This window comes from Typopeltis vanoorti, chromosome 18 (genome assembly GCF_054136105.1).
Source record: "Typopeltis vanoorti isolate ZY-2024b chromosome 18, IOZ_Tvanoo_1.0, whole genome shotgun sequence".
NCBI classification, from domain to species: Eukaryota; Metazoa; Arthropoda; class Arachnida; order Uropygi; family Thelyphonidae; genus Typopeltis; species Typopeltis vanoorti.
Window position 1 is genome coordinate 86,888,227 of NC_143566.1, and position 288,311 is coordinate 87,176,537.

Here is a 288,311-nt window from a genome sequence, read left to right on the forward strand (position 1 = left end):
TTCGGTGTTAAATCAAGTGTTCGCATTATGTCTACAGCTATTCAGCATCTATTATTACAAAGGAACAGTACCATCGACAGGGTGTAGCATAGAGGCAGCCTGCTTCACGGCACGACTTAATAAGATTCAAACAACTTCTGAAACCATTAAAAACATTATTTGAAAGGATCTACGAAAATGAAGCAATACCTATTGATTGGACCAAATCAGTTATAACTCCTATATACAAAAAAGAATCTAAAACAGAATGTAATAATTACAGAGGCATTAGCCTCCTTAGTATTCTAAGTAAGGTTTTTACGAAAGTACTCGAAAAACAAATTAAACTTTACATAGACCGAGCAGGTTTCAGACCAGGACGAAGCACAATTGATCAACTATTCACCTTAAGACAGCTAATAGAAAAGACACTAGAGTACAACCAAAGTTGCTATATAAATTTCATAGACTCGTGAGGCATTTGATTCAATCCGTAGAAGAAAACTATGGAAAACTATGAAAGAATTTGGAATTCCCAACAAAACCATAACAATAATAAAAATGTATGAGAAATCTGAAAGTGCAGTACAAGTGGAGGACACCTTAAACAACTGGTTCCACAGAGAATGGAGTAAGACAGGTATGCAATCTGTCACCAAACCTATTCAATCTTACACTGGAAGAAGGCCTTACACAGGTAAGGCCTTAAACAAAGAAGACTCCAGAATCAAAATATTGTGGGAAAATATAACAAATTTAAAATTTGCAGACGACAATTCATTACTTGCAAGCGTGGAAGATCTACAATCTCTGATAAAATAAAGGAAGAATGTATAAAATTTGGATTAAACTTAAATATAGACAAGACAAAACAAAAGTGTGCAAATATGAAAAAGAAACACCAATCTGAAAATTAAAATTGAGAGTAAGAATCTAGAGCAGGTAGAAAACTTCACCTACCTAGGAGTAATTGAGTATAATGGGGAAATTGCAAAAGATATAAACAGACAAATCAGTCAAGCATCCCAAACATTTGGACAACTTAATAAAATATGGAAGTCAAGAGACATCAAGCAAGTAACAAAAGTAAGAATCTATGAGACAATGGTCCTCCCAATACTCCTCTATGGAAGGGAATGCTGGAATCTCTTGTTCTTGAAGATTTTCCACACAACCAACATAGCCCAGTATTGGTAGAAGTAGGAATACAATTACCAATAATATGGTCTATTCCACGACCAAGATGGAATTTTAGAAAAGAAGCAAAATGGCAGGATTTTTCACAAGAACTGGATAAAATAGTAAGATGGACACCTCCTGTGAGTGAAAATTCAAACAGATTTATTGGAGCAGTCATATCAACAGCGAAGAAGTATATTCCAAGGAGTTTCCGAAAGGAATACATACCTGGCTGGAATAAAGACTGCGAAGAGCTATACCAAGTCTACTTAGAATCTGGTGGCTGTGACATAGCTGACGAATTACTCCAGAAGCTTGATAATGAGCGCAGAGAAAAATGGATAAAAACTACAGAGGACTTAGACTTTAAAAAATCAAGCAGAAAAGCATGGAGCCTATTAAAGAAGAAGTTAGTTGGAAGTAACCCAATCACTCGTAAAGATCCTTTGGTGACTCCAGATCAAATTGCCTGTCGAATAACCTCGCTGTCTAGATGCCCTCGAGATCATCAACACACATGGGAAGTTAAACGAACACTCAAAAACTTACGACAAAGTGCAGATGGCAGTTCCCAATTTTCAAGAGAATTTACCACAGACAAAATAACTGAGGACTTGAAGGAGGTGAAAACTGGCAAAGCACCAGACTTTGATGGTATTCACCCTGAATTCTTGGTAAACTGTGGAAAAAATGCTCGTCAATGGCTATCAAGATTCTTTTCTCACATTTTAAGGACAGGAAACCTTCCAACAGCCTTTAAGAAAACCAAAATAATAGCCATATTAAAACCCAACAAGCTTCAAAATCAAGTAAAGAGCAATCGCCCAATTGCACTCCTCGGTTGCTATACACCAGGGGGTTCCACAGAAGATCTGGAAAACATGCATCAGCAAATTAATACAATGAGTGCAGGTCAAGTGATCATTATGAGGTACTTCAACTATGGAGAAGTTAAATTTATTACTGTAGTTATTCAATATGGGAAGTAGCAATAAAAAAAAAAAAAGACAGGTTACAAATACAGTGGAACATTATAAATATGAACTCCATCTTGAGTAGAAAATCATTAGAATAAGTATAACTATTTATGCACAACTTTTAATGAAAATAGCAAATTAAATATGAAAGAAAACGCTAACAGCCAGAGCTATCTGTTCCAATAACAATGCTCTTACAACTGCACTCACTTGCATCACACTTTCAACCAAAATAGAAAAAATACTAAATGCTCCCCAGAAATCCCTTCCACTGCCTATTACACAAGACTACAGCAAAACTTACCATCCCATACAATCAAGGCACATCCAAAGAGATATCTAGAGTGCTTAATAAATATCTACACATCACATTTAAACGTTATGTCAAATTGTCAACTCTATCCATTCACTTAAGGACAAATTCTTTTTTTATCACATCAAGGAGTATATGAAATGCCCTGGCTATGGACAGACAGGAAGAACTGTTGACATTTGCCTTAGAGAATGTAAAAAATACATTCAGCACTAGTTAGGTCTAGCAGACTATGCCTTAGATACCCATTCGCACAGGATCAAATGGAAGAAAACAAAAGTGCTACAAAGAAGTCATAAGTCAGATTATTGGAATCAGCAGCTTTTAAACATTCTTCGAACCTGAATAAGTATGGCTGTATCAAATTTTAAGATTAAATTAATACTTTTTTTTTTATCCAACAATAGATGGCACCAATTAGGGCTTTAGTTCCTTGTATTGCCCGTTACATTTTTTTTTTTAAACTGGTCCCACTGTTATATCAAATTGTTCTTGTGTTCTAAAGATGCTGGATATAATACCAGTGAAACATCAGTTAAGATATTTTCTTATTGTGTTGTGAATCAATACCATTAAATATAAACTAGCAGCGAGTCAAGATGTGGAACACAGAAGAGATTACTGCAACAAACTATTTCATGTCTTATTCTAAAGAATGAAGAAATTCAAGTTTTTCATTAAAGCTAGTTTGATTTTAAAACATCTAAAATCATAAAATATATTTTCATAAAGGAAAAACTGATACAGGGAAATAATTTAAATCATGTGTTGCAACAAATAGTAGCAGTGTATTTGAATGGTGTTAGTGTTTTCTTTTTTCCTAAATTATATTGTGTAGATTTATATAATAGTGCTTGTGCAATGGCCAGACTGGATAAAATCGAACTGTGGTATTGTGGTTCTAAAAGTGTTTGCTTCGGTTTTTATCTCAATTAACTTGAAAGTACTCATCAACGTTACAAAAGTGGCCTCAGTAGCAGCAAAGTGTACATCAGCAGCACGGAAGGTCTCAGCTCTGAGATCAAGTTTTCCCTGGACTTTTTTGCAGTGGACAAGATGCAAGAATTGTTTCATGTATGTGACCAAAAACATTCAATTATGGAGTGTTAGGTGGAATGATAAAATGGAACATTATATATGCAAGATGTGTGAAGAAAGGCTGCGACATAGCAAAATGAGAATGATATTACAGGGAATAATCAGGAAATAGATGGGGATGCTTATGATGGTAACAACAGAAGTGATGTGGAAGAGCTTCGGCAAGAGAATGAAAATGAAGAGTCAAGTTAAATGTATAGAGGAGGAAACTGAATGTTTAAAGAATAACATAACTGGTGCAAACGACAAGGATAACACAATAAGATGCAATTATCTAAGGATGACAGGGTTGCTTTATATGGTGACTCATGGTAAAAAATGAAGTGTGCAAGGCATGTTTTACAGATGATACAATAAAAACATAATTAGGAGGAACAGGTGTCAGAATTAGTGGTGCGCACAGACTTAAATAGTGAAACAACGAATATGGAAAGGGATTTGAAGTTGTTACAGGAAGGGAAGAATAATAGTTCATTGGGAAAGTGGTTAGTTTGTTACCCAAATATGATAGTAGTGAACTAAGGGGAGCAATGACACAATGACAAGACAGCTGAATTATGTTAGGCAGAGAGTGTTCAATTTGTGAATGTATGGAGTGAATTAAAGGGAAGTTAGAATGGTTCAGCTGATGAAATGCATTTGAATGGATTTAGTGTTAGTCATTTGGAGCAATTGTTTACTAAGACGACACAGGATTCATATGAAAATGGTACTTCTGAGTCAGAGAGGTTGAGAAGCAGGTTGTGGAAAGACGGGAAGAAAATGGATACAAAGGTGAGGAAGTGATTATAACAGAACAAAGTGGTGCAGTGCAAAATGGTGGGGGATCTTAAGAAAATAGATGAAAATCAGTCAGGATCAGGGAAACAGGGATGGTCAGGACAAAGAGAAATGCACTACAGCAGAGAGTAAAGAGTCATTGTGTTGATGGGATTGCCTTAAAGAGTAGAGAATTGTATGCTTGTATACTAATGTACAGAGTATCAGAAATAAAGAGGCTGAGGATATACTATCAGGACTTGAAATGGTAGTATATATGAATTTTCCGAAAGGATAGGAAGATCAAGAGTCTAATTGGAAAATAGTAGTGCATGTGAAGATTTAAGCTGTTTCGTGTGAAATTGAGATCAACAGAATAGTATATGACATGTAGGGATAAGATGGTGGTGCATCTATATAAGGCATTGGTAAGACCAGATATGGACTATTATGCTCAGATTTGGTCGTCTAGGTTTCATTACGATGTGGAAATACTAGAGTTGAAAGATGAATAAACCACAGTGATGAGTCTGGACTGATGTCTATGAACAGTGTTTGAGAGAATGGATTACAGAGATTGGTGGATAGGATGAAAAGAGGAGATATGATAGAATCCCTTAACTAAATTAAAGATCTATCAGATTAATACAGAAGAAATTACAAAAAGAGTGGATGTTAAGATAGGAAGAAAGAGGCCATCCCTGGAAATTGTATACATGTGAAGAAGGGAGTGAGGAGTACATTTTTTTTTTTTTTTTTTATGAAGAGAGTTGTCAGTGAGTGGAATGTAAAGCCAGAGTGCATTGTAAGTGCAGGTAATGTAAATAACTTCAAAGCTCATTATGATGAGCATGTTGCTGGTTGAATGGGCCTCCCACAATGAGTCTCGACTCCATGGAGGTTACCAAATAAATGCATAGAGGCAACAGGCCTGTCAGCAACATGTGCTAATCTATGACCTCACAAGCAAAACTACAGTTTACATGGCCGTAGACATGTTAAATAAAAGTCTTCCCTCTTAACAGTTAATAAAAGTGAAGTGCAGTATACATTGTTTTTTAAAGCAGGAAATGAATTAGAAGTTTGGATATTGAGCCTGTCAGGCTATTTAATATAGCAGTGTTAAGGGAAAAATCCAATGAACAAAACTATTCTCTGAACAAATAACATTATATACAAAGAGCAGTTTTTACCAAGTTTATATTTGATATTCATTCCATCTGAATGATATGCAACAGCCAGTTCTGGTGAATTAGCAAAAGAAAATGGAAATAATGCTTCAAGAGTGAAGGATACATCTAGAAAGTAGATTGGGAAACACAGAAAAGTTCCAAAAAGTTTGAAATTTGCTTGGTACAAAAAATTTTCAAAAAAAATTATATCAATATTAATGATGCTGTGGGCATTTATTACTAGAAATATCTTTCTGTATACTTTCTATAAGTTCACACACATTTGCACCATCGATTTGTTATTTAATTGCCATAAGGTTTAAATTCATATCAGAAACTGAAAAAATAAATAAGAGAACAGGTATCACACACACAACTTAATGCTAGACTGAAAATTTTAAACACTCTAAACCAGTGGTTCCCAAACTTAATTGGCTAACTTTCCCCCCTTTTCCAAAAAATTATTTTCAACATAATCTCCCTTAAGGCTAATACATTTATTCCAGCGATTCTCCAGTGCCATCCCTGTAGTGGTTCTCAGTAAGATCTGCAAAATACCCCTCTGCAGCTGCAATTACCTCTTGATTCGAAGAAAAATGCTGACCAGCAAGGAAGAGTTTGAAATCAGAGGGAGCCAAATCTGGGGAATAGGATGGATGTTCCAACAGTTCATAGTGCAGATCCCTTAATTTTCCCATTGCCAAAACACTTTTGTGGGCAGGAGCATTGCCCTGATGAAAAATAACTTTCTTCTGCAAACCAGGTCTTTTCTCATGAATTTTTTTTTGTCTAGTCTGGTTAAAAGATCAGAATAATATTTCCAGTTATTGTTTTACCCTTTTCAAGATAAACAAAATGCCTTTAGCATCCCAAAACACCAATGCCCTTTCCTGCTGATAGAACCAAATGTCTTCTTTGGCGCTGAACAACCAGTTTCTGTCCACTGTTTTGACTGCGGTTTGATTCTTGTGTGTAATGGTGAATCCAAGTTTCATCCATAGTAATGAATCAAAATCAGTTTTATTCTTATTAAAACACTCCAAGCACTGTTCACAGATTTTCATGCAAGCATGTTTTTGATCTGTTAGGAGCAAGTGCAGCACCCATCATGCAAAATATATCCTACACGTGCTTTTGAAATGCCTATAGTCTCAGCGATTTCATGCACTTTGACTCACCAGTCATCCAATACCATATTGTGCACTTGATCAATGATTTCTGGTGTTACACATTTAGGACATCCTTTACGTGGATCATCTTCAAGGCTGGTATGGCCACTTTTAAACTTAGCAGCCCATTTCTTAACTGTCAAAAATGAAGGAGAAGAGTGCCCATAAACTTTTATGAACTTCAAATGAATTTCCTTTGGCATTAAACCTTCTTTTACAAAAAGAATTTCATAACCGCATGATAACTGCTATTTTATAACTGCTCAATTTTATCCATTTCAAGGGATACAGACATTTTTGCTTCAGACAGCCGTATAAAACAAACTACTTGATAGAATGAGTTGCAATTTCACATGGATGCTTATGACAGATATACCAACTTAAAAAAAAAAAAATTGTGCCAAGTGTTGCCATCTATGGTCGAGAACTTTTTCAGACCACCCTTGTACAGTGAACAAGTCATACCATACATGTTATGACTTGTTCACTTTTACATACTTGTAAAATTCCAATCACTTGAAAGTGCGCACTCGCTAACACTTTGCTTGTTAAGACCTATCATCGGACTTCAACGTCAATCAGCAGTAACTTGCATTTTGTATATTTTCTTGGAAAATAAAGAAACCATTACAACCTCTTTACTTATGCTATACAACAGTTAAATCAAAATGTTTGATACATTTTTTCAGCACCTAATTTTTGTCCTTTATGCTTTCACCACCCTCTTACTTCAATGCCCCCCCCTTTTGCGCATGAGGCCAATACCACCCCATGGATCATTCCAGTGCCCAAAGTGGGTACCACTGCTATAAATAAACATATCTTTTAGATTAGGCATAAGAAAAGGCATTTTCAGTGGATATAAATAACATGCGCGCCACAGGTTGTTTTTCAAAGGCTTTTTGTGATAGCATGATTTATATACCAAGTAACATCTCAGAAAATGGATCAGCAAATTTCATTTTTCAAAGCTAAACTTTATCATACTAAAAACAATAGTATTATATTTAAAATCAAATGCATAAACAAAATAAGATAATTCAGATTGGTCTTTGTACCTTTAAAACTTATTGTAATTAGTATGCTTAACACTTCTAAATAGAGATGGAAATTTAAAATAAATCATGTTAAAAAAAAGTGACGTGTTTCAATCATCGATTTGCCCTTAACATAGTTTACATATTGGAGACATTGTGTCTGGTGGAAAAATATGGAACTTGGCAGCTCTGAAATATGTAATTCTGTTATACAAGGTAATCTTGTTTATCGAGGCTCATAATCAGTGCACCATATCTATTTCTAATGATTTACAATAACAGAACAATGCAGCTTTAGAATTTCAATTTTAATCATCAGTAAATAAGGTGTTCAAATACAGTGAATCTATTTCATTAACAAAATGATTTCTCAACAATTTTTCAGAGGAAAAAAAAATTACAAATACCAACCATAAACAATGCATTTCCTTTATATACAATATATAAACAGTGTGATTTGTCCACAGGACAAGGTTATTTAAATCTTGATATCTATTTTATGTGACACTCCTGCTTATTTATTAAAAAAATAGGCCATTTTCAACACTGATAGAAAGCAGACATAAAATCTATAAACCTTCATATATAAAAAGACATTTATTTCAAGTTTAAAAAAAAAAATTTTTTTTTATTGCTTAAAACATCCATTCAATAGTGTATTTAATGCAATAAAAATAATTTAAAAGTTAAAGTTAAAAAAAAAAATTTTTTTGTCCATACTGTGTACACATGAGAACAAAGAATTTAGTTTCTTTTTATAAATGCTAACATTCATCAAATATGCGCTTCTCCCTCATTTCGGCTTTACAAGGCACAAAAGAAATGGAAAACTTAATATCGATAATGATCTGCTTTGAAAGGTCCATCAGATTTAACCCCAAGATAAGATGCCTGATCAACTGACAACTTGGTTAACTTCACACCCAAGTGTTCCAAATGCAGAGCAGCTACCTCTTCATCCAACTGAAAAAAAAAAAGTTCGGTCTGTAATTTGTTTCAAAAATAATGATATAGAAAAAACATTTAAGGGTGGCTGGTTATTTAGAATACAAGGTAATATAGATTAGGAAATGAAGTGGATGTGCTATTCTTGTAAATTGCATGTACTCTTGGGTTATCTGTTCTGCAGAACAAAAAGCCCTGCCAACTATGAGACTAGTGCTAACTCATTTTTATATTGAGAGATGGTCTTACTCTTGTAATCAACCATTGAATAATAAGATTTAAAGCCAAATCTAAAGCCTGAAATACATCCCACTCAGAGTTCAAGATTGGTACTATAAACACAAGCCTGAATGGCAAAGAAATGGAATTAGCAGAATAACTGGATCTATGTAATAGGGGTGACAAACAAAAATGCAAAAACTGGTGAGATTTTTCTAAGCAAGAAATACAAAATGTTATATTCAGGCAATAAGAATCAGGGAAAAGGAGTAGCTATAATATTCAACACTGAATACAAGGCTATTCAATCTTCTTGAATGACAAGCAATATCAAGTAGAGTGATGTGGGCGAATATCAAAATGAGGAACTGGAGAATGACTTTTTTGTGCCTATGGTTCCACAGAAGGTTCTATTAAGGTAGAAGTAGAGGAGTTTTGAGGTTTTAAAGAAAGCAACTGACAATGAAAAAAGAAATGTTGGAGATCTAAATAACAGAACAGGAAATGATTGTCAGACATACAGAAATATTTTGGGAAAATTTGGAGAAAAGAACAAAGCTAATAATAATGACACATAATTGTTGGATTTCTGCTCAGGACACGAACTGGTTATTATTAACACAATGTTCCAACATAAAAATGTGCACAAATTCACATGGAGAGAAGTGACAAAGAATCAGAAAAGTCTCATTGACTATGTTATTGTTGATAACAATGTTTCTCACTGGTACAGGACACTAGGTGTACAGAGGATTTGAAATTGAAAGTGATCATTTAGTCTTAAGCAAGATAAAATTGAATCTCATATTGAAAAGAAGAACATGTTAGAAAGTTTTAAAGCAAAATTAAAGTTGAACAGCTCTCAGATGTGAACTGTAGACTAAAATACACAAATATTATTCAAGAAAAAATTAAAGAGTTTGAGAACAGGAACCATCATCATCAAATTCCTGCCATGTACCCTCAAGGGGTGTACAGGATATGACAGTACTACATGAAAAAATTACATCATTACTAACTTCCTATCTACAATTTTCCTCCAAATCAGTCTGTTACTTGTCAAGACTCCAACATTATCAGATCTTATATTTCTATCGTCTAAGGCACTTTGTACCGTATCAATCCACTTATATCTTGGTCTTCCTCTGGGTCGTTTTCCTGCCAACCTGGCAGAGAACACTTGTTTTGCTAATCTTTCCTCTCCCATTCTATTTAAGTGACCATACCATCTGAGATTAGCTCTGCTAACGCATTCCTGGATGCTGACAATGTCAAGTTCTTTCCTAATATCCTCATTTTTAATATGATATTGCCATTGATGCCATCTGTTCACGCCTCTAATCTTTCTCAGGACTCTCATATCTGCGGTCTCTAGTCTTTGGTCAAGTGTTTTACTTCTGACCCAGCTCTCAGATCCATAAGTTAAAATTGGTTTGAACACAGTCTTGTATACAGCTAATTTAGTGTTCCGACTAATTTCTTTCTTATTCCATATGAATTTATTCAGTTGACTTCCCACGATACCAGCTTTGCTGATTCTGTTGTCTATTTCTATATTTAGTTTACCATCTTCAGTAAAAATTGTGCCTAAGTAGCTGAAATGTTTTACTTGTTCCACAGGTTCTCCATTCACAACACAGTTGACAGTTTCAATGATTCTGCCTATTTTCATTGTCTTTGTCTTTTTATTGCTGACCTTCATACCATATCTATTACAACAGCTATTCAATTTAGTCAGAGAATATTGCAGACTTGTAGCGGATTTATTTAGAAGTATAACATCATCCGCATAAAGCAAAGAGCTGACATTAACATCTCCAATTTTGATATCAGGTTTAATACCACATTCCTTCATAATGTGATCCATATAGATAATGAATAACAGAGGGGATAATGTACATCCTTGTCTCACACCAGATTTAACATTAAACCATCTTCCTGTACTTCCTTCAATTCTAACTGCTGACTCACAACTCAAATAAAGACTAAGTATTGCTTGATATAATGCCCCATTGACACCATATAACTGCAGCGTATTGAATAGCTTCTCTCTTGGTACCTTGTCATATGCCTTTTCCAAATCGACAAAACTTAAATACAGATCTTTGTTATATTCCCATGCTTTCTCGACTATTTGTCGTAAAGTGAAGATCTGATCCTGACAGCCTCTATTTGGCCTGAATCCAGCTTGTTCTTCACCAAGCTTTTCTTCCACAATTCTTCTCAACCGTTTCTCAAGTATACTTGCATAGATCTTGCCAGGAACACTCAGTAGGGAAATACCTCTGTAATTCTCACATTCAGTTTTATTTCCCTTTTTATATATGGGTACTATGAGAGCTCTACTCCAATCATCAGGAATTCGTCCCTCTGTCCAGGCTTTCTGAACTATGCAGTGCAGCCACTGTAAAACTCTTATACCACCATACTTCAGCATTTCTGGTCGAATATCATCTACTCCTGCTGCCTTTCCACATTTCAAGCCTTTGATGGCTTTTTCTACTTCAAGTATGGATATGTATTCCTGACTGCATGCCTGGTCAGTGTTTTTTATCACTGTGCTGTCATCACTGCTCGTTTCATTTAGTAGTTTTTCAAAGTAATTACTCCATACTCCAAGGATATCTTTTTCTCCTGTTTTCATTTCACCTTTATCATCTCTAATTCCTTTTACAGCACTCTTTCCTCCATTCCTAAGCTTCTTCAACAACCTCCAGAATATTTTGCCACCTTCTTGATATTTATTTTCTATATTCTTGCCAAAGTCCTTCCATGACTTTTGTTTAGCTAGTTTTACACACTGTTTAGCTTTCTTACATTTGTCTCTGTATTCTATAAGAGACAAAGCTGACTTATTTGCCAGGAACTTTTGATATGCTTTCTTCTTTTCCTTCACTGCCTCTTTAACTTGCTGTGTCCACCAGGGAGTTCTGCTTTTTTTATCCTTGCACACAACCTCACCACATGCCTCTCTGGCAGAATCAATCAATGTTTCCTTCAGAGTTTGCCACTGAATCTCCAAGGTTTGATTCCTGTTCTCAAACTCTTTCATTTTCTTTTCAATAATATTTCTGTATTTTAGTCTACAGTTCACATCTGAGAGCTGCTCAACTTTTATTCGCTTTAAAACTTTCTTACATGTTATTCTTTTCAATATGAAATTCAATTTTATCCTGCTCAACACTAAATAGTGATCACTTCCAATTTCAAATCCTCTGTACACTCTGGTGTCCTGCACCAGGGAGAAAACATCACTATCAACAATAACATAGTCAATGAGACTTTTCTTATTCCTAGCCTCTTCTCTCCATGTGAATTTGTGCACATTTTTATGTTGGAACATGGTGTTAGTAATAACCAGTCCATGTCCTGAGCAGAAATCCAACAGATATTTGCCATTATTATTAGCTTTGCTCTTTTCTCCAAATTTTCCCAAAATATTTTTGTATGTCTCACAATCATTTCCTACTCTACTATTTAGATCCCCAACGAGGACCAACTTTTCCTTTTTCATTGTGTCAGTTGCTTTTTCTAAAGCCTCAAAAAATTCCTCCACTTCTACCTTAGTAGAACCTTCTGTGGGACCATAGGCACAAATAAGTCTCATCGTCCAGTTCCCCATTCTCATATTTGCCCACATTACTCTACTTGAGACTGACTGCCATTCAAGAAGATTAGCCTCGTATTTTGTGTTGAATACTATGGCTACTCCTTTTCCTTGATTGTCATTGCCTGAATATAACATTTTGTATTTATTGCTCAGAAAGATCTCACCAGTTTTGGTCTTTTTTGTTTCAGTCACCCCTATTATGTCGATCTGGTACTTATCTAATTCCTCAGCTAGCTCCATTTCTTTGCCATTCAGGCTTCTTACGTTGATAGTACCGATCTTTCACTCTGGTGATGTTGAGTTGGGGTTTGTTTTCAGATTTGTTCCAGTAGCTGACTTTTCGCTGTTCGTCCTGGTTCCCTGGCGAAAACAACGGCAGCCTTGTTTAACCGGGCAACGCCCCAGCCGGCATGAAATTTTGTCATGTTGTACCATCATTTTTTATTTTGGTTTAACCAATAAGAATACAATTTGGTCGGCGAAATCCCAAATTGCCAGCCCATCCTCGTTCGTTCAGTATCAAAGTAGATACCCAACAGGGTGCACCACGAGAAGGTGAGGATTGGACATTAGGTCAGAAGCCCTGGTCGGTTCTCTGCATTCCTTTAAAGGCTATGTGGAGGTCTCCTCTCAGTTATACAGCTTTGACCCTTAAGCACAGAACAGGAACCAAACCTTGGAAATTCAGTGGCAAGTCCTGAAGAAAACATTGATTCAAGCAGAAGCATGTGTTGAGGTTGTCTGCAAGGATAGAAAAAAAAAATCAGAACTCTATGGTGGACATGAAGTTAAAGAGGCAGTGAAGGAAAAGAAAAGCATATCAAAAGTTCCTAGTGAATAAATCAGCTGGCACTCCACTCTTAGAGAACACAGACAAATGTAAGAAAGCTAAACACTGCAAAACAAGTTAAACAAAAATCATGAGACTTTGGTAAGAACATAGAAAATAAATATCAGGAAGGTGGTAAAATATTCTGGAGGCTATTGAAAAAGCTCAGAAATTGAGGAAAGAGTGTTTTAAAAGGAATTAGAGATTATAAAGGTGACATGAAAACTGAAGAAAGATATCCTTGATGTATGGAGTAATTATTTCGAAAAATTGCTAAATGAAACAAGCAGTGACAACAGTGGTAAAAAAAAAACTCAACAGGCATGCAATCAGGAATAAAATCTATACTTGAAGTAGAAAAAGCATCAAAAGCCTAAAATGTGAAAGGCAACGGGAGTAGTGATATTCAACCAGAAATGCTCAAGTATGGCGGTATAAAAGTCCCACAGTGGCTGCACAGTTCAGAAGGCCTGGACAGAGGGGCAAATTCCAAATGATTTTTAGAATTAACCCCAAGGTTAATGTACCCATACACATACACACATTATATATATATAAGGGAAATAAAATGCAAGCACTACAGAGATATTTCTCTGAGTGTTTCTGGTAAGATTTGTGCAAGTTTACTTGAGAAACAGTTAAGGATTGTGGAAGGGAAGCTTGGTGAAGAACAAGCTGGATTCAGACCAAATAGAGGCTGTCAGAATCAGATTTTCACTTTACAAAGTTGAGAAATTGTGGGAATATAACAAAAGATCTGTATTTAAGTTTTGTAGACCTGCAAAAGGCATATGACAAGGTGCCAAGAGAAAAGCAATTCAAAAAAACAATAGTTATATGATGTTAATGGGGCATTATATCAACTAATATTTATCAAGCAGAAGTGAAGGAAGTACATGGTTTGATATATAATCTGGTGTCAGACAAGGATGTACATTATCCCCTCTGTTATTCATTATATGGATCACATTATGAAGGAAAGCAGTAATAAACCTGATATCACAATTGGATAGATCAATCTCAGCTCTTCGCTTTAAGCAGATAATGTTATACTTTTAAATAAATCCAGTACAGGTCTGCAAGATTCCCTGACTAAATTGAATAACTGTTGTAATAGGTTTGGTATGAAAATCAGCAATAACAAGACAAAGAAATGAAAATAGACAGAAACATTGAAAATATCAACCATATCATGAATGGAGAACATATAGAACAAGTAAAACATATCAGCTACTTGGCAGAATTTTTAGGGAAGATGGTAGATTAAATATGGAAATAAACAGAATCAAAGCCAGTATGGTAGGAAGTCAAGTGAACAAATTTATGATTTTATATTTAGCTACAACAAGTGTTCAAACCAATTTTAACTTATGGATCTGAGAGATGGGTTAGAAATAAAACATTTGACCAAAGACTAAAGACCACAGATATGAGAGTCCTGGGAAAGATTAAGGGCATGAACAAATGTCAACAGCAATATCATTAAGAATGAGGATATTAGGAAAGAACTTGACATTGTTAGCATCCAGGAATGTGTTAGCAAAACTAATCTCAGGTGGTATAGTCACTTGAGCAGAATGGGAGAGGAAAGATTAGCAAAACAAGTGTTCTCTACTAGGTTGGCAGGAAAAAGACCTAGTGATAGGTGGATTGATCTAGTAAAAAGTTCCTTAGACAGAAATATAAGATATGATAATGTTGGAGGTGTTAACAGATCGGTTTGAAGGAAAATTGTTGATCAGAAGTTAGTAATGATGCAAGTTTTTCATGGAGTATAATTATAATAACCTGTACACCCTTGAGGGTAAATGTCAGGAATTTGATGATGAAAGCCAAGACTTTTCACCCATAGGATGCCTACCTCTACCTCCAATATAGGAAGTGCTATGTAACACAGAATAAGAAATAATATACATTGCTATGTAATGTCAGCATCAAAACAGCAATTTCTGTTTGCAAGTAAACTTCTATAAAACAAAGAATGGCTTAGTTCTGCAACAGAAAGCATTTTCTGTGGATTTCAAATACTGCACTGTACCTTTTCCTACAGACAATTTAGAGTATGATTTTGATAGATTGCAGCAGCATTAATGTTCTTTCCCTTTGAGGATACAGATATTTAAAATGTCAACAGAATTGTTTTCTCAGATTGCTTTCTCTTCAGTGAAAGAGAACTGAGTCAAAAAACTTAGGACTTCCCTTTGTCTGAAAGAAAGCCTACATAGAAAGAAGACTCCAGTCATGCAGGATTCGACTACAGCAGCAGCAGCATGTCACATAGCAGACAAACCTGCAATGTGGATAGCCCAAAATTTATGTAGCATGTAACAAAGAACTGCACAAATATCACTGATTTCTAAAGATGAGACAGTTCCTTCCAGAACTTGTAACAAAAAATTTGATAAACAAACCCTGTTTGAAATAGGAGATTTACAATTAACACTTTTTCCCAATTATATAAAATTTAAATATAATTATTTGATATTTAACTATACAATGAACATAAGTATAATGGATTGATACTTTTCAAATATAATTCTTCAAATATGTACAACAGCATTTTGTTACTTTATTAAAATCAGATATTCTTTGGATTCATTTACAAAACAAAATTCAAAATGACATGCATTAAACTGTGACACAAGTTTAAGCTGCTTTTTCGAATGCAGAACTTGCATAAACCATATTCTGCATAAAATGCAGAGGTTCACGATTTATTCTACCTTTTTATTCCAAGTTTTCAAGGGGGGGGTGAATTAGCAAGCTTTCTTCAAAATTGCTAAAACTATAGGAAGCCTTACCCTGCCCTTGGAACAAACATGGAGGTAGAGGCATTTCTTGCTAGAAATGTTCCTACTCTCCACCAATTTCATTTTGCCAATAGCTATATAAAAACAGAAGAATCCAATGTGATGTTTTGATATTACAAGCACCAATGCATATGTGATTCATTCCCAGGTGAATGATCTTATACATATTATGGTCAGGCAGATCTGCATCTTTGGCTATTTACTAAACTAGAAATATATAAAAAAAGCTTTTCTTTTTTTCCTTGCAAAGAATCATTCTCTTTATAAGTCCAACACCTAAGCCTGTCAACTACTTTCCATCTGAATTTTAAGGGTATTACAACACCAAATAAATTTAAAAAGGGTGTTTATTAACTGACTTATAATTTGCTAAAGACCAAAATTTAGGGAACTCATGTTAAGGTCATCTTTCACAACAGTGATACTTGTTTTATACATCAGAGAGCACCAAATTAGGATTTTAGATCTTTTGTCTGTTACAATTTGGTTTGTTTTACTTAATGTCATGTATAAACTAAGATGTTTTAAGAGTATTCCGATTTGAAATTCAGCAAAACATAAGCCTGTTAAATAAACAACCTTTTATAATTTGGTGTTGTAATACTGTTAAAATAATTTATGAATAATGTCCAACATCTAAGCCTGTCAACAACTTTCCAACTAAAGTTCAAATTAATCACAACTCATGACTGGATTATAGATTCTTAATTTGTTCCACGCTGTAGTACATACAATTCTAAGTACTGAATCATTCTCTTAATAGCAAATTCACCACTCAGGTGAAAATATGCTCTGTCTTCATGCCTTAAATTCACATGCAACTCACTCCACTCTTTAGTGTACCATCAAAACAGTTCTCTTAATTACTGGTTTCAAAATATATAAAATAACCAATAATTATTTCTCCTCTGCACAACTTGGCTTCATGGGAAGTACATATACATAAGATCCATAAGAAAGACATTCCTCTCCGTCCGATTGTGTTGACTGTATTGATTCACCTACTTACCGCATAGACAAATATTTAGCAAACCTATTGAAATCACAGAGGCAATTCGTTCTTTTTAAAAAACTAGCCAGATTTCTTAGACAAATTAAAAAATGTCTCCATACAACCTACTGATCTTGTGATCTTTGATGTAGAATCCCTATTCACAAACATACCTCTCAAAGAGCCTTTACAACTACTTACTGATATTTTCCCACAAGATAGAGTAAGACTATTCAAATTTGTGATGCATTCTGGGTATTTATGTCAAAACCAATTCTACAACCAAGTAGAAGGAACTGCAGGAGTCCACTCTCCCTTCCTTTAGCCAACTTTTATTTAGAGCATTTAGAAGACCTTTTTTCATCTATAAATCCCCAATCTTCATTTTGGATTATATATATATACACACACACACACACACATTTTTGCTGTGTGGCCTCACAATTTAGATTCCTTTCCTACTTTTTTTTTTTTTAAAGCTAAAATCAATACGTTACACCCTCATATCGAATTCACTATGGAAACTGAAAAAACAAATTATCCTTTTTAGACATTCTCATCTGTTCACCATTGGGTAATTTAACATCAGCTTATAGAAAAACCCACTTTTATTGGACAATACATTCTCTAACACATCATCCTTCTCAAAAGACAGGAATCATAAAATGTTTAATTCGACGAGCTAGAACTAATTATTCATCTATCAGTTACAGGAAGAACTATCAAACAGTAATATGAAACTAAATGGCTTCTCTGAAAGAACTACAGAACGTCTTCTTGACTCCTACAAACCCAACCAAAAACAATAATCAATACGTCAAATTCCAATCGCATCCCCCACCCCCCCCCCCCCCCACCCCCCCCCCCCCCCACCCCCCCCCCCCCCCACCCCCCCCCCCCCCCACCCCCCCCCCCCCCCACCCCCCCCCCCCCCCACCCCCCCCCCCCCCCACCCCCCCCCCCCCCCACCCCCCCCCCCCCCCACCCCCCCCCCCCCCCACCCCCCCCCCCCCCCACCCCCCCCCCCCCCCACCCCCCCCCCCCCCCACCCCCCCCCCCCCCCACCCCCCCCCCCCCCCACCCCCCCCCCCCCCCACCCCCCCCCCCCCCCACCCCCCCCCCCCCCCACCCCCCCCCCCCCCCACCCCCCCCCCCCCCCACCCCCCCCCCCCCCCACCCCCCCCCCCCCCCACCCCCCCCCCCCCCCACCCCCCCCCCCCCCCACCCCCCCCCCCCCCCACCCCCCCCCCCCCCCACCCCCCCCCCCCCCCACCCCCCCCCCCCCCCACCCCCCCCCCCCCCCACCCCCCCCCCCCCCCACCCCCCCCCCCCCCAATTGGACATTAGGTCAGAAGCCCTGGTCGGTTCTCTGCATTCCTTTAAAGGCTATGTGGAGGTCTCCTCTCAGTTATACAGCTTTGACCCTTAAGCACAGAACAGGAACCAAACCTTGGAAATTCAGTGGCAAGTCCTGAAGAAAACATTGATTCAAGCAGAAGCATGTGTTGAGGTTGTCTGCAAGGATAGAAAAAAAAAATCAGAACTCTATGGTGGACATGAAGTTAAAGAGGCAGTGAAGGAAAAGAAAAGCATATCAAAAGTTCCTAGTGAATAAATCAGCTGGCACTCCACTCTTAGAGAACACAGACAAATGTAAGAAAGCTAAACACTGCAAAACAAGTTAAACAAAAATCATGAGACTTTGGTAAGAACATAGAAAATAAATATCAGGAAGGTGGTAAAATATTCTGGAGGCTATTGAAAAAGCTCAGAAATTGAGGAAAGAGTGTTTTAAAAGGAATTAGAGATTATAAAGGTGACATGAAAACTGAAGAAAGATATCCTTGATGTATGGAGTAATTATTTCGAAAAATTGCTAAATGAAACAAGCAGTGACAACAGTGGTAAAAAAAAAACTCAACAGGCATGCAATCAGGAATAAAATCTATACTTGAAGTAGAAAAAGCATCAAAAGCCTAAAATGTGAAAGGCAACGGGAGTAGTGATATTCAACCAGAAATGCTCAAGTATGGCGGTATAAAAGTCCCACAGTGGCTGCACAGTTCAGAAGGCCTGGACAGAGGGGCAAATTCCAAATGATTTTTAGAATTAACCCCAAGGTTAATGTACCCATACACATACACACATTATATATATATAAGGGAAATAAAATGCAAGCACTACAGAGATATTTCTCTGAGTGTTTCTGGTAAGATTTGTGCAAGTTTACTTGAGAAACAGTTAAGGATTGTGGAAGGGAAGCTTGGTGAAGAACAAGCTGGATTCAGACCAAATAGAGGCTGTCAGAATCAGATTTTCACTTTACAAAGTTGAGAAATTGTGGGAATATAACAAAAGATCTGTATTTAAGTTTTGTAGACCTGCAAAAGGCATATGACAAGGTGCCAAGAGAAAAGCAATTCAAAAAAACAATAGTTATATGATGTTAATGGGGCATTATATCAACTAATATTTATCAAGCAGAAGTGAAGGAAGTACATGGTTTGATATATAATCTGGTGTCAGACAAGGATGTACATTATCCCCTCTGTTATTCATTATATGGATCACATTATGAAGGAAAGCAGTAATAAACCTGATATCACAATTGGATAGATCAATCTCAGCTCTTCGCTTTAAGCAGATAATGTTATACTTTTAAATAAATCCAGTACAGGTCTGCAAGATTCCCTGACTAAATTGAATAACTGTTGTAATAGGTTTGGTATGAAAATCAGCAATAACAAGACAAAGAAATGAAAATAGACAGAAACATTGAAAATATCAACCATATCATGAATGGAGAACATATAGAACAAGTAAAACATATCAGCTACTTGGCAGAATTTTTAGGGAAGATGGTAGATTAAATATGGAAATAAACAGAATCAAAGCCAGTATGGTAGGAAGTCAAGTGAACAAATTTATGATTTTATATTTAGCTACAACAAGTGTTCAAACCAATTTTAACTTATGGATCTGAGAGATGGGTTAGAAATAAAACATTTGACCAAAGACTAAAGACCACAGATATGAGAGTCCTGGGAAAGATTAAGGGCATGAACAAATGTCAACAGCAATATCATTAAGAATGAGGATATTAGGAAAGAACTTGACATTGTTAGCATCCAGGAATGTGTTAGCAAAACTAATCTCAGGTGGTATAGTCACTTGAGCAGAATGGGAGAGGAAAGATTAGCAAAACAAGTGTTCTCTACTAGGTTGGCAGGAAAAAGACCTAGTGATAGGTGGATTGATCTAGTAAAAAGTTCCTTAGACAGAAATATAAGATATGATAATGTTGGAGGTGTTAACAGATCGGTTTGAAGGAAAATTGTTGATCAGAAGTTAGTAATGATGCAAGTTTTTCATGGAGTATAATTATAATAACCTGTACACCCTTGAGGGTAAATGTCAGGAATTTGATGATGAAAGCCAAGACTTTTCACCCATAGGATGCCTACCTCTACCTCCAATATAGGAAGTGCTATGTAACACAGAATAAGAAATAATATACATTGCTATGTAATGTCAGCATCAAAACAGCAATTTCTGTTTGCAAGTAAACTTCTATAAAACAAAGAATGGCTTAGTTCTGCAACAGAAAGCATTTTCTGTGGATTTCAAATACTGCACTGTACCTTTTCCTACAGACAATTTAGAGTATGATTTTGATAGATTGCAGCAGCATTAATGTTCTTTCCCTTTGAGGATACAGATATTTAAAATGTCAACAGAATTGTTTTCTCAGATTGCTTTCTCTTCAGTGAAAGAGAACTGAGTCAAAAAACTTAGGACTTCCCTTTGTCTGAAAGAAAGCCTACATAGAAAGAAGACTCCAGTCATGCAGGATTCGACTACAGCAGCAGCAGCATGTCACATAGCAGACAAACCTGCAATGTGGATAGCCCAAAATTTATGTAGCATGTAACAAAGAACTGCACAAATATCACTGATTTCTAAAGATGAGACAGTTCCTTCCAGAACTTGTAACAAAAAATTTGATAAACAAACCCTGTTTGAAATAGGAGATTTACAATTAACACTTTTTCCCAATTATATAAAATTTAAATATAATTATTTGATATTTAACTATACAATGAACATAAGTATAATGGATTGATACTTTTCAAATATAATTCTTCAAATATGTACAACAGCATTTTGTTACTTTATTAAAATCAGATATTCTTTGGATTCATTTACAAAACAAAATTCAAAATGACATGCATTAAACTGTGACACAAGTTTAAGCTGCTTTTTCGAATGCAGAACTTGCATAAACCATATTCTGCATAAAATGCAGAGGTTCACGATTTATTCTACCTTTTTATTCCAAGTTTTCAAGGGGGGGGTGAATTAGCAAGCTTTCTTCAAAATTGCTAAAACTATAGGAAGCCTTACCCTGCCCTTGGAACAAACATGGAGGTAGAGGCATTTCTTGCTAGAAATGTTCCTACTCTCCACCAATTTCATTTTGCCAATAGCTATATAAAAACAGAAGAATCCAATGTGATGTTTTGATATTACAAGCACCAATGCATATGTGATTCATTCCCAGGTGAATGATCTTATACATATTATGGTCAGGCAGATCTGCATCTTTGGCTATTTACTAAACTAGAAATATATAAAAAAAGCTTTTCTTTTTTTCCTTGCAAAGAATCATTCTCTTTATAAGTCCAACACCTAAGCCTGTCAACTACTTTCCATCTGAATTTTAAGGGTATTACAACACCAAATAAATTTAAAAAGGGTGTTTATTAACTGACTTATAATTTGCTAAAGACCAAAATTTAGGGAACTCATGTTAAGGTCATCTTTCACAACAGTGATACTTGTTTTATACATCAGAGAGCACCAAATTAGGATTTTAGATCTTTTGTCTGTTACAATTTGGTTTGTTTTACTTAATGTCATGTATAAACTAAGATGTTTTAAGAGTATTCCGATTTGAAATTCAGCAAAACATAAGCCTGTTAAATAAACAACCTTTTATAATTTGGTGTTGTAATACTGTTAAAATAATTTATGAATAATGTCCAACATCTAAGCCTGTCAACAACTTTCCAACTAAAGTTCAAATTAATCACAACTCATGACTGGATTATAGATTCTTAATTTGTTCCACGCTGTAGTACATACAATTCTAAGTACTGAATCATTCTCTTAATAGCAAATTCACCACTCAGGTGAAAATATGCTCTGTCTTCATGCCTTAAATTCACATGCAACTCACTCCACTCTTTAGTGTACCATCAAAACAGTTCTCTTAATTACTGGTTTCAAAATATATAAAATAACCAATAATTATTTCTCCTCTGCACAACTTGGCTTCATGGGAAGTACATATACATAAGATCCATAAGAAAGACATTCCTCTCCGTCCGATTGTGTTGACTGTATTGATTCACCTACTTACCGCATAGACAAATATTTAGCAAACCTATTGAAATCACAGAGGCAATTCGTTCTTTTTAAAAAACTAGCCAGATTTCTTAGACAAATTAAAAAATGTCTCCATACAACCTACTGATCTTGTGATCTTTGATGTAGAATCCCTATTCACAAACATACCTCTCAAAGAGCCTTTACAACTACTTACTGATATTTTCCCACAAGATAGAGTAAGACTATTCAAATTTGTGATGCATTCTGGGTATTTATGTCAAAACCAATTCTACAACCAAGTAGAAGGAACTGCAGGAGTCCACTCTCCCTTCCTTTAGCCAACTTTTATTTAGAGCATTTAGAAGACCTTTTTTCATCTATAAATCCCCAATCTTCATTTTGGATTATATATATATACACACACACACACACACATTTTTGCTGTGTGGCCTCACAATTTAGATTCCTTTCCTACTTTTTTTTTTTTTTTAAAGCTAAAATCAATACGTTACACCCTCATATCGAATTCACTATGGAAACTGAAAAAACAAATTATCCTTTTTAGACATTCTCATCTGTTCACCATTGGGTAATTTAACATCAGCTTATAGAAAAACCCACTTTTATTGGACAATACATTCTCTAACACATCATCCTTCTCAAAAGACAGGAATCATAAAATGTTTAATTCGACGAGCTAGAACTAATTATTCATCTATCAGTTACAGGAAGAACTATCAAACAGTAATATGAAACTAAATGGCTTCTCTGAAAGAACTACAGAACGTCTTCTTGACTCCTACAAACCCAACCAAAAACAATAATCAATACGTCAAATTCCAATCGCATACATCTCTGGCATTTCAGTGCCTATTTCAAGAATCCTTAGGAAATATGATTTAGTAGCTACTTATATTCCCATTAATAAACTGTCCATGTATTTCCCATTGTCCAAAGAAACTCTCAACTATGTCTCTTCCTGGTGTATATCAAGTTCCATGTGACTGCCAGTTTGGACAAACTGGACATTCAATAGAAAAAAGAATACAAGAGGTCAAACAAGGCAGGCATTAGATAGATGGATGAGCAGTAGTATCAAGCTTGAACTACAAAAAAAGAAAATGTTATGGAGAATTTACAAGGAGAAGGGCGATCAGGACACCCATGAGCAGTACAAGGCTCAAGCTAGGAAGGTTACCAGCATAGTAAGAAAAGCTAAATCAGATTATGAGAAGACCTTAGCCAAAGAGATCAAGGGTAATCCCAAAGAGTTCTTCCGCTATGTGGCAAGTAAGAGGAAGAATGACTTCGGAAGGATAACCTTAGTGGGTGCTGATGGTATTGAGGTGACAAAATCAGATGTAATAGTCGAGTTACTGAGTGATCACTTCTCAAAAGTCTATCACCCAAGTGAGGATATCTCTATACCTATAGCAATACCTAATGTGAGAATTGAAGCTAAAGAATCAGAGGTATTAAATATATTGCGAAACTTAAATGCAAACACTGCGGTAGGCTTAGATGGAATATCAGCTCGGGTGTTGCGTGAATGTGCAAATGAATTGTCAACCCCTCTTACCTGGATATTTAATTTAAGTTTGAACTCTGGTATGGTCCCTAGGGAGTGGAAGTTAGGCAAAGTGGTTCCTTTGCATAAGGGTGGCTCTAAAACTGCAGTATTGAATTACAGACCAATCACCATCTCAGGAGTAGTGGTAAAAGTATTGGAAAAGTTGGTTAAAGACAAAATTCAAGAATGGGTGGATCAGGATATGATACTCTATAGAGGCCAACATGGTTTTGTTAAAGGTAGATCCTGCCTTAGCAATCTATTAACTATCCATAATAGAATAACATCAGAGTTGGACAAAGGAACTGGCTACACAGTGGTACTTCTGGATTTTGCTAAGGCTTTTGACAGGATACCCCATAGAACACTGTTACTCAAATTGGAGCAGATGGGAATGGATATTAAATTGGTGATATGGATAGGAGAATGGCTCAGGGAGAGATACCATAAGGTGGTGTATGGAGGAGCCGAGTCCAGAATGAGGCAGGTGACCAGTGGTGTGCCTCAGGGCTCTGTGCTTGGGCCAATGTTGTTTAATTTGTATATAAATGATATAGGAAACGGCTTAAAGGGAGATATTCAGTTGTTTGCTGATGATGCAAAGTTGTGTAGTGCAATAAAAAATCAAGCTGATGTTGAAAGTTTGCAGGAGGATTTAAATAAGCTGGTAAAATGGGCAAAAGAAAATGGATGTCAGTTCAATGTGGAAAAGTGTAAACTCTTGCATTTTGGGATTAAAAGATTACCAGCTGTGTACTACATAGATGGAAAGGTACTCCAAGAGATTGATGAGGCTAGGGACTTAGGGGTATTGGTAGATAAGGAGATGAAGTTCAGAGGACACATTGCTAAGGTGTCCAAGATTGCACATAGGATTACTTGGTTGTTGAGGAACACACTGACATCCAGAGATAAAGAGGTTATTATTCCCCTTTATAAAGCATTGATACTTCCACATTTGGATTACTGTGCTCAGGTCTGGTCACCTGGATTCCTTGGAGATGAGGAGGCTGTGGAGAGGGTTCAGAGAAGAGTGACCAAGTTGGTGAGTGATATAAAAAATGCTCCCTACATTGATAGATTGAGAGCTTGTGGATTGCAGAGATTGGTTGATAGGCGAAGAAGAGGGGATATGATAGAAACATTCAAATTACTAAAAGGTTTTTATAGGATTGATGCAGGGGAAATGTTTCAGCTGTGTGATAGTGATGGAAGAACAAGAGGTCATCTCTGGAAATTAAAGAAGAGTGTGGTTAACAAAGGTGTCAGAACAAGGTTTTTTTGCCTGGAGGGTGGTGAATGAGTGGAATTCATTGCCTGACTTTGTTGTGAGCTCTTCATCTGTAAATGAATTCAAGAAGAGATATGACAGATATTGTTTTGCTAGTTTGGGTCTCCCGCGATGAGTCTACTGACTCCATGGAGATACCCGTAATAATAATAATAATAATAACATCAATCTTATATCTTCACAACAAATCTGATAAGTCTGGATTGGCATAACACAGAATAGAGGGCAGACCACAACATTCTCTGGTCTAAAACTTGCCCTTTACACAGATGTCAGTATAAATTCGAATGCCTATTCAAAGAGTGCTGAGGCCTTACTTCATTGCCCTAACTTGAATCTGAATGATTGTCTATCCCTGTCAAAAATATGGGTGATCGAAATAATTTTTTTATTTTTTAAGGCCAATTGTGATATTTACAAAGATAGATCCTAAGAAACCACTGGATACATCTATCTAATGATCAGTTTAGTATGATATTATAAATTATTTTTTTGGGAGTAATATAAAATATTTTATAATCAATTTTATGATTAACCTTTCTTCAGTGAAGCATAACACTATTAGCAATTTAACATCATGCAGCTCGTACTATTTTGAATAATTCAATTGTTTGCATTCCACCTTGCAAAAAATGTTGTTCATGCCACTGATGGTAATTTGTTAGTTTCAAACTGAAATATTTGGCAGTATATTTGATAAATAATACTTTGTGTTTACATGTAGATAATTTATGACACTAGGCACAATTTCCCTCAAAACTAGAGTACATATACAATTTGTACCATGTCCACTCTATATGCAAACAGAACACAAGACAATTTATCTGTCTGTTGCAAATACATTAAGGTGATCTTATCCCATGACAAACCATTGCCAGAGATTAAAACTAGACGTTCTTAATGCCCTTAAAGCAACAGACTTATGAGATGTAGAATGTAAAAGTAGACACTACCTATTGTAACATCAACAATCAATCACTTGTACTTAACTGTTACGAGAAAGATGAACTACTTGTTTCCTATTTGCACAGGATAAAAGTAAGCATTTATCTTGTTTAACATTGGGATCACAGTAGAAGATTATTAGACAAACAATCTTGTGCAATTATGTTTCATATTTTCATAGCAGACAACTTTTCAAACCTTAAGATAAAATTATCAACGAACATTTAGTTTAACTGGCCTAACCAGACTTACCTTCTTAGGCAAGAAGTAAACACCAACAGGATAATGTTCAGGTTTTGTCCAGAGCTCAATTTGAGCAAGAACTTGATTAGTGAATGAATTGCTCATGACAAAGCTTGAATGTCCAGTAGCACAGCCAAGATTTACAAGCCTCCCTTCAGCAAGAAGAATGATGTGATTACCATTTGACAATTTATATCTGTCTACCTATACCAAAAAGAAGTTTTAGTAATCAAGAAATTTACAGAAAATTATGTTTATTAACATAATTCTACTTTATGTAGAAATTAAGAACACGTTATTTTAAGTAAAAGCTTTAAAATACTACACTAATTTTTAATACAATAAAGAAAAACTTAATGTGACAGATGCTGGATTGAGGAATACATTAGGAAGGACAAACAGAAGTCTAGTTTGATGCTATCCATAAAAGAACAAGAACTGATTAAAGATCATCTCTCCCTTCTCTAACTCACTCCAACAACTCTGACACTCCTGCCTTTGCTCTAGATATTTCCATAGGAGTTTGTAAGCTAGTTTCCAGCATGCTTCTATCTTCCACTGAGACTAAAAACATGGGCAACCAGTGATCATTCATAAGGTACAATTGAAAACCCAGCTTCTCATGCTCCACCATTCCATCTGTCCTCTGGAACAGCTTTCTTTGCACTGTTTTTCTCAAGGATTCTATCTGTCCATGTAATATCAAGAAGTAACTTTATTTTTAATCACTTCTACACAAATGGTATAGAAGTGCCAGGAGTTGGGAAGTCTCTCTCTCTCTCTCTCTCTCTCTGTGTGTGTGTGAGGGGGATAAGTAAAAAAGAGCAGTGTTTCTTAAAATTTTGAACCCCACTGAACCCTGCATAAAACTTTCCCTTTTCATCCAACTCCTATGAGAATTTTCAAAAAAAATTTATCACAAAGGAATTATGACAATGAACCATTACTGCAATCTGAAACATCTATGATACATAATATTAAATAAAGTAACAAGTGTTCTAGAAATAAGTCAATTTAATAAAAATTTTACTTTCTGCAATCACCATGATTTTTTTAGAAACTAGATTTAATACAAGCTATAAATTCCTGTTATGCTTTGGGAAAACAAGTTTATAGAACACTAATGATCTGTGAAACAGTTTAAGAAACTGATATAGAGAGAATTATTCACTTTAATACACACAAAATATAAATTTTGCTAGCAATACAGAGAGAGAGAAAGATCCATTATACTTTGAGTCATGTGCTGCACATCTTTATGTCTTAAGTGCATGTACAAACTGTGGCACATATGTGGGCGTATGTGAAAAGCATCTTGTTAAGATGTTATTAGAAATGGGAACAAGTGTTGGGATCATAGAAGAGATTAGGCAAGAGTTAATGAAAATGAAAAGCAAAATGAAACATCTGGAAGAGGATATTAAACATCTAAAGAAGAGACTGCCTGAAGAGAATGAGAAAGAAGAAAGAGTCAAAGAATAGTTGTATATCATTGTATGGAACTCAATCATTAGAGGCATAATGACTAAAGTGCACAAAACATGCTTTCCTGGTGGAACAGTGAAGCAAATAACTGATACATTGCAGAAAAGGAAAGACAGGGCATCAAAATCAGTAGTAGTTGTGGGCACAAATGACTTAGTTGGGGAAAAAAAGAATGCTGATAGACTTGAAGTTGTTGAAGCAGGTAAAGAAAAATAGTGTTGTTGGAAAAGTTGTATGTTGTCCAGATATGACAGTGAATTGAGGAGAACAGAGATAATGAATAATGAAATGGCTGAGTTATGTGAGGCAAAGGGGATTCAATTTGTAAATCAGTGAATCTAAAGGAAAGTTGGAATGGTTCAAAGTTGATGGACTGTATTTGAATGGTTTTAGTGTTGAGCATTTAGAAAGGCTACTGTTTTCTGAGAAGGCACACAGTCAAGAAGTTAATGTAATAAATGATCGGAGTCGACTTGTGAAGCAGGACATCACAACTAAACAGATTGCATGACAGGAAGAAGATGGAAATGAGGTTGAAGATGTGGTTGTAGCAGCACAAGATGATGGAATGCATAAAGGTGAGGATGAGACAGGTAGGAATGGAAATCAGTCAGGATCGGGGAAACAGTAGTGGTGGGGTATAGCAGCTAGAATAGAGAATGTTAGTGCTGGTAGAATGGCCTCAAAGACACAAGGATTGTTATGTTTGTAAACAAATGTAAGGAGTATTTGAAACAAGAGAGCCAAGTTTGTTGCATTGATCGAGGCAGCATGCCCAAAGATAATTGGAATAAGTGAAACTTGGTTGTCGAGGATGATGTGATGTCAGGAATAGAAACAAAATGCAATTTCCAAAAGGACAGAAATGTGAAAAGAAAAGAGAGAGTGCTGTTAATGATTCAGAGGAATTAAATCCACAAAGTGTGGAAGTTGATAAGGCATGCAAAGATTTTGAAACTGTGTAGTGTGAAGTTGAAATAAACAGACTAGTATCTGATAGGATGCTGTTATAAGCCAAGAAATGCAGAGAATACTGATTGTGAAATTATTATACAAATGAGTTGGGCATGTAATAAAGAAGGTAATCCTGATGGGAGACTAATTACAGGAATATAGACCGGAAGGAGAAGATAGTGTATAAGAACAAGTTTCTTGAATTTCTGAGAGATAAATATCTTCAGCATGTGACAGAAGCAACTAGAGGCGTTAATGTTTTGGATCTGGTGATAACTTCACAAGATGTAGCTAATGAGGTGTTGACACTGCCACCAGTTGGTGAGAGCAGTCATGAGGTTCTTGTTTGGGAAGTGATGAAACAAAAGATTACTGCCAAAAATGGATATATGCAGAAGTATAAAGTGGATGATTATAGGAAGCTCTGTAGTCAGTTAGCATCAGTACATTGGGTAGATGAGCTGAGCAGAAAAGATGTTGACGATGCATGAAAATTCACATTGAAAATGCATGGAAAAAAATAATGTATAACTGCATACCAAGGGTTAAGCAAGTAAATAGAAGTGAAATGGATGAACAGTGAAATCAAGCAAGCCATGCTGGAAAAGAAAGCACTATGGAGGAGGTACAAGACAGTTGGTGGTGATTGCATCCATGAAGAGTAAAGTGCAAGCTAGAAAGGTGACAAACATGGTAAAGAATGAAAAGATGCAGAAGGAGAAGAGATTGGCTGTCAGGCCAAGGTTAACTCAAGAAAATTTTTCCATTATATGGCAAGAAAGAAGAACAATTATGGCAGGTCGACACTGGTGGATAGTCGTGGCAGCAGAATAACAATAAATTTAATCCTTTATCCAAGTGTGAGCAAACAAAGTTTGCATCTGAAAATATCTTCAGGACTGAATATGGTATTGTACTACCTTACAGGGTCAGGTTGTACTACCTTACTGGGGTAAGGTAGTACAACACCAGGCAACTCGTAGCAAAGGTGGACCAAGCTAACATCACTCCTATCCCAGTATCTCCCATAATGTAAAACACATCTCTTGCGGATATGTATAATGTTATGCATTAAGGGAAGGGCCACTACACAGACCGGTTTCGACCTTTATTGAGGTCTCTTCAGTGGGAGCCAGGCCCAGAGGTGGAGATATCAGGCAGAAGCATTAGCGATGTCATCCTTACCTATAGGAGTTGCCAAAAGGTGTGCCACTTTTTTTTTTTTTTTTTTTTTTTTTTAATTAAATTACTCTGGATTTAGAGAAAGATGTCAAAAGTTTATTTTTCACTTGGCTAGACTATAATAAATTTAGTTTAATCCTTTATCCAAGTGTGAGCAAACAAAGTTTGCACCTGAAAATATCTTCAGGACTGAATATGGCATTGTACCTTACAGGGTCAGGTTGTACTACCTTACTGTGGTAAGGTATTTTCAGGTGCAAACTTTGTTTGCTCACACTTGGATAAAGGATTAAACTAAATTTATTATAGTCTAACCAAGTGAAAAATAAACTTTTAACAGCAAAACAACAGCTGCAAAGGATATACTGGAATTATTGAATGAGCACTTTATCAGCATATATCATACTGGTGTAAATAATTTAGTGCAATATATAGAAGGGAGGCAAGTATTAGGCGAATTGGAAGTGAAATAATCAGGTATGGAATAATCAGGCTACGGGAATGGATGACATATCACCATATATGTTTAAGGAATGTGCACCACAGTTGGTTATGTCCTTGACCTGGTCATTTAATGAGTCTTGCAGTGGGTAGGGTTCCTACCCACTGCAAGACTCATTCTACACTATAGTAGAAAGAAGACAAAATTGTACCACTCCACAAGCATGGTTATAAGACATAAGTTTACATACTGCAGTTATATAGACCAGTCTATATAACTGCAGTTGTGGTCAAGGTGTTGGAGAGAATGGTTAGGAATAGAATACAGAATTGGATTTGTAAAGGGTAGGTCCTGTTTTAACAATTTACTTGCATTTTATGATAGGGTAACAAGTGTTAAATGAAGGATTCAAAAATATCATATACTGATATTTTTGAACTTTGCAAAAGTATTTGAGAGATTACATTAAGTTGGTGTACAAGCTGCAGAGGATGGGAATAGATAGGATATTGGTTAGATGGATGGGAGACTGGCTCTCTGAACGATACTAGCAGGTTGTATATGATGAAGCAGTCTCTCAAAGAGGGTACCCAGTGGCATGCCCTAGGATAGGGTTCTGTTCTTGGGCCCCTGCTGTTTAACTTGTTTCCTTTAGTGTTACATGGTGATCAGTATTTTTTTCAATCATCAGACAAATTATGGAGTCCACAAACAAATTAGAATTAATTACTTTCATTTCCCAACATTTCGGCTTTCATATTAAGGTCATCTGGAGTATACTTATACAGAGACAAGCTATATTACATTTCAAACAGTATGCCAGAGACATTGATTTGATCAACTGTTATTCTACTGGCATAACCTATTTCAGATGTAGCCATTTTTCAGGAAGGTATTGGTGATAACTTAATTCATTTAAGTGCTTGTTCAGATTTGGTCCAGTGAGAGTGATCATATATCAGTGGTGTTGCATGCCCATTTCGGCTGGGTGTGCTGTTGTGGCTTAACCACCTAACCGGCTGTTATGGATAAAATACGAATCCTCATACGCTTCGTATCCATCGTATATTTCAATGTAATATCAATGGTATTACAATTTTAATATGCACTTTGCATCCATGATAACCTTGATGTATATAGACGTCTTGGCCGGTAGTGTGGTTAAGCAAGCTGCAATTCACATCAGTTTGACCGTGTGATTACATTTTTAGTGATGTATGAAAATTAAGAATGTACACCACATCAGTGCTCATCTTAATTGATCTAATGTAATTAATTGTAGGATAACTTTGAATACTTTATCAATTAATTATAACTAAATCTGCACAGAGTGAGGAACAATATGTTTGTTTTAAGATACTATATATTAGAAAACAATGAAGAATGCTATATTTGGTTGGTATATTTGAATTACTCAAAGGTGTAAAATTTGGAAGAGGACAAGGCTTACCTCTTTTAACTACAACACTGTCTCCCCATTGTAAATATGGGCAAAAAAGTTATAAATTTATCAAAAATTATATATATAAAAACTCGACTATCCTGTCACTTCCCACTTCACGCACACAAAACAAATGAATCTCAGAAAACAAAAACAGCAACTCATGACAAATGACAATGTTCAATTCGAGCACAAGCCCATATAGACGTCCTTGCATCTGCACTTTCATTAAGGCCTGAAAAAATCTTACAACCAAACACTCAGAACAACCAACAAGCTAAACATAGATGGAAGAAATTTAGTACCTTGGTGGAAAGACAAACTAACAGTACTAAGAAAACATGTTAATGCACTCAGACAACTATATCAAAGAACATACAATAATAAAGATTTAAGACAGAGTAGAATTAAGCCAAATACAGGTATCAGTATCAGTCCAAAATTATAAATGCGAAAACAGAATTGTGGAAAAAATTCTGTACTGTTTCAAACTGCAGCGAATCCTTAGAATAGCATATTTAAATTAGCAGCAAGCAAGAATAAGACAACACTTATATTATCAACTATTAAGAAAACAGATTGCTCCTACACTAAAAACTTAGCAGAAACTGTAGCTATTATAATAAACAAGCTTATTCCTGATGACTAAATCCAAAACATACAGAGAATAAAAACAGACAGATATGTAAAATCTCTTGCGGTGAAAAATATATTTTTCACCTATATCGATTTTACATGGGCCATAAAATACTTATAATTAGAAGTGTATATAACCTAATGTAATGTAATAATTTTGTTATATAAGATTCAAATAACTGAATGTAAAACCACAAGCAATTGTAACTAAAAAGCTCAGACAGGATTAGGCTAGTAAACTGAAGATCAGCAACAGTCTCAAAAGATAACCAGACTGAGTATTGCCGCCAAAACCTACTGCATGCATGGATGATAAGGATGCTATCAGTAAATCCGGGAACTTATTTTGATATGATATAAAAGGTGGAGATTGAGGCTCGAAGGCTAGCACTCTCTTATTTTTTTTTTTGTTCCTGTGGCAAGCTTTGAGGATGGGAAGAATCTCAATCCCACTAACAAGAGTTTTTGGAGATCATGGGGAGTTCGTTGGCAGTATTACAAGATATCCTTACGTGAAATTCATCGAAGAATGTACTGATCCACATGCATGCTAATTTGTAGCAGCTGACGAAGTTCCTAACGTTGATAAAAAAATGCATTAAAGTAACAAGGAAGGATTTTGAAAGACTACAACCACCAGATAGTGCCCGATCACAGCCGTAGCACATGTGAAAAGAAAGGAGCCAGTGGAATTCTCCTTTAACCTTTTTGGATTCAGGACTGTACATGATATAGAGACCTTGTAAGTAGATTGTTTTATGTTAATAGCTCAGATTATGTGTACAGAAGAGATAGATGTTTGATTCTGCTAAATGTCATAATGTGTTGAAGATGTCAGAAAGCCAAAAGTCAGTTTGAATGTATAATATAGAATATTGTGACCTTGAACAGTGCTTGTGTTACATGATGCTTAGAACATGTATAGTATACTTTTACTTTTTATTGTTTGTAATGAGAGTAAGGTTATGTGTGCAAGAATCCATCCACATGTTTAATAAGTAGAGTAAATAATTTCTTTGTCTAACACTTTAAGTGAATTGTTTTAATTAATGCATTGTCTCAAAAACAATTCGAACCTCCGTGACCTAAGTAAAGTAACAGCCACGACTGAGTAATTTGGAGTTGTTCGAGATAGAATTGATATAAGAGTTATTGCACGTGAGTAGTTAAAAATATTCTTTTGCATGTAAAGGAAAGACAGACAATTCATTTACATGATCCTTAATGGTGCAGTCATTAACAAAAATAAATTTTTAAGGATTAATGCATTTGAATAATAACAATTCAAATAACAATGTAGACTAAGGAATTGGTTCCAGCCAGAGGCTTTTGCTAAGTCTACGATACTAGCATGTGTGAGACTATACTTTACGGCCATGGGGGGGGGGAGGAAGAAAGCTAAGTAGATTACAATAGGAATAAAGTAAAATAATAGTATTATACATGAGTTAGAGATTAGAGCATATAGGCATTTTGTGCAAGCTCAAACAACAATGAAATTTATGAAGTAAGAGGGGAAACACGCATTGATTTAAAAAGAAACGCAAGGGAAAAAAACTAAATATTATAATTGGTGCAGTTTTACATAAATAAAAGTACAAATTATAAAAAATTTACATAAGTTTTACAGATACTCCTAATGGTTTATTTACAACTAATGAAATCTAGTCATTAAGATCAATGGATCTAAGAAAAACTCCTGGAGAGGATGGAACAACCAACGATATACTCCTAAGAGCATTTGTCGAATTCCACAAATTCATAACATTTTACAACAAATGCCTAAAAAGAGGGCAATTTCCTTTAGTATGGAAATGCTCTAAAATTATACCAATAATCAAACCAGGAAAAGAAACATCCAATGAAATTAGCATATACAGACCAATCAGTTTCATAAATGTTACTGGTAAGGTACCACCAGAAAAACTTCTGATAAACTGAATAATGCATGCACTTTATCTACTCAAAAGACCTATTAAGAATAAATCAATATGCATTCAGACTTCAATCATATTGAGACAATTATGGAGGATAAAGAGTTCACAGAAGACAGTCTACAGCAAAAAAAAAAAACCCACCATACTACTGATCTCATTCTATGTACAAGTTTTACTTGTACATAGAATGAGATCAGTAGTATGGTGGGATCAGTAAATGCTGCATCGTGGCCAGCCATAATTAATCAAGTGAGAGATTTCAAATGTTCAAAAAACCTACTCTACCTTACAAAAAATTATTTCACAGACAAAAGAGCAACCATGACATTAAAAACCACAGCTGTAATGAAATAAATCAAATGAAGCTGTCTGCAAGGTTCTTGATGTGGACTAGGTTTCTGGAACATCCAGTCTGACTCTCTTCCTTTTACTACTGAAACAAAAATCATAGCTTTTGCCGATGATAATGATTGGGGTATGCAGCAGCTTACAGTTGGAAGTAACAGCCAATGAAGAACTTTTTAAAATCACAGAGTGGGCATGCGAGAAGAAAGTAACCTTCAATGGCAACAAGTCTCAAGTGCTCCACATCTCATGCAAAAAAAAAAAAAAAAAAAAAAATCAAAACAACCTGTAATGGTCATCCTAAACAGAAATGTTCAAGGTAGCCGGTGAACTAAAATACCTAGGAATAACAATGGATGAAACATTTAACTTCAAACAAGCACATACCATATGTTGACGAAAAAATTGTACACGTGGTAAACCTCCTAGATAAGTCAGCAAGGATTAAGTGAAGATTAGGCCAACAAGTGCTAAAAACAATATACACTGGAGCTATACCACCACTGATGTCTTATGCTGCAACTGCATGGAAACACTAAAATCAAAGAAAAACCGACAAAAGCTAAACAGAATTCAATGCCTTAACCATACATATAATTAAAGGATACAGGACAATATCTTTGGAGGCAACTTACATTATTACAGCTCTAACACCCATCTGCCTGAAAATACAAGAATTCTCTTACATATGAAGTCACTTCCAGAAGATAAAAGTTACAACACTAATCCAAATTGCTACAAGGACAAGGCAATAGTCTCTAGTTATTCTGTTTATTTCTGAGTGCGAGATGGTTTATGGTGCAGTTAGGCCTACAAAGACTGCTCCTGTGGCTAGTTTTTGTTCATAACCATTTTCTATATATTGAGTGAGGTTGAGAATTTGTGATTTGCAGGATTTGCCTGGTCTACAACCAGCCTGTTCAGCAATTCCTCTGCCATCTTGGAGCATAATTTTTCTCCTGCTTGGATAGTCTCTTCTGAGAAGGGGTTGGTGTTGTAAAGTTGTAAGTAATCAGCATACTGGGCTTGTATGTCACTGGAAAGGCCTGTAATGTAGTTTGTGCGGCATCTTCGGGGGATGTGTTTGGTGGAGATTTTCCTCAGTCAAGATCTTCCATGAAACCCATCCAATTAGCTTTTTGGAAATTAAATCATTGTCTGTAAGGGACTGTGTTAGACATAATGGCTGGGCATAATTGAAGCATTATAGGTCTATGTTGAGTATGTGGAATGGGATTTAAAACCTTTTTAACACAAATGTTGGATATTTTTGAGCTAACAAATACGAGGTCAGGGTTATAACCTCACTTCCATCTGCCACTATTGAAAGATGCAGGGAGTTTTGCATTATGTATCAGGTTTAGAGAAAGGTTTTCAGCCCATTTTTCAACAAGTTCTCCATCTTCGTTGGACTTTGTGTAACCCCAGTTAACACTATGGCTGTTAAATTCACCTAATACAACATTAGTCATGTATACATTATTGAGGAGGATGTCAGGAAAGGAAAAAGCTTCTTCTTTGGTAGTTTATAGACTGAGATGATTGAGATATTTTTAAATGTGATTGTAATAATCTCAATGTTTCTGTTGTTCGTTGAGTCAATGGACGAAAGGATCAAGTTTTCTTTTGTAAATATTGCACTACCATATTTATCATGGGGTATTTCTTTGATGAGTTTCATGCCACGGATGAAAGGTCGTGCAGCACCTTCTCCTCTGAGTTTCTTGCAAGCAGAGCACATCAGTCATCTCTGCAAATATTTGCAATGAGATCTTGCTTGACACTGGAGAAACCTTCAATATTAAATATTATTTTTAGGCCTGGCCCCAGGTAGGATCCTTTAGGGCAGAAATCTCTGATGTTATAAATAGGAAATGGCTTTGTTTTTTCCCACTAGAGGTCAGGCCACTAGAATGATGGTTGATCAAATTATCTCTGGCATACTATTTGAAATATAATATAGCTTGTCTCCATATATATGTTTACTCCAGATGACCTTAATATGAAGGTTGAAATGTTGGGAAATTAAAGTAATTAATTCTAACAGAGTTGTTTCCATAATTTATCTGAAATGAATGCATCTTGTTTGTAAACAATATATCATGTGGAGTGACTGGGATTTTCAGCTGTTTGCTGATGATGAAAAATTGGGAAGAATTATAAATAGCACTGCTGATGTTAAGGAAGATTTGAATACTTTTTACTTGGATAAAGGAGTGAGGGAAGGGGTTGTTTTAATATCAATAAGTGCAAGATGTTGCATTTTGGAGTGCAGAAATGCAAGGCTGTGTACTATATCAGTGCCATACTGCAAGAAGTGGATGAGATTAGATTTGGGAGTAATGGCTGACAGTAGACTGAAGTTTAGAGGGCATATTGCTAGTGTTGCAAAGGGCAAAACTGTTACAATGTGCAACACTTGTACACTGTACTGCTGCTATGATAAGAAGTACTTAACATGTAGCGATAAGGAAGTTGTGCTACTGTATAAAGCACTGGTCAGAGAACACTTGGACTACTGTGCTCCGATCTGATCACCTGGTTTTCAGTGTCATGTGGAGACATTCGAGAGGGTCCAGAGGCAAGTGACTAAGACTATTATAACTGCCGTTGATTGCTATGGAGAGAAGTTGGAAAAAAAATATGGGTTGCAGAGTTTAGTGGAAAAGAGGTTACATGATAGACATTTAAGTTAGTGAAAAAAAAGGATAAAAGGCAGAGTGGAATGGAGAGCCTTTGTTCATGTATATGATCTCATCTGGACTTATGTGCTATCCAGTTGTTTGACTCTTGGTGATTATAAAAGTAGAAGGTGAGAGAGGAAAAACAAGAGGTCATTCCTGGAAATTATGTAAGTGTGGGGAAGAGGGGTGTGAGGAGCGATTTTTTACATGGAGAATTATCAGTGAATAACACATTACCAGAAAACTTAATGCAAGCTGTGTTAAGGATTTTAAGATTCGGTATGATAGCAAGAAAAATTTGTTTATTAATAAAATGAATAAAAATCTAAAGAAAAGGCTTATTAAGTGCTATATTTAGAGTATGATCTTATATGGGTCAGAAACATGGACAATTAGGAAGAAAGAAAGAAGCTAAAATGTTGGAGGCATTTGAAATGTGGTTATGGTTATGGAGAAGAATGGAGAAAATAAAGTGGAAAAAAAATCACCAATGAAGTAGTATTACAAAGAGTTGAAGAAGAAAGGAATTTACTAAAGACCATAAAAAGAAGAAGAAAGCATAACTGGATAGGACATATATTAAGAGGAGACAGCCTACTGAAAAGAATAATAGAAGGGAAAATTGAAGGAAAGCGACAAGAGGAAGACGACGACTAATGATGCTTGGTGATATAATGGGAACAAGAAGAAGAGACAGGAAATTGGGGGAGGAGAATCTGCTGAGTTATACCATTGAACCTGTCAAGAGACAGAACACTAATGATGATGATGAATCTCCCATGATGAGTCTGCTGACTCCATGAAGGGTGCAATAACAATACTGGACAAATCAAAAAGGTAACCTCTCCACGCACGCACATACAAAAAAAAATGTAAATTTTCCAATAAATAACAAAAACAAGTTATGCAATCCTTATTGTAAGTGTTGAATTATAGTAAACATTTTTTAAAAAAAATCTATATATACATTTGGAAAATTTATGCAAATTACATATTAAAACAAAGTAAAAACTACTGAACATTTGCCTCCAACGTTTATTCAAGAACAGGAATACTGGTATGAAAAATAATTTTAAAACTGAAAAACATACTGTAATTAAAAAAAAAAAGTTTTTTTTATGTAAATGTAATAAAACCAATCTGTAATATCTACAAAAATCATCTTGTGTCTAATTGCACAGAAATATCTCTATTGAGTGTTCTATGCAGGAGAAACTGATGTATTTGATATATTTAGATGAAACTACTATGATATATTTAGATGAAAAGTTTTATAGACTTCAAGGAAGAAAACTGTCAATAGGAAGTTAGTAATGATATAACTTTTCCATGTATTATCATGACATCCTATACACTGAAAGGTACATGTCAGAAATTTGATGGCTTCAAGAAATCTATGACAGTTATTTACATGGATCTCTTAACAGAAACCAAGGCCTTGTATGGAATGACATAAGGAAATCTCATTAGATCTTTTAACAAGTCAGATTATTTTTTCAATCTTCACCAGGCTGAGAACCTTTTTGGTTCTCAAAAAAAGGTGTACCAATGCTGTAAAGGAAAATACCTGCTTACCACAAATGTCTCCTGAATTATCACCAAGTCCATGTCAAACTTTGAAAGGGCCAAATGCTGTAAACTCACTTCCTGTCCAAATAGAAGTTGCTCTTTTTGGTCCCATGTCAAGGCCATTGAGCACAACTTCTGTCCACCCAGGTTTCCAACACACATCTGGATGGTACTGCAGTTACCTCACCTAAAGACAAGGTCAACTTACTTGCATCACTCTTCCAACTCCTGCATTGATGCACTGGGAAAAGTTCCTCTACTCCATCAAGAATGGCTCCCTTAATGTCACCTATAGTCTTCCAACAAAAAGAAATCCAAACAAACCTTAATAGTGTGAAGGCAAACAAGGCATCTGGTCCTGATGATATTCCACCTATTATGTTAATAAATTGTGCCCCAGAATTAACACCTATCCTGTATCACTTCTTCAATATATATATCCTATTCAGCTAGCATCTACCCTACAATATGTAAGCAGGTCACCATCCAGCCCATCACAAAGAAGGCATTAAGTCAAGCAATGAACTATGATCCAATTGCTCACTTCTGTTCTCTAACATCATGGAGAAGGTCAACAACCAACTCTTTGGTTGTTGACCTTTTTGGTCAGTGATTTTGACTGACTCCATACTGCTAGTCACTGACCTTTTTGGTCAGTGACTAGCAGTATGGATTCTGTCACTGGTGATCTACAACTGATCTTGCTTTCATCACCCACCTCTGAACTCAAGCCATGGAAAAATTTATAGACCATAGGATGGCAGTTAACGTAGGTCCTTGTGCCAAACTCAAGTGGTTGCCCTTGACATTTCAAAGGCATTTGATAGGGTTTGGCACAAGGGCCTACTTTAACTGCCATCCTATGGTCTATAATTACATTTAGTTTAATCCTTTATCCAAGTGTAAGCAAATAAAGTTTGCACCTGAAGTATCTCCAGGACTGGGGCAACTCTTGGCAAAGGCAGATAAACTTCTCATCACTTGCCTTAGTATCCCATAATGGTGTTATATCTTTTTTATCTTTCATTATTGATATAATATACTTCCTTAAGAATGCCTTACTCAACTCTACCTAGGAATGCTTCCTTTTCGGACATTGGTAAATTTATTTTTTATTGCTGCACCAGCCAGAGTCCTATAATATGAGCTTATTCAAAATTCAGGGAATATTCCTAAGTTAATTGGCATTCATTCTAATATACACTAAATAGATACTGGTACTAATTGAAATCATGGCCAACAATCTATTACTTCAACACTTTCATTAAATTCCCTCCAGCTATGGTTCTAAATTTTTGTAAGTGGTACTTTGAATTGTCGAAATCAGGCACGAGTCAGGCATATACAACAAAACATGTTTATTGGAACAAATTACACTTTACAACTATAATTGGAATAGGATACTAAGCTTTTCAAAATCTCCTGCTAAGTTAGTTACTCAATGCTAATTAACAAAACACTCACAGATCAAATTGCTAATCACACACAAGCTATAAAACATTAAAACTAGCTAACTATGTTATTCTAAATCAAACTCTTAATGCATGCTACATTTAAAGACATTTCACAACCCGTTGCTATTCTGGTATAAATCATCTACAAAATTACAAATTCACATATAATCTTAGTCACATGCAGCTAAATTTACACTCCTGACATTCCTTTGTTCAGCAGAATTACTCTATCTTAAAATAGAAATCCTTATTATAGTCCACTATGAATTGTCCACTTAATATGATTAACATTAAATTCTGTCTCATTCAAACATATAGTAAAGGTCTTTATGTTACCCAATCTTTTTCCAAAGGTCTGTTAACAGCCTCGTGTTGTTTGGGTCCTCCTTCAATCGGTTGCTTCTGCAATAGGCTTACAACTACGCCGTCCATTTTACATTCTTCCGGACTCTAACTTCTCACTGCCTCGATACAGTGTTGTCTCTGCTCCTACTTGAGTGGGACATCCGGCGACTGGCACAATTTCTGCGTAGGCCGATGATTCGCGTGCTGCTCGTCATGGAATCTTGTTCAGCTTACTCAGAATGCCTGTCCGCTATCCGGCATTATGGGACCCTCTTGCTCGTCCCTACTCCATCCGCTTGTCAGGAATCCTCCAAGTGAAGTCAGGAACAACCAGAAAAAAGCCCCGCATTATTGCACACATTGCCTTATATTTCGTCCCTTCTTTTCCGCACGACCCTTAGTTTTCATGCCCTCAAGATGATCCTCAAAGTCCTAGCTGCCGTTAGGTGCTGTATTCTAGGGAATACAGCTTGCGTCATCTTCCTTGTATGTTGTAGCTTGCGGTATTACGGCCGATACGTGCATATGTAACTCGACCTTTGCACTCATACTGTTAACTTCTTTGGTGACTTAAGTTTATGACAGCTTAATGGGACAAGATTATGCTACTATTTCCTTATTATCAATTCATTAATCCGATAATCCTTCAGTTTAGTTTTCAACTATAAGATTTTTCTAATACGATTTACATGTTATTACACAACTTCCTACACAACATAAAATTCAGAACTGTGTGCTGTCAACCAGGTATTATCTGAGTTAGCCAAATTCTTATTTTAGATTCTGAATGAATAATTTCTTAAAGTTCATCCATTCAGGATCTAACAATGCAAAAGCAAATCTCCTTGAAGTCATGTATAATGCATTATGGGAAGGGTCACTACCCAGACCGGTTTAGACCTTTATTGAGGTCTCTTCAGTGGGAGCCAAGACCCAGAGGTGATACCAAGGTTGAAGCAATTCAGAAGTCATATTTCCATATACGAGTTGCCAAAAGGTATCACACCTTATTATTATACTTCAGGCAAACTTTGTTTGCTTACACTTGGATAAAGGATTAAACTAAATATATAATTTAGAGTCTAACCAAGCAAAAATACTTCCATCTTTCTCTAATCCAAAGTAATTTAATAATGAGGTGTGACACCTTTTGGCAACTTGTATATGGAAATATGAGTTCTACATTGCTTCAACCTTGGTATCACAACTGAATGATTGGGAGAAGTTTGACCGGACGTGTGTTATTTTAGACTATGCCTGATTGAATTTTATATAAGGTTTTTCGGCAATCTCACATTGCACTGCTGCTAACACAGTTCGAAACCTACTGTCTCTCCCTCTGCATGGAATATGCATGAGGTCTGATGGCCATGTAAGCCCCACCCACAAAGAGGACCGGTAGTGGATTAATGGTGCTTTAGGGAGGTAAGTTTTTGCTCTGTGGCCAAGTGAGTTCTTGACACTCCTTTCCCTGTTATTAGGGTATGAAACTCTAACATATATTGTTTTGCTGGTAGACACCTGTGTGTCTACAGGATTTGTCATTGGACCCTCCAAAGTCTACAGGATTATCTAAAGACACTGGAATATTCTTTGACAATATACGGTGTACAATGATAGAAAAGACATTAAGGACACCATTCAAAATTTAAACAAAGCTCTGACACTTGACGTTCTCAAATTCACCTTAAAGAAATTTGAGACAGAATATTTTGGCTGTCTGAATCTCTTCACTCAGGTTAATGACATAGAAGATGTGGACACTGAAGAGGACTTCACACCTGTTCCATCTCCAAAGACTCCCCTGACAGTATGATTGTTCGCAGGATGAACAATCAAATAAAAGATGTAGAACATCTGAAGATGATATGGAAGAGGATGTAGCAACACACAATACCCAAGATAGAAAAGAAAAGGTCCCTTCAGTTATCCTCCGAGATAAAGAGAAGTGGACCCAAGTCTCAAGGTCTCTAGGGGAACAAAACATCAACTTCTCCAGGGCAAGAAATACTGATGAGGGTGTAAAGATTCATCCTACCACTGTTTCAGATTATCGTAAGATGAGGAAAATGCTGGAAAACTCCAAATTGCCCTTCCATATCTTCACACTAGCAAGCTAGAAAAATCTTAAAGTGGTGCTTAGAGGGGATTGCTGAGGGCATCACAACTGATGAGATCACTGCCAACCTCATCAGCCAAGGACTGATCCCAATCAAAGTCAGTAGGATGCTGAGATCTGACAAAAGGCCAATCCCGCTGGTGTTGGTCGAAATCGGCAATACACAGAAAAGGATATATGAAGTGAAAGATATTTGCAGGCTCAAAATTACAACCGAGCCTCTAAGGAAGAAGGCATCGACAGGGCAATGCCATAGATGCCCAAAAATTCAGGCACACCCAAAAGCTGTGCAGAGCTGCCTACAGATGTCTGAAATGTGGAGAGGGACACCAGACCAACACCTGCGCCAAGCCAAGCCAAGCCAAGCCAAGATCTACACCTGCCTGTTGTGCTAACTGTAGAGGACCACATCCCACTAATTACAAGGGGTGCCTTTTCCACCCAAAAAATCGGGAGTCAGCAAGAGTGAACCATGCTCTTCATGCAATGACACCATAAGCAACCAAGCAGGTCGCCCTCCTGATCGAAATATCTCACATTCAGCAACACAGGAAGGCACTTGACCTTCGTCCATGTCCAAAACATATGCAGAGGCAGCACAAACTCAGATTCCTTCATCTCAAGAGCAAACAAGCTCCAACCTAACATCAGTTCTGACTGCTTCACTTGCCCCAATGTTGCATGAATTCAGCAAAGCAAGCACCTCACCATCTTCCAGAAAGGGATTTTATCTAGAAACTCAATCTATACTGACAGCACTCTATAATGTTTAAAAAATTCAATCCCTCATGATTATAGCATGGAATGCTAATGGCTTGACAAATAAAATATTTGAGCTGCAAGAAGTCGCAAACAGATACAATCCGGACACAATCTTGATCAGCAAATCCCACCTCAAAGAACAACCAAAGACTAAGAGATTATATTCTATATAGGACAGACAGACTTAACTCTAGTGGTGGCAGCACAGCCATTTTTATTAAAAATTATTTAAGCCACAATGTACTAACCAACCCTCAAACTTTAAACCTTGAAGTGACAGGTGTGGAGGTGCACACAAACAACACAGGCAAACTTAAAATCTATGCAGCATACAATCCTCCCAGCATTCCACTATTGACATCAGATTTAGACTCCATCCTCAGCTCAAATGATTCCATAATTATAGCAGGAGACCTCAACTCCAAACATACAGCTTGGTTCAGTCCATCAATCAACTCCAAAAGGCTGTACTTTAACTACACGTCACTCAACTCATCAATGCTGGACCTACTGAGCCCACCCACTACAGTCAATCAGGAAGTTCTGATGTACTAAACAGTTATCCTCAGGAATATCAGATATCAATATCAGCTGGAGACATTAGAAGAGCCTACTTCAGATCATAATCCTATCCAGTTCAAGCTCTCTCCAAGGATCAGATCTCTCCTCAACATTCTTTTATAGCATGGGATAAGCTCTCTAAGATTCTCCCAAACCACATTGGCCCACCTCCTGTCATTTGCAAAAAAGAAGACAGATTTAGCTGTAAGCAACCTAACTAGACAAATCAGCACAGCAATAACATCAGTCACACAAACCACTGTCTTCTATGCGTCCAGTAGGATTCCAGAAGAGATAATGGACCTGATTAGGACTAAAAACAAAGCCAGAAAGCGATATCACAACACTAGATCCCCGCAGGACAAAACAACCTTAAACAACTTGAACAGACAGGTTCGAGAAGCTCTCCAGAAACACAGGAATTCCGAATGAGAATCTAAACATATGGAAATCAACCCAGAAGATAACTCTGTGTGGAAATTTCTAAAATCTCTTCGTACCAAAAGACAATCCTCTTCCCCCTATGAAGACCAAACTTGGAATTGCACACTCGGATGAAGAAAAAGTAGAAGCCCTAATTGACAATCCGGAAAATCAATGCAACCCATCTTATGAAAACTTAAATATTAATCTCATTTATAAAGTTCATCGTCAAGTCAGAAAAGCCTTAAGACAGCCTAAGGATGATTCAGAAATCATCACCCCAACTACTCCAACAGAAATAATCAATGTTATATCCCAATTGAAGAATAAAAAAAAGGCTCCTGGTCCTGACGGCATCACCAATAGAATAATAAAATTACTCCTAAGGAAGGCCATAATTCATCTAGTTAATATAACCAATTCCATATTAAGATTCCAGTACTTTCTCACAGCTTGGAAAACTGCTGACATCATCCCTCTGAAAAAGCCTGGTAATAACCCACAACTCCCCCAAAGCTACAGGCCCAGTCTTCTTTCCTGCCTCGGCAAAGTAACAAAAAAAAAATCATCCTAACAAGGCTTCAATTAGCAGTGTACAAGTAAAATAATTCCAAATGACCAATTTGGTTTTCGCAAAGCTCACAACGCAGTGCAACAAATTCACCCATTAACAGAACACATCACCTATGGTGTTAACTGGCACATTAACAATGCTGCTGTGTTCTTGGATGTTGCCAAGGCCTTTGATAAGGTCTGGCATCAAGGCCTTATCTTCAAACTTATTGAAAATAACATCCCAATTAAGCTAGTGAAACTTATTTACTCAGACCCTAGAGAAAGATACATGCAAGTAAAGGTTAACAGAATTGTTTCATCAAGTTGCAAAATTCTAGCTGGAATACTCAAGGTTCTCTTCTGGCCCCAATACTGTTCACAATTTATGTATCAGACATCCTTAATTCACAAACAAACATTTATGCCGACAAGACCACTATTCTAGCAAGGTCTCTCAGCCCTTGCCTGGCAATCACTAGACTCCAAGGAATTATCAACGTGCTGGAAAAACTGGTTCACCAACTGGAGGATTCAAGTAAACCCCCCTCAAAAGCTCAGCCATGCTGTTCTCTAGAAAAAAGGTCTGCATTACAGAAGACATCTTGCTCTCTGGTCAAAAGATCGCATGGCAATCAGAGACCAAACATCTTGGGGCACTACTGGATAAGAAACTCCTTTTAAACAAGCAGCACAATCTCATCTGCTACAAGACATCCAAAGTAATAACTCAGCTCTACCCAATGACCAACCGCAAGAGCAAACTGAACTTGCAAAATAAATTACTACTTTACCGGATGGTCATACATCCAGTTATTACCTACGCCTCACCAGCATGGAATCACACTTCACGATCAAACATTTCAAACTACATTTCAACTACAAAGAATCCAGAATAAGTGCCTAAGGATGATACTAGATGCCCTATGGTTTATCAGAAATTCACAGATTCATCAAGAAACCAGCATTCCATACATCTCCCTTCTTGATCTCGCAGAAAAATTCTTCATCAAGTCAAATTCACATTCAAACCTGCTGATAGTACAAGCTATCAATTACAATAAAACAGAGTACTACAAATACAAAAGATCGAAGGCTATTCTACTCTCAGCTGATCATAGCTAACACAACTGCCCCCAGAGGGTGAGCTTAATTGCTCACAAAACTCCCTTTCCCAAATAACTTCCATTACAGACAAAGGGGAATATGAAAAGCACTTGTGCTTCACCCATCCTGACAGCGTTATATCTTGGTATCACCAATGATTCTGCTTTGGACTTTTGACGAGAACAGATGCATTACTTTAGGTTGAGCCTGATTAGATTTCATACAAGGTTTTTTCAGGAATCTCACACTGCACTGGCACTGACACAGTATGATTCCTACTGTCTCTCCCCACCCCCCCACCCCCACCCTGCATGAAAAATGCACTTGGCCACAGAGTGAAATGTGCATGAAAAATGCACATTTCACTCTGTGGCCAAGTGAGTTCTTGACACTCCTTTCCCCTTTTAGCAGGCATTACAAACTTGCTTCATTTAGCTAGTAGACTTCTGCGTGAGTCTGTGGGACCTAATAGTAGGTATAAGCCTATAGGATTGCCAAAACAGGCATAACTGAACAAGAGGTATATCTACAAAGGCGCTTTTTATCCAAGTATGGACATCACGGAAGATATTGTTCAAGCCTTTAGTAAAGAGCAGTTGCTTGACCTGTTCAAGAAGATATTAAAAAGGTTTGATACAGAATTCCTGGGATTTATAAACATATACGCCCAGATCAATGATCAAGAATGAGAGGGCGAATTCACAATTGTCCCATTGCCTAAGAACCCTCGACAGATCAACTCCCAGGGTGCACAGAAAACCAAAAGATGGAGGACCTCTAAAGATCTTATGGAAGAAAATCTAACACCACAAGCTTCAGAAGACAAAAAGAAAAAGTCCCACCAGTGATTCTCCAAGACAAAGAAAAGTGGACATCGGTTTCAAGGACCCTTGGTGAACAAAACATCAACTTCTCCAGGGCCAAAAAAACACAGATGAGGGAGTTAAGATTCATCCTGCTACTGTCTCAGATTATTGCAAAAATGACAAAAAAATGCTGGACAATTCCAAATTGCCCTTCCACACCTTTGCACTGGCAAGCAAGAAAATTCTAAAAGTGGTCCTAAGAGGGGTTTTCCAAGGGCATCAACAACAGATGAGGACACTGCCAACATCAGTCAAGGACTTACTCCAATCAAACTCAGCAGAATGCCAAGATCTGACAAAAGGCCAATGTCTTTAGTACTAGTAGAAATCAGTAATACCCAGAAAAGGATACATGAAGTGACAGATATCTGCAGGCTCAAAATTACTACTGAGCCAAGGAAAAGGGCATTGGCAGGCCAATGCCACAGATGTGAGCAGAGCAGCCTACAGATGTCTAAAATGTGATGGACACCAGACCAGCTTGAGCACCAAGCCAAGGACTACACTTGCTTGTTGTGCCAATTGTAGAGGACCTCACCCTGCAACTACAAGGGATGCCTTTTCCACCCAAAAAACGTGGGTCAGCAAGAGTTAACCCTGCACCTCCAAGTAATGACACCATAAGCAACCAAGCAGGTTGCTCTCCTGTTAGAAATACCTCAACTTCAGCAGCAAAGGAAGGCACGCGATCTTCATCCATGACAAAGGCATATGCAGAGGCAGCTCAAACTCAGATTCCTTCATCACATGAGCAAACAAGCTCCAACTTTACATCAGTTCTAAATGCATCTCTTGCCACCATGCCGCAGGAATTCAGCAAAGCAAGCTCCTCACCACCTTCCAAAAAGAGATTTTATCTAGAAACCCAATCCATACTGGCAGCACTACACAATGTATAAAAAACTCAAACCAAACTCACTCATGATAATAGCATGGAATGCTAATGGCCTGCTAAACAAAATCCTCGAACTGCAGAGTTCACTCACAGATACAATCCTGATATGGTCTTAGTTAAAGAAACAGACCTTAGGCCATGTTGGAAGTTTATTTTGCACTTGGTTAGACTATAATAAATTTAGTTAATCCTTTATCCAAGTGTAAGCAAACAAAGTTTGCGCATGAAAATATCTTCAGGACTGAGGCAAGGTGGTGCAACACCAGGTAACTCCAAGCAAAAGTGAACCAAGCTCTTATCACTCCTCGTCTCAGTATCTCCCATAATACAAAGCACATCTTCTTGCAGACATGTATACTGCTATGCATTAAGGGAAGGGCTACTACCCAGACCAGTTTCAACCTTTGAGGTCTCGACAGTGAGAGGCTGCCTGAGTATCTATGTTTGGGTCTGCCTCCCACTGACGAGACCTCAATAAAGGTCTAAACTGGTCTGGGTAGTGGCCCTTCCCTTAATGCACAGCAGTATACATTGATATAATTAACGGCTATTTTAGCCTGTTTTTGTTTAGGAGTGTCCCTTATATTTAATACATTGGCTAACATAACTCAAAAGGGGTATATATATATTTTAGGGCATCATGGGCAAGTATAGAAGGCAATTATGGCAGAATAAAAAATGTGGAAAAATTATGTATACATAAGTATACATGTCTGCAAGGAAATGTGTACATGTCCCGCAAGGAAATGTGCTTTGCATTATGGGAGATACTGAGACAAGGAGAGATGAGAGCTTGGTCCACCTTTGTTCGGAGTTGCACCACCTTACCTCAGTCCTGAGGATATTTTCAGGCGCAAACTTTGTTTGCTTACACTTGGATAAAGGATTAAACTAAATTTATTATAGATCTTAGGTCAGCCAATAGCCCAAAATTACAGGGCTTTATGATGTATAAAACAGACAGACTTACTGCCAGTGGAGGAGGCACAGCTGTATACATCAAAAACTATTTAAGCCACAACATCCTGACCAAGCCACAGACCAAGAACCTTGAGATAATAGATATTGAAGTTCACACTAAAAATACCAGCAGCATCAACTACATCGCATACAACCCACCTGGCATCCCACTGTTAGCAGCTGATTTGGGTTCCATTCTCAGCTCTACTGATTCCATTATTATGGCTAGAGACTTTAATGCTAAGCATACAGCTTGGTTCAGCTCCAGAATCAATAACAAAGGTCATTCTATATCACTACTCAACCCAAAACTCAATAGTTATGGCTTGACCTACAGAGCCCACTCATCACAGCCCAGCTGAAATCTCAGATGCACTTGACATAGTCATCCTCAGAAACATTAGATAACAGTATCAGCTGGAAACACTAAATGAACTGTCTTCCGACCACAATCCCATCCTGCTTAAGCTCCGTATGCACGAGCAACTCACTCCACCACTCATTTATACCTTGGGACAAACTCTAGAATTCTCCCAGAACACATTGGCTCAGTCCCTGTTATTCACAATAAAGAGGAAATAGATTTAGCTGTAAATAACCTAACCAGTCAAATCAAAAAAGCAATACAGTCAGTCACCAAAACTAGTCTTTCACCCGCTCAGTCGGATCTCTGAGGAAATCATGGATCTAATCAGATTAAAAAATAAAGCCAGAAAGAGGTACCATAACATAAGAGCCCCACAAGATAAAACAACTCTGAATAATCTAACTAGATAAGTCCATAAAGCTCTGCAAAAACATCGAAACCAAGATTGGGAAACCAAACTGACAAACCTAAAGTGAGAGGATAACTCCATCTCTGGAAATTCTTGAGAACCCTCTGCACTAAAAGGAAACTTATACCCACAATTTAGACTAATCTCTTCTTGGTCTGAATTTGTAAAAGTAAAAGCAGAAGCTCTAGCAGACAGCTTGGAAACTCAATGAAAAAAATTGACACATACCTCAAAGACAGATACATGCAGCTCAAAAATAAATTAAACTGTATCAACCAGATGCAAGGTCCTGGCAGGTGTGCTGCAGGGCTCACTTCTGGGGCCCCTTGCTGTTTTCTATCTACATAGCTGATATCCCTCAAAACCCAAGCTCCACAATCACTGCATTATATGCAGATGATACTGCTTTATTAACAAGATCTCTCAGCCCTAAACTGACTATCACAAGACTCCAAACCAGTATTCATATACTGGAGAAGTGACTGATGGACTGGAGGATCCAAGCAAACCTCCAGAAGAGTTCAGCTATGCTGTTCTCCAAAAAGAAAGTCCAGACCAAGGAGGACATACACCTGCTAGGAATCAAGATTCCATGGCAGACTGAGGTCAAATATCTCGACATGATGCTTGACAAAAAAACTCCAATTCACCAGTCACGTAAAACACGTAAGCTCGAAGACATCCAAAGTAATCTCACAACTCTACCCAATGATCAACAGAAGAAGCAAACTGGATATTTGGAACAAACTACTCATATACAGGATGGTAATATGCCCAGTCAATCACTTACGCATCTCCTGCATGGAGCCATACCTCAAATGCAAATATTCAAAAGCTGCAGAATATACAGAATGCCTGAGAATGATTCTGGATGCCCCATGGTTCATTAGAAACTCTCAGATTCACAGAGAAATCAGCACTCCCTACATCACATCCCTCCTTCATGATCTAACAGAAAAGTTCATCAAGACAAGCAATCATCCAAACCCATTGATCAAGCAAGCTTCAGATTATAATGAAGCAGAATTCTACAAAACAAAAGACCTAAGTCAATTCTATGCTCAGCTGAACACAGCTAATCTCACTGCCCTTCTAGGGAATGCTTAAAGCTCAATAACTCTCCACTCAAAGAACTTCCCTCAAAGGGGAATATGAAAAGCATATGCTTCACCCATCAATTCAGTAACATTCTGCCTTGGTATCACCTCTGGGTCTGGCTCCCACTGAAGAGAGATCCCAATAAAAGTCTAAACCAGTCTGGATAGTGACCCTTCCCATAATAATGTCTGCAAGGAGATGTGCTTTGCATTATGGAATACTAAGGCAAGTGATGAGAAGTTTGTCCACCTTTGCCACAAGTTGCCCCAGTCCTGATGATACTTCAGGTGCCAACTTCATTTGCTTACACATGGATAAAGGATTAAACTAAACATAATTTATAGTTTAACCAAGTGAAAGTGAAAATACTTCCAACATCCTATAGTCTGCCTTCCATACTCTGAAACTGAATCACAAACTTTCTCAATGGTCACTCACTATGTGTCATGATGAATGGCTCACTCTCCTCAGATTTCCGAATGCAGGAGTATCCGAGGGTTCGCACACTCTTCATCTTGTATATAAATGATTACTCTCTCAGAATTCCAATCCACGTCTTCCCACTATTTCACTTGGTTAGACTATAAATTATGTTTATAATTTATAGTCTAACCAAGCTTGAGCTGAGGGGTAGCTCTGTTTTTTTTTTTTTTTTAAGATCAAAAATGGCTTTAGCTCAACAGTTGCCAATCCTTGTTCTAGGGAGATCTGAGCAGACATGTTATCTGGGAAGAAGCAAAAGAACCCACTAGTGCCTCTGATTTTGATGTCAATATAAACACTAAAGCAGAGCATTCCTTTCTATGAACTTGAAAGAGCTGCTGGTAGACAACAGGCAGAAAATTTGGGTAGCCTGCAGGAAGAGAAACTGCATGATATGTATGAATGCCATGGTGGTAATGTAGTGGTATCAGTGCTATGTCGTCTACTAATATCTAGAGCTCATAAAAGTTTTTATTTGCAAACCAAAGGTTTATATGATAGTCTGATGGGTGCTGTACAGATTCTCCCACCATGGATAGAAAATATCTGGCCACACGTGATGGTCTGGCACAGATTTTATTTTCATGACATAATGACACAGCTATTGACAAAGGTGATTAATCTGCCTTGACATACAAGGGATTGGTGAAATTAGAAATGCACAAGTTGCAATTCCAACATCACAAAACACTCTGGCAGAAGCAAAGAGACTTGGGACCCATGATCAAGTTTTGATCCAATCAGTGTCCTGTATAACTGAACCTAAAAACACCTGTCAGTCCCCACAAGAGGTGGAAGATTCAATGGATTCAAACCTAGGTCTTTTCTGACCACAGTCATTAATGCCTGAGCTAATGACATAATCAGATATCTGTAAAGTAATGTTATATAAGTACAAGAAATATGCAATTCACCAATCTGCTCCACATAAAGAAAACATCATCAAATATGAATCTCAGAAGATCCATAGATAAAAGTATACGCACCTGAGGTTTGATATTCACTTTCTCCACAGCATTTGCTTCTAACCACTTGACATCAATTTCAATATCAAAATGTCCAATATTACAAACTATAGAATCATTTCGCATGTGAATGAAATGTTCACCATGAATGATATCCTTACAACCTGTAGTAGTGACAAATAACGAAGATTTTTTGCATGCCTCTTCCATAGTCATCACTTCATAACCTAAGTACAATATTCAATAAATACAATTAATAGCAGCAATCAACTTCAATCAAAAAAATTATTAGCAATTTTGATTGTCCTAATTTGAAGTGATGAATAAAATCAAATTTAACTGATTTAGTTATGTGAGTGTGCATAACTTGAAAAATATTGCAATACTAAATTTGTTTCTCGTAGACAGGCTTATACGTTGGTTATGCATTTCTAAATCACTTAGAGAATTGAACAACATAGATCCGAATATAAATTAAATTATACTTTAATAAATATTTCCGATATTTCGACAACGTCACGTTGCAATCTTCAAAAGGAACTTACAAAAAAAGGCACTTGCACGTAGGCACTACAACACAGTAACTGAGAATGAAGTGATGAAGCTATTGTTCTCCTAAAAGTCCTGATGGTGCCCCCTAGCAGGCTAAGTAGGTGTTCTTGGCTGTTGGGCTGAAGGTCTGCTGATGTAAGCCTCCCAAATTTGGGGCAGTCTCATACAACCAAATTTGTTGAGGTTTGGAGAGCTTCTTAGGGCTAAGGCTGATTCCATAAATAGTCTTTCGAATTTGTATTTGCTACAGTGTATTATGTAGCTTTCTTCCACCGTATTCTGTGGCATGTATCCAGAGCATGGTCTGCAAGACCAGAATTGCTATACTTGTGAAAACGGATGTAGTCCTTGTGTTCTGAAATTCTGATATTCGCTGTCCTGCCTGTTTGGCCAAAGTAAGAAAGTTTACAGCTGCAAGGGACCTGGTATACACCAGGTAGGTCTAGGGGAAGTGGTTGGACTTTAGTGGAGTGGATAAGGGATGCCAATTTTCTGTATGGTCTGTAACAGGAGGTCAAGTCATGTTTTCTTAAGATTTTGGTAATTTTTTTCCGAGATGCCTCGGCGGATGTGGGGAATGGTGATGGATTTAGAGTAATCCTTGTTGTGGAGGGGAGGGGTTGTAGTTTGTAGGTTACAATATTTTTTGGATTTTTTTTTCTGGGGGGGGGGGGGGTAGCCATTGGCTGAGAAAGTTGAGAATGCGATTTAGTTCAGTGTTTAGGGCCATGTCGTTAGAACAAATTAGTTTAGCCCTGTTGTATAGTGTTTTCACCACTCCATATTGTTGTGCAGGGAGTGGGGGATTGTTGGTGAATGTACTTGCCTGTATGGGTGGGTTTCCTATAAACTGAGAAAACCAAGGTTCCATCAGGCTGGCAGGTGACTAGTGTATCTAGGAAAGGGAGGCTGTTGTTTTCCTCTTTTTCCATGGTGAACTTGATTCTGGGGCGTTAGTTGTTTAAGTGTGTTAAGAAGGAGAGGAGTGTATCAGCCATGTGGCCAAATAGCGAACACTTCATCAACGTAGTGAAGCCATATGGTGGGTTTTTGTGGGGCAGAGGCTAAGGCTTTTTCTAGTTCACCATGGAAAAAGAGGAAAACAACAGCCTACCTTTCTTAGACACACTAGTCATCCACCAGCCTGATGGAATCTTGGTTTTCTCAGTTTATAGAAAACCCACCCATACAGGCAGGTATATTCACCAACAATCCCCTCACAACAATATGGAGTGGTGAAAACAATATACAACAGGGCTAAACTAATCTGTTCTAATGACATGGCCCCAAACACTGAACTAAATCACATCCTCAACACTTTCTCAGCCAATGGCTACCCCCCCCCCCCCCCCCCCCGAGAAAAAAAAATCCAAAAAATATTGAAACCTACAAACCACAATCCCCCTCCACAACAAGGATTACTCTAAATCCATCACCATCCCCAAAATCTTAAAAAACATGACTTGACCTCCTGTTACAGACCATACAGAGAACTGGAATCCCTTATCTGCTCCACTAAAGACCAACCACTTCCCCAAACCTACCTGGTGTATACCAGGTAGGTTTGGGGAAGTGGTTGGTCCCTTGCAGCTGTAAACTGTCTTACTTTGGCCAAACAGGCAGGACAGCGAATATCAGAATTTCGGAACACAAGGACTACATCCATTTTCACAAGTACAGCCATTCTGGTCTTGCAGACCATGCTCTGGATACATACCACAGAATACGGTGGAAGAAAGCTACAGTAATACACTGTAGCAAATACAAATTCAAAAGACTATTTATGGAATCAGCCTCAGCCCCTAACAGCTCTCCAAACCTCAACAAATTTGGTTGTATGAGACTGCCCCAAATTTGTGTGGCTTACATCAGCAGACCTTCAGCCCAACAACCAAGAATAGCTACTTAGCCTGCTAGGGAGCACCATCAGGACTTTTAGGAGAACAATAGCTTCACCACTTCATTCTCAGTTACCGTGTTGTAGTGCCTATGCACATGTGCCTTTTTTGTAAGTTCCTTTTGAAGATGGCAAAGTGACATTGTTGAAATATCAGAAATATTTATTCAAGTATAATTTAATTTATATTTGTATCTACGTTGTCAATTCCTTAAGTGATTTAGTAATTTGTTTCATATCATGAAGATGATTTGTCACAGCTTTCTCGAATCAAATTCAAGTGAAAGATAACAGCATGGCTTAAAAGCCTAACTCAACTGATAAAGCAAGCACAACCAATACAAAAAATAATGACCATTATTAGTTAATGCTGCATGAAATTATAAAGTACATTCTCTCTACTGGATGATCTTTCTTTTCGAGATTAGGCCTATTCAGAAGTAGCCTCAAAATCTTGAATAGTTATACCTGAATTTTTACTTTCATACAATATTTATTTTCCTTTACTTAATACTATCTTGCTTTAACTATTAATGCAAGTAAGTTGGCCTTGTCTTTTGGTGAGGTAACTACAGTACCATCTGGATGTGAGAGTGGCAGAAACTTGGGTGGACAGAAGTTTTGCCCAGTGGCCTTGGCAAGGAACCAGACTGAGTAACTGCCATTTGGGCAGGAGGCGAGTTTCAGCATTTGGCTCTTTCAAAGTCTGACATGGACTCTGTAATGATTCTTTTACAACTGTTGCAGGCTGGAGTATAGGCAGAGAAGGCAGCTGAAGTTTTAGTCTTGAACCAATTGTGGTAAGCAGAGGTTTTTTTTTTCTTTTACACTTTGAGAACCAAGGCTTGGATGATGGCTGGGTGTTTGGACTGGAACAGAGGATGGAAGCCTTGATTTCTGTGAGGATGATCTCCGTTATTCGGAGTGAGGGTGTTTGGATCAGAAGAACTGAAGCAGGTAGTCTGACCATGGAAAGGAGGAAGAGAAGTCATGGAGGTCCTACTAGTTGGCATCCTTGTAGTGGCAATGGATACAAGACTGAACTAGTGGATGTAAGTTGTTCTGGAGCAAAAGGGACTTGTATGAGGTTGTGGTCTGAGTTTAAGAGGAGAATTGACAACTACAGTAAACTGCTGATTTGCAAAACTTGAATATAAACCACATGGCTCTTTATAAGGTTCCATTTACACTATAGAATGTTTGAACAGTTTTTCCTTTGTCACCTTTTCATTTTTTTTTTTTTTCGAGGGCAATAAAAACTGAAGCAGGCAAATTCTTATTTTGAATGGTTCCGATTTATACAAATCGGAATTTACATAGCATATTAGCCCAGCTTTCAAATCTCCAAGTTAAAACTGGTTTGAAAACCATCCTGTATAAAGCTAGTGTTCTACTTTCCCCTTTTTTCTTATTCCAAATAAATTTATGAAACTAGTTCACCTTTTTCTTCTTTAGCTAGTCAAACCTCAAAGGTTCTTAGCTGCATGCACCAGCTTCTTCCATTCCTTTCGGTCTTCAATGACATTATGTCTATTTGATTGAATTTATGACAATCAGAAGATTTCCATGTTTGTATATATTCTTCCTCAAACAGTGCTGCTTATTAAATTTTTGGATGTAGCCAAATTAATTCATCTTTCTCCATTAATATTTATCTCTTCATGAAGGCTTTGGTTTCCAATAACTTTCTATAAATTTCTTCTTTTCCAATAGCACAACATACCAGGTTTGCTTATTCTGTTGTCTATTTCCATATTTAATTTGCCATCTTCAGGAATAGGTGAATAAGAATGATACTCGCTTTGTGAAGAGTCAGTCATAACTTAGTAATCTAACTTTTTATAACAGAGTGACAACTGAGTTGGATAAAGGAAATGGCTACACAATTATACTGCTGAATTCTGCAAATGTGTTTGAAAGGAGACCACATGGAGCTGTTAAGCAAACTGCAAGAAATGGTGATGGATAAGAAACTGCCAATATCAATAAAAGGGTGGCTAATGTACATATCAATAAAAGTAGTATATGGAGGATCAGAAATGCTTGGACCAATATTGTTTAATTTGTACATAAATGATATAGGAAATAATTTGAAAAGAGATATTCAGTGTGCTGATGCAAAATTGGGTAGGATAATATTTAATCAAGGTAATGTCGAGAGTTTGCAGGATAATTTAAATAGGCTGACGCATGGACAAAACTGTAATAGATGTCAATTTAAAGTGAAAAAGTATAAAGTTATGCATTTTGGGATATAAAGATTATAAGCTGTGTACCACATTGAGGGAACTATACTCTAGGAATCTGATGAAGATAGAGAACTTAAGTTTAGAGTGCATATTGCTAAAGTAGCCAGGTATCTCACAAGATTATTTGGTTATTGAAGAACACACTAACAAGCTGAGAAATGAGAAGTTATCATTCCTCTTTATAAAGCCTTGATACAACCATATCTGGATTACTCTGAACAAGTCTTGTCCCCTATATTTTTTCTGGATGAGGAAGTGGTAGAGAGGATCCAGAGGTGAGTGGTCTACAGAATGCTCTCTATAAGGATTAAGGATTTGTGGATTGCAAAAGTTGGTTGATAGGAAAGGAAAAAAGAAAAAAGGGAAGGGATATGTAGAACCATAAGTTACTTAAAGCTTTTTTTATAGGATTGATGCAGGATGATATGTTTCAGCACTTGGCTAGAGGGGCTAGAACAAGAAGTCATACCTGGAAGTTGGGTAAGAGTGTGATTAGGAACAGTGTGAGGACTAGATTTTTAGCTTGGAGTGATGAATGAATGGAATAGGTTGCCCAAGTCAGTTGAGTGCATTTTTCTGTTAATGGTTTCAAGGCGAGGTATGATAGTGTTAATAGTTTGGGTCTCTCAAGTCGTCAGACTCCATAGAGGTGCCTGTGCAGCAAATAATAATCTTTACTAAAAATTGTTCTTAAAAGAGCTGAAATTGTTTCCTTATCATATAGGTTCTGTTCATGCCCCTAATCCTCCTCAAGATTCTCGTATCTATGTTCTCTAGTCTTTTGTCAAGTGTTTTATTTCTAACTCGGCTCTCACATCCATAAGTTAAAATTGGTTTGAACACTGTCTTGTATACAACTAATTTAGTGTTTTGACTAATGTTTCTCTCATTCCATATAAATTTATTGAGTTGACTTCCAACCATAGCAGCTTTGTTGATTCTGTTGTCTATTTCCATATTTAATTTACCTAAAAATTGTCTTGTTAATGCTGATTTTCATACCAAATCTATTACAACAGTTATTCAATTTAGTCAGGGAATCTTGCAGATTTCTACTGGATTTATTTAAGTATAACATCTGCATAAACTAAAGAACCGAGATTAACATCTCCAATTTTGATATCAGGTTTAATACTGCTTTCCTTCATAATGCAATCCATATAAATAATGAATAACAGAGAGGATAATGTACATCCTTGTCTGACCAGATTTATCAAACCATCTTCCTGTACTTCAATTCTAACTCCTGACTTACAACTCAAATGAAGACTAAGTACTGCGTGATATAAAGTCCCATTGACACCATATAACTATAGCTTTTCTCTTGCCACTTTGTCATATGCCTTTTGCAGGGCTACAAAACTTGAATATTGATCTTTGTTATATTCCTGCGATTTCTCAACTATTTGTGGTAAAGTGAAAATTTGATTCTTGACAGCCTCTATTTGGCTGGAATCCAGCTTCTTCTTCACCAAGCTTCCCGTCCACAATCCTTCTCAACTGTTTCTCAAGTATACTTTTCTAAGTATACTTGAGAAACCAGAAATGTCTTACCAGGAACACTCAGTAGAGAAATCTCTGTAGTGCTCACATTGTTTTATTTTCCTTTTTGTATACAGATACTATGAAAGCTCTACTCCAAATCATCTCTAATTCATCCCTCTGTCCAGGTTTTCTGAACTATGTAATGTAGCCACTGCAAGACTTTTATACCTCCATATATGAGCATTTCTGGTCAAATATCTATTCCAGGTGATTTTCCACATTTCAGACTTTTGATAGCTTTTTCTACTTCAAGTAGAGATGTGTTCTTGATTACATGCCTGTTGAGTGTTTTTTTTAACATTGTGCTTTCACCACTTGTTTCATTTAGCAACTCTGGCTGAATCAATGTTTTCTTCAGGGCTTGCCACTGAATCTCCAAAGTTTGGTTCCTGTTCTGAAACATTCATTTTTTCTTAAATAATGTTTGTGCATTTTAGTCTACAGTTAACAACTGTAGACTAAAATGCACAAACATTTAAGAATTAATTAATTGAATTTCATATTGAAAAGAACATGTGAGAAAGTTTTAATATGAAATTCGATTTTATCCGGCCAAGACTAAATGGTGATCACTTCCAATTTCAAATAGTCTGTGGTGACAATAACAGTCAATGAGACTTTTCTTATTCCTTGCTTCTCTCTATGTGACTTTGTGCACATTTTTATGTTGGAACATTATGTTAATAATAACCAGTCCATGTCCTGAGCAGATCTAGTAGGTATTTGCATAATCAGCTTTGTTCTTTTCTCCAAATTTTCCCAAAATATTTCTGTATGTCTGATAATCATTTCCTACTCTATTTAGATCTTGAACAAGGACCAACTTTTCCTTTTTTCATTGTGTCAGTTGCTTTCTCTAAAGCCTCAAAAAAATTCCTGCATTTCTACCCTAATACCTTCTGTGGGACCATAGGCACAAATAAGTCTCATTGTCCAGTTCCCCATTCTCATATTTGCCCACATCACTACTTGATACTGCCTGCCATTCCAGATTAGCATTGTATTCAGTGTTGAATACTATAGCTACTCCTTTTCCCTGATTGTTATTGGCTGAATATAACATTTTGTATTTATTGCTTAGAAAGAACTCACCAATTTGTCTTTTTTAATTTCAGTCACCCCTATTATGTCGATCTGGTACTTAATCAAATCTAGTTCCATTTCTTTGCCATTCAGGATTCTTATGTAGATAGTACTGATCTTGAACTCTGGTGATGTTGAGTTTGGGTGTGTTTCAGGATTTGTTCCAGTAGCTGACTTTGCTGTTCACCCTGGTACACAGACAAAAATAGGGGCCTTGTTTAACCAGGCAACAACACCCTAGCCTGCATTAAATTCTGTCATGAAATCAACATACTCTTACTGAATTCAAGAGTATAACATCTGCATAAAGCAAAGATTTTGACATGCTGTTTTCCCTTCACAATGTGTTCCACGTAGATGAATAACAGTTGAAAAATATTCTGTTCCTGAAAACCTTTATTTAGCCTGAACCTGCTTTCCCTTCCACAATTTTCTTAACATCTGGAGTCTAACCTCTTGACTGAGCAGGCTTTCTTATGCAATGTAGCCATTTAAAATTTTTAAACCTCCATATGAGCATTTCTGGCCAAATATCTACTCCAGCTACTATTCCACAAATTTTTTCAAGTTTTTTTTTTTATAGTTGAAGTACTGATATGCGCTCCTGATTGAAAGGAAATTAAAGTGGAATGCACAGTTCTGTTGTTGGTTTCATTTAGAAAATTTCAAATTATTTACTTCAACTATCTGGAATATCTTTTTTTCATGTCACTGATTCCTTATACAGTACTTTACTCCATTTCTAAGCTTTTTTCCCCAACAGTCTCCAAAACATTTTGTCAATCTGATATTTATCAGATATATTCAGATATCTATGTATAAGAGAGGTGGTCAGCACTTGAATTCATCTGACATCAGGAGCTGGAAAAAGTACTTCTTGGTATGAGACCAGAGTCAGGGAAACTATCAAGGGAGGAATGGGAAAAATGTGTGTGAAAGTTCAGCTGGGGTATGCAAATGTGATAAAGATATGAATGTCTTTGAACATGGTTATGTATGTGGCAAAAGGGTGGAAAAATATGCTTTGAGTTCGGACCTTTTATGTCTGGGGAGGAAAAAGAGAAAGTCGTACGACAAGGCCAAATACATTGCATATCTAATTATAAGAATAAGCTAGATGGTAATTTATGTCTATACACAAATGCCAGGAGCATCAGAAACAAAGGGGTTAAGTTTGTTGCTTTATTGAATATGACATGGCCTAAGATTGTTGTATGAGAGCTAATGAAACCTAGCTATCAGAATCAGATATGGTAACTGGAATTGAATGTAATGGGTATACTATTTTTAGGAATTACAGAAAAGATAGGAGAGAAGAAATACTACTAATATCAGATGACTTAAGTCCAGTTAGGATAGAAACCCAAGAAAAATTATGATAATAACAATGTTCCATGTAGCAGTGAATTTGAGTCAATCTGGTGTGAAATGGAGGTTAACAGAATGAAATATATGGTGGGGTGTTGCTACAGACCTGGCAGCTCTGTTGCAGGGGATGAAGAATTGCACTGCCAATTTAGCCTTAAGGGTACCCAACAAGTGATCATTATGGGTGACTAATTTTCCAAACATTGATTGGGTAGATGAGAAATCTCATAAGAAAGAAATTTAAAAAAAAAAAAAAGGAACTCTTAAGTCAAAAAGTGTTGGATTTGCTCAGCGTCAGAAGGGGTCTCTTTTAAGAATACAGCTATTTTACCAGTTCATGATAGTGATCATGCTGTGCTTTTTTGGGAAATACTTAATTAAACTGATGCTCTGATTAGAACAGGTTATATGTTGAACTACAAAGCTAGAAATTATGATCATCTTAAGAGAATACTATCTTTAGTCTCACGGTATCAGTTACTGAATGGAAAAAATGTCAGCAATATATGAAAATCTTTGAAAAAGTGCTTAAGTATCTGAATGTATCCTTAGTATTCAAAGAATAAAGAGGTTAGGAGTGAAACGGAAGTGCAACCTTATTAAGCAAGAGATCCACAATAAGATGTGGAAAGAATATCTTGAGAATAACAATGAGAGGTGTTATGAAATATGTAAAGCACAGGCCAGAAAAGTAGCAAGTATTGTGCAGAAAACCAAATCTGAGTATGAAAAGAAATTGGCCATACAAGCTAAAGGCAATCTGAATGAACTGTATCATTATGCCACAAGCAAAAGAAAGAATGAATATGAAAGAATAACTTTATTGAATGCAGATGGTGCTCTAGTGTCAGAAGCTAATGCAATTGTCCAATTAATGAGTGCTCACTTTGCTAAGATATATCAAACAGGGGTATGTAACATGGCACACAACGCTACTGCTACATGGGATGAAGAGTAAGAGATTCATGAAAATGAGGTTGAAGAGCTGTTGCATAACCTGGATAAGAATTTGTCTATAGGAACAGATGGAATATCAGTCCATTTGCTAAAGGAATGTTCAACCGAAATGGCTAAGCCTATCACATGTTTGTATAACTTGAGTCTCAGCTCAGGAATGATTACACAGGAATGGAAGGAATGAATGATAGAATGAATGACTACCGACCTATCAGTATCTCTGGTGTGGTAGTGAAGATTTTAGAGATGTTGGTAAGAACTCTCATACAGAAATGGGTAGACAAACATGCTATACTCTGCAAGGAGCAGCATGGGTTTACCAAAAGGAAGGCCATGTTTTAGCAATCTGCTTATATTTTATAACAATATTATGGCCAAGTTGGATAAAGGGAATGGATACACTATGATAATGTTGGATTTTTCAAAGTCATTTGATAAGATACCATGCAAAAGGCTGTTACATAAACTGGAGAATATGGGATTGGAATATAAACTCTTGACTTGGATCAGGGAATCGCTGACAGACATCAGAAAGTGGTATACAGTGGATGTGAATCTGCCAGATTTAAGGTGACCAGTGGTGTACCTCAGGGTTCAGTCCTTGGGCCATTATTATTCAGTCTATACATTAGTGATATCAAGAAGGATCTAACATCAAATGTGCAACTGTTTGTCGATGATGCAAAGATATAGGCAGGGCAATCAGGGATGCTACTGATATTCAGCACTTACAAAATGATTTGAACAGGCTGCAAATTTCGACAAACGAAAATGGCTGTCAGTTTAATGTTAGTAAGCGTAAACTTATGCACTTTTGCAAGATTAGATTTCCAGCAGCATATTATATTAACAGGGTTATGCTACAAGATAATGAGGAGGCAAGGGATCTTGCAATATTGATGAATATGAATTTGAAGTTCAAAGGTCACATAGCAAAAGTTGCATATACAACTCAAAAGGATAATTGTGATGTTGAAGGGAACCTTGACATACATCTGGATTACTATGCACAGATTTGGTCTCCCAGATTCCAAAGGGATAAGGAAGATGTGGAAAGGGTGCAAAAGAGTTAAAGATTATATCTGGATTATGGGATTTAGATTATGAGGACAGACCGCGAGTATCGTCATCTGATGAAATTTTTCATTATATGGAAAGTGGGAAAGAGAACATGAGGGACATCCATGGAAGTTAAGCTTGTTCACAGTCAAAAGTAAGAACTAGGTTTTTCTCTCATGAGCAGTGAGAATGAAATAGTTTGTCTTTAGGGGTAGAGTGTATCTAGTGTGAATGAATTTAAGGGAAGATATGACAGCTGGTTTGGGTGATTTATAGCTACCCTCGATGAGTCCTTGAATGCCTGGAGATCTCAGATAATATTCTTACCAAAATCTTCCCATGACTTGTTCAACCATGGAGTTATGATTTTTCTATCCATACAACTTCACCACATGCCTCCACAAGAAACAATGTTTCCTTCTGTCTGCTGATGTTTTCTCAAATTGTTTTAGCTACATAATATTTGAATCTATAGTTCACATCTGAAAATCACTTTTTAAAATATTTTGTACATGTTTATTTTAAACATGAAGTTCATTTACATATTGCTCAAAATGGGGATTGCTTTCTATTTCAAATTCCCTGTAATCTGGTGTCTTGAAACAGCATGAAGATAAGTACCAATAAGTCAATGAGATTCACTGCTTGTGTCTTTTCTCTAAATGAATTTGTGCACATCTGTGTTAGAATATGAGCAAGAGTAATGACTAGTGAATGTCCTGAACAGAGAAATACAGCAAGTACTTATCTTTGTTAGCCTTGCTATTTTTTTATAAATTTTCCCAAAACATTTCTATGTCTTGTTGGAAGTTTTTTCACTTCATTATACTATAAATTAGAGATACCAAGAAATTATATACTTGGTTTAATCCTTTATCCAAGTGTAGCAAACAAAGTTTGCACCTGAAGTATTTTCAGGACTGGGGTAACTCGTATAAGGAATCTAAGACTTCACATCACTTGCCTTAGTATCCCATAATGCAAAGCACATCTCCTTGCAAACAGACATGTATAATGCTATGCATTATGGGAAGGTCACTACCCAGACTGGTTTCAACCTTTGAGGTCTCTTCAGTGGGAGCCAAACCAAGAGGTGATACTAAGGTTGAAGTAATGCAGAAGTCATATTTTCATGAATTGCCAAAAGGTGTCATCACACCTTATTAAATTACTCTGGATTAGAGAATTTCTATGTCTTATAAGTATTCCTTTCTTACTCTGCTCTTTAGACTTCCAACAAGAACAAACTTTTCCTTTGTCAGCCACCTTCTTTAATTATCTGAAAAATTCCTCCACTTCTTTCTTAGGACCTGCGGGACCATAGGCACAAGTGGGTCTTATCGTCCAATTCACCGTTTTGATTACCTACATCAAAAATTGATATCCTGTCATTCAAAATCATCGTGTTTAGTGTGGAATATCTAGGATGCAAAAAATCTTTATAAGGGGTTTTCATTCAGATGGATGCGAGTTAGCCAACCTTGTGCAAAGGCAGCAGGGTTTATCGTGGAAAACATACTAGACAGAAGAATACAATTTACAGATATAACACTGACCTCATAGAAAGGTTGTTTAAGCCATAAATCAAAAATGAGCAAACATGCTAGGGTCTACCTTTTCTGTTGAAATATCCTTTGCTGATGACCATCTTGAATTCTGCTAGCCTATCCTTATTTGTTTGGTATTTAGATAGATACCTATTAACAGGATGCACCACAAAAAGGTGAGAACTAGATATTTGATCAGAAGCTCAATCTGTTCTCACTATTCCTTAAAAAGCTATGATAAGCACAGGTCTCCTCCCAGCAACCGTGAAGTCAACTCAAGAAAAAAATTGATCGTGAAAAGAGTAGCATATTATCAAAAGGATTGCCAAATTAGGATCTTCCTTTCAGAAATTATGAGTGAAAGCCAGATAACAGAAGATCTCTGGTGCTTTCATAAGGTTCTTTTACCAGATTTTCTTTATCCCACTTGAAATAGACTACATGGAATGATAAGCTTATTTTAGTCAAAAGGAAAAAAATAATAACAATGATAATACTTCAGAGTTAATAAGATTTAGATATAGCCAGCAAAGGTTGGTCGATTGGTAGAGCCTCTGCTACTAATGGCTCGCGAAAAGTTAAGCAAGTTTGAGCACAGTTAGTAGCTGGAAGGGGTTCAGTCATTCAATGCTGTTGGTCAATGAGTCTTTGGACTCCATGGAGGTGTCGCATAATAATATCAAATTACTGATATACTCTAAAGAGTATACACAATATTATGACTACTCTATATCACTGTTCAACATTAGTATTAACTCCTATTACCAATTTTTCTCCAAATTCATCTGCATCAAGAACTGTTTTGCTACATTTCTTCTCCCATTCTGTTTAAGTAACCATACCATTTTAGATTAGCTCCGTTTACACATTCTTGAATATTAACAATACCAACCACCTTCTTATCTTCATTTTTAAGAAGCTGATGCGATCTATTCACCTCTAATGTTTGACTGTTTTGTCTAATGAAACTCAGTTACATAAGCTAAAACTGATTTGAAAACTCTTATTTCAAAAGGTTATTGTTTTGGCTATTTTTTCTTATTCAATAAGAATGTATTTAGATTGCTCTCCAACATACCAGCTCTGCTTGTTCTATTGGATATTCCCATATTTATTTTTGGTGCCCCATATAGCTAAAATATTTCACTCATTCTACAATGAGAATGCAGGTGATGTTTTCCATGTTTGTGCTATTTTCAGGTTTGTATTTACTGCTGTATGTTGTATTTACAAATTTCATGCCAAATTTGTTATCTTGTTATCAGCTATTCAATCTAGTCAAATCCTGAAGACATGAATGTGGATTTATTTAGGAATATGTTACATCTACAAAAGATAAAATACCAAGTTGATTTTTTTTTTTTTTTTTGTATCAGGTTTGATGACACTTTCCTTCATATAGTGATCCATGGAAATGAACAGTGGAGATATTTACCCTTGTCTCACACCTGATTATACATCAAACCACTTCCTACCTCTCAATTTTAATTGCTGATTTACAACTTTATATACAGACTATGTTGCTCTTTATAATGCTTCCTTATACAGAGATAGATTTTTGATCATGAAAGTGTATCAGGAAAAATAAAAATTTAAAACAATCACCAATAGGGAAAGACTTCTAGCACTTTATACTCTGATTAAGACTTGCACACAATGTGTTTCAAGAAACAATTATAAAATGGGAACACTTGAAAAACAGAAGTTTGAAAAAAAAAAAAAAAAAAAAAAAAAATACAATAAAACAAAAATTACAAAAAACACTTAATAATAACCGGCTTCTTAATGAAATTATGCCTTTTTCTTTTGATGTCTGCAGCATCAATAGTAAAGAAATCTTACTGCTCAGAGAACACCTTACTTGCAAACCATAGAATTAAAAAAATAAAACTACATCTAAATGCAGAGAAGAAAATAAACTTTGATAAATTAATGCATAAGCATATTCTGACCCATCCATCATAATAAAATTACTTTAAAAACAAATAAAGCAATATTATCACAGAATAAAAAGGATAACTAGTTGCATTAAAAAAAAAGTGATATCAAACTTGATATTAGAATCAAGTATCAAACTTAGTTCTTTACTTCATGCATATGTACTCAGACAAATCCAGGCAAGTCTTCAGGATTCAGTTGTAACAAATTTGCAATGAAAAGACCAAAACTACGAAAGTGAGCAAAAAACAGAAAATATCAGCTGCATTCTCAATGCAAAGACTATAAAATAAGTAAAAGATTTCAACTATTTAGTTTAATGAAGATGTTTTGTTTTGAAACAAAATAAGCAAAGTTGGTATGATGAGCCAGTTGAATAAATTTATATGGAATAAGAAATTAGTCATAACACTAAACTAGCAATATATCAGATGTGCAAACCAGAAGTACTGGATTTGTCAGAACTTGGATAGAAATAATGATTAGATAATAGATGTGAGAGTTCTCAGAAAAAAATTAAAGGCAAACAGATGGTATCAGTAATAAATACACTACTGACAAAAGCATTTGGAAACCTTGTAAAAAAGAATTCTAATTACATCTTTAGTACTGAGTGGGACCATCTCTGGCCTTGACAGCACCTACTTTAGAGCATGTTTTTAACCAAATTGATATAATGTAATAGGAATGTTCTTTCATTGCTCATGCAAAGCTACCCATATATTACTGATGATGGCTGCTGTGGTCTGGAGCAAATTCAGATCCAAACCCCATCAAACATCTTTGAGATGTTCGATGGGATTAGGATCTCGACTGAGCCAGCCAGTCCAACACTGTCATTTTGTAAAAACCAGTCTCAGGCATGCAGTGTAGTATGGCATGGAGCACTGTTGTGCTGAAACATGCAAGGGTCACTGCTGAAGTGCTTCCACAGCATCTGAAGCATGAATACAGGATGTTCAGGTAGCTATCAGATATCATGTTTGGGCATATCCAACTGAAACACCTCTATACCATTACCAAGCCTCCAAACTTGACAAATGGAATGATGCAGTCCTGCAGAAACCGTTCCTAGGTAATCTCCAGATCCAAACATGACTATCAGAGTGAAACATCTGGAAGCATGATTTGTCACTCCAGAGAACCCTTTTCCAATTAATTGCCAAGAATGGTGTGAAAGAAACCAGTCCAAACATCATTTGACTTTTGGCATTTGGGGGGGGGGGGGGGATGAGTGGCTTGTTCACAGCAGCTCTGCCATGGTAACTTAGTTACATTCCTTAGTAACTAAGGAATGTAACTCTTTGCAGACAGATGTCCCTGCAGCATTTTCCAGGTTGAATGCAAGATCTGCCACTGATGTTCTGGATGCTCGAATATTCTGAAAGCGAAAGAGCTTGTCGATCTTGATCAGCGAGTGTCAGTGGCCTCCCAAGGCATTTTCCTGCTGTGGTAGCACCATCAACTTTCCATCTATGAATGGCACAAGCAATAGTAGGCTTTGGTATACTAAGATAGGTAGCAACGTCATGGACAGAAAGAGCACTGATGTGACACCCAACTACCATCCCATGCTGGAAGTCTTTCTGTTCAGCTGAACATAGCATCTTGAGAGTGCAAAACATGCAGTACATCATACTTTATTACCATACTTACACTCGCTGAATATTTGAGTGTGGTAGGATCCGAAATTTGCATGGCATGTAAAGCGTCCAAGTACTTTTGTCAACAGTGTATATTAAAAATGGTGACATAAAGAAGGAATTTGATATTGTTAGCATTCAAGAATATGCAATGCAGAACTAATCTAAGGAGATATGGTCACAAACAAAATGGGAGATGAAAGGTTAGCAAAACATGTTTGATGTCAAGGCAGCAGGAAAGTAAACCCACAGGGAGACCAAGATCTAGCTAGATTGAATCAATCAGAAGTATCCTAAAGACCAAGATATTATATACAAAAATATTGAGGTACTGAAAAATAACAGACTAATTTGGGGGAATTGTTCACAGAATAAGCTAACTAATACCTTTTATTCCCTTATAGGGAGTAGGTGAAGCCTTTTAACGCTATCTAGCTTTGGAGACTGAGTGAGCAGTTCAATCTCCATCAATAGCCAATCAGAAATAGCTGGCCCATGACTCATGACCATTACTAATCATAAGTGGCCACTAATGAAAAGATGGGAAAACAAGTGCTGCCATCTCTTGGTACATAACCTTAACAGGATATGCTGTCTGAAATAGAACCCACACTATGTTCTATTTTTTTGAGTTTACAGGACAAAAAACTCCCTTGCCCATGCCAAAGATTGACGAACTCAGGAACCGGTTGAAGAAAGGCCTAGAAAAAGTTGTCTGTGACTAAACTTGAACTAAGTATTTTGGGGCACCCTAGTACAAAGGATGCAAGCAACACTTCCACTGAGCTACATAGGCCCATAGAAGATTAGTGATAATGTAAACTTAGCCCACGATAGTAGGAAAAAGACTAAGAGAAAAACTAAGATATAGGTGGATTAATACAGTAAGTGCCTTAGAAAAGAGAAACATAAGATCTGATAATGCTGGAGCTTTGACAGATAACAGATTAATTCGGAGAAAAACTGTCAATAGGAAGCAATGATAACTTTTTCAGTACTAGGCCTGTGTAGCTCAGTGGAAGTGGTGCTTGCATCCTCTGCACTTGGCCGTTTGACTTAAGTTCAAGTCTAGTCACTGACTGGAGGAACTTTTTCTAAGGCTTTCTTTGACCGGTTCCCGAATTAGTCGATCTCTGGCATGGGTAAATGGGTTTTTCCTCTTGGAAACTCTGGTTTTTCATCCCATAAACTCAAGAAAATCTACTGTAGTACCAACATTATTTCAGACAGTGACATCTTGTTAGGGTTAGGTACCAAGAGATGGCAGCATTTGTTTGCCAGCCTCTTCATTGGTGGCTGCTATAATTAGTGATAGACATGGGCCAGCTATCTCTGATTGGCTACCAGTGGAGCATGAACTGCCCACTCAGTCTCCAAAAGCTAGATAGGATATAAAGGCCTCGCCTACTCCCTATAAGGGAATAAAAGGCGTTAGCTGATTTTTGATTTGATCATGTAGTACTAACATAATATCCAGTAACCCAACCCCACGGGAACATATCAGAAATCTGATGGTAAACTTGGTCATGTAATATACTGTTATGGTATTTGGTACATCTCTTGAGGATACATGAAGAAATTGATGAATATTGTATGCACACTTGATTGTATGCCTCCTTAACATTTTCTAATGCTGTTCTGTCACTACTTATTTCATTTAATAATCTTTCGAAGTAATTACTCCAGACATCCAGAATAACTATCTTCAGCTTTATATCTATCATTAATTCCTCTTACAATATTCATTATTCCATTTTAAGCTTTTTCAAAAGCTTCTGGAACATTCTATCTTCTATACTCTTACCTAAGTCTTCTCATGACTTTAGCTACTTTTACAACACGACTTGGCATTCTTCTCTGAGAGACCGATTTACCTGCTAGGAAGGTTTGATGTTATTTCTTTACAAAGGACTGCCTTTTAGTGTTTGAATTCAACAGTAAGTTTGGATTTTATCTTTACAAAACAATCCCACCACATATCTTCTTGGCTGTCAATGTGTTTTTTATAGTTGCTGAATTCCAAAGTTTGGTTCTGATTTTCACAAAATCACTTTTTCTGAATACAGCAATACATAACTTAATAATAATGCAGTTAATGCATGCCAAAAATAATAAATACTAACAAACTTCTGAGCAGAGCATTAACATAATGGGTTTCAGTGTGACACCTAACAGATTTTAGGCAGAACACTAATTTCAACCAGTGCAAAATCATTGAATTGCTTATTAGAGGCCTGAAATAGCTTGAAAAAGTTCATTTGATCTCTACAGCAAGGTTTCTTAACTATGTAAAATATAAAAACACAAAAATTACAAACAAAAAAAAATTAAAATAGGAAAAAATTCTTATCCCCTTAAAATCCTCAAGGAAAGTGATTGCCAAGATGAGGAAAGCTAAATCAGATTATGAAAATTTAATCAAACAGGTCAAAGAAAATCTAAGAGAACCTGCTTAAAGGCAATGTCCCTGAACTGGTTGTTCAATTTGTCTCAGTACATGCAAGATTCTTAAATGGAAAGACAAATTAAATTTGATTATTCAAAGAGTGGAACTAAGACTGATACTAATTGATCTATAATTTGCAGTATCTTGTACAGTCATCAAGGTATTACACTAGTTAAGAAATGCAACCAAAAGGCAGATAGACAACACCAGGATCTTCTATAGAGAATTAGATAGTTGTGTTAAAGGTAGGTCTTGTTTTAGAAATTGTTCAGTTCTATAACAGTAGTTGGACAGGATGAATGAATATACCACAATATTTCTGGATTTTATCGTTATTACTAAGACTCCCAGGGAGTCAGAATCCTTAAGGGAGGCTACACAGACAACTGTCATACATTCTCTTGTATTGATATTCACACTATCACCTTCAAAAGGCAAGCCATTTCAATTGCAGATTGCTCTATGAAACAAAATCTAGCTCCTCTCACACCTGTCCTGACTGCATTCGTTTTCAGTCTCCATAGATGCTCTCTCATCCTTTCCCATCCTCCATAAAATCATCTGTTATCCTGAATAAGAATTCTACAATAGGAACTGATGAGATATCAACATGGATACTAAAAGAGTGTTTAGCTGAACTGGCTATTTCCATGACCAGGCTATATAACTTGAGTCTCAAGGAAGATTCCACATTGCACAAGAGTGGTGCAAATACAGATGTATGGTTATGATTTTTGACAAACTTTTGACAGATCAGTATCTCAGGACTAGTGGTGAAGATTTTGGGAAAACTTGGTTAGCGCTCTAATTCAGAAATAAGTTGACAGAGAATTACTTTGCAATGAACATGCTAAAACATGACATTGCTAAAACATGACCCTTTACTAAAGGAAGGGTCATGTTTTAGCAACTTGCTTGCATTCTATAATAATGTTAACCACTGAGTTAGCCAAGGAGAATGGATACACTGATATTATATTATTATTATTTGACACCTCCAGGGAGTCCAAAGACTCATCGAGGGTGGGTACATACTCTACAACTCTGTCTCCGCCACCCATTCCGGCAACGCCATCTACCAGCCACTACCACCACTAGTATTTCCACAGACAATCACAAACATCTATGCCCACGGTGGGATTTAAACCCGCAGCCTTTTGGCTGGAGAGCGGATACGCTAACCACTTGGCCAAACATGCCAGATACTTTTGCATTTTGCTAAGGCTATTGCCAAAATACAACATGGAAGACTGTTACATAAACTGGAGAATATGGGATTGGATTATAAACTATTGGCATGGATAAGAGGGGTGGCTGATGTCATATGGAAAGAGGTGAAACTGCAAGATTCAAGGTAACCAGTGTGTGCCTCAAGGATCAGTCCTTGAAGTAGGGCATACAAAAATGTTTTGGGCAAATTTGGAGAAAAGAGCAAAGCTAATAATAATGACAAATACCTGTTGGATTTCTGCTCAGGACATGGAATGGTTATTACTAACACCATGTTCCAACATAAAAATATGCACAAATTCACATGGAGAGAAGAGGCAAGGAATAAGAAAGTCTCACTGACTATGTTATTGTTGATAGTGATGTTTACCCACTGGTGTGCCTCAAGCATCAGTCCTTGGTCCATTGTTATTCAATCTGTACATTAATGACATTGGGAAGGATCTGACATACAACATACAGCTATTGCTGATGATACAAAGACAGGTAGGGTGATCAGGAGTGCTGCTAATATACAGTACTTGTAGAATGATTTGAATAGACTGGAATTGTGGGCATGTGAAAATGGCTGTCATTTCAATGTTAATAAATGACAGGTAATGCACTTATGTATGATTAGATATACAATGTCGTATTATATTGATGGGATTATAATTGAAGAAACTGGTGAGGGCAGGGTTCTTGGAGTTTTAATAGACAGAGTTGAAGTTCAAGGATCATATACTTGCATATGCACAAGTACTGTGAATGAATTCAGGAACAGGTACGATGTGAATAGCATAGCCTCCCTCTCTCAATTCCCGACTCTATGGAAGTCTTTCTTAATAATAAGATCCTCACACCCAGCGGCACAAGAATATTTGGCAATGGGTCAGTTGCCAAGATTACCCGTGTCAGAAGTTTGCCAAGGGCACTAAAAACGTTGCAATTCCAAGCCTGATCAGTTTCTTCTAGCATAATCCTGCTAAATATAGTAAGTCATTAGATATCTAACACCAAAGTGCATAACTTGACAGTTACTAGCATTAACTGAATAACCATTTTCATATGCCTCTAATTCAAGCCTATTCAAATCATTCTGCAAGTCAGTTACATTCCTGATTACTCTTCTTATATCTGCATTATCAGCAAACAGTCAAATACATCTTGTCAAATCCTTCCGTTTAGTCAGATCTAGATAACTATATATTAAATCATTTAGACCAGGCTAAGGGGAGGATATTTACTTTTTAGAACTCATAGTAGATTTAAACCAACCTAATCTAAATAAATATTGTGTTAAATTTCCCTAGATTGGGAAACATTAATTCTTAGGCTTGCCAACAAAAAGCCAAGGCTAGCCACCAACACTCACAGATGGTACTCCCTCACAAGACCTTAGGCTTCTAGTCTAACTTCATCCACTTGTTTTGTGTTATTACAATTTTTATATTGCGTTGCAGAAGATGTCTTTGGGACAGAAAAAATACTAGAATGATTAAACCTGTGTTTATCTGTACTATGTTCATCCCATTGTCTAATTAAGAGCACCTTCCCAATATTAATGAAAAGATTGAATAACATTGAACTAACGACTGATCCCTGGAGTATACCTACTGGTCACATTAAATCTTTCACTCATCCCGCATACACCACTTGTTAATATAGGCAGTCGGCCATCTCTTATCCAAGCTAATAGTTTATAATCCAATCTCATATTATCCAAACTTATGTAAAAGCCTTTCATGCTATATCCCATCAAAAGCATTAGCAAAGTTTTATAGTATGTTAGTATCATACTGTGGACAAGGAGAGTAATGCCTTTACCATAGGCACCATGGAGCTTTTTTTTTTTTTTTTTAAAGGGGAACTGATCCTTATCTCTTCCCCAGGCACTGAATGACCACACTATTGTGCAGCATAGCATATCAGTACCACCCCTTCATCTAATTCAACTGTAATATTATAAAATGCAAGCAAGTTATTCAAATATGACCTTCCCTTAGTAAACCTATGCCATTCATTGCCAACTTTTACTAAGTTTTCCAAAATCTACAGAGATAGTCATAAGCTGATAGTTATGCATTAATCTTTGCTCCACCCTTACACAAAGGGTGTATCATGCATTCTTTCCACACCTGTGGAATCTTCCCTGTGCTGAGACAAATTTTATGGTCAATATAGCTAAATCTTAGCATCCATGCTGACATCCTATCAGTCCATATTGGGGAATTCTTATTTAGTTTATGCAACAGCTCTGGTACCTCTCCTCACACACCTAAGTTTCCTCATCCAGCATAGAGGTATCACTGAGCTCTATGTTTAAACACCAGGCTGATAACTTTTAGCAAAATGGGTACCCAGTCTAACAATCTCTTCTGCATCTGCATTCAATCTTTCATACATTTTTTTTACCTGCAGTATAATTCTTCTCAGTTGTCTTTAGCTTGCAGAGACAATTTTACACGCTCACATTCAGATTTCTGGACAATACGTGCAACTCTTTTGGCCTGCACCTTAAAATTTTCATAACTGACCATCCATAACACAGTATTATTTCCACATCTTTTGCTTAATAAGACTGCACATCCATTTTACTCCCACTCTGTTTATTCTTCAAACTCTATGGACACATTCCATTACTGGATCATTGTGTGTGTTTTTTTTAAATGCTTCCCATGCATTGCCATTAACCTTCCATTCTACCAATTATTGATACTATGAAATCAAACCTAATATTCTCCTCAGTTGGTCAAAATTTCCTGCTCAATGTTCAGCATGTTACCTTTTCTGAATGGAACATCAACAAACTTAACTACTAACCAGGAAAGTATACAGATGATAACTGTTACCAACTAGAGGCAGAACAGTCATGGTTTTAAATGAAATCCCCCCCCAACACGAATCAGATCTAATAACACTTCTTACATGCTGCTTTAAGAAGTTGTCTTGCAATAGCTCAATAAATTCAGCTTCTTTCTCATGAGATTTCACTGTTACCCAATCAATGCTAGCATAATAATTAGTAAACCATGATGATTACTCTTAGTATTCATTAGGTTTATTTAGCAGTGCATTTAACATCATCAGCAACTGATCCACTAGGTTTGTAACATTCCACCATGTTAGACTACCTAGCTCATCATATTAGATAGCTTCAAAACTGGAAAACTGTTACTAATATTGCAATCAGTTTTTTTTATCATAACTAGACTCAATTCATCCAATATCATCAGAATCACACCCTGGCTCTCAGCTATTCTGCAGTGGATACCAATTAGTATTAAGTGTAAAGTTACTGTCTCAGAACCAGGTGTTACTAATGCTAAAATAATTTGGGTCCACAAAGTATTTGCCATGCCAACAAACTGAATTACTTTGTTCCCGATACTCCTTACATTTGTGTACAGACATAAGTTACCTCTATGCTTTTTTTTTGTGCAATCCTCTGCGGTCTGCAAAACCCAGTCACACAACCTTCAGATATCTATTCAAATCTAATGCTTCATAGCAGACTGGAAGTGTCAAACTATAGACCAGTTTGTATTTCATCAGTAGTTAAGATTTTGAAGAAATTAGTGAAGGATCATTCACAGCATCAGACAGATGAGGGTAATGTTATCTGTGAGTCAGCATGGATTTGTTAAGGGGCACTTGTATTAGTAATATGATTGCCTTTTATAAAGTGAAAAGAGAACTGATGATGGAAAGGCATATTCTGGCATTGGGGGAGAATTTTACGAAGGCATTTGACAGGGCACATGGTAAGCTGATATTTAAGTTGAAGCACGAGTTTAGATGTCAGGTTAGTGAGTTGAATTTGGGATAGGCTATATGATAGGTATCAGTTGTGTATGGGGGAGCAGTATCAGGAAGGCAGACGGTTACGAGTGGGGTCCTACAGGACTCTGTACTGGAACCCCCCACTTGTAGCTCTCAATGACATTGTCAATGGATTGCAAGGAGATATTCAGTTGTTTGCAGATGTGAAGCCTGAAAGGGTTATTAGTAATAGTGCATATGTGGTAGCCCTGCAAGAGGATTTGAATAAACTAGACAGATGGGCAAATGAATGAGAATTTCAGTTAAATGCAGTTAAATGTGAAGTCTTGAAGTTTGGGATACATTGATGGAGACTGCCTACTCTGTTGGAGGAACTGTACTGGAGGGAGGGGGATGATAGAAACCTGAAATTCAGAGAATATATTGCAAAAGTGGTGAAATTAAACCCAGAGGAGTGCTGCAATACTGAAAAGAATGCTGACCTGCAGAAATAAGAGTTGTCATTGCATTGTATAAAGCTCTGATTAGACCACGCTTGGACTACTATGCTCAGATTTGGTCACCAGGATTTGAAGGGTGTAAATTAGCATTGGAAAGAGTACAGAGGCAGATGAAGATGGTATCAGGATTGTACAATGTTAATTATGAAGATAGGCTGAGGATGTGGACTGAAGAGTTTGGTGGATAGAAAGTGATATGATTAAGACTTTCTGTTGAGAGGTAGTTACAGGGTTGACAATGGGGAAGCTCTTTCATTTTGTGAAACAGGGGAAGAAGAAAGAACAAGGTGCCAACCTTGGAAGTTACAAAAGGAAGTTGTGAGCAAGAGGATGAGGAGTGGTTTCTTTGCATGGATGCAGCTGAGCTATAGAATGCATTGCCTGATAGTGGTGAGAGAAGGATTATCCATATTAGGTCTCATACACAAGTCATCCTTATATACAGTAATTGTTTCTGACCACATCAGGAAGGCAATTTACCATTATGATAATTGAAAGATTGAATAACTGAAGTACAATTAATTACATGGTGCTGTACCAGAAGTCAGGTGACGTGAGGATCAGTTAACTGAAATATCATTGATCATGAGCTGATTTGCAAGCTTGATATTAGTCTGCTTTTATCTATTCAATTTTTTCCCTATAAAAGCAAGATGACTTCAATAACATCTACAAGTTCAAGACAAAAAAAATAAAAAAAGCTTAAACCAAAGAAATACAGATATTTAGCATTTGGATAAAGATGAAACCCAAAAAACTGTTCATAAATGAAATTATTAGTTATTCTTCAACCAGATTAAATCTCAACACACTGCCAAAGAAAACTTCACTATAGCAAACTATGTGTGTCCCTAATGATTTGCTATAGTGAAATCTATCATAAAATAGATCAATTGGTATAATATTAAATTCAGATTATCCTTACACTGGACACTTACCTTCCATTGCTGCTTGCAAAGCATTAATAGGATCTACTTCAGTAATAATAACTCTGGCACCAAAAGCTCTTAAGGATTGTGCACAACCTTTTCCAACATCTCCATAACCTGCTACAACACATACTTTTCCTGCTAGCATAATATCAGTTGCTCTTTTAATTCCATCAATTAAAGATTCTCTACAACCATAGAGATTATCAAATTTGCTCTGCAAGTTGAAAAAGAATTTTAAAATTAGTTGGATTCATAAAGCTACAAATGAAATTACACAATAAATTTGGAGATCTGAAAGTTATCTTTGGTCTATACAGCAGGATTTCTGGATTATCTAATCCTTAGCTCATTCACAGACCTAACGCATGATGGGTTTATAGCCTTTCTTGGTGGGATTCACATTAATAAAAAGGAGTATTTTGAATGGCATATCTAAAAAAAAGTAAAAAATAAATGACAGAATTAATTTTCCAGTCTTCAAGATACTGGCAAATTAATGCTGAAGATCTATGACACTGTCATTCTAAGACCACACTTAAGCTGATCTTTCTGAATTAACTTCATTTTTATCATAGCCCTAGAAAGGCAGCTTGTTTTAATTGCAACTGAAAAGGACATTAATTCCTTTTCAGTTGCAATTTTGAATTATTTTACAACCATAAGCAGTGTTTACTATATATATAAATTTGTGCTCTAAAGATGCCAGTTGGAAATCCAATGACATATTCTTCTTCTGGTTCCCATCTGCCATACGGCCGCGGGAGGGTAGCTATATGCTGCCATTCTAGGGAGAGATGATTATGAGCAAGGTGGTTTCCCGTTGCCTTCCTTGCCGTAAGTATTTATGACTGTAACCTGTGGGTTCACGGGGCCGGTTTGCCTGCTTGCGGGATGAAAAACCCCACATAAACTGGCGGAAAAAACCCTGCTGCCCACGCCCAAGACCTGCTAACTTGGCTATGGCTGAGGAAGATCCTTAAGCTCCTCACATCGTAGACAGGAATCGAACCTAGGACACTCCTTCCCCAGGCATATGGTTGCGAAGCGCAAAGCCACTAGGCTAACCGCGCAATGACATATTGATAAGTTCAATATAAATGATTTCCGCTGGCATTATATCCTCTTTATCTAGAAAAGTTGGTCCTTGTTGGGAATCTAAATAGCAGAGTAGGAAATGATTGTCAGAAATAAAATATTTTGGGAAAATTTGGAGAAAAGAGCAAAGCAAATAATAATGACAAATACCTGTTGGATTTCTGCTCAGGACATGGACTGGTTATTACTAACACCATGTTCCAAGATAAAAATGTGCACAAATTCACATAGAGAGAAGAGGCAAGGAATAAGAAAAGTCTCAATGACTATGTTATTGTTGATAGTGATGTTTTCTCCCTGGTGTAGGACACCAGAGTGTACAGAGGATTTGAAATTGGAAGTGATCACCATTTAGTCTTGAGCAGGATAAAATTGAATTTCATATTGAAAAGAAGAATAACATGTAAAAAAGTTTTAAAGAGAATAAAAGTTGAGCAGCTCTCAGATGTGAACTGTAGACTAAAATACACGAAGATTATTTAAGAAAAAATGAAAGAGTTTGAGAACAGCAACCAAACCTTGAAGATTCGGTGGAAAGCTTGAAGAAAACACCAACTGATTCAGCCAGGTGTGGCAAGGTTGTCTGCAAGGATAGAAAAATCAGAACTCCATGGTGGACACAGAAAGTTAAAGAGGCACTGAAGGAAAAGAAGAAAGCATATCAAAAGTTCCTGGCAAAAACAGTCAGCTTGTGCTCTGAGAGAATACAGAGACAAGTGTAAGAAAGCTAAACACGATGTAAAACTAGCTAAACAAAAGTCATGGGAAGACTTTGGCAAGAAGATAGAAATTAAATATCAAGAAGGTGGTAAGATATTCTGGAGGTTGTTGAAGAAGCTTAGAAATAGAGAAAAGAGTGATGTAAAAGGAGTTAGAGATGATAAAGGTGACATGAAAACAGGAAAAAAAAGATATCCTTGAGGTACGGAGTAAGTACTTCAAAAAAATTGCTAAATGAAACAAAAAGTGATAGCACAGTGGTAAAAACATTCAAGTATACAGTCAGGATTACATATCCATACTTGAAGTAGAAAAAACCATCAAATGTTTGAAATGTGAAAAGGCAGCAGGAGTAGATGATATTTGACCAGAAATGCTGAAGTATGGTGGTATAAAAATCTTGCAGTGGCTGCATTGCATAGTTCAGAAGGCCTGGACAGAGGGATGAATTCCTGATGATTGGAGTAGAGCTCTCATAGTACCCATATATAAAAAGGGAAATAAAACTGAATGTGAGAATTACAGAGGTATTTTTCCCTACTGAGTGTTCCTGGTAAGATCTATGCAAGAAGTATACTTGAGAAACAGTTGAAAAGAATTGTGGGAAAAAAGCTTGGTGAAGAACAAGCTGGATTCAGGCCAAATAGAGGCTGTCAGGATCAGATCTTCACTTTACAACAAATAGTTAAGAAAGCATGGGAATATAACAAAGATCTATATTTAAGTTTTGTCAATCTGGAAAAAGCATATGACCAGGTGCCAAGAGAAGTTATTCAATACCCTACAGTTATATGGTGTCAATGGGGCATTATATCAAGCAATACTTAGTCTTTATTTGAGTTGTGAGTCAGCAGTTAGAATTGAAGGAAGTACAGGAAGATGGTTTAATGTTAAATCTGGTGTGAGACAAGGATGTACATTATCCCCTCTGTTATTCATTATCTATATGGATCACATTATGAAGGAATGTGGTATTAAACCTGATATCAAAATTGGAGATGTTAATGTCAGCTCTTTGCTTTATGCGGATGATGTTATACTTCTAAATAAATCCGCTACAAGTCTGCAATATTCTCTGACTAAATTGAATAGCTGTTGTAATAGATATGGTATGAAGGTCAGCAATAAAAAGACAAACACAATGAAAATAGGCAGAATCATTGAAAATGTCAACTGCATTGTGAACAGAGAACCTGTGGAACAAGTAAAACATTTCAGCTACTTAAGCAAGATTTTTAGTGAAGATGGTAAATTAAATATGGAAATAGGCAACAGAATCAACAAAGCTGGTATGGTAGGAAGTCATTGAATAAATTCATACGGAATAAGAGAGAAATTAGTCGGAACACTAAATTAGCTGTATACAAGAAGTATTCAAACCAATTTTAACTTATGGATCTGAGAGCTGGGTCAGTAGTAAAACACTTAACCTAAGACTAGAGACTGCAGATATGAGAGTCCTGAGAAAGATTAGAAGCGTGAACAGATGGCATCAATAGCAATATCATTAAAAATGAGGATATTAGGAAAGAACTTGACATTGTCAGCATCCAGGAATGCGTTAGCAGAGCTAATCTAAGGTGGTATGGTCACTTAAACAGAATAGGTGAGGAAAGATTAGCAAAACAAGTGTTCTCTGCCAGGTTGGCAGGAAAACGACTCAGAGGAAGACCAAGATATAGGTGGATTGATACTGTGCAAAGTTCCTTAGATGATAGAAATATAAGATCTGATAATGTTGGAGTCCTGACAAATAACAGACTAATTTGGAGGAAAATTGTAGATAAGAAGTTAGTAATGATGTAAATTTTTCATGTAGTACTATCATATCCTGTACACCCCTTGAGGGTACATGGCAGGAATTTGATGATGATGAAGGTCACCTTTTAGGACAGCTTGTTCTCAAATGAAATTTGAACTGTTTCTACAAGTGGCATGTGTGTGTGTCATGACAAGCAGAGTGGTGGTCTCACATCAACCAATGAAATTCGTGGGATAAAGAGAAAGTCCAAAGAACAGTGGCAGAAAGCATTCAGCTTTTAATACAGCTAAAATAGCTTTTTACTAAAAAAATAAAAAAATAAAAAAAATAAAATAAAAAAAAAAATACTGTGGAGAGAATGTAAAGAGAATGCTTTCAGCACTGCTTCTGTTTTCTTCCATATTTAATCACATCAAAGTTAACATGGATGAAATATCACTCCTCATGCACTTAGTATCCATGAAATATGGATGCAAAAGAATTTCAATTTGGATATGAACCTTGCACCCATGGCAACTGACATGTATACATGTCAAGGTCATTAAGTTGTTCTCACTAAAATTTTACATAAAAAGTTGAAATGTTTTACTTGCTCTATAGGTTCTCCAATAAGAATGTGAATGTCTTCAGTATTCCTACCTATTGTCAATGTTCTTTTACTGCTGATTTTCATACCAAATTTGTTATAGCAGTTATTTTAGTTAAGAAATACTACAGACTTGTACTGGATTTATTTATGAATATGATAAGAGGTGACATCTCCAATTTTGATATCAGGCCTAATGCTACTTTCATTCATAATGTGATCCATACAAATGAATAACAGTTGTAATAGTGTGCACTCTTGCCTCATTTTTTACAAATAATCTTCTGTATCACTAATTCTTAGTGTTAACTTACAACTCAAATACAGAGACATATGTTGAGTATTACTCAATATAAACGTCCCATTTATACAATTGTAACATTTTGAACAGCTCTTCTCTTTGCACCTCATGATTTTCTAGAGCTACAAAACCTTAAATATATATCCTTGTTATATTCCAACGCTAACCACTATTCCATACGCTCCCCAGCCAAAAGGCTGCAGGTTCGAATCCTGCAGTGGGCATGGAAGTTTGTGTTGTCTGTGGAAATACTAGTGCGGTGGTTGGCGTTGGTGCAGTTGCGGTCAGTTGGTGGATTGAGTGGTTGAGACAGTTGTAGAGCAGGTGCCCTCCCTCGATGAGTCTTTGAACTCCCTGGAGGTGTCAAATAATAATAATATTCCCATGATTTCTTAACTATTTGTCTTAATAGTGAGAATCTCATCTTGCAACCTTTTACTTGGTGCACTTCATTCAAGTTCCTTTCCACAATTTTTCTCTCTCTACTAGGTGTTTCAGGTAAGATTTATGCTTGCATAAATCTTACCTGAAAATAGAGGTCAAATAGAGGAATTTGACCTTCTGGCTAGGCCTTTTGAATTATGCTATGCAGTCACGATAAAACATTAACAAACCTCCAGGGAGTTGAGCCCTCATTGATGGAGGCTATACATCACCCACACCAGATGTCATACCTTACCTTCTCTTGAACATTTACACTAGATGCACTGAACTTTGGGCAAGCTGCTCCATGCACCAACTGTTTTGTGAGAAAAGTCTAACTGCTTACACCTTTTATAACTGCACACAAACTTCCACAGCTGTCCCATTCTACTCTCCCCACCTTCCATATAAAAATTTTCAACCAATATCCTATAACACCATCTTAAGAGTTTACATACCTTTATCATATCCCTCTTTTTCCTGTCTACCAGTGTCTGCAGTACACATACTACTCTCCATCTGTCCTCAATTTACATTCCATAATCCCAATATCTTCTTAGCATCCTTTCAACAGTTTTTCCTCTCTTTAGAAGCCAGAAGATAATCTACACACTGTATTGCAAGTACAGTTGTATCAAGGCCTTGTAAAGAGGCAAAATGACTTCTTTATCCAGTGGTGTCAATATCCATTTCAACACCACATTTATTCTCTGATTGTACCATATTTACTCAAATATAACTTTCCCTTGTGTATATCTCACACCCCTGATTTTAATTTACAAAAAAAGAAATTCAAATTTTGAATTTCCTCACACACAAAAAAGTTTAAAACTTTAAGAAATAGATAGTGAATGTTATGACAGTTTCAGATATTTTGGAATCCAGTTGAGAATTAGCATTTCAGCTCAGCAATCATATACATCTCTACTAGCCTACAACCGCTGTCTGTCTCACACTCCACTTTCATTTCTCATTAGTCATTCATTACATCAAGTCTTGTAAATTACTGGTAATTTTTGCTTGAAATAGGGAGAAACAAGTTACAGTGTTTGTTTTAAACTCAAAGATCATATGATTCCAAAATAATAAAAGGACAAGCAATAATGAAACTGTTGTAATTTAATTACAGAAGCATTATCACTAAAGATTCCAATATATCGCATGATGAAGGTGAGCCGCCGATCACGTAAATAATGTTGATAAATAAAATTTAAATAGATTCATTTTATAAATAATGTGTACAATTATAAATTATAATGAGTACTGAGGATTTAATTATAAATGTCAATTTAGTTTTTTCCAGAAAAACTTTAGTTTACGAAAATCCCTGCATATCTCACACCACGATTTTAACTTTAATTTTGGGAAAAAAGTGTAAGTTATATTTGCATAAATATAGCATTGCAATTTTCAATGTGTGACCTTTGAACATCAACTTGCTACCCACCATTAATAACTCCAAGATTTCTAGCTTCTTCAATTACTCCAAGCATAATCTCACCAATATAATATGCATTGGATATCTCACAATGCCAAAGAGCATAACTTTACACTTACTAACATTGAATTGACAGCTATTGTTTGTATTTATTTTATTATATTTATTTTATGATGTACATATATATGTAGTATCTCTGATTGCACTATCTTCTGCAAAGAATTGAAGACCTCGTCAGGCCCTTCCCAATATCATTAATATATAGATTAAACAACAATGGTTCAAGGACTGATCTCTAGGGTACATGACTAGTCACCTTAGGTCTGGCAGATTCCACCCTACCCCCAAATATGCCATTTCAGTTTATGCAGACTTTCATGTAATATCCTATGAAATGTCTTAGCAAAGTCTCCAACAGTATCAAAGTTTATCCATTCCCATTATCTAACCCGGCCACAACATAAAATATAGGCAAATTGCTTAGACAAAACTCCCAGTAAACCTATGCTGTTGCTTTCAAATTATAGCTTGTTCGTCTACCCATTTCTGTATGCAAATTTTTACCAACTTCTCTAAAATCTTCACATTCACTCTAGAGACACTGATAGGTTGACACGCGCATCATCTTTGCACCACCTTTGTGCAATGGGGTTCTCTTTTCTCCCATTTCTCTTACTTTCTTGAGCTAGACTCAAATTATGCAAACATGTCAAGGGCCTAGTTTAGATCAGCATTTCTTTGACATACATGCTGATATTCCATCTATCCCTACTGCCAAATTCTTATCTAGGTTATGGAATAGCCATGAACCTTGTGTTTATTTTTTCTCTTGAAATGATAGCATTGTGCATCATGTTACATACACCAGGTTGATAGATTTTGGCAAAGTAAACACTCATTCGCTTCTGACACAAGGGTACTGTCTGAATTTCATAAAGTTATTCTTCAGCATTCATTCTTTCTTTTACTTACAGCATAAAAATTTTTGGGTTGCCTTTAGCCTGTGGCCAATTTCTTTTCATACTCCAACTTAGCCTTCCATACAACATTCTTAACATTTCCAGCCTGCACTGTATATATTTCAAAACTCCTCTTGTTCTTATTCTCACGATAATACTTCCATGGGGTTATATCCCTACATACGAGCATTTCTGGGCAAATATCTACTGCAGCTGCCTTCCCACAGGATTGGCATTTTCTACCAATTCTGTCACTTCTGGTTTCATTTAACAGTCTTTCAATGTAATTACCTCAGACATTTAGAATATCTTCAGATCTGATGCCTTTTACAGTATTATTCTACAGTTATAATCTATTCAATAGCCTCCAGAACACTAGTAATACAGAACATTAATCTCAGGAAATAGTCTTCCCATGACTGGTTTAGTGCTTTTAATGCAGTGCTTTTTAACATTTTTCTTTGTATTCTCTGAGTACAAGTTGATTTACTTGCAAAGAACTTTGGACTTTTTTGAGGACTGCATCTGACTTCCTCAGTCCACCATGTAGTTTGCATTTTTGTATCCTTGCAAAAAACTTCACACACTTCTCTGCATTTTGTTCATGTTTTCATTCATTTTATTGTTTAAAGCATGAAAACTTAAGTTTGCCACTGAAATTTTTCAATACAATATTCAATCTCATACTGCTCAAAACCAAATGATCACTTGATATTTCAAATACCCCATATACTCTTTTCGTAAACCAGGATGAAGATATCATTTTCAACAATAACCAAATTTTTTTGCATCTTCTCTCCATGTGAATTTGTGCACATCTTTATGTTGGAAGATAAAAATGATTGTGTTCTTAACAGAATTCGACTTTATAGCTTTGCTCTTTTCTCTCAATTTCACAAAACATTACTGTCTACTATTCATTTCCAAATTTTTAGATCTCTAACAATTACCAACTCAGCTGCCTTCAAATTTCTCCACGTTCTTAGAACCTACTGTAGGACTATAGGCACAAATAAGTCTTACTGTCCAATTTTTGCCCGTATCACTACTTGAAACTGCCAACCATTCAAGAAAATTATCTTGATGTTTTGCATTGAACACCATAAGTAGTCCTTCCTTTCCCTGACCAATACCTGAATATAACGTGTTTGTTATTCAGACACCAATTATGCCAATATGGTACCCCTCTAATTCTAATACCAGTTCTTTTCCTTTGAACTATTATGTTGATGGTGGTGCTTATCTTGAATTCTTATTTTTCACTATTCACCCTAGTTTCCTGAAGAAAACAGAAAATCTTGTTTAACAGGTGACCATTATCTTCTAGTTTAAGCCAAAGCAAAATACCATTTGGTCAGTTAAATCCCAAATTGCCAGACCATTATTCTTTCAGTATTAAGGTGATTAATGGGAGTATACCATGAAACAAAGACTGGATATCAGGTTAACAGCTCTGCATTCCTTAAATTTAAAACTTAAGCTACCTCAGTGTAAAAGTTACACTGCAGAATTCAGGACTGGACAATAGCACCTACATGTTTCAGGTAAGATTTAAGTACGTATGCATAAAAAATGAAACTTAAAAAGAACAAGTTAGCATCAAGCCAAATAGGGTAGATAAGAAAGAGTCTTTTTTTTTTTATGTTGGGCCCATATACAAGAGGTTGGCTGGTCAACCTATAGTACATTATAAATGTATATGAGTAGTGGGTTGGGAAAGGAGAAACTTGGTTACATTTGATTTAAATGCCTATATGTTGTATTCCTTGGGAAATACGTCAGGGGAAAGACTATTCCACAGTACCAGGAATGAAGGAGGAGCTCATTTACATTATATGCACTTGCCATTTCAAACTGTTGCACTCATTCACTGCTATGAGAAAAAAAAAAATATATAGTTCTCATTCCTTTCTTAAGCCAACACAAACTTAGCTTCCATGAATGCTGCTGTATTCTCTCCTCCACCTTCCATATAATGAAAATTTTTATTAGATGCCCTTTCAGATTTTCATGAGACCTCAATCGTATTACACCAATTTTTCCTGTTTACTGGTATCTGAAGTCTATATATTTTCATACTATAATCCTAATATCTTTGTTACTCTTTTTTGCAACTTTTCTACAGTCCCTTCATTCCCCCTGCCCAAACCCAGAACACGAAATCTGTGCAGTTGCATCAAAACCTTGTAAAGGAGCAAATCTACTTCCTTATCCATACATATTAATGCTTCAACAGTGCAATTATCCTCCAAGTGGTATTTGCAATTTTTGCTATGTGACTTTTGAACTTCAAAATTCCTAGCCTCAGTTTCTTGTAGCATCATCCCACTAATATGCCATAGAAACTGCATCCCACCAGCATAACTTTACACTTACTAACATTAAATTGACAGCCATATGTCCACAGTTCTAGCCTATTCAGATCATTTTGAAAGTGTTATATATCAGTAACCTCTATAATAAATTTAGTTTTAATCCTTTATCCAAGTGTATGCAAACAAAGTTTGCGCTTGAAAGTATCTTCAGGACGGGGGTAAAGTGGTACAACACCAGGCAACTCCTTGCAAAGGTGGAGCAAGCTACCAACACTCTTATCTCAGTATCTCCCATAATGCAAAACACATCTCCTTGCAGATATGTATAATGTTATGAATTAAGGGAAGGGCCACAACCCAGACTAGTTTCGACTTTTATTGAGGTCTCTTCAGTGGGAGTCAGGCCCAAGTGGAGATACCAGGCAGAAGCATTAGCAAGGTCATCTCCTCCTGTAGGAGCTGCCAAATGGTGTGCCACCTTTTTATTAAATTACTCTGGATTTAGAGAAAGATGTTGAAAGTTTATTTTTCACTTGGTCAGACAATAATAAATTTATAGTAATTTAATTATAGTATATTTATTATTTTATTTATTATAGTAATTTTATATTATATTATATAGTATATATTATATTATATATTAGTATATATAATATTATATAGTAATTTATAGTATATTTATTATAGTAATAAATTTATAAAGACTATAATAACCTCTATGACTGCAGCAATCAGGGCAGTGAAGGATGATATAGCATTTCCACTGAAAATCTATCAGGTCCTTCCCAATATCAGTGTACAGATTGAACAACAATTGTTCAAGGATTGATCCCTGATATACTTCATTGATCACTCTTCAGATTCACTCTTCCTATATATCAGTGATACCTGTCTGTCAGCTGCAACCCACTTATTTAAGTCAGTTTATATTGCAATCCCATAAATTCATGATAAATTCAGTATTGTAGTATATCCCTTCCATCATCCACAGCTGCAACATTATAGAATTAGAGCAAATTGCTAAACATGACCTTTCTTTAATAAACACATGCTAGCAAAGTACAGCTTGTCTATTTACAATTCCTGTATGGTTTACCACCACTCCAGAGATACTAATAAGTTGGTAATTAGACAGTGGTTTTAGCCTTGTACCTTTATACAACAGAATTATTATACATTCTTTCCATTTGAATCAGAGATCTTTCCTGAACTTAGACTCAAGTTATACAAACATTAAGAACCTCACCAATTAGGCCAAATATTCCTTTAGCATCCATGATAATACCCCATTTGTTCCTTTGTCAAATTCTTATCCAGGTTAAGTAATAGCTCTCGAAGCTCATTCACATTACCAAGTTAATAGATCTCAGAAATTCATTATTTGAACAATCATTTGATTCTGAACACAACGGATACCATTTACAATTAACTAAAGTTATTCTTTCATGTTCATTTTTCTCTTACTTGCAGCATAATAAAATTCTTTTGGAATACCTTAGTCTGCACAGCCTATTTCTTTTTATACTCCAGTTTAGCTTTCCATCCAAAAGAAAGCCAAGCTGAAAATATTAAACTAAGCTCTTTATGCAGATGTATACTAATAAATTCAGGATAAATTAACACTAACTAAAATCTACCAAACAAATTTGGTATGAAAATCTGCAAATAAAAAGAAACCATAAAAATAAGTAGAAACATGTACATCAACAGCATGTACAATGGAGCATCTAAAAATAAAATCAGCTGTCTAGGTACAATTTTAGAAGATAGCAAATTAAATTTAGAATTATCTCTTCTAAATATTATTAAAAGACACCCAGGGAGTCCGTCACATACCTTTTCTTGAATTCATTTGCACTGCCTGCACTTACGAATCCAATCATGTACTATTATGAGAGGAAAAAAATCTAGCTCTCACCTCTTTTGCGGCAATCATTCTCAAATTCCATGGATGCCCTTTTGTGCTCTTCCCACCTTCCATAAAAATTAAAAATTCCATTTATTGTTATCCTAAAGTGATTCTTTGAAAAGTTTTAAAGGCAATTATATCACCCCTCTTTCTCCTGTTTGCTAGTGTCACCACTCCAAATTGTCAATAGGTCTTCATAATCTGTATTCCATAATCACAATATCGTTAACAGTCTTTGCACTCTCTCCAGTGTATTAAGCATCACCACAGAAGCCTGCAGACCAAACCTGCACATGACAGTCCAAGTGAAGTTTTTATCAAGAGCATGTAAAGAGGCAAAATGCCATCCTTATCTTTACACATCAAGGTTAAAGTATTGCAATATGGCATTGAAATTAAACTTTATCTGCCAAAACTAAGATCCCCTAGCCTGATCAGTTTCTTCTAGCATAATCCCACAAATATAATTACACCTAAGAGCAGGACTTTACATCTACTGAATTGACAACTATTTTCACATGCCCACAATTCCAGCCTATTCAAATCATTCTGCAAAGGTGATAGTCACATTCCTTATTACCCTGCCTATCTCTGCATCATAAGCTATGTCATTGGTGAAGTACTTAATGTCATTAAAGATTGAATAACATTGGAAAAAGGACTAATCCCATGGCACATGACTGGTCACCTTAAATGTTGCAGCCTGACATTCCCTAACTTTGATATCTGATAGGCAAAGTTTGTTTCGCATATCCGAAATCAACTTTGCTTATGATATAAGAGAAATCAGCAAAACACACAAGTTTTAAATACATTATACCACAAATATTACTTACCTTTGTAACAGAATCATTCACATTAAAAGCAGGTATCTTTAAAGTTCCATTTTTAAGCATTCGATACAAACTATGAACCCCTGTCGTGGTCTCTTCTGAAACACCTCTAATTCCTTAAAGAATAAAAAAAAAGGTACTTCTGAGTATTTCAGCATTCTGGACAGTATAGAAAAAATTACAATTTTCATGCAAAAAAAAAATTTAATTAAATTAAATTAAATTTGAAATTTAAAGCTCCTGTAACATTGGTGATTTTTATCTGTTTTATTGTGCTTTTCACTTAGAAAATTTGATAGTATATTAGTGCAGATTTGCGTTTTATAACATTTGTTATATCGTAATAATAAATAGTTTAAAATGATGCCAAAAACACACAAAGGCAATGCTAAGAAGAGCAGCTAAGTCGAGAACAAGAAGGCTTGCCCCACTAAAGAGGTTAGTGAAAATGAATTAACCTCCAAATTAGTGAAATAAAAGCAGATTATCAGAGAGATGATGTAGGAATTACAGAAAGTCAAGAGGCATTTGAATGAACATAGGGAGGAAAAGAAAATTAAGCAACAAAGCACAGAATCGGGTAAGTAACATTTTTGAAAAGAAGGACGTTATTTGGTATGGCAACTATCATGTAACATGCTGTTGACAGGTTATAACTTAGTTTTCCAGGAGCAAAAATTAAAAATATAATGCAAGCAATTCAAAAACAAAAAAGAAAAGTAAATGAGATTGCAATTGTAGTAGGTACTAATGACTTAAGTGATTAGTAAAGGCAGGAAAACAACCCAGAGGAAGACCAAGACATAGGTGGATTGATACAGTACAAAGTGCCTTAGATGATAGAAATATAAGATCTTATAATGTTAGAGTCTTGACAAGTAACAGACTGATTTGGAGGAAAATTGTAGATAGGAAGTTAGTAATGATGTAAATTTTTCATGTAGTGCTATCATATCCTGCACACCCCTTGAGGGTACATTGCAGGAATTTGATAATGATGAAGAATGGCTGACAGACATATCAAAAAATGGTCCACAGGGGATGCAAGTCTACAAGATTTACAGTAACTGATAGCATACTACAAGAATCAGTCCTTGGTCTACCTGTTATTCAATCTGTACATTAATGATATTGGGAAGGATTTGACAGGCAACATACAGCTATTTGCTGATGATGCAAAGATAAGTACGGTAATCAGGAATGCTACTGATATGTAGTACTTGCAGAATGATTTGAATAGGCTGGAATTATGGGCATGGGAAAATGGATGTCAGTTCAATGTCAGTGAATGTAAAGTCATGAGCTCTGGAATGATTAGATACCTTATGTTGTATTATATTGATGGGATTATGACTGAAGAAACTGATGAAACCAGGGTTCTTTTAGTTTTAGTAGACAGTTGAAGTTCAAGGGTCATATAGCAAAAATTGTAAATACAATATAGAGAATAATGCCAATGCTGAAACAAACCTCGAGACTAGCGTGTACAGATCTGGTCCCCATGGTGATTCTGATAACAGCAGCAAGAGAGAGAAAAAAGTGCAAAGGAGTGTGTCAAAAATGATATCAGGATTGTGGAATACTGATTATGAAGACAGATATACTGTATACTGCAGTAACTAGCAAACAGGAGAAAGAGAGATGATATGATTAAGACTTACAAACTTCTGAAAGATTCATACAGAATTTCAGTTGATGAAATTTTTTATTTTATGGAGGGTGGGGAAAGGACAAGAGGGCATCCTTGGAAGCCGAGAATGAATGCTGCTAAGTGGGCGAGGGCTAATTTTTCTCTCATATGGTGGTGCATGATTGGAATGAATTGCCATTGGATGTCTGTGCAAGCAGTGTGAATGAATTCAAGAATAAGTATGATAGCCGTATGTAATATATTGACACCCTCAACAAGTCCCTTACTCCCTGGAGTCTCCCATGTAAATAGTATTCCATTTACATGGAATACTATTTACATACTATTCCATGTAAATGGCATAATATGTAATAGTAAGCTATGCAGGGATATAGCCTATTCATCTACCATACATATTTAAAAAAATTTTTTTCCAAAGTCTAGCAATCTTGCTGATACCCTTTAGTTCAAAGATTAATACCAAACTTAGGATGTCATTAGGACCCACATTCATTTTTAACAAGATTTGTGATTTTATAAAATTTATTTGAATTTAAAATAAAGGATAAAAATCCTTTATATTAAAAATTTTTCATAATATAGACAGAATAACTGAAAGATATGAACCATTAAAAATAAATAAAATACCGCTAGATATTCTAACATACTATCAAAGGATTTTTTCAAATGTCTCAGCCTGATTGTAGTTTAACCACCTTACCAGCCACGGATCAAATATGTATCCTCATACGCTTCGTATCCAACATATATTTCAATGTAATATCAATGGTATTACAATTTTAATATGCACTTCACATCCATGATAACCTTGACGTCTTAGATGTCTTGGCTGGTAGCGTGGTTAATGTTTATAAACTAAATGAATATGTTATAAAAATTTCAAGTTAATACTTTTAAAATATGCTGCAGTTGAAATATTTCAATTGAACAGTTTTGAATACTTACCTGGTAGATACTGTGGGTACTTCTCATGAACCAACTGCGTCAGATCACCACCATCATCAAGTATCATATTAAGTGGTTGTCCATCAGGAAACACTAGTGTCTATATGAAACAACTATGAATTAACTACTGGTCAGCAAATACAGCTATGCTAAAGGTAGGCATTATGATATTGAATACTTAAACACATACATTCTAATCAATGAAATAAGCTTAAATGTACTTAAAATAAGCAGCATAGTCATAATAAATTAAGCAATCTTGTTGACATCTTATTACCTTTAAATCATACTAATCAGCGACCAGAAATAGTATCTTCAATCTATAAACAGCAAGAGTAAAAATAGTTCATTGAACTTACTAATATTTTGCCAGTTTTCTATCCAGCATCTTCAAAGAAGAAATTACTATGACAAACACACAGCACTTAACTAGATGGTTATAGAGAGAATTCAAACTAACTGAAAAAAGAACTAACATCCTTAACAAAGACCCTCCAGGGCATGGATGGTTAATTCTGAGAAGTCAGGTTACACTTGCTATCAAATTCCTGATATGTACCTTCAGGGGATGTATAGGATATTATATAAAATAGTAATGCAACTCATGTAGTACTAACATCCAATCAACAATTTTCCTCCAAATTAATCTGTTAAGACTAACAATCAGATTTCATACTTATCTAAGGTACTTTTTACCGCATCAATCCACCTACATCTTGTCTTACTCTGGGTCTTTTTCGTGCCAACTTAGCAAAGAACTTGTTTTGCTAGGCTTTCCTCACCCATTCCGTTTAAGTAACCATATCATCTGAGATTAGCTCTGCAACACATTGCTGAATGCTAACAATGGGAAGTGTTTCTAAAACCCTCATTTTTAAAATGATATTGCCACTGATGCCATCTGTTCACTCTACTAATCGTTCTCAGAACTCTGGTGTCTCCAGTTTGGAAGTTATTTCTAACCTGGCTCTCAGATTCATAAGTTAAAACACTGTCTTGTATATAGCTAATTAGTGTTTTGACTAATTTCTTTAGTATTCATATAAATTTTGGCCACTAGGTGGCCAAGAGCTGTGTTCATCAAGATCGCTGTGAAACAAGTTTAAATTTTAAAATTGTATGAGGCAATGACAACAGTTTAATATATATTATATGATAGTTATGATCAGTAGGCAGTGTTTGGTGTAGTTATAATTCTGTATTCATTAAATTTTTGTGTGTGTGTACAGCTTTGAGAGAGAGTAAAATGGGATGAAACTTAAGTCTGCACAAGAAGACAAATGCAAGTGGCAGGGATTTTTCAAAAATGAAATGCCATGAATGCAGTGTGTATGCATGAGGAGAGACTAAGAAAGATGAGAGTTCAGATGTGCAAGTAGTATAGCACACTTATGGATTATGAAATATCATTGAATGTAAGCAGTAGCAGGCAAAAGATCATAAATGTAAGTATGGGAATAAGTGGCACTGACGGTACAACCGAGTGCTTGAATATTAACAGCAGGTGGAAGTGGTGATGAGTTAACAATGTTGACTGTTAAGACAGCACACACACAGATGGCAGCAAAATACAAAGCATAAATGCAAAAAAAAAAAAAAAAAAAAAAAAAAAAAAATTAAATAATGAACTGAGAAGAGAAACTGATAAAGCAAGAGAGGAATGGTTAAAAGAAGAATGTAAAGTAATTGAAGAAATGGATAAAAGGGGGCAATACGATAAAATGTTTGAAAAAGCAAAAGAACTTAAATATTATGAAAAGCACAAGAAATCTGCCATTAGAAGATAATAAAAATTAATTTATGGTATTGAAATATAAGGCAACAGATGGAAGGAATATATCAAAGAACTTTATTCAAAAAAAATGAAAGACCAACAAAAATTAAATTAGAAGAGCAAAATGAAATCTCAACAGAAGAGTCCTGAAATACTAGAGCGAAATAGAAAAAGCAATTTAGGAATCAAAAAGTGGAAAGATGGAAGGAATGGATGGCATACCTAGTGAAATCCTAAAACAACTGGAGGACAAAAGGTATAACAGAAACATGGAAACTACGCAACCTCATTTAAAAACAGGAGAATGGCCTAAAGATTTCACAGGGAGTATTCTTATACCAATTGAAAAGAAAAGCAATCTTAAGTGCAGTGACTACAGAACTATAAGAATATTCATGACCTCTAAAGTACTGCTAAGAATATTAAATCTATGATTGTAATATAATAGAGTGGAGTATTTTCTGGAGGATGATCAGTTTGGATTTAGAAAAGACTGTGGAACTAGAGATGTAATTGGAGTAATGAGGACCATATGTGAAAGAGATATAGAAGTAAATAAAGAAGTTCATATGTTTCATTGACCTTGAAAAAGCATCTGACATGGTGAAATGGAAAAGCTAATGGGAGAGTTACGCAAAATAGGTTTAGATTGGAGAGATCGAAGGTTAATAGTTGAATTATATATTAACTAAACTGCCATAATAAAAATAAAAGTAGGAAAAACTCCTCTGCTAATCACAAAAAATGTGATTGGCAGGAGTAAGAAAAGGATGTCACCTGTCACTGACACTCTTTGTATTTGCAGAAGAAATAAAAGCATTCGACAAAGAGAAAAATCGCTATTGGAGGAAGAACAATACAAAATATTAGATTTGCAGATGATCAAACAATAGTAGCTAATACTGAAGATGAACTACAGCATCTAACACAAAAATTTGAAAGTATATGCAAGAAATATGGTATTAAAATTAACAAAGAAAACAAGAATGAGTCTCCAGAAACAAGGAAGTATTAAGGTGATGATGAATGTAGAAAGTGTACAGCAAGTGAGACAATACAAATACCTTGGTAGTATAATACAAGAAAATGTGACATGGAAATAAAAGAATTAACAAAGGAAAATATGCATTTTATAACAAGAAAACTTTATTAATAAAATGAAGAAAAATTCAAAGAAAAGGCTTAGGGTTTATATTTGGAGTACGACCTTATATGGGTCAGAAACATGGACATTTGGGAAGAAAGAAGCTAAAATGTTGGAGGCATTTGAAATGTGGTTATGGAGAAAAATGGAGAAAATAAAGTGGAGCGAAAAAATTACCAATGAATAGGTTTAGATTGATCTTTTGTGAATTCCTTTCTTCAAGGAGTTAAAGAAGGGAATTTACTAAAGACCGTAAGACCAAGAAAGCATAACCAGACAGATGTATTAAGAGACAGCCTACTGTAAAGAATGATAGAAGGGAAAATTGAAGGAAAGCAACCAAGAGGAAGGAGAAGGCTAATGATGCTAGATGAGATAATGGGCACAAGAGGATATCAAGCAATGAAGGAGGAAGCAAGAGACAGAACACTAATGATGATGAAAGCAGAGTTGGTAAAGATGAGGCAAGAGATTACTGTACACCCACAGATGTGAGACCCTTCGACACTTGTGCGCATGTCAGAAGATCCATTCTGATAATAAGGTAATTAATCCATGTTGTGGGATGAGTTGCTTATTATGTCAAAAAATTAACTTTTCTTTTATGAACATTGCAGTTTTTAAAGTGGCAACTGTTTTGCTTGTATAACAGGAAAATTTTACGTATAAAGCACATGATTTTGCGTGTTAGTAACCAATTCATACATCCTTTATTTATTTCTCCCCTTCAGCATAAATTGACGATTCTTTGCAATCTGCCACACCCAGTCCTATGAACTGTGGGCATATAATACACATATCAAGAATGAACTGAGAATTTGTGAAGAAAAATGAGAAAAGATTTGAAAGAAATATTGAATGATTTGAGGTGAGTGAAAGGGTGCAAAAAGGTCTGTTTTCTGAGAGATAGAATGAGCAGGTTGTTTGAAGCATTGGATAAGAGGAGTACACAACACAAGAGTTGGTAGTGTAGTTGGCAAGGATGATTTGACTGGTAATAAGAATGTAAGGAGGGATGTCATGACACTGTCAAGGAGATTGAAAGATAACAGTGTGGTAGGTAAAGTAGCCCAAGTATGATGTTGCCCAAGCATGATGAGTTGAGAAGGCAAGCAAAAATAAGGAATGGTATGCTAGCAGGGTTGTGTGAAAAGGAGTTCATTTTATGAATGTGTGGGATGAGTGTAAATGGCAAAGAGCTGTATAAAAGAGATGGGTTACATTTGAATGGATTTGGTGCAAGTCATTTGGAGATAATTTGTTGCTGCAAGAGAGAATGACACATCAGTGTAAGACCTAAGGAAGCATGGGATGTTGTGGAAGAACAGGAGAGTAAGGTAGGCAAGTTTGTGAATGGAGAGATGAGTGGTACAAGTGAAGAAATGCGAGAGAATGAACACAGTGAACAGGGGAGGGTCAGGGTGGACACTGCATGAAAGATGTAGTTTCAGGAGTAGATGTCTTGGTGCACAAGAAAGGATTAAGATAGTCAAGGATGACATTTAGGTCTGGGAGAGGTAATATCAGTGATGATAGACAGGAAGGGAGTCTCCATAGCTAAGTTGGTATAGACCAAGACTTTTGGTCAGAAAGACCTAGGTTCGATTCCCGTCCATGACATATGTCATGGACGGGAATCTGTCTCTTTCAACTAAAAGAGTTAACCGGTCTCATACAGAGGTAGGCAGGCAAACCGGCCCCACGAACACAAGCATCTACAGACATAGAACACACTGGGAGGCATAGGGCTAACCACCTTATCCTTGAGTTGCGAAGTCCACAGCTAAGAACCTTTAGAAGATAGACAGGAAGGAATGGACAGGGGGAGTAATATCCAAGAAGTGGGGATTAGTAGGACTTGTTATAGAAACAAAGAACTGTGCATGGTTACAAATGCTAGAAGTATTCAAAACAAGGGAAATAAAATTGTAGCATTGATATTTCATTTGCCCAAAAATTGTTGATATAAGTGAGACATGGTTGAACAAGGATGACAGAGGTAGAATGTGTAGTATTTTGTGAAGACAAAGCAAAAAAAAGCAGAAGTGTTATTGATGGCAGAGGATTGTGTCTATCTATGGTGGAAAATGCAAGGAGCAAATACTGATAATGGTTTGAAACAGCATGGTATAAAGTGAAGATGAACAGGATGATATGTTCAGTAGTGTTGCTAGACCTGGAAATGTGGAAGGCAGTGAGAAGGAAATGTTTAGACAACTTGGTTTGGCTACTAAGAAAACGGTAATCATTATGGGCAATTTCAATTATGATAACATAAACTGGAATGAAGACACAGCACATCAGGAATGAATGAATGAATTTTAAAGGATAACTAACTTGAGCAGTACATAAGAGGCCAGACGTGGATCGAGAGTCTTGGATTTGATTATCTCATCAGAAGATGTAAATGAGTGTACCACATCTTTCTCCAGTTGGAAGTAACCATGAAGTGATGACGTGGGTAGTTACCAGCTATACCAGGACTTTTGTGAGATAGGATTATATGTGGAACTAAGATAAGTGATTATGGCAAACTCAGGGGGCAGCAATATCATGAGATGGGGAATTGCATGAGAAGGAAATCAATGCTGCTAGGTCTACTCAGGAAGTATCCTGCAGAGGCAATGATTGTGTGCATGAGATTAAATAAGGTTGGTGTAAAATGGATCACTGAAGAGGTGAAGCATGCAATCTGGAAGAAAAAGGCATTGCAGAGGCAGCACATGATGAGTGGAGATAATCAGTTACATGAGCAAGCAAGGAAGGTGAATGAGCCATTACTGAGCAGCATTTATGACACTAAAAGAAATCCTAGGGAGTTTTTTCAATATGCAGCCAATAGAAGGAAGAATGATTATGGGAGGATGATGTTCAGTAATAATGAGAGGATGATGAAAACTGAGGAGGATATAGCAGGTGTTTAATGAGCAGTTCATTAAGTACTTCCATCTGTGATTGTAACAGTGCAGAACTTGAGAGCAGGGGGAATTGGAGATGAACCACTGATGGTGAGTGAGCAGGAGGTATGAGGAATTGAATAAACTTGATATCAACAAGGCCACGAGACAATGGTATATTACATTTCTTGAGGGAATGTTCCAGGGAGTTGACAGATTTAACTTGCATTTTTAACATGCATCTTAATTAACCCAACTTCCAAAGGAATAGAAAGACGGCAAAATTGTCCAGCTCCATAAAGGGAGTTATAAGACTAAGGCTTCGAATTACAGGCCAATCTAATCATCTGGAGTTGTGGCCAAGGTGTTGGAGAAGAAGCTAGTGAGGACAAGGATTCAGAACTGGGTTGACAGCAGTAGAATTTTCTTTAACTGACAATATGGATTTGCTAAAGGAAGAGCATGTTTAAAGGTGATGAACACTTTGGTCAAGGAGGATGCATATACAGTAATATTTAGATTTGATAGGTTGCTACATCACAAACTAGTCATTGTAACAGATGGGACTGGATAGTAGATTAGTGCATTGGATTGGAGATTGGCTATCTGATAGGTATCAGGTAGAGGAAAGTCACTAGAGGCAAGCAACAGGGCTCTGTTTTGAGGCCATTGTTTAATTTATATATAAACATTGGAAAGGGCTTAAATGGGGATATACAGTTTTTTTGCAGATGATGCAAAGTTGTTATGAGACAAAGCAGATGTTGGTCTGCAAGAGAACCTAAACAGACTGGATAGACAGATGTGTGTGTGGGGGGGGATATCAGTTTAATGTTGCAAAGTGCGAGGGTTTCAAAATTAGGGAAGCAAAGATGGGATGCAGAGTACAGGATTGGAGGAGATATTTTAGGAGGTGTAGGAGATGAGATCTGATGGATAGGGACTTGAAATTTTGTGGACATTTTTGTGGACATTTTGCTAAAAATTGTGAGAACAACTCAGCAGATTATGGGAATGATATGTAGAAGTTGAGATGTTTTGATTCCATTGTACAAAGCTGTGATCAGGTTACATATGGATTATTATGCATTGATTTGATCACGTTTTCAGAAGGATGAGATGGAGTTCAGAGAGGATTAAGTTGATTTCTGGTTTCTAAAATGTGGAATATGAGGACAAGATTGAGAGGATGCAAAATAATTACACTTACCAACTTATACATGATCAAGACATAAGTTGTTAAGGATAATAACCAGATTAACATGAATGATATTTTACATAGAATATCTGGAGATAGCAAGAGAACAAGAGGCCATCCCTGGAAGCTATATAAAGTGGGTAATGAGTAGGTTTTTTTTGTATGGAGAGTGGTGGATGGGTGATTGGAATGTATTGCCTGAGAATGTGACAAGTGCAGGGACAGTGAATTATTATTATTGTTGTTGTTCCAGGCAACTCCAAGGAGTCGACAGACTCATCGAGGGAGGCCCTAACATCATGTCAAGAACTATTCGACATTCACACAATATCTATCATACCTTGCCTTGAACTCATTCATGGTCGTAGCACCCACAACAGACTCTGGAAGCTTATTCCACTCATTCATTACTCTCCAAGTAAAAAACCTAGCTCTAACACCCTTGTCAACCACGCCCTTGCCCAGCTTCCATTCATGGCCCCTAGTCCTCCCACCACCAGTCATATTTTCAAAAATATCTTCTGAATCAATCTTATAGAAACCCTTCAGTAATTTGAATGTCTCAATCATATCACCCCTCCTTCGCCTATCGACTAATTTCTGCAACCCACAAATCTTCAACCTATTCTCATAAGGTTCATTCCACAGACCTGCTATCATCTTGGTCACTCATCTCTGGATCCTCTCCACTTCATCCCCATCACGAAGAAACCCTGGTGTCCATAACTGGGCAGAGTAGTCCAGATGGGGTCTTATCAAGGCTCAATACAGAGGAACAACAACTTGTTTGTCTCTGCATGTTAAAGTATTTTTCAGAAGCCAAGCGATTTGGTGAGCTGTTTTAGTCACTTTTGCAATGTGCCCCCTAAACTTCAATTCCCTATCCACCAACACTCCCAAATCCCTGGCCTCAATCTCCTAGAGTACAGTTCCACCAATGAGATATACTGCTGCTATTCTTTTCACCCCAAAGTGCATAACCTTACACTTTGGCACATTAAATCGACATCCATTTTTCCTATCCCAGTCCTCCAAACTATCCAAATCATCCTGTAAAATTTTGACATCCTGTGCACTCATAATTGCTCTACCCAACTTTGCATCATCAGCAAACAAGTGAACCCTTCCTCTCAAATCCTTTCCTATATCATTGATGAACAAATTGAAAAGCAGTGGTCCAAGAACAGAGCCCTGTGGCACTCGAATAGTCACAAGCCATCTTTTAGACTCCACTCCTGAATAAACCACTCTCTGGTATCTCTCCTTCAACCACCCTCCTATCCATCTCACCGACCCTATATCTATCCCCATCTGCTCCAGTTTACTGATTAGGGTTCTATGTGGTATCCTATCAAAAGCCTTGGCAAGGTCCAGTAGTTTCACTGTAAACCCATTACCCCTATCCAGTTCAGCCGTTACTGTGTTATAAAACGTGAGCAAGTTACTGAGGCATGATCTACCCTTCACAAAACCATGTTGTCCCCCATACAATATCCCATTTTCATCTATCCAATCCTGTATTCTTTTCTTGACTAATTTCTCTAAGACCTTGACAATGATTCCTGATATGCTAATCGGTCGGTAATTTACAACAGCAGTCTTGGAACCACCTTTATGCAGTGGAACTAATTTCCCCTCTTTCCACCCCCTCGGGACTAACCCAGACCCGAGACTCAAATTAAACAAAATGGTCAAGGGTACTGACAATTCTTTAGCTGCTTCTCGTACGACACGAGCTGGTATACCTTCCAATCCCACGGATGTATTGACATTGAGGTTATGCAATAGACTACTCACCTCCACTTCATTCACCACAATTCCCATATAATCTACTGGTACATTCGTTTCTGCAATGTCACCACCTGGATGATATATTCTTGCAAAGTGCTCACTCAGTAACTCAACTATATCAACTGATTCAGTTACCTTCCTACCATCGGCATTCTTTAAAATCATTCTGCCATGTACATTTTTCCTTTTACTTGCTACATATCTAAAAAACTGTTTAGGATTCTCTTTAGCCTGCATGCCCAATGTTCTTTCCTAATCCTTTTTTTGCTTTTCTTACCACACTCGTTACCCTTCTAGCCTGCGCTTTATACCGTTCTTGTGCCTGCCGGTCACCTTTCTCCTTAAATTCCCTCCATAATTGTTTCTTTTTTTGCAGCTCAAGCTTAATGGTGTTATTCATTCATTTAACCCCTAGTTGATTTATTATTCAGACTCTAGATATACAGTCAGCCATTGCTTCATGCAAACACTTCTTAACTACCTCCCATGCACTATCGACTTCTAGTCCTTGCAGTTGTACATGCCATGGCACTGAACCAATCAAACTCCTAAGCTTGTCATACTTACCAGCCCGATAATTCCACATGTACCCTGTCTTAATTGAAAATTCTACACCTTTAGCCACCTCCCAAGTCAAGACCCTATGATCACTCTCACTGATTGGTGAGAATGTGGTCATATTTGTTACAGCCAAATCCTCAGATGTAATTACTAGGTCAAGCACTCTGACCCCTAGTATTTTCCATTACATGCTGTCGCAGATAATTATCCCTTAATAACCGCATAAAATCCAATTCCTTCCTCCCGTGTGTCCTCTCCTCACTCCAATCAATGCGACCATAGTTGAAATCTCCCATAATAATTACCCTGCTTCCACTCATTTCTTCTATTTGCTTGTGGATACTGTCACCACTATATTTTCCATAACCTGGTCTATAGCAGCACCCAATTATATATTTAGTTCTGCTAGCCACAATCTCACACCAAATGGCCTCAAATGTGCTCTTTTCTCTATCATGCAATTCAACTTCTATTCTCCTTGGCTGTAGCTCATCAGCTATCAACAATACTCCTCCCCCCTTTTTATTCTCCCTGTCATTCCTGAACACACTATACCCATCACATTCAATCCCACTAGCTATATCATCTATAGTCAGCCATGTTTCACTAATACCAATAACCTGTGGTTATTGGTATTAGTGAAACATGAAAGTGCCAACCATGGCTAAAAACTCTTCCTTGTTCCTAATACTCCTAGCATTAGTGTACATGAATTTAAGACCCCCCCATTAGCCCCAACCGTACCTTGATGCCTTATATTAATTATCCCACTCTGATTTGTTGTCCTTATTTTCTCGGGCATATTATATTCATTCTTACATTCAACTGCTGCCTCCCTAAGGACTGTATATCTACTCCCCCCCCTTAATAAATCTAGTTTCTCTGAATTTGCACATCCACCACATTCAGCAACACTTTCTCAAGTCTTCTTACACCGTAACCATTCAAATGCAAGCCATCCATCTTATATAGATCCTTTCGCCCATCAAACTCACTCCACACATCCACAAATTCCACACCACTCGTCATACGTAACACACGCATAAAGTCATTCGCAATTATGGCCCTCCTTTTAAACATTTCACTGTCATACCGTGCAAAAGACTAATCATTTTAACTCTCTCACTCTTTTCTTTTGCTACCTCAAACAATTCATTCAGGTCTTCTATCATTTCCATTTTGCCTCCTTTCAAATCATTCGTACCTGCCACAATGCATGTGAGGGTGGAACCTTCCATGATGAGTCTCAACTCCATGGAGGTCTGTTCATGATGGTGATAATTTATTCAGCTAACTTCCTATCACATCAGCTTTACTAATTCTGTTGTCAATTTCCATATTTAATTTGTCATCTTCACTAAAAATCAGTGCCTAAATAGCTGAAATTTTTTTAGATGAATGTGTTCTATAGTTTCATCCATTCAGGATACAGTTGATGTTTTCAATGTTTTTGCCTACTTTCACTATCTTTATTGCCAATTTTCATGCCAAATTTATTATAATAGTTATTCAATTTAGTTATTCAAATTAAGTATAACATCTGCATAAAGTAAAGAGCTAAGATTAACATTGCCAATTTTGATGTCAGATTTAATACCACTTTCCTTCATAATATAATCCATATAGATCATGAATAACAGTTGAGATAATGTGCACCTTTGATGCACACCTAATTTAACATCAAACCTTCTCCGGTACTTCAATTCTACCCACCTACAGCTTAAACAGACTGATAATTGCTTGATATAATGTCCCATTTACACCATCTAACTGTAGTGTTCTTAAGAGCTTTCCTCTTTGCACCTTGTCTTATGCCTTTTCCAGATCTATGAAACTTATAGAAATCCTGGTTGTAATTCCAAGATTTCTCAACAATTTGTCTTAAAGTGAAAAATCAGATCCTGACAACTATTTCAGATTTTGTTGAGAAATCTTGGGAATATAACAACAATTATTATTAAATATCTGAACTCCATGGAGTCAAAAGACTCCAAGAGGTCCATACTCATGCCAAATCACTAAGCCATGCCTTGAACCCATTCAGTTTCTGCACTCCTCACCAATTACTCTCCATGCAAAGAACCTGCTTCTCACTCCCCTGCTCATAGCCTCATTATACAGTTTCCATGAATAGCCTCTAGTTCTAGCCTTCCTACCTCTATGAAATATCTTCTTTGTATATTAATCTGGTAACAACCCCTCACCAACTTATGTCTCAATTATATCCCTTCTATTCATAAGGCTCTAAGTTATTCTTTCAATCTGACATTCCAGACTTAACATTATGCTAGTAAACCTTCTCCAATACATCCCCATTAAAACCATGCAACCAAGTCTGCACAGTAGTTCATATGTGGCTTGATCAAAGTCATATATGGAGGTGAGGGGGGGGGTAACCATAACCATTTTAGCAATGCTACCCCTAAACTTCAAGTCTATTCACCATCACTCGTAGTTCTTTCTTCTCCACCTCTCCCAAAATTTCTTCATCAGTTGTATATATTCTGCCTCCTGACCTGGTCTAACAAATTTCAAGACCTTGCACTTTGTGAAATTAAACTGAAAACTCCAATCATATGCTCACTTGCTCTACTTCTCATAGCCCTTCCCAATTCTGCATCATTGGTAAACAGCTACACATTTCCAGTTATGCAAGTCTCATTGTCATTAATGAACAGATTAAGTAATAATGGTCCCAAAACAGTTCTCCATGGCACTCCACTTCATCTTTTGGGATACCACCCTTCTATACACAACCTGCTGATAGTTGCCTGACAGCAAATAATCTAACTTACAAGTATTATCTAATCCCATCTGTTTCAGTTTAGCTACTAGCTTATCATGTGGCAATCAAAGGCTTTGAAAAATCAAAGTATACCACTGTATCACCAAATTCCTGATATATATACCCTCTAGGGGTGTATAGGATACGATAGTACTACATGAAAAATCTTTACTAACTTCCTATCTACAATTTTCCTCCAAATCAGTCTGTTACCTGTCAAGACACCAACATTATCAGATCTTATATTTCTATCTGCTAAGGCACTTTTTACTGTCTCAACCCACCTATATCTTGGTCTTCCTCTGGGTCATTTTCCTGCCAACCTGGCAGAGAACACTTGTTTTGCTAATCTTTCCTCGCCCATTCTGTTTAAGTGACCATTAGCTCTGCTAACACATTCCTGGATGCTAACAATGTCAAGTTTTTTCCTAATCTCCTCATTTTTAATAAGATATTGCAATTGATGCCATCTGTTCAAGCCCCTAATCTTTCTCAGGACTCTCATATCTGCAGTCTCTAGTCTTTTGTCAAATGTTACTTCTGACCCAGCTTTCAGATCCATAAGTTAAAACTGGCTTGAATACTGTCTTGTATATAGCTAATTTGTCTGATCTGTCCCTGATACCATGTCTGAAAGACATGGTCAGGGACAGATTGGAATGGAGAGTATGTTGGTGGAGTCACCAGGAGTCGGAAATGACTCAATGGAACATAACACACACACAGCTAATTTAGTGTTTTGGCTAATTTCTCTCTTATTCCATAAATTTATACAGTTGACTTCCTACCATACTGCTTTGTTGATTCTGTTGTCTATTTCCATATTTAATTTACCATCTTCACTAAAAAAATAGTGTCTAAGTAGCTGAAATGTTTTACTTGTTCTATAGGTTCTCCATTCACAAAGCAGTTGATATTTTCAATGTTTCTGCCTATTTTCATTGTCTTTCTCTTTTTAATGCTGACCTTCATACCATATCTATTACAACAGTTATTCACTTTAGTCAGGGAATCTTGCAGGCAGATTTATTCAGAAGTAACATCATCCACATAAAGCAAGGAGCTGAGATTAACATCTCCAATTTTGATATCAGGTTTAATACCCCTTTCCTTCATAATGTGATCCATATAGATCATGAATAACAGAGGGGATAATGTATATCCTTGTCTGACACCAGATTTAACATTAAACTACCTTCCTGTACTTCCTTCAATTCTAACTGCTGACTTACAACTCAAAGACTAAGTATTGTTGATATACATTGACACATAACTGTAGCATTTCTAATAGCTTCTCTCTTGACACCTTGTCATATGCCTTTTTCCAGATCTACAAAACTTACAGATCTTTGTTATATTCCCATGATTTCTCAACTATCTGCCGTAAAGTGAAAATCTGATCCTGACAGCCTCTATTTGGCCTGAACCCAGCTTGTTCTTAACCAAGCTTCTCTTCTACAATCCTTCTCAACTGTTTCTCAAGTATACTTGCATATATCTTACCAGAAACACTCAGTATGAAAATACCTCTAATTCTCACATTGTTTTATTTCCCTTTTTATATATGGGTACTATGAGAGCTCTACTCAAATCATCTGGAATTCATCCCTCTGTCCAGGCCTTCTGAACTATGCAGTGCAGCCACTATAAGACTTATACCTCCATACTTGAGCATTTCTGGTCAAATATCTACTCCTGCTGCCTTTCCACATTTTAGGCCTTTGATGGCTTTTTCTTCAAGTATGGATATGTATGCCTGTTCAGTATTTTTTTTACCGCTGTTTTGTCATCACTGCTTGTTTCATTTAGCAATTTTTCAAAGTAATTACTCCATCCATCGAGGATATCTTTTTCTGTTTTCATGTCACCTTTATCATCTAATTCCTTTTACAGCACTGTCTTCCATTTCTAAGCTTCTTCAACAACCTCCAGAATATCTTGTCACATTCTTCATATTTAATTTCTGTTCTTACCAAAGTCCTCCCATGACTTGTTTAGCTAGTTTTACAGTGTTTAGCTTTTACATTTGTCTCTGTATTCTCTAAGAACACAAGTTGACTTATTTGTTAAGAACATTTAATATGCTATTTTTCTTTCACTACCTTTAACTTTGTGTCCACCATGGAGTTCTGATTTTTCTATCCTTACAGACAACCTCACCACATACCTCTGGCTGAATCAGTGTTTTCTTCATGGATTGTCAATGAGTCTCCAAGGTTTGGTTGCTGTTCTCAAACTCTTTCATTTTTTCTTCATTCATCTTTGTGTATTATAGAGCTGCTCAACTTTTAATATCTTTAAACTTTCTTACATGTTCTTTTCAATATGAAATTCAATTTTTTCCTGCTCAAGATTAAATGGTGATCACTTCCAATTTCAAGTTCTCTATACACTCTGCTGTCCTACACCAGAGAAAACATTACTGTCAACAATCTATGAGACTTTTCTTATTCCTTGCCTCTTCTCTCCATGTGTTTCTGTTTTCATGAAAATGTACACAAATTTATTATTTGTGTACATTTTTATGTTGGAACACTGTGTTAATAATAACCAGTCCATGTCCTGAGCAGAAATCCAACAGGTATTTGCCATTATTATTAGCTTTTCTCTTTTCTCCAAATTTTCTAAAAATAATTTTATATGTCTGATAATCATTTCCTACTCTGCTATTTAGATCCCCAACAATGACCAACTTTTCCTTTTTCATTGTGTCCGTTGCTATCTCTAAAGCCTCCTCTTCCTTAGAGGAGGTCTGTGGAACCATAGGAACAAATAAGTCTCATTGTCCAGTTCCTCATTCTGATATTTGCCTATACTCTACTTGAGACTGCCTGCTATTCAAGAAGATTAGCCTCGTATTTAGTGTTGAATACTAGGGCTACTCCTTTTCCTTGATTGTCATTGCCTGAATATTTATATTTATTGCTCAGAAAGATTTCACCAGTTTTGGTCTTTTTTGTTTCAGTCACCCCTATTGTCAATCTGGTACTTATCTAATTCCTCAGCTAGCTCCATTTCTTTGCCATTCAGACTTATTTTGATAATACTGATCTTGAACTCTGGTGATGTTGAGTTGGGACAGGTGTACATGCATCTCCTTTCTTGAGTGAATTTGTCACCTTGTAGTTGGTAAGCAGACTGCTTGGAAGTTTATTTTCACTTGGTTAGACTATAATAAATTTAGTTCAATCCTTTATCCAAGTGTAAGGAAACAAAGGTGCCTCCTGAAAATATCTTCAGGACTGGGGTAAGGTAGTGCAATACCAGGCAACTCTGAGCAAAGGTGGACCAAGCTCTCATCACTCCTTGTCTCAGTATCTCCCATAATGCAAAGTACATCTCCTTGCAGACATGTATACTGCTATGCATTAAGGGAAAGGCTCAAAGGTTGAAACCCAGACCGGTTTCAACCTTTGAGGTCTTGTCAGTGGGAGGCAAATCCAAAACGTGGAGATACTAAGGATTAAACTAAATGTATTAGTCTAACCAAATAAAAAATAAACTTCCAACATCTTTCTCTAAATCCAGAGTAATTCAATAATAAGGTGGTACACACCTGTTGGCAACTCCTATAGGTAAATATGACCTCTCCTATTGCTTCTGCCCTAGTATCTCCACGTTTGGGTCTGCCTCCCACTGACGAGACCTCCCTTAATGCATAGCAGTATACATGTCTGCAAGGAGATGTGCTTTGCATTATGGGAGATACTGAGACAAAGAATGATGAGAGCTTGGTCCACGTTTGCTCGGAGTTGCCTGGTGTTGCACTACCTTACCTCAGTCCTGAAGATATTTTCAGGCACAAACTTTGTTTGCTTACACTTGGATAAAGGATTAAACTAAATTTATTATAAGCAGACTGCTGAAACATGACCTCTCCCCCTAACAAACCCATGCTGACCATAAAGAATACTCCTATTAATCAACCAACTTCTGAATCCTAATCATCACCAACTTCTCTAATACCTTAAACCCCCCCACACACACAGATTGGTCTATAATTTGTAGCCTTATTTTCCCTCCCCACACCCTTTTGTGAAGTGGAACAATTTTTCCCACCTTCCATACCGTTGGGATTTATCATTGCAAGACTCATGTTAAATAATTGTCAAAGGTGCCATTATTTCAATAAAGCATTCCCTCACATATGCAATATGCTGTCAAATCCAATTACATTATTAATATCAAGTTTACTTAATTCCTTATAAACTTCCTGCTAATTCAACATTAGTTCCTCCTCAAACATATCCCCTACATTCTAACTTCTGATATTGTGATCACTAGGATGAAATACACTGATAAAGAGATCATTGAATAATAATTCAACTATATCCTCTGATTTGGTTACCAATCTGCTAGTGTCATCAACTAGCATCATCCTGGCATTTTTCTTTTTACTTGCCACATATCAAAAGAACTAAGATTTTTCTTAGCTTGATTGGCTAATTTCTTCTCATACTGCACTTTGGCTACTTTTACCAACTGAGTTACCTTCCTGGCATGTTCTTTGTACTCTTCATGCAATTAATTACTAATTCATCTTGCATTGCCTCCACAGTACCTTCTTTCCAGTTTTCATGCTTAACACGTTCGCTGCCACACTACTTTGGCATGGTCTGTTCCCATACGCCGAGCAGTTTTACTTCTTCAAGGTCAGTACGATAATCTCGTTACCGGAGGTAAACGTCCTACGAGTATACTCGTAGTTGGCTTGTACAGAGCATATACGGTCTATGAGAATACACAGTTTTGATGCTAGCCCCACAAGCTAAGCATTTTCACTTCAAGGTCACTACAATAATCTCATTCCTGGCAGTAAGCGTCATACGAGTATACTCGTAGTTGGCAGCGAACGTGTTAATCTCGTCATTCAATTTTACTCCTACAGTGTCTCACCTTTGAAATACATTCACACATCGCCACTGTTAAACAGCTCTTGATCAATGTCCACACAGCATCTATATCCTTCCTACTCAATTGCTCTTTCCCTGCTATAACTCTTAGTTGTCGAAGCTTTCCATAATCGCCAGCCTTGTAGTTCGACATATATCTGTTCTTTATAGAAGTTCATGTGACAACCTAGATGATCAATCATGGTCACTCTCCCTCCAAGATTAGACATTCCATTCACAATGACATCTGATGATATAATCAGATCTAAGACTCTTAACCCCTATGAGCCCTCTGTTACATACTGCTGTCCATTAACTCAAGAAATTCATTCTCCTTATTCCCTAATGTTATCTCTTCACTCCAATCAATAGTACTGTAATTAAAATCATCGATAATGATCACCCTTTGCTTGCTCACTAAAACAAGTTGCTTATACATTTATCTCCAACCACATTCCCTGGCTTGTTGCAACACCTCACTAAATATCTCATTCTATAAACCTCTACTTCACACACCATACTGCTTCATAATCACTACCTTTTTTTCTCCTTGTATCTCAACCTTGCATGGACATAATTCCCCTGCTGTTATCGGCAGCACTTCCTCTTTTCTTGGCTTTCCTATCTTCACCAAAAACATCATATCCCTCCATTTCTATTCTTGTCAAGATGTTATTCTCATTCAGCCATGTTTCACTTATTCCTACTATCTTCAGGCATATAAACTCAATCAATGCAATAAATTTCATTGTCCTTGTTTCTGACTCTTGGCATCAGAAATAAACATCCATTTCTTGATTTATAACTAGTCCCATTCATGCTAAATCCCATTTGGGACTTCTCACCTGCTCCTGTCTGTTCATCCTCTACCCCACAGCCACCCAGATTCAACCCCTTCCCACATATTACTGGCTATTCCATTCCCACACTGTTCTCAGAATAAGTCTCTGTAATCCTTAGCAAATTAATACAATCATATCTGTTGAGACTGGGAGAGTGTTTCATTGCCAATTCTAAAAAAATAGAATGCTGCACACACTGCTCCCTCCTTGAAATCAATACAGTAAAACTATTTCCATTTCATATATTCAAGATACATCAGAAAAGACAGCTAAAGATCTCCACAAATATAATCTCCATGCCACTTTTAAACCACTCCATGTATTAAGACTTAAGTGCTGGGAGAAACTCAATATGGATACATAAAACTTCCCGTAACATGGAAAACACTAATACTTCGAGATCGCGGTTCACATCCTAGGCTGCTAATAGGTGCCTACAGAGGGCACCCCACCTGGTTAGGACCAGTCTTTCATCCACGTTTCATTTAGTTTTGTGTTGCCTTTGTGTGTTACAAGTCTCATTGTATTCCCTGATGTCTGAGTAATAGATAAAATATTGGAAGAATTAAATATTTTAATCCTTTCTCAGTACTGTTTCACTTTATTAAGCTTTTAATATGAGTTTCAAACAACACATTCAGCTGGCTACCTTCATCCATTAAGGATTTACTTCCTTTTATACATTACTGGAGTGTATATAAAGTTCCTTGTGCCTGCAGTTTAGCTTCCTTTGGGTAAACTAGTAGATCAGTTAACATCTGTCTTGAACACAAAAATAACATCTGCAATCATCTATGTAGCAAGTTGGAAGTGGCAGACCATGCTCTAGATATTCAGTCCCAGAGGATTGAATGGAAAAATACAGCTTTGTTATTACAAAGAAATCGCTTATAGATCTGAAAGCCCATTTTAAAATCAGCATCAGCTGCAAAACTCTCCACAACCTCAACAGGTATGGCAAAATTAACTTGGCAAAATTAACTTGCCAAAGATCTGGGAGACTCATTCTGAGACCAAATATAGCCTACCTAACTTCCCCAAATTAGCTTAGTTATTTGGTCCCCAGAGGGCATCTTATTAGGATATTAGTTATAGAAACAATTCAAACTAACTGAAAAAAAAAGAACTATCTAGTTGAATGTTATGTGCATGTCACAGTTTTGAATGTTATGTGCATGTCACAGTTGACATTTGTGCTCTGAAGATGTTAGATAGAAAACTAGCAAAATAGTAATAAATTCAATAAGTTCTTCCACCCCCTCTTACTCTTCATGGTTATAAATGTCAACTAAGCCTAAGTATACAGAGACCAGAAAGAAAGACTACATCTTCAGCTTTTCAGTCCAGCATAAATACCACATAAATTCTGGGAATCAATTGAAATAACTGCCGTGAATGGTTCATTCTTATGTTCATATTTTGAATGTCGTAACCAATTCTTTTGCTCTTTCTAAATGCTCATGTTACAGTGAGTGAAATATATAGGCATTTTTAATAAATTCTAATTTTCCTTGCATGTGTTAAACCATTTTTTCAAAGTATTATCTGATCACCCTTTATCAACCACTTCTTTGGTACTACAAGTGCCAAATGGAATGACTGATTTCTACTTTTCTTCTGTTCTGAATCTAAATGAGAAAACATTCTTACTAGAATGAAAGCCATATCCCACTTTAGCATCAATCCCAGACCATTATCCAATCCCAGGCTTTCTAACAAGTTCTCCAAAATAGTGCCTAAAGAGTAGCAAAGGACATCTTACATGTGAGGCAGATCAAAGACGCTGAAGGAAGAGTATTATGGAGGGATGTGGACATAAGAAACAGATGGAGAATATACTTTGAGGGACTTTTGAATGAGGAAAATGCAAGGACTCACAGAGAAGATGGGCAGCCTTCTGAGGGGATGGTGCAGAACATCAGTACAGTGGAAGTGACGGAGGCCATGAAGAGGATGAGGAATGGAAAATCTGTGGGCCCCGATAGGATTCCAGTGGAGGCATGGAAGGCACTGGGGGAAGAGGGAACTGACCTGCTGTGGGACCTGTTCGTGAAAGTTTGCCAACAGGAAAACATACCTGAGAAATGGGTATATTTTCCTGTTGGCAAACTGGAAAATATACCCATATTTTCCAGTTTGTTCTTGTAGATGGGAATAATACTCTTGTTCCCATCTACAAGGAACAATTTGGCTTCATGCTGGTAGATCAACAACAGATGCTATCTTTGGGTTACGGCAGATGATGGAAAAGTTTTGAGATCAAAGAAAGCATACGATAGAGTGCCAAGGCAAGAAGTCTGGAGGTGTCTGAGGGAGAAGAAGGTTCCGGAGAAATATGTCAGGTTGGTGCAGGAGATGTACAGAAATGTGAAGACAAGTGTTCGGACCTGTCTGGGACAGACAAAGTTTTCAAGTAACAGTTGGCTTGCATCAAGGGTCAGTATTAAGTCCGTTTCTGTTTAACATTGTGATGGAGGTGGTGACGGAGGAGGTGAGAGAAGATGCGCCTTGGACAATGTTGTATGCAGATGACATCTTGCTATGTGCAGATTCAAGAGAAGAAGCAGGAACTAAACTGGAAAGATGGAGAAAAGTAATGGAAGAGAGAGGTATGAGACTGAACAGAAATAAGACAGAGTATATATGTTGCACAGTGGGCAGTGGCCAGGAGACAGATCTGGAGCTGGAAGGAATGTCATCAGGAAGGTGAGGTTCAACAGGGGAAAAAGATGGAGCTGAGAAGGAAGTGGGTTGGAGGAACTGGAGGGAGATGGCTGGAGTGTTATGCAATAAGAGAGTGCCGATCAATCTGAAAGGCAAAATCTATAGGACAGTAGTGAGGCCAGCTATGACGTATGCTATAGAAACTGTGGCCCTAAGGAAAAGTAACATCAGCAGGATGGAAGTAGCAGAGATGAGAATGCTTAGGTGAATGTGTGGTGTGACCAGAAAGGATCATCTGAGAAATGACTATGTGAGGGGAACAGTGAAAGTTATGAACTTAGGAGCGAAGATACGGGAGGCAAGGTTGAGATGGTTTGGGTCATGTGATGAGAAGGGAGGACGAATATGTGGGAAGAAGGGTCATGCAGATGGATGTGCAAGGAAGGAGGAAGTGTGGGTGGCCAAAGAAGAGATGGAGGGAGCTGGTAGAAGAGGACTTGAGGATGAAGAACTTTGATGTGGTGACAGCCCAAGACAGGAAGATGTGGAGGAGACTAATCATCAACAGTGACCCCACTTAAGTGGGAGAAGCTGCAGAAGAAGTGCCTAAAGTGAAAAATATAGCATACCACAAGAAGCTAAAGACTAAACTTTAGCCTTGCACATAACCTACAGCAACTTAAACAGAGGCAAAGTTATTATACATAAAGACTATTAGCAAATTCAAATCAGAGCAAGAGTAAAAAACTGCTCAAATAGAGAAGAGACATCAAGTTACATGCCAATGACACTGAGTAACTTCAGCCAATCTATATTTGTATTGCATTTTGACAGTTATAACATCATCCAAGGACAGTTGCTACATACCTCTTTTAATCTTTTGTCAAAAAGAAAAATTCTGAATAGATTAGATACAAATGCTTAGAATGCTTTGTTGCTGCTAGTATCCATCCCCCCCCCTCCTAGTTGTACAAAGCTGTAGAACCTGGGGAATATCATTACAACTTCTGCTGTAAATTAACTTATCCTCTATTGCCATTACAAACTTTCATACTCATCTAAACTCTTGATATTTCAAGAACATTAGTAAAATGACTTGTTCTAAATCTGATCAAACTACCATCTTAGGGTCTACTGCCTACTCTACAAATGGATTGTTAAATTTCTCTGGCTGATCACTACGCTGTCAATGACCTCAGTTGTCCTCACCAATGCTGGAGTACTTCAGGATTCAATACAGTTTTGCTCATGCTTATCCTCCGATACATAAATGAGCTTACTACCTTATATCTTAGTTTTTCTGCCGAGAAAATTTCATAGAATGAAATTGCAAGACAATAGTATATGATCATTTCCTTACTTGTTCTTAATGCTTTGTCCTTGGGGGAAAAAAAAAAAAAAAAAAAAAAATTCCTCTTTTAGTACTGACATCCTTTGCAGACCACAAGCACAAATAAATTGCATAGTTCCATTTTCATTTTGAAATTTGCACATTACTTGAAATTGCAGCCAATTAAAAATATTCACATTTAATGCTGAATACAACAGCAACTTTTGTCATTTGTTTATTGTTACTGCCTGACTCATCTTGATATTAAGTCTCATCTGTTTTAGTCTGCATCTTGGTAATAATGCAAACCAACTGACATGGTGTTTCTGTAATTCCTGTGCTTATTCTACCTTTCAATGATGCTTTATAATTCATAGTGCCTATCTTTGAATTTTATTGAATTAGAGCTTTATCATTCTGTTTTCTGTGAAACAGCTGGAGTCCTTTTATAATCAGATATCCCAGACAACACAACATCTGATATGCTGTACTATTCCCAAATTTGATAATTGCCAAAATTGACAGCCGATTCTTGTTCAAGCAGTACCCATGTGGAAATCTAACAGTGCATCATAGGATAGTGGAGTGAACATTGGATGAGAAGTCCCAGTTAGTTCTGATTGCTTATATGCTCCTTCCCTATTATCTACTGTAAAGCAATTCCTTCAAAAAATCTGGTATGATATGCCAATTATCACTGAGTTTTGTTTCAAGGAAGAAAGACATCCAAGGAGTAATACTTTATTTAGCTAATATTTATAAAACTAATATTTTCCTTGGTGACCAAAGAATGCATCTTCACATGCACATAAGTGCAGATATAACAGCAAGAAAGCAAACCTACCAAATTCAAAACAGCATAACCCTAGTCTGAAATGACAAATTTAGTGAAAAAGCCTGTTATACAGATGTAAACAAATCTGAAGGACTCACAGTAAAGAATTTATGGAGACACATGTGTTAGAATAATTACTTTAACATTAAGCAAGTCTTCTTCAACCATTTGGTTCGGTCCACTGCTGGACGAAGGTGTCCCCCGTGATTTTCCAGACCACTCAGTTTTCTGCTTCTCCTATCCATCTCACTCCAGCAATTTGTTCCAGTTTATCCCTCCACCTTCTTCTCGGTCTTCCTCTTCATCTTGCTCCATCCATTGGTCTCCACTCTGTTGTTTTTCTAGTCCATCTCCTGTCACTGTATCTGGTAATATGGCTAGCCCATTTCCACTTAGCCTGTTTAATGTATTTTACAATATCCCCAACACCTGTTTGAGATCTTATCCAGGTATTTGTCTTCCTATCTCTTAATGTTATTTTTAGCAAACTTCTCTCCATGCGATGTGTTGTTCTCAGCTTTTTGTTTAGGGCTTCTGTTAAAGTCCATGTTTCTCCTCCGTATGTTAGGACAGGAAGTATGCACTGGTCGAAAGCTTTTCTTTTTAGACTCATAGGGATGTCACTTCTGAATATGTCTCATTTTTCCATAAGCCATCCATCCAAGGTGAATTCTTTGTTCAATCTCTTTTCTTTGGCAATCCTCAAAGGATAGCAATTGGCCCAAATATACATATGAAGTCACTTGTTCTATTTCATGATTTTCAACTTTGACAGTTCTGGCAATTAATATAGAAATCAACAACAGAATTAGCAAAGATGGTACAGTAGGAAGTTAACTGAAGAAGTTTATAGGGAATAAGAGAAATGGGTCAACACATTAAAGTAGCTAGATAGGACAATGTTCGGACCAGTTTTAGCTTATGGATCTAAGAGGTAGGTTAGAAGAACCTGATCAAAGACTGGAGACAACAAATGAGAATTCTGAGTCATGGAATGAACAAATTTGCAGCATCATATCAAAAACAAGGATATTAGAAAAGAATGACAATGTTAATATTCAGAATGTATTAGCAAAGCTAATCTTAAGTGGTGTGGTAACTTAAACAGAATGGGAGAGGAGACAGGTCAGCAAAAACAGTTTTTTTTGTCAGGATGGCAGGAAAAAGATCCAGAGAAAGACCAAAACCTCAGTAGAAAGAAGTGCTTTTAGAAGATTGAAATTTAAAATCTGATAATATTGGAATCTTGACAGACAACAGGAGGAGTAAAATTGTCAGTAGGAGGTTACTAATATAACATTTTCATGTAGTACTATAATATCCTGTATACCCCTCCCTCTCCGTCAAGGGTACATGAGGAATTTGATAAGATTATTAATAAGGACATGCAGACCAGACCTCTCACTTTGAGAGCGGAAAGGGCAAATACGTAGAGAATCCACTTTTGAATAGCGAGTCATGTATAATCATGGAAACATGATTATCATCATCATCATCATCATCATCAAATTCCTGCCATGTACCCTCAAGGGGTGTACAGGATATGATAGTACTGCATGAAAAAAATTACATCATTATTAATTTCCTATCTACAATTTTCCTCCAAATCAGTCTGTTACTTGTCAACACTCCAATATTATCAGATCTTATATTTCTATCGTCTAAAGCACTTTGTACCGTATCAATCCACCTATATCTTGGTCTTCCTCTCGGTCGTTTTCCTGCCAACCTGGCAGAGAACACTTGTTTTGCTAATCTTTCCTCGCCCATTCTGTTTAAGTGACCATACCACCTGAGATTAGCTCTGCTAACGCATTCCTGGATGCTGACAATGTCAAGTTCTTTCCTAATATCCTCGTTTTTAATATGATATTGCCATTGATGCCATCTGTTCACACCTCTAATCTTTCTCAGGACTCTCATATCTGCAGTCTCTAGTCTTTGGTCAAGTGTTTTACTTCTGACCCAGCTCTCAGATCCATAAGTTAAAACTGGTTTGAACACTGTCTTGTATACAGCTAATTTAGTGTTCCGACTAATTTCTCTCTTATTCCATATGAATTTATTCAATTGACTTCCCACCATACCAGCTTTGCTGATTCTGTTGTCTATTTCTATATTTAATTTACCATCTTCAGTAAAAATCATGCCTAAGTAGCTGAAATGTTTTACTTGTTCCACAGGTTCTCCATTCACAACACAGTTGACATTTTCAATGATTCTGCCTATTTTCATTGTCTTTGTCTTTTTATTGCTGACCTTCATACCATATCTATTACAACAGCTATTCAATTTAGTCAGAGAATCGTGCAGACTTGTAACAGATTAATTTAAAAGTATAACATCATCTGCATAAAGCAAAGAGCTGACATTAATATCTCCAATTTTGATATCATGTTTAATACCACTTTCTTTCATAATGTGATCCATATAGATAATGAATAACAGAGGGGATAATGTACATCCTTGTCTCACACCAGATTTAACATTAAACCATCTTCCTGTACTTCCTTCAATTCTAACTGCTGACTTGCAACTCAAATAAAGACTAAGTATTGCTTGATATAATGTTCCATTGACACCATATAACTGCAGCGTATTGAATAGCTTCTCTCTTGGCACCTTGTCATATGCCTTTTCCAGATCGACAAAACTTAAATACAGATCTTTGTTATATTCCCATGCTTTCTCGACTATTTGTCGTAAAGTGAAGATCTGATCCTGACAGCCTCTATTTGGCCTGAATCCAGCTTGTTCTTCACCAAGCTTTTCTTCCACAATTCTTCTCAACCGTTTCTCAAGTATACTTGCATAGATCTTGCCAGGAACACTAAGTAGGGAAATACCTCTGTAATTCTCACATGCAGTTTTATTTCCCTTTTTATATATGGGTACTATGAGAGCTCTACTCCAATCATCGGGAATTCGTCCCTCTGTCCAGGCTTTCTGAACTATGCAGTGCAGCCACTGTAAGACTCTTATACCACCATACTTCAGCATTTCTGGTCGAATATCATCTACTCCTGCTGCCTTTCCACATTTCAAGCCTTTGATGGCTTTTTCTACTTCAAGTATGGATATGTATTCCTGACTGCATGCCTGGTCAGTGTTTTTTACCACTGTGCTGTTATCACTGCTTGTTTCATTTAGCAGTTTTTCAAAGTAATTACTCCATACTTCAAGGATATCTTTTTCTCCCGTTTTCATGTCACCTTTATCATCTCTAATTCCTTTTACAGCACTCTTTCCTCCATTCTTAAGCTTCTTCAACAACCTCCAGAATATTTTGCCACCTTCTTGATATTTATTTTCTATATTCTTGCCAAAGTCCTCCCATGACTTTTGTTTAGCTAGTTTTACAGAGTGTTTAGCATTCTTGCATTTGTCTCTATATTCTCTAAGAGCACAAGCTGACTTATTTGACAGGAACTTTTGGTATGCTTTCTTCTTTTCCTTCACTGCCTCTTTAACCTCCTGTGTCCACCAAGGAGTTCTGATTTTTTTATCCTTACAAACAACCTCACCACATGCCTCTCTGGCAGAATCAATCAATGTTTTCTTCAGAGTTTGCCACTGAATCTCCAAAGTTTGATTCCTGTTCCCAAACTCTTTCATTTTTCCTTCAATAATCTTTGTGTATTTTAGTCTACAGCTCACATCTGAGAGCTGCTCAACTTTTATTTGCTTTAAAACTTTCTTACATGTTATTCTTTTCAATATGAAATTCAATTTTATCCTGCTCAAGACTAAATAGTGATCACTTCCAATTTCAAATCCTCTGTACACTCTGGTGTCCTGCACCAGGGAGAAAACATCACTATCAACAATAACATAGTCAATGAGACTTTTCTTATTCCTTGCCTCTTCTCTCCATGTGAATTTGTGCACATTTTTATGTTGGAACATGGTGTTAGTAATAACCAGTCCATGTCCTGAGCAGAAATCCAACAGATATTTGCCATTATTATTAGCTTTGCTCTTTTCTCCAAATTTTCCCAAAATATTTTTGTATGTCTCACAATCATTTCCTACTCTGCTATTTAGATCCCCAACAAGGACCAACTTTTCATTTTTCATTGTGTCAGTTGCTTTTTCTAAAGCCTCAAAAAATTCCTCCACTTCTACCTTAGTAGAACCTTCTGTGGGACCATAGGCACAAATAAGTCTCATTGTCCAGTTCCCCATTCTCATATTTGCCCACATTACTCTACTTGAGACTGACTGCCATTCAAGAAGATTAGCCTCGTATTTTGTGTTGAATACTATGGCTACTCCTTCTTTTCCTTGATTGTCATTGCCTGAATATAACATTTTGTATTTATTGCTCAGAAAGATCTCACCAGTTTTGGTCTTTTTTGTTTCAGTCACCCCTATTATATCGATCTGGTACTTATCTAATTCCTCAGCTAGCTCCATTTCTTTGCCATTCAGGCTTCTTACATTGATTGTACCGATCTTTAACTCTGGTGATGTTGAGTTGGGGTTTATTTTCAGATTTGTTCCAGTAGCTGACTTTTCGCTGTTTGCCCTGGTTCCCTGGCGAAAACAACGGGGGCCTTGTTTAACCGGGCGACGCCCCAGCCGGCATGAAATTTTGTCATGTTGTACCATCATTCTATATTTTGGTTTAACCAATAAGAATACAATTTGGTCGGCTAAATCCCAAATTGCCAGCCCATCCTCGTCCGTTCAGTATCCAAGTAGATACCCAACAGGGTGCACCACGAGAAGGTGAGGATTGGACATTAGGTCAGAAGCCCTGGTCGGTTCTCCGCATTCCTTTAAAGGCTATGTGGAGGTCTCCTCTCAGTTATACAGCTTTGACCCTTAAGCACCCCTTAAGGAAACATGATTATACAATCATAAATATACCACAATAAAAAAAATCATACAAATATTTCATCTTAATGAAATAGCAAGTGATGTTATCATCTGATATATAGTAAGTACCATGTTGGTGTAAGCTGCCATACTATGGACAAACACCATATCCAGCTTATCAAACCACACAAATCTGCTCCAGCACAACATGAAATTAAAAAGGAGTCACCAGATACAATGGATAAACACCAAACTATTACAGATGTTCAAATATGAACCTTTATTCAAAGAAATTGCTGAAGCACTACTTCATTGACCAAACTTTAAATCTTGACAATTGCCTTACCATTCCTGAAGTGTGGGAAATGGTTATCCTCAAATGTATTAAATAGGCTGTATTGCAATTAAATTTATTTCAATTATTTTCAGTCAAATAGCTTTTAACATGCGACTGCGTGTATGGAGGTATTCTAATTTAACGCATGTATTTTATTCAAATTATGCTGCAATACATGTGATTGTATAAAAGTAAAATCCGTTGTCAGAATCAGATTGCTTGTCAGTCAATGCAATCAAGGAAAAGGTATGATAGATATTGCATGGATAGTGTATCCTGCAATCAATCTTTGGACTACATGGAGTTTCCCCATGCAATAATGAACCAATTCAAGTTACCTGTTCAATACACCAAATGTATTCTTCATCTGTTTCTCCCTTCCATGCATAAACTGGTACCCCTCGTTTAGCAATTGCAGCTGCTGCATGGTCCTGGGTGGAGAATATGTTGCAACTTGACCACTGGACCTGAAATTTAAATTCATAAAGCACAATTATATAGACAACCAGAATGCAAAACAGGTCATTTATAATTAGAAAACTTACTAAACTTAAAACTGTGGCTACTCTAAGCAATATGTTTAATCTTGCAATTACTGAGTGCAAAGCACAATATCATTTGTAAAGTTATTCATTATCACTAATTATTAAAAAGTAGCAAGTTACATGGCATCTGACTACCTTCGTTCTTAAGTAGGTAGTCAATGGTCATTCCCCCCTCCAACCAATTTCCTTCAGGCCTTTTAATCAGGTGATGGTACAATCTCACATCAAGCAATGAACTTCAATTACCTAATGATGATGCGCATAAGTATCCCTAACAGTGGGATTCAAACCTAAAGCCTTTTGGAAAGAAACACTTGCATCATTAATTTTGCCAACCATGCGAGTAGCAGAATTAGCAATTATATTCATTGCAGATTTTATTTATATTTAATTATCATAATTAAATATAAATAATATTTAATTTAAGTTATTAAATATTTATTTAATAACTTTACCTGATTATAATTTCTCCAAATTATCCAGCCCTTAGAGTGTGCCATGTTGGAATATTAGTTCTGTTTCAGTTACAATTTGAATTGTTTCTAATGGTTTAGTTTAGAGCCTATATACTTGTCAGTTATAATTTGTGCTCTGAAGATGCTGGGTAGAAAACTAGCAAAATATTACTAAGTTCAATAAATTATTTTTTTCCCCTTTCTTGGTGTTTATTGCATAAATCACTATTATGAAATAAATAAGAAAGCTAGTAGTGGTTGCAGGGACAAATGATTTTGTTGGACAGAAGGAGAATAAGGAGAGCGAAAGATAATGACAGTTAGTGTGGTGTCAAAACATGACAAGTTGAGATGGCAAGCAAAAAAAATTATGAATGGTATGTTGGTAGAACCAGTGAGAAGAAAGGGGTGCAGTTTGTTAATGTGTAGGATGCATTCAAGGAAATTATGAGACTAGACAAAAGTGATGGACTGCATTTAAATGGATTTGGTGCAAGTCAACTGGAGTGTTGCTAGAAGCAAATAATGGATGATGTGAACAATATCAGAATATGTAAGAAGGGATGTAAAAGATCAACACTAGAAGAGGTGAGACTCCTGAAATGCCTGTGAATGGAGAGAGTTAAGCATTGAGAGATCAGAGAAACAGAATGCAAAATGGACAGGGAAATGGGAGGAGTCAGGGTGGACATGCAGATGGCATATGGTGAATAGATGTTGGAAGCAATATGAACATGTGGAGAAGGTCAGCAAAGTAATGGAATAACTACGATGCAAGGATAGTAGTTGAATCTGGGGAGTTATGAGATAAGTGGAGGTAAAGGTGACTGGGCACATGAGCAGGTGTAAAGAACTTATAGCTGAGAGCTGGTAATGGTAAGACAGGACTAGTTATAGATCTAAAAATGAATGTGTTTAGAAATGCCTAGAGCGGAGACAAGAAAGACAAAATTGTTTCACCAACTGGATTATTTGTTCAAAAATTGTCAGACTAGGTGAAACATATTTGGATGAGGATATCCAGCAAAATGTGGCCTGGTTGACCAAGTGGTTAGCATATCTGCTCTCCAGCCCAAAGGCTGCAGGCTTGAATCCCACCATAGGTATGGATGCTTGATTGTCTATGGAAATACTAGTGATGGTGGGTAGATGGAGATATAGTTGCAGTTAGTTGAAGTTGGTGGGATGAGTGGTGGAGACAGTTGTAGAGTTGTCTTTGGACTCCCTGGAGGTGTCACGTAATAATAAAAATAGAAATGGAAGAGTACAATGTTTTTAATGATAGAAAGGTGGGGCAGATGCTGTTGATAGCAAATTGTCTGAACAAGGTGTAGATGCAAAAGGGAAACAGCTGCAAGGGTTTTCATGCAAGTATTCTGAATTGACAGGAGATATTTAGTTGGCTATTGCTGTAGGCCAGGAAATGTGAATGGTAAAGGAAAGATGATCATTATAGGTTATTTTAATCATGGTAACAAACTGGAATGAAGATATATTAGAAAACAAATATGAACTATAATATAGAATGAGGAGTTAAGAAATTAGGTAAATGCTGCTTGGACACTGACAAAAGCTATTTATACAGCAACAATATGGGAATGTGTTCCAAGGATCAAGAGGCTGAATGTCAAGTGGATATTACTTAACATGATATCTAGAAGGAAACAGCACGAGTTGAATACTGGTAATCAGTTGCATGAAGTGTAAAAATCAGGCCAGGAAAACAACCCATTTCATAATGACAGTAAAACTATAATATTAGAAGAAATCAGCAATCAGGCCAAAAAAATCCTAGACTTCTTTTAGTATGTGGCAGGTATAAATGATTATGATAAAAGATGGAAATAAGTGAGCAATTCATGCGAGAACTTGATCCTCAGTATGACAAGTACAGAGTGAATGAAAGAAGACAGACTCTTAATCAGTACGCAAAAAGTATACAAGAAATTTAGTAAACCTGATGTCATTAATGCAACAGGACTTGATCACTACATGTCTTAAGGGAATGTTTCAGAGTTAACAGCAGCCTTGTATACCTGTATAACAAGTCTTCCAACAGCACAAATTCCAGAGGAATGAAAAGAATAAAAAAATTGTTCTATTCAAAGGTTGTAATAAGGCCAAATCTACAAATTATGGAAGTTGTATATCTGAAATTGTGGGCGAGATGTTGAACTGGTTGGCAAAAGCTAAGATAGAGATGGGTTGATAACAGCAATTGTGATCCATATATTTGTTAAAGTGGAATTCATAATTTAATTATATCAAATAAGTATCAGCAAGCTGTATATTCAGGGGAGATGGAGGGAGTAGCAATATCTAAAAAGAGGAAAAGTGATGTTCCACAGGGGTATATTTTGGGACTATTTTTTGACTCTCACTGAAGAAGGTAGTGAAACTAGTATATTAGTACCATAGGCACACTAAGCAATTTTTTCCATTTTTATCCAGAATTGTTAAATTTTTTTAACATAATTCTGAAACTGTTCTAGAGGTCAAACGTGAAATTTTTTCAAGCCACTTCAGGCCTCCAATAAAGAAGGGCAGTGGTCTCATGCTGGATAATGAAATTCATCTCACACATAAGGATAATAAAACGGAAGCTGCAATTATTTGGCCACATCTGCAGAATGATTGAGGACCAAAAGATAAAAAGCTATTCGTGTTTGGCATTATGGATGGTGTAAACAGAAGAGGTAGACCATACAGAGAATGGATAAATGACATAAAGGACTGGTATGGAATGGATGTACAGAAACTGTGACACTGGACAAAGAAAGGTGGAAATAATAGTGAAGGGAGGCATCTGACACCAACGAGCAGTGATCCCATGGTTCGTGATGATAAGGATAATCAAACATTTATGCCTACAATGAGATTTTGACCCACAGCCAGAAAGAGGATATACTAACCACTCAACCACACCAGGCTAGCACTTAACATTAAGAATGTTAGGTTTAACTGAAGATATGCAGCTGTTTGCAGATACAAAACTAGAGATAATGAGGAGACAAGCAGACTGGCTCTACAAGAGGATATGAATAAACTTTATGAAAGGATAAATGAGTAGAAGTACTAGTTCAATGTTGCAAAGCACAAGGTTCTGAAATATAGGAGGCAAGGATGGATTAAAAATATACTTAATGTGGAATTTTTAAAGTAGAGGAGATGAGAGATCTTTGAGTGATGGTAGACAGGGACTTCAAGTTTAAGGATCACAATGCACAAGCTGTGAAGCCATATCAGATTATGGCAATGATGAGGAGTACCTTAACAAGCAGAAATATAGATTATGATTCATTGTATAAGGGTCTTAATCAGGCCTGATATGAATTAGTGTATGAAGATTTGGTCACCTAGTTTTCATTAGGATATTAGAAATGTTTCTTTGCTCTTTGGAATGTAGGATATGAAGACTGAGAGAATACCATTTGCAGAACATCATGAATAAAAGGAGAGGAGATATGATTGAGACATAAGTTGGCAAGGGGTTGTTACCAGATTAATGTAGAAGATGTTTTTCAAAGAATGAGAGACAGGGATAGAAAAGAGACCATGTACAGAAACTATAAGGAGAGTGTATGCAAGGAAGTAAAGAGTAGGTTCTTTGCATGGAGAGTGGTTGATAAGTGAAATGCATTGTTTGAGTGTGATGAATGCAGCTATTCTGAAGGCATTTAAAGCACAGTTCGATGAGCTTAGTGTGTACCTCCTTGCAATGTCACACACACAAAGTCTTAACTTGATGGAGGTCTGGTGTTAATATTTGAAAGTCAAAACTGACCACAGAACTTAACATTTAGTTTCCTTAGTAAATTATATATTTAGTTTGTTGGAAATTTTTTGTCACTTGGTTAGGCTATAAATTATATTTAGCTTAATCCTTTAAGCAAGTGTAAGTAAACAAAGTTTGCACCTGAAGTATCTTCAGGACAGGGGCAACTTGTAAAGGTGGTATACATTCTCATCACTTGCCTTAGTATCTTGCATAATGCAAAACACATCTCCTTGTGGAGATGTATAATGCTATGCATTATGAGAAGGGTCACTACCCAGACCGGTTTCAACCTTTATTGAGGCTCCCTCTTCAGTGGGAGCCAGACCCAGAGGTGATACCAAGGTTGAAGCAAAGCAGAAGTCATATTTCCATATGCCAGTTGTTAAAAGGTCTCACTCCTTATTAAATTACTCTGGATTAGAGAAATATGTTAGAAGTTTTTTGTCACTTGGTTAGACTATAAATCATATATTTAGTTTAATCCTTTATCCAAGTGTAAGCAAGCAAATAAGGTGCGACACCTTTTGGCAACTGGCATATGGAAATATGACTTCTGTATTGCTTCAATCTTGATATCACCTCTTGGTCTGGCTCCCACTGAAGAAACCTCAATAAAGGTCGAAACCAGTCTGGGTAGTGACCCTTCCCATAATCCATAGCATTATACATGTCCACAAGGAAATGTGCTTTGCATTATGAAATACTAAGGCAAGCGATGAAAACTTATACCATCTTTACCACGAGTTGCCCCAGTCCTGAAGGTACTTCAGGAGCAAACTTTGTTTGCTTACACTTGGATAAAGAATTAAACTAAATATATAATTTATAGTCTAATCAAGTGAAACAAACTTCCAAGATCTTTCTCTAATCCAGACTAATTTAATAATAAGGCGACACCTTTTGGTAACTCATATAGGTAAATATGAGTTCTCCATTACTTCCACCTTGGTATCACCACCTCTGGCTCCCACTGATGTGCTTTTGCACAGAAGTGGTTGCTTTCCATGAGATGCAAGAGGCTCTGCTGGGGGATAGGTTTTTGCCTGTCTTTGAGTGGGGCACCGCTGAGATTATGGCTCTGCTTGGTGGTGGGGGTGATCCTGTCACTGAGTGGAGCCACTGCTGATTTGGAAGGTCCTTTGGTCACTTGTAAGGAGTGGTTTGGGGGACCACCTAATTTTTTGAGAGGTCTTTACTTAAACAGCACCTCAATAAAGGTCAAAATCGGTCTGGGTAATGGCCCTTCCCTTAATGCATAGCATTATACATGTCTGCAAGGAGACGTGTTTTGCATTATGGGAGATACTAAGGCAAGTGATTAGAACTTATACCACCTTTACCACGAGTTGCTCCAATACTGAAGATAATTCAGGCTTAAACTTTGTTTGCTTATACTTGGATAAAGGATTAAACTAAATATATAATTTATAGTCTAACCAAGTGAAAAAAACTTCAGTTTGTTTTTCAAGTAGTGTAATACCAAGGAAACTGTCCATGAGCCATATGTTGAGTTTATTGGTGCTTTTTGATGGTTTCAATGGTCAGTAAAGATGATTCTTGCTAGATAGCAAACATCATCTGGAAAGCATACCCACAAGGAAGTTAGAGGTTGTATTAAGGAGAATATGCAATCTTCAAGGGATTATCATCAAATCTTTGCTCAAAAGCGCATATTATCTGCTCCAATCCCAAGGATCTCTAACAGGAACTGGACCATCTGCAGCATCATACTACATAATGGCTTCACCTCAAGGAAATTTAAACATATCCTGATCACTAGAAGCCTATCCCAAAGAACCCTGAACCTGTACAGTAAGTCCCAATCCTATATTTTGGGTCTCCCACAATGAGTACAAATTCCATGGAGGTGCCTGTACAATAATATGTAGTGGGCATCTTGAAGGCAATTGCAAAGATCCTGAGAAGATCTAGTTTAGTCTCTAAATTCTTCCCTATAAACAAAATCTCCTGATTACCACCCACAAAAAATAAATAGGTCCTTCTCATCCTCTCTGGGACCAAGTTCAGTGTGAATGCCTCTGCACTTACTTTGGACAATTAGTATGTTCAGTTAAAACTATTACAGGAACACCAGTCTTTATCAACTGCAATGCCTGAAAAATCTGGCACACCAAAGGGAACACCAATCACAATATCCCCTGGTCCAATGCTCTTCTTTCACATCAGTGCAGGTTTAAGTTTGAATAGTTATTTAAAGAATGTTGAGCTTCTATATAATCTAAACTTAAATCAGATGACTGCCCATCCATTGCAAAGATTTGAATCCCATCCTCAAACAGCAAGCAACGGCATGCTAATGTCATTTCCCCCCCCCCCTTTAATATATATATCCATTCTATGCAGTGTCATGTCACTTATTCAGTCATTTTATTCAATTAATCTTATTTTATGGTATTTTAAAGTATTTAATTTTAATGGAAACTGTTTATTTTGTGACCACCTGTATGGTGGTAACAAAATATTTTAGTGGCACTTCAGCATGTGGCTCAACTCTAAAAAGGAATACCATTCCTTTTACTAGCTTCACCTTGTGATTATGCTGCTGCACGAATGATGGTCTGTTGACTTCAAGTCAAAATATCTGCAATAAAATTATTCTTTTTTTTGTGAATGTGTTTCTACTAATCATTGCTATGTCACAAGTGCCATTAAATACTCATAATGTAACTTCATAAAAACTGAATGCTCTCATAGGACAGTTAATCCCATATATGAAAGAAAGAGAGAATTATGTAATTTCTACTAGTGCAATCCTATAGCATATTATTACCATAAGTGGATTAAGGATATTTTTTAGCTTTAATATAATTATTTTTGCATAATCTAGAAGCCATGCTCTTGAAACCAAACTAGGAACTTTTTCACGCCACTTCAGGCCTCCAATAAGCAAGTGAGTGGGCCACACAATGGGCAATGAAATTTATCTGCCACCTAAAGACAGTCAAACATATTCATGCCCACAGCAGGATTCAAACAGCAGTCTGTTGGTTAATGAGTGGATATGCAACCAGGCTAGCAGCAACATGTATGCTCTTGTCAGTTTGTCATGAAGGATGAAAAAAAAAAACCTTGAATTTCTAAGAACAGAATTGCACCTATGTATGAAAGTGACCAATCCACTTTCTATTAAATCCCCATAAGGATAAAACCCAGGTTTTTCCCAATCAGGTATCATTATTGACTAAGAGGCTCTAAGTTCAGTTCAAAGATCTCAAAGTGTGTTCGTGTCCTTCGGATCTGAATAATTTCTTTCAAAATGAAAGAACTAGTCATTCTTCACTGCACCAGATGCAGGATTCATCCTAAAACCTTACACTGTCAAAAGATTACATAAAAGCATTATACACAACAAAATTATGTCACAGGGTAATGAAAAATTATACATGAAAAATTTATTTTACCTCAGCACCAAGCTCTAATAAAGTTTCTATAAGAACAGCAGTCTGGATGGTCATGTGCAGGCAACCTGCAATTTTGGCCCCTTTAAGTGGTTTGAATTCTCCATATTTTCTCCTCAATGCCATAAGACCAGGCATTTCATTTTCTGCTAGCATTATTTCCTTGCGACCAAAGTCAGCAAGACTGATGTCCGCTGAAACAATTGGGTATAAATTATACTGTTTTTTCACAACTAAAAAACACTACTTAAAATGTGACCATCATTCAAATATAATTTTAATGACTTAAGATTTCTCAAATTATAAATACATGTTTGAGTATCAGTACAAGATATCAAGATGGGTGCATATATTCATTTAGTAGGAGTTACTGAAACTAGATAACTAAGACGAGACCTATAAATCTGACTGGGGCTTCTAACTTAATGTCTAATCCTCACCTTCACATGGTGCACCCAATTAGAAGTATCCAATGGATACTGGGCTAATAGTCTGAGATTAAGTCAACTAAACTATCCTGTGCCAACTTAAACCAGAAATGAACATGATACAACTCAATGAAAAATTGTCATGCTGACTCAGCATCATCTGGTTAAACAATGTCCCTACAGTTTTCAGAGAACTAGAACAAACAGTGAAAAAATGAGCTACTGGAACAAAATCAGTCAAAAGAATTGAAGATAGGCACTACCAATATAAGTCCCAACAGGAAAGAAGTCAAACTGGCAAAACTAGAATACATAATTAGTATTATGAATAACAGTGCTCCAGAAGAGCACTCCTTCAATGTTATTACCAGAAGTAATAACATTGAACTTGCTAATATTTCATTGGTTTTCTAACCAGCATCACACACATTATATGGTATCTTCATGGAGTTTGGAGACTCGTCATATGAGACCCATACTAATGTTTATACAATCAAAACTTATCTCTTTCTCCCCCTAAACGTATTCACTGTCAAGGCACTTGCAACTAATTCTGGCAATCCATTCCATTTATTCACCACTTCACAAACAAAAAATATCTAGTCTGCATCCCATTACTAACCACACACAACTTCCACAGATGACCCCAATTTCTCTATTTGACATACAGCAATCCCTGGATTAATGAGCCCCCGATTAGTGCTTTGTCGAGTAGTGCGTCGTTTTTTTTCGATACCCAAATTTGATTAGTGCACCTCTAAAATTCGATTAGTGCGCCTATATACATCTTAAAAATAAATGTTACAGATTTAAAAAAATTTCGATCTATACATTTTTTATGGATAACTAGTTTAAAAAATCGCTCGTCAGGATGAAATAATTAGTTACCAATTTGAAGCATTTTACAAAGTTATTTTTTAATGTCATACTACACTATTTCCATGTACACTATGTTTCAAATTTACAGCTAAAATTTATGTCATTTGCTTTACATAGCATTTTGCTGATCATATCTCATACAATTGTTTTCCTTACTTTATTTCAAATTGTTTTCCTAACCTTTAATCATGAGTAAAAGAATAAGCAAGCAAAAAATTGAAGTGCAAAAATGATTTGAAAAGTAATCTGATTGGAAGAACTTGAAATAATAAAGAAAAATGAACAAGGCAAGTCCAGAGCAAAGATAGGACAAGAACACAAAAATGGGTGAATCAACTGCTGAATACAAAGAGAAAGGTAAGGCTGCTTGAAGTTCATCATGCATTCACTCGAAATCAAAGTATTATAATGATTGAATTAGAGACTTTTTACATGGATCGAAGATTGTAACCAAAAACAGATCCCACTAAACACTGGCCTTATTAAATCAAAAGCATTAAACCTCTTTGCAACCTTGAAAGAAAGAGCTATCAATGATGGAAAACAAAAAGAATTCCATGCTAGTGCTGGGTGATTTGAGCGTTTCAAAAAGAGAAATAGACTACATAATGTTCTAATCACAGGCAAAGCTGCAAGTGCACATAAGGAGATATCCAGAGATTTTGAAGAAAATTGTGAAAGAAGGGGACTATTGTGATCAACAAATATTTAATGTTGATGAAACCAACCTTTTTTTTTGGAAGCAAATGCCTTCCAAGACTTTTCTAGCTAAATCAGAAATCTCAGCCTGGTTATGAAGTCACAAAGTCAAATGAAATTACTGCTAGCAATATACCAGCCGTTAGGAAGCACATTCTTCCACATTGTGCAAATGATTTTTAGAAGCTTTTCAAATGAATCTAAGTTAATTAAATCTCATTCTGAGAAGTTGGGTGATTCTGACCTGCTAAATTTAGATGCACAGCAGGAAGATTCTGAAGAATATGAAGAAAATTTAATCACTGACAAGCTCAAAGAGGTTTCACAGAAACAATTTGAAAATAGTTTTCGTACAATCAAAGTTTTTAAGCAGCAATGCTTGGAGATCGACCCTGGTGAAGAGAGAACCAATAAAATTTGCAGAAGAGGCAATAGGGTCATACCATCAGTTGTATGAAAAAAAGAAAACAGAATGCCAAGCAAACTGCATTAGCTCAATTCTCTGTTAAGAATCAGAATAATAAATTTATATTCTAATATTGAAAGTTAGGAGGAGAGATAGGAAGAGATGACCTTGCTAATGCTTCTGCCTGGTATCTCCACTTGGGCCTGGCTCCCACTGAAGAGACCTCAATAAAGGTCGAAACTAGTCTGGGTAGTGGTCCTTCCCTTAATGCATAACATTATACATATCCACAAGGAGATGTGTTTTGCATTATGGGATATACTGAGATAGGAGTGTTGGTAGCTTGCTCCACCTTTGCAAGGAGTTGCTGTTGTACCACTTTATCCCAGTCCTGAAGATACTTTCAGGCGCAAACTTTATTTGCACACACACTTGGATAAAGGATTAAACTAAATTTATTATAGTCTGACCAAGTGAAAAATAAACTTTCAACATCTTTCTCTAAATCCAGAGTAATTTAATAAAAAGGTGGCACACCGTTTTACAGCTCCTATAGGAGGAGATGACCTTGCTAATGCTTCTGCCTGGTATCTCCACTTGGGCCTGGCTCCCACTGAAGAGACTTCAATAAAGGTTGAAACTAGTCTGGGTTGTGGCCCTTCCCTTAATGCATAACATTAGACATATCCACAAGGAGATGCGTTTTGCATTATGGGAGATACTGAGATAGGAGTGTTGGTAGCTTGCTTCACCTTTGCAAGGAGTTGCCTGGTGTTGTATCACTTTACCCCAGTCCTGAAGATACTTTCAGACACAAACTTTGTTTGCACATGCTTGGATAAAGGATTAAACTAAATTTATTATTTTCTAATATGTTTTATTGTCTTTCGGCTTCATGGTTTTCCTTTAACTAGGCCCTGAGACATACCCTAATTCTTTTATAAAAAAATTTAAGGGTCAAAAAAGAAATCTGAGGAACAAATTATACATTTTCCCATAGGTTACTATATTCGATTAGTGCATTTTCGATTAATGCACCTGTTTTAAAGAACGCATTAATTGAGGGATTGATGTATTTTAAAAATTTCCTTGGCATCAATTCTATAAAACTGCTTTAATCTTAAGTTTCTATCATATCTCCTCTTTTCTGTTTATCAACTAAACTTTGTAATCCACAGATCTTCAACCTATTCTCATAGGGAACATTCTATAGACCTGTCACCAGGCTGATGACTCATCTCTGAATCCTCTACCACCTGCAGATCTCCAAGAAATACAGGTGACCTGATCTGTTCACACAAGTCAAGTTGCAGCCAAATCATAGCTTTATAAAGAGGGATAATAACTTCATCTTCAGTTATTAGTGTTTTTCATCATTCAAATACACACAAGCACACCTCAAAGTCTCATCAACTATCTTAATTTCATTCCATTTTCCTTCTTAGAGGTAAAAATCTGGAAGAGTTTTTAACATCAAATTCCCTACACATACTAAACGATGACTGTAATACCCCATCAACTGAAAATACCAGAGTAAGCAGCTTCATTTATCTGACAATAGCAAACGATACTATTTCATCTCGGGTTTCTGAATGGAGATGCAAGGGAAAAGAAAGCTGTTCTGATCATCACATATCAAGTTTCATTATTAGTAACAAAAATTAAAAAAAAAACTGGAATACACAAGACAAACCAATCACATTAACATCAAGTACTACACCAACAAAACCAATCTAGACATATCTGTAAAAGCATTAAAAATAGAATTTGCATGCCTAATCTCAGAGCCTCACTTTAATGGGATCAGCAAACAACTCAGCTTAGACAAGAACCTAGCCATCTGGGCATCAGCACAAACCAATATATAGGCTTCCTTGCTTCTGTGCTTTCATAAGGTGTGAAAAAATCTAGCAACCAAACACTCAGAACAACCAAGAAGTTAAACAGATGGAAGAAAATCAGTACCTTGGTGGAATGACGAACTAACAGTCCTAACAAAAAACATGTAAATGCACTCAGACAACTATATCAAAGAATATACAATAATTAAGATTTAAGAGAGTAGAAGACAGCTGTATTTGGTTTTATAGTGGCTCTATCAGTCCAAACTTACAAATGCAAAAACAGAATCATGGAAAAAATTCTGTACTGTTTCAACCATATCAAATCCTTTGAACTGTATATATAAATCAGCAACAAGCAAGAATAAGGCAACACATTATCAACTTAAAAACAGACAGCTCCTACACTAAAAACTTAGTAGAAACTGCAGCTATTATGATAACAAGTTATTCCTGATGACAACAAAGCAAAAGATGAAGAAATCCACAAAACTTACAAAATAGAAACAGACACTAATAACAATTTTACAAATGAAATCAAGTTAATATTATGATCAATGGATCTAAGAAAAACTCCTAGATAGGATGAAATAACCAGGGATATACTCCTAAGAGCATTTGTCGAATTCCCCAAATTCATAACAGTTTATAACAAATGCCTAAAAGAGGGCAATTTCCTTTATAATGGAAACACTCTAAAATTATATCTATAATCAAATCAGGAAAAGAAACATCCAACGAAATTAGCAAACAGAGGCCAATCAGTTTCATAAATGTTGATGGTAAGGTACCAGAAAAACTTCTGATAAACTGAATAATGCACTTTGTTTACTCAAGAAACCTATTTAGAATAAATCAATATGCATTTAGACTTCAAACACAGCAGACAATTAATGGAGGTTAAAGAGTTCACAGAAGAAAAAAAAAAGGACGTACTACTGATCTCACTATATACAAGGAGCTTTCAATGCTACATGGCCAGCCAGCCAGCCATAATTAATCAAGAGATTTCAAATGTCTAAAACACCTACTGTACCTTACAAAAAATTATTTTACAAACAGAAGAGCAACCATGACATTTGTCTGATTGTCAATCAGACAAATCGCATCTTTTCACAGACAATCGCAAACATCCAATTGTCTGTGAAAATACCAGGGGTGGTTGATGGCATTGGTGTAGATCAGTGGTCACCAAAGTGGTCGATATAACATTGTTAGGGGTCGATTCAGGCTCAGGGATCAATAGAAAAATATAAGACATCATTGTACGAGTAATATTTAATTTGGTTAACTTGGATTACCTCCATCCTGAATGACAACGCAATTAAGAGTGAATCGTAGGAACAGTGACATGAATAGGACCTGTAAGATGGAGCAAGGTCATGAAAATAGTTACAGAAGGCAATCATGTAGGCCAAATGACGTATTTACGTCATTTGGCCTACATGATTGGCCAAATGACGTAAATAAACAGATGTCGGTGGTTCCCGCACCGCCAGGCGTTTGCAACATGTGCGTGGTTGCTTATTTACTTATACTTACACGTATTCGATCCCAGTCTCGTTTTTGCCATCGACATACAAGTGAGCGTTAATGTTCTAAAATTCATCAACATACATTATAATTCAATCGTTATTCATTCATGAACTAAAGTTCTCTATGTTGAAGAATTGAGCAGGGCTGGTAGTTTTGTACATCCTATATATACCTATAGGAAGATTGTATTATTGTTATTTTGTTATCTAAATTAAATTTTATATTTTATATATTATTTATCCCTCCTATCAAATATATAATGTTAAGAAGGACGTCAAAAACAAAAACGTATCCCTTTGATGTTAAGCCAATATAATAATATATACTATATTATACATACAAGAAACACTAACTATAAAATAAATATAAAACACATAAGCGTCATTTTTGCTTTATATATTATAATTACGTAATAGTAAAATAGAGGGGTGGGTCGATAAAAAATCAAGAAACTCTTGAAGAGGTCGACGGTCAAAGAAGTTTGGCGACCCCTGGTGTAGATGAAGCAAGTTGCAGTTGGCAGAGTAGTGGAGACAGAGTTGTAAAGAAAGTACCCACCCTAGATGAGTCCTTTGACTCCCTGGAAGTGTTAAGTAATAAAAAAAAAAATATTGCTGATGATGCGATGATAACAATTTAGGGATGCAGCATCTTACAATTAGAAGTAATGGCCAATAAAGAACTCTCTAAAACTGCAGAGTAGGCACGTGAGAAGAAAGTTACCTCAATAGCACCAAGTCTAAATGTGCTCTACATCTCACTTAAAAAATCAAAACCTGTAAATGGGGAAGTTCGAGATAGCCAGTGAGTTAAGATACCTACAAGTAAAGATAGATGAAAAATTTACCTTCAAGCACATCCTTACATGTTGAAAAAAAGCTTACAAATAGTAAGCCTTCTAGCTAAGTCGGCAAGGATAAAGTGGGGACTAGGTCAATGAGTGCTGAAAACGATATATAGGGGCTAACTACCATTCATATCTTATGCTGCACCTGCCTGGAAACATGAACGAAAAATCAAAAAACTGACAAATGCTTCAATGCCTTACAGCCATATGAATAATTAAAGGATATAGGACAATATCTTTTGAGGCTGATTGCATTATTGCATCATTAAAAGACAGTAACAATTGACAGTGACAGTAAAAGCACTATAGACAGCATAAAAAACCAGAACCATATAGCCTTAACAGCACAAACTAGAAATATGGTTTGGAATTGCACTCTAGAGGGATGGAAAATCAAGTTCTGCTGGGTGAAGGCACATACTGGGTGACAGTAAACCAGAGAGCAGGTTAGCTGGCTAAAGAAGTGGCTATAAATGAATAGCTAGAAACAAGTTAACAAAGTTACTCTAAATTTGCTATAAAAACAACTCCCTAAACTTGTGGGAAGAACAATGGAAAATATCAAAAGAGATCAACAACAACAAAAGAATTCTTGCTAAGTATCAAAAGCAAACTCCAGCTGAAACAAACATGTCATCTCTCTAGGTTTAACCACACTACTAAAGGGACATGGAAAATTAAGACACTACTTACTGATTCCATATCCTGAAATCCCCATCATGCATTTGTCTGCACCTTCAGACTGTCGGTCACATACTTTATGATTGTCTGCTACTGGATTCCAGATGCCCCTAATACAACATGTCATCACTTCTGGAGACAAGTGGCCAGTGTCAAAACACTTATCCAAAAGTATTACTCAGAATTAATTTTGTCAATAAGATCAACTTCCAGTCATTATAATGTAACAAATTATGATATTGTGTGAAATATAAAGTGTATATATACAAAAATATTAAAATGGATGCAAAGGTTGGAATACATACATATAGATATATAAGTGTAAATATGAATATTGATACAAAAATATTTAATATTAATCAGTACTTAGAAGCTACATATAATATATGCATTGTAGGCCATGGAGAATGTAGGAAATAAATTGCTTCTCAGTAGAGGTACTGTTGGGAAGAACATGCACACAGTTGTGATTTGTGCTCTGATGACGATTAGAAAACCAGCAAAATATTAGCAAATTCAATATTGTTTATTTTTTTTACTGTATATGCAGGGTGGCCCTTAAGTCATGAAAAATACCATAGAAAGGGTCCATTTTATGAAGCAACTGCATAAGCTTTTTTAATATCATCAGTTTCATTATTATTATTAGTTATGAAAAACCATATCACATAAATGTCTTCCATTTTCGGCTTCACAAAGACAGACCCTTTCTATGGAATGTTCCATGACTTATGAGCCACCCTATACCATGCAGCGCTATTATTCATAATTCCAACATCTTCTCTAGTTTTGCCAATCTGACTTCTTTTAATGTAGCATGAGAACACATTTTATCCTTATAAAAATTTAAGTTTGTAGATCTTGAAAAATGCTTTGTATCACAAATTAAATTAAGCCTGTTAATGCGAACAATATCAAAACAAAGAACTATAATTGGAATTGTCAATTATACAGATTCAAAATAATCTCCCTCCAACTCCATGCAATGTTTACACCTGTCATACAGGACACCTGTTCACACCACATTGGTGTCCTCCTCTTTCAAGGCACACTTCATCTCTGGAAAGAAGAAGTCTGTGGGAGCCAAATCTGGTGAATGGGGGGGGAGATGTACAATCACACAGATCTACTTAGAAACAAACTGCTTCACAGGCAGCACACAGTGCACAGGAACGTTGTCGTTTAACAGAAACAAATTGTAGAAATTAATAAATTTAGTTTAATCCTTTATCCAAGTGTGAGCAAACAAAGTTTGCGCCTGAAAATATCTTCAGGACTGGGGTAAGATAGTACAACACCGGGCAACTCGTAGCAAAGGTGGAGCAAGCTACCATCACTCCTATCCCAGTATCTCCCATAATGCAAAACACATCTCCTTGCGAAGATGTATGATATTATGCATTAAGGGAAGGGCCACTAACCAGACTAGTTTCGACCCAGGTCGAAATAAAAATAGGCTAAATAGCCATAAAAATAATAATTTTTAAGTCTTGGTACACTTCTGTAGCAGTGTTTCCTACAATGTCATCACTTCTTTACAGTAAAATTTTATCACAGCTCTGCTGCATGATGTCATTTCTAACATGCTGCACTCTCACTTTTACTTCAATGGTTGCAACATGAAAACTGCTACATCATTTGACTTGAAAGTTGCACTTGTGATTACAACACTAGCAGTCAAAATTATAAACACATTTGTTACTTTTATTCTAGGGCTCTCCTGTAAAAAATCAATCTCATTATTTAACAGGCACACTGCACACACACACACTTAAATTGAGGTTAAAAAAGGCAAAAAACACTTGAAATGGAAAAGTCAGCTGGAATAAATGACACCTGATATAAAATATGATGGAATGAGAAGTTTTATGGTGGTTGCACCACAATTCTGAAGGTTTGGTCAGAAAGTAATGCCAAATGGGATTTTTATATCAATTTATAAAAAATGGAAATAGAATGAGAATTATAGCAGAATTTCCTGATTGAGTGGTCCAGAAGACACATTTTACCCTTATAAAAAATCTTGTCTTGTTGATCTTGAAAAATGCTGTATGTGTATATACACACACCTCTGATGGACAAGCTTAATTTTATAATCAATATATACATATATATATTTGAGGGTATATTATGCCCTTTTCCAAGTGAAGGTGAGTCAGCAGGTCTCATGTAGGATTTTTTCTTCTGGAAACTCAGGTTTTTCATCCTGCATAAAGGCAAATCTACCATCAGAACGCATCATCACCAACAGACAAAAAATGTTGTTGGTGATGATGGGTGGAAGATGGCATCGATAGTAGTTCGTAATGGAAGAATTAAGTAGTAAGGAGATGGCCAAATGTATGGTGGCCTAAATGATGAGTCCCTGCACTCCTTGGAGGTGTCACATAGTAATAATAGTATAAAAGTCCCATACAGAGGTTTCAAATATATAGATAGAGAAGAACTTTTTTTTTTCTTTACAAAAAGTCCTAAGGTTGTCCTTGGAGAATACTTCATGAAAAGATACTGATGAAATGAAAGATGATGAAAAATAAGATAAGGGCTTATGCTTACTTTCAAATTAACTATCAGAACCAAAATATATACAGGAAGATGGTTTGATGTTAAATCAGGTATTAGGGAGGATTGTATACTAATTTTCTACACGTCTGTTTGTAGAAAGAATGAACAGCTATTATCCCGAGGAAAGGATTACAAATCTCACATTATTCCACCAGGAACAATAATGCTAGATGAATGAGCTGATTGGAATGGCTCAATGATACCAGATTGAGAGTTTGTATCCAAAATTGCTTTGCAGTTTTGGATACACAGCCAAAACGAAGGCTATGAGGCCAGTGTATTATATTTATAAATTGTGTTTTTACAGTTGGTTTTGGAGGTTGAAAACTAAATTTTTTGGAGGAAAAACCCTATCACCTACAGTTAAAGAGCCTTTATAAAGGTTCTTTGCATCCTAGATGCGATTCAAATCTAGATCTTTCTAAAGGGCATCATCAGTATCACCTGAACAACAGAGACTTCCATGGCTATGTTCTACAGAAAACTCAAAACTGAGGCACTAATAGGAGAGCTAACATCCACACTATGTTCAAAAGATGAACTAGTTAAGAAGCAATTACTATACTTATTACACATTGGAGTCCAACAACTCATTACAAGAGTGTACTCTACACCACAATCCATCACTCACTCACACAATTCCATCTACTCTCCACTAATAGAATCTGTCAGCATGTATTCTCTGGCCAATTTGCCTGTTATGCAGGATGGAAAAAACACGTTACCAGAAGGAAAAACTGCTACCTGTGTATGAGATCAACTAACTCGCTTTCAAAAGTCCATATAGATTCCTTTCATCATGAAAAGAACTGAAGTGAATCTTTCCCGATCAACGGACATACTGTCCCATCATTTCTCCAACTGCACTACTGAGGCATAAATTCAAATGTATAGGAGAGTGGAGAGGATTATCAGATATGTACAAATTGCAAAAAATTACTGATGGCTAAGATAATGGCTACTGAGATGAACCTGAAATGGACATCTTAAATTACAAATTTAATTAAAAACAGTTACCTTGGTCCTGCAGTCCTCAGAACCTAAACTGACCTTTTGTCAAGTGCTATTTTGTTTATTCCATGTATACTATTCATTACAAATACACTGAAATACTCCAAATTCCTGATAAGTAGAAATTGCAATTGTCGTTTCTATCTCGCCTGCTGACAAATTATTATTATTATTATTATTAGACAACTCCAGGGAGTCCAGAGACTCATCGAGGGAGTGTGTGCCAACAGTATCGAACGATTGGCTCCCTTCCAACTACTAACCGCGCTCAAACTTACTTAACTGAACCATTGAGTGGAAAAAAGATGGCGGCTCGTGTGTTAGTGTTGTGTATTACTGATGATGAATTATGAATTGGTTTGATATGTTTTTAGCGATTTATATTTATGCTTATTCATTAGTAATAGTAGCTAATTGCTTGCTACCATAAACAGTCACTTTATTTTCCATAGTGCTTTATCCAAGTAAGTCATTTGTAATTACAAGCACAATTCGCTAGGCCTACATTGCTAGTAAACTAACTCAGTCTACAGGACATTTGCTGTAGACTGAGTTAGTAATAGTAAAAAGAGTTAGTAAAAGCTTCAAGCCCTGCGGGATCATATATTGCTAGTAGTCCGTCTAGGTCTACAGGATACTTTGCTGGCAGGCCGCCGGCCCTGTAGGATTATTATACTGCTTTTAACCCATCTCTGCTGGCAGGAAATTGCCATGAGATGGACAACATCAAAGATCACATCCAGTTCCTTAACAAGGAGCAGTCTCTAGAAGTGCTCAAACTTATAAGCAAATTAGAAACTGACTGGCCAGGATTCATAAAAGAGTACATTCACTCTAATGATGGAGAGGAGGAGGAGAATGAGATCTCAAAAGGATCTCACTGCTCTGTCACCAAAATCCCCCTGTCAAAATATCTCTCAAGGGGAGCACACTTACAAAAGAAGAATCATAGAAGACCAGATGGATGAAGACACATGTACGTTAGAAGTCCCAAAGAACACCGAAAAGGTTCCACCAGTAATACTTAGGGACAAGGACAAATGGACCACTGTCACCACAGCCTTTAGAGAACACAAAATTGCTTCCTGGGCAAAAAATCAAGATGAAGGAGTCAAAATCCAACCAGCCTCAGTCACTGACTACAGACAGCTAACAAGACTAATGGATAACAAAAGTCTCCCATATCATACTTTTGCTTTACCCAGCGAGAAAAATCTCAAGGTTTTGCTTCGCGGAGTGACCAAGAGTGTCACCTGTGAAGAAGTCACCACTGATCTCATGAGTCGGAACCTAACACCAGTGAAAGTGAGCAGGATGCTCAGGGCAGATAAAAGACCAATGCCACTAATACTCGTAGAAATTGATAAGACACAGAAAGAGATTTATGAATTAACAACGATATGTGGCCTCAGAATTTCTACTGGAAGAAGTCGATGGCTGGGCAGTGCCATAAGTGCCAAAGGTTTGGCCATGCCCAAAAACTCTGCAAGGCAAATTACAGATGTTTAAAATGTGGTGAGGGCCACCAGACAGTCATGTGCACAAAACCAAGATCCACTTGGTTTTGTGCACATGAAACTCCAGCTAAATGCACAAATTGTGGAGGACCTCACCCTGCAAACTACAAGGGATGCATTACACACCCAAATAACTGAAGGTTACAAAAAAATACCCCTCCAACACAATTCAGCGATGCTCAAGCCAGCTGTGCTAATCCCACCCCAGCCCAAACTATCAGTAGCCCAACAACTCAAGAAAGGAAACAAATGCCTAAAACTTATGCAGAGGCACCACAAACAAAGGCTACTCCATCTCATGACCATATAGGCTCAAATCTAACTTCAGTACTAACTGCCTCACTAGCTACCATGTTACAAGAATTCAGTTTGACGAATCCTTCACCATCCTCCACGAAAAGATTCCTACAAGGTACCCACTCAATTCTGACAGCATTCAACAATGAATAGAAGAAAATTCCATCCCAACTCTCTCATGATCACGGCATGGAATGCCAACGGACTCAGCAATAAAACCCTAGAACTACAAGAGTTCTCTCACAGGCATAATCCTGACATAATACTGGTAAACGAAACACATCTCAGGCCAGCTAATAATCCCAAATTACGGAACTATACTATGTACAAAACAGATAGACTAACCAGAAGTGGAGGAGGAACAGCTATATACATTAAACACTATCTAAGCCACAATGTTCTGACCAATCCCCAAACCAAGAGATAACAGGCATTGAAGTTAATACCAACAACGCTGGCAATATCAAAATCTACGCTGCATATAATCCACCCAGCATTCCATTGCTGGTATCCAATTTGGACCCCATTCTCGGCTTCTCCGACTCCATCATCATGGCTGGTGACTTTAATGCCAAACATACAGCCTGGCATAGCTCCACAATCAATGATAAAGGTCGAATTCTAAACCATTACGCAACGCAAAATTCTATTGTTGTAACCGGACCCACAGAGCCCACCCATCATAGCTCAACTGGAAGTTTAGATGTACTTGACAGTTGTCCTCAAAAACATCAGATACCAATACCAACAGGAAGCAATAAATGAACTTTCATCAGATCATAACCCTATTCTGCTTAAACTTGGTACACAAGAACAATTCTCCCCTCCCCACTCTTTCATATCTTGGGACAAACTCACCAGAACCTTACCTGATCACATTGGCCCAGTCCCTACTATTCATACTAAAAAGGAGATAGAAATGGCTGCAATCAACTTTACCAATCAAATCAAAAATGCAATAAAGGCAGTTACCCAAACCACAGTTTTTCACCCTAGTTGACGGATCCCCGAGGAAATTATGGATTTAATTAGACTGAAAAACAAAGCCAGAAAGCTGTATCATAACACAAGAGCTCCTCAAGATAAAGCAAATTTGAACAAATTAAACAGACAAGTACGTGAAGCCCTCCAGACACATCGAAACCGGGAGTGGGAATCTAAGCTAACAAAATTAGGACAACTCCATATGGAAGTTTCTGCGAACCTTCCGCACCAAAAGACAACTTTTACCCCCAATTCAAACCTTGAAAGGAATAGCTCACAATGATGGGGAAAAAGCAGCAGCTCTAGCCGACAGCGTGGAAAGTCAAGGCAACCCCTCATATGAAAATGTGAACATCAATCTTATCTACAAGATTCACCGCCGAGTTAGGCAGGCCATAACAGAACAAAAAGATGATCTAGAATCTCTCACACCCACTTCTCCAACAGAAGTTATAAACATTATAACCCACCTGAACAACAATAAAGCTCCAGGCCCAGATGGAATTACAAACAGAATAATTAAACTTCTCCCCAGAAAAGCCATTGTACATCTAGTCAGCATAATTAATGCCATCCTCAGATTCCAGTATTTCCCTTTAACATGGAAAATAGATGTCGCACCAATCAAAAAGATGGGAAAAAATGCTCAACTCCCTGAAAACTACAGACATATCAGTCTTCTGTCTAACCTTGGAAAGATTGCAGAAAAAGTAGTGCTTACTAGAATTCAATCACAAACGGACCAACTACATATAATCCCAAATGAGCAATTTGGATTCAGAAAAAACCATTCTACCGTTCAGCAGATCCACAGGCTGATCGAATACATTTCTGAAGGCTTCAACTGGAATCTTCATACAGCTGCAGTCTTTTTAGATGCTGCAAAGGCTTTTGATAAGGTGTGGCATCAAGGTCTTCTCTACAAACTCATCACATTCAATATACCTATTAATCTAGTTAAAATAATTCACTTTTACCTCAGAGACAGATACATGCAAGTCAAAATAAATGAAACTATCAACCAGGCGCAAGGTTCTGGCAGGAGTACCGCAGGGCTCACTCTTGGCCGCCTTGCTGTTTTCTATCTATATTGCTGATATCCCTCAAAACCCAAGCTCAACAATCACTGCATTATATGCTGATGACACTGCATTATTAACCAGATCTCTCAGCCCAAAACTGACTATTAAGAGACTCCAAAGCAGCATTCACATGTTGGAAAGATGGTTTATGGACTGGAGAATTCAAACCAATCCACAGAAGAGCTCAGCCATACTGTTCACTAGAAAAAAAGCCTCAAATCAAGGAAGATATACATTTACTCGGTGTTAAAGTCCCATGGCAGAATACAGTCAAATATCTTGGAGTAATTCTGGATAAAAAAACTACAATTCACCAACCATATAGAACACATAAGTTCAAAGACGTCTAAAGCAATAGCGCAGCTCTACCCCATGATCAACAGAAAAAGTAAATTAGATACTCAGAACAAACTGCTCATATACAAGATGGTAATACGCCCAGTCATAACTTATGCATCTCCTGCGTGGAGTCACACTTCGAAGACAAATATTCAGAAGCTGCAGAGAATACAAAACAAATGTCTGAGAATGAGTTTAGATGCTTCATGGTTTATCAGAAACTCCCAAATCCACAGAGATGTCAGCATTCCCTATATCACAACTCTTCTTCATGACCTAGCTGAAAAGTTCTTCAATAAGACAATTGATCATCCGAACCGACTGATCAAGCAAGCTTCAGACTATAATGAAGCAGATTTCTGCAAATACAAGAGACCCAAGTCAATTCTATGCTCAGCTGAACAGAGTTAACCTCACTGCCCTTTCAGGGCGAGCTTAAAGCTCAATAATTCTCCACCCAAAGAACTTTCCTTTTCAGATGGAGGGGAATATGAAAAGCATTTATGCTTCACCCATCAAGTCAGTACCGTTATGCGTTAACTGAGCCATTAATAGCAGAGGCTCTGCCAATCGACCAACCTTTGCCGGCAAATGCATACGATTGATGGTGTGCGTGTAGGAAGAGCACCCAGAGCACAAAATTATTCACCACGATCGTGCACACTCCTATAAGGTAATTTGTAACAGTTATTAAAAATAGATCTGAAAGGTTCAGAACGCAAGTACTTATAAAATGTAAGAAATGCTCAAAATGCGCCGATTATGGTACTTTCCTATATTACACATGTATATCAACGATCAACTTGCACGACAAACCGGCTTTCCAAGAAATGTTTATCTAGATTTCAAATCATCGTCTCTTATGATGCAAGAACTACTGGGAGAACTGGTGCTCGGCAGTTTCGATAAACGTTTCTTTTGATTACGCCGCATCGCAATGCAGCTTATTGAAAATACTACGGCATATTCTTCCGTCATTCACAGCGTGCACTTAAAATCAGTTTCGCTATATCCTCTAGTTATTATTACACGGCACTTAAGTGGAATCACAGGACTCATCGTGGGAAAAACAAATTGGAAAGAATAAATCGGCGAATAGTTCAATGCAAAGTTGACCTAACAGATATTAAATTAATCACTATTCATTCAACTTTCGAACCAGAAAGGAGCTAAGTAAAATTAATCCAAAGCACACGACATGCAAGCATTTTCTGGAATTCGGATAGTTAGCATGAATTAGGTCTTAATGAAAAGGAAAGCATCAAATAGGTATCATACCATCAGCTTTTCTTATAGCTGTATCAGTTATGCGATAAGAAAAGATAGATTGAAATCATCAAATAATACGTTGCCAAATGCAATTTACGATGCTAGTGAATCCCTTGCATCTCTACCAAAACAACGTACTTACCAACTTTATACGGTGGCTTCTCACTCATAATGCTAAACTTACTGCAGCAAACTACAACACTTAAACTCTAACCGCTACAAACAGCGGGGAAGAAGTTGAATTGAAGTCATGCTTTACTTTATATTTAACAGTGCGCCATCTAGCAAACCGGAATTTTATTTTGAAAAATATTATCTAAAATTTGTAAGCCAAATACATCGAATACTATTGTAGAGCTGGCGTTTTGACTTGATAGGGAATTTATAAGCTTTACCAGGGAAGTGTTAAATTTGCACACCTCATTAGGAAAATAGTTTAACTCATTCTAAAAGAAAATATTTTCATTTGAACGAGTTAATTAGGTAGAAGGTTGGGGGAATTTAGTTAAGAGTTGGATAGGTGTAAGCCTCAACTTTCAACTTTCCTCCCTCCTTAGATGAAGTCATCAGCCTCCACTGAGCAGTTCGATGAACTATTGGACATGAATACTTTAAGTGGAAAAGACCTAGGTTTGAATCTCATTTAACCCTCTAAACAACTAAGGCAATGCCTAGAAACTGCAAATTTGGAGGGAAGCCAAATCCTAAAAAACTATCTCTACTATAAAAACAATGCTTTTTATTATTTTATTTTTAATTTTACATATCTTCTGAATTTAGGCAAGAAAATCGACCGTACTACCCATTATTTCAGACAGTAACATATCTTGTTAGGGTTAGGCACCAAGAGATGGCAGCACTTGTCTGCCAGCCTCTTCATCGGTGGCTGCTGTAATTAGTGATAGACATGGCCCAGCTATCTCTGATTGGCTACCGGTGGAGATTGAACTGCCCACTCGGTCTCCAAAAAAGCTAGATAGGGTATAAAGGTCTCACCTACTCCCTATAAGGGAATAAGATCCTATTCGGAGGGAGACGATCCCGAGTTTCATTCCGATTTGATCCCGCCCGATTTTGGATAGTTTGTCGTAAAGTTTTTCAGTGTAGTTTATTTTAAAATGAGCTAAAATTCGGAGTTTACTACTGTACCGTAGGTTCGTGCTCGATAAGCAGAGCAGGTAAGAATTTTTAGTTTCTATTTCGCTTTCGTAAGCCTAGCCATGGACAAGTCTTTCGACGATCTCAATTTTCAGGAACTTTTGACGCTATTCAGGAATTTAGGCAACTTGCTACATAAAAAATGGCCAGATAAAATCGGAGCACACCAGATCCTCGAAGTGGAGACAGGGGATCCCCATCCCTCTGAGCTTCCTCATTCTTCACATGACAACGCCAGTGAGTCAACAATAAAACCTGAAGACACCTCTCTTTCAAACTCCAGTGGCTTTCAGGAAGTTAAACGGAAGAAGAGAAAGAAAAAATCCCCTGCAACAGATCCTGAAATAATACCTCAGACGTTGGAAACTACAGCTCCAATGGATACATCAGCACTAGCTGATGAAAGAACAGGGAAATTGACACAGCCCAAAGAGAGGATTCTGCCAGTAATCTTGAGAGCTAAAGAAAACTGGGCGTCACTTGCAGAGACGATGAAGAACAATAACATCAAGTTCTCATCAGCTAAAAACACCGATGATGGAGTCCGCATACAGCCCGAAGGAGCAATGGACTACCGCCAGCTCACCAGACTTATGGATGAACAGAAAGTCCCATATCACACATACCAACTGAAAAGTGAAAAAAACCTTAAGGTAGTCATCAGAGGTCTGGCAGAAACCATAACAACTGATGAAATAGCTACTGACCTCAGATCACAAGGTCTTGAACCAATTAAGATCTCACGCATGTACCGCGCAGACAAGCGCCCCATGCCTCTGGTCTTAGTGGAGATCAGTAAAGACCACAGAGCAATTTACGACCTTACTATAGTCTGCAACTTAGTCATCAAGACCGAACCACTCAGAAGAAAGGCATCCGCCGGTCAATGCCACCGCTGCCAAAAATTTGGGCATGCACAAAAGTTATGTAAAGCAGATTACAAGTGCGTAAAGTGTGGTGACAACCATCCCTCGCACACTTGCACAAAATCATCGTCTACACCTGCTAAATGTGCGAATTGTGGCGGCCCCCATCCAGCAAATTTTAAAGGCTGCTCAATTCACCCATCTAACCTACGGAAGACAAGAGTGGCGTTGGCTCTGCCCACTCAGATTCAAGCCACGAAACCTTCGCCGGAAGTCACAGTGCGGAGTGTTCCCGCCGATAAAACATACGTTTCTGCCGTCTCTCCACGGATTTTACCCGTAGCCTCGACAGCTTACAGTGAAAATTCTGCACAGATTCTTGCTGCCTCACTAGGGGAGATGTTAATAGCCTTTAGCAACATGAACCCCTGCCAAGCCGACACTAAGAAATTCCTCAGGAATACTCAAGTCATCTTCTCCATGATCACCCAATGACATGCTCTCCTGCATCTCGATGCTGATATCCCAGATATTTCCACATTGCTTCGTAACACTACCGCTAACTTTCTCACCTAAGCAGCTTTTCATTCCAAGAAACTCATTCAGGAGTTTTCTAAGCGCCCGAAAGCTGCACTACCTTTCGGCTCAGGCGCTTCCGCATTGCCCTAATCAGGGTGAGCCGAGTGCTCGCTAACCTTTAATATAAGTCTTTTTCATACCGATGAAGGGATCAGAATCCACGGGATTGATATCCATCAAGCCACATAAGTTATCATAAGGGAATAAAAGGCATTAGCTGATTCTTTTTTCCTGAATTTAGGAGCGGCAAAAAATACTCTGGTCAGGATACGTTACATATGGAAGTAGTAATAGTCGTAGTGATGTTTTTCTCCCCAAAATAGATAATTGCAAAGTTAATTGTTTTTAATTTGCAGACAAAAATACTATGCACAATATATAGTACAGGAGGATGGGCAAATTTTCTAGGCCCACTCAGTGATTAGTAAATGATGTAGTGCTGAGGGTGGATTGTGTAGTGTAAAGTGGATTGGTTTCTCACAATAAGCCTGAGGAAGAACTCCATGGAAATCATGCAATAACTATAATAATAAAACAGCAATAATAAAAAATAATAATAAATTTCTTCTATTCAAACCGAGAGAGAGAGAGAGAGAGAGAGGCCTACTTCTAAACTTTTGGTAGACATCTGTTTTATTTTTATAATCGTCAATTCCCTTTTTTAATCCGAAAATTTAGCAAAATGGACAGGCTTGTGCAATATACAGCCTCTCCATGTCAATTCCACCCCGCCATCCGGTGATGAGGCCAACAACCTGCTTACGGGGGCCTGAAGTGGCGAATGCCATTCCATGCACAGTGAGTGATGCTTTTCAAGGACATGTCTAACATATTTAGAGATCCAGACTTTCCGTTTCGAGGATACAGCAGTTAAATAGTGATAAAGCAGGCTGGAAGCCAGATAATGACGGAACCAGTCAGTAACGAGTCAAGTGGCTTCCCGGTCAATTGGTGCATAATCCCGCTGCCACATACTCTGCCAGTTCGTGCCTGGTAAGGGAGTCTGTGCAGTGATATGTCGAGGCCACGGAATGACAAGGAGACTGGTCGCTCTCTGTACAGATGTCATGTTCACGAGTTTACCTCCTCACTGCATATCCGCACTCTTTTAATAATAATACAAACATGAAACAGTCACAGAATGACGGCAACACTGCGAACAAAATATATCTCCTTCAGCAGCCAACTCATCCATACAAATCAAACCAAATACAATATTACAAACTTACCAGGAACTCTACCAAAATTAATTCCATGTCGACTTTCCAAGCTCTGGACAATAATCTGAAATCTGGACAATAAAACAAACAGAAACAGCAGAAATGAAGTTTATGAGAAAAACTGCAAAGTATACTCTATTTGGTCACAAAAGAAACGAAGAAATAATGAAAGAATTAAACCAAGAATCAGTAATAGAAAAAATTAAAATCCTTGATATGCATGATGATGACTTTCCAAACATCTGTGGCATAAATTCCAACATAAACAACATTCATTACCACTTGCAGCCATTCAAATCAAATCAGACCTCCTTCTCTTAACAGAAAACCAAATTCTAGCTATTTCGACCAGTTCATCTCCAATGCGCAAATTATATTCTTCGCGATTCATTTCGCCACAAAGGTGGCACCTGTGCCATCATACTTTCTGACATTGCCTGTCAGAGAATGCCAAACCTAGAATCCCTTACTTTCGACCTCCTATTGACCTTCAATGTCTCCAAAACACAGTCCTGTCTTTTCTCTAGCAAAAGGGATCTCAGCTCACCTTCCCTCCTCCTCAATAATATACAAATCGCTGCCTCTCCTTAGCTTAGTCTCTAACCTCTCTTAGTACAAACACCTTGTATCAACAGCTTCTCAGCTTCTAAAAAAAATAGAATACTTAGAATACTGTTCACACGTTTGTGGTGCACCACCCTGCTATCTCCGTATGAGATCGGCTAACTCACCTTCGATTGAAATCGTCCAGTTAAAGATTCCTCTCATCGCGACGAGAATTGAACTTAGGCTTATTCCGATCGAAGGGCGCAATGTACCGTCGTTCTTCCAATTGTGCTACGGAGGAGAACACGGTATTCCTTCCACACCATCCTTTTCTTACGAATCTCTTGCTTTATACGATTGCACATCTATTTGACTCCAGCCCTATTTGTTCTTCGAACTCTCGGGGCCTACACTGATATCGCATCATTTACGTATTGTTTAAATGTTTCCCAAGCACTTATGATATTCTTCTCATCCATCAACCGATTCCATTCCACTGAACTTAGTATACTCCTCAGTTGGTTATAATTTCCTGCTTTGTATTTCAGCAAGTAACCTTTTCAGAATAGAACACGCATAAATTTAATCACTTCCCAAGTGAGTACCACATGATCACTGTCACCAACCTGAAGCAGAATAGTTACATCTTTAATTGAAACGCCATCCGATACAAATCTATAATCAAATCTAAGGCTCTTTGACCTCGAGTTCCTTCTTTCACATGCTGCTTTAGGAAGTTGTCCCGCAACAACTCAATAAACTCATTTTCATTCTTTTCATGAGATTCTACTGCTACCTAATCAATATTGGGATAATGAACGTGTCCTGCTGTATTATTCTTTTTGCACCAATCGTCTTTATTTGGTGATGCATTTCTACACCAAACGTTCACGTTCTCTCCTCGTCAACATTTCCATGACAAAGCCCATATCCATCATTAAAACAATTATATAATATTGTTGCTCTTACATTCACAATCTCACCATTGTTCCTTTTATAATTTAGTTTCCCTGACTCTCTTTTTTAGGTCTCACAACAGTTATTAGATTTTCCAGACTCCTGATGCCAAACCCATTCAGATGTAGGCCATCCCTCTTATCCAAATCCAATCTTTGTTCAGTCTCACTCCATACATTCAAAACCTTGCATCCATTCATCCTACACAGCCTACGCATGTTATCCTTTGCCATCATAGCCCTTCTTCTTAATTCATTTTTATCAATTCAAGGTAATCTTCAGCAACAATCTCTTCCAACAACTCTCATGTTAGTGAGCTTATCACCAGTTAAGCCGTTAGTATCTGCTACAATTACCATCTAGTTTACTTCTTTTTTTTTTTTTGAATTGCTTCCTTTATATTCTTAAGTAGGGGGAGACTCCCCCCCCCGATGCCTACGCCCCGCCCCCCCCAGAGTTCCGGACTGGTAGGCCGGTTCTCCTTGAATTCTGATGACTCGAATTTTGAAAATTCGACACTCAGGCTAGCCCCTGAGTTTCAAAACGTTTCAAATAACTTGACAAAAAACGTGACACGAAAACGTTACAAAAAAAAAGGCTTATCATTTAATATTATAGAGTAGATTTGAGCTCCGGAAAAACTCGAAGTTGTAACTCTCTCATCAATAGCAGCTTTTATTATAGGGTCGCCATACCAAATAACATCCTTCTTTTTACAAACAACGTCACTTACCTGTTTTCCGTTACTTCCTGACTTACTTGTTTCCGTGCTTTGTTGTTTCTTATTTTGCTGTTTAATTTTCTTTTCCTCGCTATGTTCATTTTCTACGTTCAACTAACAATATTACACATTCATTGTTATTTCGATCAATATTGAATTGATCCTTTAATTGGCTTGCTTTGTCAAAGAAATATTTGACTCTTCGGATACTGACTTATTTCTTCTATCTTTCGCATCACTTTCTTTTCGAATTCCCATTCTCAGGATCTTGAGGGCTCCTCATCGATAATCAAAATCCGTGACAGGCGGCTGGTCCATAAGGGAGCAGGGATGCAGCCCCTCCAGTATAAAATGAAAGTTCCTGTTTTATTATCGCCGTTCTTAAATTTGTATATATTTATCTAAAAGCCTTTTTTTTTTTTGTTTGTAATACACCCTCTGTCCAAAAAGAAACCGAACTTTTGATAGAAAATAAAACACAAGCCAATTATAATTATTCAAATCATTTATTTCAATCAATTCTCCCTCAGCTTCGATAGAGGGTTTGGCACGGTCAATTAATTCATTAAATGAGTTTTTTATATCGGTTTTTGGGATACTGTTGAGAGTCGTGGTTACTGCCGCTTGAACGCTTTCAATGCGGCAAAGTGATGGTGTCATATCGCTTTCCTTTCATCGGCAAATAAAGTCGGGGGGAAGAGAAAGAAGTCACAGGGTGCTAAATCAGGTGAATACGGCGAGTGATCCAACACACAAACTTGGTTTTTGCTCAAAAACTGTCTCACAATGTTCGAACGATGAGATGGTGCATTATCATGAGAAAGTGACCAGCTGCCTGCATCACGATATTCATGCCGTACACGACGAATTCCAGCTATCAATTGCTTCAAAACTTCGAGACAAAACTCACCATTGACTGTTTGGCCAGGCGGAACGAATTCTTTGTGGATAATGCCCTTGGAATCGTAGAAACAAATCAGCATTGTCTTTATTTTTGACTTCTCCAAGCGATGTTTTTTCGGATGCCCCCCCCCCTCTTCTGGTGGTCTCCACTCAGCACTCAGGAGCTTTGTATTGGGCTCATACTCAAATTGAGCCCTTACTAGCGGTTTTAACTACCGGCCATTAAAGATCAAATACGGACACTTAAAAGCTTCGTATTCATCATAAATTTTAATGTAATATCAATGGTATTACAATTTTAATGTGCACTTCGTATCCATGCAAATGTGGACGTATATATACGTCCTGGCCGGTAGCGTGGTTAATGAGGTCCTTGCGTGTTCAATTCGATACATTTTTTGGTCGTCCGTCAACTTGTTGGGAAAAAATCGCGAATTCAATTTATGAAGGCCCAAACTCTCAGTCAAAATGTTGTGCAGTTGATTTTGGAATCTCCAATTCATCTTCAATCACTGACGATTTCGGGTTTTCTTTGATGAAATCATGCACTTTTTTGGATGTTAACTTCGCTTAGTCCAGTTTTTGGACGGACCGGCTTTCGTCTTCCTTAAGCGTCTCACGACCACTTTGAAATCACTTAAGCCACTCGTGGTAGGCAAATGTGGCTGGCGGTAAGATTGTATTTTGTACATAAAGTCGTTGGCCTTCTTCTATTTGAAGATTTCTCATCATCATCAAGGGAGGTGGCAATTCTTGGTTAGGAATATCCAAAAACTCAGAACTCTGCCAATTCATACGATTAGTGGCAACGTTTATCAGTTTAAACATCCTATGGTTTCCGTTTTCTCTTATGATTGATTGTTCCGAAACTGAAGAGGGCATCAGAATGCATCCCGAATGTCCAAGTGAGTGGAAATTTGTAGGCCTAGCAAATTCAGGCACAGCGTAAAGAAGATAACATTCATACCATTCTAAAAATGCGCTGTATGAACATGTAAATGAGCTTAACGATGACGTTTTAGAAATACCTTTCTAAACCATGTTCTAAGTTCGCTTATTTTAATACATTACGTGTGAAAGATCCCGTTGTTGATGTAGCTTCACCTTTAGAAAGATGATTTTCAACTAAATAACGTATTTCTTGTGATTTTGTTTTATTAAGTTGAAAGATGGCGTTATAGTTACTTTTATCTTTGTGTATATAAACAATGAAAATTCATGATTTGACAAAATTGGTCATTTCAACGATGTATTTTTGTCGACAGCGTCTTTTCCTAGTAGAAGCAACCGTTAATTTTTGCATACATAGGTAATAATGTAAATATGAGAGTACCAAAGTCGTTCCAAGCAAGGAACAAACTATCAAAATGATTGATAGTTTGCTGATAGCTTTTATGCCAATTCTTCCTCTCAGATCGGTCGCACCATAAGCGATTTCGCTGAATAGAAATACATCAGTTACTGGTAAACAGATACAAAAATTAAAAATGCCTTTCAATTTCTATTTTTTTTCTGTCAGAGTACATTTGAAAATACGCTGTACAAAGTGTATCCCATGATATCGCTATAGTAACCATAATGTGATTATATGTGTGTATGTGTGTGTGTATTAACTAAATATCGCTAGATAAAGTTCGAATTTTATCTCAAACACAAAAATTACCCTCCTGAGGAGTATCTATATTCTGGTCATATGATGTATTTTACGATTTACTATCAAGTTATATCTTATTTGTGTAATGTTAAATTAGGTTAGGTGAGTAGACACTTTTATTAGAAAAATAAAGACAATACAAAGTAAAAGAAAATTTAATATATTTAAATTTTAAATCAAAAGGAAAAACATTTAAAACGAAATCAAATTTATAATTGAAATTACTATAAAAAAATAACTGCAGGCTTATTTCAGACAATTTCGATTAGTTATTTATTAGTATAATTTAGTGATTAATGGCTTTGTATTGAATATATTGAATAATTGCGTAAAAAAATTTATTTACAGCACGCACAGATTCTTGTGAAGCATTTCGATTTGCAATCACACTGTCGATATCCTTGCACAATGTGAACAGAATGAGACGTTGCAAATTGTCGCAAAGATACTTCATCTTGAGGAATCTCATCATTCTTAATAAATTTTTCTTTGCATACACTGAACTGTAATCGGCTATAGGATGTCTTCAGAACACCAGTTTTTGTCCCTAATTTGTAAATGTTCACTGTTTTTTCGAACATATGCTATGCTATGCTTTGCCTATTAATGTGAACATTAACTACTTAAAGTAAGAAATAATCTTTTTTTTCGTACTTGAACGATGTGATTCATTTCAGGTTGACAATAACTAGGGAATGTTAACATTAACGAGTTTCTAACATTAGCTTTAACATACGTGTGTCATCAAATGCTCTTTTCTTAAATACCGATCTGAATATATGTGAATAAAAACTCTTTAAAATATTAGTATATGCACTGATTCCGACGATTCGTTTATTTATTTAAGTTTCGCTTAAAGAATAATGCAGCCAAGTTACCCATCTTACTTACTGAGAGAAGACTATAGCAAAACTTTGCTATATGACATTCCATCGTCTTCATATTAAAAATTTCATTTTGATCTTAGATTTCTTCGAATCCGAGATTTCGTTGCAAAGTTTATCTCCAGTATTTCTTAACTACCTTTAATCATAATAAGAAGTTGAAAATAAAGAAAATAAATTTTTAAAAAAAATGGGAGAAAATATTTTAATAATCGCAGGAAATAGAAGAATTCTGTTATCCTTCCCCACAGGAAAAAAGTCAGTGACTTCTTCTTTGGTAACATACGTTCTTTGAAACAGACAAAATAATAGATAAACCAAGGATTGAGTCTGTCAAACAAAGGTCGACAATGAACAATACGATTTCATAAAAAAAAAAAAAAAACATCTCATAAAAGGAGTTTCGATTTCCAAATTCAGGTTCAAAACAGAACCACCTGATACTTAGGTACCGATGAATCTCGGCTGTATATTAATTCATCGGATTTGGAAGTTTCTTTAATAAATTTAGTTTAACTCTTTATCCAAGCGTAAGCAAACAAAGTTGAGCCTGAAATATCTTCAGGACTGAGGCAACACTTGGTAAAGGTGGACCAAACTCTCATCACTCCTTGTCTTGGTATCTCCCATAATGCAAAACACATCTCCTTGCGAACATGTATAATGCTATGTATTAAGGGAAGGGCCACTACCCAGACCGGTTTCGACCTTTATTGAGGTCTCGTAAGTGGGAGCCAGACCCAGAGGTGGTGATACCAAGGTGGAAGCAATGGAGTAGTCCTTTGTACACACTGGAGAATGCTTTAAAAACGAATACATCGCCTACTTGTCATAATAATTATAACCAAATAACCAACACAGGCTATGAGGACAGTGTGTTATGTCTCTTTATTGTGTGTGTTCTTTGGATGGTTTGTCTGTTTTTCAGAATGAAAACTCTAGTTTCAGGAAAGAATTTCTGCCACCTAAGGATGAATACATTGTCTCAACAACAACGCTTATTGTTGAAGACAGCAGTTTAATATGAGATGCAGTTCATCAGTGGCGCACCCAGACGGGGGGGGGCCAAGGGGCTTGGGCACCCCCCAAAGAAAGGGAAAAAACACTAGAAAAATTTCCAAAAATATTTTCCTAATTAAAATTCTTTTTTTTTTATTTATGTTGTGTGCTACTTATGAATTAGCGATCACTGCAGATGCTCAGTTATAGGTCGTATGCGATGTGTAGTGTGTGTATTCGCAAAACGTCTACTCAACTCGCCCCCCCCCCCAAAGGTTAAATCCTGAGCGCTCGGCTGCCTCCAAGATTAAATCCTGAGTGCGCCACTGCAGTTCATGTAATTATATTGGAATGTTGATTAAATGGTTTGAGTTTTTCAATGCCATTCTAAGGTACTCAGATACGTGACTGAGGACTTGATACGAAGACCTTCTCGAGTACCAAACGACTGATGCAAGTAAGTTTCGGCTCAGTGACTTAAACCAACCAACCGTATGTTAAATCTGAGTCATACATAAAAGTTCCTTTTTTAAAAATAAATAAAGGTTTCCTGTGTGTGTGTGTGTGTGTGTGTGTGTGTGTGTGTGTGTGTGTGTGTGTGTGTGTGTGTGTGTGTGTGTGTGTGTGTGTGTGTGTGTGTGTGTGTGTGTGTGTGTGTGTGTGTGTGTGAGAGAGAGAGAGAGAGAGAGAGAGAGAGAGAGAGAGAGGAAATCCTGCGTAGTATTTTAATTGAAACGTCCAAGATTGATATGGGAGGATTACTTGTGTAGGAATTATGGCCGAAGCAGCTAAGACTGTGCAAGCTCTTGTTTATTAATAGCACCTGTCCTGGGGCTACTTTTACTCTTCTACGAGAAGAAAAATCCTGCAACCTTCGTACAGACCTGTTCCTCACGTTCTAGAAATGATTACTCTTTCAGATGCCGAGCAAATGTTAGCGACGTCCTAGCATCTGCGCTAGGATTGAAAATGCGTCATGCAGGATACCGTACTGAAGTGCAGAGTACCCTGCCACATACTAAAATATGAGTGTGTTTCCTCTGTATTTTGAACAACGTGTAAATACCCATCACTGTTATATGTGGATTTTTTTTTTCGAATTGTAATCGCTATGGTGTCGTTTCCAAAACCAAGTGTTATATGGCTTCCATTTTACTAGCATTTATCAATTTTTTTTTAAATATTTTCCCACGGTTATTAGATGTTAGTTTCATAAATGCATAAGTAGCAACTTTAGTATAAAAAACCTATCTAGAGTGAGTATTATTAAAATAGTTAATCATCATCATCATCATCATACGTATCAAGGATTTAGGCCTAGCATGGCCTGTTCCGGCCTTAGAAGTCATCGTTGAATCGTTTAAGAGGACGTCCTTGTTTTCTTTTTCCTAATGGCTTGTACTTTAAGGCTTGTTTTGGTAATCTTTCTGTTTTCATTCTTTGAACGTGTTCCATCCATTTATGTTTATATTTTTTAATTTTTTATATTACTGGTTCTTGGTTTAATTCTTTCATAATATCTTCGTTTCTTTTGTGATCAAATAGGGTATACTTTGCAGTTTTTCTCATAACTTCATTTCAAATAATATTCTACATTAACTATTAAAATAGTTAATGTAGAATATTATTTGATTAAACCCGAAATTTTCGATAAAACATATCATTTGGCTGCATTTTATGCCACCCTAGTTGGCCGACTGCTTAACGTGTCCGTTACCCAATGGAATGCGTTGCCTGACTCAGTCATTGTCACCCATAGCATAATTTTGACCAGATATTGGAAGAAGGAAGTGAAAGATCAGTCAGTCAGTCACTTGAATAAACTTGTGGAGAGTACTACAATGGTAAATAGATAGCTTAAACAGATTACGAGATACCAATGATAAGATTTGTTGATGGGGGGGGGGTTCTTTCAGTATCCTTCCGGTAAATGGCATGGCCCAGTCAAGTTGAAAGTATTACTTTTCTTTCGCAAACGCTGAAAAAAATAATAATATTTTTACTTTATAACTATATTTAATTATTTATAACTATATATTTTTTATTTAATTTTATTTTTTTAACTTAAAAAGACTTTGATTAAGTCTTTTTGGTAAGTGTTTAGCTGCAACTTAGTCAATCTTTATGCATTCATGTCATAAAGACAGTATTTCACCACCAAGGTCTGTATGTGCCGCAATTATTCTATTAGGTGGTGTAGGGGGGGGGGGGGGTTTGAGATTAAGAACTAACGACGTTGTCTTTACCTTGAAGGCTTAAGCTATCGGTTACGTCTGTAGTTTAGATTGAGCGATGCATTTTGAGTACTTTAAGTCACCAATTTTAGTTTCAGAGATCAATAATTACACTGCCACCACACAAGCTGACTCCATTGATGACATATGCACTGTTAAGTTTGAATCGTAACAATTGATGCTCTCCAAAAGAAAAAGCTTTGAATTTATTATTAGAAATATTTTGGGATTTCCATTGTTGGTGCTGTAAACAATGTTAGTGTTTCCCTATAAATAGAGAATGAGCGAAACAAATAATGTTGCTGAGTTACTTGTTCAATAGCCAATAAAGGACCCGAGGAGAGTGATATGGACACCTTTTTGGTGACCATTTAAGGCGGCTGAGGGGGCAAATCGTCATATTTCGGAGGTTTCCAGGTTAGGGACAGTGCGTTGTGGTGGGTTATGGAGGGCGGTAGCGAAACGTGAAAGAACTGGATTTCATTAGAGATCAGGAAGCGTAGGCGGGAGGGAGTTCTTTTTGCAGGGGTTAGTAGTTTTAACTGGAGATATAGTTCACCCACCGATTTGAGGTCCCTCGATACTTCTGCGCATGTCAGATAAAGGAGAATCCATTCCGATAATAGGGTAATCAGTCTGTCTTCTGGGATGTAATAATAAACAAACTGAGTTTGTTTATTATTACATCCCATGGGCGAACTATAACAGTTTAAGCTTTGAGGGAATGGTGGGAGGGAACAATGATGAGGCAACCATTTCCTCGGGTTTCATTGGTTGCTTCTGAGTATGAAAATGGCGATCGAGACGGTTTATAGTCTACATTGGGAGGGACTGGGTATGGGTATTGCTACTTCAAGTGGCTTTAGTGCGGACTTATTCGTCAACACGGCAAGAGATCGCCATAATCTTCGCACAGATGATTGAATCCAATTCGGTTTATGCGATGAGATTTCTCTCTGATGATTAAATAGAATCAGTTTTGAATAAAAGTATTTTAGAAAGTAATTCTTAGAAATTTGAGTTTTATTGAGCTCTTAGCGAATTCAATGGGTGGGAAGTCAATCACCTATTTAACCCTCTCATTTGCAGCCGAGACGATGTTTTACAGCTGCTCATGTAAGGAAACGCCTTGATGGAAACACAAAGCTTTTGGATATTGAAGGAGGTGATCTTTATAATACAATAATTTGACTGTGACACTTGAAAAAGAATTAAGAAGTTTTTTGTGCAATGTTTGAGTTGTTTGTCGATTACTGGTGTCACAATTTCTGTCACTCGCATTCCAATTGGGCTATGACCAGGGTCGCATTTATAAGGCACATTAGGCGCAAGCTGGGGCTTCACACTCTATGGAGAAAACATTTTAAAACCTTACAAACAACAATACAAAAAACAACCTACTTAGAGTTGCAAAATAAAATACTTATTTTTAAATATTGAATTCATAACATAAAAACTAGAGGCCACTGAAAATTTTGTGAGGCCTCCCGCTTCCATTTGAAATGCATTGTTCTTTCCTTAGAATATAAAACTAACAGGAACTGCTGTGTTGCATAAAATTCATGTACGTGAGCATACCATTTCTTTGTTGGACGTATATACATGTTCAGCAAAACCTCGATAAGATTCTGCCCTCCTGTTGAAAATACATGAATAAGAAGTGTAAATTGACTGTCATGTCCATTAGAAGGTGCGATAATCCTCCACGCTGAAAAAAAAACTTAACTAGATTACCTGGCATAAGTGGCTACGTTCATTGCCTATAGCAGTGGTGTTCAGCATTTTTTATAGTAGATCGTAGATCGCCGAATAACAAAAGTTAATCGGCAATCTATTCTCTTATATTATATAGATCACGTTCCCCCAACCTGATATCTGATTACGCACAAATAAACAACTAAAAAAAATACACAACTAAAAACTTTATTTGTGTATTTAAAAATTAATTTATCACTTTTAATTATTTTAATACAACAAAAAAACTATATATATATATATATATATATATATATATATATATATATATATATATATATATTGGAATAAACTATTTATTTCTCTATTTTGAAAACCAAGTTAGAAAAAACAACAGATTGATTACAAACTCACAAGTTACAGGAAATGCTGGTTCATTAAAAAAAAAAAAAAAAAACGTTAATGTGAAATTTGACATTGTTTGGACCTCGCAATATTTTCATAGTCAAGTTGATATGAAGAAGTGGCCAATCGCAGACAATCATCGAAATGATCATTTGTGATTTGGTTTCTTAATTCATTTTTTATGACGTCATATTTGAAAAAGCGGATTCTGACAAGTATGTCGATCCGAAACACGACAGAATTTTTCGCGCAATATCAGTTAATACTGGGAATTTTTCATGTGCATACTTCCAAATGACTTCATTGTTTATTGAATTGAAATGCAAACTATTCTGAATGTTTATTATCTCAAGTTCTACTTCAGCTTGGTTTACATCAAACAGCCCACTAATTTTATTTGAAATTTCTGTGATGTTCAAGTTTTCTTGAAATGGATTATTGATAAAAGATACAATCATTTCAGTTTTATTAAAAACTTTAAAACTTGAATTTATTTCTTCCTCAACTAATTCTATTTCACGAATAAATTCTTTTAAATCATAGCGAAGCATTTCTTGATTTTGTTCAAAAAATTTTAATAAATATGGGAGATGTCTAAATTCGCGGTCATTTATATTTTTCTTTAATAAAAGTAAGTATTGTTTGAAAGTTTTTATTGAACTTGACATGTCAATTAAATTTGTATCTCTACCTTGTAACTCTAAATTTAAATTGCCTAATTTCGTACAGAAATCTACTAAAAATGATAAGTGTAATAACCATCTTTTATTACTCAATTGTGGATAAATATCTCCTTTTTCATCAAGAAAATGTTTATATCGTTAATTAATACAAGAAATCTTTCTAAAAATTGACTTCTGCTAAGCCAGCCAACATTATTGTACAACAGAAGTTCCCTATCATCATCTGCCTGTAATTTAAATAACCGCTGTTGCAGGGCTTTTCCTCGAACAGAATTTACAATTTTAAATGTAATATCCAAAACATCTTTTGTGTTTAATCTTTTACTACACAGTACTTGTTGGTGAATAATACAGTGGTACGTTAAAAAATCTGGATATTTGTCATCGTTTTTACATAATGAAATGAAGCCTGATTTATTACCTGTTATTGCAGGAGCACCATCAGTAGTAATAGACACAAGTTTAAAAAGCGGAAGTTTGTGTTGTTTCACAAATTCATCAAATGCCAAAAAAATATCTTCTCCCCTAGTCCTTCCCAATAATGGTATAATTTTCAAAAGTTCTTTACTTGAATAATCTTAAAATACCAATGCGAATAAATAACATTAACTGAGCAATATCAGTGAAGTCGTTTGATTCATCAAATTGTAATGAAAATGCAACACACTGGCGAATATCTGACATTAACCTGGCCTGGAAACTTTTCTCCGGCAATTGGAGGTCTTTCTTTCGGCAATTTGAAACCTTGTCTGCGGCCTAGAAGTAGTCGCTCTCTAGCGACGTCTCGAACCGAGAAGCTCCTTTCTGGAAGCGGGAAACTCCTCTCTCAAGCAACGTGGATCCAGGCAGTCTCTCTGACGGCGACTCTGAACCAGGCGGCCTCCTCTCCGACAGCAATTCTGGAACCGGGACCCCTTCTGCTTGCGTCAGTCGCATTTTATTAGGCCTCCTCTAAGACCTCGGATGAAGTTTGGCAACCCCAAAGAATCGGTATGAATCTTTCATCTTAAGTTTCAATTTTTGCACGCCTTTTGTTCTCCTCCGCTTTCTTTTGATTGTAAGTTGCCGGCCATCAGAAAGTTGTTTGAACTCTTTTTGACTGACTTCGGAGATGTTTACACTTAGAGCCTGCAAGCCTTTCTCATACATAAGTTTCAATAACAATCTTTCTAATGCCGCCATGTACAGCTTCGGCGACAAAAACATTGCCTTTGTTTTTAACACTTTAACATATTCTTATTAAAGCAGTATATACAGTTGCAGCTTCAAAACAGTATTTACAAAAACATCTAATACAAACTATACCGAGACAAACAAAGTTTATTTTTTTTACAATATTCACATGGGTTTTAACCTAAGTAAAAAATCGATGTAATGTGCTTTGGAATATTTAATATTTAAGCTACTATCGAGTTTTTACACTTTGCTTATAATCGTATTCACTCGGCTTGTTGTTTGACTTCCACTAATCCAAATTAAGTCATTTACCCGGACTTATAAGAAAATTACTGATTTGACAATTTTAACAAATAAACAATAGCAATACACTTAAAGTGAATTAAAAATAATACAAAATAATGATTAATAAATTATTATGTTTTCAGTTTGAATTAAATTTGTAAGTAAGGAGGAATACGCAAGAGATCGCCTAAAAATTGCTCCTCGATCGACCGGTCGATCGCGATCGACGGGTTGAATACCCCTGGCATATAGCAAGAAACGCAGTTGCTTGGTAACCAGAATCTAAGTTATATCAGAATAAATACCTATGAGTTATATTCATTTGGTGCTTGTTTTTGTCGTATAATTATACTTTTTAATGCCAGCGCAAAATAAATCTTTTCATACTTTCTTCACTTCATATTGTATCACTTTGAAATATCAATGTCACTATCAATTTTTTTGCTAATTATTTTAATTGCCAATACATTTTATTCTCCCACAACTTGATTCACGATAATTATTTTTGTGAAACATTTATTTTATAAATTCATGAAAATCCGAATCTTAAAATCAACATAGCCTTCATCTGTCGAAATTAAGATTTCTGTACGTTAACGATACAAGCTATTTTAAACCTGGTTTTAATCCATTTCCCAAGTAAGCAAACAGACAAGAAAGTCAAGTTTGCGCCTGCAAGTAGTGCAAGTCTGGGTGACCCGCACGTAGTACAAGTCTTAGGCAACTCGTGGTAAAGGTGGAATAAGCTCTGATCACTATTCTTAATATTTACCCTTAATGCAAAGCATATCTCCTTGAGGAGTGTATGATGCTATGCATTAAAGGCAAGGGGGCACTATCTAGACCGGTTTCGACCTTTATCGAGGTCTCATCAGTGGGAGCCAGGCTTAGAAATACCAAGGTTTTAGTAATAGAGAGCTTATAAATATTTTACACTACACACTACGTGCGGGTCACCCAGACTTGCACTACTTGCAGGCGCAAACTTGACTTTCTTGTCTGTTTGCTTACTTGGGAAATGGATTAAAACCAGGTTTAAAATGGCTTAGTATTTTTAACGTATATTATACCCAAGGTAAAAAACTTTGTAAGTTTTCTGTATTTTTTATTCGTAATCTTATCCGAAGGTTAGTTCACAGATTACCGCCAAGATTCACACTTTTACGATTTTGCTTTATAGAGAATCATACGTAAATCTTGAATCATATTATGTAATGCATAATTTTATAAAGTAATCTGTAGGTTTTTTTGCACATCAACTTTCTTGGTTCCCCTAATCACTCACTACAAATCGAAATAAACTGCGATTATGAAGTCAACTGTTATGTACATATTTAATTTTTCGATAATAAAAGTGAAACCGATCACTATAAATTATATCATTTTGGTATAAATACTGCATCAGCTTATACAAGTTATTTATAATATTAATTATAAATAATATATTGTAATATTATAGTAATGTGGATCCTACAAAAAAAAAAAAAAAAAAATCTGTTGCAATTTTAAGCGCAAGAGAAAGACACACAATCATAAACCTCGAGTAATGCAGTTTAATATAATAATAATAATAATAATAATAATAATAATAATAATAATAATAATAATAATAATCGTTCCTAAAATTGGAATACAGCAAATTTACTATTACTAAATAGATTCATTGCAAAGGCTGATCTCGGGTCATTTCAGGATTGATTATTTTCGTACAAGTGAAATTCATTTTTATTTTTGGGAAAAGACAATAATTGTGGGGAAAAAAAAAAATCAAATATCGTAGGACCGTAAAAGGAAATCCCAAGTAACACAGTACACGTAAAGTCAGAGGTTGTTCCACCACAGTTAATCGATTAACGGCTCTAAAATCACCGTTCAGGGATTAACGGCGAAGGGGGTAATTGAATGATAAAAAGTAGAATGCGGATGAAGTTTCGATCCATTAAAATTGAATTGGCAACTATGCCGCGGAATCTTGTCCTGAAGCAGTGCAGTATTTTTTTTTTTTTTTTTTTTTTTTAAACGTATATAATTACTTTTCATCTTCAACAAGAAAATGGAGTATACTCCTTAAACATGTAGAAAAAAAAAACAATCTTTAACAGTTAAAAGATTAAGTGAAACCAAGTGGTCCACAAGAGCTGACACTGTATTGCTTTGAAACCGTGGATATAAACAAATCAAAAACGTATTACTTGAACTATCCATTTTTCCTCATGAAAAACCTATTTCTAAATGAGAGAACTCATCAATGGCTGATCACTTTGACAATTCAGAAACAGCAATTTTAACAGTGGTGTAGGACAAAATCTTACAACGAATAAATGCTACTAGAAAATCTCTACAAGATCCCGATATGGATTTGTTTTTAGCTAATAATTTGTTACAGTCTTTAGTTGGTTTTAGTGTAGATATAAGAAATAGTTTGGCTACTTTAAATGAAGAAGCGAATTTATTAACAGATCAGACAAAATTTAAAGATGAGAATGAAAGAGTGAAAAAACTAAAAAAAAAAAAAAAAAATGTGGGACGAAATTTCAGGATCTAACGATGAGATCACTCGTATATTACATGGGAAAGAAAATTTCATTGTTAATACTTTTAATGTCTTTGCGATATGCCGATTTTGATGAAGCGGCCAACACACAAGCAGTTCATAGACACAAAATACTCGTGGCATTTACTACCAGGTCTTCAACCGGAGTCGACAAATTTTGTTAACCATCGTCTCTGGAAAACCAATATTTACAATAATTAAGTTGAGAGTAGTTTCGTTGCGACCTTGACTTGTGTGTGTGTGTGTGTGCGCCCTATAGAAAGAAGATAGATAAATATATATATATATATACATAATTTCACAGGAGATCCACTCGTCTTTTTACTTTGCCATTTCTCGTTATATTTTGACAAATTCCAGTTAAACATTTGTATTTTTAAAACAGGCTAAAGTACCGAAAAGATCCCTTTATTTTTCCTTATTATCTTTTGTCCTATCAGCTAACCTTTATCGATGTTGAATGTACATGTGGCTCTCTTCAAATTATCAGCTTTCGGAGACACGTTTTTGTTGATCACTTTGTAGTGGAATGATATGCAATAAGAACAACGAGTGCCAAGAAAATCTTTCGAATTTCGCGAAATGTAAAACATAAATAAATAAATAAAAGTTAAATAAAAATTTTTAAATAAATGAGATCGAAGGCGAGCTTGATGAGGGAGTATCGGAAAATATTTCCTACCAGAAAGAAATGTATAAAAAAAAAAAAAAAAAAAAAGCAAGCTCTTCTGTTAACAAATAAATAATGATAAAATGACAATCGCAAAACGGTGACAGTAACGTAATACGATAGTTGTTCGAAATGACGTCGAAGCAACTATGGCGCTCGTATTATGTCTGTAAATTGTGTGTATGTGTGTGTGTGTGTGTGTGTGTGTGTGTGTAGGGGGAGGATGCTTCCATCTCCATACGAGACAGTTAACTCACCATAAGATGAAAGAGAGCTTATAACAGTTGTTCATTTACTAAAACGGATTCGAACCCAGTTCTTTCTAGTAAAATGGCATCGTCGATACTGAGGGAGCTAAGGCTAAGTTAAGGGAGCTATGCCACCTTGAAATATTAGATTAATGACATCACAAAGGATTGGAAAAGTGATTATACCGCTCTTTGCTGATGATGCAAAAACAGGCAGGGTAACCAAGAATCCAGCTGACATAGTCGTGGCGACTCGTGCATAGGCACTGCGGAACTGCAGCACCCCCAATTTTTCTCGATATATAAATATATTTATAAATTTATTTATATTTGCTTGTAATATTTAATTTTATCATCGACAATCCTATACAATGCTCTTATTTTGTATAAAAAATAATAGAAATCCATTTTGTAGCACTTAGGAGGGCGAAGGACGCTAGCAGCACTGTGTTTACTACAGTGTCATATTGCTACCCGCCTAAGAATATGCACGTCATAGTGAGATGCGAGCTATTAGCGTAATGCGGCCTGTCCGTCGTGCAGTTCCACTGTTGTTTATATGCAGTTTGCGCCAGTAGTAGAGTGTTCGTAGTGCTTATCGTGTTTACTCCGTCTCTTTAAATATTTGGACATTACAATTAAAGGATTTAATTGTAATGTCCAAAAATTGTAAATCCATTCCTTTACTTACAACTAAAGGAATGGATTTTATTTTTAAGTAATTTTGAATTATACCAAACTGTATAAGTTTATCGATGATAAACAATATTTTTTCATGTTTATTTTTTTTTCTTTTTATCATAATTTTGATATTTTATCCAAACACGTACTTACAGTGGGTATGTATATTTCGAAAGTTGCAGCACCCCCACGATTTCAAGCCACGAGTCGCCATTGATTCTTAGCATTAAGAATAACAGCTTAGAAGATGTGAAATATTGAGAATCATTGTAGCGAGACAGGGGAGAGAGAAGTGACGTAGGATACAGTTGAACTATGCGGGCCTCATCAGATTAAGTAACAGTAAAGCTGTGGTCCTCACTACAGTTTACATTCAGCTAAAACCCCGATCATTGCTCTCGCCAGATCAAGGTCAACTAAACGATTGACGACTCAGCCACAAATGCAAACAGGTCAAGGACATCATAACAGTTAACTCGGGTCAGCAATGTTGCAAAGAAGAAGGTGGGGGAGAGGTGGGGGGGGGGGAACGAAATCCAAAATCTCCTTAAAAAGGAAGTTAATTACGACTTTCTGACCATCTGTTGCTTTTTTTTTTTTTTCCTAATGTAACTCTCACTTAGGAAAGGTTGCATTTTAACTATCGTACCTTTTTACATTAAATTTAACTATCGTACCTTTTTACATTAACTTAATTACATTAAATCACATTAAAGCAAAAATTGTAAATATATATAATTTATTGTTATTATTTAAATACTGTAAAAATGTAATCTTATTCAACTGGAAAATTTGTGTGAATTATTGTTAAAAAAAAACCGAACAATGTGGTTTCTAAACTCATAATATATAATCATAAATTCACTAATAAACATTAGTGAATTTTTTCATAGAAATCTAATGTGGAAAATGAATAATAATCTGCAGCACTTAGTTGCTGTACTTTGTAAATCAATAAAAAAACACATTATAAATATACTATATATATATAGTATTTTTTTACCCAGACGCTCTGGTTTTTTTTGTCCCTCAGAACAGGCAAACCAGCCCCGTGAACACACACACACACACACACACACACACACGCATTTACAGCTATGAATACTTACTCAGCCATAGACCTGATTCGTCAGGTATATGCCTGTCCCAAGCCTGGATAAAATGGATGCGGGGAAGCAATGGTGAACTACCTAAAAATCTCACCAGGAACACTCTGTGACAAGAACACTTGCCTACAAGGTTTCCAAGAATCGGACACGACTGAAGGATTAAATCATCAATCATGTATATTTATTCAAATAATGAATGTACTTTGTGCTGTTGTTAGGTCCCAATTTAGGATTATTAGGCTTTCAACTATCCTTACATGTGAAACTCTACTTGTCTTTATCCAAATCTTACCTATATACGAGATATCACCCAAATACAAATATTCAAGCTTCTTCTCCCCTTAGTGTCCCTAAATATTTATTTTTATACTGCGCCTTTCAGGACATTTAGTTTAAGATATAAAATTCAAAAACAAGGAGCAATTACCAAAATATGTCTGAGTGTGAAACTAATATGCAGTCGTGACCTTTATCTCCTAACTTAACAAAATCCCCCCCCCCCGCGCGTGATTAGGTTCGTACGTTGTTACAAGTGGTGCATTGAACGGCAATCTCAGACAACTGCATTTACAAGGAACAAAAGTTTATTGAACTCTTAAACATGATACAATTCATTCTTTATCAAATAAAACTCAATTCAATACTAAGAATATATAATACAAATTAACACTAGCTAAACACAAGTATTAGGTTAAGATCCTATATAAGAACTGTGATCATATCTTCATAACAGTTTCCATACAAACATGTATAATTCTAGAACTAGTTGACCTTTTTTGTCTAACCCCTTACTGATCTCATCACGCTATAATTCTGTATTTTCTAGGACATATATATTCAGTTACTCTAATTTTCTTACTAAGACAATATGGATTAAATTTATCCTTTCGCTGAGCTAATACACACTTTTGACCTTTAAAACTCTCATAAATAAAATACACTGTGCAAGCATAAATCTCTACACATAAATACTTATTAATGTATAGTAACAAGCTCATTTTCATTCTAGTCTGACATGTACTAAAGTCCTAGTATAATTCTCATTAATCCCTTCAACTGTTCAGTAATGAACAACGATTACAGTTACATGTGATTTGAATTGACTCGAGTTTTTTACAGTACCTTTTGACTTGGGTCTTCTACACTGATCTCTACCTTTTTCCGATTGCCCCTTCCTAGGGACGAACTCTTCTATAACTTATCACTCCTAAGTTCCTTTGGCACTAAGATGGGCTTTCACAATCTTTACCTTACATTCTTCAATCAAGGACATACATACGATCATCTATTCTATGGTGAAACCACTGACTTCTTTATAGATTTTTCTTTCTCTCGTTACGATCACTGGATGATGAAACACACTGACATTATCTTCTTTCTTTTTTAACTAAACGGCATCCCTCATTTCTTACAATAGGAACACGGAATCGAAATCCCGCACACTTTGTTTCCTTATTGTGTCGGACGGAGAAAACTCCTAACCCGTCACTCAGGAAAACCGTGTGAGACCTATACGAAGACTCGCAAAGAAAACTCTCAGGAAGAAAAAAGCCTTGTGTGTGTGGGGGGGGGGGGGTTCCTAATCTTTTTTACGATGATCCCTACCGGCACCTTCTTCAATTTCTTTTCTTCCCCCCCTTACTGGAGTCGATTTCACTGACCAATTAGAGTGGCATTTTTCTCCAAAACATCATGCGATCCGTGTGCACGCGACTGACATGTGACGAAGTCTGAATTCGAGAATTATGACCTTGAGCTTTGGTTTTTGTTTAAGCTAACCTCTATGTCATCTATACTAAATTAATTCCCCTTTCCAAAATTTTCTAAGAATTAACTCGAATCTTTAATCTCTTATTTCAAGTGTAAAAACTAGCCTCTCACATACGAAATCCTATGACTAATCTTCTATGCTTTACTTAACCTTATTTTATCATATCACAACTGTAATAAAATTCCCTTTTTTTTTCTTTTTCTTTATTTGGTTCAACAAACAATTTCAGCTATTTTTTTCACTTGGATGCAAGCATATTTTTCTTTCTTTTAATTTTTTGTATTCGTTACTTTCAAAGGCTCTTAACGATATCTGCTTAGGCACAAGCTTGCTTACTTATTTATCTACACAGGGTTTTTATTTCTTCTCCTGTTAAATCATGATAACTGACATTTTCACATTCTTAAGTTATCAGGGTGTAACACTGTACGCGTTTACTAATCAAAAAATATACCATTTTAATTACGTAAATGTAATAAATACTGTATGTCAGTGTTTCTCAACGTATGATACGCGTACCCCCGGGAGTACGCGTATCATACGCGAAAGGTCGTTAGGGGGGGGTAAGGTACGTGCCAATTTTCGGCTGTGCATAATTAAAGGAGTCATGATATTTTTCGACAAACAGCGCAATTAGAGACGACCGGAATAAAAACGGCACTAACTAATGAATCACATCCTCGCTCAACAGAAACTGCTCAAGCAAAACCATATGTTGCCGGTGGAACATATGGTTTTGCTTGACAACCCCTCCCCCCCCCCGTCGTGAACGTGTTAAAACTAAGAAATATATAGTGAATGTGTTTCAGATATTATGGAATTCCGTTAAAGGGAATTAGCCTTTCAACCCAACTGTTGAAATGCTAATTCCTGGTTGGCTGAGTGTTAAGCGTATCCGCTCTCCATTCAAAAGGCTGCGGGTTCGAATCTTCCCAGTGGGCATTGATGTTTCTGATTGTCTGTGTAAATAGTAATGGTGGTGATGGGAGTGGGCTGTAGATGGCGTTGGTATGGATGATGCTATTCTCTGTAGTTTGTGGATTGAGTGGTGGAGACGGAGATTTGTTGGATGGGCGCCTTCCTTTAATGAATCTTTGGACTTCTTGGAGGTGTCTAGGTAATAATAATAATAATAATAATACCCTTCATCCACTAATCCCTACTTGGTTTATCCTCCTGACCCTGGGTGTGCACTCTGATACTGCCTCGCTCAAACAATCCTTGACTACTTCCCATGAATTAATCACACTTAATCCAAGTAGCTGCTTATGCCACGGCACTGCTCCAAGTTGCTTCTCAAGTTTGTCATGATCACCAGTTTTGTATTTTCGCATAAATTTTTTCGTCTTCATTTTGTTTTGTCCAATAACTACCAAAAATGATAATAACATTTGAAAAATTATAGTTAACATCAAGAATGGATTGCTTTAAAAGATAATGTCATCTTCATCACACAAAATATCATTCCAGGTGTAAGACGCTTTTTGTTATGTGTTCAAAACATACGTTGTTGAGGAATGTGAAAGAAATCTTATTTTCTCGAATTCCTATGCACGGATGCAAGACATTCTTCGTTTAATTACCAACAATTAAAATCAAATTAAAATATAATCATCACACCCGAAAAAAAACTAACAATGAAATTTAAAAAAAAAAGATTTCATTAATAATTAAAAATGAACTTCATTATGACGTCATAATATGGAATTCCCGGTAATTTCTATAAAAGACTTCTGTTTGTGGGCAGAATCTGATTCCAGTAGATCCACAGAATTCGTCTTCGAGTATTTAGGCTACTAATTAATTAGGAATACCCAAAGCAATGCTGTCGGTGTCTACGTCTGTGGTCAACTTTCGCAGCAGTAGAACGGAGAGGGGCAGGTACTGTTGTAGTCCCCCAGATGTTTGAGGAGATGGAAGAGGATGAGGCGTCGGGCGAAGACCGACTAAACAGATAGCGAATTCGGGCGGGTTAAGGAGGGCTAAATAAATAAAATGTTACGTATCAATTATTTTATTCTTGAGGACATTTTTTATCGGATGACCCTTAAAAATATTTAAAATAAGTAATGTATTTCCTTCAAAATTGATGACTGCTAAGAATGTTAGGAATATAACTTATAATACTTATAATATTTAAGCTATTAAGTTATATTATGGCTAAACTACGTAAATATGTGTTCTATAGAAAGAATAGTGAATTATTTAAATTAGGATTTAAATAATTTACTATTTAAATTATTTAAATAGTAAATTAATTTAAACAGCGAGAGAGTATGAAAATTGTAGAACACATTCTTAGCATTTGTGTTGTTTAGACAAATTGTCTAACGCATATAATAGTCTAGAATTCGGATCGAATCCTATCTAACTTGCGAATACTGAATACTTTCTTCGCAAGTTCGTATTGCAGTGTGTAAGTGCTTGTTCTAAAACCGGAGTGTCGTGATTTTTTTTAAAAGTAATAGGAATACAGATTTAAATTCTAATATGAATAAGCGACAAGGGAACTTTGTTTAATTTTGGTATTAAGAAATCTCTTATTGAAGGTGTTTGTGACGGAACAGATCGTGAGTCATCCACCTCAAGCCTACAAAGATCTCCAGGAAGTACAAAGGGGGGGGGGACTACCAGCACACAGGAGGAAAAGTCTGCATGCACTCGTCAGTGCTTATAATAATATGAATTTTTGACATTCTATACAAGGTGGAGGACTGGTAGTTATTGATGTTGTATAAATAAGCTTCTGTGTTATTTATTGCAACTTCGGTCAGGATTAATACCTCTATGTTTGTCAAGGTGTAGTTGAGCAGTGTTATCAATGTAAGCCGCTGTTTCTTTAAATTTCTTATGTTTGTGTGTATGATGGTGAAGTCGATATTTGTGTTGTCTGTCCATTTCTTCAAACAGTTAAGGACATTTTACTACTACTAATAACGATAATAATAATAATAAACAAGCCCAGTTTTTCTATTCGGTTCTGTAGGAATCAATTATTATTGTTTTTATTTGATATTTCATTCGCTAGATGGCGGAATGATCCAATGCTCGAGTCGCACTTAAATCTCGTAACTGGGGATGCACCAATGCTAGTTGGTTTATGTATGTATATATGCACTTGATGATATTATTATTATTATCCAGGCCTCCATGGAGTCAAAAGACTCATCTTGGATATATAGCTGTATTTTGTGTAAAAAATCAATGTGTGTGTGTGTGTGCAAAGAATATCTTCTTATTAAACATACAGGTAAATATGGATTGAAAAATGTGTCGCTGTCGAAATGCAAGGATAAAAAAAATTCGCCCATTTTATTCAAAAACATATACGTATATTTCCGTATTGAACGAAATGCATATTTTAATTCAAATAAAATTAAAACATCCTTTCTTTATGTTTATAGCATGATATAATGATGTATTAGGTATTTAAAAATAAATTTTGACTTCATTTTTGCAATTTCCTTGAGTACCTGAAGGGAATATTTATCCAAAATTAATCCAAAAATCCTGCACTTTAAACATACTACAAATGGAAGTTGTTTAGAGGTTATCCTGTGTTTCAACGGTCGTGTTGTGATTTATTATAAGTGGAGGTATATCCGAGATAAGATTGCATTCAGAACACTTACATGACAGTGTAAGGAAGTTCATACTTTTATCTTCTTCTTCCTTGTGCACACAGTAAATAATAATTCGTTTTCCTTATAGCTAACTGCTTGTTTCGTTTCCAAACTTAAGTTTCTTGGTTACAAAAGTTGTTTTTGTTCACTTCGTTCATTTTGTTTCTCAGAACGAAATCATTTTCCTCACAAAAACCAGCATTTTCAAACTCCCTTTTGTAATCCGACTGTCTCTCGTATTTCACCCGTCCTCTCTTGTTCCCCCCCCCCCCTTGCCTTGGCAATAAGCCAAGCAGCACGGCTTATGAGTGTGTATGTGCAAAGAAGCATGTCGGCCCAAATGTATAGTAGCTTCGTAGGGGAGAGAACTGTCGTTTAATACACGTCTCCCCCTGCCACACACACACACACACACACACACAACCACTTCGCTTGCGACATGAATTACGGTATTCTGGAGACCTCAAACGGCCATTACACTTCAATAAAAGGCAGCACAGGAATCCATCATACACGCCATCTCTTAAAACTATTGAAAATATTAAATTAGAAAAACAAAACAAAATACTTTATAGCAATTATTCATTATTCCAGTATAACTACATTATAAGTATGAAATAAAAAAAAAATCCTTTCGTAATTATGAATGTGGTTAATGAATTTATAAAAAATAAAAATAAAAATGCAGTCTTTTGTTTTTGTCAGCTAAAAAATGGATTTCTGTCGAGTATAATGTTTACTGTAAGTATCACGTGAAACTGTCTCCTTTAAATATACGTTTATTTCTGACACTGTTGTGCCTTTACTGGAGTCATGCCATTCAACTGTATATTATTATGTGTCAATGTCAGTTGTATCCTATGTTGACATACTGTAATAATTGCGACACATGCCGTATGTCAGAAAAACTTAAACTGTACGTATCTGAATAGACTGCTGACATTCCATCACATCCCAATATCACTATATGGGGGATGTGAGTCTTGCAGACCCCCCCCCGCACACACATATCACTTTGTGATATCTCAATCAGCCATCCTCTTATCCATGCCAATCCTACATTCTCCAATTGATACAACAGTCTTCCATGCTGTATTCTCAGTACCGTCGACAGGGTGTAGCATAGAGGCAGCCTGCCTTACGGCGCGGCTTAATAAGGGCGCTCTTTCAGCCATATTGTGGTAGGCGCAGCGCTACGCTAACAAGAGCGTAGATAGTGCGGAAAGAAGTTTTTCCAAACTTAAACTGATTAAAAAGTATTTGCGAATAGCAATGACCCAAGAAAGATTGGTTAGTCTAGCAACTATATCGAATAGAGGCGAACATAGCTTATAATTTAAATTTAGAAGAGCTTATAAACAGTTTTTAGTGTGCGAGATCCCCGCAGAGAAACATTCAATTAATATTATTATGTAATCGTTTTACATTAATGTTTCTCTTGTAATAAAAACAAAATAGAAATTGGAGATTTTCTTATATTTTTGTTTGATAATCCATCAGTGGGGATATTTAGTTGTTTGCCTCAGGGTGCGATCTAATCTGGCAACGACCCTGTGTATTCTGTCAAAAGCCTTAGCAAAATCCAAAAGTACAGTGTGTATCCATTTCGTCTGTCTCTTTGAAGAAATAACTCTGGCTTTCAATTCCCATAGTTCAATAAGAATGGGAAATAAAAAATAGCGCCACCTCTCCTAAAGTATAGCACTAGCATGTAAGAAACAGATAATATGTAATATCAATATATATATATATATATATATATATATATATGTACTCTTTTTGTATAAGTGATTCAAGAAGGAGCTTGACACCAAAAGTGTACAATACCACACCTTCAGGCTCCTCTCCTCGACTTGAAGAGGAGCCTGAAGGTGGTTCTCTGTGGAATATCAGAGGACATACCTACAGATAACATAGCCTGCGATCTCTGCGGAGAAAAAAAAAAGCGGACAAAAGTCCGATGCCACTCGTCTTAATAGAGATTCATCTGGCATACAAAAACATCTACGACCTAACAGCAATTTGCTGGCTAAAAATCAGCCCAGAACCACTAAGGAAAAGGACCTCATCAGGACAGTGCCACAGGTGCCAAAAGTTTGGTCATGCCCAGAGGTTGTGTAAAGCAGAATATAAGTGCTTAAAATGCGGCGAGAGCCACCCCACAAACATTTGCACCAAGCCAAAAACCACCCCAGCTAAATGTGCAAACTGCGATGGCCCTCTCCCAGCAAACTACAAAGGATGTATACAACACCCAAAAACAGACGATAAGTCTCCTCTTCCAGTCTACAAAAACCTGTAGCAGTAGATCCAGCTCCTCAACCCCTCAGAGGTCGACAAAATACGACTGAGGACAAACTGCCACAACCTAAAGCCTCTCTCGGAGCAAACCACAAACGGCAGACGAAAACCTAAGCAGACGTAGTCTGCTCAACAAAGGAAACACAGGAACAATACCACCCAAATTTAGCAGCCATCATTACAACCTCTCTTGCAAATATGCTGCAGGAATTTAACAAATATAATCCCTCGTCGGACTCCAGAAAAAGATTTCCACAAGAAACTCAATCCATCCTAACAGCGCTCATAAATGCATTGAAACAAAATCACCCCAGGTTCTCTACAGATCATCGCGAGGAACGCAAATGACCTTAAAAAAAAGTTCTGGAACTCAAGGAATTCATGAGGAGATACAACCCAGACATTGTCATAAATGAATCTCACTTGAGACCAGCAGACAACCCCAAACATAGAGGATACATCCTCCACAGAAACGACAGACTAAACTAGAGACAGTGCCACCCCCATTTTCATAAAGAACTACATTAATCACCACTTTGTAACCAACCCCTCAACCAGAAATCTGGCGCTCACAGGAATAGAAGTACCCACAATCTCACCTGGGATACTAAAACTTTATGCAGCCTACAACCCACCGTCAAAAACGCTGCTACATTCAGATCTGGATGCCGTCCTGGACAATAGAGAGCAAGTCATCATTGCCGGTGATCTAAATTCGAAACACCCTGCATGGAATAGTAGAACCACCAATAGAAACGGCCATATTCTCTTCAGCTACTCCAGTTCATCATGGAAAGAACTATCAAAAGTACTACTAAAACTTATTGGACCCATCACTCACATCAGCTCCAAAAACGAAAACGAAATTGAAAATGAGTCAAAAATCTGACCCAGCAGATCAACACAGCCTTAAAGGCTGTCACCGGTACTACAACCACATTTAAACCGAATCGACTACCTGAAGACATCATGAATTTAATTACGGACAAAACAAAGCAAGGAAAATGTACAATAAGAGCAGGGCACCTCAAGACAAAAAGATCCTCAACAAGCTAAACAATGAAGTTAGAGAAGCACTTAAAGCTCACAGGAACGAAACACGGGAAGCCAAGCTAGCCTCTATATCACCCGGCGAGCACGCCATCTGGAAGATATTAAGAAACCTCGGAAACAAAAGCAAATCTCTTCCCCAACTCACGTCAGACAGGAGCCTCGTGCACACGGATGCAGAAAAAGCAGAAGAGATAGCAAGAAATCTAGAAAAACAGTGTAGCCCTGCATACGAGGACTTGGACATCAATTATGTCTACAAAATCCATCGCCACGTCAGATACATACTAAAGCTCCCTGATACCTGCAACCACCTCACCAGCGGAAATCTACGAAGTCATAAAGAAGCTAAAGAATAAAAAAAAGCCCCTGGTCCTGATGGCATTCCGAATAGAATTATTAAACTGCTTCCCCAAAGAGCAGTTGTACATCTCGCCACAATAATTAATGCCATGCTCAGATTCAAATATTTTCCCTCCTATTGGAAAGTCACAGATGTGATCCCAGTGCTTAAACCATGTAAAAATCCACACCTGCTTTAAAGCTCCAGCTGGGAAGGCTGGAGCTTTGAGGCAGGTGATCCATCATCTGCCTCAAAGACCCATCAGCCTGATCTTAAACTAAGCCAAAATTGCAGAAAAAATTATTCTTTCCAAACTCCAAGCCTCAGTAAACAAGTTAAATATCCTTCCGAAGGGACAGTTTGGCTTTCGACAACATCACAGCACTACTCAACAAATTCATAGACCAATTGAGTACATCATCACCGGCTACAATTGGCATCAACACACTGGATGGGTCTTCCTCGACATAGCAAAAGATTTTGATAAGATATGGCACTTATGATTACTACATAAACACATCTCAGCTGTCATACCAACAGGAATGGTCCACCTAATCAAATCATACCTCCAGGGACACATACAAGTCAAAATAAATGGAAAAGTTTCAAATCAGCGACGGATCTCAGCGGGAGTTCCCCTAGGGATACTGGCACCGATCTTATTCTCGATATATATGGCAGACATCCCACACAACCAATGTCATCCATCTTAGCACTCTATGCAGATGACACAGCAATATTAGCCAGATCTCTACAGCCACATCTTGTCACCAAAAAACTGCAAGAAAATCTACTAAAACTAGAACAACGGTTCTCCAATTGGAGATTACAAGTGAATCCCCAAAAGAGTATTGCGATGCTTTTCACCACAAGACCGGTATCTCCCAAGGGGAACCTTTACCTATTCAACACCAAAATTTCCTGGCAAACAGAAACAAAATATCTTGGAGTAATACTGGACAAAAGATTAACCCTCAATCCACACATTAAAGCCTCATGCGCTAAGGCATCTAAAGCCATTGCACAACTTTACCCTCTAATAAACAGGAAGAGCAAGCTAAGTACCAGAATCAAAGTGCTCCTCTACCAGCGGAATATCCGCCCCATAGTTACATATGCATCTACGGCCTGGAGCCATACACAAACCATGATCCTCAAAGCACCATGGTTTGTAAGAAACGTCCAACTGCATAGAGATATAAACATCCCTTACATCTACTCCTTCCTGCAATCTACAGCGGCAAATTTCTTCTTAAAGATCTACACATCCCAACGAACTAGTGAAACATGCTGCAAGCTATGACGAAACAGACCTTTTCAAACACAAGAGACCAAAAGTCATCCTAAATACCAGTAACGACGAGTGATCTCCGTGTCGCCCCAGGGCGAGCGTACAGCTCATAAATTTTTTCTCTTCAATTCGTCCTTATCAGGCAACGTGATAAGATGTCGCCTGTAAATGTGAGCAATAATTAAGGCTAACGTAATTTACTGCATGTGAAATAAAATTTAGGAATTATGAACTATGAAAGTGTTCATTCGAATGACACAAAGACGGAACCATAAGAATGGCTAAAACAGCTTAAAAAAAACTGCTACCATCTCGTGTTATTCTACCTAACTCTTTTGCAGTTATGAAAGAAATCGTGTGTTTTATGCTTGATTTTTCTGAATTTTGGGATTACTTCTTGTAAGTTAAAAAAAAAAAAAATACATGCTTACCTGCTTCAAATATCAACTAACTATGGAAACGACTCCAGACCAAAAGTCTGGAATTCCAGACCAAAAAAGTCTGGAAACAGCTGGCTGCTTGAAAGATGTGTTTTACACGGAAAATTACTAAAACACGCTGGACAGAATTCACAACAAATTGCACGTGAACTTGATAGATCACATACATTGTGATCTATCAAGTTCATGCAACATTAGTTTTGTAGTTGTGCCAAAATAAAAGCAACATTTTCAGCAGTTTTAGCTCTACTTTTGAAATATATATTTGATTCTAATTATTTCCAGCTTGGGTGTAATATTTTGACTTTAGATGCAAATCGGTGATGGATGATGGTGTGAGATGACCATCCTGAAGTGGCTTGAAAACTTCGATGTATGTTCGGAGCAAACATCTTTAGCAATCTCTCCGGATTACAATCATATGGCCCTTTGATATCTTTAGATTATGCAACCCATAGTCCACTCATGTACTAAAATCTGCTGCAAGAATCATAGGTGTGATTAATATAAAAAAATAAATGAAATTACTTAAAAATGAATGAAATTTGAAATAATAGCAAAATATGAAAGATATTGTACAAATATTGACAATTGATAATTATTATTCTGAAAATAAACTTCCAACAAGTAGCCTACGTACTCAATGTAAGTGCTTGTATATAATAATAATAATAATAATAATAATAATAATAATAATAATAATAATAATAATAATAAATAAGCCCTGTTCTTCTATTTCAGGGGTTCTCAACCTTTTCCAGTGGCATACCACTATATTTAATTAAAGATATTAGATGTACCAGTAAGGCAGTGGCTCACGTACCACCAGTGGTACGCGTACCATAGGTTGAGAATCCCTGTTCTATTCGATTCTGCAGGAATAAATTATTATTGCTATTTTATTTGATATTTCATTCGCCAGATGGCGGGACAATCCAATGCTCGAGTCGTCTTGTATCCTAGCAATGCTGATTATTTTATGATTATTGATTTATACACCTGCTGATGTATATATATATATATATATATATATATATATATATATATATATATATATATATAGCTGTATTCTTTGTAAAAATCAATACGTGGGGGGGTAAGAATATCTTCTTATTAAATTTACAGGTAAATATGGATCGAAAAATGTGTCATAGTCGAAATGCAAGGATAAAAAAATTCGACCATTTTACTTATAAATAAATACAATATATATATTTATCTCCGTATTGGATGAAATGCATATTTTAATTCAAATAAAATTAATTTTTTATGTTTATAGCATTATATAATGATGTGATAGGTATTTTCAAATAAATTTTGACTTCATTTTTGCAATTTCCTTGAGTACCTGAAGGGAATATTGCCTGTTAGGCAAGAGTCACCTCCTAAATTTATCCAAAAATCCTGCACTTTAATAGCAAATGGAAGTTATTTATTAGTTATCCTGCGTTTAAAGTCGTGTTGTGATTTATTATAAGTGGAAGCATATTCGAGATAATTGCGACAGAACACTTACATGACAGTGTAAGGAAGTTCATACTTTTGTTGTGATGGTAGATTTATTTTTCAGCTTTCCTTGTGCACAGGACAAATAATAATTCGTTTTTCTTTATAGTTGGCTGCTTGTTTCGTTTCCAAACTGAAGTCTTTGGTTACAAAAATTGTTTTTGTTCATTCACTTCGTACATTTTGTTTCTCAACAAAACGTAAGCTTAAATTTCTACGTATTTAAGCTTACAAAAACCAGCATATTCAAACTTCCGTTGTAATCCGCCTGTCTCTCGTATTTCACCCCTCCTCTCTACTCCCCTCCCCTCGTCTTGGCAATAAGCCAAGCGGCACAGCGTGTGTGTGTGTGTGTGCAGGGAAGCATGTCGGCCCAAATGTATAGTAGTTTCGTAGGGGGAGAGAACTGTCATTTATTACGTCTCCACCCCACACATACACACACACTTTAACCACTTCGCTTTCGACATGAACAGCGGTATTCTGGACCGGAAACGGCCATTATAGTTCAGTAAAAGACAGCACAGGAATCCATCAAACATTGCAATCTCTTGGTTAAAACCATTGAAAATATTAAATTAGATAAACAAAAAACTTTATAGCAATTATTCATTATTCAAACAGAAGTACATTATAAGTATGAAGGGAAAAAATGCTTCCGTAAATAAATTTATGAATTTATATACTCGTATATTAAAAAAAAAATGCACTTCGGCTTGTATTAAGGCTTCTCCTTAATTACCTACAAGTGCAACACAACATAATCCGTCCGTCTATAATAGAAATTTAAATTTCGGGCTTTTTTTAAGTTAGAAATATGGATTTCTGTCCAGTATAATGTTTACTGTAAGTATCACGTGAAACCACCTCCTTTAAATATGCTGTACTTTTATTTCCGATACTGTTGTGCCTTTACTGGAGTCACGCCATTGAACAGTATATTGTTACGTGTCAATGTCAGTTGCATCTTATATTGACATAATAATTGCGACACACTCCGTATATCAGACAAACTTAAAAGTATTCTGTCAAAAGCCTTAGCAAAATCCAAAAGTATCATGATGTCTCCATTCCTTGTAGGAAACAGATAATATATATATATATATATATGTGTGTGTGTTCTTTTTATATATATGATAGGATGCCGTCTGTAAATGTAAGCAATAATTAGGGCTAACGAAATTTACTTTACGTGAAATAAACTTTATGAATTAAGAACTATGAAAGTGATCATTCGACTGAAACAAAAACTACAATCCACAACCCAAAATTCTATGAAAAATCATCGCTCAAACACTTCCTACAAAATAATTATTACTGTCATTGTTCACTAATGGGGAGCCACGGGGATTACTTCCATAGTGAATTAAAAAAAGAAAATAATAAAATAAAAACTCTATAGAAATAATGAGTAGAAAGCAAGCACTGTGCGCGTGGAAAAAACATTCTTTTTTTTTTTTTTTTTTTGTAATCTTTTTTATCACTCACAAAAGCGACAATAAAAAGGTTAGTTTTACTATCAGATGATTTCGATTCATTACAAAGCAGTGAGCAGAATAAAGTTTCTTCAATGACTCATTTAAAGGGTTTTGTTCTCGTATAATAATAAATCTCTAACATATTTTATTCCCCAAAGAGAAAACGAAGAGAGAAAGTGGAATCGTTTTAACGCTGTCTTTTGGCGATCAATAAGCAGCCGATTTGCATTCGGAAGCCGTAAGAATGGCAAACTGCTGCCATCTCGTGTTCTTCAGCATAACTCTTTTGCAGTTTTGTGGGAAATCGTGTTTTTTTTTTTTTTGCTTGATTTTTCTGAATTTTATGACTACTTCTTGTGAGTTAAAAAAAAAAAATACTTACTTGCTTCAAAGATTAACTAACTAGGGAAACGGCCTCAGAAAGGTCTGGAAAAAGCTGGCTCTTGTGGACTACCAAAATCGAGCCAATATTGATTTTCCTTAGCCTAGGCAACTGATTTCAATCACATACAATACACTAAAGTAAATCTTATGAGTAATTACATACCAGAGTTGTTATTGCACCCTTGTTTGCGTTTTTTTTTCTCCTAAAAATGTATTATACTGATTGATTTCCTTTGTTTGGTATATTAAAAAAAAATTGAATTTCTTTTCAATTTATACCGAGAAAATCATTCAAATCTCGTATTGCATACAATCCTTGACCTCGAGTACATCACAGTGACATTCCATTCCTTCGGATGTACCTGAAATGAACATCAGCATTTAGCAGCTCGTATTACAACAGATCCGTAATTCGTTCGTGCTAGATTATTTCATTTTTGTCACACAAAAATGTATTTATTGAAACGTAGACTATTTGATTGTTTTCTTTATATTTCACTGCATCAAATATTTAAAAATCTTTCATTTTTTTTTCTTCTATCTCCTCTTCTTGATTGGCTCTGTTAGTATGTATTATGGTGGAAATACAATCAACTGTTTACACTGCATAAAATTTTGAACTTGAAGTAAAGCTTCGTATGCTTTTCAGTATTTCGAATGGTTTATTAGTATTGCATCTGGTGATTTCAAATCATTTTAAAGGTGCGTATTCTTGGAATAACATTTAATTAGAAAGATATGTGTTCGCTGAAGTGCAATCATCAGTATGACGTTTTACCATATCCGTAACACAGCTGGAAGCGTAGTTGCGTAACAGGTAACAGATTTCGTGCCATTGCTATCCTAACTGCAAGCAAGGTGTTGCTGGGGGAGGGGGCGATCCTCCCCAAGCGGCACTTTGCGTTTAAGAAATCTTGCGATACTGTCTATAGCAGAGTTTGTCATTTTAGTTTTCTAAGCATTTTTCATGAATTAATATTTGATAGTGGAAATATTCTGAGGAGAATAATATTTGTGAATATGTCGAAAAGCTCAGACCCAGAACGCCTAATAACATCTGTGTAGCAAATGTGAGTGACTAAGCCGTGTATTTTTAAACGTGGAAGTATTCATGAATTATCGTTAATTTTCACACATCGAAACCTTTCAACAAGCGGGAAAGAGAATACCGCTGTTTATGTACGATCTTTAAAAAAAATTGGAAAAGTATTTACCAGATCCTCTGGTCTATACCAACTGAGCTACGAAGACTCAAATTATAGACTAGCGTCTGTAATTCCATAATCGCGATATTGATTTTGTGATTCGCCTTTGAACTTTTTCCGCAGCTTCTCACCTAGGAACGCTGGTGACCTAATCGATACGCAGTACTCCATATGTGGTCTAATCAAAGCTTTGTACAGCGGAATGACCACATCTTTATCTCTGCTTGTTAATGTTCTTCTTAGTATTCTGGCATTTCTTGGTGCTGTTTTTATTATTTTTGCAAAATGTCGAACTTCAATTCTTTATCCATCAATATCCCAAGATCCCACTCTTCCTCCACCTTCTGTAATACAACGTTTCAAATACGATACGCAGCTTTACTTTTTTGAGATCCAAAGTGCAAAATCTTACATTTACTGGTGTTCATTTGACGTCCCCACTTGTCTGCCCACGTAGCCACTTTATTCAAATCGCTCCGAAGCATCGGTATACCTGCATCGTTCCTAATAACTTTTCCCAGCTTAGCATCATCCACAAACAGCTGAATATCAGCTTGCAGACCACTCGCAATATCATTAACAAAGAAATTGAACAGCAGCGGTGCTAGAACAGAACCCTGTGGGACTCCAATGGTAACTCTCCTCTTGAGAGACGTGGCACCTCTATACACGACCGTTTGATATCGATTAGAAAGCCAGTCTGCTATCCAATCAATCAACTGATTTTCCAATCCCATTTGCCTTAACTTATATACCAGTTTATTATGTGGTAGTCTGTCAAAAGCCTTTGTAAAATCCAGATATGACATCACTGTATATGAATCACCCTTATCCAGAATTGTAGTCATCTTATTACAAAATGTAAGTAAATTTGTAAAACAAGACCTCCCTTTAACAAACCCATGTTGACCTCTATACAGAATTTTTTCCTTTTCCACCCAGACCTGTATTCTATTCCTAACCAATCTCTCCAAAATCTTAACAACCACTCCAGAAATGCAAACTGGTCTGTAATTTGAAACATCCATTTTGCCTCCACCTTTCTGGAATGGAACAATTTTGCCCTCTTTCCACTTATTAGGGATTGTTGAGGACACCAGACTCACATTGATCAACCGAGTCAAGGGAAGTGTCATTTCCTTAGCACATTCTTTCCTAACACGTGGTGAATATGAAAGAATTTCATCTGATCCAATAGCCTTATTCACATGTAGATTATTTAAGCAATCATAGACTTCTACCTCATTCACCTTCAAGGAACTAGGTTGAAGTATTGATTTCTCAACTTCCTGTTTCCTTAGAATAGTATCATCACCATCGGTATGAAAACCTTAACAAAATGATCACTGAACAGCTCCACAATATCTTCTTCCTTGGTCATTCTTGCACCATCTCTGTCCAGCAGAGTTATCTTCCCATAATCATTCTTTCTTTTGCTAGCTGCATAACAGAAAAATTCTCTCAGATTTTTCTTAGCCTGTTTCGCTAGTCTCCTCTCATATTCTAATTTCATCTTTGTTATACTTGTCAATCTTCTTGTCTGCACTTTATAGATTTCATGCAACTGTTCACATCTCCGACGTTTATATTTTTCTCCGTAATCTTCTCTTCTGCAATTCTTGCTTAATTTCCCTATTCATCCATGTTACATTTGGAAGTACTCGTATGGCTCCAAGCTAGTAAGGCATAAGTAATTATGGGACGTATCACCATCTGATAAAGTAATAATTTGTTTCTTGTATTTAGTTTGCTACGTCGGTTAATCATGGGATAAAGTTGAGCGATAACGTTGAATACTTTTGTACAGATGAGTTTGATGTGACTGTTGATTAATAGCCAAGCGACTGACACAACACTAATGAAGGTTGCCGCTTGCAACAACAAAAAGATACAACAGGTAGGGCCACTAATTTCTTCTATTTTTGAAAAGTTCGGTTTCTTTTTGGACAGAGGGTGTAAATTTGCATAAAAAAGCCATTTTCATAGGGTAAAGAAAACGCATTAGAAATAGATTTTTCATGTGTTTTTTTAATATTTAAAATTAAATATGTGGTTTAGAATGTAATTCTAACCTAATATTTAATAAACTTAACATTTATACGATTGTTGTATATACATCTGAGCAACCAGCTTCAAACTTCGCGGCTGAGTGTTTGTTTTAAAGCCAACCTCATGTCATTCTCAACAATCAATCTGTTTCTTGCTTTTGGTTTGATATAAAGAAGCATTGAAAATCTACTTTGGCAGAGATATGTAGAGACAAATGGAAGTAAAACTCGAAAGGCAAGCATGGTGACATTTGAATATGAATGATATAGCACATCAGAACCGAATCAGCAATTTTTCATAAAACAAATTAAGTGTCGAGGAATCGTTCTGCAGATCCAAGAATTCATCCCGTACTTAGGGAAGCAGAGAATGGATTTCGTAATATTTTACGAAATCCATTTAGTATTTTTTAAGTATCCGCCGCTGTGGGCCTTATGTCACTTCCCTTCATTTATCAGAAATCAGTGTTACAACCACTGTGTTGAAATTTCCTATGAAAATAATTGCAGTTAAAAATAAACCGCGACGCCCACCAGAGAACACTTGCGACCAACAAGTTGGGAACCCAGGATTTAGAGTATCTACTATCTGGATAGTACAGTACAGTCAATTGAGCTCGTGCAAACGGTGATGGATATTTGTAGTTCCGCGGATTTAACGAATTTTTTACAGCTAGGCGAAAAGAGGGCAACATTAATGAGAAATATACTGTGCGACCCGTGGACACTTCTGCGCATGGCAGAAGAAGGCGAATCCATTCCGATAATAGGGTAATTAATGCGTTTTGTGGGATGAGTGTTTATGATTATACGTCGGAAAATTAGCTTTTCTTTTCTGAAAATTCTAGTTTTTAAAGCGGTAACTATTTTGCTTGTACAACAGTTAGAAAATTTTACATATAAACACGTGATTTCGCGTGTTTATACACGCGTTGGTAACGAATTCGTACATCGTCTTATTCCTTTCTCCCTTAAACACGAATTGACTCTTATTGGCAAATTGCCAGCCGTGGGTTTTGCATCTGTGGTCGGACAGTATTGAGTCTGAGACTGAAGACTTGAAAACAACCTTTACATGAAAAACCACAAAAGGTTTTTCATGCACACACATGGATAAGCAGAAATTCGAAGGACATTGGCCTCAACATTGTGATGGGCACAAACAATAATTTTCCTGGATTTTGCAACGCATTTTGCAAGATATTACGTTGATATTTACATTGCAACATAATGGTTTAGATATCAGGTTACTGAAGTGGATTGACTTTTCGATAGATTAATCAAAGGATTGTGTATGATGAGACAGCATCGGGGTCGAAAAAAGGATGGGGCTAATATTGTTCAACCTTTACGTCAGCGATATTGTTACTGAGCTGCACGGAGAGCGGTTTTCTGCGGATGATGTGAATCTAGGCAGGATTATTATTAACAGTGTTGATGTTCTGGTTCTTCAAGAGGATTTGAATGAGACAGAAAAGTGGACAAACGAGTACTGATGCCACCTTATCATCGCTAAGTGTAAGGTCCTGAACTTGGAGAACAGTAGCCTACATCACCTCTGAGCTACTGTACTCAAATTCAGTAGCCAAGGGTTTCGAGAGAATGAAAAGAACCCTGGAGAGGGCAAAGATGCGGTTGACAAAAAAAGATATGGAGATTGCTGGTTTAAATAAAGGCCGAAGCAACTAATGCTGTGAGCAGTGCATTATGTCTGGTAATTACAAATCTTTTTCTGGCCAGCTTGTTTGACTTGTCCTAATAATAATAATAATAATAATACAACTTTTTTTTGATATAAATGAACATAACTAATGGTGAAATCTTATCTTATAAATAAATAAAGAAGCTTGTTAATTACACGCAATTCACAAGAACTGTTAAATGTAACATGAAAGGAAGGAAAATGGTAAAAATCTAATATTAGATTTCGTATCTTGTTTATGATTCTTTACGTATTCTCACTGCGAAGTTTTTGTGTATACTCTAGTTTATCTCATAAACTAGAGTACACACAGCAGGGGCGAGTGCTGGTCTTGAAATTCACGCTTGCTCTTGTTATCATTCAGAGAGTGAGAGGTGTGATTGAAGTCTTATTAGCGAATAATGAATTACTGACCATTTAAAATTATATATTTAGAAATTTATGTGCATTTAATCATACAAATACAACATTTATTTTACAAATGATATTCTATGTTTTTCAATTTAGCTACTCGAATACAAATTCTACCCTACGGTTCTTCTTTATGAACTGGCCAATAACATCGTCATAAAAAGTTGGTCGTAGCTTAATTTTCCCAAGCAACACGCACACTTGTAAAGGCTGGCTGAAGCTCACTGGCTAGAGCTACGTTGACTGCATATGGCCTGTGTTTAAGCAACAGAGTGAGACGACGTGAAATGGCTATGCGCGCGCATGAAATCACAATGCTGCTGCGAGGACCTGGAAGCTCCTACAACCGAGCAAGCCAAGATAGCTTTGACAAGCAAGCATCGGCCTTCGATACACAACGCAAAGCTCAATTATTGCCGCGCAAGCATAAAACGTCTTCTGTCTACAAAAATAAAAGCCTAAATGGAATGCTTATAAATGCGTGCATTTATTAACAAATAAATATTACTTCTTTCTCAATTAATGAGCTTATGCAGCAAGCATGGAGAATTCGCCCCTGACACACAAATATCTAGGTTATGATACAAACTTGAGTATACTCTAATTATATCATAAACTAGAATTTTCTTTCACCAACGTGGAAGTTTTATCTTTGGTATTATCATTTGGTATTATGCCAGAATGATTACGCTTTTGTGAACCTAAATATTTACCGTATATGTCGGCGTATAAGACGAGGACTAAATTTTAAGCTATTTTTAGGTTTTCAGCATATTGTCGTTTGTATAAGACGACTCCCCAATTTCTTTTTTCTTGTATCAATGCAACGTTAAGTATTGTTGTTATATCCAATATTAATTATTAGCCACAATTTTAATTAATTATTAATTTTGCATTTTTTTAAATTTAAGATTATCAAAATTGTTATCATTCAAAATCATGGAACCAGCAACAAAACGAAGAAAGTATGAAGCTCGATTTAAAATAAGGGTAATTGAAATGGCAAAGTAAACTAATAACTGTGCTGCTGCAAAAAAAAGTTTGACATAACCGAGAAGATGGTAAGAGAATGGAGGAAGAAAGATGATACTTTAAAAAAATTGCCAAAGAAAAAATGTGCGATGAGAACGGGGATCATCTGATGGCCGCAACTGGAAAATCACGTTGCCGAATGGGTATTCGAACAAAGGCAGAAGGGTTATCTTGTTAAAAGAAATATGATTACAGCATATGCACTAAAATGGTCAAGATTGAATCTGCATGAAAGTATAGAATTTCAAGCTACTTCAGGATGGTGTAATCGTTTTATGAACAGACAAAAAAACGAAAATTGCTCAAAAACTACCAGCAGATCTCGACCACAAACTTACTAGTTTCCATAAATTTATTGTTGAGTTGAGACCAGAACATAAATTTCTATTGTCAAATATTGGAAATATGGATGAAACTCCTATGAGCTCTGATATAATAAGCAATAAAAGAGTGGAGTCTAAAGGTAATAAGAGGGTGCTAGTTCGAAGTACAGGGCATGAAAAAACAAGGTTTACGGTTGTGTTGTTTGACTGATGGAACCAAGTTAAAACCAATGATCATATTCAAACGTAAAACTAAACCTAAGACAAAATTTCTTCAGGTGTTGTATATTTTCACGAAAAAGGATAGATGGACGAAAATGGTGTGAAATTATGGATAAATAATGTGTGGAACACGCAACCAGGCGGTATAATGAAGAAACAGTTTATTAGTATGGGATATGGTTTGTAGGCATTTAACTGAGAATACTAAAAGTCTTCTAGAAAAAAATTACACATGAATTGCTGTTATATTAGGTGGTTTAACTTCTATATTGCAACACTAGACGTCTGCTTGAACAAACCATTTAAAGATTACATACAAGAAGAGTGGAATAATTGGATGTTGACTGGTGAAAAATCATTTACGTTGTGCAATTTTGTGATTAAAGCATGGAATAAAGTAAAAGTAGAGACCGTAATAAAATCATTTAAAAAGTGTGGTATCTCTAATCTTATGGATAATATGGAAGATGATCTGTTGTAGGACACTGATGATGATTTAAACGAAATCAATTCACCGGATTCAAACTGGGATCCATATGACGATCATTTAAACAATGAATCTGAAGAACTATTTTCAATAGATGATGAAGAAAATTAATGAAAATTGAGGTTAATAATTATGTTTTATTGTAATATTTTAAATAAATTTATGTAATAAAAAATTAATCTTATTTGTTTATAAACACTGCTATTTTCTTATATAACGATGTATTATAACTACTTAAATGTTGATCCAAGAAATTAAGCTTCCATTTTTATATTCGCTGTATAAGACGACCCATGATTTTGAGGGATTTTCTATAGTATTTGAGAGTCGTCTTATACGCCGACATATACGATAAATTTCTTTTTCCTATACTAGAGTTCTGTGTATTATCAATTCCAATTTTTATACGTTATACAATATGTAATTTTTATGATATAAAATATTATATTATATTATAATCATGCTACTTTAACAGACCGTATATTTGTGAAGTTATCAATTAATCTTAACAAAACGCTACCCTAATCGGTAAGTATACAAGTGATATCTTCCCGCCATTACTATTTCCTGGAAAACCCGCACTATGACTCATGCAGTACGTGCGATGCGCAGTAATTCCTGATCATGACAAGTAGTGCGCAAGGCTGACGGTTAACTGTAAAGGCCACTTACCTCATCACAAAGAAGAGGATTGTGTGCACTTTTACGAGAACCTAATCGAAAGCTTCACTAGAGGAAGATTTTTGTGGAGGATTAACTAACTTTTATGGCAAGATGGATATGATATCCCTTGGATTTTTATCCCGTAAACGATACGTTTTAATTATTTAATGAAAGAAATTTTTGAGCGCCTGGCTCGTCCTACTTAGAGCTGTATAGAATTATTTCAATCTATGATCAGAGCCGCCTTTGGGCGTTTGTGTTTCCATCTGTCTCTTTCATCGTAATCTGATGATTCACGAATGAGTTGGAAAGGATTAAGGCATGCTCCACTAGAATAAATCTTTAGATATCTGAATTTTTTATTCAAGCGTCAACCTTCTCATTTCGTTTAATTGTATTTTAAAGCTCTAAAATAATAATATTTCGTTGTTCATGATAGGCCTCGGTATAAATACAATATGTAGATTAGTCTTAATAGTATTATTATTTCGGGCAACTCCAAGGAGTCGACAGATTCATCGAGGGAGGCCCTAACATCATGTCAAGAACAATTATTCGACATACAGTATCTATCATACCTCGCCTTGAACGCATTCACCACTCTCCAAGTAAAAAACCTAACTCTAACACCCCCTGCTAACCACATTCTTGCCCAGCTTCCATGTATGGCCCCTAGTCCTCCCACCACCACCAGTCCTATTCTTAAAAATATCTTCTGGATTAATCCTATACAAACCCTTCAGCAATTTGAATGTCTCAATCATATCACCCCTTTTCCGCCTATCAACCAATTTTTGCAACCCACAAATCTTCAACCTGTTCTCATAAGGTACATTCCACAGACCTGCTATCATTTTGGTCACTCGTCTCTGGATCCTCTGCACCGCCTCCCCATCAAGAAGAAACCCTGGTGCCCATATCTGGGCAGAATAGTCTAGATGGGATCATATCAAAGCTCGATATAGTGAAACAATAACTTGTTTGTCTCTGCTTGTTAAAGTATTTTTCAGCAACCAAGTGATTTGATGAGCTGATTTAGCCACTTTTGCAATGTGCCCCCTAAACTTCAACTCCCTATCCACCAACACTCCCAAATCCCTGGCCTCCTCAATTTCCTGGAGTATGGTTCCACCAATGTGATATACTGCTGCTAATCTTTTCACTCCAAAATGCATAACCTTACACTTTGCCACATTAAATTGACATCCATTTTTCCTGGCCCAGTCCTTCAAACTATCCAAATCATCTGTAAACTTTTGACATCCTGTGCACTCACAATTGCTCTACCCAACTTTGCATCATCAGTAAACAAGTGAACACTTCCTCTCAGATCCTTTCCTATATCATTAATGAACAAATTGAAAAGTAGTGGTCCAAGAACAGAATCCTGCGGCACACCACTAGTCATAAGCCGTCTTTTGGACTCCACTCCTGAATAAACCACTCTCTGGTATCTCTCCATCAACCACCCTCCTATCCATCTCACCAATCCTATATCCATCCGTATCTGCTCCAGTTTACTGATTAGAGTTCCATGTGATATCCTGTCAAAGGCCTTGGCAAGGTCCAGTAGAATCACTGTAAACCCATTACCCTTATCCAGTTCAGCCGTCACTGTGTTATAAAACGTGAGCAAGTTACTGAGGCATGATCTACCCTTCACAAAACCATGTTGTCCCCATACAGTATCCCATTTTCATCTATCCAATCCTGTATTCTTCTCTTGACTAATTTCTCCAAGACCTTGACAACGATTCCTGATATGCTAATCGGTCGGTAATTTACAACAGCAGTCTTGGAACCTCCTTCATGCAGTGGAACTATTTTCCCCTCTGTCCACCCCCTCGGGACTAACCCAGACCCCAGACTCAAAATGACAATTTTTTACCCGCTTCACGTACGACACGAGCTGGTATACCATCCAATCCAACAGATGTATTGACATTGAAGTTTTGCAATAGACTACTCACCTCCACTTCATTCACCACAATTCCCGTATAATCTATTGGTTCATTCATTTCTGCAATGTCACCACCTGGATGATATATTCTTGCAAAGTGCTCACTCACTAATTCAACTATATCAACTGATTCGGTTACCTCCCTACCATCGGCATTCTTTAAAATCATTCTGCCATATACATTTTTTCTTTTACTTGCAACATATCGAAAAAACTGCTTAGGATTCTCTTTAGCTTTCATGGCCAATGTTCTTTCGTAATCCTTTTTTGCTTTTCTTACCACACTCGTTACCCTTCTGGCCTGCGCTTTATACCGTTCATGTGCCTGTCGGTCACTTTTCTCTTTAAATTCCCTCCATAGTTGTTTCTTTTTTTTTTTTTTTTTTTTTTGCAGCTGAAGCTTAATGGTGTTAGTCATCCATTTAACCCCTGTTTGATTTATTATTCGGACTCTAGGTATACAGTCAGCCATTGCCTCCTGCAAACACTTCTTAACCGCCTCCCATGCACTATCAATTTCTAGCATTGCAGTTGTACATGCCATGGTACTGAACCAATCAATCTCCTAAGCTTGTCATACTTACCAGCCCGATAATTCCATATGTACCCTGTCTTAATTGTAAATTCCACACCTTTAGCCACCTCCCAAGTGAAGACCCTATGATCACTCTCACCAATTGGTGGCAACATGGTCATATTCGTTATAGCCAAATTCTCAGATGCAATTACTAGGTCAAACACTCTCTTACCCCTAGTATTTTCCATTACATGCTGTCGCAGATATATCCCTTAATAAACGCATAAAATCCAATTCCTTCCTCCCATGTGTCTTCTCCTCCTTCCAATCAATTTTGCCATAGTTGAAATCTCCCATGATAATTGCCCTCCTTCCACTCATTTCTTCTATTTGCTTATGCATACTATCTCCACTATCTATTCCATCACCTGGTCTATAGCAGCACCCAACTGTATATTTAGTTCTGCTAGTTTCAATCTCACACCAAATAGCCTCAGATGTGCTCTTTCTCTATCCTGCAGTTCCACTTCTATTCTTCTTCTTGGCTGTAGCTCATCAGCTATCATCAATAACACTCCTCCCCCCATTTTAAATAATATAAATCGATATATTATTAATTTTTTAAACAAAATTTTATATTAATCTGGAATCAGTCATAAATTCTTTGTAGCTCGATTTAAGATCTAGAAATCAGAAAATAAAAAAAAAACACAAAGCTATCTTTATAATACTACACTATAAGGAATTATAGTATAGTATTATAAATGTGATCCTCTTACGTAACAGAGAATTCATGCTACAACTGGTGTCGATTAAATATTATTGATTTATGTAAAATCAATAATATTTTATCGATTTTACATAAATCAATAATTGAGTACAATCCACATCTATTTACATGGTAGTTTTTTTGTTATTTTTTTGTCATTCAACTTTTCTTACCACACTCCTTAGTCACAAAAGCAACGTCATATCAGAAGCTTAAAGAAAATATATACATAACGTTTTGGTTTTAAAATTAGCACATAAATTAATATCTGATTGTAGAAGTTTAACCTTTTTGTAATTTGCAATCATTCAGCACATTTTGAAATCTTCGTAAATAGTTTTTAACCTATTTGTTAGGTTGTTGTATTTTTAATTTAATTTGAAAATTTATAAGAAAATACTTGGACTTTGTGTGGTGACATCATTCCAGATTACAAACTTATTAATTATTAATATATAAAAAGGCTAATGACCAAACCTGGGAGAGTAAAGTTTAAAGCGCTGCTTATTCATGAAATTTTTTTAGAAAAACAGACTAATATGTTTTCTTTTCTTTTTTTTTTTAATTGCTTGCTCATGTATGAATGAAAATATTTAAAAAGGGTGTTTTCGTTCGCATGAGTGTTTACTTCGATTATTATTATTTTTTTTAATTCAAATAAACAAATACGAGTGCAAAAAAATTACGAGTCACATTGACTACAGTTGAAAATACTCTTGGGATTTCTAATTCTCCAACAAACAACACGTCCTTGTTAATTTTTGATTGAAATTTTAACCCTAGGTTTTTTTTTTTTTTTTTTCATGACTTTGTCACCGACCGGTTCGACGAGCATCGTTCCAACGTACCCTTGGCTAAGATTATTGATTTGTATTTGCTCATGCGCATTGCAGAAAATAATTTCGAATCGATGTCAGTTATTCGGGCCTGCGTTTCATTATTCTCATTATGAATTGCTGTTTCTTAATTATATTAAAGATAGCATGAAGAAAGGCACCAGGATTCTTTAAGTTAAAAATTGAAAAAATTATATCTCTTCCCAAACATGAAAATGACCGAAGGGAGAGATAGAATCACACAAAACAAATCAGACTGTGAAATCAGTATACTGTATAAACAGTATAAAATAATTCGACAAAGCTTGAGTAAGGTTTGCTTCATTTATTAATCAAGGAGGTCATTTTTTTGAATCTTGCTTCTCCTATTTTACTCAGCATAACCTTATTATTATTATTATTATTATGAATATTTAATAAATAACTTACATATGTATTTTTTTATTACGTATTCACTTTTTTTTCCTTAAATTTACCGCAAAATCAATATACGTGAAAATATCTGAATGCTTCAGATTTCCGAAATTTTAAACAAATACAAATTTGGCGGTAGTTCGGGATCTTCATTTTCGTAGGATTGTATAACTGTGGAGACTTGTCGGTTGTTCAATTGTGCTAAAGCAAAATGGGCATGTTTCCGGCTGGTTTGTCTTGTCTTGCCAAGACAGAAATATTATTATTTCATCGGCTCAAGTTACCAAGCAGAAATGTCCCTGCACCGTATTTTTTGCATGGACAGCGGTGAATGATTGGAATGCATTACCCGAGAGTGTGGTGAGCGCGGAGAGAGTGCACATATTTGAGGCTCGGGATGATAAACTGTGTGTGTAACAGTGAGATTTCCCGCTCTAAATCTTTTGACTCCATGGAGGTTTAATAATAATTGTAGAGGAGCAGTTTGATTTCGGTGTGTAATTTACTGTTTCTGTTTATTAGGGGATAGAGCTGGACGATGGCTTTTGATGCCTTGCACACAAGTCCTTGATGTGGTAGTTGAAGTTAGTCTTTTGTCCAGCAGTACACCAAGGTATCTGACTTCTGTTTTCCAAGGAATTTTGGTGTTAAACAGAAAGATGTCCCCCTGTAGAAGATACTGTTCTTCTGGAGAAGAGCCGGCTAAGCTCTTCAAGGGGGTTTACTTGTAATCTCCAATTGGAGAACCATTTTTCTAATATTTATAGGTTTTCTTGGAATTTTTTAGTGACTAGGTGTGGGCGAAGAGATCTGATTAGTATCACTGTGTCATCAGCGTAGAGGGCCAAGATAGATGACATTGGATTGTGTGGAATATCTGCCATAATTATCGAGAACAGAGTTGGGGGCCAGTAATGATCCTTGCCAAACACCAGCCAGAATGGGTCTCTTGACCTGCATAAATCTGTTGCTGAGATATGATTGGATCAACTGTAGCGGGAAGTTAAAGGCGATGAGCTTGTGCAGCAGACCATAATGCCGCAGCTTATTGAAGGCTTTGGCCATATTCACAAAGACAATGAAAATAACCAGAAATGTTAAAAATATCAACTGCATCCTGAATGGAGAACCTAAAAAACAAGTAAAACATTTCCGCTACTTAAGCAGGATTTTTTGTGAAGATGGTAAATTAAATATGGAAATAGACAACAGAATCAACAAAGCCGGTATTAAGAAGTCAACAATAAATTTATATGGAATAAGAAATTAGCTGTATACAAGACCAATTTTAACTTATAGATCTGAGCGCTGGGTTAGAAAAAAAAAAAAAAACACTTGACCAAAGATTAGAGATCACAGATATGAGAGTCCTGAAAACGATTAGAGACATGAACAGATGGCGTCAATGGCAATATCATATTAAAAACGAGTATGTTAAGAAAGAATTTGCCATTGCTGGCATCCAGGAATGTGTTAGCAGAGCTAATCTCAGGTCATACGGTCACTTAAACAGAATGGGAGAGGAAAGATTAGCCAAACAAGTGTTCTCTGCCACGTTGGCAGGAAAAAGTCCTAGAAGAAGACCAAGATACAGGTGGATTAATACTGTAAAAAATGCCTTAGAAGACAGACATATACGATCTGATAATGTTGGAGTCTTGACAGATAACAGATTGATTTGGAGGAAAATTGTTGATAGGAAGTTTGTAATGATGTAAGTTCTTCATGTAGTACTGTCATATCCTGTACACTCCTTAGAGTTACATGTCAGGAATTTGATGATGACGACGAGTTATAATATGGAATATAATAAAAAGTTAAAATGATCGATTAATATAAATATATAATATTGGGGGATTTTGATTTCTGACGGTTACTTTTTACGCCCAAATGTAACATGAAACAAATTCTTTAGACTTGTTATCGCTCGAAGGTAGTCAGGGAAGAGAAGAAAGGTGTTAAGTGTTTCAGTCTCCAAAGGGGATGGATGAATACACTGGATAGAGGGATTCGGAATCTACCGTCACTGTTTCCACTCTTTTATTGCATCTTATTCTACTTTTATTGCCGTAAACATTCAATCTATTTTGCGGCAATAAACAGTTGCATTTCTTTCATCATCACGTGCAGATTTTTCACAATCTTAATTTCCTCCCTCTTCTTACATAACTTCCTGCATACATAATAATCAAGAGTCTTTTATCTTATCTCGTGTTTACGTTGATGAAATTCTCTGTCTCACATATCCTTGTTTTATTTCCTTTTAGATCCAAAGTCAGTCGACGAGCCATTGACGAGCAAACAATCTCATTCCGGAAACATTCCGGTCGTTTTAGTTCGCGAAACACGAGGTTATTTTGTATCCCCCCCCCCCCATTTTCTTTATTTCTTCCAGTGTATCCCTTCATATTGCTGATTCGTCCCACTTGAAGAACTTACAACTTTTTTTTTTTTTTATGATCACATATCAAAAACCAATATTGCTTGCTGTGTGGAGAATGAAAAATATTTTGCATGCTCATGAGTGTCAACATGCGATTGCACATTTATTTATGTAGAAATATGTTATTCATGTTTATTTTTGACTGGGACAGCAGAGCATGCAGTAATAACTGAGAAAAGAGTTGGCCTTAACAACGTATTTTAAAAACATTGAATGAGAAAGTTTCGTTCCCACATATATATATATATTAAAAAAAACAAAAAAAACATCGTACCTCAGTTACAAACCATAAAAACTGAGTTTGATGATTTATACGTAAAATCGTAGGAAAGGTTTGAGACTGTTTCAAGTATCCGTGTACCCAGAATTTGCAAAATCAAAATTTAAAGATATTTAAAATTAAACATGTTTTTTTATAAATAGGATTTCAGTTGAACAATCACTTTCTCTCACTCCATCCACATTTCCTTGTAAGAAATCCTTCCTCATATTAAAAACAAGGAAATGTGGATAGCGATTAACGCGAAGGCGGGAAAATGGCCGTTTTACTGTCAGATGTTATAAAGACAGGCATAACACAATTAAAAATTGACTTAATAAGTATATAAAATAACATTGTAAGTTATATTTCCTTTTGAAATAATATAAAATCCTTTCATTAATTTTAAGAATTCCTTAAAACTTTTAAAACTTATCATATACCGTTACACATTCCATATCATATTAGTATACTTAATTAACCCCAAAACGGCAAAACAGCTCCCACAGACGGCCCCGTTACAATTTTATCACAAGAAGCTTTCAGAAACAGCCGACATTATTAACTTAGAACTTGAAATTTCATTGGTTGATGGACTACGTCCTTGACTTTTCGAATTTTGGAGGGAATTGAGATTTACTAGGTTTTCGTTTTTTTTTTTTTTTTTAATAAGCTGGTGTGAGTTTTTTGGCGCGTATGTTAGTGTTTCGTGTCGTGTATTTTTGATGGTGAATTTGACTGATATGTTTTTTAGAGATTTATGCTCATATTCATTAATAATGTCAGTTAATTGCTTGCTGCCATAAACAGGCACTTTATTTTCAATACTGGTTTACCGAGGTAAGTCTATTGAATTTACAAGGGCGATACGCTAGGCCTACTGCCGCTAGTATCGCCATTGTTGTATTTTATATCGCCACATCTTATTGCTGGTAGACACCTTAGTGTGTCTACGGGATTTGCTAGTAGACTCTCAGTCTACAGGATTACCTGGGAAACTGTTAGTTTCTCTCAACTATGGCGTCTCCATATGACGAGCTTGATTTCAAACAGCTATTGTCTATCTTTAAACATGTAGGAGGCCTACTACAAAGGAAATGGCCAGGTAAGGTGGCAATCCACCAGGTTGAGGAGGTAGAAACAGAGGACTGCCAATCCCCTGACCCTCTCCCCTGCACTTCTCAAGATAACATTAGAGAGATTATGTCACCGATTAATGATCAGACCCTAGTTGACTCAGATAACTCATTAGATTATCAGGTTGTCAGCAGGAAAAAACGTAAGAAAGATTCGCCAGCAACAGAGCCTGAAATAGTCCTTCAATCCCTGGAAAAAGCAACTGCAATGTAGTTAACAGCACAACCTGACGTAAGAATAGAGACCGAATCCAGGGCAAAACCTAAAGAGAGGATCCCACCTATAATCTTGAGAACCAAAGAAAAATGGTCATCAATAACAACCAAGATGAAGAACGTAAACATCAAATTTACATCAGCAATGAGCACAGATGAAGGAATCCGAATTCAACCTGAAGGTATTTCGGACTACCGCCAACTCACCAGATTGCTGGATGACCTCAATGCTCCTTATCACACATTTCAGCTTAAAAGCGAAAAGAACTTAAAAGTAGTAATTAGAAGGCTGGCTGAGACCATACCAGCCGAACAAATAGCTACCGATCTGAAATCACAAGGCCTAGAGCCGATTAAAATTTCCCGGATGTACCGATCGGACAAGCGCCCTATGCCTCTGGTCCTGGTTGAGACCAGTAAAGAGCATAAAGAAATTTACGATCTTAAAGTAGTTTGCAGTTTGGTCATCAAGATTGAGCCTCTCAGAAAAAAGGCTTCAGCTGGTCAATGCCATCGCTGCCAAAAGTATGGACATGCACAAAAGCTATGCAAAGCAGAATTCAAATGCGGCAACAACCACCCTTCACACACTTGCGTCAAGCCACGAACCACACCTGCTAAGTGTGCAAACTGTGGCGGCCCTCACCCAGCAAATTATAAGGGATGCTCACTTTATCCACTCAACCTGCAGAAAACTAGAGAGGTTCTACCCATGCCCAATCAAAAGAGAATTACACCAAAAAGCAAAACGCGGGTTGTTACTCCTGAAAAGTCATATGCTTCTGCCGTCTATACTAATAATAAACCGGCATCTTGCAACCAAGCCACTGCAACAATCCCAGCTGCCACACTAGGAGAGATGTTGACAACCTTTAGCAAAACAAATCCCAGTCAGGCTGACACCAATAAATTCCTCAAAAGCACACAAATCATCTTCTCTATGATTAATGGATAACATGGTCAATTTAAATAATTCACTACAGATTGCTTATTGGAATGCTAACGGGCTAAAAAACAACCTCCTAGAACTAAAAGAATTTACTGAAAGATACAAGATAGACATCCTTCTGGTCAATGAGACGCACCTTAGACCTTGTGACAACCCCAAAATAAAGTACTACACACTACTAAGATCAGATAGACTTAATGCCAGAGGGGGAGGAACTGCTATATTTGTTAAAAATAGCATTACATACAATGAGATCAAGAAATCAGCAACCATAAACCTGGAAGAAACAGGAATTGAAATACAAACAAAAAACACAGGCAGTTTAAAACTATATTCAGTCTACAACCCTCCAGGCAAATCACTTCTAGCCTCAGACTCCCACCTCCTTGACACAAACGAAGCAACAAAAGTGGCAGGAGATCTAAACGCAAAACACCCTGCGTGGAACAGTAGAAACACCAATAATAATGGGAAGAGCCTACACAAATTTGCTATGTCAAGAAACATCACCATAGCAGGTCCTGTCGAACCAACTCACTATGGACCAATGGGCAGGCCTGATGTGCTAGATATCGCCATTTCCAGAAACACCCCATATCATTTCAAGTTGCAAGTTATTAATGTTCTTAGCTCCGACCACAATCCAGTTCTGCTTAGCCTTGGCGGAGAAGCAGTAACCATCCCCGAACAATCCTACATAAACCTCAAGAAGCTCAACTTAATTCTCAGTAACACCACAGGCCCTGTTCCAACTATTCTCCTCACCCAAAGAAGTAGACATAGCGATCAATAAACTAGAAAGAACAATCCAACCTGGCCTTACAGCAGCCTCCACAGTCACCGTTCCAACCCAATCTAACCTGCTCCCTGAAGAGATCCTAAAACTTATCCGAAGCAAAAACAAAATTAGGCGACGGTACCATTCAACACTATCACCCCAGGATAAAAAAGAGCTTAACAGAGCAATAAACCTAGTCCGATATGCAATCAAAGACCATAAAAATCAGCAATGGGAGAGAAAACTAAGCTCCTTAAGCATTGAAGATAACTCGCTATGGAAGATGACTAAAGCCCTCCGCAGCGATCACCTCAACATGAAACCAATACATGGAGAAAATGGTATAGTCTACCGAGACGATGAAAAAGCTGAAGCTTTTGCAGACTCATTGGAGCTGCAATTTCAACCAAACTACACTCATGCGGACTTGCGCTTCATTGAAAAAATCCACAAGCAAGTACGCTATGCACTTCGTCGTCTCGCCACCCGTGACAACTCAAACTACACTACACCAAATGAAATACTCCAAATTATCAAGAACGTCAATAACAGAAAAGCACCAGGTCCTGATCAGATTTCAAACAAAATTATTAAAGTACTTCCTCATAAAACAGTAATGCATCTTGTGGCAATCATTAATGCTATGCTAAGACTCAATTATTTTCCCACTCGATGGAAGCAAGCAGATGTAATCCTTATACACAAACCAGGGAAGGCGCCCCATTTCCCCCAGAATTACAGACCTATCAGCCTCCTGTCGAGCCTGGGGAAAATAGCAGAAAAAGTAATTCTTAAACGCCTCCAAACTGAAACAGAGAACCTAGGTGTAATCCCAAAAGAACAATTTGGATTTAAAACTGGACATAGTACAATCCAACAAATCCACAGACTCGTAGAATACATCACTATTAGATAAAACTGGAGACAGCATACAGGCGCAATCTTCCTAGATGTGGCAAAGGCCTTCGATAAAGTGTGGCACAAAGGCCTCATCCACAAACTAATTACTGCAAAATACTCACTAAACCTCATTCAAATCATAGACTCTTACCTAAAAGACCGAAAATTTCAAGTCAAAGTTCGTGGACTCAAATCAACTACAAGAAGAATCACAGCAGGTGTCCCACAAGGCTCCCTGTTATCACCACTACTCTTTAACATTTTTATCTCTGATGTCCCAAGTATGACATCAACCATCATGGCATTTTATGCGGACGACATGGCAATACTGACCAGATCGCTCAAACCATACCTGGCCACCCAAAGATTACCGACTGCAGCTAAAAATCTTGAAAAATGGTTTCGATTATGGAGAATAGATGTTAATGCAGATAAAAGTACGGCCATACTATTTACAAGGAAGAAAGCAGACCATCATGGAGCAATCACGATGTTCAACACTGTTATCCCATGGCAAACAGAAGTAAAATACCTGGGAATCATACTAGATAACCGTCTCAGTTTCAACTCCCACATCTCTCATGCTTGCAATAAAGCAAATTCAACAATAGCTCAGCTCTACCCTCTACTCAACCGCAAAAGCAAATCAGTCCAGAAAACAAATTAAGAATATACAAAACAATCATCAGACCTATACTGTCTTATGGTTCCCCAGCGTGGAGTCACACCTCTACTAGCAACATCAAACGATGGCAATTAATCCAAACCAAATGCCTCCGAATGATCTTTGATGCCCCATGGTTTGCTTTTCAAAGGCAACTGTGCATCCGAACAGACTGATCCAACTGGCCGCTGACTATGATGCAACGGACTATTCTAAGCACAAAAGACCTAAAGCCATCCTAAACCCCCTCACTGAGGATTAATCTCCTAGCCCAATCAGGGCGAGCAATATAGCTCATAAACTCTTTCTACTCACAGTCTCTGTTAAGATAGCCGGGAATATGAAAAGCTTTTGCTTCACCCGTTAAGCCAGTAATGTTACTAGTTTTCGATCGGTGATGGTTGTGTGAAGGAGTAATAGAATTCTGATATTCGTTTTCGCTGTTGCTGTGATGGGACGTATTCCTTTAGACTTTGCCTAGTTGATTTTTATATAGGGTTTTTCGGGAAGCTCGCATTGCACTGGTACTAACACAGTTCGTGATCTACTATCTCCCCCTCTGTATGAAATATGCAGAGGTCTAATGGCCGGCAGGCCCCACCCGCAATGAGGACTAGTGGTGGTTGAATGGTTTTTAGGGAGGTAGATCGCTGCGCTGTGTCCAAATAAGCTCTTCAAACTCCTTTAGGATACGTTTTTAGGATAGTCTCCTATAACTTTTTGCTGGTAGACGCTTATTCTAAGCTGTCTATGGGATTTGCAAGTAGACTCTCAGTCTACAGGATTACCCAGGAAACTGCTAGTTTCTCTCAAGCCAAACTATGGACTGTCCATACGACGAGCTTGATTTCAAACAGCTTTTGACTGTCTTTAAGCATATTGGAAGCTTTCTACAAAGGAAATGGCTAGGTAAGGTGGCAATCCACCAAGTAGAATAGGTGGATACAGAGGACTATCAATCCCCTGACCCTCTCCCTAGCGCTTCTCAAGATAACACCAGAGAGATCATGTCACCGGTTAACGACCAGCCCCTAGTGGACTCAGATCACTCTACAGACTATCAGGTTGTCAGCAGAAAAAAGCATAAGAAGAGTTCACCAGCAGCAGAGTCTGAAATAGTATATTAAATGGACACATCAGCGCTATCCGGTGCAAGAACAGAGACAGATATACTGACACAGCCCAAAGAGAGGATTCCACCAGTAATCCTGAGATCTAAGGAAAAATGATCGTCACTTGCACAAACGATGAAGAACAATAACATCAAGTTCTCATCAGCCCAAAACACAAATGATGGAGTCTGCATACAGCCCGAAGGAACAACGGGCTACCGCCAGCTCACCAGACTTATGGATGAACAGAAATTACGATATCACACATACCAATTGAAAAGTGAAAAAAACCTTAAGGTAGTTATCAGAGGATTGGTAGAAAACATAACATCAGAAGAGATAGCTACTGACGTCAGATCACAAGGCTTGGAGCCGATCAAGATCTCTCGCATGTATCGAGCAGACAAGCGTCCCATGCCTCTGGTCTTAGTGGAGATCAGTAAAGATCAGAGAGAAATCTACGATCTCAGAATAGTCTGCAACTTGGTGATCAGGACTGAGCCACTGGGAAGAAAGGCATCGGCTGGTCAATGCCATCGCTGCCAAAAATATGCGCATGCGCAAATGCTATGCAGAGCAGATTACAAGTGTGTAAAGTGCGGTGGCAACCATCCCTCGCACACTTGCATCAAGCCAAAGACCATTCCATTCAGAAAAGTGTCATGAGATCTGCGCCTGAAATCAAAGTGCGGGTAGTTACGCCAGATAAATCTTATGCTTCGGTGGTTTCCTCACGTAACACCGAGGTACTCCCTGCAACTAGCAGTCAAAACTCCTCAGCAATTCTCGCTGCCTCACTAGGGGAGATGTTAACGGCCTTTAGCAAAACAAATCCAAGCCAGGCCGACAGCAACAAATTCCTTAGGAATACTCAGGTCATCTTCTCTATGATTGTTGACTAATCCCGCCTCAGCATCAAATTCTATGCAGATAGTATTCTGGAATGCAAATGGTCTCAACAACAAACTTTTGGAACTACAGGAACTTACAGATCATTTACAAATTGATATTCTCCTCATTAACGAGACTCACCTACCTCCCTGCGATAATCCCAAACTCAGAAACTTCTCGTTACTTAGAAATGACAGACGCAATGCTAGAAGTGGAGGCACTGCCATCTTTGTCAGAAGAAACATCCGCAATAATGAGATTAAAAAAGCTAATACATCTAACCTCGAGGAGACAGGCATGGAAATTCATACCAACAATGCAGGCAGCTTAAAGATTTATTCTGTATACAAACCCCCCCTGGCAGTGTCCCGTGTAGAAGATCATTCCGTTGTTGTTAAAACTCTTGCTGTTCCATAAAGGATGCTTGGAACAGCAAGAGTTTTAAGAACAACGGAATGATCCCCTACAATTTTGCCTTGAAGAGAAATATTGTTATTGCAGGCCCGATCGAACCAACACATTACGGAGTGATCAGCAGACCTGATGTTTTGGATATTGCTATATTTAACATTTCTCATCAGTTCCAACTTCAAGTGGTTGACGAACTTAGCTCAGATCACAATCCAGTACTTTTAAGTTTAGGAGTAGAGCCTGAGCTCATTCCCAGCCAATCCCACACTAACTTTGCAAAATTCAAGGCTAAAATGAACACTATCATAGATTCAGTACCTACTATCTCTTCCCGTGAAGAAATTGACGTGGCAATCAGCAATCTTGAATGTAAAATACACTCTGGCTTATCCGCAGCTTGTTCTATTTCCACCCCAGCTCAAGTAAACTTACTTCCTGAAATCCTTGCTCTGATCAGGAACAAAAATAGACTCAGACGCCGCTATCACAACACGCTATCTCCGCAAGACCGTCGGGAACTAAATAGAGCGTCCAACCTAGTCCGTTACGCATTAAAAGATCACCGGAACCAGCAATGGGAAAGAAAACTCTGTTCTCTCAAAACAGAAGATAATTCTCTGTGGAAATTCGCTGTAACATCCAGCCCATTCACGGAGAAAGAGGTCTTGTTTACAGAGATAATGAAAAAGCAGAAGCTTTCCCTGTCGCTCTCCAACTTCAGTGCCGTCCTAATTATGTGCATGCGGATCTGGTCTTCATAGAGAAAATACACCGTCGAGTACGCTCCGCGCTTCGGCAACCTTGTAGCCGTGAAAATATCTGTCCCACCTCACCTAAAGAGGTCTATTCAATCATTAAAGCTTAAAAACAAAAAAAGCCCCTGGTCCAGATGAAATTACCAACAAAACAATTAAAGCCCTCCCACACAAAGCTGTCATGCATTTTGTAGCCATTATTAATGCAATGCCGAGATTAAATTATTTCCCCTAGGAAAAATCGCAGAAAGAGTCATTTTCAACCGACTTAATGAGGAAGTGAATAAAAATAACAATTCCGAAAGAACAATTTGGTTTCCATACCGGACATAGCACTACACAGCAAATTCACAGACTGACTGAATTCATCACTACAGGCTTTAACTGGAAACAGCACACAGGAGCTATCTTTTTAGATGTTGCTAAAGCATTTGATAAGGAGTGGCACAAAGGCCTCATCTATAGATTAATTTCAGCCAACATTCCTCTTTACCTTACTAAAATTATTGACTCCTTTCTACAAGACCGTAAAATCCAGATCAAGTTGCGTGGAATTTGATCCTCATTGAAAAAAATCACTGCTGGTGTCCATCAAGGATCGCTGCTCTCATCGTTGCTTTTTAACATCTTTGTTTCTGATGTTCCTAGCACACCTCTAACCACTATAGCTAGTTATGCGGATGATATGGCAATTCTTAGCAGATCTCTCAGGCCACATATAGCTACGCAGCGCTTACAAACTGCAGCAACAAATTTGGAGGACTGGTTCAGAAAATGGAGAATATCTGTAAATACCGATAAAAGCACTGCCATTCTCTTCACAAGAAGAGAAGCATCTCACTTTGGAGAAGTTAAACTTTTTAACATAGCCATCCCATGGAGAACTAACACCAAATATCTAGGCATTCAACTTGATAATCATTTAAACTTTAACTCCCACATAGTTTATGCATGCAAAAAAGCAAACTCTGCAATTGTGCAAATCTATTCTCTCCTCAATCGAAGAAGTCAAGTCAGCACTGAAAACAAACTACGGATCTATAAAACAATTATCAGACCATCGTTAACTTACGGATCACCGGCATGGGGTCACACTTCGCCCACCAACATCAAAAAGCTACAAGTTATTCAAAACAAGTGCCTCGGTACGATTTTCAACGCTCCGTGGTTTGTCAGAAATGCTCTCTTACACCGTGATGCCGACATTCCAGATATTCCCACGTTCCCCCATAACAGTGCTGCTGCTTATTTTGCCAAAGCAGCTGTTCATCCAAATCAACTCATTCAAGAGTCGTCTAACTATGACGAACACGACAGGTAAAATCATAAGTGCCCGAAAGCAGCTCTGCTTATTGGTTCAGGTGCCTCCGTACAGCCCTAAATAGGGTGAGCCAGGTGCTCGATAATCTTTAATACAAGACTATTTCATAGCCACGAAGGGATTGGAGACCATGGGACTGATATCCATCATGCCACATCAGTTATCAATTCAGATTGTGTGAAGGAATTTTGTTTTTGCTGTCATTGTGATCAGACGTGTTCCTTTAGACCCTGCCTAGTTGATTTTTATAAGTTTTTCGGGAAGTTCGCATTGCACTGGAACTAACACAGTTCGTGACCTACTATCTCCCCCCTCTGTATGAAATATGCAGAGGTCTAATCGCCGGCAGGCCCCACCCGCAATGAGGACCAGTGGTGTTGAATGGTTTTTTAGGGAGGTAAGTTGCTGCACTGTGTCAAAATAAGCTCTTCAAACTCCTTTTTCCTCGTTTTTAGGATAGTCACCTATAACAAACTAACTTTTTTGCTGGTAGACGCTTACTCTAAGCTGTCTACGGGATTTGCTAGTAGACTCTCAGTCTACAAGATTACCTGGAAAACTGCTATTTTCTCTCAGGCCAAACTATGGACTCTCCATACGATGAGCTTGATTTCAAATAGCTATTGGCAATCTTTAAGTATATAGGAGGCCTACTACAAAGGAAATGGCCAGGAAAGGTGGCAATCAACCAAACAGAAGAGGTTGAAACAGAGGACTGTCAATCCCCTGACCCTCTCTCCAGCACTTCTCAAGATAACACCAGAGAGATTATGTCACTGGTTAACGACCAGCCCCTAGTGGACTCAGATAACTCTACAGACTAACAGGTTGTCAGCAGAAAGAAGGGTTCGCCAGTAGCAGATCCTGAAATAGTACATCAACCCTTGGAAAAAAACAACTCCAATGGACTAACAGCACAACCTGATGAAAGAATCGAGACTAACTCCAGGGCACAACCCAAAGAGAGGATGTAATTTTAAGAACAAAAGAAAAATGGTCTTCAATTACAGCAACGATGAAGAATGCAAACATCAAATTTACATCAGCCAAGAGTACAGATGAAGGTATCCGGATTCAACCAGAAGGAATTTCGGACTACCGCCAGCTTACCAGACTTATGGATGAACTAAAAGTCCCATATTACACATTTCAGCTTAAAAGCGAAAAAAATTTAAAAGTAGTAATTAGAGGGCTGGCTGAGACCATACCAGCAGAAGAAATCGCTACTGACCTCAGATCACAAGGCCTAGAGCCGATTTAGATATCATGCATGTACCGAGTGGACAAACGTCCTATGCCTCTGGTCTTGGTCGAGATCAGTAAAGATCATAGTGAAATTTACGACCTTAAAATAGTCTGCAGCTTAGTCATCAAGACCGAACTCTCAGAAGAAAGGCTTCAGCTGGTCAGTGCCATTGCTGCCAAAAGTACGGGCATGCACAAAAACTATGCAAAGCGGATTACAAGTGTGTCAAGTGCGGTAACAACCATCTCTCACACACTTGCGTCAAACCACGAATCACGCCTGCTAAGCGTGCGAACTGTGGCGGCCAACACCCAGCAAATTGCAAGGGATGCTCACTCCACCCATTCAACCTGCAGAAGGCTAGAGAGGCACTGCCCCTTCCCAATCAGAAGCGAATTACACCAGAAATCAAAACGCGGGTCGTTACTCCTGAAAAGTCATATGCATCTGCGGTCTCTACTAATAGCAAACCGTCATCTTGCAACCAAACCACCGCAGCAATCCTACTAGTCTGCTATTCTAGGAAAGATGTTAACAGCCTTTAGCAAAACAAATCCCAATCAGGCTGACACCAACAAATTCCTCAAAAACATGCAAGTCATTTTCTCTATGATTAATGGATAACACGGGCACTTTAATTAACTCATTACAGATTTCTTATTGGATTGCTAATGGGCTAAACAACAACCTCCTAGAACTAAAAGAATTTGCTGAAAGATATAAGATAGACATCCTTTTAGTCAACGAGACGCACCTTCGGGCCTTGCAACAACCCCAAAATAAGGTACTACACACTGCTAAGATCAGATAGACTCAACACCAGAGGGGGCGGAAATGCTATATTTGTTAAAAAAAGCATAAGATCCAATGAGATCAAGATATCAGCAACTACAAACCTGGAAGAAAGTGGAATTGAAATACATACAAAAAACAAAGGCAATCTAAAACTATATTCAGTGTACAATCCTCCAGGCAAATCACTTCTAGCCTCAGACCTCTCTCAGCTCCTTGACACAAACGAAGCAACAATAGTGGCGGGAGATCTAAACGCAAAACACCCTGCATGGAACAGTAGAAACACCAATAATAATGGGAAGAGCCTACACAAATTCGCTATGACAAGAAACATCACCATAGCAGGTCCTGTTGAACCAACACATTACGGACCACTGGGCAAACCTGACGTGCTGGATATCGCCATTTTCAGGAAAACCCCACACCAATTCCAGTTACAGGTTATTAATGATCTTAGCTCCGACCACAATCCAGTTCTGCTTAGCCTAGGTGGAGAAGCAGAAACCATCCCCGGACAATCCTACATAAATCTCAAGAAGCTCAACTCAACTCTCAGCAACATCACAGGCCCTGACCCAACTATCTCCCCACCCAAAGAAGTAGACATAGCGATCAATAAACTGGAAAGCACAATCCAAACTGGCCTTGCAACAGCCTCCATCGTTACCGTTCCAGCTCAAACTAACCTGCTCCCAGAAGAGATTATAAAGCTTATCCGCAACAAAAACAGGATTATACATCGGTACCATGCAACACTATCACCTCAGGATAAACAAGAGCTTAACAGGGCAACAAACCTAGTCCGATATGCAATCAAAGACCATAAGAATCAGCAATGGGAAAGGAGAAACTAAGTTCCTTAAAAACTGATGATAACTCACTATGGAAAATGACTAATGCCCTTCGCAGCGATCACCCCAACATAAAACCAATCCATGGAGAAAGAGGCATAGTCTGCCGAGATGATGAAAAAGCAGAAGCTTTTTCAGACTCAATGGAGCTGCAATTTAAACCAAACTACACTCATTCGGACTTGCGCTTCATTGAAAAAATCCACATGCAAGTACGCTATGCACTTCATCGTTCCACTACGCATGACAACTCAAACTATACCACGCCAAATGAAATATACCAAATCATCAAGAACCACAATAACAGAAAAGCACCAGGTCCTGATCAGATTTCAAACAAAATTATAAAAGCACTCCCTCACAAAACAATAATGCATCTAATGGCTATCATCATCATCAATGCGATGCTAAGACTCAACTACTTCCCCACTCGCTGGAAGCAGGCAGATGTAATCGTTATCCACAAGCCAGGAAAGGCACCTCAGTTCCCCCAGAATTACAGACCTATCAGCCTCTTGTCAGGCGTAGTGAAAATAGCTGAAAAAGTAATTCTAAAATGCCTACAAAGCGAAACAGACAATCTAGGTTTAATCCCAAAAGAACAATTTGGTTTCCGAACTGTACACTGCACAACTCAACAAATCCACAGACTTATAGAATATATAACTATCGGATTTCACTGGAGACAGCATATAGGTGCAATCTTCCTGGATGTGGCGAAGGCCTTCGATAAAGTGTGGCACAAAGGCCTCATCCACAAACTAATTACTGTAAAATACTCAATAAACCTCATCCAAATCATAGACTCTTACCTAAAAGTCCGAAAATTTCAAGTGAAACTTAGTGCGCTCAGATCATCTACAAGAAGTATCACAGCAGGTGTCCCGCAAGGATCCCTATTATCGCCGTTACTCTTTAACATTTTTATCTCAGACGTCCCAAGCACGACATCAACCACCATGGCATTTTATGCGGATGACATGGCAATACTGACCAGATCGCTCAAACCATACCTGGCCACACAAAGACTACAAAATGCAGCAAAGAATCTTCAAAAATGGTTTCGGTTATGGAGAATTGATGTTAATGTAGATAAAAGCGCGGCCATACTATTTACAAGGAAGAAAGCAGACCATCATGGAGCAATCACGATGTTCGATACTGATATCCCATGGTAAAAAGAAGTTTACCTGGGAATCAAACTAGATAATCATCTCAGCTTCAACTCTCACATCTCTCATGCTTGTAACAAAGCAAACTCAGCAATAGCTCAGCTCTACTCAACCGTAGAAGCAAAGTCAGTCCAGGAATCAAATTAAGAATATGTAAAGCAATCATCAGACCCATACTGACTTATGGTTCGCCAGCGTGGAGCCACACCTCTCCTAGCAACATCAAACGATTACAATTAATCCAAACCAAACGCCTCCGAATGATCTTTGATGCCCCGTGGTTTGTAAGGAACGGTATCCGGAGAGTTCATCGAAAAACAGTTTACCGAAAGACAATTCATCGAAGGCAATTCATCGAACAGCAATTCATCGAACAACAATTCATCGAAAAAGCAATTCACCGAATAAACAATTCATCGAAAATCAGTTTATCGAACAACAATTAATCGAAAAGCAATTCATCGAAAAACAATTCCCCGAAAAAGCAATTCACCGATGAGCAGTTAATCGAAAAGACAATTCATCGAAACGCAATTGGTCGAAAAACAACAATTCATCGAAAAATCACAATTCATCGAAAATACAGTTCACCGAAAAATGAATTATAAGGCGTGTGGGGGCGAAGATGTGTGTGCAATTTTTTTTTTTTTTGTTTGTTTGTTTTGGATTATTTTGAGAGGTATATATCTTTTTATTATCCTACTGTTTATAACTACTATTTATCCTACTTCGTTCGGAAAGCGATTTTTTGGCGGGGCATACTGGTTGCAGTGAATGATATCCACTGAGGCGGGTATAGTTGAGATGTTAAAAGAACATTTCATAAAGGAATTTCATCCTCGTGAAATTTTTTAGCTCATATTCTAACCCTTGATGAAACATGGCTTCGTCACTATGACCCAGAGAACAAACAACAGTCAATGGAGTGGAGACACAAAGGTTCTCCATGGCCAAAGAAGTTTCGAACCAAACAGTCAGTAGGGAAAGTTCTTGCCATTGTCTTTTAGGATATGGATGGTGTGATCCTTACCTTACCTCAAGAAAGGTGAAACTCTTACAGCAGCTCTGAAGGAATTGAAGGAGGTACTGAAGGAAAATCGGTTCGAGAAACTAAGCAGAGGCGTGTTGCTTTTGCAGGACAATGCACCTGCTTATGAAATCCAACAGACAATATACGACTTGGGATTTCAATATCTACCTCAAACACCATATTCACCAGGACTGGCCACAGGGCCAACCCTAGAAATTTTGTCGCCACGTGCAGTAGCATATTTTTACGCCCCTTCCCCTTAAAAAAAAAACTCTTTTAATGACGTCTTAAAAGCCATGATATTAATCTAGGCTTCAGCATCTCTGATCATAAATTCTAAATAGCAGCATTAGCTAATAAAAATTCATACGTTAATGAAAAAGGATCATAAACTATATTTTTTACAGAGAGAGAGAGAGAGAGAGAGAGAGAGAGAGAGAGAGAGAGAGAGAGAGAGAGAGAGAGAGGGAGATTTCCTCTTAATGTCCAGTATAATAAAATGATTTGAAACGTGTTATTGTACTTCGGGATCTTTTAATTTTTAAAGGGGGGCACAAAAATTTTGCACTCAGGCGGCGCAAACCCACGGAACGGTCCTGAAGATCAGTCACTAAGAGTTGTGTAGATTCTAGTTAATTGTTAAGAAAAGTTAATTGCTCTCCACATGTTTACTTGTGGCACCAAATAATGAATGAATGATTCCAGGAAAAAAAGTTTCTTTTCCAGGCATTAAAAAATACACAGCCTATATATTTACAAATAAATTGTAAGAATAAATTGCCGGTAGACAGTGTCATTTCCTGATCATGTTATCAGGAAATGAAAGTTTATGCTAAGAAAGAATACATATATATATATATATATATTCAAGATACCAAGTAATTTTATATTAACTTGGTTTTAATCCTATTTCCCCAAGTAAGCAAACAGACAAGAAATTCAAGTTTGCGCCTGTAAGTAGTGCAAGTCCAAGGCAACTCTTGGTAGTGCCAGTCGAGGCAACTCGTGGTAAAGGAGAATAAAGTTGTGGTCACTTTTCTTAGTATACTTTATTAGTATATTACTTTTTATTAGTTATTATTTAGTTATATATTATTATATATATTATATTATACACACACACACACACACATTATATATATATATATATATATATATATATATTATATTAGTTAGTTAGTTATTAGTATATTGTATTATACACACTAAGAAAAGTGATCAGAACTTTATCCACCTTTATCCACCCAAGAGTTGCCTCGACTGGCACTACCAAGAGTTGTCTTGGACTTGCACTACTTGCAGGCGCAAACTTGACTTTCTTGTCCGTTTGCTTACTTTGGAAATAGGATTAAAACCAAGTTTAAAAAAAATTATTTGGTATCTTGAATACATAATATACCCAAGTTAAAAAACGTTATATATATATATATATATAGTTCTGTAGTACGCAAGTTTACATTACTGAAATACATGAACTTAATTAAGAAAGGAATATTAGCCACATTTTTTTACATAGAGAAAGCAAAGCATTCACTATGAAATTTCTTCACGTACCATGATGCACGGATGTCAAAAATAGACTGGAAGTATAAATGCTTGTAATCTTTTTTTTTTTTTTTACTAAATTTAAAAAATTTAAATAAACATCGATATTTCTTAGGCAACCAAAACGAAACGAGAGAGAGGGTTCGCTATGAAATAGTAAATTGACGGAAAGAAGAATAAACATCGATATCGCCCTACCTAAGTAAACTCAAAGAGACCACACATAAAAATCAGAATTACATTAGTTGGGATGTCTTTCTAAATATAAAAAATGAATTCATTTACGGCGCCATACCATTTTTGCAGAAAATGTTGTGATATTTTCAGCTATTTTGCCTAGTTAAAGTTATGTTTGCAGCTTAGCATCATTCTACATGTCTAGAAAGAGTGATATCTAATGTTAAGGGAAAAAACAATAAATTGATAATTTCGACTGACTGCACAGGAGCCCTAAACTATCGCGAGAAAGTGCAGTTTCTGTGGATATCTGACCTACGGTTCAAATCTTTGAACGATAGTTGTTTCAGATGTCGAATAAACTGTAGATTACTAAGTGTATGTGTGTGGTGTTTTCGTTTTCTTCCCAACAGTAACCCTACCAGGAGGTTATTTATTGTTTATCGTATGGCAATCTACATAAAGTTATAAAAGTACATTTACAAAAATGGGTACAGATATGTAAAAAGTAAAATAAAAAAAAATGTAAATGATAAATAATTACAGTAAAACAGGCAGTTACACGTTTGACGGAGAAAGCACTTATAAGTTAAGATTATGTTCTCTGATCCAGTCTATAGAAGGCGGTGTCACCTCTAGGAAGTCGCTCCTTTGACTCGTATATGCGCGAAGACTGCACTCAATGCAAATATGATGGATTGATTGGTTCGGGTGTCCACGGTCACACTCCGGTGAGGGAATTTTCCTCCACTTGTACAGAAAGCTTGCACATCTTCTATTGCGTACGAATCCTTCAGTGTTATCCATGTCTTTCCAATTCCACACCCGGGATACAGGGGCACGCCGGCCATATGTGCAATGTGTGCCATGCACACAGGCGCCAGGATAGTAAAGGCGCCAATGAGGAGGAAATATTTTTTAAAAAAAAAAACGTTTTTTTAAAGTGATTTTTTTATTGGAGGGGAGGATAGGGGCGCCAACTAAAGTTTTGCACACAGGCTCCAGACACTACTGCTCGCCCCTGCCGGGATGTTGAGGCAGCAACTATCAAACTAAATTTTGAGTTGGGCATTAGTATTTATGCTTCACACTCGTTTCCATTAATTTTTAGTATTTTAATTAATCATTCTCAGATGTTTATCTTCACGAAGAGGGGGGGGGGCTTTCTTGATTTCAATCTGTTGAGCTATAGTTCTGATATGTCATTATGTATAGGCAATACAGTATTTCTGAGTACTTTGTCATATTCTGTGACAGAGCATCACTTCTTAGATTTGGTGGTATTATGTTGCTTAGCATTGTAAGCCAATAAATAGGAGTTGTTTTAATGGTTCCAGATTAGTATTTAGGTTTAGACTCAGAGAGGTGATCCCGATCTTGATTTGGAGGTCCGGAGGGAAAAATGGATTGTGAGATTTTTTTGGGATGAGTGACGTGTAAGATTTACTAGCAATCGGAGTTTACTACTGTATCGGAGTTTACTACTGTACCGTAGGTTCGTGCTCGATAAACAGAGTAGGTAAGACTTTTAGTTCTATTGCGTTTTCATTAGCCTAGCCATGGACAAGTCCTTCGACGATCTCAATTTTCAGGAACTTTTGACGCTATTCAGGGAATTAGGCAACTTGCTACATAAAAAATGGCCAGATAAAATCGGAGCACACCAGATCCTTGAAGCGGAGACAGAGGATACCCATCCCTCTAAACTTCCTCACCCTTCACATGACAACGCCTGCGAGCCAGCAATAACAACTGAAGACATCTCTCTTTCAAACTCCAGTGGCTTTCAGGAAGTTAAACGGAAGAAGAGAAAGAAAAAATCCCCTGCAACAGATCCTGAAATAATACCTCAGACGTCGGAAACTACAGCTCCAATGGATACATCAGCGCTAGCTGATGAAAGAACAGGGACATTGACACAGCCCAAAGAGAGGATTCCGCCAGTAATCTTGAGAGCTAAAGAAAACTGGTCGTCACTTGCAGAGACGATGAAGAACAATAACATCAAGTTCTCATCAGCTAAAAACACCGACGATGGAGTCCGCATACAGCCCGAAGGAGAAACGGACTACCGCCAGCTCACCAGACTTATGGATGAACAGAAAGTCCCATATCACACCTACCAACTAAAAAGCGAAAAAAACCTTAAAGTAGTCATCAGAGGTCTGGCAGAAACCATAACTACTGATGAAATAGCTACGGACCTCAGATCACAAGGTCTTGAACCAATTAAGATCTCGCGCATGTACCGCGCAGACAAGCGCCCCATGCCTCTGGTCTTAGTGGAGATCACTAAAGACCACAGAGCAATTTACGACCTTACTATAGTCTGTAATTTAATCATCAAGACCGAACCACTCAGAAGAAAGGCATCCGCCGGTCAATGCCACCGCTGCCAAAAATTTGGGCATGCACAAAAGTTATGTAAAGCAGATTACAAGTGTGTAAAGTGTGGTGACAACCATCCCTCGCACACTTGCACAAAATCATCGTCTACACCTGCTAAATGTGCGAATTGTTGCGGCCCCCATACAGCAAATTTTAAAGGCTGCTCAATTCACCCATCTAACCTACGGAAGACTAGAGCGGCGTTGGCTCCGCCCACTGAGATTCAAGACACGAAACCTTCGCCGGAAGTCACAGTGCGGAGTGTTCCCGCCGATAAAACATACGCTTCTGCGGTTTCTCCGCGGATTTTACCCCTAGCCTCGACAGCTTACAGTGAAAATTCTGCACAGATTCTTGCTGCCTCACTAGGGGAGATGCTAATAGCCTTTAGCAACATGAACCCCAGCCAAGCCGACACTAAGAAATTCCTCAGGAATACTCAAGTCATCTTCTCCATGATCACCCAATGACATGCTCTCCTGCATCTCGATGCTGATATCCCAGATATTTCCACATTGCTTCGCAACATTACCGCTACTTTTTCACCCAAGCAGCTTTTCATTCCAAGCAACTCATCAGGAGTTTTCTAAGCGCCCGAAAGCTGCACTACCTTTCGGCTCAGGCGCTTCCGCATTGCCCTAAGCAGGGTGAGCCGAGTGCTCGCTAATCTTTAAAATAAGTCTTTTTCATACCGATGACGGGATCAGAATCCACGGGATTGACATCCATCAAGCCACAGAAGTTAACAGTTAACAGGTTCCAGATTATAAGTCGCATGGTGCTGTTAAGCTGACCGTCAATTATCAATGGTAGTATAGCTCCTGTATATATTGTTTTCAGCGCTCATCGGCCTAATCCCTCAATCTCAATTTTCCATCTCTTGTTACTCCTAGGTATTTTAGCCGACTGGCTACCTCGAGAACTTCGACCTTTGGAAAGACCGTTATGGGTTGTTTTGATTATTTGAGACAGATGTGAAGTATTTTAGTCCAACGCTTCCCAAACTGTGGGCGCGGCTCCCTTGGGAGCCGTTAGTTTTGTTGAGAAGTCTCAGATATAAGTTGTATTGTCAGTAATAAGCCCTTGCTTACCACTATGCTACAATTTTTTATTAAGTTCATAATACGGAACTAAACAAATATCCAATTGTCTCGTAAATTTTCTGGAAAGCTCCATTGAGAGATCATTATCCATAAAATAGCTTTCTTGTCAAGTCTAATCCTATTGCTAATTTCTTTAACTGAATTCTTTAACGGACTCATCACAATCATAATCTTTGGCAGAACTTTCCCCGCCATTTGGTTCAACGTCATCTATTAATTGTACCAGTTCCTCCTCGTTAACCCCCCCCCCCCTTCAACCGGGCAGGACGTCTATAGACGTCCAGATAAATCTGGATATGATGAATGCTATCTGTTGAAGTTATAAGAAGTGCAATTCGGCCAGCATGTCCATTAGAAGGTGTGATAAACCCTCCCGCTGAAGAGAACAGTTAATCGGATTATCTCACGCTCATAGCTGCATCTCAGTTGTCTATAACAAGGAATGCAGTTCCTCGTTCTATGCTGGGTAATAACTGAATCCTAGTTATATTGGATAAACTAAAAATATAGAAATTATTTTTATTTTCTCTTTTTATTGTACAAAGCAATTTTAATGCCTGGACAAAATAAAGGTTCTTGCATAGTTTCTTCATTTAAATATCGCCTTACCTTGGAACACTAATTTCATTTTTATTTATTTTTATTTTTTTGCTAATTTTTTCTAATCGCTTACTCCACAAAACATTTTCTTTGTTCTCGAAAAAAATTAATTCACGATAATTATTTGAAATATTTGAATTATTTTTGAAAAAAAAACAGGCTGTGGAGGTTCAAGATTATGTCATATTTTTGTTCAAAATCATGTTTCGAAGAATACTTCACAGATTTCCTGAAGGACCTGCTTGAGCGACTCTGTTTTATAGAGAATAAAATGAAATTCTTTAATCATATCACTATTTTTTCTTTATTTTCTTTATATTGTAATCCTCTTGGTTTCCCCTGTATAATTGGTCATTACAAAATGAAATTAAAGGTTATGATTTAAATTGATATGTATATATTTTCTGCTAGTTCAGATATACTAATTGTATCAGATGTGTTATAATGGCAAAAATAGTAAGAAAATAATCATTTACACTTTCCTTCCAAAACACAAAGAAAGGACATTGTAAATTCACCCAATGAAAAAGAAAATACTACATATTTTTCTTGTGTCATCTGCTTTTTTTTTCTTGTAGTACAAAGAAGAAATCGCTGCCCATAAGATGGTAGAATAAAAGAGGACAAAAATCTGTAGATTGATTACATTATAACTAATAGAGATATGTCAGAAAAAAATTATTTATGTAAGAGTTCTAACATCAGCAGATGTTATTACTCTTGTATAAATGTTATTACTCTTGTATAAATGTTATTACTCTTGTATAAATATTTTTTTCTTCCAGTTTAGATACATGGCATTGTTGAAGTAGCTAAACATTTGCTACTATTTACACTAAAATGAATGGACATGTTTCCCCAAGTGATTTACGTTTATAACAGTTGTCTTGCGAAATTTATAAAATAAATTCTCTGAAATATCTGCAGATTGAATAAGTCTATAACCCCCCCTCCCCTCCAAAAAATAAGATTATGCATATGTTCCTTTTCTTTCAAAAACAATTCAAATCTTCTTTTTCAAGATAATTGAAAGAAATAATTTATAATTTTTCGATAATAAAAATGAAACTGATCATTACAAATTAAGAATTTATTTTAGGATAAATACTGTATCAGCCTGTGAAAGAAATGTCTATATTTATTTCTATGTTAGGATGTCTACTAATCAACAATTGAAAACAAAACACGACATTCTTGATCTAATTCGCACTACAGCTTGAGGCACTTTAGTGTCCTTTCTGGCTAAGTGTCCTCTCTTTTCTTTCTCAGTAGCACCCAGAGTAATCTAAGCCTTTACCCTTTTCCTCCAGCTAAGAGGATTACTATCAAATATTTCTAAGACGTAGTATTTCTAAGACGTAGATTACTTCAGAAATAGCAACCAGCATCAGAAGTAGAAGTAAAAATATTTAGATTATTTTAAGAAAAGAAACAAAATTCTGAAATTTCTACTGAACTTTCTTTTGTGTGGTATGCATATAAGCAGTTTTACACGTTGAAAATATAGCATAGTGTTTCTAAAATTTCAAATAATTTCAGCAGACAGTAGAACAGCTGATTTAAGATGGCAAAGAAAGATTACAGAATTAGAATCTTCACGGTACAACAATATTATTCTCTTATTTCTTTTGTCAAAATGGTAAAATGGAGTAATAGATTATGAATACTCTCTGGAAACTTTTTCAAACCTGTAGAAATTAAGAGTGGTTATGTAATTGAATTGCAGGAGAAAATAAGGAGGGGGGCCTAAGCATTAGAAATTCTTCTAAAGCATAAATTTTGAATCATTCTCTATATGATATCCTTCATATTATATTTTCAACATATCTACGGTGGTTACGCACTGGATATTATCGTAATGTACATCCTACAAGAAAAAAAAAAAAAAAAAAAAAAAAAAAAAATATATATATATATATATATATATATATATATATATATATATATATATATATATATATATATATATATATATATATATATATATAAATTATTCAAAACACTAAAACTAGCTGTATACAAGACAGTGTTCGAACCAGTTTTAAAAAATTATGGATCTGAAAGCTGGTTTAGAAAGAAAAAAAAAAAACACTATCAAAGTCTAGAGACCGCAGATATTAGAGAGAAAGATTAGGAGCGTGAATAGAGGGCATCAATGGCAATATCATATTAAAAACAACGATATGAGGAAAGAATTCAACATTGCTAGCATTGACAATTTGTTAATCTCAATACATTAGGTTTTTTTATTTTATTTATTTATTTTTTACTGTCAGCAGCTCTTATGTCTTATCAATAATAGAAGATATCTCAAAAATGCTAATATTTTGTTGTAAATCAACTTCTTATAACACACAGAAGTATTCATTTTTACTCAGGAATTGATAAATTTTTACTACTTCTGTTTTGTCCGAAGACTACAATGAAAATGTCCATGTACCATTAAAGAAACTTTCACTTCAACAGATGCTATAATGCAGAAGCCAGAAAACAGGTGGCTTTGTTTAACACTGAATACAGTAAAAAGACATTTATGTATTGCGATGGCAAATAAGTTTGTTCAGTTTATGCGTTAGTAAAAGTTTACGCCTTTACGAAATTTATCTTCCCTGCATTTACTTTTCATATCGGTATCAATGCAATATCATTTAAATTTTCTAGCGAATAACATTTTCAGCGAATTTTTTCTGCAATCGATAGTTCCCGAGATGAATTTTTCTGATTTTTCCTCGCGATGAATTGTTCGGTCACGAACATAGCCATATGTAAAAATCGGAAAAAGTAATCATTTGGGAAAATAACTTTTTTACTTAATTATTTATACACGAATATAAATATACGCAAAAGAAGAAATCCATCGGAATCAAATCGGGACTGCGTGGTGGCCACAAGCAGTGGGATACGCCAGTCGCCATAATGTGGAGTTGCTCCATCATGTTGGAAAATGAGTCTCTACACACATTCTCAATCTGGGAAACACAAATTTCTCTAGCATATTTAGGTATGCCACTCTCGTAGTCGTCTCCTCATGGAAAAAATGGCTCAACAATGCGATCATGCACGATCGCATTGTTGAGCCATTTTTTCGAACCAACTCGAAAATTCCAAAACAGAAAAATCAACTTTAAGAAACATCTCATCTCTGGAAAATGGAAGACTACAAAAAAACTTGGCGTGAATGTATAAAAAAAAGTCCTCCATCCTAAACTTATTTCCTACAAAACTACAGAAACCGAGAAGAGAAAAATTCTACAGCTCATTTAATGAAACTGCTGAAAATGACGTCAGCATCCTACGTTTATCAAGGATGTCAAGCGCCTTTATCAGGGCGTTTAACCTGAAGGTGAGTTAGCCTGTCTCATACAAGGATGGAAGGTTTTTCTTCTCTGAAATTTTTTCTTTGTTTTTTTTTCTTGCCGAGAAACAAGCGAATCGAATAGGAAAAACACGCAGTGATTTAAGGCCAGTTGCTTCTTCCTTAATTCAAAACAGCTCAACCCAATTCCAATTTCCTTTAGCACTGTGTTTTCTAACTGTGATCTGCCGACCACTGGCATCCTTCAAAAGTCGAATAAGTCTTCCAACCGCTGCTCATTTAAATATAACACTAGATGAGTATGCTTCTAAAAGGTTTACAGGTTTGTTTTTTAAGACTCTTTATTCATCATTCCTTATTTTATTATTTTCCTTTCCTAGAGAATATTTTAACCTATTATTTTTTTTTTTTTAACAAACTGCACCGATCACCTCCTCAAAACCCAGAAATATACCCACACATATACTCATTAGTATTCTTAGCCTATTCCTTCCCTTATTAACTGCAGTTACTTGCTTTCGAGGTTATTCGGGAGATAAGTGCATGTGGCACTCCTGTCGTTGAAGAATAACAGAAACAGGAGTAAATAAGTGAAACATGATTGAAAAATCTTCAGGAATTAATTTTTCAAGTTTTCCAATATTTTTACTCTGAATTCCTATATATTTTATTATTATATTGTGAAAAATTTTTACATCAAAGAATCAATTTATTATTATTAGTAGTAGTAGTAGTAATATTAATGATTAATACTATTTTCCCTCATCCTCCTCAATATAATGATTGTTGGTATAGCAATGCTGCTTTACTAAAGAATAATTACAGAACAATATCGATTCTTATTGTTCTTCTTGTCCGACTTGCCTATTTCCAGCAGGAAAAGCCTAGTCATCTAAGTATTAGGCCTACTAACTTACGTTCAGTAAATTTATTTATTTATTACATTTATTAATGAAAAAATTTTATTTGGATTCCGTATTGAAACTTTTACAAAAAAATGTCGAACCATTCCAGTTTTCAGTTCAGCTATATTCGGGGAGACAAAGAAAAATGTTGAAATTATGTATTACAATAACTCGCTGACTCGCTGAATTTTCAGTACAAGAAGCTGAATGCACGGTTCAGTTTTAGTTCGTAATGGATCACTTTTATCATGACATTTCCTTAAAAAAGTTCCTAAATGATATTAGCAATTTCGCTCTGGCTGGAATTAAAAATTAATGAAATTTTTAATTTCATTCGACTAGACTTATTGTGACAAAATTTGGTAGAACGAATTTCTTAGCCTATTCCTCCCCTTATTAACTGCAATTACATGTTTTCGAGGTTATTCGGGAGATAAGTGCATGTGGTACTCCTTTCTTCCCTACAGATAAATCGCTAACTGTACAATGAAGCAGGATGTACACTTACATTAAATGCTCTAAAATGCAAGAAAATAATTATTACGTTTCAATGACCGCTTCCATATGTTGTCTGTGTCATGAGTAACGTTCCGCATTGTTACCGAACATTTTCTAAACAATAGTTTGCAAGAAAAATGACTTTTCGATGAATTATGAAAGAATTCATCGAAAAATTTTCGGTGAATTGTTTTTTCGATGAATTGCATTTTCGACGAATTGTCGTTCGATGAATTGTCATTCGAGGAATTGGTCATTCGATGAATTGCATTTTCGACGAATTGCCATTCGTTAAATTGTCGTTCGGCAAGTTGTTTATTCGGCAAATTGCTTTTTCGATGAATTGCATTCGGTGAATTGTCTTTCGATTAACTGTTTTTCGATGAATTTGCCTGTAACCGTAATGGAATGTCAGTATATTTCACTCTTGCATAAAATTAGACTGAAATAAAGCAAATATTTCTTCTTCTGTGATTTTGTCGAACGAGATTTGCAAACGACAACTTTTTTATTTTTTATTTTTTTTTTTTTAATGGGGATTCGTCGTCTGGGGAGTCATTTTTGGAGCAGAAAGGAAGAAATTCGCCTAACCCTATTTCTAACAGTTCAAGTTAGTTCTGTTTCACGAAAATCTGCTAATTTTTAACGTGTACAGAAAAGTGTCTTCTTAACAAGTATTTTGCACACGGTTTTATTCCACTTTATATCTGTAATCAAACAGATCTGAAGGTTCAAGTGCTTTTCAAAAAAGATTTACATTCAGTAAAATTGAAGAGTAGGAATCGAAGTTGGAAACGCCTTCATCGCCTTTCTGAAATGCGGATAAATTCTCATTCTGCACAGTGAGAATTTAGTCTGCTGCCATTGACGTTTCCGAAGCCGTCGATAACAGCAAAACTTACGTTTTCCGTTCGTCTGCTGAACGAACGCATTCATCGTATTCTCACTGCGTTTTCGAAAAAAAAATAAAAATAAAAATAAAAAATAAAATAAAAAAAAAACGCGCTAGAGTTTCTAAGAAAATGATTTAAATACATAAAAACAAATATCGTGGATTCAGAAACAAGAGAGAGAATTTTAAGGTGAGCGTTCAGTGCAAATGTTTGCACTCAGAGGATTGAAAATAACATTAATCAAGAAAATTAATTTAAAAAAATCGAGGATCATTGCACCTCACGTTAAAATATGTGTCAGAGGACTAGCAATTGGACAATAACGAGACGATGAGGAAAATTAACATTCATGGAAGATTCATAAATAAGATAAATTAGAAATAAAAGACGTGTGGGTTTCTTTACGTAATGTATCTTTATCATAACGTTTCTTTGCAAAAAAAAAAAAATCAGACGACAGTTTTTATTAAATTATTATTATTATTTATTTTTATTTTTTTGGTAATAGCACCACTAAATAATATACACCTAGCAAAAATTTTCGCTTGGAAGTAAATAAGGAATTATACAGTGAGAGTTGACCTTGTGTACCCTTATATGGCCACGTGTTGAGTATATAGCATGTGAGTATTATTATATGGAAATTCAAGGAATTATATAAAAGAACTTTTTAGTTAATTGGATTTTTAATATAACATATTCTAAACTGTATCTGGAAATTTGCACAATAAGATTAAAAAAAATAAAATAAATAAATAAATACAATATTGATTTACTAATAAAATCCTCTCGCTATCCAAACTATGAGAAACGCCTTTAGCGGAGAGCACACAGACAAGCGTTAACACTTTAAACGTTCTTCACATTTACTTAAGAAAACTTTTTTTTTTTTTTTTTTAATTTTATGTTGCTCCGACCCACGAAAGGTTATTTGTAAACCTATAGTACATGTTGTACTGTGGACGGGCTAGGGATTTTTTAAATAATTTTTTTATCAATTTTGTATATGTTTTTCATATTTTGCATTTATTTTATTTTTCTATGATCCGGAATCTAGAGACCAAACATGGAATTTTTTCAAGACACTTCAGGCCTCCATGAAGCAGGTGGTGATCTCCTACCGGGCGATGATATTCATCTCCCACCTAAAAATTAACCCTACGCTATGAAATCTACGCTACGCGGGCAAACTTGAAGAAATTTTAGTAACTGAGAATCAATTCGGAGAGAAAGAAAAAAAAAATCAAGTAGGATCTTAATAAGGCTTTAGGCACAATCGAATGGCACAATAGACCATCTTCTCTTCCCAATTGCGCTACGATGGTGCTTACCAAGTTGGAAGTACGACGGTATATTGCGTCCTTTAATTGTAAAATGCCTAAGTTCAATTCTCGACGAAAGAAGAGGAATCTTTATATGGGCTTCTTCATTTTCGCTTGAAGGTGAGTTTACCAATCTCATACGAAGATAGCAGGGTCTTTCTTTCGGAAAGTCCAGTTTTTCCCGCATACAGGCAAATCGGTTATCTCAACACACGCAATTTACAATGTGTCTAGCGGAGTGCGCTCCTGCGATGAGTCCTTGAGGTGCTACCTAATAATAATAATATAAACTGGTTTGTAATTTGATGCCTCCATTCTCCTACCCTTAGGTGTAAAGAGCAATAAGTGAGTCAAGTCATTCTCCAACTCTCATGAACTGGCACTCTCTTACCCTCTTTCCATTCCAAAGGGACTTTTCCACTTGTAAGGCTTTCATTAAACAATCAGTGGTGCATATCTCCCGGAAACTCGGATTTTTCATCCCGCATACAGACAAATCGGCCCTTCAGAACACACGCAATTTACAGACAAAAAATGCTAGTTGTGGTGGAGGTTGATGGAGATGATTCGTAGTAGAGGTTCGGTGTAGTGGTTGAGACAGTTGTAGGTGTCCTCCTACGATGAGTCTTCGGACTCCTTGGAGGTGTCAGGAATAATAATAATAATAATATCCCTGACCTATAAACAACATCCCACTATATATCTAGTTCTGCCCATTTCCAGTTCACACCACGCTTCTCTGAAAGTCATGTGTGCTATATCCATTCTGTTTCTGTAGCCTGACATCTTGTCAGCTATCATAAGCAATATTCCATTACCCCGTTTTTATCTCTTCCCTACTGCTGGAAAATAGTGTACTGTTGTACCTCTATTCCTGTCAGGACATCATCATCCTCTGTAAATCACGTTTGACTAACACCAGTAATCTTTGGAGTGACTGAGTCAATGAACACCATAAATTCATTCCCTTTACTTCTTGTGATCCTGGCATTTGTAATATAGATCAAAGGATGTGAATTCCCACTCCCCTTTGCATACATGCCAGCACTCTCATATCTATTATTGCCTGCTGCAGGCTCCAGCACTACTGCTACCAGTAGTCCTCGAGTTACAGTTGCGAAGTCCAAGTATTCTTGGACTTCGCAATTGTAACTCGAGGATAAGGTGATCAGCCCTATGCCTCCCGGTGTGTTCTATGTCTGTAGATGCGTGTGTTCACGGGGCCGGTTTGTCTTTCCTGGGGTGACGAAAAACCGGAGTTCCTGGTGAAAAAAACCCTACCCACGTATGACACCGGCTAACTCACCTTTTCGAAAGAGACTAGGTAAAGGTTCCTCGCATCACACACTGGAATCGAACCCAGGTCTTTCCGACCAAAGAATTTCGTCTATACCGACTGAGCTACGGAGGTTCCTGTGGTCTCCAATGCTCCGTGATATTCTTTCAACTAAAACATCTTCCCCACATGAAATCCCTCGTGATATGGAATGTTAAATTCCCGACAAACCTTCTTTAAAAAATATCCAATAGTCCATAGAAAGGTATCGAAATTATTAGCAATGCTCCGTTTTATAGGATAGATCAAGTTCTTCTGAACCTACATTTATAATTCCATTTCCTCTCATGTTTAGATTGAACCCCCGACATGAAAAGAATGGACAATTTGAGGCATTTGTCCCATGCCGAATAACAAAAAATTAAAAGTTTGAAAAGGTGCCGAATTTTTTTTTTTTTTTTGTCGCATTGTCACAAGTTTGACTTCCATTTTACCATTAAACCTCTTTATTGAGTAACTTAAAGGGGAGGAGAGAATTTAGGAGTTTGTTCGGTATTTCACTTTTTAGCTCTTGCACTGTATTAATTCTTTGGAAGGGGGAATGAATTATCTGTGGTTAAGCAGCGTTCTTCTGTGGCTCAGAGATTAGAAGGAAATGCGAACAGTGATGGGCTTTACACTTTCAATGTATCTTCTATGAATCTTCAGTTTTCGCCTCAGTATGACCTTTGCTCTACTTACGCCAATAAACACGAATCAGTCATTCATAAGATATTATTATTATTAATATTTGACATCTCCAGGGAGTCCAAAGACTCATCGAGGGAGAGTGTGCCAACAGCATCGAACGATTGGTACTCCTTCCAACTACTAACCACGCTCAAACTTACTTAACTGAGCCATTAGTAGCAGAGGCTCTACCAATCGACCAACCTTTGCCGGCTATATAAGAGTTGTGATGAAAATATCAATATTGTCAAATTATTCGTAGGTTGAACGACGGTTTTTACTTTCTATCCTTAAAAAAAAAAAAAAAAAAAAGGTGAAGGTTGAAAATCCGAAGTTATTTAAAAAATTATGATTAATCCGTGGTTTATTGGCATAGGTAGAGCAAAGGTTATACCGCACTAAACTAAAGGATAGAGCAGAATATGCTCTATCCTTTAGTTTAGTGCAGTATGACCTTTCAGGGAATATGCTATGAGAGAACCTGAACTGGGAGAAAAGAGTAGTCCATACAGGGTAGTCCAAAATGTACCTACCAAGTTTAAATTCAATTTTCTCTGCAATTAGTTGATATAATTGAAAAAAAAAAAAAAAACTTTACCGACACATTATAGCCATTTGTGTTTCATTTTTTGGACCTGTTTTTACTGAGGGGGCCCGTATCCGCACTGAGGTATCCAAACTGTCTTGAAAATAATTTCATTCATTTCTTTCAGAGGTGAGTCCAGAATATTCTATGGTTCTGTCCTCATGGGTCACTTTTTCATGCAAGTCGGTGCTTGTCTCCATCACACAGAATCCATTTTCCAGCTTCTGAATTAACATTTCCGTGGGAATGTCATTGCTTTTGATTATCCAAACCAGTACTGAAGTGGAATTGACTAGACACCAGACCTTTCAATCCTTCGGAGATTTTTTTTTTTTTTTTTTTTTTTTTAATGGGGACATCTCAATGACAAACTGTATCAGAACAATCCAAAGACTTTGAAGGAGCTAAAATCATCTATCGAGCTTGAAATCTTAGCTATTCCAACAGACGTTCTTTACAAGGTGGTGGAGGACGTCTGTAGAATCTGAGATTCATATGCCTCCTCGTTCAGGAATAATACAGCGCTAAATTTGGTAGGTACATTTTGGACCACCTTGTAGATGGATAATATTTGAGTAATCAGACTCGTCTTTGATATTACTATCGCAACACTACTAAACAATTAGAACACATGATCAGAGTAATAAACGAAGTGAAACTAAGGAGAGGCCTACACATAATTATGGACAAGTCAGAAATTATTTAGTGAAAACATTCTAGAAAGAAAATCAGTAGAAATAAATCAAAAACAGATTGAAACAGTGAGTTCTATAAATATGTAGGACAAGTAATCATAAGTTTGATAAGATAATGAAATATCAGCTGAAATAACAAGATGGAAAATTTTAACTATCATTGAGATATGTTTAAAGGCACTGAACTGTTAAAAAAATGTGTTCTCTTAGTAATGCCTAGTGGCTGAAAAAACAACAACAAAAAACTTGAAACTGAAAACAACAAACAATTGTCAAGTAATGGATATTGCAACATAAATAAAAAACACTGGATAGGCCAATGATAATTGAAATATTTTTTTCATCCTGATAAGCTTTGGTATTTTTTGTTATTATTTGGATTTTAAGCCATTTTATAACACTTTTAATGTACGTGGTTTTAATTATCAAAATAGCCCCTTGTGCCATGCTTAATATTAATTTTTAAAGATCAACCATTTGAGTAAAATTTAATTTTTAATTCAAAAATTGAAATTGAAATTGAAATTCTTCCGAATTTCACCACATATGCTTGTGAAAAGTGTGCGCTTCCTCGATGAGTGCTTGGAGGGTGTCATGTAATAATAATAATATAGAGTCCAGGGTTTCTCAAACTTTTTCTACGACGGAACACTTCACAAATCTTGAAATTTTCACGGAACGCAGTGATTATTTTGTAATGTATTAATTAATAATTAATTGGTACTTTAGCTGATTTTTATTATTAATTAATAATTAATTAAACATCAATTAAACCATCATTAAATTAATTTGTGCTGATTTTCATTAACATATCCTATTCTGATCACCAAAAATTTATATTATAAGTACTTACGAGTGAATGCAGACTTTTTCTCCTGTGTGCTGGTAGTTTTCCCCTCCTTTTGTACATCCTCGAGATTTTTGTAGGCTTGAGGTGGATGACTCACTATCTGTTTCGTCACAAACACCTTCGATAAAAGATTTCTTATTATAGTTCGCCCACCGTTTGTAGATCTCTCCTTGGCATTTTGCCAAGAATAGTCGATTCATGCTGAAGGGGAGAAAGAAATGAAGGATGTACGAATTGGTCGCCAACATGCGAAATCACGTGCTTTCTGGTCTGTCGCTGTACTAGTACTAGCTTGATTTTTGTTGTCGCTTTTTTTGCATTATTTTTTTATTATTAATTTGTATGATGGATCCAGTACAGTCAACAAGTTCTGTTGTTAAACGTTTCAGTAGCTCTTGCGAAAGAATATTCAATAATGTGCTGACATTCTGCGATAAAGAATCGTCTCCTTGTTCCCCTTTCTCAAGTCATAAAACGTGCAACTGCGGGTGTATCGGGGTCGACTGTTAAAAGAATTCGTAGGGAATCAAAAGGTGAAGGTAAGCCAAAATTTAAATCTCCTAAAAAAAGCGCCAGAGTAAGAAAACCATCGAAACCGTAGCTTTGAATGATTTTGATGTAGACGTTATAAGAAGAACTATTCACGAATTTTACGTGGTCGAGAAAAGAGTGCCAACTGTTTCGAAATTGATTCCTGTGCTTAAAGAAAAAATTAATTTTCCTTGGAAAAGAGAAAATTAAGGAAAATACTTCATGAAATCGGATTTTGTTTTAAAAAGTTGTAGGTGTCCTCCCGTGATGAGTCTTCGGACTCCTTGGAGGTGTCACGAATAATAATAATAATAATAAAGTCCCAGAATAAAAGGAAATCTTATGTAGAGAACTGACATTGTTTTATCTAGAACGCAGTATTTGAGAGCAATAAGACGTGTCAGGGAGGAGAAAAGACCGATTGTGTATCTGGATGAAACTTGGATTGATAGTAATTTAATTTATGGAAAATGTTGGCAGTCTAAAGAAGAATGTGGAGTGCTACAAACCGGAAATGCCTCGCGGCGCATAATAATTTTGTGTGCGGGTGGAGAAATGTTTTTTTTTTTTTTTTTTTTTTTTTTACCGAATTCAAACTTACTATGCAAAGCCAATTACCATAGGCAAATGAATTCTACGATCTTCGAAAAGTGGGCAGAAGAAAAACTGATTCCAAACCTTCCTAAAAATGCTGATGTTATAATTGATAACGCTTCATATCACTCTATTCGTTTAAACAAAATTCCAAATTGGTCTAATAAGAAGCAAGTTCTTATGGATTGGCTCTTTGCAAATAACATTTCTCATTCCCCAGATATGCGAAAAATTGAATTGCTTAATTTGGTCAAAAGAAACTCGCCCACAACTAAACTATATAAATTCGACACGATGCTCAAAGAGCATGGATTTCTAGCTTTGAGGCTATCACCATATCATTGCGATATTAATGCTATTGAGTATGTTTGGGCAGAAGTGAAAAGTTTCATTCGCCATCGCAACGTAACTGGAGATATTGACATGTCGAAACTTTTTAAGTTTTCAGAACAGGCAATTGAAAGTATTACAGTTCAAAACTGGGGAAAATATTGCTTTCATGTCACCTCATTGGAAAATATGTATTGGGACAGAGACGGAATTATCGAAGAATTATGCGAACCTTTGGTGATCAGTTTAAGTGAAAGCGATGGCGATTCGGACACCGATTCAGATGACTATGAAGATTAAAAGGATTTGATAATGGTATTTTTTTCCAACCTTTTTTTGCATGGGTTTGTTAAAAGAGTCACAACAAGTCATAAATAATTAATCGGTTTAGGACATTAAAGTGTCTCAGTTCTCTCAACTGTAAGTTTAGAATATCTAAGTTCATTTGAAAAAATTTCTGTTTTTCTATATAATTATTATTATTTTATAGAAAACTTTCTTAAAAATAAACTTAGTTAAATTTTTGTTTTATGCTATACCTTTTTTGATTTTGTTAATACTCTACGTACATTTTTCCAACTGTTATACAAGCAAAATAGTTACACTTAAAAAACAGCAATGTTCGTAAAAGAAAAGCTAAATTTTCCGAGACCTGTAATAATAAACAAACACATCCCAGAAGACAGATTGATTACCCTATTATTGGAATGGATTCTCCTTTTTCTGACATGCGCAGAAGTGTCGAGGGACCTCTAATCGGTGGGCGAATTATACCAAAATTAAACAAAGTGCCTTGTTTCTTATTCATATTAGAATTCAAATCTGCAGTCCTATTACTTTTTAAAAAAATCACGGCACTCTGGTTTCAGAACAAGCACTTACACACTGCAATACGAACTTGCGAAGAAAGTATTCAGTATTAATAGATTTGTGAACCCGATACAGACTACCTTGATCTTCAATTTCAGTGGAAAAATTTTCTTTATACTTCCTTGCTGATTGGTCACTGACATTTGCAACACAGTTGTTATTTCGTTCAGTTTTGAGAACACGTCGCCCATTGTTGTAATCCGCTTGCAGGCGATTTTTATGATCGGTCATAAACGGCGGTATTCTCTTTCCCGATTGTTGAAAGATTTCGATGTTTAAAAATTAACGATAATTCATGAATATTTCCATCTTTAAAAATATGCCGCTTGGTCACTGACATTTGCTACACAGATGCCATTTCCTTCAGTTTTGAGAACAGAGGATATGCCACCCATTATTGTAATCGGCTTGCAGGCGATTTTTATGATAGGTCATAAACGGCGGTATTCTCTTTCCCAAATGTTGAAAGGTTTCGATATGTGAAAATTAACGATACACAGATGTTATTAGGCGTTCTGGGTCTGAGCTTTTCCACATATTCACGAATATTATTCTCCTCAGAATATTTCTACTATAAAATATTTATTCATGAAAGATGCTTAGAAAACTAAAATGACAAATTCCACAACTTCTCGCGGAACACCTATTCACTTTCCGCGGAACATAGTTTGAGAAACCCTTATATTATAGAGTTCTAAAACTACTACTAATTCTAATACAACAACAACAACAACAATAAATCGCAGGCTGAAGCGATGTTCAAAACTCAATACATTAGCAACAATAAATCTGCAATAAATCAGGCCTCTCGAAGTATCGCTTTTAATATCCTTACTAAAAGAAAATATAACTTAAAGTGAATTTTAATATTTAAATCTGAAATTATGTTAAGAATTCGGCATGGTCTTTTGCCTGTATTTCGAGATTGGCTCAAGCTATCGATTATTATTGTTATTACCATTATGAAACCTCCATGAAGTCAAATGACTAATCTTGGGAGGTTCAACTGTTATACACATTTTATCATACCGCCTCATTTATATTCATTGTCTCTGCGCTCACCACACTGCCGGACAGTGCATTCCAATCACTCACTGCTCTCCATGCAAAAAATTTGCTCCTCACACACTCCTTATGTACAACTTCCAGGGATGACCTCTTGTTCTCTCCCTATCTTCTCCCATTCTATGCAAAACCTGTCTCATATTAATCTAGACACAACAACAACAACGTTACTGGCTTGCTGGGTGAAGCATAAAATGCTTTTTGTTTTCCCCTTTGTCTGTGTCGAGAAGCTTGCTGGGAGGGGGGGGGGGGTTGTGAGCCTTATGCTCGCACAATGTAAACTATGGAGTTAGCTCTGTTCTGCTGAGAGCAGGATTGCCTTAGGTCTTTTATGTTTGTGATAGTCATGTTCACTATAACTGGAAGCTTGTCTGATTAGTGGGTTGGGATGAGAGTGTGCCTTGCTGAAGAACTTGTCCGCATGGTCATGAAGGAGAGAATAGATGTCTGGGGTTCCGGTTTCTCTGTGGATCTGCGTGTTTCTGACGAACCATGGGGCGTCCAAGATCATCCGCAGGCATTTGTTTTGTATCTCTGTAATTTCAGGATGTTAGATTTGGATGTGTGACTCCATGCCGGGGATGCATATGTGATTACTGGTCGTATTACCATCTGATATAGTAACAGCTTGTTTCGTGTATCCAAGTTGCTGTTGTGTTGATCAGGGGATAGAGTTGGGCTATGGTTCTGGATGTCTTTGTGCCTATGAGCTTGATGTGGCTATTTAAATTTAGCTTTTTGTCTAGCTGTACTTCAAAGTATTTGGTTTCTGTCTGCCATGGTATCTTTTTTCCGAGGAGTTGAATGTCATCTTGGATGAAGGCTTTGCGTCTAGTGAATAGTATAGCTGAGCTTTTGATGGAGCTTAGTTGTATCCTCCAGTCCGAGAAGTCCTGGAGACGACTGCTCGCCAGGTGTGGGCGGAGAGATCTTGTCATTATGGCTGTGTCGTCCGCGTATAGGGCCGTGATGGTGGTCCTTGGGTTGTGTGGGATGTCGGCCACATAGATTGTGAAAAGTAGGGGAGCCAGCAGGGAACCCTGTGGTACTCCTGCCAGGATTTTGGCCTAGTTGAGATGGTGCCATTTATTTTGATCTCCATGGATCTGTCAGTGAGGTATGATTTTATTAGACGGGTAAGGTTTGTTGGTATGTTGGCCTGCACGAGTTTGTAGAGTAATCCTTGATGCCATACCTTGTCAAAGGCCTTATCAATATCCAGAAAGACTGCAGCTGTGTGAAGGTTCCAGCTGTATCGTTGAGTGATATGCTCCACTAGTCGGTGTACTTGTTGCACTGTGCTGTGTACACGGCGGAAGCCAAATTGTTCGTTTGGAATTATTCCTAATTGGTCTGAATTTTTCTTTTAGTCTTGAGAGGATGATTTTTTCAGCAATCTTTCCTAGGTTGGAAAGCAGGCTTATCGGACGGTAGCTTTGCGGGAGTTGTGGATTGTTTCCTGGCTTTTTTATTGGTATGATGTCGGCTGTTTTCCATGCAGTGGGGAAGTGTTGTATCCTCAGTATTGCATTGGTTATGTTAACCAGGTGCACAATAGCCTTTGGAGGAAGTAGTTTGATGATTCTGTTTGTAATTCCACCTGGACTGGAGCTTTTTTGTTGTTTAGATGTTGGTTATTTCCATTGAAGTAGTGGGGTGATGCTGTCTGGTTTGTCCGTGGTCTATTTTAAGGTACACTTGACCTGCTGGTGGACTTTATATATATGGGTGATGTTTATGTTTTCATATGATGGGCTGCATTGTTTTTCTAGGTTTTCTGCTATTGCTTTTTCTGTTGGTGTTTGATGTGCAGGATCTTCAGAAATTTCCATGTTGTGTGATCTTCTGGGTTGAGTGATGACAGTTTATTGTCCCAATCCTGATTCCTGTGGTTTTGATGTGCTTTTCTGACTTGGTTGTTCAAGTTGTTCAGTGTTTTCTTGTCCTGTGGGGCTCTTGTGTTGTGATATCTTTTCCTGGCTTTGTTTTTTGTTCTGATGAGGTTCATGATGTTTTCTGGGAGCTGTCTGGTTGGGTGGTTGGTTGTGGTGACTGCTTCAAGTGCTTTTTTGATTTGGTTTGTTAGATTGCTTACTGCTTCATCTATTTCTTCTTTATTGTGGATGATGGGAACAGGGCCAATGTATTTTGGTAGATTTTGGCTAGCCTATCCCATGATATGAAGGTGTGCTGGAGGGGGGCCAGTTGGTCTTGCATGCCAAGTTTGATCAGGATTGGGTTGTGGTCAAATGATAGTTCATTGATCGTCTCTAGTTGGTATTGATAACTGATGTTTCTAAGGATAGCTATGTCAAGTACATCTGATCTACCATGAGGGCTGTAATGAGTGTGCTCGGTGAGTCCTGCTACCACAACTGAGTTAAGTGTTGATTAGTTGTGTAGTATGCGTCCACTTCTGTTGTTGTTGGTGCTGAACCAGGCTGTGTGCTTGGTGTTTAAGTCTCCTGCTATGATGGTGGGGTCTGTGGTGCCAAGAACAGCATCCAGGCCTGCTGTCAGTAAAGGGTTGCTTGATGAGTTGTAGGCAGCATATATCTTGATGCTTCCTGCGTTGCTTGTGTGAATTTGTACTCCTGTAATTTCCAGGATGGTAGTCTGTGGCATTATGGTGGAGGTACGGTTTGATATACATGGCAGTGCCTCCCCCTTTGGTGCTGAGTCTATCGGTTCGGTACATTGTGTATCCTCCCACTTTTGGGTTGTTAGAGGGTCTCAGGTGGGTCTCATTGATTAGTATTATGTCAGGGTTGTATCTGAGTGCAAATTCCTGTAGTTCTAGTTTTTGCTGGAGAAACCGTTGGCATTCCAGGCTGCAATTAGAAGCGAGTTGGGTTTTACCTTTGTTTTATTCATTGTTGAGTGCTGTCAGTATGAAATGGATTCCTTGCAGGAATCTCTTTGTGGAGGATGGAGTTGGGTTTTTTCTGCTGAATTCCTGCAGCATAGTGGCTAGCGAGGCAGTCAGTGTTGCTGTGATGTTGGAGCCTATTTGATTTCTCTGTATTGTGTCCTTTGGGTAGGCTGCTTCTGCATAGGTCTTGGTGGGAGGTTGAGCCCTTTCCTGACTTTTGTGGATAGGGTTTTGTTGGTTTGATGGCTGTGCAGCTGAGATGCTTTGAGTGGTCCAGATTGGGGGAGGTTAGACGGGTCTTGTAGTTCCGTGATTTCTGGGGTGGTGGTTGCATCCTTTGTAGTTTGCTGGGTGGGGACCTCCACAGTTTACTGGCGTGGTTCTTGGTTTTGTGCATGTAATGATTTGATGTTTCTCACTACACTTCAGGCATCTGAACTCAGCTTTGCATAGGCTTTGGGAATGGCCAAACTTTTGGCAACGATGGCATTGCCCTGCTGATACCCTTTTCCCGAGTGGTTCTGTTGTTATCTTAAGTCCACAGACCGCGGTTATGTCGTAAATTCGTCTTTTCATGTTCTGGATCTCAACTAATACTAATGGCATCGGTCGTTTATCGGATCTGATCATCCGGCTGACTTTGATTGCTGTTAGGCCCTGCTGGGTGAGGTCTTCCGCGATATCCTCGGAGGTAATGCCTTCAGTGACAGCTCAGAGTACAACCTTGAGGTTTCTTTCGCTGCTTAGTGCGAAGGTATGGTACTGTAGTTTGTTGTTTTCCATCATTTTTGTTATGCCTCTGTAGTCTGTGACTGTTGGTTGAATTTTTACTTCGTCGGTGTTTCTGGCCCAGGAGTAGTCAATGTTATGTTCTCTCAGGTTTTGTGCAACTGTGGTCCATTTTTCTTTTTCATGGAGCATTACTGTGGGGGGGGGGAACCTTTTCCTTTTTTTCCAGCACTGTTTGTGAGGGTGTTTCGTTTTCCATATGATCATCCTCGGTTCTACGTCTTTTACACGTGTGTTCTTCTGTGAGGTCTGCCTAACTGTGGTTCTCAGGCAGGGAGATGGTCGTATTGTTGATCTCTTCAACTTCGTCCTCGATATCTTCGGGTTCATCTGGTTGTGTGTACAGGTTTAGGAAACCTGGCCATTCCGTATCGAATTTTTTAGGTAATAATTTAAATAGTTTTATTGCTTGACCTTTGTTTAGATGCTGTAGAAGATCATTAAAGTTATCCATGTCTGTTCTGTTTTGTTAAATCTAGTAGGTGGTGATTGGGGGAATTGCGTATGAGCGCAATTAGAAACCCCGCAGGTCTAGAGACCTGCCAGCAGAAATTCTGTAGAGGATATCGCAGATGCAAAGGACTGCCAGCAATATCGAGCGATTAGCTAAATGCGCGAAGCAATAGCAAATTAAATTTCACAAAACGAAGAAAGCTTACCTCTATATATCATTCGAAAATCCAAAAATATCACACTAATCAAAACGCGAGCAGCCATCATCACGCACATTAAATTCTCCCATTAATCTGGATATAACCTCTTAACAGCTTATATGTCTCGATCGCATTTCCTCCTATCTACAAATTGAATTTTCTAAATCTGTTTTCATACTCAACATTCCAAAGACCACAAACCACCTTAGTCAATCGTCTCTGGACATTTTCTAATACATTATCTTCTCGTAGATCAGTTGACCAAATCCGTGCACAGCAATTCATATGTGGTCTGATCAAAGCTTTATACAAGGGAACCATAACATCCTTACTTCTACAAGTGAGTGCCCTTCGCATCATTCCCATTATCCGCTCTACTGTTCTCATAATTTTAGCAACATATCCCCAAAATTTTAGGTCCTTGTCCACAATCATTCCCAGATCTCTCATCTTTTCTACCTCTTCCAAGATATTTCTACCGAACGTATGCTCTACATCTCATCTCTGCTTCCCAAATTTTAAAATCACCTCGCAACATTGTGATCAACTCATTTTCCCATTCAGCCAGTGTATTCAAGTCCTCTTTGAAAACTACAGCATCCGCTCTACTCCTGATAGCTCTCCCCCAACTTTGCATCATCTGCAAACAACTGCATATCACCGTTTAGACCTCTCCCAATGTCATTTACATTTTTATTGCATGAAATTTTCAGTTTAATAACTTTTTTTTTTTACTGTTTTTAAATGTAATTACCATGAAAAACAACGGCAATGTGATTATGGAGATAACTGATTCAATTTAAATATGTTAACTGTTTAATATTTTTTTACAATTTTTTTTTATAGAAAACAATAGCATACTCGATTTTACGCGACAGATATCATTACATGCGTTACATAGCTCCATTATTTAATATTACACTAAACTTTTTTCTTTTTCATGAGTTTCATTTATTACTATTACCCCACCAAGTGTATAATTGACGTTCAGAGGTTATATTCCCAGTTAAGAATTGTTTTCATTCATTTCTTAACCGCAATAAACATTCATCTCTAAATATTTATTTTTGGGGGGGGGGGACGAAAAAAAAAAAAAAAGCCAAACCATCATTATTATGAATCCTGAAAATTCCTGATATGAATATAATTGATAACAAATGATGAATAATAGATGCGATTGTTATCATGAGGACGTATTTGAAAGCTTCAGCTACTGCTCTTAGTCAAACCAATCAGAAAGAGCAGGGAGCTTATACAATATTCTATTGGTTGCTGCACAATCCTCCAATAATGCATATATACGGCGGGAAATGGAGCTGCGTAAAATTTTTGCCTGTTTATTTCATTCTGATAGTTTAATTTTTTCCCTCGTAATAATATTTAATAATAATGTCTGGTCGTGGTAAAGGAGGAAAAGCTAAAGCAAAGAGTAAGACGAGATCAAGTCGTGCAGGATTACAGTTTCCTGTTGGTCGTATTCACCGTTTGCTGAGGAAAGGAAACTATGCTGAACGTGTAGGAGCTGGTGCCCCAGTGTATCTTGCTGCTGTCTTGGAGTACTTGGCTGCTGAAGTACTGGAATTAGCTGGGAATGCTGCCCGTGACAATAAGAAAAGTAGGATCATTCCCCGCCATCTGCAGTTGGCTATCCGTAATGATGAGGAGTTAAACAGACTGCTTTCCGGAGTAACAATTGCCCAGGGAGGTGTTCTACCTAACATTCAAGCTGTTCTGCTTCCAAAGAAGACTGAAAAGAAGTCTTAAATTCATAGACTACAAAACGGCCCTTTTCAGGGCCACCAAATCCTGATAAAGGGATGCCTGATCGTACATAGTCAACATTTTTATAAAGGTTTGGGTTATTGAAAATGCAATTTCATTATTCCGTTTTATTTAAAGGATACGCATTTTAGTAAATGGACATTAAGTAGTTTCATACTAATATTAATTGTTGGTCTTTAGAACTTTCTTGAACTAAAAGCGATCTCAATACGTGTGAAATTTCATTTCTGAAATGACTTCGACAAAGCACCTGTTTATTCACACAACCTATCATTCCACAATGCAATATATGTGATAGAATTGCTTGCAAAGATGGCGGTCTGACAGGTGCGTTTTTATGTAAAAAAAAAAAAAAAAAATCGCATTACAAGCTGTACGTGTATGTATATGAAAGCTAACCGTTGTATGTTTTTTGAGTAAATTATAACAATTTATTTCTACGATTTTTTTTACTTCATTTTTTTTTTTTTTTCCAGAATTGGCAGAAGATAGCTTATTGAAAGAAAGTTCTGGTCCTCTGATTCGAATAATCAGAAACGTTACCATCCTGGGCATGAATTACCGAAACTTCGGTAAAAAACACCACTCCGTTCATAACATAACATCTTGCATTAACGCAACACTTGATACTTTCCTACAGCAAGAATTTTTTTGCTATGATTTTAACTTAATATCCTGGCTGATATTTTTATAATAATACCTAGAATAACACATTTAGGTACCCACAACTGTCATGCTTCTATCCACAAACTCTGGCTATTAGTCTACTCGAAGGGAATCGCCAATGATACCTTCAATGAATTATAAAGACTTCTTTATAATTCGTTTATTTTAAACAAGGGATTTAGTTTGTGGAAGCCTAATTTAATGTACAAAAAATCGGCACAGATTGCATGTCCAGGTCCCTGTAGCCTAGCTCTGTATGGGATTGATGTGTTTGAATGGGGAACTTTTTAACCTAAGCAACAGAATACTATGCAATGAAAATGTGCAAATACAATTTCCCTGACAGTGTCCAACTAAACTTTTTTTCTACATATTCTACACTGCAGGTTATAGAAAGTAGGATCATTTTTAGGTTGCAATATTGAAAACTTAGGAAAAAGCTGGTATATAAAAGGATGTAATTCACTGAATTTAATTTAATATGTAAATTTAAATCTGGTATGTGTTTTAAACAGTACATCAACATAGTTGGCATTTTTATTTTGATGTCCATGGCACAGTTTCTCAAGCTAGACTAGAAAACAATTTTGATCTTGTTTTGCTATATATAAATGGGCACAAGTGAATGTCTATTGTAACAATTGGGACTTGAACTCAAATCACAATTGACTAGTCAAAAATATATAAAATACAACCTGTATGTGTGGGAAGGAGCTGCTATAATTGGTCATTAGTGAGTTCCCTAGATTTATCCCTGCCCTAATTCCACATATGGGTTATAAGTAAAAATTCGTGTTTTATTTTGTTTTCAAACTAGTGTATTTTGATTTCCACCCGCCGTTTTATTTTATGTTGCTGTTTATTATCACTACCAGTTTATTTTTGCTTTTATATTTTATATATTGTATCTTTATGTTCTCTTCAAGTTTTAAAATCTTGTTTCAATGCAGTTTTATTAATGTACTAATACTAATGGTCAGTCTATCACTTAGTTTCTTTATTAGCTAGCAAACTTAAACATGTTGCTCCCATTACAGCAATGTGGGGAAAAATCACTGAGCCCACTTAACTAGCAACAAGCTTATGTTGAACCTTGAATTCATTTATGCTCTACATTCACAATGCTCTGGTGATCTGCTTATCCACCACATAAGTAAAAGTCCTTGCATTCTTTGCCACTATTGGGGAACTTCTACCCTTTATGTCCTCTACATTTAATCTTATAAAATCCCTTCACTAATTCAAACATGACTTTTCCAGAATACTGACACCAGGATTCATTATAGAATCCTCCAGTGGTTTCTGCATCACTAAATCTAGGCATGAACTTGAGTACAGTGATTCATGTGATCTGACCAGTGCCTTATACAGTGGTGTCATCTCCTTGCACCTAATCAACGTTAACATAAATACAAAGTTTAGTCTCATCTCGGATTTCATCTACTTCCTGAAGCATAGTTCCGCTAATATAGTTATAAATTTTTGCAAATGCAAAAAAATCTTTGCATTTATTAATATAAAACCTATAACCAAGCTTGAACTACTCATTTGTTCAGGCATTTGATTTAAATCTTCCTAAAAGGACTTAACATAAATTCTTTTTATAATTCTCTCCAACTTTGCTTCTGCAAACAGTGGAAAATTAAGTATGGATAAAGAAAAGCCAGAGGCCACTAATCACCTTTTCTGAGACTGCTCAATCGATGCAATTTGCTGGTATCATTCAGAATCAAATCCATTATCCAATCCAGTCTTCTAGCTTGTATACTTCTAATGTGGATGCCTATAAATTTCCTTTTTACAGAGTTCAAAAATATCATTAAATCTTTGTCCAACACATTTGTCACCTTTTCATAAAATGCAAGTATTCCCAGTCCTGTATTTCATTCCTAATCTGTTTCTCCAATTCTGTGATAGTGGAGTGGACCCTCCAAAGTTAATAGTGGATATAGCTATATACATCACAGCCATGGCTCAAAGATATGAACGTATGCAGTATTGCTATCTGGGCTGTTCTGAAGAGCCCAGCAACTACTGAGGTGGCACAGAGGATGCCACCTTTCTAAACAAATCAGTTTAAGAAGTTCTACACTGCTCCAATTGACTAAGTGATATGATTGTGTAGTGACTGAATGGAATAAGAGAAATTATTCAAAACAAGCAGTATATATATATATTAAAGAAATTGATCAAAGATTAGAGCCCACAAATGAGATCTTAGAAAAATTAGGAGCATGAAAAGATAGCATCAATGGCAATCATCAAGAATGAAGATGGCGATGTGACTTATTTGCAGATTTTGCTGCAAAGAGCAAAAAAACAAATAGCAAAGCTGGTATGGTGGACTGCCAGTGGAATAAATTTATATGGAATAAGATTAGCCAAAACATTAAACTAGCCACATACAAGATGGTGTTCAAATCGGTCTTAAGTAATGGATCTGAGAGTTGGGTTAGATAGAAATTAAGTACTTGATCAGACTAGAGATCACATTAAAAAAAATTATATAAAGGAAATTGACATTGTTAGCATTCAAGAATGTGTAAGCAGAGGAAAGGTTAGCAAAACAGGTGTTTGATGGCAGGAAAAAGGTCCAGAGGAAGTTCAAGGACTAGGTGGATTGATTCAATCAGATGTGCCTTAGAAGAAACGTTTCTTCTAAGGCACATCTGATTGAATCAATGGAGTGCTCACAAATAGACAAATTTGGAGCTGTTGCTAGATTATTAATAATGTAGTGTTATCATAGTAGCCTCAATGCTGCTTGTTGGGTACATATCAGGAAATTGGTGATATAATTAACAAAAATAGAAAAAAAAATTCTATCCCACCCATAGTACAAATATACTAAAGGTTTACAAAAACCTTGTGTGTGGGAGCCACATAAAAATTCATATTATGTTAGTGCTTGTACTCATAAAATACTGATTTAAATAATTATGTGGTCACCATAACCTTTCATCGTTATCACTCTGTCGTAATTCTTCTACTTGCTAGCCACATAAAATTTCCACATTATTTTTGACCTGAATTTTAAATTAGGAAATGAAAGAGGATAGATTTATTCTTCATAGATTCACTTTAATTCTGATTCCTTGACAATTCAGTAAATGTCGTATTTTGTATACAAAGTGATTATCGTTAGGAGAAAGTATGTATTTTCTCTTGAAGATAAGTTTTGCACATTTCTCTGAATACTCAGGATCTGTTAACTTGGCTTCTGCTGTGAGTTAATAGAACCTGTATCTTAAATCTTTCTGGCAACGTCTGAAATCTTTTTCTCATTTTATTGGGTGTTTGTACACTATCTACCAAGAATTTTTTGGACTACCCCTCCTATTTGAAGTTATGGAAAATTCCAAGTTTGTTAATAACACAAACTGGTGTACAGATAATAAAAAGCAGTTTCATTGTAGCAGTTGAATAGGTGGTATGGCAACACGAAGTGAACTCGGTAACTTCAAGAGAGATGTTATTGTGGGCTGTTATATTGGTGTGTCCATACGGGTGGCATGCAGAAACCAGCTACAATTGGCATAGATTATCTGTAATGAGTTTCAGAGCACCAGTAACATCATGGTGAGCACTAATACTGTATGAAAAGAATCCCTTTATTGAATTTCCATGGAAGAGCAGCAGCACACGAGTTGAACATAACAAACAAGGTGGCTCGTCTGGCCTGGTGCAAATAGTGTGAACTGGAGAATTGACTAGTGGAAAACTACTCAAGCAATGAATCAATGTTCACCTGTTTCCAGTCTGATGGTAGGGTGTTGGTTTTGGAGGCAGCCTGGTAAATGCTTGTTAACAGTGTGTACCTACAGTAAAGTTGAGTGGAGGAGGAGTAATGATGTGGAATACATTCAGCTGGTTCATTCACTATGGTGTCTGTTGACTTTCCAACCAGTGTACGAGTCATGGCTAGGATAGATTATCCTTTCTCAGAAAGGTGCTTTATCTATTCAATAGATATAAAGCACCTTTATACATAGTCTGGAGATGTGGTGATTGATTTCATTGCAAGGATAGCATTTGATGATTATGCTAATGGTGAGCCTCGACCCCACTATTGATGGATGTGTATGTATTATCAGATTTTCAGTTGGTACACTGCTCATTTCATTTCTACTTTCTTCTTTATACATGGTAATGTATATTTTCTATTTGATAAATCTTGGCACTACACAAAAATAAATTACTATGTGCTTCAATTCAAAACTGATCTTTACCCATAATTTGTCAGCAGAACTCGCTTCTCATAAAATAGCTTCTAGTATTTTATAGTATTAAAATCTGAGTCTTTCTTGGTATAAATATCCAGTACTGCCTTCTAAGCATTCAAGAAATTAGTTCTCTGCTCTAAACATTACAACTGAAAATTAATTAATCCTGTACAAATCTGTGTAGCTCTTGAAATACATCCCTACCTCTTTTCCAGAACTTCATCTAACTTTTAGTAGAAAGAAACTAGGCAGATTAATGCAAGCTGGAAATGATGAGTGGATAGTGCACTTCGGGGTTTTTTTGACTCCGCTGAGATATTGTAAACCATGTTGTACTTTAGTACCATAGATGGATTATGATATTTTTTGATTAAAATTTATTTTATATACATTTTTACATAATCTGAAACCCTGCTCTGGTGGCCAAATATTGAACTTTTTAAGGCATTTCATGTTTTCAGTAAGGGTCTTAACTGGATTTGAAACTCTTGTATCATCAAGACATTCACAAACATCCAGAGTGAGTATTGTTATCCACTCGGCCATCTAGGCTGACAATGTCTTTTGGTGTTTGTTCAATTTCATTATCTAATGTTAGACCATTATGCTTATAAGATGCCTACCTGGTTTGCCAAATGGATAATGTATCTGCTCTCCAGCAAGATAAAAGTTAAAATCTGTTTGTAAAGATATTTACAAACAAATTTACTAAGATTTACTTTTCTTGCAAAACTTATTTTGCTAAATTCTAAAAACTCCAGACACCTGCAATGTGATGAGATTTGGCTCCAGTTACCACTTTTCACGGAACAAATTTTCATTTTGTTTGTCTTTTAGATCAACTGCTGTTATATTATTTTTGAAAGACTACAATCCAATCTTCTAATGCAAGGCTAAATTTTTCTCTTGAATTTGTAACTGTTCCATAAACTGCATTTTATCAGCATAAAAATGGGGGAGAATACTAAAGCAAACGAATAATGTTAAATTGAACTGAGTATGAAGAATATAATTAGAAAAGTTGCTCAATTCAAATTCATACTTATGCTGATCCTACAATTCACTTAAGCTGATTTTAACAAATAGCTTCTATGATTAGGCTCATTGAGTGTAATTAGAGGAGGAACAGGTTCCTGTTCATGTTTATTCACTGCACATTTATAATTTCCAGGAATGGCCTGTTGATTAGAAAATCCTTATTCATTCACTAATTTACTGGTAGTTATCAAGTTGATGATACTGGAGCAAATTTATAAACTTGATCATTAATTTATTTTTTAACACATTAGGTACACATTCGCATTTTCAAATCATGCCCAAAGGGGTCACATGGTAGCATTCAACAGGATAAAAGGCAAAAAGCTGCACTAAGCAGACTGTGTTTGAAGGAATAAAGTTGCAAACTTGATGTCTCAAAGACATCAACTCGATTTCACATGGGTAAAAATTATTGAAAAGCTTGAAGGCTGCAGAATTACTGATATTTCCAGAGTTTGGAATCTCACATAGTGTCGTATCTAGGCTCTGGGCAGCATTTCATACCAATGGAATATGTTCCACACATTTGCTAAGATGCTGTCGATCTACCACAGAGCATGAAAACAGATTTTTGGCTATAATAGCAAAACGTAATCGACAAACCACAGCAGGTCAGTTTGCAAGTCTGCTCCATTCAAGCACAGGTACATGAATATCTTGATTCTGCAGTTCAACAAGTAGGCCTGTAGTCTGTGTCCCTTAATCCACAGCTGATAGAGCACGTTTTAAGTGGTGGTGTATCCATAAAAATTGGACAAGACACCAATGGGCTAATGTACTTCATACAGATCAGTTGTTTTAGTCTTTCCTGTAATTCTAGATGCCACTTGATCTGGCGTGAAAGTGGTAGTGCTTACCATTGCGAGAATGCTCTTGAAAGGGACATGGCGGTGTTGGGGTCATGGTATTAGGGAGGCATTATGCTTAATGGATGCACTGAGCTACAAGTGCTAGGAAAAAGGGACTAAGACTGGTGAATGATATTGCAACAAAGTTCTTCAACATTATGTGCAGTTCTGTGGTGCTGTAGGCAAACAATTAATTTTTATGGATGATAATGCCACACCATATCTTACACACAGTGTGGCGATACCTCTGGAGACTGAGGATATTAAGCGAATCGAGTGGCCAGCACACTCCCCATATCTCAATCCCATAGAAAAACGTTTGTGCAATGGAGATGCATTGCTGCTCAATTCCCCTCCAGAAAACACAAGGCCTCCTTGTCTAAAGGAGCAAGTCAGTTTGACTCGAGAACTCCTCAATCACTCGGTGTTAAACACGATATGACGTGAAAGTTGGAATCCAAACTGAAATGTCTCTCCGCATAGTTTTCTGAAAGCACTGTGTGTGTATGTATACATACATTAATTTTTACTATGTTCTTAGGAAATTTATAACTTTTGCCAAAGACGTATTGCTCTTTAATTTCTATGAAATACATTTATAACACATTTTTTGCATTACATAATTTATTAGTATGCTGGCAGTAAATTTGGCTGTAGTCATGAAAATATATATTCATATACAAGGAAAAATGTGGTTTGGCCTTGGTTTTTGGACATCAGTGCACATTCAATTAACCACGAAACTTAATTATTAATGTAATTAGATAACTGGGATTTTTTTTTTCTTGGAATGACAGCCATGTAGAGAAATCCAAAATTTCATTAATTAGAATACTGTTTTCATAGTTCAGATAACTGAAATTATTTTGGTGAGCCATTCCAAACAGTAACTGATTGTGCACTGTTTGATTCCCTCTTGCATCTTTTTTTTTTACAGATCTTTTCAAAGCTGTCTTTTTTTCCCTGAATTATTTGTATTTTCACTCAACATACTTAATAAGTTTTAAGTCTGCCAAACTATACCAAGATGATTTGGAAATCAGGCACAAGATAATTTTCATGTGATTGCCACCTTGGTTGCAGTAAATCCACTACATGTTACCCATAACATACCTAATAACAGTGAAGTAATCAACTTTTTGTACTATGCCATTTTATGTTCAAAACAAAAATGCAGTACAATCCTGAGAATATAGAGGTGGAACAGTTGGGTTTGAAGAGTTGTGAGATGGGTAAGGAGAGAGGAATTGCTCGAAGACATGAAGTTGCATCTAACAAGTTGTATTAGTGAAATTTGTTATAGATCCAAAATTGAATTGTTTTGTTTGTATAGGAATGCTAAAAGTATCAAACAAGGGGAATGAAATTGTTGCATTGATTGAGTTTTTTTACCCAAAAATTTCATTTGGAATAAGTGAAATGTGGTTGGATGAGGATGACATCCTGACAGGAAAAAGGTAAGATGTTTTTTTCATGAAGACAGAAAATATAGGTGGAGCAATGTTGATGATACCAAAGGAGTTATGCCTGTGCAAGGAGGAAGGGAAAATAGCGGTTGTTTTGAGAAAGTGATTACCTGGGTGGTTGTCAGTCATGTGAGGAAAGGATATATATGGAACTACAAGGTTAGTGATTATGAAAAGTGATTATTGCAGCTGGGTGGAAAGGTTCAATACTGCTTGAGTAATGTTCAAGAATTATCTAGTAGAAGCAATGTCTAAATGTATTCTGAGGGTCAGAAGGTGGGAGATGGATGAATGAAGAGATTAAACATGGAATACAGAGAAAGAAGGCATTATGGAAGCAACATAAGAGGAGTGGAAATGATCAATTCCATGAGGGTTACAAAGAACTTGATTGCTAAGGGTAGCAAAAGTGAAGTATGTAGAAGTTAGCTAATGAAGCCTAAAAAATTCCTAGGGAGTTTTGTGATATGTAGCCATCAAAAAAAAGTGAGACATTCAAAACCATCCATGCCAGCGTTGGAGTCAAATGTGTAAAGCTTTTGGTTTGACAGAGAATACATTATCTACTTGAGCAACCAGGCTGGGAATGGATATATAGACCTTAAGGGTGGTGATCTGGTTTTTCAATATAAATTGCTACCTCATGAGATTAAATAGTCGCCTCACTACTGTTTGTAAAATATCTTTTTCTATATTATTATTATCCTAAGACCCCATCAGTCAGAGTCCCTTTTATCAATGTAAGACTCATATTAACATTGTATGCATTCACAAAATATCAGAAATTTAAAATCTAGTATTTAAATGATAGATCACAATTACCATTAAAAAAAAAATACTGTTTAGAAATAGTGTTGTCAACCTTTTATGTACAAGTTTTACTTCTAGACAGTAAAACTGTATTTAACAATATATTGCCACATGTCAACATCAGAGGTGTCCAAACCTTTGGAAATTTCTTTGAAGGGTAATAAAAATGCAGCATGAGGTAGTCATCTCTTGAGATGATAAATTGAGTCTAATAAAAAAAGAAAGTAAAGAAGTGTCTAGTAATCTTTGAAAGATGGTGCCTTTTTATTGGAGTTTTCTTTCTTCACCTATTATAAGTTGTGTGGTGTCAGATAGCTATAAAGAAATTAAAAGCTATTTATGAAATATTGAATGTATTACATCAAACTTCCATTTAATCCAAATACTCATTGCAGGATGTTAAATACTTACAGACCAAATAACTATCATACCAAGTCATAAAAACATTGTCTTGGAGCATCCACTACCCATTCCAGCAATGCATTCCCATCGTTCACCACTCGGCATGCAAAAAAAACTCTTTCACTTACTCGTGTGATCTTTGTACCGTTTTCAAATCACTCATTACCCTATGCAATAATTCCCCAGTATCTGTCTGATAGGCTTCTCTCATCAGCTTATTATAGGCAACTCCAAGGAGTCCTTAGACTCTGAGTCTAAGGACTCCTAGGATTAAACTAAATTTATTATGGTCCTTAGACTCATTGAAGGAGACCCTAAACATGCCAAGAACTATCCAACATTTGTGCAGTATCTGTCATACTTTACTTTGCACCCATTCACAGTCATGGTACCTACAACAGCCTCTTGGCAACCTATTCCACTCATTCACTACTCTGTCCAAGCAAAAAACTTAGTTCTAACACCCTCACTTATGTCTCGATCATATCACCACTCCTCTTCCTATTGAAGGAGGAGAGGTGATATGATTTTTGCATTATAGCAACAGTTTTCTAAGTAACCTTAACTTGTTTCCCTGAACTATAGTTTCTTATTCATTAATATCCCCAGTTTTTTTTTTTTTTTTTTTTTTTTTTTTTATCCTTTGAGGATCTTGATGGATAAGAAACTATAGTTCAGCCTTTCCCAAACTGTGGGCTGGGGGCCTGTTACGTTTGTTGTGGGGCATGAAATAATGAAAACAAATTTAACACTTGTACTGCAAATGTATAATATAATATATATTATATCTATATATAAAAATATAAGATAATGTGCCATGTAAGATGCTAAAAATGTAATATTTGCATTTGATACACAATAAATAACGGAAAAAACTCACGTAGAAAGATTATTTATTAGTATAATTTTCGCCTGTGTGTCACAGGCATCTTCAGTACATTAAGCTCAAAATTAAACACTAACTGACAATTCCAAAAAGCGCCACCTAAGTAGCTGGTGTAAGATAACTAAAAAGGTCAATAACTTTCCTTAAAAAAAAAAAAAAAAATTAATACAATAAAAAGTTAGGAAAGATTAGCTGATTTTTAAAGTACTATCTCCCATAAAGGGGATAGACGTAAGCCGTCGGATCTGTTTAAGTTAGGAGAATGAAGTAGAGTTTCACATGTTTCTTTATAAAGGCGTTCCATGAGAAACTGACTTTTGTGAAGAACTCTTGTCTTTCTCCAATGAACTATGTGTCTAGTGAAGATGGCATAATTATTATTAGTAGTATAATTTTATTTATTATACTAATAAATAATCTTTCTACGTGAGTTTTTTCCGTTATTTATTGTGTACCGATATGTCTACTCACGGTTTACCTCTTTTAAAACTTATTTGCATTTGATTTTTTGCAGTATTCGCTGTGTATGTTTTGTATTGAATATAAATATTATAATATATGCCTGTATTGCGATTTTTTTTTTCGATTGCGCTGTGAAATATTTTAATTTTTTCAAAGGGACCTTTGCATCCATAAGTTTGGGAAGCACTGCTATAGTTCACTCTCGCCTCCTGGAGAAGAGTTCCACCAATATGATAAACTTCATTCCATCTTCTCTGGCCAAAGTGCATGACTTTACGTTTAGCAACATTGAAGTGACACCCCAATTCCTCATCTCAAACCACCAACCTATTCAAATCTTCTTCCAACAACATATCTTCCTGGCATTGCTCTTCCTAATTTAGCATCAGCAAACGATGGAATATCTTATCTCAAACCCTGACCTATATCATTGATATGCAAATTAAATAACAGTGGTCCTAGAACAGAACAGAACACTACTAGGATCACTTTTTTTATAAGCATTTGATAGAGCACCACATAATAATAGGCTGTTCATACGTACCGTTTTTTTCATATTTCTCGGCCGTCCCGTCGTTTTAATAAAAATGTCAATTTTGTCCCGTTTTTAATAACTATAAATATACTTCCATATTGGTCAATCATAAATTATTATTCATAACATATAATCGTATATCAATATCATGGATACCAGTAATAATTTGTATAACCATGGAGTCGCGATGGTCGATACTAAATATCGTCTGCAGTGATTTATTCAGAGAAGGATGTCATGGCGGCTCTCGTGTTAGTGTATGCATTATTGATGGCGAATTGCGAATTTGATATATGTTTTTTAGCGATGTATGCTTTCGTGTCGCGTATTAGGTTCACATGTATTGATCAAGCTATTTGATTACGAAAAGATTTTGTAAATTATATAGGTGAGTAAATACTTTAATTTCAATTTTTAGTTCCGTCGGAAACCATCTTCTAAGCCTAATCACAGGGCATACTAAACTATATATACATGTATATATATATATATATCGTACTGCTGGAAAACACCAGATTGTGTCTACGGAATTTGCTATGGCAAAACCTCTGAACGAGACAATTTTCGAGGAGGTTTATAATGAATTCCTCAGATTAGGAAAACTTCTGAGTGATAGTTGGCCAGGGAAAGTTAAGCTTTTTGACTCATTCCCACCCTCTGCAGTCACAGAAGATAACTCGGACGATACAAGTGAGGAGCCCATTACTCAGTTGCTGTCTCCCCCAGATTTTGAAAAAGTTCGTGTGCGCAAAACCACTGACACAGAACCTCCTATAGATTTTGGTATGGAAGAGGATACTCCCAGTTCCAATCCTTCGACCGCCACAAAAGAGAGGGTTCCACCGATAGTCCTCTGGGAAAAGAAAAGATGGACACAATTAAGGTCCACCATGATAAATTCACAGATACAGTCTCTCAGCCAAGAACACTGATGATGGTATAAAAATTCAGCCACCTACTGTGACTGATTACAGGAAACTGACCAAAGTGTTACTCTAGCAATATTCAATACCATACCTTTTCTCTTAGTTCGGAGAAAAATCTGAAGGTGGTACTGCGGGGTGTTACGGAGGATATAACTACAGATGGAATTGAGGCTGTCCTCTGCCACCTATTAAGATCAGCAGAATGAGCCTATAAGAACATCTGATTTAACATCTGTTTGTGGACTGGACTCCGAATCACCCCAGAGCCACTCTGTAAAAGGGCATCTACTGTTCAATGCCATAGATGCCAGAAGTTGGGCCATGCTCAAAGACTCTGCAACACAGAGTATAAATGCCTGAAATGTGCTAAGAACCATCCCACTAACACCTGCACCAAGCCAAAAACCACCTCGCTAAATGTGCCAACTGTAGTGGCCCTCATCCAGCAAACTACAAGGGATGTACTCAGTACCCCAAAAAACAGAGGGATGGAAACAGCTAAACCGCCCTCTTCCTCTAGTAAAAGAATACCTGAGGTCTCTGCTCCACAGCCTGAGACGGCGGCAACAGTCGGTGACCTTCAAAGACAGTGGAAGCCAAAGGCAAACAAGAAGTTAAGCTGATGTGGCCCGTACTAACAAACCAATATCAGAACAAATCAGCCAATAGCACCTACTAATCTGACAGCAGTTATTACAGCCTCTTTAGCTAACATGCTACAAGATTTCAGCCTGTCTAACCCTTCAGCAACCACCACTAAAAGATTCCTACAGGAAACATAGGCCATCCTCACAGCAATCATAAATGAATAAAAACAAACTCATTCCTGCCTTTCTTCAGATCATTGCATGGAATGCGAACGGCTTAAGGAACAAAATTCTGGAGCTACAATATTTCACTTATAGATACCAACCTGATATTATACTAATCAGTGAAACACACCTTAGACCCTCTGACAGTCCCAAAATACCGGGTTATCTCATGTACAGAAATGACAGATCCAACTACAGAGGTGGTGGCACTGCCATCTTCATTAAAAATTACATTAAGCACCATTCTGTGAACAACCCACCAACCACTAACCTTGAAATTACAGGCGTGGAAGTTTTCATCAGTTCTGCCGGCAAATTGAAAATCTATTCAGCTTACATTCCATCCTTAAAAACTCTGCTATACACTGATCTAAATGCCATTTTAGGAGTTAGAGTACTCATCATTATTGCTAGGTATTTAAACTCTAAGCACCCTGCCTAGAATAGTAGAACCACCAACAAGAATGGCCGCATACTTTCCAACTACATAGGATCAAACTATGCTGTCGTGGTTGGACCTACCGAACCAACCCATCTCAGTACGTTTCACACTGCTGACATCCTGGATATAGCTATCCTGCAAGACATTCCAGTACGGTACAGCCTTAAATCACTAAACGAGCTGTCATCGGATCACAACCCAATTCTACAACTGGGAGAACAAGAATACCTGTCTCCTCCCTCATACTCATGCATATTGTGGGACAGATTGTCTAAAGCACTTAGAGATCAAATTGGACCTGTCCCTCACATATGCACAAAAGATATGGAATCTGCAGTGACTAGCCTCACCCAACAGATTAAGTCTGCTATAACGGTTGCAACCCTTCACAAACCTGTTCCCAAGACTGGTTGTTTGCCTGAGGATATTATGGACCTGATCAGAGAGAAGAACAGAGCTATAGGAAGAAATTTTGTAACACTCACGCTGCTCAGGACAAAACAGTTCTTAATAGATTGAACAGAGCAGTGAGAGATGCACTTAAAACTCATAGAAACCAAGTTTTGGATGAAAAATTAGCCTCTATCTCACCTATTGATCACTCTATCTTGGGGTACTGAGAAACATCAGAAATAAAAACAGATCCCTCCCCCCATAATCTCTAACCAGGGCCTAGTTCACACAAATGTAGATAAGACAGAAGCCATAGTAAAGAATCTAGAGGAGCAGTGCAAACCTTCATATAACAACTTAGATTTCAATCACTTATACAAAATCCACAGACAGGTCAGACACGTATTAAAACTCCTAGATACTAGTGCTGACCACCCACATCACCTGTTGATTAATTATGATATTATTAAAAAAACTAAAGAACAATAAAGCTCCTGGACCAGATGGCATCTCAAATAGGGTGATTAAGCTGTTGCCTCGAAAAGCTGTAGTGCACCTGACCATTATAATTAATGCAATCTTAAGACTTCACTATTTTCCTTCCACCTGGAAACTAGCTGATGCAATCCCTATACATAAGCCAGGCAAGGACCCACACCTACCACAAAATTATCGTCCAATCAGTCTAATCTCCAATCTGGGTAAGGTTGTGAGGAAGATTCCTCTCACGACTGCAAACATCAGTAAATGACCTAAACATCCTCCCTAAAGAACAGTTTGGTTTTCGGTAACACCATAGTACTACCCAGCAAATCCACAGAATTGTGGAATTCACCACCAGCTATAACTGGCGCTAGTGCACAGGAGCTGTTTTCCTGGACCTATCCAAAGCATTTGACAAAATTTGGCATTTCAGACTCATACACAAACTTATCTCAGCCGGTATCTCACTAAAAATGGTTCATCAAATTCGTTCATATCTTCAGAAGAGATCAATACAAGTCAAAATCAATGGTTCTACCTCATCCCAGCACCATACATATCTTTGCTGGAGTGCTGACAAAAAAGCTATCTTTCAACCAACACATCAAGTTTACATGCGCAAAGGCATCTAAAGCCATTGCACTGATCTATCCACTAATTAATAGAAATAGCAAGCTCAGCAACAGAATCAAATTGCAGCTATACCAGATGACGATTCGTCCTATATAATCACCTATGCCTCCCCAGCCCGGAGCCACACCTCTAATACTAACATTATCAAAATACGAATACAGAGCAAGTGCTTGAGAATGATTTTGAATGCCCCATGGTGTATTAGAAACAATCAACTTCATAGAGATACGAATATGCCTTATATTTTCTCTTTCCTACAATCTTTAGCATCTAAGTTCTTCCTAAAGATGTCCATACACCCCAACGATTTGGTTTAGCAAGCCCCCAAATCATTGGGGTTGCTGAACCAAAATATGAGGCAACGGACATATTCAAACATAAAAGACCAAAAGCTATATTAACCTCCTACAGCGATGCATAATCTCCATGCTCATTCAGGGCGAGTAAAACTGCTCATAAATTTTACCCTCGCTGTAACCGCAACAGGTAGCAGGGAATATGAAAAGCATCTTGCTTCACCCCTAAAGACAAATGTCAATTGTCAGTTATTATTCAGAGAAAATAAAAAATATACGTCAACACTTGCACTTCTCAGACGCAGCGTCTGTTCTGCTGTAGCGTTAGTTTTTGTTTCAGCTGTATGCTAACCGGTGGCTTTGTTGTTCAATGCTGGTGGTTTAAATTTAATATTTTTAAAATTTTTAAGTCTTTATTTTTTAAAGCTTTAAGTCTATCCTTGCAATGTCAACGAGGCAAAACTACATTTTTAATGACCATCTTCAGAAAGAATTCAGATTTATTTAACTGGACAACCTGTGTTGATGGAACAAAAGTACAGATTTTTTTTCTGAAATGAGCAAAAAAAAAAAACCTAGATTTTCAAGTCTTTTGTGACATTGTAGAGTTTATTCTTTGTCTTCCAGGAAGTACAGCACCTGTTGAGAGAATATTTTCTGTTTTGAACAATATGTGGTCCAAAAAGAAATCTAGATTAAGTGTTGAGACAATGATGACTATGTTAGTTGGAAGACAAAATTGTGTCATCTAGTGTGAAAAGTTTTGTAAGGTATTGGAAGACCGAAACTTGCTGCATAAGATCAATTCATTGGAAAAATATTCATGGTATACGATCGTGGTGAAATACAGTCCCCTTCTACGTCTACCTAAATTTTTGTATGGGTTCTGTCATTGAAGAATAATGGTATGTTTATGTAATAAAACATTTTTTATTGTCTTACTTTTTCATGAATACAGAATATTACATAATCCCTGTCATTGGTGCACCCAGGGAGGGGCCCTGGCCCTCCCCAAAAGAAAAAAAAAGGAAAAAAACACTAGAAAATTTTCCAAAAATCTTTTCCTAATTAAAATTCTTTTTTTTTTATTTATGTTGTGTCTTCTATTTATATACTACTTATGAATTAGCAGCCACATAAGGTGGGAATACCGTATAGCTCTCGGGAATCACAGCTGCTGCAAACGAAGTAGTGCTCTTGAAGACTGAGCACTACTTTGTTTACCTGAGCCGGGCTAGAGGAGATCACGGGTATCATGTATTGGCGATCACTGCAGATGTTCAGTCATAGGTCGTATGCAATGTAGTATGCATTCTCAAATTGTCTACTCAACTTGCCCCCCCCCCCAAGATTAAATATCTTGAGTGCTCGGCCCCCTCCAAGATTAAATAAATCCCGAGTGCGTTACTGATTCCTGTCCTGTTTTTGTCTCAAGAAAATATGGTCGGCTTACATAATAATCTTCTGTTGATATTGAGCCAAATGGGAATGGATAGTGAGTTGGTTGTATGGTCATATGGATGGTGACTATATATATATTGCAACTCATGTAAGTTGCACATGAGAGTGCTAGTGTCCCAAAAAAAAAGGAAAGTGACAAGTGGGGTACTGTATCAAATGCATTTGCAAAATACAGAAAAATCATAAGGATCTCCTCTGTCCAATGCACTAGTCACCATATGAAATGCAACCTTATAGCAAGATCTTCCCTTAACATCCCCATGCTGCTCTTGCAAAAGATTTCTATTCTCATCAATCCAGGTTTGTATTCAGTCTCAAACCAGGTTCTCTAACACCTTTACCACTACACTATGCCTAATATACATACTGGTGTGAGGTAGAGGTGGACAAGACAGGATATTTAGTGGGGTGTTGCTACAGACCCAGGAGTACAGAGGGTGGGGACCAGGAAATGTTTAGACAGTTGAGTTTGGCAAGTGTAAGAAGAATGATTGTTATGGGAGATTTTAACTACAGTAGTATAAACTGGGGAGAGGAAGATGCATGTAGCAATAAGGGAATGGAATTTCTAGAATTCTTGAGGGACAAATGTCTTAGGCAACATGTAATAGAGGGAACAACAGGTTCAAGAGTTTTGGATTTGGTTATATAGCATCAGAAGAGTTGATAATAACTGAGATGACATCTCTCCCACCAGTTGGAGAGAGTGATCATATGGTTTTGACTTGGAAAATGAATAGACATGCAGGAGTATCAAAGAGACGGGAACATGTGGAATTATAAGACAGGTGATTATAACAGTCTAAGACATCAACTTGGAGAAGTTTCATGGAGGGAGGAATTAGAATGCCGGGATATTAGTGCATGGGAAATTATGAAAGAATATTTGTTAGCAGCAATGGTAAGTTGTATACCACCAGTGAACAAGAGGACACAAATTGGAGTAAAGTGGATTACAAACAATATTAAACAGGAATTGCATGTGAAAAAGAGGCCGTGGAAGAGATATAAGGAGACAGGTGAAGAGAAGATGCATGAAGAGTATAAGACACAGGCCAGAAGAGTGACTAGTATGGTAAGGAAGACGAAACTGGAATATGAGAGGAGATTAGCCCTAAGATCCAAAGAAAATCCTAGGGAATTTTTTAGATATGTGGCCAGTAGGAGGAGAAATAACTGTGGAAGAATGATATTGTGGGATAAAAATGGGAATAGAGTGACTGATGCAGAGGACATAGTGGAATTGTTCAATGACCACTTTATTGGAGTATTTCATCCTGGAGGAGTCAGTTTTAATGCTAGAGGGATAGGGCAGGTTCGAGGTTTAGAGGTATAGGAGGAGAGTACTCCTCCTGTAAATACTGAGTACTCTGGATGTCAGTAAAGCTGTGGGTCTAGATGGTATTTCACCACGAGTTTTGAGAGAATGTGCTAGGGAACTCACAGTGCCTTTGAGCTGGCTTTTCAATGAAAGTCTGGCTGCAGGAAGGGTGCCCATGGAATGGAAGGAAGGTAAGATAGTGCCATTGCATAAGAGATGTAGCAGACTGGAAGTGTCTAATTATAGGCCAATTGGTGTGTCATCGGCAGTTAGTAAGATCTTGGAGAAAGTAGTGAAGGACTGTATACAGCATTGGGCAGATGAGGGTAATGTTATCTGTGAGAGTCAACATAGATTTGTGAAGGGGCACTCTTGTTTTAGCAATATGCTAGCCTTTTATGATAAAGTTACAAGAGCATTAGATGAGGCAAAAACATATATACTGCCATTTTCTTAGACTTAGCAAAGGCATTTGACAGGGTGCCACACGATAAGCTGATATTTAAGTTGCAGCACATGGTCTGGATGTCAGATTGGTCAACTGGATTCAGGATTGGCTGTCTGATAGGTATCAGAGAGTTGTGTATGGTGGGACAGTTTCAAGGAAGCAGAGGGTTACAAGTGGGGTCCCACAGGGCTCAGTACTGGGACCTATATTGTTTAACCTTTATTTATATCAATGACATTGTCAGTGGATTGCAAGGGGATATTCAGTTGTTTGCAGATGATGCGAAGCTGGGAAGGATTATTAGTAATAGTGCAGATGTGGTAGCCCTGCAAGAGGATTTAAATAAGCTATATAGATGGGCAAATGAATGGGGGGTGTCGGTTTAATGCAGCAAAATGTAAGATCTTGAGGTTTGGGAAACATCGATGGGACACTGCATACTATAGGAGGAGTTATACTGGAGGAAGTAGGGGAGACAAGAGATCTGGGGTTGATGATTAATAGAAACCTGAAATTTAGGGGACATATTGCAAAGGTGGTGAAGGTAACACAGAGGATTGCTGCAATTATGAGAAGGACACTGACCTGCAGAGATAAAAAGGTTATCATTCCGTTGTATAAGACCCTGATCAGACCACACTTGGACTATTGTTCTCAGATTTGGTCCCCAGGATTTGAAGGGGATAAATTAACTGTGGAAACAGTTAGTTTCCACAGTTAACAGTTTAGTGTGTGTGTATTGTATTTACATGCATATACATATAGACAAAATTTTCACAAAACAATACATGCCCTTACTACATTTAAAATTTATATTTATAATTTAATATTATTAAATGTTAATAAATATTTATTAACATTTAAATATAACATTAGAAAAATGTAAGGAAAACAAAAATGAAATGGTTTTTATTTAATGTGATTGGTGCACTTGCTATAAAACAAAAGGATTTATTTTATTACAGAAATAAAAATCCTTTGCTAACTACACCTATTATTTCATAAGAAATGAAAATGTCCTTGTATAGTAATAAACCATCCCCCTTCCAACAGACACCATATTGCAAATGTAAGGAAACATGTAATTTTATTGTATCACTAAATACAGTATGGAGACAATTAGTCTGTCTATATATAAAGGTGCAATGATTAGTGTAAAATTAGAGACAACTGGAATGAAGATTCCTTCATAATGAAAAAAACAACTCCTTCCCTATTGCAAACAGCCAAGCAAAACTAAGTTTTATTGTAGCATCAAGCACAGTATCTAACTCAGAGTAACCACCAAGCAAAAATAATTTGTACTAACTTAAGCAGGAAAAAGGTACTAGATCTGAAAAAAAAAGTACTAAATTTTTATTTGCTTTCGTTTCACTCTATTTAGGGCATTTTACAATATGACTACCTTATTATCATAGATGAACTCAATGTAAAACTGCTAAGTTAACATATGTACTACAAATATGAAAAGAAAAAAGTCAAAACTCAGCTCACTGTCATCTATGAGGTCCAAGAGCTGCAGTTGTCAATCATCATAACAGAAGCCCCAATTGTAACTCTAGCACTTAACGTGTATTAATTTACCATATAATTTTTAGTCTCATTTTAGTGTTTAAAATAATGTAACATTAAATTTCAGTTATTTAATGTGCTATTTACATATATACAGGGGTTCCCACCCACAAGAAAAACATTGGAAGTATTTATTCATTCTTTTATCAGATTTTGCTAAATTAACTCTTCAGAAATAGTAAAATCTGTAGTTGATGAATGTTTTGATTTTTCTTTTCTCAAAAGGAGTTCATTCATCAAAGGAGTTTTTTTTTTTTTTTGAGATTTCATTGCATGAAACTTCAGCCAAAGCATTTTTTATGAGATAGTTACATTTAGTGCGTTCACAATGTATTTTCTTAGCAATTTCACTATCAGGAGCAATTGTTTTCAATAGAGTTGGAAGAGTATCCATAAGCCACAAAAGCAGATTGTGTTCGGCATCCAGGGTCGTTCCATGGGTTTGCACCACCTGAGTGCAACATTGTTCGCCCCCCCCCATTAAATATTAAAGGTTCCCGAAATACAATAACACGTTGCGAATCATTTTATTATAATGCACATTAAGAGGGATGTATATTAAAATAAAGAAAAAACACAAATAGTTAAAAAAAACTCATTTTTAAATAATAAACAAACATACTCCTAAAATGTAATATGGAACACGACATGAAAAGAAGAAGAGACTCTCAGAATAACTCAGCGTGCAATAGACCGGATTTGTAACATCAGCAAAATGGAACATGTTAGAAACACAGAACTTAGAAAGAGATCAGGCATAAAAGATATGGTAAAAAATAAATTTCGTGTGATGATACTGCGTTCCCCCTTTTTACGGGAGTTCACGGTACCATCTAGTTCCCCCAAATTTTATCTGGGCTCCGGAACCGGCATAGGCTGACGAATCAGACCTATGGCTGGGTCAGTATTCCTGACTGTAATCCGTGTGTCCTCAGACCGGTTTGCTTGCTTGCAGGATGAAAAACACCAGATAAACTGGCAGAAAAAACCCTGCTGTCCATGCCCAAGACGGGTTAACTTGGCTATAGCTGAGGAAGATCCTTAAGCTCCTCATGTCGTTGCCGGGAATCGAACCTAGGACACTCCTTCCCCAGGCATATTGTTGCAAAGCACAAAGCCACTAGGCTAACCGCACGGACAAAGATATGGTAACTGCAGTATATGAAAGCAGGTCGAGATGGGCAGGTCACACAGCCAGACTCAGGGATAACAGATGGACATATAGAATATTCAACTGGCAACAAGAATAAAGAGAAAACCAGGAAGATCACCTACAAGATGAGAAGATCCACTAGTGAAATCTATGGGTATAACATGGAAGAGAGAGGCTCAAGATAGAGATCGTTGGCGGCATCTTTGTGACCAGCACTCATGGAGAAATCCTGAGTGAAACACAGGTCCATCAAGAAGAAAACTCAAGAAACTCCTCGAATGTTTGTTCAGTGTGCTGAGAGCAGTGATTAAAGTAAGTTGTGTTGAAGCTCATACCATTTATTTAACTACCCAGCGACTCAGCCCCTCACTGAAATCTCTCGCATTCAAAAGCGACAAATATGCACAAACAGTTCAGCATATTATTTTTTCCCTATTTTTTATGAATGTGTTCGATTATACCTCCCCTAAATTTTGCTGCCCGGGTTCATTGCATCCTTCGCACCCCAGTGCGGAAGGGGCCTGTCTACATCATATGCACATAATCTTAATTCTGCCTCTTTAATTTGTTTTTCGACTAATATTTGGAACTGGATTTAAACAACGACATTATACCTAGTGTGCTTCTTTTAGATTCTACATTCTGCTAGTGTTTTGGAGTGTTTGCATAATGAATCAATAGACATTTGCTACCATTAATGCTTATATCACAAAATTTACAAAGCAGTGTGTCCTTTACTCTTACTGAACTGATCCAGGATTTAAGAATGGAATTCTCCAACCATTCTATTTTGGATTTGTGCTTATATGATTTTTTCATCTTTTTAGATGAACCTTGTAAATCTGAATTTGAATCATAACTATTATCACTTTCTCTTTTATCTGAATTACCTTTGTCAGAAGTGGTTTCTTGTGAGTGGGAAGGCTGGCATTGAGATCTTCACTTTCAATGACTCGTTTATGTACTTTACTAACTGATGCTGCACCATTTTCCCCTGAGATTTAGAATCAAATTTAAATTTAGAATGTTTTTCTTCCCACTTGTCCATGTTTAAAAGGAAAAACTAAATAATATTTTCTATGAAGAATTAAACAAGTTTTTGTTAATAAAATTAATAAAAACACTGGACTTCTTATAACATGGCAGAAGTGTTTGAATAGGGAAGAATATATTCTCATTGGCTAATGCCAGTCGGATTGTGAGTATGGGATCGGGGGGGGGGGGGGGGGGAAGAATAGTGAAAAGTGAGAGGGGTAGGAAAAAAAGAGAAATCGTATTCTTGTGTCACTGAATGTGACATATGGGGAGGTGGGAGAAAAGAAAAATATTGAACTCATATGTCTAACTCTCATATTGTTGTTATTATTATTATCATTATTATTTGGAAGAAAAAAAGTACTAGATCTGTTGGTGAACTTACTAGAACACTAAAAAATTTATATAATAAGTACTAGATCTAGTACGAAAGTACTAGATGTGGTCACCCTGATCTAACTAAATAACAACCTATTTCAAATTATGTGACAAAGTATTCTTTTTGTCCAGGTATGCATACTGAGACTTGACTAGAAATTTTCTATGTGGAATTCGGTGTATATGTCATTTGATTTTTCGCCACCTCTGAATTATGCTTCAAGTTTAAGCATAATCTGTAACTTCCAATGGTTTAAAAGTTTTTTTTTTTTTGTCAATTATTGATGAGATTTCCAATGCTAAAAATATTATAGATAAAATATTATAGACATGAAAGTAAAATAGGAATGGATAGTGAATTGGTTGTATGGCCATATGGATGGTGACTGTAAGTTGCACAAACTAGTTTTAAATAATAACAAATTGATGGTTAGCTTTGACATCATCATATGAACATCCCATTAGAGGCAGCTGTTACACTAAAGAAAGCATGGAAGAAGCAATTCCTTCCACATATAAATAAATATAGTAATTCATCTTGATCTCTTCATTTGTCAAAAAAATAAAAAAAAAAATCTTTAAGCAGAACAGAAGGAACTTACACTGGCTTCCCAATATCTACCATATATAGCAGATTCATTACTGGCTGCTTGGAAACAAAATTCCTGTCTTCAGTTTCACTCAAGTCCACCGTCTAGCTACTATGTAAATAATTCCTTTTATTTACAATAAATAAGTTGAGAGCAAAATTAGATAAAAGAAATGGATACATCATGATGCTGCTGGACTTTGCAAAGGCATTTGATAGACTGCATAGAAAATTATTGCATAAAGGGTATATGTGGAACTACAATTATGAAAAGCTCAGGAGACAGCTTGCGGGTGTAGAATGGAATGAGGAGTTAGCTGGAAAAGAGATCAATGCAGCTTGGGGAATTTTCAAAATCTATCTAGCAGATGAAATGTCTGAATGTATTCCAAGGGTGAGAAGGTTAAATAAGGTAGGTGTGAGATGGACAAATAAAGAGATTAAGCATGCGATACAGAGAAAAAGGGCATTGTGGACACAGCGTAAGAGAAGGGGAAATAACCAATTTCATGAGGTCTACAAAGACCAGGCAAGGAGGGTGACTTGGTTGGTGAGAGTAGCTAAAGAGAGGTATGAACAGCAGTTAGCTAATGAAGCCAAAAAGAATCCTAGGGAGTTCTTTCGATATGTAGCCAGCTAAAGAAAGAATGATTATTGAAGGATGACATTGATTGGAGGAAATGGTATAAAGACAGCTGTTGCAGAATGTGTGGTGGAGATACTAAATGAGCAGTTCATAAAGATCTTTCAATCTTGTGAATGTCACTTCATGGAGAGATTGAGAGCAGTTGATGATGGGGAGGAGAGACTGACTGTAAGTGAGCAAGAGGTGTTTGGGGAGTTGAGTAAACTAGATGTAAATAAGGCTGTGGGACTTGATAATATATCACTGCGTATTCTGAAGGAAAGTGCCAGAGAGTTGACACCTGCCTTGACATATTTTTTTAATATAAGTCTTGCACTTGGTCAAGTTCCTAAGGAGTGGAAGGAGGGCAAGATTGTGCCACTTCATAAAGGAGGTTATCGAACTCAAGCATCAAACTATAGGCCTATCTGTGTGTCAGGTGTTGTGGTTAAGTTATTGGAGAAACTTGTGAGAACTAGGATCCAGAGTTGGGTAGACAACAATGGTATAATCTTTGATGGACAGCATGGATTTGCTAAATGGAGGTCATGTTTTAGTAATCTACTTATTTATTACAATAAAGTGACTGCTTCCTTGGACAGAGGAGAAGGATACACAGTAATATACTTGGATTTCGCAAAGGCTTTTGATAGAATACCTCATGATAAGTTCACAGTCAAACTAGAGCAGATGGGGTTAGATATTAGATTAGTGCATTGGATTGGAGACCGGCTATCTGAGAGGTATCAACAAGTTGTGTATGGAGGAGCGATATCCAGCAAAAGGAAAGTTACTAGTGGAGTGATTCAGGGGTCTGTTTTAGGGCCGTTGCTGTTTAACTTGCATATTAATGATATTGGCGAACATTTGGATGGAGATATTCAGTGTTTGCAGATGATGCAAAGTTGGGACGAACCATAAAGAGTAGTGAAGATGTTGTGGCCTTGCAAGAAGACTTGAATAAATTGAGTGATTGGGCACGGAAATGGGGATGTGAGTTCAATGTTGCAAAATGGAAGGTTTTAAAATTTGGAAAACAAAGATAGGATGCAGAATTTATGCTTGGTAAGAATATATTGTTGGAGGCAGAGGAAATAAGAGATCTCGGGTGATAGTGGATAAGGATCTAAAATTTAGGGAACACATTGCCAAAATTGTGAAAACAACACAAAGACTTCTGGGAACGATGCGGAGGACACTGATGTGTAGAAGTAGCGAGATTCTTGTTTCATTCTATAAGGCTTTGATTAGGCCACACATGGACTATTGTGCCCAGATTTGGTCACCGGGTTTTCAGAAGGATGAAGAGATGTTGGAAAGAGTCCAAAGGCAACTGACTAAGGTAGTTTCTGACCTCTGGAATGTTGAGTATGAGGAAAGATTGAGAAGATGTAATTTGCAGAGTCTGGTGGAGAGGAGGAAGAGGGGAGATATGATAGAGACCTACAAGTTGGTAAGGGGTTATTATAAAATTAATGGTGGAGAAGTTCTACAGAGAATAGTGGGAGATCAGGGGAGAACCTGAGGTCATCCTGGAAACTACATAAAGAGGGTGTGAATAGGGGAGTGAGAGGCAGGTTTTTTTTCGTGCAGAGTTGTGAATGATTGGAATGCGTTTCCTGAGAGTGTGCTGTCTGCAAGGAGTTTGAGTGTGTTTAACACACGGTATGATGTGATGTGTGTGTAATAAAAGGACCTCCCAGATGAGTCTTTGACTCCATGAGGTCTTGGGGGTAATAATAATAATAACTTGGAGCAAATGGGAATGGATATCAGGCTGGTGGCATGGATGGAGGAGGAGATAGCTGAAAGACATCAGAGGGTGGTATATGGTGGAGTAGGATCAAGACAAATGAGGGTGACTAGTTGAGTGCCCCAAGGATTTTTACTAAGACCACTACTCTTTAATTTGTACATTAGTGACACATAGTGTAAGATTTGAAGGGGGATATTCCATTGTTTGCTGATAATGCAAAACTAGGGAGGGCAATAGTTTATAAAGGTTATGTAGATATCTTACATATGATGATTTAAATAAATTGGCATTGTGGACAACGGACAATGGTTGTCAATTCAATGTTGCAAAATGTAAGGCAATGCACTTTGGGATGAAAAGATTAATTACATGTTTCATGTAATATTGATGTTACTAGTTTACAGGAAATTGATGATGCTAGGGATTGAGGATGCTAATGATGGTGGAGAGAGAGAGAGAGAGATTTGAAATTCAGACACCATATTGCAAGACTTTGCAAAATAACTCAAGGGATTAGTTAGATGTTGAATAACACATTGACAAGTAAAGATAGGGAGGTTATTATCCTTCTTTATAAGGCTATGATTCAGCCACATGATGACTACTGTGTACGAATTTGGTCACATGCATTTCTTGGAGATCACCAGGTGGTAGAGAGGATTCACAGACAAGTGACCAAGCTGGTGACAGGGTTGTGGAATGTTCCCTATGAGGATAGATTGAGAGTGTGTGGGTTGCAGAGTTTAGTTATCAGGTGGAGTAGAGGGGATATGATAGAAACTTATTACTAAAGGGATTCTATAAAACTGACACAAAAGAAATATTTCAATACATGGGGGAGTAGAGGGGAAAACATGGGAATACTTGGAAGTTGTGTAAGAGTGTGGTTAGTAAGGGTGTGCAGACCAGGTTCTTTACTTAGAGAGTGGTGAATGAGTGGAATGGATTGCCAGAGATGGTTGTGAATGCCCCAACAGTGAATAGGTTTAAGAAGATGTATAATAGATATTGTGGTAATAGATAGAGTGAGTCTCCTGTGATAAGTCTTTTGACTCCATGGACTACCCTTATAAACAATAATAATAAAATTATCAGTTGCAGAAAATACATGGTCACATTTGCTCATAATGTACTCTGGATGCTGCGGGTTCGAATCCCACATAGGCATGGATGTTTGTTATGTCCTCTCCCAATATGGACTGGGTCACCATGGGAGTAATAGACCCAAAATCTCCCACAATGGGAGAGGCCTTCACTCCGCATTGGATAGAAAAATAGGCTGAAAATATATGTTTATATTAATTTTAATATAAAATTATCATTTTATATTAATAATAAAATAGTTTTATTATTATTTTTATTATTTATATGGGTAGTCCATGGAAAAAAATTAAGAACAACACAATCACAAGATGATCACAAAAGGAATACATGGATAGGAAGTCAAACCCAAGTGTCTGACATCATAGGAAGAGTGAAACATCTAAAGTGGGAATGAACTGGGCATATTGCTCGAAGAGAAGATCGATGATAGAAAAAAGAAGTACTGGATTGGATTCCACGAGAGGAAAAAAACCACGACTCCGACCTAAATCAGTGGACTGATGATATCATCAGATTTTGCAGGAGTGACATAGGAAAGGAGAGCCATGGACAGACAGTTCTGGAGTAATCCTGGAAAGGCCTTCATCCAGCAGTGGATCGACAATGGTATATATAATATATATATATATGTGTGTGTGTGTGTGATAATGATATATATATTATAAGAGGGTGTGCTGAAAAGTTGTGATAATCAACATGAAGGAATTGAGGTAGAACCATGTAACTTACACATTATTTTATATATTCCCCACGAAGTGTGATACACTTGTTACAATGCTGCTGCTGCATCATTTGCATTCCTCTGAGAAAAAATTCTTTCCCTTATTTCAAACCAGAGCTGCAGATATGACTTCATCATCTCTGGTAAATTTTGTTCCTTTCAAGTGTTTCTTGAAATTTGGGAATAGGAAATAGTCAGATGGTGCCAGGTCTGATGAACAGGGCAGATGAGGCAAACATTGAAAGTCCAAGTTGTTCATTGTCTGTTTGGGTTTCATGAGAAGTATGAGTAGGTGCATTGTGTTGCAAAAGCGACATGCCTCTGCTCAGTTTCCTGTGGTGTTTTTCCTTCAGTATTTCCTTCAATTCCTTCAGAGCTGTTGAATAAATTGCTGCTGTAACACTTTCACCTTTTTAGAGGTACTTGGTAAGGGTGGATGGCAGCAAGGGTGGCCTCTTGTGGTAATGGGGATGACATCAGGTAATACTGAGTCCAGTGGGGATAATGATAGGAATAGAAGCAGTGACATCTTTATGCTTTATAATAATGCCAGAAGTATCTGAAATAAAGGAGATAAATTGGTGGTTCTGATAGCATCAGACTGGCCAAAGATTATTGGGATCTCAGAGATGTGGTTGACAGATGATATAATATAATAACAGGAATTAAAATAGCAGGGTACAGCATTTTTTGGCAGGATAGGAAAGGAAAACGTGATGGTGGAGTACTGCTTATGATAAGTGATGACATGTCCTCTAAGAGGGGGAGGCTTTGGAAGGCAGTGACACTAATGGTCAGGGCCACGCTAGGAATTTTGCCGCCCCTTCTCCCTTATTTTTCGTATAGTCGCCCCGTGTAGCATATTTTGCCGCCCCTTCTCCCTTATTTTTCGTATAGTTTATGCCAACTTTGCCGCCCTCCAAAAAACTTGCTGCCCTGTGCAAATGCACGTCTTTCGCCATCAGTAGAGCCGACCCTGCTAATGGTTTTGAAAGCAGTTTTTATGGTGTGAGATAGAAGTGGCCAAGACATGATGTTTAGTAAGGTGTTGCTACAAGCCAACGAGCACAGAGGGTGGGGAGCAGGAGATGTTTAGGCAGTTGAGCTTGGCAAGTGCAAGAAGAATGATTATTATAGGTGATTTTAACTATAGCAGTATAAGCTGGGAAGAGGAAAATGCATGTAGTAATAAGGGAATGGAATTTCTAGAATTCTTGAGGGACAAATGTCTTAGGCAACATGTAATAGAGGGAACAAGAGGTTCAAGAGTTTTGGATTTGGTCATAGCATCAGAAGAGCTCAGATCACATCTCTCCCACCAGTTGAAGAGAGTGACCATGTGGTTCTGACTTAGAAAATGAATAGACAAGCAGGAGTATCAAAGAAAAGGGAACATATGTGGAATTACAACGCAGATGATTATAATAGTCTTAGGTATCAACTTGGGGCTGTTTCATGGAGGGTGGAATTGGAAGGCCAGGATAACATTAGTGCTTGGGAAATTGTGAAGGAATATTGGTTAGGCAGCAATAGTAAGCTGTATATCACGAGTGAAGAAGAGGACACAGTTTGGTGTAAAGTGGATGATAAACAATATCAAACAGGAACTGCAGGTGAAAAAGAGATTATGGAAGAGATATAAGGAGAGGGGGTGGAGAGCAGATGCACGAAGAATATAAAACACAAGCCAGGAGAGTGACTAGTATGGTGAGGAAGGCAGAACTGGAATATGAGAAGAGATTGGCACTAAGATCCAAAGAAAATCCTAGGGAATATTTTAGCTATGTGGCTAGTAGGAGGAGAAACGATTGTGGAAGAATGACATTGCAGGATAAAAATGGGAATAGAGTGACTGATGCAGAGAATATAGTGGAGTTGTTCAATGAGCACTTTATTGGAGTATTTCATCCTGGAGAAGAAGGTTTCAATACTAGAGGGATAGGGCAGGTTTGGGGTTTAGAGGTGCAAGAAGAGAGAGTGTTCCAAATACTGAGTACTCTGGATGTCAGTAAAGCTGTGGGACTGCATGGTATTCACCATCGGTTTTGAGAGAATGATGTGCTAAAGAACTGACAGCTCTGCTGACCTGGCTTTTCAATGAAAGTCTGGCTATGGGAAAGGTACCTGAGGAATGGAAGGAAGATAAGATAGTGCCATTGCATAAGGGCAGTAGCAGACTGTAAGTGTCTAATTATAGGCCGGTTTGTGTATCATCAGTAGTTGTTAAGGTCTTGGGAAAATTAGTGAGGGACTATATACAGTGTTTGGCAGACAAGGGTAATGTTATCTGTGAGAATCAATATGAATTTATTAATCTGCGCTCTTGCTTTAGTAATATTATTGCCTTTTATAATAGTGACAAGAGCAGTTGATGAGGGGAAAGGCATATACTGCCATTTTTTTGGATTTTGCAAAGGCATTTGACAGGGTGCCACATGATAAGCTGATATTTAAGTTTCAGCACATGGGTTTAAATGTCAGGTTAGTCAACTGGATTCAGGTGTCTATCTGATAGGTATCAGAGAGTTGCGTATGGTGGGGCAATATTAAGGAAGCAGAAGGTTACAACTGGGGGGTTCCACAGGGCTCAATACTGGGACCTGTATTGTTCAACCTTTATAGTAATGACATTGTCAATGGATTGCAAGTGGATATTCAGTTGTTTGCAGATGATGTGAAGCTGGGAAGGGTTGTCAGTAATAGTGCAGATGTGGCAGCTATGCAAGAGGATTTGAATAATCTAGACAGATGGGCAAATGAATGGGGGTATCGGTTTAATACAACAAAGTATAAAGTCTTAAAGTTCGAGATCCGTTGATGGGAATCTGCATACTCGATTGGAGGAGCTGTACAGGAGGAAGTAGGGGGAGACAAGACATTTGGGGGGGGGTGATGATTGATAGAAAATTGAAATTCAGGGAGCATATTGCAAAGATGGTGAAGGTAATCTAGAGGATTGCTGCAATACTGAGAAGGATGCTGACCAGCAGAGATAAAAGAGTTATCATCCCATTGTATAAGACCCTGATCAGACCACTCTTGGACTATCGTTCTCAAATTTGGTCTCCAGGATTTGAAGGAGATAAATTAACTGTGAAAAGGGTACAGAGGCAGATAACAAAGATGGTTTCAGGACTGTACAATATCAGTTATAAGGATTGGCTGATGGAATGTGGACTGCAGAGTTTTCTGGATAGAAGAAGAAGAGGTGATATGATCGAGACTTTTAAACTGTTGAGAAGCAGTTACAGGGTGGACATTGGGGAGTTCTTTCGCTTGGTGGAACAGCAAGAAGGAGCGATGACAAGGGAGCCATCCCTGGAAGTTATGAAAGGAAGCTGTGAGCAAGAGGGTGAGGAGTGGTTTATTTGCATGGAGGGTGGTTGAACTGTGGAATGCATTGCCTAAGACAGCGCTTCCCAAACTGTGGTCCGCGGCCCCCTTGGGGGCCATAGGTTTTGTTGAGGGGGGCCGTGAAATAATGAAAACAAATTTAAAATGTTTTAAGACTAAGTAGATTTCTTTTATTTTAAAATAAACGTATTTAACTTTTATTATTTACTATTTCTTTTTTGTTATTTTTTATATTTTAATGCAAAAATTCACACATTGGTGTTGGTTCACAAACTTTGCTTCCTGTGTATTTCGGCGCTTAATGAATATTAGTAAATATTGCTTATTCATATGTTTCATTTCAAAGCAGTGGTTAATTGTATTTACTTCGAATGCTCTCCAGGGAAGCTCCAAATCTTCCTGTCCCTTTCATCACACGTTTGTAATTAGGGACTATTGATATTGACTATCAATACATATCAAAACTCGTTTTATGTTATCACTGTCATCCGAGCTAGTTTTCTGTTACCAATAAAAGTTTCGCATATACTTCACACATGAAAAAAAGCTTAACAAGTTCATGTAGGGAGATAGTAACTTGCTTGTAGTGGTAAACAACACCCCTCCCTAACAACCACTATATTGCAGAGGCAATAAAAACAAGTACTTTTATTAGGCCAGTGAATAAGGTATGAGGAGTCTGTGTAATATATTTCTCAACAAATAGTGCAATTAGAGACAACTGGGATAAAAACACACTAATTAATGAATCACATGTCCCCTCATACAGCATAGTTTCAGTCTATACAGAAACTATGCTGTATAGACTGAAACAAAACTATATGTTGCATGGGCAAACACAGTATCTAACTAAAAACTATTGTTATTAATTAGATGTGTGTGAGTTCAATTTCCCAAGGTAGCAATAAAATTCAACCGAACGTGTTAAAATTCGTAAAAGTGTTAAAAGTAAGTAATATGTGTGTGTGTGTATATATATATATATATATATATATATGCTTTTATCTTTCGGTTGCGCGATCTTTTGTTAATACCGCACCAATCATATGCACGTTTTAATAACCTGCCTTTGCTGTCTGTTTTGCGTTAGGATTAATTACCTTAAAGGGAGAAAAGTCACAAAAGAGAAAAATGTTCCTGGTCCGGGGATTCCCTTATTCCCTTATCAGGTAATATTCACTAATTTCATGTTATCAGTCTGTGGTGTGCCAGTATCGGTAAGTGGTAATATTATTTGATCTATTTTACGTTAAAAAATTTAACCCTGAGATGGAGAAGTGGCTGAAAAAAATAAAAAAAAAATTCCCGCGAACAATCAGAAGAAGCAGAAACAGACTCAAAAGAAGGACAGTATTTCATATTTTACCAGAACAGCCCGCATCGTCTTCAGAACCAAACGGTAAGAGGCAAAAAATGTAATCAATGCATTTGATTTTTGCAGTATTCGCTGTGTATGTTTTGTATTGAATATAAATACAATAAATATTATAGTAATATATCTCTCTATTACGATTTTTTTCGAGGGGGGCCGTGAAATATTTTAATTTTTGCAAAGGGGGCCCTGCCATCCAGAAGTTTGGGGAGCACTGGCCTAAGAGAGTGGTGAGAGCAAGAACGGTCAGTGAGTTCAAGGAGTGGTAAGATAGACTTTCTGTTTTCTAAGAAGGATCTCCCACGATGAGTCTCTTGACTCCATGGAGGCCTGAATAATAATAATAATAATAATATCCTAAAAGACAATGGCAAGAACCTTCCCTGCTGACTTTTGGGTTCGGAACTTCTTTGGCCGTGGAGAACCTTTCTGTCTCCACTCCATTGACTGTTGTTTGGTCTCTCAGTCATAGTGATGAACCCATGTTTCATCCACAGTCACAATATGAGTCAAAAAATTTGCACCTGATTTCTCATAATAACCCAAAATCCCTTGAGATTACAGCACAAATTCTCTCTTTTGATTGGCATTCAAACATTTGGGGACCCACTTTAGTAAGAGCTTCTGCATGTCCAAATGTTGTTGGATAATGACCCTATTTCAGTCCTGAATATCCCCATAGTCTTTGCAATGATTTTGGCTGTATTTGTCTTTCCTCAAAGATCATGGCATGCACTGCATCGATGTTTACAGATGTGATCGCTGTGGAAAAGGTCTTCCTGACCTTATGTGGCACAGTCCACTAAAGTCTCATATAAAGTTTGATGAATCTCAGTTGCCGGCTTTTCTTGCAGCATGAGAAACTTGATGATGGCCTACCTGCACCTCTGTGTGTTCGAATTTCACATTTCAAAATTTTTCTTTTCAAAACCTCTCGCTTGTCTTCTTATATATCCTAAAAGAAAAAGAACAAATTATTGAATTTGATGAAACATGAGGGTTAAAGGGTTTTTAGATGTGTTCTTTCTTGTTCTAGGCGTTTATCAGAACTTTTCACCACTCCATATATCTACTCTATATATATATAAAAAGATTAGCCAAAATTTGAAACATTTTTATTTCGTGTTTTTTGTCTCCAGCTTACCAGCCTGAAACTCGGGGGGTTGAGCGCCATAGACGCCGGGGGGGGGGGGCAGAGCCCTCCTAGTATATATTATATATATAGTTGACCCTTGAATAACGCGGAGATTAGGGACGACGACCCCCCCTTCTAAAATCCGAGTATAATTTTTGACTCCCGAAAAACTTAACTACTAATAGCCTACTGTTGACCAGAAGCCTTACCGATAACATAAACACTCGATTAACACATATTACATATTTTGTATGGTATGTATGTATTATATACTATATTCTTAGAATAAAGTAAGCTAGAGAAAAGAAAATGTTATTAAAGGAAATCATAAGGAAGAGAAAATACATTTACAGTACTGTACTGTACTGTATTAATTGATACCGTAAGTTTACATCTGTTTACAAGATGAATCATCTGTCTGTCAGTAACTATATCAATATTGTTTTATACAAGATGAATCGTCTGTCTGTCAGTGACTATATCAATATTGTCTTATATGTTACAAAACACTGTAGATGTTGTACGTATTACTAACACTAGACTTCAAAAATGAAAAGATAATGTGTAAAAGAAGTTCATATTTATTTACAGGTATAATGATTCATGCACTTATACCGAAGAAGCACTTTTCAGTTTTCATGATGGCAAGGCGTGTGGGATAAGAATTTTAGCTTTGGGGAGATGGATGTGTTTTCTCAGTGCTTATTATCACAAGTTTTGTTTGTGCCAGTAACGTGACGATTCATCGGCACAGTTTCTTTCCCTTATTCTAGGAAGGTAAGAGTTTTGATGTTTATTAAGTTTCTTCAGGCCCTCTCCTGTTCCCTGTCCTGTGTCCAGTAGTTGTCTTCCACCTTTGGAAAGGAGATTTCTATTGCCAGTTTACACTTGACGGTCGGAAGGGAGAAGACAGGTCCTTTTCCATATAACAAAGTTTAGGCCTAATAATAGTTTAGGCCATACGAAGACCTCAATTTTAAAGAACATTTAGCTATATTCAGACACATAGGCAACCTACTTCATACCAAATGGTCAGGAAAATTCGAAATTCATCAGATCAAAGAAATAGAAATAGAGGATCCCCAACCCTCTGAACTTCACACTAGTTTCTCCCAAGACAGCACCAGCAAGTTAACAACAACAGTTGATGATATTTCCTATGCAGATTCTAGCGAGTATCAGGTGTTCATCAGGAAGAAGAGAAAGAAAGAATCTACAGCTGCAGAACCTGAAATACCCCCTCAGAACTTAGACCCCTCAGCAACAATGGACACTACAGCTCAAACTGAAAGAGTAGCAGAGACAGATACAATGGCACAGCCCAAAGAAAGAATTTTTCCAGTGATTTTAAGAACTAAAGAAAAATGGTTATCAATCACAGAGTTGATGAAAAACCACAACATCAAATTCACTTTGGCTAGGAACACCAATGAAGGAGTCTGGATTCGCCTGAAGGTGCATCAGACTACTGGCTGCTCACCAGACTTTTGGATGAATTGAAAGTCCCATACCACACATTTCAGCTTAAAAGCAAAAAAAACCTCAAAGTAGTCATGAGGTTTAGTAGAAACTATAACATCTGAAGAAATAGCCACTGACCTCAGATCGCAAGGATTAGCGCCAATAAAAATTTTGTGCATGTACAGAGTAGACAAGCACCCCATGCCTCTGGTCTTAGTGGAGATCAGTAAATACCAAAGAGAAATTTACGACCTTAAGACTGTCTGCAACTTAGTTATCAAGACTGAACCCCTTAGAAGGAAGACATCTGCTGGACAATGCCACCGCTGTCAAAAGTATGGGCATACGCAGAAACTTTGTAGAGCAGAATACAAATGTGTTAAGTGCGGTAATAATCATCCCTCGCATACATGCGTCAAGCCAAGAACCATGCCCAGTCAACTACAAGGGTTGTTCACTCCACCCATCTAGCCTGACAAAGACTAGGGAGGCAGTAGCCCCACCCACTCAGAAGCGCGTCATACAACCTGCATCGTAAATTAAAGTGCCGACTATTACACCCGATAAATCATATGCCTCTGTGGTTTTCTCACGCTACAAACCAACAGAAACCATACCAAGCAGTCAAAACTCTGTCACAATGCTTGCCGCCATTTTGGGAGAAATGCTAACAGATTTCTTAAAAATACCCGTCATAATATTCTCAATGATTAATGGATAATTCGGCCATCACAATAAATTCCATACAGGTTGCATTATGGAATGCTAATGGGCTCAGTAACAACATTATAGAACTTCAATAATTTGCTGATCACTTCAAAATTGTATCTTCTTAATCAATGAGACTCATCTGCTGCCCTGTGATAATCCCAAGCTGAGAAATTACTCATTAATCAGAAATGACAGGCTCAATGCCAGAGGTGGTGGTACTGCAATCTTTGTCAAGAAAAACATCCATTACAATGAAATAAAAAAGATCCCTACAACTAATCTGGAAAAAACTTGCATAGAAATTCACACCAATAATGCAGGCATTTTAAAAAATATTCAGTTTATAACCCTCCAGGCAAAACTCTGTTATAGTCTGATCTTTCCCAGTTGCTTGACACTATTGAAGCAACAATAGTGGCAGGAGATCTAAATTCAAAGCATCCCTTATGGAATAGCAGGTGTTCCAACTACAACGGAAAAAATCCTTCACAATTTTGCTAGGCTGAGAAACATTGTTATCGCAGGTCCGATTGAACCAACACACTATGGAACACACGGAAGGCCCGATGTATTGGATATAGCTATATTCAGAAGCACATCTCATCAATTCAAGCTGTAAGTGGTTAACGACCTCAGTTCAGACCACAACCCGGTACTTTTAAAACTGGGAGAGGATCGGGAGCTCATTCCCAGTCAGTCAGTTATTTACTAATTTCACAAAAATCAAGGCTACAGTCAACACTATCATAGATTCAGTACCAATCTCCTCCCGTGAAGAAATTGATGTGGTAGTCAACAACCTGGAAAGCAAAATTCAAACTAGCTTAACTGCAGCCTCTTCTATTTCCACACCAGCTCAAGTAAACCTACTTCCAAAAGAAATCCTTGCTCTAATCAGAAACAAAAACAAAATCAGATGCCGATTTCATAACACGCTATCTCCTCAGGACCGCCGAGAGATCAATAGAGCATCAAATTTACTTTGTTGTGTACTAAAAGACTACAGGAATCAGCAATGTGGAAAGAAAACTTTGTTCCCTGAAAGCTGAAGATAACTCTTTATGGAAACTGGCAAAAGCTCTCCGTACAGATTGTTCCAACATCCAGCCCATTCTTGGAGAAAGAGATATGGTTTACAGGGACGATGAAAAGGCAGAGGCTCTTGCAGATGCATTGGAACTTCAGTGCAGTCCTAACTACGTGTATGCGGACTTGCCCTTCATTGAGAAAATCCACCGACGTGTTCGCACTGCGCTCTGTCAACCCTGCAGCCATGAAAATATTTGAGATACCTCGCCCAAAGAAGTCTACTCAATAATTAGAAAACTTAATAACAAAAAGGTCCCAGGTCCTGATGAGATTACTAATAAGACAATTAAGGCCCTTCCGCACAAAGCAGTCATGCATTTGGTGGCCATTATAAATGCAATACTTAGATTAAATTATTTTCCCACCCCCAATGGAAACAAGCAGACATAATCCTCATTCGTAAGCCTGGAAAAGCACCTCAATTACCACAGAGTTACAGACCCATCAGTTTCCTATCATGTTTGGGGAAAATTGCAGAAAAAGTCATTTTAAATCAACTTCAACGTCCCTAGCATGACATCAACCACTATAGCTTGCTATGCGGACGACATGGCAATTGTGAGCAGATTTCTCAGACCGAAATTAGCTACACAGTGCTTACAAACCGCAGCAACAAACCTAGAAAAATGGAGAATAGCTGTGAATGCTGACAAAAGCACTGCCATTCTCTTCACAAGACAGAAGGCATCCCACTACGGAGAAGTCAAACTTTTCAACACAGCTATCCCATAGAAATCCAGCACCAAATATCTAGGTATTCAACTAGATAACCGTCTCAACTTTAACCCTCACATCGATATGCCTGCAGCAAGTCAAACTCCGCAATTATGCAACTTTACTCTCTTCTCAACTGAAGAAGCCATGTCAGCACCGAAAACAAACTGCGAATCTACAAAGTAATCATTAGACCTACGTTAACTTACGGATCACCGGCTTGGGGTCATACCTCCCCTAACAATATCAAAAAACTACAAGTCATCCAGAACAAATGTCTCCATATGATATTCAATGCTCTGTGGTTCGTCAGGAATTTTCTCCTCCACCGTGATACTGTCATTACATATTTCACCAAAGCAGCTATTCATCCCAATCAACTCATTTGAGAGTCATCTAATTACAATGAAAACGATAGGTGGAAACACAAGCGGCCTTGCTCATCGGTACAGATGCTCCCACACTGCCCTAAAATGGGTGAGCCAGGTGCTCGATAATCTCTCATTAATGTAAGCCATTTTTCATAGAGATGAAGGGATTATAATCAACGGGAGTGAGATCCATCCAGCCACAAAAGTTAACAGTAACCGAAGAAGCACCAATATGATTGCTTTATAGTAGCCTAGTGCAATTCATGGTAGCATAACCTATATACTAATGAATGAATCGTTATAAATTTTTTATTTTATGCTAATTAATTAATTCAACTAATTAATAACAGTTAATTTTATGCATCGAGATTTAATACTGCATCTTTTCATTTGTTTACATTTCTGAATTGGATCAGATATATTCTGTTGACTTGTACTGATTTGACTAGTCATTGTGTGAGTGATTATGATTACAGTTTGTTGATCACGAATTCGTTTTTTGGAATTTGTGTAGTGCATAGAATGATTTGAGGTAGTGTTGTTATCTGATGTGTAGTTCTGGTAAGTACTCTAGGTAAGTACTTTACTTCAGAAAACTGTACTTACAATGAAAGCGATTTACTAAGCCTAATGTTTGCTTACGTTACATACCGTCGTTAGATTCGTCATTGTTGGCTTTTATATATATATTATAAACAAAAGATTATTGACTATCGTAGTGCTGTCATCACCATGAGTGAGGAGGAAGATGATGCTTATATTGAATCACTCAACAAAGGACAGGTACTCAGCATTCTCAAAAAGAAAAAAGTCAAACGCGAGTGGCCCAGATCCTTAATTTCTACTCCTTGCCAGGAGAAGTTGAGGAGGGAGAAGACACTGCCCAGATGGAGGAGAAGCTGGATTTGGTGATTTCCTCTCCCCCAGACTTTGAAGTGGTCCGTGTGCGCAAGAAGCGCAAAACCAGCGACGCAGAACCTCCCATGGATTCCAGTATGGAAGATGACACTCCAAGTTCCATTACTCAGCCTTGCCCAAAGAGAGGGTGCCACCGATTGTCCTCTGGGAAAAGAAAAAATGGACACCCTTAAGGTCCACCATGACAAACCTACAAATAAAATATATCTCGGCTAAGAACATGGATGATGCCATCAAAATCCATCCTGCTACTGTGGACTATAGAAAACTGACCAAAGAGTTAGATTCTAGTAATACTCAATACCACACTTTCTCTCTCGGCTGGGAGAGGAATCTGAAGGTGGTCCTCTGAGGTGTCACACAGGACATAACTACAGATGAAATAGAGGCCGACCTGCCACCTATTAAGATCAGTATGATGACTAGAGTGGACAAAAGCCCTATGCCTTTTGTCTTTAGTGGAGTGGAGTTTAGTGGAGATCCATAGAGCTTACAAAAATATTTATGACCTAAGATCAGTCTGTGGGCTCTGGATCACCCCAGAGCCTCTGAGGAAGAAAGCTTCAACTGGACAGTGTCACAGGTATCAAAGATTTGGCCATGCTCAGAGACTCTGCAAGGCAGAGTATAAATGCCTGAAATGTGCAAAGAGCCACCCCACTAACACCTGCACAAAGCCAAACACCAACTCCGGCTAGTTTTGCAAACTGTGGTGGCCCTCACCCAGCTAACTATAAAGGATGTATTCAACACCTGAATAACAGATGCTCCGAAACAAACAGACAATCTGCTGCTTCTATCAGCTCATGAACACCTATACCTCTGGCACCACACTCTCACAGTGTTCAACAATATGTTACAGAAGTCCCACCACTGCTGTTTGAGACCACTAAGAGAACAAACTATGATTCTTGCCTCCCAATGGGAGGCAAGAACCTATGCCAAAATGACAACGAAGGAACAGAATCAGAATCAATCAGCAGCGCAGTCAAGCTTGACAACTGTCATTACTGCCTCGCTGGCAAATATGCTACATGATTTCAGTAGGTCCAATCCTTCACCAGCTGCTAAAAAAGATTCCTATATGAAACACGATCAATCCTCTCAGCACTTATTGATGAACAGGAATAAACTAACTCCAGACTCTTTACAGATTGTGGTGTGGAATGCCAATGGCCTCAAACACAAGATTATGGAGCTCCAAGAGTTCACTCAGAGACTTCAGCCAGACGTTGTTTTGAAAAGTGAAACACACCTGAGGTCATTGGATAGCCCCACAATTAGGGGATATCACCTCTACAGAACTGACATGCCAAATTACAGAGGTGGTGGCACTGCAATCTTCATTAAAAATTATATCCAACACCATACAGTGAACAACCCCCTAACCACTAACTTCGAGGTTACTGGTGTGGAGGTTCTTACTAGCTCGGCTGGCAGACTGAAAATTTATGCTGCACATGTATCTGGATGCCATCCTAGATGCTAGAGAGCCCATCATTATTACTGGGGACTTGAACTCCAAATACTCTGCATTGAATTGTAGAACCTCAAACAACAACGGCGCATCCTCGCCAACTACACAGGATTCAATTGCACTTTCGTCGCAGGCCCCACTGAACCTACTCATCACAGCCCGAATGGCACTGCTGACATCTTGGATACAGCCATCCTGCAAAATGTTAAATTTCAATATAATTTAAGAACATTAAACGAGTTGTCATCAGATAATGATCCAGTGCTATGCTATTACAGCTAGGAATGCAACATAACCTGTCCCCCCCCCCCTCACACTCATTCACATCCTGGGAAAAATTAGCAAAAGCACTCTCAGAGTTCATTGGCCCTGTTCCTCCTATAAGGTCAAAGCAAGAAATTGAAACAGCAGTCAAAAAGTTTGCTCAGCAAATCAATGCAGCCATAACGTTACCTCTTATACAACCTGCTCCACAACAAATCGGTTACCAGAGGATATTATGAACCTGACCAGAGATAAAAATAAAGCTAGAAAAAGATTTCATAATACTTGTGTGCCTCAAGACAAAAGAATTCTTAACAGATTAAATGGAGCTGTGAGAGATGCCCTCAAAGCCCACAGGGATCGGCTGTGGGAGGATAAGTTGGCTTCCTTCTCGCCTGCAGATCACTCTATTTGGGGACTCTTGAGGAACCTCAGAAACAAAAACAAATCTCTTCCTCCTCTACATTCGTACCTGGGCCTTGTGCACATGGATGCAGAAACCATTGCAAAAAATTTAAAAGGGCATTTTTGACCTGCTTATGGAAATTTAAATTTCAACCACTTGTATAAAATGCATCATCATGTGAGACATGTACTAAAACTTCCTGATGCCTGTACTAATCAAATCTTCCCTACTTCACCAGCAGAAATCTATGAGATCATTAAGAACGTTTAACAACAGAAAAGTTCCTGGTCCAGATAGCATCACCAATAAAGTCATTGAACTACCACCCCGCAGAAGCATTGTGCACCTTACCAACATAATCAACGTGATCGTTAGATTCCGATATTTCACTTCCCTGTGGGAAACTGCTTATATAACCCCATTCATAAACCAGGCAATGACCCACATCTATCACAAAATTATTGTCCCATTAGCCTGATTTCAAACCTGGGAAAGATTGCTGAAAGGCTCATCCTCACCAGACTCCAATCAACAGTAAATAAGCTGAATATTCTCCCAAATGAACAATTTGGATTCCGTCAACATCACAGCACCCTTCAACAGATCCATAGACTAATAACTGAATATATTACCACAGGCTACAATTGGCATCAACTTACCGGAGCTGTCTTTCTGGATATGGCCAAGGCCTTTCATAAGGTGTGGCATTATGGTCTGCTTCACAAGCTCATCGCCTTTCACATTCCACTACATATGGTGCAGTTGATGCAGTCATACCTCAGCAACAGATTTATGCAGGTCAAGATAAACGGAACTATATCTACCAAGGGCCCCATTCTGGCTGGGGTTATTCAAGGATCTTTACTGGCCCCAATTCTGTTCTTGATATTTATGGCAGATATTCCACACAATCCAATGTCATCTATCTTGGTGCTCTACACTGATAACACAGCGATACTAACCAGATCTCTTTGCCCATACTTAGTCACCAAAAAACTCCAAGAAAACCTACAAATATTAGAAAAATGGTTCTTCAGTTGGAGATTACATGTAAACCCCTTGAAGAGCATAGCTGTGCTCTTCTCCAAAAGAACAGTATCTCGTACAGGGGACATCTTCCTGTTTAACTCCAAAATTCCTTGGGAAATCATCAGATACCTTCGTGTACTGCTGGACAAAACACTAACCTTCAACCACCACATCAAGGACTCATGTGCAGAGGCATCAAAAGCCATTGCCCTGCTCTATCCCCTAATAAACAGAAAAAATAAATTACACACCAGAATCAAACTGCTCTTCTACAAACTGATGATTCGTCCGATAATCACATATGCTTCGCCAGCATGGAGCCATACCACTGATACTAATATCCTCAAACTGCAGTGAGTGCAAAACAAGTGCCTTCGTATGATTCTGAACGGCCAATGGGTTGTGAGAGATGTTTCACTTCATTGGGACACCGACATCCCTTATATCTGCTCTTTCCTTCAGTCTCTTGCAGTATTTCCTAAAAACGTCTACACATCCCAATCTACTAGTGCAACAAGCTGCTGACTATGATGAAACGGATCTCTACAAACTCAAAAGACCTAAAGCCATCCTGATTTCAATAAATGATCTATGATCCCCTTGCCCTCTCAGGTAGAGCATATTGCTCATAAACTTTTTCCTTCACTGTATCCATTCAGACAGCAGGGAATATGAAAAGCATCTTGCTTCACCCTTGGAGTCAGTAAAGTTAAAGTTGAAGTTTACATTTCTAGACACTGTAAATGGCACCATGTACAGTCTGTAAATGTTTTTGTGCATAAGTTTTGATAAAATTTAACTTTTGATAATAGATTTATTATTATTATTGTATACTTTATGAAAGTAAATGATAAAATAGACTAGTGTCTACATGTATTTTATACAGCATTCATGACATAACTAACTTTTTCGTATTTTTTTCGATATTTCTAGGTTATGCGGTTCGTCTGCGAGTTTTTCAAATTTTCACAAATCTCCAAAACATTTTCCTGTATATTTATTCAAAAAACCGCGTATAAGTGGAACTGTGCAGTTCAAACTCTGGTTCTTCAAGGGTTCAACTGTGTGTGTGTGTGCGCGTGTGTGGGTGGGTGCGTGCGTGTGTGTACACAACAACAACCTATTGCTAATGAAGACCTCTGGAAAAGAACAAATCAGCAAGACTAGAAATCAAGAAACAAAAATTCAGATGGATTGGACTTAGGAAAGGTCACTAAGAAATCTGTCATGCAGTTCTGGAGTGAAACCCACAAGGTAAGGGAAAATTCAGCCACTGAATGAAATGTATGGTGGAGATCTGCTTTAATAAAATGAGAAGAAGAGTTTTGCTGAAATAAGGCCAATAGTGAGGATAAGGAACTGATGGAAAGGAAGTTTTCTATCAGTTCATTGCTAAAAGGAAGTGATGTAAATGACTGGAAGAGCACGAAGTGAGACTGAAGTGATTGTGAACAGAGATGAGAGTAGTGTGAAAGATGAGAATATGAAAGTTGGAGAGGAAAAATGGGAGAGTCAGGGGAGACAGTGTAAAAAGAGTGGATTTTGGAAGCAGTAAGAATGCATGTATGAGGATAGTCAGCATAAGAATGGGATGCATGGAGAGGAGATGAGTCTGGGCAGATATATGGGACTAAAGGTAAGGATTAACAGACGGTAGCAAGTTTAGAAAAGTCACAGATGAGGGTGAGGTGATATGGGTAGGACTAGTTATAGACCAAGCAATGAATTATTATGCTTAAGTGCTGCTGATGATAGCAGAAGAATTATGTTGTCTGCACAAGATTGAGGTATGAGGGGAAAATAGTGACAGTGGTTTTGAAGAAGTATGGGGGATGTGATTGAACTGATAGGATGAGATATTTAATTGAGTGTTGCTATAGGCCAAAGAATGTGGATACAAAGAAAGGTAGGTATAGGCAACTTGGCTATACCTACCTTCCTTTGTATCCGTCCTCCACATTTCCTGCCAACTGAATGGAGTGATCATTATAGGTGATTTTAATTATGACAATACTGACTAGAATAAAGAGATAGCATCAAGAAATAAGGAGAATGAATTTCTTGAGTTATTAAGTGATAGCTGTCTTAGGCAATATTAACAGTGGGCACATGAAGGTTGATCTTAGATCTGATCATATCACCAGAGGATGTGATTATGAATGTCTGATCTTCCCACTTTGGTGATATCACCTTGGTTGTAGTCATTTATATAAGAATTTCTGAGAAGGAGGGATATATATATATGTATTTCTGCATGGTTAGCCTAGTGGCTATGCGCTTCGCAACCATATGCTTAGGAAAGGAGTGTCCTGTTCGATTCCTGTCGCTGACATGAGGAGCTTAAGGAATCTTTCTCAGACATAGTCGGTCTTGGGCATTGACAGCAGGGTGTTTCCTCCTGCAAGCAGGCAAACGGGCCCCATGAACATATGCAGCTACAGCCATAGAATTTACTGAGAGGCATAGGGCTAGTCACATTATCCTCAGAATGAGTACGACTTAGAAGGGTTAAGATAGCTCTGTAACAGGCCAGTTGGTCTAACATGTAGAAGGGAGAAGAAGATATATATATATATATATATATATATATATATATATATATATATATATATATATATATATATATATACAGGGTGTTCGGGATAAATTTGACAGTTTCGTAAGGAAAAAGAAAATCTTCTTTGTATCTATTAAATTTAATGAATTGACAAAAAAACATTACAGGCAGAGTTAATTACAATACTATCAACAAGATTTACTCAAAATAACCACCATTAGCATCGATCACAGCTTCAATTCTGCTTCGGAACCTCGAACAAGCTGATGCTACAGTCTCCCTGGGAAGGGCCGCAAAAACTGTTTTAATTTTATCCATTAACTGGGCTTTTGTATTACTGGAAGTGCGATTGGTGTCTTTTTCAACTGCGCCCCATACAAAATAATCCATGGGGTTAAGGTCTGGGGAGTTTGGAGGCCAAACATTTGGACTGGTGAAGTCGTAGAAATTTTCAGACAACCATTTTTGACTTTTCCCAGAGGTGTGGCAAGGGGCCGAATCCTGCTGCCATACATACGGCCTACCATTGGCTACCCTTGTTATCCAGGGCTTGACTACAGTTAGCAACTCCACGAACAAAGCCCGAATTCCAATGCCAGGGTTCTTCAACACCTGTTCCTGCAGATCTGCGAGGAATTCTGCTGTACGAACGCAATCAGATCGTCTGCTAGGGATCTTTCTTCTTGCTACATCCTCGTAGTCACCATTGCAAGTCTCTAGTTCATGCCTGATTGTTTTTACTGTATTCAGGGAGCATTGGGCAGCAGTCGTAATATCCTTATTTTGATGGCGGGCACGAATCATCATGATACAAGTTATTCTCTTCCATGATTCAGGTGGGTTCCAGCTATCCATCCTTTCTGACATCTTGTATATGAATGAAGAAGGGTCCAAACTTTTAAATGAAGAGAAGTGTGTGTTAATACATGTAACTTACGGAAAAATATAATTAATTATAAATATGTCAAATTTATCCCGAACACCCTGTATATACATATACAGTGGTGCCTCGCAATTCGACACCAATCCATCGCCGAACTAATGTCGAATTGTGGGACAATATTTCCCATATAAGTCTATGGAAAATAGATTAATTCGTTGTCGGACTATCCCACTCCCCTGTTAGGGGAGTGGGAGAGAAATACACCCATATTATTTACTTTACTTTACGTATTTTACTATTGTATAACACACTAAATTACAAAATACACTATTGTATACACTATACATACAATCTGTTGAGACTTAGATGTTGGAAGGGAGTCTTCTTTATCCTGTTCTATTTCTTCTCGTCTCCTCTTTGCTTGAACAGGGATGAGGAAATGATCAAGGGTGGACTGTCTCTCTCTCTCTCTCTCTCTCTTTTTCAAGATGGTTTTGAAGTGATGCATGATGGTGTTGTTGAACAAGTCTGTCATTCTGCTCACATCAGCAGTGTTAGGGTGCCATTCCAAACAAACAGACTTCACCTTCTCCCAATGGAATAAAACTTCTTTAATGGCAGCTGTTGGTATCGGCCCTTTTTTCCCTGCTATCCTCTTCTTCAGGTGAAATTCCTCTTTCTCTCTCTCTCTCCCCCCTTTGTTTGCTGATTGCTCTAAGTTCTTCCATGGTCAGTTCATCATCGTGATCCTCCACAAGCTCTTCTACATCAGCCTCATCAACCTCTTTTATGGCGAGATTCTCCATCATCGAAATGATCTCTCGCATGGCTGCAGCTGCTTCTGATTCTCCAGCTGCTTGGTCTGCACTGTTGTCATCCTGAGAAAAATTAGGAACGAGTTTCTTCAACGATGCACGAAGGGTTCTCTGTGTCACTTCATCCACAGACAGTTTTAATAAAGGAAATGGCGTGGAGAATGTTGAACTCGGTCTTCCAGAAGTCCTTCAGTGTCTTTTCAAAAGAGTGAGTCACATCGAAAAGCTGTGAGAACAAAGCAAGAACTGGACATTGATGAAGTCAAAGTCAATTTCAAGAATATCTTCCAAGTTTTGAGGGTGGGCACTAGCATTGTCAAGGATCAGCAGTGCTTTCAAAGGCAAATTATTGTCAGTGAGGAACTTCTTTATGCTCAGGGCAAACACCTCAAAAATTCAATCTTTGAAAACTTGCTAGTCTACCCAGGCTTTTGCATTGGATTTCCACATCACTGGCAGTTTGGACTGAATGATATTCTTCCCAAAGCACTGAGGATTTTCTGAATGGTAGACCAGAAGGCTTTAGTTTAAAGTCTCCACTTGCATTTGCAGCCAATAACAAGGTAAGCCTATCTTTCAGAGGCTTATGTCCTGGGAGCTTCACTCCTTCTTGTGTGATATAAGTTCAATATGGCAAGCTTCCAAAATAACCCAGTTTCATCCCTGTTGCCTTTCTTCCTGATTAAATCTTCAAATTTTTTCACAAACCTTTCTGCAGTCTCTTTATCTGCACTAGCACCCTCTACACTATGGATACTTGTTCTACCTTGGAATGTGTGAAACTAGCCTCAACTTGCTTTGAATTCCTCAGTTTGATCTGAGGTACATCCTGGAGTTTTCTTCTGCAATTCTTCAAAAATTAACCTAGCCTTCTCACAGATCATTGCCTGAGTTACTGGATCTACCTTCATCTGTCTTTCTCTAATCCAGGTGATAAGCAGCTTTTCCATCCCTTCATTGACTGAAGATCTATTCTTGTCAGAAATCTTCATTGCACCAGCAGACACTCTAGCACCCATAATCTTCTCTCTCTCTCTCTCTGTTGCCAAAAAGTTGCCACAGTCGACCTAGGAAAAAAATACTCTTCAGCTACCTCTGTAATTGTTCTACCTATCTGTACTTTATCTACAATTTCTTTCTTCTCTATGCTCAACCAAGTGTGCTTCTTTCCTGAATTATTCCTCTGTTCACTTCTCTTTGGACCTATTCTTAAATTTCACTCAAAAAAACAATAACTGCGGATGCACAAAATTTTTACTTTCCAAAAAATGCAGAATTGAAAATCAGCACAAACAATATGAGCAAACATCAACACAGCCCAACAAGAAATGACAAATAACAAATGGCACTGCACAATTCGATGCACGTGCATGCGCCAGCCTGCTGCGAGGCACCACTGTATATATGTGTGTGTGTGTGTGTGTGTGTGTGTGTTTTATATATATATATATATATATATATATATATATGTATGGAACTGCAGGGCTGGTGATAATGAAAAGCATAGGAGACAGCTGGGAATTATAGGATGGAAAGAGGAGTTGAGTGGAAAGAAGACCTAGCAGCAGTATCTGAATACATTCCAAAAGTGAAAAGGCTAAAGAAAGTAGAAATAAAACAGATGAATGAAAGGATTAAGCACTGTGGATGCAACACAAGATGAATGTTGGTAATAATCATTCCCATAAAAAGTGAAAAGAGCAGGAAGTTGACTCGGTAAAAACAACAAAAGGAGTATGAGTAGAAATTAGCCAATCAAGTCAAGAAAAATGTGACTTAGTTCTTTTGATATGTGGCTAGTAGAAGAAACAGTGACTATGGGAGGATCATGTTACTTGATGATAGTGGCAACTGATGCAGAGGATATAGCAGAAGTGTTCGATGAGCAGTTTATCAGATTTTCATCCTTATGCATACGACATTGTGAGAACCAGAATTGTAGCGGTTATGGAAGAAGAACTGATGGTGAGTGAGCATGAGGTATATGAGGAATTGAGTAAACCTGATGTTAATAAGGCAATAAGACTTTGTAATATATCACTGTGTGTGTGTGAATTGAGTGTTAGAGAGGATAGCGAGGACTAGGACTCAGAATTTTAATAATGAAGTAGTCCCTCCTTGTCCACAGGGGATACATTCCAAGACCCCCCCCCCCCACAGATACTTGAAACTGCGGATAGTACCGATTCCTATATATATATATATACTATGTTTTTTTCCTATAAATACATACCTATGATAAAGTTTAATTTATAAATTAGGCACAGTAAGAGATTAACAACAATAACTAAAAATAAAATAGAACAGTTATAACAACATACTATAATAAAGGTTATCTGAATGGAATCTTACCAACCTCAGCATATATTTTTATTATTATTATTATTTATAATTTTATGAAGTCGTGAACTTTCACTTTTTCACTTAAAAGAAAGCACTTTATGGCTTCTCTTTGACATATCCGAATTTGTCAAGGAAACACTGCACTTTTGTTTCCTTGTCACACTGCTGGCTTGTTCTTTATACCGCTCATGTAACTGATTATTTTCATTATTTGCTGTACTGTCTACAAAGTACTTTCTTCCAGATTTCATGCTTAAACTCTCATTCATCCATTTTACACCTACCTTATTCAGCCTTTTGGCCTTTGGAATACATTTACACATTGATGCTGTTATGCATTTCTTTGTCAGTTCCCAAGCAGAATTTATTTCCTTACCACTCAACTCCTCATTCCATGCTATAGCACCAAGCTGTCTCCTACGCTTGTCATAATCACTACCCTTATAATTCCACATATATCGTTTCCTCACAGATGGCTGCATAAGTCTAGCTACAACCCAGGTGATCACTTCATGATCACTCTCACCAACTGAAGGAAAGTGTGAAATTCCACTCACAATTACATCTTCTGATAAAATGATCAGATTTAGAACACTCGATCTTCACATACCCTCCTTCATGTGCTGCCTGAGATAGTTATCTCTCATGAACCCAAGAAATTCATTTTCCTTATTCCCAAATGCTATCTCTTCATTCCAGTCTATACTACCTTAATTAAAATCACACATAACAATTACCCTTCCTTTATTCACTAATCCAAGCTGTTTATACATTTCTTCACCACCCTCCACATTCCTTGCCTATAGCAACATCCAACTAAATATGTCTTCCTGTCAACCTTCACGTTACACTACACTGCCTCACAACCATTGCCACTGGTTCATGTGACAATGGTTGTGAGGCAGTGTTCCTCTTTCATGTGTACCTTATGTGGACATAATTCCCCTGCTGTCATCTGCAACCTTCCCCCTCCCTTCTTATCCTTTCTATCCTCACGAAAAATATTGCATCCTTCTATTTCTATTCCTGTTTATTCAACCATGTTTCACTTATTCCAATGATTTTGGGGCAAATAAACTCAATCAGTGAATTGCCAGTCTGGCTGGCCGAGTGGTTAGCGTATCTGCTCCCCAGCCAAAAGCTGCCGGTTCGAATCCCGCCATGGGCATGGATGTTTGGGATTGTCTGTGGAAATACCAGTGGTGGTGGTCGGCAATAGATGGCGTTGGTGGAGATTGCGGTCAGTTGGTGGATTGTGAAGTAGTGGAGACAGAGGTGTAGAATAGATGCCCTCCCTCGATGAGTCTTTGGACTACTCCTTGGAGGTGACAAATAATAATAATAATAAAACTATTTCATCTCTCTTATTTTGATACCTCTAGCATTTGTAAACAAACACAGTAGTTCATTTTAGGTCTCTAACCAGTCCTCTCCAAGCCACTTGTTGGTTGTGATTTTCTCACCACACCTGTGCTTGCCCAATTATCTTATCATCACTTTCCATATATATCCGCTCAGTCTCAACTTTCTCCCACATCGCAATATGTTCTATGTTCATATAGACATATGCTGCCACCACTTTTAGCATCCCCTCTCCCCATGCATGTCCCCTATGCTCACTCGGGCTACCCCTAGTCCCTGGTCTCTTTTCATTTCTCACACTACCACTGTTTCCACTGTCAAGCACTTCTGTCTCTTCAATACCACTCTGCTAATTTTTCACTTTATCTCTTACTTCTGATCTCTTGCACACATCACATGTATTCCCATCTAGCAACACTTTCTCTAGTGTACTCACTTCAAATTCATTCAAATGCAACCCATCATGCCTGTATAAATCCATTCATCCCTCAAACACATGCTATACATTTACGAACTGTACTCCCTTCTCCCCAAACAGCTCCGCTAGCATACCATTCATGATCTAGGACATAATAATATTGGGATAGACTTAGTTTTAGATATGTAGATGTTTGCCAATGATGCAAAGTTAGAAAGAACTATGAGGAATAGAGCAGATATTGTGGTCTTGCAAGATGATCTCAATAGACTATGCAAGTGGGTGAAGCTATCAGTTTAATGTCACAAAATCTTGGAATTTGGTAGGCAGAGGTATCAATTAATGGGGAATTTTGAAAGAGATGGATAGTGAACAGAGACCTGAGGTTTAGGGATCACATTGCTAAAATTGTAAGAACATCAACAGATTATGGCAATAATGAGGAGTACCGTGATATAACTTCTTTGCTTCTGCAAAGAAGTTATGTTTCCTCTGTATATGGCCTTGATCAGACTGCATATGGACTACTATGTGCAGAATTATTCACCTGGTTTTCAAGGAGATGAGGATATTAGAGAGGTCCAGAGAAGGCTCATAAAAACAGTGTCAAGTCTATGAAATGTGCAATATAGGACAGGTCAAGGGAATGCAACGTGCAGGGTCTAGTGAATAGAAGAAGGAGAGGGAATATGATTGAGATATAAGTCAGTAAGAAGTTCTTTCCAGATTAATTTGGATGATATTTGTCACAGAGTAAAACAAATGGCAATCTCTGAAATCCCTGGTGAGCAGAATGCATTGCCTGAAAGTGTGGTAATTGCAGAAGCTGTGAATAGCTTTTAAGGCACAGTTTGATGATATTTTTTGCATGGGAAAGGTGCACAAGGAGTGGAAAGAAGGTAAGATAGTGTCATTGCATTAGGATGATGGTGGTGTTAGAATTGAAGTGTCGAACTATATACAAGGTTGCATTTCTTCTGTGGAGGTTAATATTTTAAAGAAATTAGTGAGAGATTGTATGCAGCATTAGGCAGCTGAGGATAATGTTATCTGTGAGGATAACATGACTTTGCTAAGGGGTGCTCTTATTTTAGTAATCTGATTGCCTTATCTAATACAGTAACAAGAGCAGTTGAGGGAAAGGCATATGCTGCCTTTTTTTTAAAACTAATTAATTATTTTTTT

At 37.1% G+C, this 288,311-nt stretch overlaps 2 protein-coding genes across 2 annotated transcripts; one reads left to right on the forward strand and one right to left on the reverse strand.

The window, feature by feature from the left end:
- Positions 1-7,970: 7,970 nt before the first annotated feature.
- On the reverse strand, positions 7,971-144,919 carry Ahcy (adenosylhomocysteinase). Its single transcript, XM_090408641.1, has 9 exons — positions 144,805-144,919; positions 128,285-128,475; positions 120,423-120,551; positions 92,214-92,313; positions 89,621-89,733; positions 77,283-77,490; positions 52,590-52,795; positions 26,537-26,731; positions 7,971-8,646 (listed from the first exon to the last, which is right to left on the reverse strand). Exons 1-9 carry the CDS (start codon positions 144,830-144,832, stop codon positions 8,515-8,517), a joined length of 1,302 nt encoding a protein of 433 aa, XP_090264767.1. The 5' UTR covers positions 144,833-144,919; the 3' UTR covers positions 7,971-8,514.
- A 91,600-nt stretch (positions 144,920-236,519) lies between these two features.
- Positions 236,520-237,403, forward strand: LOC150096900 (histone H2A-like). The gene has a single exon (XM_090408733.1). The coding sequence runs from the start codon at positions 236,571-236,573 to the stop codon at positions 236,943-236,945; it is 375 nt and encodes a 124-aa protein (XP_090264859.1). The 5' UTR covers positions 236,520-236,570; the 3' UTR covers positions 236,946-237,403.
- Positions 237,404-288,311: the final 50,908 nt, after the last annotated feature.

What these genes read in the sequence shown, in the direction of transcription:
- Ahcy (XM_090408641.1), bottom strand. Translation starts at nt 144,832, where the DNA reads ATGAGTGAGAAGCCACCGTATAAAGTTG. An exon ending in TATTAGAGCTTGGTGCTGAG is followed by an intron (nt 120,552 to 128,284) that starts GTAAAATAAATT and finishes TTTAAATTTCAG; the next exon opens with GTCCAGTGGTCAAGTTGCAA. An exon ending in AAGTGAATATCAAACCTCAG is followed by an intron (nt 26,732 to 52,589) that starts GTGCGTATACTT and finishes TTTTTGGTATAG; the next exon opens with GTAGACAGATATAAATTGTC.
- LOC150096900 (XM_090408733.1), top strand. Translation starts at nt 236,571, where the DNA reads ATGTCTGGTCGTGGTAAAGGAGGAAAAGCTAAAGCAAAGAGTAAGACG.